The sequence below is a fragment of the Podarcis gaigeae genome, assembly GCF_964106915.1.
Source record: "Podarcis gaigeae genome assembly, chromosome: 4".
In the NCBI taxonomy this organism is placed as follows: Eukaryota; Metazoa; Chordata; class Lepidosauria; order Squamata; family Lacertidae; genus Podarcis; species Podarcis gaigeae.
This window is the reverse complement of record NC_139677.1, coordinates 28,900,269-29,133,089: the sequence shown is the minus strand read 5'-3', so window position 1 is coordinate 29,133,089 and position 232,821 is coordinate 28,900,269. Positions and strand designations below refer to the sequence as shown.

Below are 232,821 nucleotides of genomic sequence, written 5' to 3'. Positions count from 1 at the left end.
GGCATTTAAATCTGGAAAACAGCATACTATACCTTCTCCCTGCCGACTGCAACAACAACAACAACAATTTTATTTTTTTATATGCTGCCCATCTGACTGGGTTGTCCCAGCCACTCTGGCTAGCTTCCAGCAAATCAAAACATCAAACAGAGTGAAACATCAAACATAAAAAAACTTCCCAATACAGGGTTGCCTTCAGAGCACTGGGATCCTAAGCCAGTCTCTCCCCCCCACTCCACCCCATGGCTGCCAATGAAAATGGGTCAGTTAAAGATGCGTTCCTGCATGTTCCAGCAATGCAGATTGCTGAAAGTATGATGGCCACAAATTTGAAGCATTTCCTCTTAAACATCCAGCACTAGCCTCTACTTGGCCTAAGATTACCAGGCAGACAGAAAACCAAACAGACCCACTAGCTAAAGGTTTGCATCCTTTCCATGTTCAATGTGCAAAAGCCATTTAAAAGCTGTAATAGAGAGCTTATTGGCTGCCCTTAAACAGGCAGCTTGGAATGAAGAGAGCCATCTGAGTGAGGCTAACCTCAGGCCCTTTGCAAGAGACATTATTTGCGCTCTGTTTGCGCTCATTGCTGGGTCTGCAAGATTGCCATTTGAATAGTATTGAATCGTCAACCCAAGCTGAGGTGGAGGATGTGAATGAAAGGGAAACCCCCCTTTATTATTTAGAACCCCTTTCTGCCAGAATTTGTTAAAACACATTGCAATTGGTTATAATTTGAGGCTTGAAATAATTTTGCCTGATGCCTGCAACCAGTGCTTTTTTTTTTCTTTAAAAAAATGTTTAGGGGTACTCTCACTTTTCTACTCATATTGAAATACTGCCCCTCAATGAGGCCAAACTTAGATCCACACAATTTTGGGGGTATGCATACCCCCAGAAAAAAAGCACTGCCTTCAACAGTCTATCCAATGCTATCCATCAAGTCCCTTTCCATCTGCAATGTACACTTTAGCAAATTCAATCCTGACCTGCCGTAGATTCAATGACTTGGTATCTTTCACAACAAAAAGAAACCCCAAAGCTTTTCTGGGATAGGGATATTACTGCTAGTATTTAGGATGCCCAGTGCACACAAATATATATATATATATATTTTAAACAGAGGACAGGCACACTTTAAGGAGCACTCCCATAACAAGATCTGCCAGATTGAGAAGCTGAGGATACACCGGATCTCTAGCTCAGCCAGAGATATGCTGGTGCTGAGAAAAGAATCTGGGGTCTGGAGTTGGGACCAGAAAGGGAAGATTTAGGTTGGATCCTGAACCAGTTCGGCTCAGTCACATGATCTGGCAACCCAACGCAGAATATTATTTGAAAATCTTGTTTCCCCTCTGTTAGGCTTAGGCAAAAGCCTAAGCTGAGTGGGGTTTGGATCTGGTGTAGCTTTCTGCTGGCTTAATTTACAACTGTTTTGCTTTACGCCAGCTTCTTGTACATAGGATTCATCCCTTAAGACTTGCTGCATCAACTTCCGACACACTGTGTTACCATGTTAACACACCCACACAAAATAGACATCGCCATCATGTTGAGGAGACCCAGCAAGAAATGCTGAATTTTATTCAAAGTTTCATACATATACAATAAAGACATCGGATTCTGTAATTGTAATTTACAACAGCAGTAGAAAATTGAAACGTGGGTCATATTAAAGTGCAATGGTATATGTACAACCACATGAACAAGGAAAAGGCATTGTCAGGGACAATGTAAAAAGAGACAGCTTCTAATATAAGGGCTTTCTCTGTGGATTTCGTTCCCCATAATAACTCCTCTCACTTGAGCCAGAGAAGCAATAAACCAATTTATTAATTCTATGCAAGAAAAGTCATTTATTTTTTGGCAGTATCCCAAGCTAGGGCCACTGACAGAGGAAGGATGTGTGTGTGTTTGTTTGTGTTAATGATGATGAAGGCCTGTGGATGCATCATAATTGTATCCTTCCTTCTAGGACGATTTTGTACTAGAGGGGTCCCCACTCCCAAACTCCTATTTACAAAATAAATTACAAAAGACTATTGCTATTTTATAACCACAACAGAACAGACAGTGCCTTGGCTGGCACAATCTCGTTTGTTTAAGATGCTTTCAAGAGATGCACTTTTCTGTGCTGGAAAATATATAAAGTAACGCGCCTTGTACAACCTTTACATTGCTGCTGTATTAAGAAATTTAGGACATACAGAGGCCATCTTTAGCAGCCGGAAGTGTATAAATACATATTTTACATTAATACACATACACACACAAATATATATATATAAATATGAACATATACAAATAGATATAAAATTCTGCACTGACCAGAGCCAGTCACAGTTTGATTGTTAACTATAAGCCAGAACTTGTTCCTGACATTTGAAACAACAATCTGAGATGCTATTTATACTTCAGGAAAAAAAGCAAAATCCAAATTAGTTTTATCTTGCCAGAGTCTAATTGCCTAGTATTCATTAAGTGCTGACCACCAAACATTCACTTCTTCAATAATATATGAATGAGGTACATACGCTATGAGCTGTAATTAATTCAGGTGTATGGATTAATCCAATGTGGTTTATACATCAGTTTACATACAACTAGCCTTTGGCAAGGCGGATTTATAAATCGTATCTTGAGGGGGAATAGCAGTTTACACAGCATCACTCTATTTCACATGTGTTAAATGAAATGCGTATGGTTTTCAACTTCGTTTATTTTAAAATTATACCCACAATGATTTTTTCCTGCTCAAATGACATACTCATGCATTTCATAGAAAATTAATCACCAGGAAGGATTTAGAAAGGTTTCATTTAGAAGAATTTTAGGCATCTTCTAACAGTAAAAGACAATTGCTTGCTATTATAGAATGTTTAATTTCTGGAAGTTCAACCCATATAAAACATGTTCCGGTATTTACTTGACAATTAAAAAAATGGGTTTGTTTTACCAAACAACTTATGAAATTACCAGCATTCTGTAAACAATTGACCTTGATGGTAAAAATATCTCAAAAGGGCTATCGCCATAGATTGTTTTTTAAAAAAGGAAAGGAAAGGGGATAGTCTCTGTTGAAGTGGAATTGCTATTTCTTTTGAAGCAAAGATTACAAACAAGCTCATGGCTAGATAAAGCACAGTGGTTCAAAAAAACTAAGCCAGAAACAACAGCCAGATCAAAACGGATTCCCCTGATGCTGTAAGAGATTTCCTGCATATTAACACATTGCCTCAAGGAGGATTTCGCGTAAAATGACCTGTAAAGATCACATTTCTGTTTCCTTCTACATGATCAATTAACTTCATAGTAATTATATATTAACATATATTCATTGTTTTACTGTACAGATTCACACCAATGGACACAACCTGGTTTCTTCATAGTATTCTCCCACATTATCCCTGTCCAGGTTCATTTTTTTCTAGGAAAATGATAATGCACCTTCCAGAAGATTCTCTTCCCAACAAGGCGCACTTCTTCTACTCCATGCTGCTGGCAATCCTTTACATCTTCATTCAATGTCTTTTTATTTTTTTTATATAGAATTTTCTTTTTTATTATTCAATGTCTTTTTATTTTTTAATAAAAAAGATTTTGTAAGCTACCACTGAAACATATGTGTGTGTTGGGGAATGGAGACAGATGCAGGTGATGGTAGCTTCTCTGTTTCATTTAACATCCAGCATTTGCATTAGAAGTTTGACAGTTTCGTAAGAGTCTTCATGGAGGTTTTAACAGGTTAGCCCTTTATGTCCGAGAAGCTGATGCTGCTGACGTTGCAACTCTCACTGTAGCTTGAAGATGAGCTCAGTGTACTGGAACCAGCTGCAGACTCTGGATGGAAGGAACACAAATTTACAGAGAAATATATTTGTAGCTATTGGGACACGGGTGGCGCTGTGGGTTAAACCACACAGCCTAGGACTTGCTGATCAGAAGGTCGGCGGTTCGAATCCCCGCGACGTGGTGAGCTCCCGTTGCTCGGTCCCTGCCCCTGCCAACCTAGCAGTTTGAAAGCACATCAAAGTGCAAGTAGATAAATAGGTACTGCTCCGGCGGGAAGGTAAACGGCGTTTCTGTGTGCTGCTCTGGTTCGCCAGAAGCGGCTTAGCCATGCTGGCCACATGACCCGAAGCTGTACGCCAGCTCCCTCGGCCAATAAAGCGAGATGAGCGCTGCAATCCCAGAGTCAGCCACGATTGGACCTAATGGTCAGGGGTCCCTTTACGTATATTTGTAGCTAATTTGGTACTGGGCTCTTTGACAAATTAAGTGCCACTCTGCTAAACCAAAGCATTTACAATGAAAATCATACCTGAGCTGCTCAGAGATATAGCAGATTTTGAGTTGCCAAGCAGCACCAACAAACTGTTGACTGGAACCCAACCTTCTTTGCTTGTGGTGAGATTCTTTACATACCTAGGGAACAAATTTTTTTTTTTTGCTTTAAAACTATTTTAAAAATTATAGCATCAAAATATTAGGCCTCATTTGGAAGCAAAGTAGCCCTTGTTTGGAGGCAGTCAACATTTTTTGTATTTCTTCTGATGCATATTGTAATACTCTAAAATCAGGGTTTCGCAAAATCCAGCTGTTTTTGGACTACAATTCCCATCATCCCTGACCACCGGTCCTGCAAGTTAGGGATGATGAGAGTTGTAGTCCAACAATAGCTGGAAACCCGAGTTTGGGAAACTGCTCTAAATTAACAACATTCCATGTTAGAGAGATAGAGAGTTGAGGGCGACATGCTTCCTTCCCCATAAAGTCTCCTTTTCTAGTGAATTCCATCCATCAATCTGATTCTTTTAACCATGGTTAAGGGAATACTTTCTTATCAACTGTATCCATGGTTTGCAAACCAGTTTCAGGAACTGAAAGAGGTCAGAAACAATACCGAGAAATCAGCAATGGGAACTGAACAATCTCACTGTCCTTTCCAAATCTCTTAACTATATTTACACATCTGGACATTGCACTAGGCCAAGGTGCTTTTGCAGACATTGTGTCTTAAAATATTGGTCTTCATACCAAAGTCCATCTTCTCCTTCATGCATCAGCTGAACTAACTCTCCGCTTTTCAGCACCAGATCTTCAGGGCCTCCTCTGTCATGATCGGCCACAACAGTGTATTTACCAGGAGTCTAAACATACACAGTAGAAGATACAATTGGTTTAATGAGAAATAATCAAATAGCTATTAACTCTGAGACAGATTTTATGTGATCAAAGTGACAAAGCTAAATCAGTTTTTTAAAAATGTGACTTATGTGAAACATTTCTCCTTCATAACTGAGAAGCAGAATCACATCCTCTAGAGTGACTATGCGTATAAAAAAACCTTATTTAAAATACATTTTCCAGGGTTGTCACAGTCCTGTACAACCAAGAAATAGAACAGGGAAAGGGTTATGGAGTTCTGAATTATTTCACCAGCATTCCATGGGACTTAACTGTGCCAGATTGGCCCATGATTAGCCAACATTGTGCCAACTACAAACTCCTATCAGTCCCAATCAGCTTGGTCAATTGTTAGGGATGGTGGGAGTTGAAGTTTGGAGGGCACCACATTAACTATCTCTGGTTTAGCCTTTCTCCAATGGTACACCAAAGTGCACCCTGTTCATTTTCCTTCCATTCCCCCCCCCAATAACAACATACTGCAGATACCAATTACAGTTAGGCTACATTAGAATAAGTGCTGCAAAACTATTATCAACTCACTGTTCATTCTACCAGTGTCACTGAAATAATAATAATAAATAATACTAATACTAATACTAATAATAATTATACCCCACCTTTTTTCTCTGACAGGGACTCAAGGGGGCTTACAGATAAAACAAAAGGTTGTCATCTGCTGCATACCATACATTCTGACTGACAACCTATTTCCAAAGACACCATCTCCAAGGGGTCTATGGGAGATTAGTCTCTGTGGCCAGGTTCATACATTATATCTTCCTCCCTCCTATAAACATGAAAATATATTAGTTACCAGCTTTTTCTCTACTTTTACTTCTTCTTCTGCATCTGAGGAATTAAGTGGATCCTCTGCACTGGACCAGCCATCATTTTCTTCAGAAGCATCAAGTGACTGAGATGTTTTAGACCATCCTTAATAAACAAACAAGCAACTGTTATTGAAGCTTCTCAAGCAAGTACTGAACTGTTTTGATATAATGGCCATGAAGGGTTTTGTTTTTTTTAATACTCAGAAAAGTATTATTTATTTATTTGACATTTAGTTGCGACTTCTATATAAAACGGGGGGATACACTTCGAACAGTTACAACAAAACACAAGATATCCTTTGAACCAATTCAATTGTACTAAGTGATATGCCGTCTTGGTGCTAATAGGCAGCTAGTGAGATCAACAACTGCAGCCATGTAGGAAATGAGAACCTAACCAAAAAACAATGGTTTGATCCAGACTTAAATCAAGCTTAGAGTAAACCCACTGAAATCAATGGGACTTTAGTTAGGTTTGCCATTACTAAGTCCCATTGATTTCAATCCATGAGTCTGGATCCAACCCAATGTTTTTCCCCAAGCTGAACTACAGTGGTACCTCTGGATGTGAACAGGATCCGTTCTGGATGGAGCCCTGTTCGTATCCAGAAGCGAATGCAACCCACGTCTGCAGGTCGCGGTTCGCCACTTCCGCACATGCGCATGACATCATTTTGACCCTCTGCAAATGTGCGAGTGGAGAAAGTAATGTGCTCTGTTACTTCTGGGTTGCCGCAGAGCGCAACCCAAAAATACTTATCCCGAAGCTGTTTCAACCCGAGGTATGACTGTATTATTAAATTTATTAGATCCTATAAATAAGAGATGGCTAACCTTAGGTATCAGGTATCTCAAGAAAATTTTTCTGGTTCTCTGAAACCCCACTGATTTTGGGGTTGCAGGAAAAAATTAAAAATCCCACAATGTAGATATAGAATTGGGGTGAACAGAACGGTTTAAAACACTTCATCCCAACATCCTTATGGGGATGCAATTTGTTTCAAGTCATCCGATTGCTCATTTGATGAGCAGGGAAAGGGGCAATGATCTGCATAGATCAGGGAGGCTATGAGAGTGTTCAAGGAGAGACATTCACAGATGCCATGCTTCCCTGGAGTGCTAGACAAGGATTAATGCAATCTTTGGGCCGAAAAGGGTTAGCCACTCCATGTTGTTGGTAATTAACCTCAGCCTGTTTTTCTATGGCACTGCTAGAATAGATAACTCATTCTGATGACTCCTCAAAGTCTTGTTAGCTGACAAAAACTTACAAGGTAAGAAAACAAAAGGCCAAAAAAAAAAAAAAAAGGGAAAATAAAAGGTCCTGCTATTTATGTCATAAACGGTAATTCAAACAGTGGGAGACAGGCGTGATTAGTCAAACACATCACAACGTGCTTCAACTGGTACACTTTTTAATCTGCCAAGTGTATCTGGCTCAAAATGCAATGGAATACGACACTTTACTCCCAAGTGCAATTTAGGATAAGAACTTTCACACAGATTAATGGTCCACTAGTGGTTCATCAGGTTGGGAACGCCACGCTTTCATGTTGAACACTAAAGTATCCCTTGGAAGGTCATGAATATCCATTCCAATGAATAAAACATGTATTTAGTTTACCATGTCGCAACAAAGCAGCATATAATTTCTTCTCTTCTTGTCTTTGTTTTTATTTTTTCACACCTATGTGCTAGCATAGATATGGCGTGTGCATGTGTGTGCATACTTGCTTGAGTTTAAAGCTGAACAATTCTATACTGCAAAAAATTACCAATTCTCCCTCTATGCCTCCCAAATAGCTTGCAATGAGAAAAATCTCTTCATTTGTGCTTTTTGTATCATACATCATCATCACAACAGGATACAACAATGGACACAACAACAAATCATGCACGTGTTGGCAATGGTACACTTATATTTCTCATTGAGAGTAGACTAAAAGCTACTGTTATTTCTGAGTATCTCATCTTCTAAATAAATAATCCCAAATAAAACTCGTACAACAGATTTCCAAATCTGCTTATTGAAAAACAACCCACTTCAACACAGCTACAAGGATACTGTATGAGTTCCCTGCACTCTCTCTGTGTCACATTCCCCCAGTGTGAGCAAGAAATGAAATCTACAGTGCTGCTCTGCAGATTAAAACAAGTCTGATTGTCAATGCCTTCCATTAATTACAATTAGGCAAATTAAATGAGCAGCAGTTGGCAAGACCCTTTGGGGTGGATCAGAATCTGCTCTTCCCAAAGAAGGTCATTGGGACGTTTGCTCCCCCAGCCCCATGCTGCCAATAAATACTGTATAGCTATTTACTTTCACCTGTATAAATGCAAATGGCTGCCATTCACGTCTGTGGAAAATGTGGGAAGCTACACTTGGGGACCCGGTTATGATGGAGGCAAAACCTGCCCTTCTCATGTCATGAGACTCTGGATGACCCAGCTTCCACAAGGGACACAGGTGGAGAACAACTCCTTGAGAAGTGGTTGTGATTGCCCATGCTAATCATATCAAGGGGCTTCTTGCAAATATAAAGGACACTTTTATAGTGAATAGAAGGTTGCACTTGGACTAGGGTAACTTTGGGCTTAAAACCCTACTCTGCCATGAAGCTGCTTGTTGGTTGGCCTTAGGTCTCTTTTTCAGGACCAAAATACATTGGATGGAGTTCCAAAACTGGAATCCCTGATGACATTGCCTGGTTCAAATAGCAGCTTGGGGTGGAGTGGGGACTATTAACCCTTTGCTATGATTCTGCAAAGCAAGTTACCCTTCTCTCATCCCATAGCTGTTATTAGTCACGGAGGGAAAGATACGCACAATATTTGGGGAGGGAGGATCCCTGGCCCCAGTCTAAATCATGCTGCTTTTTGGACAATCCTGGAAACTCTGATTTTATCCTACTCAGTCCTCAGTGGAATTAACCCCACACAATGGAATGGGGAGGGACTACCAGGATGGTTGCTGTCCGGAGCTTTTTAGAAGAAGGGTGGCAATTCCCAATTCTAGCTATAAATGAGTAAAATGGAACAACCACCCCCTGAAATAAGGCTTTCAGTTTTTCGGCAGTTCCTTACAAGACTTGTGCTTTGTGTCATCCATGACACTACAAGATGTTAGACGAAAGCCAAAGCAAGCCCTTAAAAGCAGCCACGAGTCACAGCACACATCACACCATGCACAAAGTCCATGTGGCCCCAGAAGAGATACGTTACCTTGCCTGCGCTGGGCTGCTAGTAAAAGATAAGTAGTGCTGACCCACTTGGCCCTGTTCCAAGTTAACACAGAACTTGCATCTGTGAAAGAACTGAATAATAAATATTCCCAGTGCATTACGCTGTTGCCATGATACCACCTTCCACCCTGAGCTTGAAATTGGAAGCTAGATTCCACTCAATCATACTTAAAATGAAATAGCCTTGCACTATTTATCAAACATAGATCTATCATTTCTCTCCCCCACCCTTCCTAATGTTTGCTATCTTTTTATCAGGTTATATGTTGCAACAACCTATCCTCTCCCAGCTCTACTCCTAGGTTCTCATCTCTCAGCTTTTCACACAATGTGGTTTCCTGGCACATTTTTCCCTGAACTTAAGTGAAGGTACAGAAAATTGCATTGCTTTGTTGGCTACCAGGTGTGGCAATTTCAGTCAAAGTGAAGTGCATGCTACTGTTAGGATCCTGCGATTTCAAGTTTGGAAAGTTGGCTCCACTCTACCTCTCAAACCCAAAGGAGTTGGATCACTCTTTACTTCATGTCGTTTAGTGTTTTTGTCTGTGCTGGTAGGAGAAGCTGCAGCAGGGCAAACAGGCAAAAAAAGACGGAGAGACAAGAAAAAGATATTGAAGAATTCGAGAGAGAGAAAAAATAGGTGGGTTGCATGCAAATTACCTTTGAGTTTAGACTGGAAAACAAAAATAGAATCTCATACTTTTAACTGCTATTCATAAAAGCAAGGGAAAAAAACATTTTTAAAATCTAGGAATAATCAAAAAGTGCATAATTGTGGTTATATGTAAAAATATTAAAAAGCTGTTAGCAAGGTTATAATTAATTTGCAATTTTCTTTATTTTCTGTATTTATATATCATTTTATTCCAATGAAACTAAATCCTGGATCAATACCTGGTCGTGAAAGAAGGATCATTGGCAAAGTCTGGCTTTTAGCGGTAGGAGACGCTGTTTCTGTCAAGGCAAGCATGGAATATTAGTGCTTACCGATATGAACTTTAAGTAGCTGGCTGCACTCATTGGCAGCTTCTCCAGAAAGAACTCAAAGGTAATGGGGTTGTTAAAGAGAAGGGGAGAGAGAAAAAAGAGACTTTTCCCATCAGGGCGATGGATGCATAATGTTGGTCACTCCTTTCAATCTCATAATAGCTCCATGGTTATAGTGTGAATGACATCTCAACATGTCTTCCTGGACAATTTAGATAAGTTATTCACTATCAGCATGGAACCACTGTGCATTCATAGAGGTGTGCACATGGCTCCCACAACCAAAGCACTGTAATAATAATTTAAAGCAGCCCAGAGCAGGGCAGGGCTTAAAAACGCTTTCATGTAAAACGGTACAAAGGAAAATGCTATCAGAGATAACAGCTCTGAGAGCAAGACTAAGCCCACCTTCTGTGGTGGAAAAACACACAACCTCTTTTCCTTAGGGACCTGTGAAAATAACATTTCAAAAGGGTCTCTTTTTTAAAAAAAAACACAGCTCGTCTTGATAGAAAGCTTTCTTGAAGGAAGCAAGTGCATTTCTTCTCCAGTAACAAACTGAGTTTATGATGATTTTATTTTATTATTTATACCCTGGTCATCTGGCTGGGTTTCCCAGGTAAGTTTTTAGAGATGACAGAACACAGCATGGAACATGAGAAAAGAGTGAAAGGAGTTGTCCACTGGGAACACATCATGACAGTGATCCTAAAACTGCATTAATTGCCTCCAAATATCTGGCAAAAATTAAGCCAATTTCAACTTATAGAGCTTGAACCTTACTTTCCTAGACACTGCGTTTATCTCCAAGTATAATCTCAGTCCTTAATAACCAGGAAGGACTTGACAGACTGACTGATTGATTGATTGATACTGCCCCCACCTCACCCCCCAATCCCCACCACAAACGAAGTTTGAACATTTATTGTTCACAGAAAAGCATTCTGGTTGGTGTGCAACACATCATACAATTTTTGTGGAGCTCCCTCCCAGCTCCAGGTCTCTTGTATTTTGTATTTTGAAAAAGAGATTAAGGAGCAAGGTCTTCCTATCTGAAAAGCAACAGCTTGAAAGTTTGGGTGATTTATGGTGGGGAGCTCTAATGAAAAGATGCTAAAGCAACTTTATAATCTTGTCAACAAAAATCATTTCAATCCTTCTATTTAGCCTTATATTTTACATTAGCTTCACGGCTCAAGGCCTGACAGCTGTCCTTTCAAATTTTTCAAGTCCTTAATCGGGGCTTTGAAAAACCAAGAGTTAAGGCTTTGAAGTTACAAGAACCATTTTGGAAATACACAAATCCTAACGGTTTGAATCCTAAGTACAAAAGTTTCCAAGTCTTTTAATTCCTGTGCATTCAATGCCAACTCCCTGCAAAAACCTGATCTAGAGGGTGTAAGGACTCTTTGGAATGGTACATATAGGCCTCTTCCTGGGATTCAAGCCAATATTTCTACACATACAAACAGTGGCACTACAGTGTGTACTGAACAAAAATAAGCCAGCTAGCTTTGTAAAATTTACCGTATTTTTTGCTCTATAAGACTCACTTTTTCCCTCCTAAAAAGGGGACATGTGCATGAGTCTTATGGAGCGAATGCAGGCTGCGCAGCTATCCCAGAACCCAGAACAGCAAGAGGGATTGCTGCTTTCACTGTGCAGCGATCCCTCTTGCTGTTCTGGCTTCTGAGATTCAGAATATTTTTTTTTCTTGTTTTCCTCCTCCAAAAACTAGGTGCATCTTGTGGTCTGGTGTGTCTTATAGAGCAAAAAATACGGTACCTTTCTGGCTTTGGGGATTAGTAATACTGTACATTACAATATATGTGTGTGTGTGTGTGTGTGTGAGAGAGAGAGAGAGAGAGAGAACGGAAAAGGACAGAGGGAAAGAACAGAGGAGTCAAAGGTAAACCAGAAGGTTGTGCCAGAAAAGTAAGGCATTTATGAATAATTAATTATTGAAATTTGAACAAATTAACAGAATCACCCACATGATTACTACACTTTTAGAATCATTTAATTTTTTTAAAGGGCTTGAATCATAATTTAGTAATGAAAAATCACCCTATGGAGACAAATAGGTTCCTGCAAAGAAATCAGTGTGATTCCTCTATGGGATTTAAGACAGGCATGCTATTGAACAGATATTAAACAGAACCAACTAGCTAATATTTGTTCTATACCTACCTAAAAAATTTTATTTTTATTTTATTTTTGCACACCTGTTGGTTTTATCTATGACAAGAGTTGACACCAGAAAATATGATCACATGACCAAAATATGGTTACAACTCCTTTTATGCAACAACTTATTCCACTTTACAGTAATTGATGCCCATTAATAACCAAAGGGTCCTTCAAATTTACCTTTGCCTTTTTCAGGATACTTTGATGCTACTGAGGTTATACATCCATCAGGACTTACAACACCAGCACTTCTCTCCTCCTGTTTTCTGATGTTCCTTGTCTCATTTCTTGAAGGACTGTTCATGGAAGAAATATAAGAGTACACTAAGGGCCAATTCACTTGTTCCCATTACAAGATAACCACACCAATCTCAGACCAAGTAAAACAAACCTTTTCTTTTCCTTTCTTTTTTTTAAGCAAGACACAACCTTACATACTTTCCCACTTAATGGGTACGGGGAGAGATGTTCTACACTACACACTATGGTATTGTGTTTGCCTAGCTTGTTCCATATCTACAATAAATATTTCAGAACAAAATTGAAGGGACAAATTTGTACCTGACACAGTTATTTTTAAGCTGAGATTTGCAGGGAATGTTTCAGGTTGCCTGCCAGTGAGGTAGGTGAAGGTGCAGGTAACCTGAAAGTTTCTAAAAATGCTTGTGTACAAAAGCTGGGATCATCATCGTTCTCTACTGTTTGTAAAAGCACCCATATAGAAGGTGTTATATGTAGATTAACAAGGCATTTAAAATTGCACACTGCAATATTTAGCAAGTAAGTTAAAAGCAAATAAATGGTTTTAGAGACAGGCAAAGCAGGAAACATTGAAATCGGAAGAGAATTCGATGAATCAATGTTTTATAAAGTAATTTGTGGAGCAGATAGCAGCTTACCTGGTATTATTAGATGATGCAGGTAAAGGGAGACTGTGTGTATGTTCTAGAACTCTATGCTGGCTAGCTTCTGTAAGGAAAAGAGAGAGAGAGAGAAAGCCTGCCTATCAAAGCATCTCAGGCAAGCTGCAAACTTTTGGTTCAGATTTTGGAAGTTCTGTACAGAGTTTGGAGCTCTCACTATATACAGAAGGGGGAACAAATTATAAGGCTTCTGTTACACTACAACAAACTAAGCATGAACAGAACTCTTTGACAATAACTGTGGGACTTTGGTTCCAAGCTGGGAGCAAATTAGCAGCAACCCCAACATCAGGACAGGGTGGGAAGTTTTGCATCCATCCCCGATTGCAGCATCTTTAATCTCCCCCCACAAAATACAATGGAAGGCGCTTATCATCTGTAAGAGAAACTAAATGCAGCCATCATACTGGCAGCCACATTGCTATTGACAGATATTAGGGAGAAAGAAAAGACTTACGCCTGCATGCCTGTAACTGACTGGTCAGTACTTTCCTAATTTCATTTACCCAGGTGGCTTTGACTTCCAGGGTTGGAGCCTGCATCAAAAAGAAAAAGGCAGAAATTCAGCCAACTATTTGCCACAAATTAAGCCATTTCGAAATGAGACAGGCAGGACCAATGTTTTCGGGCCTCAAACAAAACATCTACAACCCCATAAAACTGCCTTTAAAAGGCAGCACAATGCTTAATTTGGGGGGGGGGGGGTTTACCTGTATTATATACACTTCTTCCCTTGCATTATACCAGATTTCAAATTTTTTAGCGTCACCTTTAACGTTCTCTGTTATTCCAACAGCAGTCATCTGAAAACAAAAGGAATGTTAAATTGACATCCTGCATGACACCCTTGCTATTTTTTGTGATATATATATGTGTGTGTGTGTGTTTGTGTGTGTGTTGCTGCAGCAGCCAAAAAGGTATTATTTTTGCTCTACTATTTATTAAAATGTTAATTTTTTTTTAAAAAAACCATATCTTACATTTAAGGAATTCTTGAAGCTGTATGAGGGTGCTTTCTCATATCCTTCTCCGTTTTCTTCTCTCTTTTTACAGAACAGTATTGCCTTCTCGTGAAGGAAAAGGTGCCTCTGCATTGGTTTGAACCGTGCCAGGTCCTTCACTTTCGAGTGCCCCTTTTTGTGATCAGTCCATACACTGAAAGATCCCTGCATCAGAAGCTTGCCAAGTTCATTCAGGTTTCCCTTAAAACAAAAAAGCAAAAACAAAAAAAGGAGACTGTTTACACTTTGTTAATAATATTTAGAAAGGAAGACCAGCAATGGGAGCAGCACCATGGGTAAAATAAAATCTTGTTTCTCATTTCTACTTGTCAGATAGAACAATCTCCCCTTCCGTTCCCCCAACATGCTGTTCTCTTGATCCTCCTGAGTAAATTTGGGGAAGGCATGGGGGATGCACATGGATGGGGAAGAGAAGCAGAGAAAGTCCTGTTGCACCAGGGGGACTAGGCGAACTAATACCAGTGTACTGGAAGAAGCAAATATCACCAGTGTCAAAGCAATGATTCTTCAACATCAACTTTGCTGGACTGGTCATGTTGTGCGGATGCCTGATTATCGTCTTCCAAAACAACTACTCTATTCCGAACTTAAAAATGGAAAGTGTAATGCTGGCAGTCAACAAAAGAGGTTTAAAGACTCTCTCAAGGCAAATCTTTAAAAATGTAGTATAAACACCGGCAACCGGGAAACACTTGCCTGCGAGCGCTCCAATTGGAGAACAGCCTTTACCAAAGGTGTCATGTACTTTGAAGACACTCAAACTCAGGGCGCAAGGGAGAAACATGCTAAGAGGAAGGCATGCTTGGCAAACCCACACTGTGATCAACTCCCGCCTGGAAACCAATGTGGAAGGATGTGTGGATCCAGAATTTGCCTCCACAGTCACTTACGGACTCATTGTTAAAACCGTGTTTATGGAAGACAATCTTACTCGGCTACGAGTGATTGCCAAAGAAGAAGAAGTTATGCTGGCTTGTGCAGGTGGAACAATTTAGTTGAAGCTGGTCCTAAGCCTGCATTATTCTCCTGCAACTGGGTGGGTTGGTTCTATGGTCTTGCCTCTTAAGTCCAGTGAACAGTCCCTTCCTGAAGAAATGGAGAACATCCAAAGTCTGGACTTGTTACATAAGGCTGCTGGATCTCATGAACTAACCAAAAATGTTTCAGAGTTTTAGTCTCCCCTTCTCTCAGGGATTTGGATGGCAAAAGTTAAATGTTAAAAGACAGGAACCAGAATTAAGGTGTGGGATGGTAGAGAGAAGAAAAACCTATTTTATATAAGTCCTCTCACCAACACCACCCTGTAGCTTTCTATTCCATCCTAAAATTCAATCGATGTGTGTATCTCTTTCTGTGAGGTGAGCGACACACACCAAACACAGGCTAAGTGCCATGCCACCAGAAATAATGTAAGAAGGGGAAATATTTTCTCGTAAGGGCCAACTAACAGAATATATTGCAGCTCAATGTGTTTTGAAACAAGTTCCTTCTTCAGAAGCAACCTCAAAACTTTCGAATTCTGTAAAACTGCAGAAGCAGCTTCGACAAATATTGCAGCTCATCTAGTACTGTTAGTAAAAGTGCAAGACAGGGCGAAAATATATGTTCGAGCTGCTGCAACTATTCTATATAAAAATGGAATCTTTGAAGATTCATTCTAAAGAAGGAAGCTGTAGTCTGAAATGCACTGAGGTGGAGCAAATCTTGTAGGATGGCATTTTTGATAACTGGCTTCTTCTTTCTGCATTCTTTCAGTAGTTTTAACCATCATTTCAGATAAGTGGTGGTGGTGGGGAAAACTGTTGCAGAAAATATTGGAACTACTGCTTGCATTATGTATTGCTAAAATGTGAAATTTTAATGCTACTACTTACATCATAGCCAGTGATTGCAATCTGGTGCATGGAATCATTAACTGCTTTAAGAATTCCCAATATTGATGTCAGTGCCTCTTGAAGATCTTCTGCTCCGTCACAATTTTTACTGTATTTTAGCATTTCCTGTGAAAAAAGTAAATATATAGCAACTTATGAATCTCAAGAGCAACAAAATTCTCTAGATACAACTGGGGAGCTACTACTATATGCCATAAAATACCGTATTTTTTGCCCTATAGAGCGCACCGGCCCATAGGGCGCACCTAGTTTTTTTTTTGGGGGGGGGAATAAAGAAAAAAAATTATCCCCCCCAGGCTTCCCCCGACCCCAGAACAGGCTGCTATCCACAAGCCTCGGGAGCCCGGCGGGAACTTCTGCCGGGCTCTCCAGGCTTGCGGATATCTGCCCGAAGGCCGGGGCGCACTGCTCAGCGTGCCCCAGGCTTCGGGATGCAGGCTGCTATCCACAAGCCTAGGGAGCCCAGCGGGAAGTCGTGCTGGGCTCCCAAGGCTTGCAGAGAGCTGCCCGAAGCCCGGGGTGCGCTCCGCTGCGCTCCCCAGGTTTCGGACTGCTGTCTGCAAGCCTTGGGAGCCCGGCGGGAACTCCTGTGGGCTCCCAGGTTTGCGGATAGCTTCCTGAAGCCTGGAGAGTGAGAGGGGTCGGTGCGCACCCCTTCATTTTTGGAGGGGAAAAAGTGCGTTCTATAGGGCGAAAAATACGGTAAATGGAGACTGCAATATAAAATATAAGGTTACAATCTGAGAAGGGCAGAACTCGAGACAGTGAAACTGGGAGACCTTAGTTCAAGTACCATATTTTCTCAGCACTTCTTATATGACCTTAGTAAAGACATTGGCCTGGTTCACATATAATGATTAACCTAATCTGTACATGTTACATGAACCTCTCATGCAGCAAAAGAAGGAATAAACCACAATTCAATATCTCTTTCTAGGATTGCTGGCTGGTACGTGACAAGTCAGAAATTGTGGTTTAAAACAAACTTTAGTCAACTGCAAAACAAAGTTAACTCTAAAATCTGGGTTGTGATGTGTGCTTGCTTAAACGAGAATATATTCTGAACCACGATTCTTGGTTTAGATGCAATGGCAAACCAGGAAATTGAGAAATAGAAACTGAATCTCATTTTGATGCCCCTTCTAGCTGTGCTGAGAGAAGAAAAGAAGAGAAGGAAGGAAGGGGAATGCTTCAGTCCAAGAGGTTCATGCATATAACCTCAAACCACAGCTCAGCATTATTTGGGAACCTGCCCATTATCTCCCAGACTCAGCTTGTCAGCTCATAATGATTCACTTCATTGAAATCTTGCTGAAGGCAACTATAATGGAAGACTGTAAAGCATGCTGCAAATTGCAAACACTGTCAAAGCTATAAACTATGGAATTACTCATAGCGGTCAGTTGCTCTAAATCACAGTCACTTAGAATATTTTTCACCCAAAATTTTTTTATTGGTTTTCACAAAATAAAAAAACCACACTAACAAATAAACATACAAACATAAATCATAACGTTATTAAAACGAATCTTCTCAGCATTGTTAAGTGACTTCCTCGTATCCCCCTAGTTGGATTTCAATGAATATCATTTTAACAGTTTTCCAAATCAAAGTTCTTAAAATCTTAACTTAATCACTTAACATCAGTCATTATTCCCAATTCAGCACTAAACAGAATAATTTCTCGCATTACTTATTTAAATCCTAGCTGGTAATTGCAAGCTTTTTCCGATTAATTTAACTTGATGTATTTAGCTAAATAGTCATTAAATTTCTTCCATTCTGCTAGAACCTCCAAACAAGGTCACTTAGAAATTAACTAAAGGCATGGCTAAAATATTATTATACTCCTACCTTTAGCAAAAGCTGATATTTGGTTATTCTTTGAACAGGTTTCAGTAAATAGGAATCCAAACTCAGCTTGTGGTCAAGTTTTCTCTGACACTCCTATAAATATAAATGAATAAAGAACTGAAAAAATCCTTCCATGAGATGCAATGAGAAAGATAGTAATAAACTAATTATGTTTTTTACAGTAAAATAAAGAATACCTGAAAGAATACAGAGTCTGAGAACTGCCTCCACAGACTTTCAGATCGAGGTTTATTTTGACAGTATTTTTCATAAATCTGAAAGTCTTCCATCTGAATGAGAGAAAATAATTATTACAAAAGTTTTAAGTTTTCATGCAATTATGAAGTAAACTACCACACTTACAACGGGCATTCGACTAAGTCTTACTCAGAGGAGACCCACTAAAATGAAAGAAGATGGCTAAGTTAAGTCAATTGCTTTTAATGGGTCTACTCTTGAGGAAAGCTTGAATAACAACCATTCTTATTAACGGACTGTTGAAATATGTATGGCTGTTCCGATTGGCTAAAACTGAGTTGACTTTAGATCACAAAAAGTACCCCCCCCCCCGTTAATTCATGTCTCTGTTCCTGTGGGAACTCAAAAAACAAACAAACCTGTATTATTTATTTAATATCTATACCCCACCCTTCCTCCCTGAGGAGCCTCAGCTGGTAAGCACATTACTGTTAAAATAATACAATGAAAAATAAAATAACATATTTAAAATGTCTTTTAAAAAACAACATGTTCTCATAATCATTTAAACGTTGCCAGGAAATTATTTAGCCATCTAATGTCTGGGTAAACAGGAATGTTTACCGTCCTGAAAGGTTATAAAGAGGGGGCAGATACACCTCACCACAGAGGAGACATTCCACAAACAGGGAATCTCCACTGAGAAGGCCCTGCCTCATAACAATGCCAACCAGGCAGCACCCAGCAGTGGCACTTCCAATAGGGCATTCTCTGCTGGTTGTAGGGCCCAAGATGGTTGACACTAGGGAAGGCGCTCTTTCAGGTACAGTGGTATCTCGGGTTACAGACGCTTCAGGTTACAGACTCCGCTAACCCAGAAATAGTACCTCAGGTTAAGAACTTTGCTTCAGGATGAGAACAGAAATTGCGTGGTGGCAGTGGAAGGCCACATTAGCTAAAGTGGTGCCCCAGGTTAAGAACAGTTTCAGGTTAAGAACGGACCTCCAGAAGGAATTAAGTTCTTAACCCCAGGTACCACTGTACTTGGGTCCCAAGCTGTTTAGGGCTATGTTTGCACCTTGAACTGGACTGGTATTACACAACATGACCCACAACAGCGAAACTCAACTGGGTAAATCTGATATGACTGTAATTTCCTAGAAGCTAGCAGAACTCAGAATTCTAATCTGCCTCTCTAATATGCATTTGTTTCAGCACGAAGGCCTAGACCCATGGTTCCCCACATGGGGCACACGCCCCACAGGGGGGCAATTTGATTTTTAAGGGGGGCAATTTGAGAATGAGTTAGACTGAGTTAATGGCCTTTTAGGCTTCCTCCAAGTGAATAGGAGTTCACTTTTTGAATAATAAGAATTATATGTTACGGGGGTGGGGGGGATCAGGATTTTAGAGATGCTTAGGTGGGGCATGGCCACAAAAAGGTTGGGAACGACTGGTAGACATTTGCAATACAGATGCTACTGGGGAAGAACGATCAAGTTAGCAAAACAACTATGCTCTCGAACAGGGGATGGGTATACTTCAGGCTTGTTGAATGTATTTAGTTTTTCATGAGAACTCCCAAGGTTCACCAACCAGAGACAGATGCGAAAGATCCTGATCCCACCCCTGCAACAGACCACTTAAAACGGGTTGTGCACACATGATTTTTGTCACATTCATCGTAAAGCTTTCATCGTTAACCATATGTACCAGCTTTATTTTTGATTGAATTAGGAACATGCAACCATGGCTTAATTTCTCCTCATATTGCTGGTGCCAGAATGAAAACTATTCTTCTAATGAAAGGTCAAACACAAAAACTATGACCCTCATTTTCGTACTACTTACCCTTTCAAGGAAACACCTTCCTACCAGTTCTGGATATTCTATGTAATTTTCTAGTTCTCTTAAGAATATTCTGCAAAGAAAATAATTTTAATTTATTTGAAAAATATTTTTAATCGATAAATATCTACAGCTCCTCTACCTTTTAATATATACAGTGGTACCTTGGTTTAAGAACAGTCCTGTTTAAGAATGATTCCGTTTACTAACTCCACAAAACCGGAAATAGTGTCCTAGTTTAAGAACTTGGCCTCGGTCTAAGAATGGAATCTGCACAGTGGAAGGGCACCGGCGGCGGGAGGCCTCATTAGGGAAAACACACCTCAGTTTAAGAATGGTTTTAGTTTAAAAATGGACTTCCGGAACGGATTAAGTTTGTAAACCGAGGTACCACTGTACTGTCTGAAATCTCAGAAACAGGGAGCTGTAGTATCCTTACATGAAACTAAACAAAGATGAATCTAAAACAGCACCAAGTTCAAAGTAGCATTACTGCTTACTTTTTTTTGACAGATTTCACACTTAAATACAGTGGCCACTACATAAAGAAGACCCCTCAGGAATCTATGGTTATATTTGCATATCATACTAAACCATAGTTTAGTACAACATGAATAAGCTTCAGCAAAAGGAATGGGACAACCACAATAAGTACTTACACAAGAGAGATTGGGTGCAAACCCTATAGTAATTTCCATGGGGTTTTGACAAAGAACCAATGTGCAAAAAGGCTGAAGCAATGGATCTGTTTTAAAAAGACTACTGCTTTAAAAAGGAGCTTAACTACTGTGACTCTGCAAAACCAAATAATTTGGGGGTTTCGATGTATTTTTTTTTAAATCACAAAGAATATATTCTAATGTGTTCGTTTTAATTTTCTGTTAATGTGACTAGAAATTTGTGCATGGGCCACAAATCTTAACCTGTTGTGAAAGTGATAGATTTCTTCCATGTTTCCAAACAAGACGTCTTTCTTATTTTGCAGCCCTGGTAAAATGAGATGTGCCATTAAGGGGCTGTCCATTTCTGCAGCATAGCCCTGTAATACAAAAAGCAAGCAGATTAATTGCTTGCAGTTAGTTCCAACATCTCTCTCTCCTTCTTCAGCAAGTCTAGTCTGCTCAAAGCTGATAAACACACAGCAATATTTCAACATCATTGTGAGGGGGAGAGACTATTCAATGTCCAGTACAGCAGCTCTCCCTTTTAATTCAAGCCCAGTTCTGCAAAAACGACCCCCCCCCCCACAAAAACACACACATCTGCCGCCTTATAAACAGTTTTGGAGAATATTCTAGTTAAAAAGGAAGTTTACAAAAATCAGAATGTATTTTTGAATTACATGTAAATTCAAGACTATTTATAAAAATCCATCCAACTGATAATTCCAGCGTTTTGGATCCTGAGCTCACCACAATGACTATGGATCCCCATATCGTGACCTTTCCAGCCAATTGTTCTTCTTCCTTCCTGACCTAAGTTCCTGTTTATGACATCTGCTCTAGGCAACAAAGCCAGATCTATTCTTTAGCACTTCCACACAGCAGGAAAGACGCACAAACTTGTTTTAATTTGCACTTTTAAGTACTCATGTGCTCTTCCTTCGGTACACCTAGGCAAGATTTTCCTTTAGCCTGGGTTCATATAAAGAACTTGGCTTGGAAAGCGAAACAAGGCAGAAATGCAATAGAATGCATTATGTCACCAGGCACACTGATGAAAACAACATTTTGATCTCCCTTCCGTACCACAACATTAGGAGGTACATGGACGAAGGCCTTTCTGCCTCCGCATCCTTCGTCACCAGGAACTTGGGAGATGCAAAATGTGATGGCCCTATATGGGAAGTATTTCCAAATATTATGGCAGGAAGGAGGAACATGTCTGCACTGGGAATCTGTCTTCAGTTGTAAAAAAAAAGAAAAAAAGGTAAAGGTGAAGTAAAGAATGAGAGCCAAACCAATTTTTAACAAGCACCACCCAGGGGTGATCCAAACAGAGGTGCAGACTGCTTCTATTTAAGGAGCTGCAGAAGCCATTCAAGGATGACCATGTCAAGGAATTTGTAAAGCTGACTGGGTAGGAGATTCCTCCTCTTTTAAGTGCTTTGTCAAGAGAGCGGAGGAAGGTCCAAACAAAAGGGTGTTCTTTCTAGGGGAGCATGGAAAACCTTTCACTGCAAAAATCCCACAACCCCCTCCCCTCATTAACTCAATCTTAATACCATTTGGTGGGGGACGCGGGTGGTGCTGTGGGTTAAACCACAGAGCCTAGGACTTGCTGATCAAAAGGTCAGCGGTTCAAATCCCCACGACAGGGTGAGCTCCCGTTGCTCGGTCCCTGCTCCTGCCAACCTAGCAGTCCGAAAGCACGTCAAAGTGCAAGTAGATAAATAGGTACCGCTCCGGCGGGAAGGTAAACGGCGTTTCCGTGTGCTGCTCTGGTTCGCCAGAAGCGGCTTAGTCATGCTGGCCACATGACCCGGAAGCTGTACACTGGCTCCCTCGGCCAATAAAGCGAGATGAGTGCCGCAACCCCAGAGTCGGCCATGACTGGACCTTTACCTTTCATACCATTTGGTACTCATACATACAGTTTTGGAATGTGCACTGCATAGCAAGTTTGCTCAAGGGTTGTAGTTAAATGTAGCACTTCAATGGGGCTGAAATGCCTACCTCAAGAACGCAGAGAAGTTCTTCCACATATGCTCGTTCTGTTTCAAGAAGTTCATTCATTACATGTCTATGAACACAGGAATCAGATTAGTCAAGAGGCGGCTGCTCGAATCAGTCTTCACGTGTTTCTTAGATTACTGACAATAGAGATCATGAGTAAGTCTCTGATACACATTAGCAACTACATAGGAGCTGCATGGAGATTCCTAAAAATGAAAGAACTGTAATGGTATTTTAGCAGCTTAGTACCACCAAAACCAAATAACACCCTACCGCGTTATACAGGGATGCGTTCAGGGAATTTGCTTAGATCATGGGTAGGCAAACTAAGGCCCGGGGGCCGGATCCGGCTAAATCACCTTCCAAATCTGGACCATGGACGGTCCGGGAATCAGCATGTTTTTACATGAGTAGAATGTGTGCTTTTATTTAAAATGCATCTCTGGGTTATTTGTGGGGCATAGGAATTCGTTCATTCCCCCCCCCCCATATAGTCCGGCCCCCCACAAGGTCTGAGGGACAGTGGATTGGCCCCCTGCTGAAAAAGTTTGCTGACCCCTGGCTTTGTTGTTGTTTAGTCGTGTCCGACTCTTCGTGACCCCATGGACCAGAGCACGCCAGGCACTCCTGTCTTCCACTGCCTCCCGCAGTTTGGTCTTAGATCAACCAAATCTCAGGTTAGATGCATAAAAGATGTAACCACTCGAGAAGCCTCTAACATGCTAACTGTACAGTATTGCTCTGGTATGTAAAGTACTTACTTCCTTAACACGGCTAGATTTTCTTCATCATCCATCACAGATCCACCTCTGTTTTGATGGATTTCACTGATTTCTCTCTGAAAATATTTTTTTTTCAAAGTCAACAGCACCATAGATAAAGCAACAAATCTACATTTAGGGTCAAACCAGAAGGAACATTGCAACCAGCCAGATGGGTGGGGTATACATTTATTATTATTATTATTATTATTATTATTATTATTATTATTATTATTAACCTGATGCTCTTGTCTCCTCTCCAAAGTACCTTCGGGAGGGAGATTTGCAACAGAGTAGGTAAGGTGTGTATGTGTTTGTCTTTAACTATCTCCATCTTATGCCTACCTGCCAATCTTACTCTAAATGCCACTCCTTAGATGCTTTCTCTCATGTGGTGTTCCAACCTTGCAAAGGCAAGAATGGTCTTGAAATTCCATTGGGAGTTGAAAACACAAGAACACAACAGCAGAGGTGTTTAATGTTTCAGGGGGGAAGTGGTGAGCAGGGGTGGTACCCCCGGTCCTGCTCCTCTACTGCAAATCACCCTTCCAGAGGCCACTTTCAAACAAAAGAGCAGCTGGCAGGCTAACATGGCTACAGGTACACTGGCAATCACTCTCCTTTATTAAGTATGTGAATGGGAAGACCCATATTTAAAGAGATAGATCTTCTGCCACCACATCTAGTTTGGCACTGAGAAACACAGGCAGAGGTGGAGGCTCAAGCAGGTAGACAAAAGTTGCAAAACTTGGTCAAATGTTTTGATGTTCTCACTTTGTATTACTTCACATGGAACACACACAAAATGTATTGCACGGCCTGGGTGAATCAAGTATGATGGCGTTTGATTTTTGCTGGGGAAATTATGGGCTTGTGGAATGTTTTTGCACAAGGAGTAGGACCAAGGATGCACTTAAATTAAACGCTTTTCCTGCTTTCCGTTTGGGAATAGATTGTTTCCTGATTTAAAATAGAAAAAAAAAATCTTTATACAGTTGTACCTTGGTTTTCGAACGGCTTAGTTCTCGAACATTTTGGCTCCCGAACACTGCAAACCTGGAGGTGAGTTTGCGAACTATTTTGGGGTGCCACATGTCCAGCGGGGCTTCCGATTGGCTGCAGGAGCTTCCTGCAGCCAATCAGAAGCTGTGCTTTGGTTTCTGAATGTTTTGGTCGAACAGACTTTCGGAATGGATTCCGTTCGACTTCCAAGGTACGACTGTATCTGTTTACTGATCCTCTGAAAAACTGTTCAATAAAATGATCTACACTGTTTCAGGCCCTGATCTCACCCTGACTATTCATCCTCCAACCAAGATTCAGACCTTAGAGAGCCAGGAATCCTCTAACCCCACTACCGATGCTGAAGACCTCAGCATCTAGGGAGATACTTCACAAGGCTGGCTCCCTGGAAAGATCCGCAGGGCAGACACTTGATTCATCTGTGGGGAAAGAGCTGCCTCCCAGACCCAGACAGCACAGACACCAGAAAGTCCTAGCTATGGCAGCCTTTTGAAAGCCCAAGGGAACAGAGCAACTTTCAAGGAAGGAGCTTTTGGGAAGCAAAGAGCGCAATTCAATCCTTGTAGCTGGTCTTGAGTGGGATTTGCCAAGACCAGACTATGTGCGCAAGCCTTCAGTTTAGTTTGGTAGTTCTTGGAACAATACAGGACTTTCATCTCCCAGACTGTTGCAACTTGACTTAACTTCTCTGGCCATGACTGACTCTTGGGACCTGCACTCAGCTGCTATGCCCTTTGGATTGCAGTCAATTCTGGACTGCTTTCTTGCATGTTAAACAATGGGGCCACATGCCTGTAGTAGGTGGAGCCAGAGACAAAAGGGAGCAGAGCAATGGATGCAAATGCTAGTTCTCTGTGTTAGGTTACTTTCTACGTGCACCCTCTCTACAGCTTCCATCCAGTGTATCAGAGTTCTAAGACACCTTCCACCCAAAGACATACAAAGAGGGTGCAGGGCAGGGCTGATGCGAGATATGTCTTGGGGAGAGGGGCTATGGTCTTGAAGGTCAGATAGAGGTCTGGAGGGCTGTATTTGACCCCCAGGCCTGAGGATTCCCCATACCCGATACATCATGCTTAAAAACACACATGGGCAGCCACACAAACACACGCCTACCTTGATTCTTCTCAAGTACACTCCTCGAACCATGAGACTGTCAGGGCTGGACGAATCTTCAGAGTCTCTTTGAAGGCCTGGTATGCAAAACAAATCCAACCATTGAAAGCCAGTCAAGCCAAGTCAAGTCATAAGCTTGGTTACTTTTGGATTCAACAGGTTCTAAGCAAGCCAGCTGCTTACCTGGAGAAGGACAAGGTGATTTTAGAGAGTTCTCTGGTCTAGGGGCCACGGGCTGAACTGGACGCATCTGCTTAGCTGCCAGTTTCTTAAGGCTGACGCGCCTCTTTTGAAACATTTCTTCCATGCTTTCCTGCTTCTGAAGAACTTTTTGTATGTGCTCCTGTGGTAGAAGCCAAAGTTAAACCATCGTTTTAAACCATGTCCATGGTGCTTATTTATTTTTAAATCGAACTGCTTTAATCCTGCATTGTCAACACACAACTCAGTTGATAGTGCACTAATTTTCAGTAATTCAATAATGATTTGGAACAATAACATTTTTTTAAAATACAAAAATGGATAACGAAGAGTTTAAAAATAAATAACATTTTCAGAAATTGCACACATTTAAGATTCTTAGGACAATACTCTAAGCAACTGAATTCTGATTCTGTAGTTCAGCTGTATGCCTATTCATTGCCTAAACAAATCGTATAGCAAGATACTCATTTGTCTTGCATTTAGTCTCCTATCCTACTTACATACAGAGATACGCAGCTGAAATTTCCCATAGCGGCAGGCCCACATGCTGCTCTGGAGTGTCCCATGAACAGCTTTTCGTGGGCTGGAGGACTGGGCAGAAGAAAAAAAAAACAAGCAGAAAAAGCAACCAGTGACTGGTCATCCCATGTGACCAGGTACTTCTGCTCAGAGAGAGTTAGCCAGTGTTTGTGAGTGGGAATCCACAATATTCTGGCCCTAATACATATGCACATGTTTGTAGCTATTGTGACACCCTTGCAGAAGTATTTTAAACCCTCAGCTTTAATTTAGGGACAGACTTGGGACTACCTGTGCCTCATGATGGGGCAAAACATGGGTTTTGGCTCCTTCAAACAAACAAGTTTGGGTAGAAAGTAAAACTATCTTGGCATAATAACTGGCATTAAGAGTACCATTAATTCCTCACTAAGGATGGCTTCATATTCTCTGAACAAGTAATTCAGTTCCATGAGCTTGTTGTCTCCACCCGTCTCCAAAAACTTCTCAATCTCCTGTAAAGCGGATTCTGCTCCATCTTGGGACTGGCATTTGTCCACAGGCTGTGAAGCCAGCAGGAAAATTCCCTCATCACACCACTTCATGGACTGTAAATGTACAAAGGAGGCAGGCAGAAAAGGCACATCAGTAAATATCCTTGAACTGGAAAAAGATTTAGTAATACACATGCACACCCAGGCTTGCACCCCTACTCACTCTGCCTGCCAATTTCCTGCTATTCACCCCATCTGAACTGCCTAGAGCTTCACCTTTCCAACCGAAATTCCAAAGCTGCTTCTCTTTTCTGTTTCCACAGCCCCGCTTTGCAGCTGTTTTCACCTTCACACTATGCCCATGGCTCCCCCACCTCCTTTTGCGCAACCCTTCTCTTGCACAGAAACTACCCCCATGGTAACTTCTTGCATCTTTCTCCTCCCACACGTTGCAACTACGAACTCCATTTCCCCCTGCAGCCTCCTTCTTTACTGTTCTGAACTCTCCCTTGCACACAGATCACAGATTCCATGCCTCAACCTCTATTCTGCAGTCAGTGTAGACCAGTAATCTTAGACCTTTTCAGATCTAGATCTGTATGGTGGTAGGACTGCTGCAACTCAGTACAGTGGAACCTCATGTTACGGACGGGATCCATTCTGGAGGCCTGTCCATAACATGGAACTGACGCAAGCCAAAGCGCCTGTCTGCGCATGCACGCAGCGCGATTTAGCGCTTCTGCACATGCGGTGGAACCCAGATGTAACCCATTCCAGTACTTCTGGGTTGCCACGGGACCTGAAGCGGATGCAACATGAGATATGACTGTAATAGGTCCTGATCCACTAGCTGAAGGGGAGGCAAGTGGATCAATGATCTGTTTCAGTATAACACATCTTCCTATGTTTCTGTTGCCTGTCACTCTAATAAATGAAGTTGTCTTTGGTTGGGTATTTTGGTCCCCATTGTTGTGGGGAGCTATTCCCTCTGTGTTACAGTAGTCAACAGTGACTGCCCCAGGAAGGGTCATCACATGCCTGCAATTTGATGAGCAAAATCAGTAAAGTTGGGCCTACCTTCTCCAGCCGGCTGTGCAACTCATGCGACTGGTTCAAGAAAGCCCTGATTTTATTCACTGCGGTGGCAATGGCATCACAGTGATGTTGGAGTTCATTGCACTTTGGGAGAATGGAGTCCACAGCATAATGGTTGTTTTGTATAAACTGGTCACCTTTAGAGATCAGCATCTTGGCCTTTCCCAAAATCTCCTATGAAAGTAATGGGTTAAGACATGAAAGCATAAGTTGTAACGTTATCTCTTCACAAGAGCAGCCTACCGAAAAAAAACATGGCATACGAAGAAACGTCAAATCTTTACATGCGATTTCTCTTCAGAGCTGGCGAGATCTTTCAGAATGTGCTCCACGTGTGAACAGCTATTTCCCACTTCTGTGAAATGTGACAACCTCTCAGATACACTATCAAGAGCTGCTTTGACCTGAAATGAGAGATAGCTACATGTAAATGAAAATGTGGAATTTTACACACCTGAGGGAACAGGTTTCACCTCTTTCATAAATCGTCAGTTATACAACAAGGTCTTCATTTTCTTTAGTCACACCAACAAAGCAAAGCTGCCGGTCATCTCATTCACTGAGAGTAATAATCATGGAAACTTGTATACGTTGAACTATAAAGGGTGTCTTTTTGATGCTGTACAGCTTTCTTGTGTCAAATATATTTAAATCACAGAACGTTGATTTGAAACTTTGAGAAGGGATTCCGTGAAGTCAAAGCTGTAAAGCTGTAGGACTTATTTAGATGGTGAATGACATACTTTATGGAAGGTCACAAATGTAATTTATTATTGTACCTATAATATCCAGTAGATATTGATTCATCTGTTCTCTCAGTTACAACACTGGAATTGCTATGGTTTACATTTAGTTTTATTCTACCCTGCCCTGAGATTGTTATAACGTATGGCAGCTTATGAACACTAATAAATAAATAAATCTGACACATATTTTTTGATAGTACTACATAAGGCAAAATTAATTTAGTGAATGGCAGAGGAGAGAGAGAGCAAGACGATAGCAAAGTAATACAACACACAAAATATTACTGGGTGTTGACTTTGAATTGCATTGAGGATAGCTCAGTCAGTAGAGCATGAGACTCAATCTCAGGTTCGTGGGTTAAAGCCCCATGTTGAGCAAAAGATTCCTGCACTGCAGAGGATTGGATTAGATGACTGTTGTGGTCTCTTCCAACTCTACAATTCTATGTTTCTCTGTCTGTCTCCTTTTCTCTCTCTCTCTATATATATTTAAAAGTCATCACCTCTTTGAACTCCAGTTCAAAATGTCTAAGTTGCAAGCACTGCTCAAGCTTCTGTTGATGTTTAGACCAAAAATCATCAAAGGCTGCTTCTGTTTCATCTAGCTGGGCTAGAAGCCTAAAAGAGAAAAGGACAACAACTCTATCCAGCGCACTGTGAGTGAAATAGAACATTTACATTTATTTTGGTAACAAATTAATTCTGGCTGCTTATTTGATTATATTTTTTGGGGAAAACAAGCATGCAACACAACATACATGTTACAAGCACCAGGTTTACCTCACCTTTCCACAGTCGTTTGATTTTCTAGCTGATCCGGATTCATGTTGTACTCTGAGTTTTCAAAAACCGGTTTTCTAATACTTTTGAGAATATCTTGTCCTTGTATTAATGCTATCCTCAGATCTTCCTGTGGAAAAATTAAAAATGCTATGACTTTTCCTCCCTAAGAATTCCACCGAGGCTGTACCTTCAAGCTTTGCAAAAACTGAGATTGGAGACGAGTAGTCTATTGTTGTACCATCTATGCCACTGGAACTGCATCATTAAAAGGCTGCCTTGTTCACCTCCCATTGTCTGAGAAGGAAAAGCCTGGACCCTGGTCACCACCACCTAAGTACCCTCACAAAACTTATCCCCAAAGGCAGGTGATACATACAAAAACACACATACAGAGACTTTAAGAGATTTGGGACCTCGGCTAGCTCCAAAACAAACAACCAAATCTCCTTTGGAACTAAAGCAGCATCATTTGTGTCAGCAGTACAATGCTCACCCCATCCTGCTCCTACCTAGCCCTTCCTTTCTTCTCCAAGCTAGACTTCTGAGTTTCAACTGAAGTTCTGCTGTTCCCTGCAGCCCAACAATCTGAAGTTCTGCTGTTCCCTGCAGCCCAACAATTAGGGTTAAACACTTCAAAGTATATTTTGGAAACCGTCACTGGCACTCATTGACTTTCTCTTTCTCTAGCTTTGTGCCGAAAAACCTCTCTCACCACATTGCTTAAAAGTGAAAAATCCCTGAGCAAAATTCTCCTAATTAATCAATAATTAATTATCCAAACATTGATTCGGGATTTTGTGAGGGAATCTCACATTGCTACTATTCTTTTTGCTGGTACTGGTAACTGGGGAGAGGGTGGCCCAAAGCATTTTAAAGGCAGCATGAATTCTGTCTGGCAAAAGTATGGCCAACCGAGTTAAAGCTCTGTTAACCCGGAAGTAGCTGTTCCTGGTTGCAAACTTTGCCCCAGGATGCAAACAGAAATCGCATCCGCAGTGGGAGGCCCCATTAGCGAAAGCGCACCTCAAGATAATGGTTTCAGCTTAAGGACGGACCTCCAGAACGAATTAAGTTCATAACCAGAGGTACCACTGTATTCCATAAAACGTCCTCAGATATTGCTAACACTACATATAATAACACAGCTAGAATACCTTCATTTTGTCTTTGTTTTCAGTATGTGCTGTAAGAAGGGCACTGGTGGATTGCACATCATTTGGTAGCTCTGTTTCTGCCAGTTCAGTGCCGAAGGATCGAAGGTTTTTAGCAGTCTGCTTAACCATTTGAGCAAAGTTCTCTATAGCCTTTGGGATTAATGAAGGCATTACACACAGTCAAACTCAGGAGTCAAATGCCATTGAATATAAACACACACACACACACACACACACACAGAGAGAGAGAGAGAGAGAGAAGCATAAATAAAGAGTGACATATCAGTGGGTCAAACCCAACTAAGTCAAACTCAAGAGCAGACCCACTAACATCAGTGAACCTAAGTTACTTAAATTCGTTGATTTCTGTTTGACTATTGTTAGATATCATTTGACATTTTTAGAAATATCACTTACAAAAATTAAAAGGCTGCATTAAAACTAAATGTGAAAACCTATAAATACGATGTCTCCACCATTATTCACCTCATTAAGTGCCTATAAGAGAATTTTTCAATATAGTTTGAAACTTCAGTGGATGATACCCAGGTCCACTCCAGTTATGACTAATGATGGATATCACCTAAAGGATCTAAATTTTTCTTTTAAAAGCACTTTAGTTGTTTCCTTTTTCCTGTCTCGTGAGTTATCACCAAAAAAGCCACCCTCTTTTAACAATATATTGTTAATTCCTAAACTTTAAAGTCACAACTCCAAATTCATTAATCGTTGTATATCTCTCTGGGATGGCCAAGTTCTTCTGAAACATCTTCTCATATACGCTACTTCAATTTGTATTCATAAGGTTATGCCCAGAGTGACAGAGCGTACAACAGAAGGGCCATTGATACAACCAGTTAAAGGGAAGTGACTTACAGTGCGATGTGTCAGCCACCTATTATGGCAGTAATCTAGAGTTCCTCCAAGATCTTCTGTTAGTTGTGTTCTGTCAATGTAGCTATTTAATTCTGCTAGTGAGCTCAGCATTATGATCTATAGCACAGAAGCAGCAGGAGCAAAAGAAAAAAGAAAAAAAGGTTATTTTAGGGGGGGGATTGACAGCTTTGGAAGTTTGCAATCATTTAATTTCATTTCAATCAAGCCACAATGCTTCCTTTTGCATGGGACAATAACAGAAGAAATAATAATTGCTTAAGTCAAAAGGCATAACCAAAATGTATACATAAAGGTAAGTTGTAGTGACTTTGTAATAAAACATGCAATGTATTATTCATTCAAACATGTAGTACAATGTATGTTTTCCCCTAGTCCAAGGATAGAGGGGTAGGCTGGTTGCCACGTTGCCCTTTGTGGCTACTGTCACCAAGCAAAAACATGAGGGGTTCATGCACACCTAGTGTAGGCAATGCGACCCCCTGCACACGCATCAACAAATGACAACGAAATGATTAATACCATCGGTTCATGTCTTCACAAATTGGTGTTGGTTCCAATACACACATACCATGCATGCACACATCTGGCTGCCTAAGAGCTTTAGAAAACACACTTGTGGGTCACTTCATTTTTAGTGGTGAGGTGGGTGGTGATGCATGATATAGCAGTCTGAAATGCTGGCCCTAGGAGGAAGGAGGAAGCTTTCCCTACTAGGGAGAATCTCAGCTATCAAAATTAATGTGCTCAGAAAAATGCTGTTCTTATTCCAATCAATCCTGATCCTGATCATGGAAGAATGATCTGAAATTTACTGCATGCTACACACTGAAAGAGAATTATATGAAAATGATCCACAGATGATATTTGGCGGAGTAGACTGGCTAAGATGTATAAGGTGGAATCAGACCTGTGCTGGAAATGTAAAGAAGTAGAAGGAACCTTTTCCCATATGTGGTGGGCATGCAATAAAGTTAAAGTATATTGGGAAAAAATATATAATAAGATGGAAAAAAATGTTCAAAACAATTTTCTCCAAAAACCCAGAGGCATTTCTGCTAGGACTTGTTCAGAAAGAGGTTCCCAGGAGTCAGAAAAAATTATTCATGTATGCAACAACAGCGGCTCAGATTTTGTTAGCCCAAAAATGGAAACTGAGAGAGGTCCCTAGTAAAGAAGACTGGCAACCTAAGATGATAGAAAATGCAGAATTAGCGGATCTAACAAGCAGAACAAGAGAACAAGTATTTAAAGAGGAGTGGAATTTTTTTGCCGAGGATACTAAAAATAATTGTGCAGTTAAAAATGCCGGCAGTATTAAAGTAATTCAACAGTATAACATATTCTGAATTGATGCAAGATAGGAAAATTAAATTAGATGGATATCTACAAATATGTAGGAATGGTGAATAAGTTAAATGAACCTTGGAAGGGGAGGGAGGGAAGTCAATGAATGTATGGTATAATAAAATATGCTTAATTTGAAATGTAACCTTTCAAAATGTAATAAAAATTATTATTTAAAAAAATTGGAATGCTGGCCCTATGGGAATCTTCTACTGAATTTTGTTGGTTAAGTGGTTAAGATTCTTTGTTAGCAACTCTGGGAAACTATGGAGTATAAACCCATTAAATAACCAATAAATGAAATGAATGCCCTCTCCTTTTCTTGGTCACCTACTGCACACATCCTCTACAAGACAGCACTGGATGTGTTACTCATACCTTCTGTTAGCTCCCACTACATAAATGGGACAACATGGAGATAAAAGGACGGAGAATTAAACTTGAAAAGCTATGCATAGGAATAAAATCTATGAAGCCACAAAAAGAGAGTTTTGGATTTAGCAAATCCAAAGATTGGATCTCGCTCACCGATCTTTTTCATACAGTTGTTAATTTGCAAATAACACATGCTAATTGTGTATGAAGAACTATTATAATTCAGGTCTTCCAAAACCAGATTAGTGACCCAAGCTATATTATTACCAAGTCTACCCAAATAACAAATCACAAACAGAAGTAAATGCACTAACCGGCAGCTTCATCTTATACTCATCTCTATGAAATTTGAATGCAATGTCGAAAATGGTCCTGTGAAAGAATCCCGTTGGTCTCAAAACCAGAACTAGCTGCAAATTTCCAGGAAACGATGCCTGCAAAAGCCACGGGAAAATAAAAGCCTGTCATATTAAAATGGAATGATCTCTTCATGGATTTTTGCCAAAAGCAGTGAAGCAGTGTTCCAGCTTTCTGTAAAATCCCATCAGGAAAGGAAAGAAACCATTGTTTTAATTTAATTGGACTGGCAAATCATGGTTTGTGCTAACCATGGTTTGACACGATTTCAGAATGGAGGGCCATGGCTACAGCCGTTTCCCCTGCGCTATAGAACTGAAAACAGATAAGCAGTTTCAGAGCATTGTTTGTCTACGTTTGGAAGCTCATACAGTAGTTTGGGGTTTGGTGCAATTCATGAACCGGTGTGATGTGTAAACTTGAGCTGCTGATATTTATTAATGACACAATATTTATTAATACAAACCATTTTGAGATGAGAACTGTGACATAGGTTGAATTATTACTGTTTCTAAACTGATAATGTAAGTTAATTTTGTTGCATTCAGCCTAAATCCACAGTAAGAACGGTTGTTCTTCCAGCTATTAGGACTCAAGTCTGAAGTGGGTATTGAACTGTTACCACAAATAGACATCTGGCAGAGAGGGGGAAAAACACCCTGCTTTAAATCCAGGTAGCAAAGCTGTTTTCTTCTTCTAAAGTCTTTTGTAATAATATTGATGATGATGGTGATAATTTCATTATTTATACCCTACCTATCTAGCTGTTCTGCCCTAGCCATTCTGGGCGGCTTCCAATACATACAAAAACATAACATCAAACAATTTGTAAGCTGTATACAATACCTTAAGTGAACAGACAGATATTGACCTGGACCTTGCCTCTACATTTCCACTCAATTCTACCTCCCAATTCAACCCAACACAGATGGATTCCACATTTAGACCTGTGCAAAGCTGCTGGGATTCTGTCTCAATGTTTCACCCCAGGCAACAAGCTACTGTGTTATGTTTGCTCACTAAGCACTGCTCCTGCTGCCTACAGGATTGCCTTTCCTTCTACTCACTAAACACTTAAATTTTGTTGCAGGCAGAAGTAGAAACCAAATTGCTTCCTTCTGAACTACAAAAAACACACGGTTCATGTTTCCAATACATAATGCTTTGGCATGCTACGGACACTGTCATGTCACACAAAGACGCTGAGCAAATAATGAACTGATGAGTTCCAAAATAAATACAGGAAGCACTGCCAATTGGACGGACACATTCTCAATTTTCTTCACAGCTGGATATTTCTCGGTTCATCAAGTTATATTGCCCCCAAGGAGCTGTACTGCAGAGGCAGCCGATGTGTTACCCTCCTAACGTTGTTGGACTCCAATTCCCATCAGCCCCAGAGAGTTGGGACAATAGTTAGGGATAATGGGAGCTGGAGGCATCTCTCTTGCATGGTATCCAATCTGCTACTTCCTAAAGTTTTAAAGTTTAGCGGGACGTGGGTGGCGCTGTGGGTAAAACCTCAGCGCCTAGGACTTGCCGATCATCAGGTCGGCGGTTCGAATCCCCGCGGCTTGGTGCGCTCCCGTTGCTCGGTCCCAGCGCCTGCCAACCTAGCAGTTTGAAAGCACCGCCGGGCGCAAGTAGATAAATAGGGACCGCTTACTAGCGGGAAGGTAAACGGTGTCTCCGTGTGCTGCGCTAGCTCGCCAGATGCAGCTTGTCACGCTGGCCACGTGACCCGGAAGTGTCTTCGGACAGCGCTGGCCCCCGGCCTCTTAAGCGAGATGGGAGCGCAACCCCAGAGTCGGACACGACTGGCCCATACGGGCAGCGGTACCTTTACCTTTACCTTAAAGTTTTAAAAGTCAATTGGCTACTACCATTACCTTAAAAAATGATACAAGAATAAGCAACATTAGATGAGAGAACTAAGTTCACAAGGACCATCTCCTCCCCACAATGTATATTCCCAGAACAGAGTGACAGTGTTCTTTTAACCTTGTGTCCCCATTTATAGTGGGACTACAACTCCTATCATTCTTGAACATTGGGTCAAGCTGGCTTGGGAAGATGGGAGTTATAGTCCAACATTATCCAGAGACCAAGGTTGGAAAACACTGGGGTACGGGGCAGTACATCACCACTGACCATGCAGAATTCCCACTACCATCACCAAAGGAAAGGAAACTGGCAGACTTCTTGAAAGACAACACATGATAAGCAAACACAGAGCACAATAGGAGACCCATTTGGGAAATAAGCCACAAATAAGCTCCCAGCACTCACTGAAGAGGAGATAGGTACTGGCGGCTGGGGACAGACACTAAACACTCCTCCCATTAGCACTGTTGGTCAAACATCCCTGCACTTTCTTTCCTTGCGGAAGCTTAACCAGAAAAGTGATCGTCATACATCAGATCCTCTAGGAAATGGTGACTGCTTCAAAGGCAACACAAACTTATTTACAATATTAATGCAATATAACACAACTGGTTCCTCTCAACTGATGAACCCTCGAAGCTCTGATAAGGTAAGCACAAGTTTAGCCGGAGTGAAAGAACACAATAAGTGGCATTCGGACTCCCTGCTACAAGCATTTAGTCACAGGGACCATCCAAACTATTGGCTCCATCTATTAACACAAACCCCTTCTTTCAATGAACCTAAACATACCGTATTTTTCGCTCCATTGGACGCACCGGACCATAGGACGCACCGGACCATAGGAGGGGGAGAACAGGGAAAAATTTTTTTTCTTGTTCTCCCTCTCTAAAACAAGGTGCGTTCAAGGTACATTCACCAGAGCTTGTGGGGCTGGCGGTGGGGGGCAGCGCTGCTTTCCCCCACCGCCAGCCTCAAAGATCCCTGAAGCCTTTGGAGCGCAGCACCCTGCTGCCCTGCAGAGGCTTTGCACGCAGCCGTCCCCAAGCTAGAGCAGCGAGATGGAGCCCTCCGTCTCGCTGTTCTGGCTTGGGAACAGCCTTGCTAGCTTCTGCAGGACAGCAGGGTGAAGGCACCCTGCTGCCCTGGAGAGGCTGTGCGCGCAGCTGTCCCCGAGCTAGAGCAGCGAGATGGAGCCCTCCGTCTCACTGTTCTGGCTTGGGAACAGCCTTGCTAGCTTCTGCAGGACAGCGGGGTGAAGGCACTGCCCTGGAGAGGCTGTGCGTGAAGCCATCCCCAAGCTAGAGCAGCGAGACGGAGCGCTCCGCAGTGCTCCGTCTTCCTGTTCTGGCTTTGGGCTTAGCGGCGCAGCCTGCATTCGCTCTATAGGACGCACAAACATTTCCCCTTAATTTTTGGAGGGGAAAATGTGCGTCCTATAGAACGAAAAATATGGTATCTACAGCAGCAAAGAGATGCTTGATGCAAGAAGCTAAGGAGGACTGTAGAAGCAGCAACACTAGCAGCTGTGAAAGGTGGAGAAGCAGATGGCCACATGAGATCCACCCACTGTAGTATACAATAAGCGCTTTCAATAATGAAATCTGTGTTTGTTTTGTTTCAAATTCATGGATGAATCTCCAACTCCCTTCTGCAGAATAAACATTAGTTGAGTTTGGATGCTCAAAGAAAGGGAAGGATCAGTATCTTCTTGGAGGTGGGGACTTCAGCAATTTGGTCAGAAGCTGGGCAGACAGAAAATAACCAGATGCCCACCTGACCATGAAATAATGCTACAGGACAATACTTCATAAACCATCCTGTTGGCACTGCACTGCATACTTGACAGCTGTCTTCACAACCAAAAACTGGCATCTCTGTGGCAACCTTGGTGGCTTGGAGGCTTTGTTGGTGCAAAAGGAAATCCTCAAGGGTGCCAACGTTGGCCAGCTCAGGCTTGTTAACTATAATAAGTTAAGTTGTGGATCCAAGGTTCTTTCTATAAACAGGTGATTGAAAAGTTCAACTTCTCACAAGTTAAATAGCTAGCATCTAAAAAAACTCTACTGTAGAAGTAACACCCCTTTCAGTTATTTAAGGGGAGGAGGAATCACTGGTTGGTTATCAAATAGGGGAAGCTTTGAGGAAGTAGGCTCTGGCCTGCCAAAATGAGAAATGACGCTAGCTTTTAAATGTATTGGCTTTTTTTTGCTTCCAGGAACAACAATGTGGCCTTATGAACACACACCTGATCACACTTTTGTATTAACTGTAAATGGTTTGTCAAATTGGCTCTAGGGAAGTGGAAATCATTTACTCTTTTAGGTGATGATATAGTTTTAACAGGGACGCGGGTGGCGCTGTGGGTAAAACCTCAGCGCCTAGGGCTTGCCGATCGCATGGTCGGCAGTTCGAATCCCCGCGGCGGGGTGAGCTCCCGTCATTCGGTCCCAGCTCCTGTCCACCTAGCAGTTCGAAAGCACCCCTAAGTGCAAGTAGATAAATAGGTACTGCTTTATAGCGGGAAGGTAAACGGCGTTTCCGTGTGCTGCGTTGGTGCCGGCTCGCCAGAGCAGCTTCGTCACGCTGTCCACGTGACCCAGAAGTAAAAAAAAAAGAGATGAATGTGTGATAAAATGTGAATTGGTTGTACAAAAAAATGTTTTTGTTTTTGTTTTTGTGGAAAATGAATAAAAATATTATTATTTTTTTAAAAAGGGAAGTGTCTCCGGACAGCGCTGGCCCCCGGCCTCTTAAGTGAGATGGGCGCACAACCCTAGAGTCAGACACGACTGGCCCGTACGGGCAGGGGTACCTTTACCTTTATAGTTTTAACAAAAGGACATTGAGTCTTAGTAATGGAACATTTTACGAATATGGTAACGTATTCTGTGTTTACTTATTTTGGTGTTGTCTTTCTTAGGTGTAAGAACAAAAAGAGGAAACATGGCCAGTATATTTTAGAGCCAGAAGGTTGTTGCTTTACACAGAAAAGTCTAAAAAGCCTTCTGGTGGACTGTGTATATCAGGCATAGGCAAACTTGGCTCTCCAGATGTTTTGAGACTACAGTTCCCATAATCCCTGACCACTGGTCCTGTTAGCTAGGGATGATGGGAGTTGCAGTCCCAAAACATCTGGAGGGCTAAGTTTGCCTATGCCTGGTGTATATAATATAATAAAGTAAATGCTTATCAATCCATTTACTGTTTTGTATTATTTGATATGAACCACACGCCCAGCTAATAAATGTCACAATAGCAATACTTCAAGGTTTTCACGTGAAATACCAATTGTGCTTTAATTGAAACCTGCTAATTTGTCATTTGTTTGAGCTACATTGTTGGAAGCAAGTGATTCTGTGGGCATCATAAAATAGCCCTTCCCCCAACTTCCCTACAATCACATACACAGTTAAAAATCACAAGACTGTTTGTACCCCACCCTCCTTAAATCAGCATAACCCTAAAGGCCTGGATTCACTTGATCATCACATCATAAAGCATCCCATTTTTAGTGCATTCTACAAGCATCCCATTTTTAGTGCATTCTATATTTTTCTATTGGTACAGATCATTTCTGCCTCTACTGCTAAGCCATATATAGCATTGTAAACCACTGCACATACTGTGACCTGAGTTGAAATCAGAAGCAGACAATTATTATATAAAGCTGCCTGACAAAGGGATAACATGCAAATACTTTGGTGAATGAAATTTGTGTAGGATTGTTAAGAGAGTCAAAAGACTTGACTGCATAACAGCTCACCGCAATTCGCAGTATAGAGGCTTGCACTGAAGTCCATTTGTCTTGCCTGCGGTCTATGACAAGTATAAATCCAATTCCAGCATCTTGTGAACTAATTGGGGGGGGGGCACAAGGGAAAAGAAAAGGAAGAAGCAATTATGGGAAATGATACAAGTGGTTGAAATTCTCAAGCAATTATTTTACCGTCAGGAATGAACCTTTTCCTACCAGAGACTAAGTTATCACTCTGCTGAAATCAATATGCCGATGAAACTCAAATGCAATATGCACAACCATTAGAAGAAAGAGACATTCTCAAATGGATTACACATAGTTTCAGCTGGTCAAAACATCCATTACCCTTCTCCACAGGTAGCAAGGCTTTATTAATTTGATATGCAAATATGCTTCCACTTCATTCTGTCTTGCTGTTTTCTGAAGTATAGTGATAATCCATCCTTTAAGTAAGGGTCAATAAGGGTCACTCCAGAAGGAGAAAAATATTTTTCTTCCTCTTAACATTTTCTTGCCGGTACACTGGTTTTATTCCATCAATATATATGTTTCCATCCCTTGAAATGCAAGCTCTTAGGTTCCAGATTCCAGGCATCACTTTAATCCTAAGGAACATGAGATTTCTCTAGTCTTCTGCATTTCCGTGAGCTGCTCTTCGAGGAATTATGTAAACCAAGGCAGAATTTTCCCCACGTCATATATCAGAAAGGTGAGAAAAGAAGCAGTTTCTGCAACGGGAGTTTCTGTGACAGCACACAAGCTTGCATCCGTCTGGGGACTGGGAGGAGAATCGTTGTTTTCTTGCTCTGTTCAGCTGCATGTGTTACAGCCACAGAGTATAAATAAAGAGCTCCACTCCTGTTTTATACTTTCACATACAAACCAGTTGTGTAATGCTGGCAGCTGACTGCTAGCCAATTACAACGTAATGGAAATGACAGGCAACTATAAGCCAGAATGACTTGAATTTCTATTTGTTTTGTGTATGTTTGAGCAGATCATATATATATTAATACCCAAGATTATATATATTAATACCCATTACATTACTGTTAACAAAACCGTGGATTATATTAATAATAGTAATCAAAAGACATATGTGCAAGGATACCTGCATATTCCCAATTGCAGAAACAGACATCATTTTTGTTTTCGCTTATAGCATTTCACATGGTGACAAGCATGTGACTGAATTGGCCATATATGTAAATGCTACTTTCTAAAACAGCATTTCCTATTACGATGATTCCAAGTCAAATACATTAGGACTTTTCACTATCATAATTCTATATAAGCATCAAGCGCTTTAATTCACTCTGTTATTCCATCTGCAGTTTTCTAAGTGCATATCTGTGCTGAACACTATTATTTATTTACATTCCTAACCTGTCATAAAACCCATGTTCTACTGTGATTTGTAACATTTTGTCAAATCTTTCCAATAACATTAAGAACTAAAGCATTAGATGTAGCTGAGATTCAGAAAAAAAGAATAAACAGAAACTATAGATTACTGTGTGTTAGAATTTACACTGGGCTGGTTAATGCTAAACATGGGCAAACTCTGAAGAACCATTAAGAGCTTGCCACCCTTAAGTTCCAAGAAAATTCCATAACCTTCAGGAATCACTTAGACCCCATTAGTACCTGGGAACAGACCACCCTAAGTTATGTCAAATCCATGGGTCACTTTCTGTTCCAAGATGGGGACATTTCAAAACAGATTTTCAATGTGAACCAGGAAGTAACTGCAAGAAGGTAAGATAGTTCTTTTGAGCCCTTTTAAAACCATTGTTTCTCTTACCTCTTTTTAGTCACCCAATTCCATTTTGCAATCCACCCAGCTATTGGTTTTTCTCCTCTCAACATTATGCGCCGTTCAGTTCTTAAGGGACTGTTTGGGAAGTTGCTTCAAGCCTTTGATCAGAATCCCCCCCCCCCAACAAGGAAAGGGTACAATATTTGGGCTTCTTAGTTTAGAAAGGGATGCGGGTGGAGCTGTGGGTTAAATCACAGAGCCTAGGACTTGCCGATCAGAAGGTCGGCGGTTCGAATCCCTGCAAGGGGGTGAGCTCCCATTGTTTGCTCCCTGCTCCTGCCAACCTAGCAGTTCGAAAGCACGTCAAAGTGCAAGTAGATAAATAGGTACCACTCCGGCGGAAGCTGTACGCCGGCTTCCTCAGCCAATAAAGCAAGATGAGCGCCGCAACCCCAGAGTCGGTCATGACTGGACCTAATGGTCAGGGGTCCTACAGTGTATGGTCAGGCCATACAGTGAAGTTGAATGTAAGAATATTCAGGACAGAAACAAGAAGAAGATACTTTGCCCAGCACAAAGTTGCACTATTAGAATTTGCTCACAGAGGATTAGACAAATTCATGATGACAAGGCTATCAGCAGCTGCAGGCCACAAGGGCTATGTTCTCCCTGTCTTGCATGTGAAGAGATTCTTTCTGCTAGTACAGTGTTATCCCAAACTTGGGTCTCTAGCTGTTTTTTTACTACAACTCCCATCATCCTTGGCTAGCAAGAGCAGTGATCATGGATGGTGGGAACTGTAGTCCGAAAGCAGCTGAAGACCCACGTCTGGGAAACAGTGTACTAGTGCAAAGCTACTAAACTTTAATATCAATGTAAATAAAGCAATAAGGATAAGTTAGGCAAGAAAGAGCAGGGCGGATAGACAAAAAAATAAACACATGAATTTGCAAATATTCAAATAAGCCCCATACCGTACTATATTTTGTGACGAAAACACACCACAGCAAAAAATTCTCTTGAGCAGTTTTGGTGTATTGAAACGCTTCCCACATCTCAAACAGTACCACAGACATCATATCATTTGACCTTTTATTGAGAAGACAGTCAAATGATCTCATGCACGTAGGGGAAGGGGTGGGAGTATAATGCAGGGGATTTTAACAGGCAACTTTCCCAAAGGGTGAGTGGAAGGAATGATCTGTTAGTCATTTTGAAGATCACTGCATCCTCGAAGGGATGGGTGGTGGTAAATGCTATATAAATCATGAGTTAAGTATTTCTTCTGGTATGAGTATAGTTTTTTCTTCATACCTCCCTTTAAAAAGAATTTTATCTCCTATAACTGCAGATAATTCTTTAATAATCTCGCCAAGCTTGTGTGTGTGTGTGTGTGTGTGTGTGTGTGTGTGTTTAATAAAAGGTCAATGAAGGCACCTTTAAATAAAAATATTTCTTCTGACAGAATATTATGTAAGAGTATTTTATCCAACACTGCTCTCTGCTGCAAGCCGCCTCCACCATATGGGTGATCCTGGCTGAGTAGCAACCTTCACATTAGGAATCCCAAACACTAGCACTGTGAGTTCAAGAATGCACACCTAGCTCAAAACACACTTCCAGCAAAATACCGTATAGTACAACTCAATGAAATAAAATGCTTTCCTATATTTCTGCTCCGTTGAAGTTACATTTTAATCTACCTGCGCAAATATAGCTGTGCTGCCTTAGTATTTACTCACCAGTTAAATGAGACTGACTATATGAGAGTGTAGCTTTGTCCCATGAGTAGCAGCCAGAGTGGGGACTCTAGAAAGATTTAGGCAGCTACATTTGAAATTAGAAAAAAAATCACAAAATATAAGTATCTCTAAGGTTGCTTCTGAGATATTTTGCAATATCCCACCTGAGCAGGGGTCAGCAAACGTTTTCAGAGGGGGCCGGTCCACTGTCTCTCAGACCTTGTGGGGGGCCAGACTATATTTTTTTGGGGGGGGGGATGAACAAATTCCTATGCCCCACAAATAACCCAGAGATGCATTTTAAATAAAAGGACACATTCTACTCATGTAAAAACACACTGATCCGGCCCCCGGGCCTTAGTAACATCAGCACCATCTCTTAATGTTCCAGGTTGAATCCTTTCAGGTAAAACTGGCTAGGTAAAACTGGAGGACCACTGTCAGTCGGTGTGGTTCAAGCTGGGAAATCTGTGGCCATCTAGATGTTCCTGGATTAAAACACCAATCTTCCCTATTCATTGGCCATGCTGTCTGAGGGTTATGGGAGTTTTAGTCCAACAATATATTGTGTAGTCCAACAAATTATGTAGACAAGGGTTTCCCAAACTTGTGTCTTCAGATGTTTGGGGCTGTATTGGGGGTCCAGCTGTTTTGGGGCTACAACTCTCATCATCCCTAGTTAACAGGACCAGTGGTCAGGGATGATGGGAATAGTAGTCCAAAAATAGTTGGAGACCCAAGTCTTGGAAACTCTGGTATAGGCAATACAGCATTGAGATAGGAGGACCAATGTCCTGCCTATAGGGCAGTTTCCTAAGATGACCTCAGAGTTTTATTAAAAATGACCCATGTTTATTTAAACCTATATTCTATACCATAACTCTGTGTTCTGTTCATTTTTGCCACTAACAGCCTCTTATATCTTATTTTATTATATAACAAATCCCCAACCAAGATACCAATTGTGTAACGTACTAGAACTTTCAGTTCGAATCTACGTCAGCACAGAATACCCTAAAAGCAAACAGCGTGAGTCATTCTCTTCTAGTAAGTAAGAATGCCATCTTGGTACAAAAATAACCTGAGTTTTAGCTGTTTAGACAGAGAACAACAATATCTTGAAGCCATATTCTGCTCCTGTGCTATTGTCAGTGAGGTCAGCTGTCTGAGGACACAGCTGTTTATAAATGACCGTGATAATAAAATAAAATAAAAATTAGTCACTGAACAGGCTATAGAACTCATGATAGACATTTTTCACATTGTCTAGCATACAAAAAGTAATGTACAATCATCCAAATCTAAAAAAAGAACCCAACTCCTTGCTGTTAAGCTTTTATCAATACGGTTGAAGCAAATAAATATCTGCCTGCCTAATGTCACATTCAATGGTTTCTATATATTTATTAGAAAATAGCTGATGCTGTATTATTCTGATTAATGAACAGAAATGGGTGGAAATCTTATGAACGCTTGCCTCAGCACAGTAGGCTTTACTACCGCCATGCTGGAGGCTTGGTCAGCTATCAAGTTATTTTGATAGTTTAACTGGCAACTTGGTTTTCAGTTGGAGGAGAGGAAAAAGAGAGACGGTACCAGAACAGGTGTATGGAATTTTTGGCTTTCCACATGTTGATGAACTGCAAGTCCCAGCAAGCATGGCCAATGCCCTGGGATATGTGGAGTTGTAGTTCAAGCAACATCTAGAGCAGGCTTCCTCAACCTCGGCCCTCCAGATGTTTTTGGCCTACAACTCCCATGATCCCTAGCTAGCAAGACCAGTGGTCAGGGATGCTAGGAATTGTAGTCTCAAAACATCTGAAGGGCTGAGGTTGAAGAAGCCTGCTCTAGATGTTGCCTGGGTAGGCAAACTAAGGCCCAGGGGCCAGATCCGGCCCAATCACCTAAATCCGGACTGTGGACGGTCCAGGAATCAGCGTGTTTTTACATGAGTAGAATGTGTCCTTTTATTTAAAATGCACCTCTGGGTTATTTGTGGGGCATAGGAATTCGTTCTGAGAGACAGTGGACCGGCCCCCTGCTGAAAAAGTTTGCTGACCCCTGATCTAGAGGTTCCACACACCTGCAACTAGAATATCCCATTTTCAGTGTATAAACCAAGGTCTGGGGGCCACCAGTCAGATCCGGCCTTCCAACCCTACCCCAATAGCCCACAAACACCCAGTTTTATAGTGGCAAAGGCTGCTGGGAGGTAAAGCCTGCAGAGTCAAGCAGGGAGTTCCATAATTAAGGGGCCAACATTTTGTCATGTAACAAAATGGATGCCTTTTAGGCTTTTAAGCAAGTACATTTTTATTTAGCCAAGCCTTTTTAAAATGCTTACGTGCTGATGCATTTATTTTCCTGCTTGGTTATTTAGCTGATGTGCTATTTTTTAAAAAAGATGCTTTGTAGATTATGCATTTGTATTGCTTCAGATTGAACTATTATTTTTGCATCTGCAAGCCCTTGTGGATGTTTTCTAAACTGAAAAGTGAATATAAATATTGTAAATAAATGAACAGTCTAATAAATAAAACAAACTTTAGGTAAGTGAACACAGAATCACTGTAGTTAAAAAGAGGGAGAAATATAGCACCAGGACAGGCTAATATATTATTTGATTTGTATACCGCTTAATATATTAAAAATATCTCTAAGCAGTGTACAAAAAACAAGAAAACAGACAACTTACAACAAAATCTTACACATATAAAAAGTTACATTTATACAAAGTTACATCTGTCTGTCTATCCATCTATCTATCTATCATCTATCTATCTATCTATCTATCTATCTATCTATCTATCTATCTATCTATCTATCATCTATCTATCAATCATCTATCTATCAATCATCTATCTATCTATCTATCTATCTATCTATCTATCTATCTATCATCTATCTATCTATCTATCTATCTATCTATCTATCTATCATCTATCTATCTATCTATCTATCTATCTATATCTATCTATCATCTATCTATCTATCTATATCTATCTATCTATCTATCTATCTATCTATCTATCTATCTATCTATCTATCTATCTATATCATCTATCTATCTACCTACCTACCTACCTACCTACCTACCTACCTACCTACCTACATCTACCTATCATCTATCTATCATCTAAATAGCAATTCATTTTCCTTCTGACGCACCCTCCATCTCAGCCTCTGGGTTTTCACCCAGAGTCCAGACAAACTCAGCTCACCCAGAAAAGTTTCGCATTGAGAAGAGTTTCTGGAAACTGAGGACATCACCCTAGTTGTCCTCTCTCTCTAGACTTGATTTTTATGGTCAGGACCAATAAGGATGGTACTTCCTCAGGCTGCCCACAGCTGTGCCCCATTCAGCTGCACTCTCCAATTCCAGGCACACCAGGTCTGTTGTGTTTCCCAAGGGGTCCAGAAGCTGGGGAAAGAGTCTACCCTTCACTCACAACTCTTTCTTCACCCTCTGACCTCTCCTCCTCCTCCAGCTGCTCTCCATATGACTACAATCTTACACTTTTCCCCAGTGAGATTGATTGAACTCATTGACATATTAACTAAGCACGGAATCGTAGCCAGAGGCTGATTCCGAGTTGGAGAGCAAAAGCAGGGAAATGTAAAATATTTCAAATATCCACAAAATGTCTGGGCAAATGGACCTTTAGATCAGGCATAGGCAACCTCGGCCTGCCAGATGTTTTGGGACTACAATTCCCATCATCCCTGACGACTAGTCCTGTTAGCTAGGGGTCATGGGAGTTGTAGTCCCAAAACATCTGGAGGGCTGAGGTTGCCTATGCCTGCTTTAGATCATGCCAAAGCAACAACATTTCTAGTTACAATAAATTATTCTTTATGACAATTATTCATTGAGATAGTTATAGGGGAAACGGTATGATTTGTTGCTTTGTAAGTGGCGTTCTCTGGTCCATGGGGTCACGAAGAGTCGGACACGACTAAACAACAACAAGTGGCCACATGCAGAAGTGGCGCTACTCGTTATTGAAGGAGCATGTCAACAAGTCAAGACAGCAGAAAATGTTATTTATTGCAAGCAATAATTCTTGAATTGAGGCTATATTTGTCTTGACTGCCATAAGTTGTACATGACAATTATATGATGCCTTACCTTCTTCTGTGGATTTTTAAAATAAAAAGTATGCTATTTTTCTTAGTCTGACCGGAACAAGCTAAGCAAACTATTCCTAATGACTCTTACGATACTGTAATAGTAATATGAACACCATCTACTTTTTATAATCCATTACCAAGGACAAAATGAATCCTCTGAATCCTACGGGTAACTCCTAAACTGCCCTGTAGAATTAAAAATAATTAAATCTCAATGCTTTTCACAGTATTACTAGAACATTCAACATTGTCTCCTGAGACAGATGGATGCCAACATGAATGAAAAAGAAGAGACAGCAATTTTAAAAAAAAAGATTGCTAGGGAAATTGTAAGGATATTCACCATTCTGTAGCAGCCTCTAGTGGTTCTTGCAAAAACTGAATCCAAAAATACTGGAAAAGCTCACAATATTGAGAAAATCAGGGAAGAATGATAAATGAACAAAAATACTGGGTGCCACTCACAGGGATGGGGGATAAATTTGGTTCAGCTTGCATTTTAATGCAAACCTACGTAATTCCCATTTCCAGAAACAATTCATTTATTTATTTACTTCATAAAATGTATACACCGCTTGATTGTAAAAAACAACAACAAAAACCCCGTACATGGAAAACAATGCAGCTATCCTTCAGTATTTGCACTTCTCTGAATTGTGCTATATGCAGTTCTCCAACCAAACAATAGTTTCTGAAAATAACAAAAAATGCATACAATCATATACTGGATCCCGAACGCCTTGTGACTCGAACGTTTTGGCTCCTGAACACCGCAAATCTGGAAGTGAGTGTTCTGGTTTGTGAATGTTCTTTGGAAGCCGAACGTCCGGTGTAGGAAGCTCCTGCAGCCAACTGGAAGCCGTGCCTTGGTTGTTGAATCTTTTTGGAAGTCAAACCGACTTCCAGAATGGATTCCGTTCGACAACCAAGGTACAACTGTACCGGTAGGAAAAAGCCCTTACAAAAATATTGGGGGCGGGCATGCTGATGTAGAAATGTGGAGAAATGAAATTAGGAATGGAAAAATGAGACAAAGAGTAACTGACAGATTCCTAGCCATCAAAAATGGAAACCCTATGACAAATTCCACCCCACATCCTACACAGCACAACTGAGCCAATGTCCTAGTAGTGGTTGAGTATAGATGGTCGAAATCTCAGCTTAATAAACAGAGATGCGCATGAGCTTCATGCATCCAGATGCAGCAGCCATGTTTCCCTGTCAGGAAGAGCCAATGATGTGGAGCAAGGGTGGGAAAATGCTCAGCATCGTGCAGGATGTAAGCTATAGTATATGCAATCGCATTTTATGAAGCGAGGTTGGATCACAGAATCAAAGAATTGTAGAGTTGCAAGGGACCCTGAAAGTCATCTCTGTCCCCAATACCATCTCCTTCTTCTCCATGCAGAGGACCTACTGCTGGCTTGTTCTTCCTCTTGCTTCAAATATAGCCAAAGATCCTTTTTTAAAAATTATATTAAACCTCTCTTGCAAGACTGAGCTCATTCTGAGCTTTGGCCCACCAGACCTTCTCCCTCCAACTGCTGGCTACTAGTGCATACTCTTTCTTCACGATTTCTTCTTTCTTCCATTTCTTATATATGTCCTTCTAACATCTCAGCTCATCTGCAAGCTCCTTACGCAGCCACAGCAGTTTCATTAGGTGCCTCCCATTTTTCTTTGTTGTTGGCACTGTGTGCCTTCAACATTTCACCTCTTGAAGTCTCTTCTCTTTTATTATTTCTGATCATGGAATTTCACCCAGAGCTGCTGTTGTGTGTTGTTACTTATAATGATGTAAAGGTAAAGGGACCCCGACCATTAGGTCCAGTCGTGGCCGACTCTGGGGTTGCGGCACTCATCTCGCTTTATTGGCCGAGGGAACCGGTGTACAGCTTCCGGGTCATGTGGCCAGCATGACTAAACCGCTTCTGGTGAACCAGAGCAGCACACGGAAACGCCGTTTACCTTCCCGCCGGAGTGGTACCTATTTATCTACTTGCACTGTGACGTGCTTTCAAACTGCTAGGTGGGCAGGATATAATGATGTAGTTCCTCCTAAACTCACAGCATCCTGACTGGATGATGAACAGAGAATAATAAGGAAAAGAAGTTCCAAGGAGAAAGGAAGCTGTGTAAACCTCACACATGGCTTACATGGCCTGCTTGGTAGTATGAGCTAGGATTTGTAGCTGTATTAATGTAAATAGGTTTGGATGAAATGAGGGATGTCTCCAAGAAGGAAGTTCCCAGGCTCCCCAAACATAGCCTGTCACCTTCACAACGCTGCTTTTCCCAGCACTGTCAACAGAATGGCATTGTATGGTTAGAGGGAGCTGCCTTAATACAAATCAGACTCTTGGTTCATCTATCTCAGTAGTATCTGCACAGACTGGCAGCAGCTCCCTGGCATTTCAAGCCAGGACACATCCCCTGGTCTAATGAAGTTTGAACCTGAGACCTTCTACAAAGTAGATGCTCTACCATGAGCCATAGGCTCTTCCTAAGATCAGAAGGTAAAGTACTCTGTTCTTAAAAATGGGATGGAGTGGATCTGGAGATAACGTTTCAGGGCCGGCGGGCCACTTCCTGCAGCTTGCTATGCTAGATCTGGCCTGTGGGTTGCAGGCTAACCACCTTTGCTTTCAGTACATGGCTGCTTTGTGTTTCTGTATTCCACCACATTTTTAAGTTGTGTCGACAAGAGTAGCCGAGTTATCGTTTCGTGGCACAGATCGTTGCTGCTCATGTTTCTGCCGCCTGCTCTTTTGTACAATGTATGCTCAGTCATTGGGTAAATACCATGCAGTGAATACAGGACATGATATACATGAAATTCTCTCTCTCTCTCTCTCTCTCTCTCTCTCTCTCTCTCTCTCATTCTCTTTCTCAACACAGGGTAGCGGAAGAAGATCAATAGTCCAGAGTGGAAAGGAAGTTTTGTGAGTCCAATATTGCTCGGCTAGACATGGGTTACCAGTATTCACGTTTCAGCATGTTATCCCTTCCTCAGCATTAAAACCGGCCTGCATACTATATGCACTGCATGCACTGATGGGAAGCTTTCTGTGGGTGTTTCATTTAGGGAGCTGCAGGAAAATTCATCCAGGGATAATTCACCATTTCGTTGAAAATCCTCCAGTCTATCCACCAGACAGGTGGTTCTGCTGCTCTCCTTCTTCCCTGCTCTGTTTTATAATTCGTATCCTTATTTCTTCTAACCTTAAGCCAACAGTTTTGAAATTCCCAGAATTAAGTAGTGTTGCTGTTGTTGTTAATGTGTGAATGGCTGTTCTTTTTAAAAGGGGCAGGAATCTGTACAAAACTGAACAGGAAGCTTTTCAGCAGCTGACCGAAGCATTCTAGTTCTGAAGAAATTTCCCTGTGTATGAAACTGCAGTGTCCTTTCTGTCTTGATTATTTTACTTCCTGATTTATGGGGGAGTTATGTGGTAAAACTGGGTTAAGCACTGCAGTTTCCAATAAGGCTAGTTTACATGACATTGTTGACTAAGGGCAGAGACGATACAAGACTCTGCCATACAATTAAACAGTTCAGTGTACCATGCCATGAAGAATTAGAAATAAAGGCTTTTAAAGCGCACAAGACCAGATACTGCGAAGTAATTTACAAGGACTACACTCTTTGGCACGTCAAACCAAATATTCCCAACACCACTCTCACGGAGATCAATTTTCATTTCTATTAAAAGGCAAACTTGAGACTCATGGATGCATATTAAAAAGGCTCTTACAATATAGCTTTGCAAATCCAACAGTTCACAAAGCTATACCGCAAGAGCCTTTAATAGCACTGGCTTTTTGCCAAAACGCACTTTCTTTATTAAAAGTAGAGATCACTTGGTAATGTTTCTATGTCAGATGAGTGCTAGGGAGCAAAGCCAGATGACTGATTTGATATGTTCCATAGCTGCATGAGTTGAACTGCTTGAAGCAATGTCCCTGAGATTCAGATGGTTTCAGTGTAATCCTCTTTTTTTCAAGGGAGCTGGTGTGTATGGCTGTACACAGCTAAGCCACATGGGTTCCTACAAACACTGGCTTAAGAGCCACAACTTATTCAGGAATAGGCCAAAACTTCAATAACGAAAGATGTTTGGATGACGTGCTGCTTTGTCAGAATGCTTATAATGTCTTGTTGATACTCCATGGGCAGACCCTGTGTTTTGGATTTGGAAACCCAATTACAAGCATGCCACAACAGTCATGGAGGAAGCACACATGTATAAATTGCAGCTTGCTCTTGTGAAAACAGAACATGCACAGAAAGTGGGGTTCCAGTCCTTTGCCGATAATTCTCTACCTGTCCATGTTCATCACTGAAGCATATAAACATGGAACTTCTTGATAAATTTACCATTTCATACAGACCATATTGGCCCGAATGTAAGCTGCACCTGAATTAAGCCGCACCTTTAAAATTGGAGAGTGGGAAAGAAAAAAGAAAAGAAAAAATACCCGAATATAAGCTGCACCATTCTTCGTTGCTCCTCACTGCATACTGGGGGTGGGGAGCCACACTGCGTTGCAGGGGGTCTTTTCCCTTCCTCACTCTCTCCCTTCCCGGCCTTGGGGGAGAGGACGGGGGACTACACGCAGGGCGGGCGCCGCTTTGCCGTACTCCTGGCTGCATACCGTAAGGTCGTGAATATAAGCCACACTTTAACTTTTCACGGTCGGAATTTGGGGGGGGGGGAAATGAGGCTTATATTCCGGCCAATATGGTATTCATATTTCACAACAAAACAACTGTATCACAAGATTGCAAACAAGGTTGATAAAATATGCATTCAACTGAAAGAACACTCAATGACTAAGTTACCATCGTTATTTACAAAGGGCCTCAAAGATTTCACTCCTGTCTGAGTCATGAAGTGGCCTAAGGAACTGACTCCCCCAATCCCTGTTTTCACCTGGCAGGAATGGGGGAAAGGACAAAGAATTTAGCAGTACTGGAATGGAGAGTATGTGAGACTATTGCTTAAGGACTGTGGAGCAGAGCTGAATGTTTGCATGTTCAGAGCTGTAGAGAAACACAAAAAGGGGTCTTTGAACCCAAAATTTATACTTCAAGGTGTTCCAAAGGCTCATTTCTCCTTAAAAGCAGCAATATGCTTTTTCAATCCCTGCTTTATATCCATAATGTTCTTTTCTTTATTAAACGGTTTACAATCTGCCAACTCTCTTCCTTATGTGTGTGATGTACCTAACAAAGCATTAACGTTAATTTGATAAGCATTCTCATTTCCTTGAGCACACGTCTTACCTGGGGATATTAGTGAGGTATGTCAGAACACTCTGAAACTCCTTCTCTGGAATTTCGCTAAATGTTGAGTACTCTGGAAAAGTGATGACAGGGCAGCCATCTTTTCCTCGCCCACCTGGCAAGAAACACAGAAAATTATTTACTCACCACTCATTCCTCACAAAGAAGCTATAATTGCTACATCCCTTTCAGACATGAAAACAGATCAGTTAAGATATCAAATATCTGAGGTGATTTACTTATGAGCCTGATAATGAGAACGCTCCTCAAAAAAGGAGGCTGAGGAATTGCTAGTAGTGAGAGTGCTTTGATTTAGTTGAACTGCAATGCAACTGCAGGTAGGGGAAATGCTAAATATAAACAAGTCCAAAACAAAGTGAACCCAATGGAACCACCTACTATGCAATAATGCAACAACAATTTGTGATGCAGCTGAGCTTAGAAAAAAATTAGGCTTGGGAAGCAAAGGTCGGTGCCAGCGGCAACTCAAAAACTGCCAAATGGATGTACAGCTTGATAAGGAGGGCAGGAAGGTGGTTTACCCACCCATGTTCACTGCTGCATGGAAACTGCTAGGTACCTCCTTCCTTGTTCCTACTCCCATTTGGTTTGATCCACAACTTCCCAAAACACAGTTTCTGGAGTTTTTTTCAATGCTCAGCTCCGGAAGATACAAAGCAATAGTAAGATATGGGGTTAACAATACAGTTTTGCAGCATGGAATGGTCCTGTTTAAGGTTCCAGGCAGCCATGCCCTTTTGGGGAATATTTCATCTCCCCCTTACAGTTTTTCCTCACAACAATAAGTTAGTAAGAGCCAGTGTGGTGTAGTGGTTAAGAGCGGTAGTCTCGTAATCCTGGGGAACCAGGTTCGCGTCTCCGCTCCTCCACATGCAGCTGCTGGGTGACCTTGGGCCAGTCACACTTCTCTGAAGTCTCTCAGCCCCACTCACCCCACAGAGTGTTTGTTGTGGGGGAGGAAGGGAAAGGAGAATGTTAGCCGCTTTGAGACTCCTGAAGGGGAGTGAAAGGCGGGATATCAAATCCAAACTCCTCCTCCTCCTCTTCTTCTTCTTCTTCTTCTTCTTCTTCTTCTTCTTCTTCTTCTTCTTAGTAAAGGTAAAGGTACCCCTGCCCATATGAGCCAGTCGTGTCCGACTCTAGGGTTGCGCGCTCATCTCGCTCAAGAGGCCGGGAGCCGGCGCTGTCCGAAGACACTTTCGGGTCACGTGGCCAGCGTAATGAAGCTGCATCTGGTGAGGCAGCACCAGCGCCGCACATGGAAACGCCGTTTACCTTCCCGCTAGAAAGCGGTCCCTATTTATCTACTTGCACTTAGGGGTGCTTTCGAACTGCTAGGTGGGCAGGAGCTGGGACCCCAGCGGGAGCTCACCCTGCCGCGGGGATTCGAACCGCCGACCTTTCGATCAGCAAGTCCTAGGCTCTGTGGTTTAACCCACAGCGTCACCCACGTCCCAACAATAAGTTAGAAATTCATTATTCCATGCTCAATTCTCTCCGAGCAGTTTCCCCCATTATTTTTTTCTTTCTGCAAACCTGAGGGTTCTTCTGAGCATACCGATACCTGCATTTTCATAAGAGAGTTATAACACTTTAGCTACATGTGCAATGGAATCAGTCTTGAATCAGACACAGGTAGGGCCTCACAACGTAAGTATATCCCTGATGTCCAACACTTTTTACCTCAGGCTGTGGCTGAGGGGGGTTAAAGCAACATAATTTAAAGACAGGAGTCCATGCTCTAACTTGGTGCTTATTTCATCTGAAAAAAAAAGACTTTAGATTTTAGAAGCACAACCAGTCTGCATGCAAGTCAATGGAGCATGAAATTTCTTCATGCTTGATTTGGCCTAGGAGGAGGTCTGAAAGAGCAATTTAAGTTGAATGACTTAACCTTTATTGCAACCTAAGAAGTATGGGATTTTTTTTGAAATTGGAAATTCAAACTGGCATCACCTCTGCCCTACAATATTAAGTGTGGACTATGGACATGTATACACTTTGTGATAATTGTCTATGGATGAAACAAACAACATAGGAAAACACAGGCAATGTACAAAAGCAAACTTTGAAAATATGACTTCCGTGCATTTCAAAAGCTGGGTATGTACAAAGCCTATACTTGCAAGCTACCCTCTTGTCAACATAGAACTGCAAACCTGCAATAGGGGCCTAATATCTCTAGACAAAACTGCAGGGTTTTTGTAAACCGTTCAGAACTTGGAACAGCAGTATTCAGTGTGAACTACATTGCAGGGCTGTCATAAGCCACTCTCTCTGTAATCTGTAGCATGGAGACAGGGAATGGCATTTGCTGTGGAATTCACTAGATGTATTTATTTATTTATTTTATTTTATGTTTCACTTTAAATAAGAATGGAGTTATAAAAATCAGGAACTCTTCTATTTTCTGCTATTGTTGAGGTTGGTTTTTTTTTGGGTGGACAGGGAAGGGGTTTTGTGGACACACTAGTAGAGTAAAATCTTGATTTTCTCCATTGGATTTGATGAGCGGCTCTCGCTTGTGTCCCTGGAAATACTTAAAACGTCCTTCCAATGTGAATTAGGAAATGACCTTTCCAGATAATGTGATTGTTTATCTCTGCATTTTCTCTGACTATTTGAGCATGAGTACAATCAAGATTACAACAGTAAGAACAGAATACTCCAAGCTGCCTTCTAGAAAGACTGCTTGTTCTCCAAGTTCTTAAAAAAAAGAAATTGCACCAATGAGATAATTTCAAGGAGTAGATAACCAGCTGTGAACATAAGAAAAAGCTTCCTGGGTCAGGTCATCTCATCTAGCATCCTGTTCTTACGATGGCCAACCAGATGCCTATGTAAAGCCCAAAAGTAGAATCTGACCACAACAGCAATATCACCTCCTGAAGTTTCCATCAACAGGTATTCAGAAGCACAGCATGGCCATTAGGGTCAGCAGCCACTGAAAGCCCTATCCTTCCACAAATTTGTCTAATCCTCTTTTAAAGCCATCAGTGCCTCTTGTAGGAATGAATTCCTTAGCTTAACGCTATGTGATAAGTAAGACTGGTAAGTTTTCAAAAACCTCAAGAGTAAATATGGGAGAATGCAACAAGCCCATTCACTTTTTTAGTCCCACAGTCAACGTATTGCACTATTGTTGTTCTTGGTATCTATCTGTTGAGAGAGAGAGAATGGAGTGCACTTCTGAGGATAAAGTCAAACCCAAGTAACTTCCTTGGGGCACACGACTGGGTAGTGTATATGGAGGTCCTTGGCTGTTCAGACAACACAACTCCCCTGTTGGCCTCACTGTTATGGTCCAAAGGAAAGCAGAGCAATGCATTTGGCACCATCCTAGCTACATGAGTTGTGGGAAGGGGGTGTGTAAGGCACCCTCCAACCGTCTTAGGGACTTCAGATTTGTATAGGGTTTGGTTTACTCCTTAGCCTTTTCTGTCTCTCAAGGCAGTGGAGGTTTAGGATGAGTTTTCCTTCTCCTAGGTGGGCTACCTTCCCAGGTTGATGAGCCCCATCTGCCCCTCACGTCCTTCTACAGCACTATATGGGTCATTAAACTAACTGCTCTCAGCATAACATTTTAAAGTTAACTTAATAACAAAGCTGTGTTTTTAAATCAACATCCATTTTAGTTTATCTTGAAACTACAGTGTCAGCAACCCTTAAGAAAAGTGCAGAATAACAACTGACAGCAGCAAGACCCAAACTGGAACATCAGCAGAATCAAAACTGCAAGTAATTTGCTACATAAATCCCGTGGCAGACAATTAAATTCTGCTCAAATGTTGCAAGGGCACACTGCAGTGTATTATCACTGAAGTTGGCATTTATCTTGTATGTTGATAGACAAGAGTGGGGGGGGGAATATGGGGTGGGCAGGCGGGGTCAGAGAAAGATAATACAGTATATCTCTCTCTAGCACCACTTACTTATAAAATTATAAGATCTACTCACCACAGAATCAAAAGAGTTAACCATAAATTAAGCAAAATGGAACGAGAGGGGGCTGTTTCTGTTATGCTCCACTGGGCTGTGGATGAATGCCCATTATGCTTGTGGATGTGTTAAATTAATAAGGGTAGGAGGGATGAAAGAACCTGGAACTCAATTTCACACTTTTATGTAATCTGTTTTCAAAAGCACCCCACTTTTGCTTGGGGGAGGGAATTACTCTTAATTGCTGTACCTTTCGATAAACAGGACAACTTTCCTTCTTTAAGCATGTAACAGGAGTGAAAGTGTTCCACCTCAAAGATCCAAACCTGAAAAGACTATTCCTGGGCTACCTTTTGATATCAGCTATGAGGTACTCCAGGCACGGCTGGCATCCTGGAAAGCTGTTGTCATTCGGGTGTAAGCAATACAGTGGTACCTCAGGTTACAAACACCTCTGGTTACAAACACTTCGGGTTACAGACTGCTAACTCGGAAGCAGTACCTTGGATTAAGAACTTTGCCCCAGGATGAGAACAGAAATCGTGTGGCAGCAATGGGAGGCCCCATTAGCTAAACTGGTACCTCAGGTTAAGAACGGTTTCAGGTTAAGAACGGACCTCTGGAAAGAATAAAGTTCGTAACCAGAGATACCACTGTACTGAGCTAAATTGGCCACTGGTCTCATTAAGTATAAAGCAACTTATGTTCAAGTGCTATTATTGTTTTAATGTCCAGTTACAACTAAGCCACCTTAAATGGCTGGCCTTCTGTTCTTAGAATCAACATTTCATTTCTGCGGTATTCATTTGGTACCATTCAAGAAATCAACATGTACAAAACGAACCATAGAAAGAAATATACTATAAGGTTCATACACAGAATAAGAACTGAATTTGCCAACACTTCGTTCCTTTTTAAAAAAATAAAAATCTAATGTAAACATTCAAGTCCTTACCTGACAGATAGGCAAACTTCTTCCTTAGCTCGTCCTCAATTTCTGCAGCACAGAGGGGAACAATATCTTGATGCATGATTTCATCTGAAACAGATCCCCCAACAAACAGTTCATTATAACTCCCATGTAGAAATGCTTGGCTCACACAATTTTTATTTACTGAAAACATTTATGTGCCACCATTTCATGACTGCACTCAACATTAATTAAAAACATTTCATCCAACCACTATAAAAAAACCAAAGCCATGAACATTAAAACTCAAAACAACAATGCTCGTGGGAAATATAATGATTTATAAAATAAGCAAGATTCAGATTCTGAGGTTACATTTGGGAAATATTAGAACACATTTTGGCAGCTCAGATGCATAAATTAAAGCATTATTCTCTTATAAAGTTCCCCAAATGCTTAGGCAATCAGCCTAATTAGAAGTGCATTTTAGTTAACAGAAAGAAACTTTTAAATAAGTAGAATGGCACTTTGGGTTCTTCCAAACACATTTTTTTTCCTGGTACTGGAAGGTGAATTAATGCCTATATGGTTTTGCCACTGAACCTGTTATCTAACAGTTTGAGACACCTTTTCTTTTACCTCTGGCATTTACTGCTATGAACTGGGCTGTGTAGAAAAGATGAAATGTTGATGAAAAGCAAGTGAAAGTAGCTGATGTACAAATCAACTTAAGAAGCAGAACTGTGGTGTCACAAGTTCACCATGTGAGAAGCCTATGGACATCAGGGGAAGAACAATAAAAGAAAAGGTGGAAAGTCCATTTTTACAGGGGCTGGGTGCACAGGCAAAAAAAAAAAAGCTTAAGCTGAATTTTGACTGACAGCTTCATACTTGGGATAACCCTATTTTCCCATCAATTCTCTGCATTTTTCATTAATGTGTATCTGTTTATGAGAAGACCACAGGAATACACATGTTACATGTGTGCAATCAGCAAACAAACAAGCAGGACTGCCTTCATGGGCCACATTTGGCCTAACATGGAAAAGAGCACGTGTCTTGCATGTAGGCAGGCAATGGGTAGAACAAGTAGGCATGTATTGACCGTACATTCATATGTTAATAACCCAATGTGCTCCTCTGATCTGTAAGCTGTACATGAGGAGCCTTCAAATCTTACTTGACCCTCATCATATGTGAAAATTGGTACCAATGGGAAAGAATACCTATTAACCAGGTTTACCACCACACATACATACAACATATATGCAGGAATTGAGTCTGCAGGGAGTACCAAGAACAGTAGAATTACTTCAGCATAATCAAAGATAGGTTTAAAAAGCATAAACCAGATCTAATTGATCATCTCATTTCCACCAAGCGTACTAACAGTGTACCATGGACAGCACCATCTTTCAAATTTCCTACAAGGACATCATTTTCATAAAGGAAATTTTGTACCCTTGTCACACAGAACAAGCACATGGGCACCTTTTAGCACATGGGCACCCAGCAATTCTTCCATCTATCAGGTCTGCCTGGGAATGTAAATGCAAAATAAATAAATAAATAAAGAATAGAATAAAAAAGACTTGTACACTCATCGTATTCGGCAGCAGTTGATGTTTTAAATGACGGCATTATACATGAAGTCATGTGTGGAGTGTCCCTCTGTTTTAGTAATTCTGAATATTTAGTAGTATATGAATACCTAAATTAATAAATAACTTGAAAATCGATAGCCAACCACAGTTTGCTAGAGTACGGTATGATGAAACTACTATAAACAGTTTAGTAAAGGACACAACTAATAGTATCCATTGGTATTAACAGGCACACAGGCAATATTTGACAGGCAAATTACGAAGCACAGTAGAAGCCTTGATGTATTTGTTTTAACTAGGCCTGGTCGATATATCACTCAGGACCGGTATAATGAGCAGACTGCCACTGCACCCGAGTCCTTCTGCTAGAAGCGTCCATTGGAGGGTGTCAGGAGTTCCTTCCTCCAGCAGGTGTTGCTAGCAGAGGGACTCAGGAGCAGTGGCGGTTTCACTAGCGATACATCACTGAGTGAAACCGCCATCCCACTCTGGCCTCAATACGACGGAGAGGGAGATACAGCTTGTTCCTCCCTATGCATCTTTAAACTGATCGACTGAGGAGTGTGCAGCTGCCCTTGCCTCAGTCGAGCTGTTAGAGGAGCCCCCAGCTTGGCGCTGGCTCCTGCAAGCCGGCGGTGCGGTGGGGGGCTCTGTGAAACTGCTTGGCTGAGGGGAGCGCAGTTGCCACAGCAAGCAAGGAGCCCTGAGGCTCCACCCACTCATGAACAAGCGGTGAGAGCACCGGGGCTGTCTCAGGGAGTGTTACCTCCTCCCAGCTGAGTGGTACAAACAAGCTGCATTGTCCCAGCCTTCAAGCCTGGGTGAAACTGCCTCAGCTCTTGAGGTAAGAGCTGGGACAATTTCACCCAATGCACCTTGGTTTTTTCAACACTGCGGTATATCGCTAAACCGTGATGTTTGGCTGCTGATACACCGCAATGTTGAAAAGCTGATATCGCCCAGACCTCGTTTTAACAAGTTAAAAAGAAGTGCCTCTCACATAGGCCTTGGGTCTTTTGATACATTTTGACCCATAGTATTCATGGATTTCCCCACTGCTGTTAATGTGGAAGTATTTCACTATTACTTGCAACATTTTGTTATTATGGTGATTATTATGACTGACAACCACTTTTTGAAAACTTAGAATGAGGGCAATTGCTCTTTCTTCTACACTTCGGCAGCAATTTTAAATTTAGAAATCCTTAATGATATAAATAGGTGCATTCAAAAGAAAATGCTTGAGCTATAGATGCTCTATTTTAAGTGCACAAAATACAAAATTGATTATGTCTGGGAAGTGAATTACTACTCACAAAACACAAGTGAATGTATTGTAGTCTACCAACAGATATCTTCACTAAAAGAAGAAGACATTCCCTGTATTATGACTAATATAGACATTAATGTCATTCATCAGTTACAAGTGGGAGTTGAAACCCTGAAGCAAATCCTTAATTCTTCATCCCTTTGGGGTCTTTATCTTGCCCCCTACCAATAGCCTGTCCAGCTCCATCAGTAAGAAGATTGGAATTACAAAGAGATTAGACTGTGGGGCCCTTTATGCGGAAGATGACTGCACGCCACTGTTAACTAACTGAAGAAACAGCTGTCATTTCGGACCTCTTAGAAGCTCACTTCAACAAGTTAACAGATTCAGTAAGAAACAGAAAATGACGACATTTAAAAACACACTCTGTATACCACATAAATTTTATTAGCCCCACAAGGAAATCCAGAGGAAAGGACAAGCAATTTGAGCAGTCCATGCTCCATTCCTCCTCCTTGCAATATATTACTTATATCTTGGGTTAATCTGTAACCTGGAAGGATGATTTCACAGTTAAAGCACTACAGTAACTGAGATTTCCTCAGTATTTTCAGTAACCATTTCAAAACATTGTACCTGAAAACTAAAGACATGATTTCTCCAGGATAGTTAAGAACAGGCTTAAGTGTCTAATGTTGGTGACTTAAGTTGTGTACCTCAATTTTTTTAATATGGTAGAAAGGGTTTTCTCCTGAACGTACTTGCTAATGGAAGCATTTTTGTTAGTTTATGAAGTAGCTTAGGACAACACCCAACAAATCTGCCAGGTTACTAGCCTATGACTAAAAAGTTGACCAAGTATAGGTGGTTTGTTGCCATGCAGGTTAGTGGTCAGAGATCCTTCTGGATAGCAGAATGTCTATGCTCCCCTTCCTCTGGCTGGAGGCGATGTAATCAGTGTATCATGAAACGGAAGAAAAGACAATGTAAGCCTTGTAACTGGGATGGAAAAGGCTTGCTGTCTTTGAGAAACCAAAGCTGTGGCATTTGAGGGCTTCCCTAGAACCTACTGGGGAGACACGTTCTGTTGGGAGTTAATGCGGTGAGCCTTCCATCTCATATTTATGTGTTTAGAAATAAACCTTGTATCACAGCAATGTCATAAGCCTCCAATGACCTACATCGTAAGGGACCCAAACCAAAGTTTATGTTGGAACCCCTCACTGCTCAAATATTGGGGGGGGGGGTGTAACACTGGGATCAAGTGGTAAGGATAACTCTAACCCGAAATCACATCACATGCAAGGCAGGCAATAAGAAACTGGAAATTACTACTGAATGCACCACTGCATATGATGCTACAAGCAACTGGGCAAAGCCTAGCCAGGTATGCTCACAATATAAAGTCTGCAGTAGCTGATCTTTACAAATTTCTCTCACTTGAAAGAGCACAACAAACGAGCATGTGGATAAGCTGTAGCAAGTATGTTCAGTGACCAGAGCTGACCCCATACCTCGGCTTTGAATGCATCTCACAACTCTGAATACCTTTCACTTCAGGTTAATTTTTATATGATGTAGAGCACTGAGTGAAGCATGCGGGGGTGGGAAGGCTGCAGCCAAAAGAGAAACCAACCTCCACCTTTCAGCTCAAACACAAGAGAAGTGAAATGGAAACGCAAGCTCCTTTAACATTCCTTCTTCAAGATGCAGTCAGAGCAATGCTAATTTTGCTTTACTAACTGTAATAAACCAACAAGATCCTATATAGCTGCTAGCATGCTTCTTTGTTGTAAGTTAAACATCCAAACCGAGGGTCGATGAATAATACAAAATTAGCAATTGGAGATGATCTCTGAGGCATTCTATATACAGGCAAAGCAACGCTGTGCCATTGCCCTGCACCACCCTACAGTTCCACTCCTGTCTACTTGAGTCACCATCAAGCTACTAAAAAAAAAAGACAGAGTGTCAGCACAGTTAAACTGGATTCAGATCTGAGTTGTGCAGTGGATGCAAATGAGGCAGTTGCTTAACAGCTTCGCCACATGCTAACAGATCCATCACCCCACATCCACAATGCAACATTTTGGTCATTCAACTCAGCAGATCTCGATCAAAATTTCCTGATCAAGTGCTGTTTCAACAAATGAACTTAGGCTGCAATGTCATGTACTCTTACATGTGAGTAAGCCTCAAAGAAGAAGAAGAGGAGGAGGAGGAGGAGGAGGAAGAGGAAGAGTTTGGACCCTTGATATCCCGCCTTTCACTCCCCTTAATATCCCTTGATATCCCGCCTTTCACTCCCCTTAATATCCCTTCTTTCACTCCCCTTAATATCCCTTGATATCCCGCCTTTCACTCCCCTTAAGGAGTCTCAAAGCGGCTAACAATCTCCTTTCCCTTCCTCCCCCACAACAAACACTATGTGAGGTGAGTGAGGCTGAGAGACTTCAGAGAAGGGTGACTAGCCCAAGGTCACCCAGCAGCTGCATGTGGAGGAGCAGGGAAGTGAACCCAGTTCACCAGATTACGAGTCTACCACTCTTAACCACTACACCACACATTGCTCCCAATGCAGCAGAGACTCATTTCTGAGTAAACATGCATGTGACTGGACTGTTAGCACATATAATATTAAGGTCCATATAGTTCAGGAACTGCAAGAGGTCTCTTTCTGCCAACTTCAGCTGTCTCTTTCAAAGCTACCTACCACCTAGGGTATTGAATTTCAAGACTGTGGTGTGCCCTCAACAACAGCAAGAGCTGCAGGACCCCAGAAGTAGGAAACGAAACGCGAGGGAAGAATAAGACCCTGAAATGGGTCTTAGTGGAACCCTAGTACAGAACCTTCATTGACATAATGTGTGCATGGTTTTGCTAGAACTGTATAAAAAAAATGTGCAGGGGTACTCTCACTTTCCTACTCGTATTGAAATATTGCCCCTCAATGAGGCCAAATATAGATTCACAAAATGTTTTGGGGTATGCATACCCCTGCGTCCCCCCAGAAAAAAAGCACTGCATTTAACTATTGGTTCCAGTTGAATTTACCCCCAACTAGCTATCTTCCATCAGCTCTGATTAATTTGCACAAAACCAGTTGGATTAAACACATTAACTTAAGGTTATGCTCCCCTTGCCATCCAGTACAATACTTATTAAATTGAGGTCCCAGTGAAGCAAAATACCTACTGAACCAAAGTTTTTTTGATACTGAACAACAGAGTAATCTGTCTGCAATGAGGAAACTATGCCCCTGGTATGACTGTTTTCCAACTGGTCCTCCTGATGTAGGATCTAACAAAATGTATGAGAGTTTTCTGAATTGCCCAACTGAATATGCTGCCTTCAGAAGTACCTGAAGGTCTTTTAAAGAGAATTCCACTCCAAATTCGTAAAAATCCACGTGGAGATGGGAATGCTGGAACATTGGTTCAGGTTTACTATTTTTCTCTCTGTATAGCAATCTATGTAAAGAGTTAATCCAGGAAGTACAGCTGATTCTTATGTGACTTTTCTTCTTGCAGATCACTATAAAAAGTAATGCCCTCTTTTTAATTTTTTTTGTCAGAATTGGCTGAAATTCGTAGGCAAGGTCGCTTATTCTGGGGGCATATATCCTGTCAGCTTTCAGAAGAAAAGTTGCAGTGATTTTCATGCAAGAGCAGCCATTGCAGTTTTATGATGGGCAGAAAAAGGAATCCTTTAACTTCACCTTATGCTGTCTGGGCAATTGGACTGAAAAGTAGAAGCATGAGAGAGAAACCTGACCAGCTAGAGACAAACAGATGCCCAGGATTTAGGTCTAGGGACCTTTAAAGTTTATTTTGGGAGGAACTACATAGGATTTGGGGGGGGGGGGGTTCCTGGTCAATTATAAGCTAGAATTGTTAGTTGCAAAAAACCCTCTCCCAATTCAACTCTGACATCTTTCTTAAGTTTAGACACATACGTTCCACTTGCAAAGTTGCTCCCTCTCCTAAAGAACCCAGGATGGAGAGCACTGATGAAATTAATCCCTCTGATAACCCAGCTAGACCCATCAGTCACTATGGTGCTCTTTCTCTGTGCCCTGGTGTTTTCTCTTCCTCCCCAATATCATTCCATCTTGGCCTTTTGGCTTTATAGTAAGCTTAGACACATTACTTTCACTTTCAACAGATGCCTGTCTGCAACATTATTTTGATATCTGCACCACTGAGGTGTCGCAAAGTGTTTCAGGGATTTCTGCTTCAGCTTGTGCCACCTTACAAAGATCCCACTTTGACAAGTCCTAAATACCTCCAATGTATCCCACTTCACACCAGGATTTGCCTAAATCCAATATCCATCCCTACTTCACAGTTCCATTCAAGCCAATCAATCACACCAAGGATTGGGAACCTGCAAGCCAATATTATTCACAACAGTTCTTATTATCCCTGCCCATTGGCCATGCTGGATAGGGTTCATAGAAATTGGGAGACCACCACCATTTGGATGGCCAAAGGTTCCCCATCCCTTAATTGCACCTTACTTGCATAAAACTAGTCTCTTCTTCCACGTGACATGGAATAAATGAATTACCACCAGGAAGCAATTTCAGAGATGAGTAAGAGCATGTCCACATTTTATTTGCATGTGTGTAGTGACCGGACTGCTCAGTATTATAGGCAGCCAAACCTAATCTCAGAACTTACCTCAGATTGCATACTTCTTTGCACACTGATGTCCCAATACCTCTAACAGCAGCAGCAACTGCAGGCTGATGGGCAAAAAAGGCCCACCCCTTTTGTTTCTAGGCCAGGAGCTACCGTTGCTTAATATCAGACAAGTTGGATTACCCAGAAAACACAAGGATTCTTACTATTACCCTATGTTAAACTATATTTAAAACAATTCATACAACACTATCTGGCAGCTAGCATAGAAGTACATTTTCCCCAAATAGAATTTGCTTAAACAAAATGGTTTTAATAACAGTATCAAGCAAACATTTCATGCACAATGGCAGAAAATGCAGTTCTGGACGACTTGAATTTTCTAGTTGTTATCATTCTGTTTCCTTAAATGCTTTTTAACCTCAGCCTTGCATTCCTTCTTGTCTCCAGCAGTACACCAAGCCACAAAAAGCCTAGCACAATTCTCCTGAATGCACAGTGATGCTGCAGGCACACCCAGAGCCTTTGATAAAACTTACTTTAAATGGAAAACATCACATCTCCTAATAAACGCCAACACTTAAAACTCAACATTAAATAGGTATCATTTCAGAGACCGAAGTGGTAGAATACAAATCACCAACCTGACATGTCACTGCTGTTCATCCCGTATTCCTCTATAGCAGTCATGCATACCAAACAGAACACAAGACAGGCAACGTGAACTGAATCAGCAGCATTTGGTTTCTCTCTCTCCCCCTCCCCTTCCCCAATTTCCACAAAAACAAGCTTTCAGTTTCACAGTGGACTGTAGCTTCACTATTTACAGCAAAGACTGCCTCCAATGCATCATTCATACCCTATCAGAATAAAGCGAGATTACTGTGGAAAGCTCTGAATTAAAAGAAACTGTAAGAAAAGATATGATAGCGAAGCTTTGCTACTGAAAATTTTGGAAGAAGATGTAGTAGCGGAATCCCCTCCTTTGCCCTAGCCTTCTCACAAAGGTAATAAAATGCCTTGGAGGGAGGGTGACAGTCAAACAGCACATCGCAAGATACAAGGAACAGTTTCTAAAGGAGCTACCGGTAGGTACAACAAGGAAGCATTCGTGATCCTTTAGTAAATATATTCTACAAACATTCTGTGTGATAAAGCTCACAATGAACACGTACGTGGCACTGACGTAACAATAGGCACTCTGGAAATGAAAAATACAAATGGGTGAATTGCGCAGCGGACCAGAAGATCCCTAACAGGTCCTTAATACAACATTCAAGAACTACTAGATTGCACCAGTCGTTTCAGTTCAGCGAAGTCACTGGAAGTGGAAACAAGAAAGGGAAGGGAAGAAAACATGAAAGGTAGACGCACCTGTTCTTTTCTTCAGAAGATACCACAGTTCTGCAATATCCTTGTACAGCAAGGAGATCAGGCTTAAGGTCATATTGCCACAAATCAATTTTGTGAAGAGTTGCTCAGTAGATGGTGACCTCTGTCTTTAAAGTGCCGTTCAATATACAAGGAAAGCTCAAAACTTCACCTTTCACAGTAAAAGCTAAGCTGAATGGGACACAATACCTTTCTTCAAGTTACATGCAAAGCCAGTGTGTCTTTCAACAGGATCAGAGGTCCACAAAAGGGTTAGCGAAAGACTGGAAACTTCTCGTTTTCATTTTATGGTACAGAGAACTCACATGCAGCACACTAAGTTTATTTACCCAGAACGTAAAAGACAATAACTGAGCAAATTCAGTTAAAAACAAAACATGTTTTTAAAACAAATTAATTTCTAAACTCTCCTGGAGTGGCATGTCAAAAGCCTCCCTTAAGGAACCCTACTTTAGCAAATGGTAACCTATCAAGTAAAGCCATCTCTTTTTAGCCTGAAAGGAACAACACTGGTCAGCTGACAGCTGCTTCTCTCAAAGAGCTCTCTAATGAGACAATTCCTTGAAATGGAATGGGAAATTTCACATTTGTTTTTTTTTTGGGGGGGGGGGGAATCCCTATTCTCACTTTTTTTCTGGAAAGGTGCAGAAAAAGACAATTCAATCTTGAAATCTTACCAATATATGTGCATTCCTGAGCTTGATAAAACTTTTCTTCAGCTAGAATAATAAAACTTATTTAAAATGCATGTACTCCAGAACATGCTTTATATGCCCAAGGCAATTCTCTTCAGAATTTTGCATGTGGTTTAAAAAAACCCTTAAATGAATGTAGATTTGTTTCTTATTTTTTTAAATGACATCTACATTTCTTAGAATCATAGAATTGTAAAGTCGGGAGGGACCATGAGGAATATCTAGTCCAACCCGCTGCATTGCAGGAATCTTTCACCCAACATGGGGCTCAAACCCAATGCTGAGATTAAGAGACTTGAGCTCTACCAGCTGAGCTATCCCTGTGCTAGGTTTTTTGTCTTTTCTCAAAGTAACAGATATCCACACATCTGTTTAAAAAAAAAATGCACTTGCTATATTCTGCAATAGGGCAGAATAGTCAATCTATAAAGCTTATGTTATACATGCCGATCAGTAATATTACAACAGGCAATTTGAAATTAGAATGCCAGATGAAGACCTGAGAGACCAGGGTTCAAATCGCCATTCAGCCATAAAGCTCACTGGGTAACCTTGGGCCAGTCACTGCCTCTCAGCTTGACCTACCTCACAGGGCTGTTGTAGGGATTAAATGAGGAAGAGACCTTGACTTCCTTGGAGAAAAAGGTGGGATGTAAATAAAACAGAACAAAATAAAATAAATTGTAGTGATATGTGTAAAAAGACTTTTTTAAAAGATGCCCAAGGTTTATACAGTTCAAGTATGTCTATGAACTTTCACCCATTAAACGTTAAGCAAAGTCTTACTTCACTTGATCCTTTTAGGTAATTGCTGCAGGGCAGATTACTGTTAATTAGTGACCTCAAGATTACTTACTAGCAATCTCAAATTCTGTAATACAGATAAACAGGACAGTAAATGAAAGTGACAGAAGCAACTGTTAAATGACTCAAAGAATATAACAGACTGTTTCCCCTCTGCTATTGGAGAAGACTTCTGCCTTTCCAAAGTCACCAGAAGGTCAAGAAATGAAAACATGGTGGATAACTCATGGATTTATAATTACAACTATTCAAACAGTGACAGTAAGGTTTCTTCTTCATTGTACATTTATATCTGGAAAAGCATTCCATTATGTGTACAAATTATGTACAAATTTGTAAGAATCACATTAAATATAAATTCTACCTAGTTATATTCACGAACAACTTACCCAACAAAGCTACTTTTAATGCCATGAGGAATTTGCTTGGCTAATATAAATTTGATAACAAAAAAGCACAAAAAGAACTGCAGGGAATGAGTGAGCTTCCCATTTCTGATGCTTAATTTTCTATAACTGGAGGAGGGGGGCATCAGTGACAGCAGAAGGGAGACAGATGATGTTTCAGGCAGCCCACCTGAAACATAGTGGGGGAGAGATAAGACCACAGAATGCACACCTGACAGTTCAGCTGGCAATCCATTGTTATCATATTATGGTTGTCTTTATCCTTACTGTTGTAGAAGGGCTTGTCTAAAGACTTCAAGAAACCAACAGGAAACCTTCTCATTATGTTCTATGCTTCACTTGGAAACTTAATAGAGATGAACAGATGAAACATCTTGCCAAAGGCTATATAACTCACCTGTGGCTAAGAAGAAGGGAGCCCAGAATTGTACGACTTGTGGTAGACAATGTATCTGGTTTTTCAACCAGCAAATGTTTAAAGTTCTTTAAATTCTGCACAGAAGGCAGTCCGCCTGCCATCCACAATACCTCCTATGACAAATCCCTGAGATCTTGCTTAGAAGCCCTGCCTGACAAGCTGAAAGTTTGCAAAAGCCCAGTCCTTACTGGAACATGGTGCCTGCACACCTCCCATGGTCCCTTCTCCCGTCAAGAGATACTGTCCTCATGAGACTCATTCCCATGTGGCATTGCTCACTTGCAATTTCTATAATTCTTCTGTAAAAGTGAAGCCTCTTTGCAAGCAGCCGAGTCCCTCTTAATTACTAGTCAACCAACATACTGTACTTTTCCATCTATAAAACCCTAATTTTGGGGACTCAATATTAAGGAAATGGGGAGGAGATTGTCCAGAATGAGAGGAATGCCAGAAAAACCTCACCCAAATTCCAAATGCTTGAGATCGAACGCAAGACAGAAGCCTCCTATCTTATTTCTGATCAACACCAGCAGCCGCCCATCACATGCCCAATTGCTGCAGCAGGGCCCAATCACCAACAGCCATTGTGACAGCAGCGACCAATCGCCAGCGGACATTGCTGCAGCAGCCTATCACCCACAATAACACCAGTGACAATCTACTACTCAAGACAGAAATCATTTCCACCGTCCCCCTCTCCACTACCTACATATAAGACGACCCCAATTTTTAAGCGTTGTTTCAAGGTAAAAAAACATCATCTTATAGACGGAAAAGTATGGTACATCCAACCACCTATTTGGGGTCGTGTCCAATGTCCACTGACACTACAGCTCGTCCATGGGTTGTACACTTGGCAAGAAAAGAAAGAAAGGACTCTCCTACCTTAGAGGTTATTAAGCAGACTGTTGAACCCCCACAAACCATTGATATAGTTTGTGTAAGTTAAGAGAAAATCAGGCACTGGGTTTCTTTAAAAGAATGTGTAAATGATGTGTATGGTTGATTTTAGGCCATTTTCTTTTCTCTCTCTCATTTGTACTTCTGCTGTGCTATGATAGATGTGGCTACGCTGCCATGTGTGCTTCCTTCCTCTTGAAGCATTGTAGCATTTACTCAGTGTCAAATAAGGCTAGAAATCCAATGCTGTGGGATTTACTCAAATACCCAGGTGGTTAGCCTAACTGCTTAAGACACATATTTGACCTTACCATAAAATAGCAAACAGAAGCATCAATATAACTTTCCAGTGTGATTTGTTTTTTAATGTTGTAAACATTTGTAAAGTCGATTCCGATTCAAAACAATGCAAATTTCCTGGATTCTTTTCTAGGACATCAGGGTGGAAATTTAGCTTGTGGTTCTGATTTGGCCCACTAAGTCCTGATGTACATGGGTGGCGTGACGTATGGCAAAGAGGGGTTGAAATTAATCTGCACTCACTTCAGCATTTATGCCACTGATCAAATTGTCCAGGCCGCTCCCCAATGAAACAACTGGGCGAGGCAGGGAGGGACTGATTTGAATTACAGTGGTACCTTGGGTTACATACGCTTCAGGTTACATACACTTCAGGTTACAGACTCCGCTAACCGAGGAATAGTACCTCGGGTTAAGAACTTTGCTTCAGGATGAGAACAGAAATCGCGCAGCGGCGGCACGGCAGTAGCGGGAGGCCCCATTAGCTAAAGTGGTGCTTCAGGTTAAGAACAGTTTCAGATTAAGAACGGACCTCCGGAACAAATTAAGTACTTAACCCGAGGTACCACTGTACACCCAACATAATACATGAGAAGAGGCTGCTGGATCAGGCCAGTGGTCCATTTAGTCCAGCATGCCTACAGGAAGCCGGCATTCAGGATCTGAGTTCAACAGCACTGTTCCCTCCTCCAGTTTCCACCAACTGGTTTTCAGAAGGATTGCTGCCTCTGATTAAGGTGGTAAGACTGCACAGAAAAGGGACAGGGAATCAATGGCTCTCCAGTTGTTGTTTGCATTCACAGCTCCCAGCCTGCCTAGCCAATGATCTGGGATGATGCAAGTCGTAATTCAACAACAAATCCAACCATGGCTGGGGAAAGTTGTCACAAGAATGAAGCCAAGCTACCTCCTGCTCTTCACCATGGAACAGGCATGGAACAAGACACTTAAGCGTACATTAACCCCCCCAATAAACCCCACAAACTTTCACTTAAACATTGTTATGGGAGCTCCAGAAAAATGCTATGATGCCTTCCTTACAGAATTGGGGTGGGGTTTGTTTTACACCAAATTATGAATGGAAAACAGGGCCCCTAAATCAACTGTTGCCAGCTATATTATGTAAAGGAAATAAACTCTGGTACTTAAACACACTAAATAAAGACTGAGTATGTAAAGCTATAATCTGCAAGTAATTAAATCTATATGTTAACCATGCACTTGAAAAATATAAGCCTACAAAATGTCTCACCAGTCATAAAATAAGCATAGCAGCATGGCAGTATACTTGTCTACTCTGTTAACCCAAAAGGAAGCATAATCTTACCTCTAATATTCTGTTTCGATCTCAAACTTTAGAACAATGGCTATTCTTTTTTACTTTTGACTTTCCTAAGGTGCTTCCTGTTTTAGTCCTGCATGCAAGTAAAGGGTGTGCAGGAACAAGAGCCACCCCTTTCCACTTTGTTGTTTACACTGCTGCTTCTTTATGTACTTTCATGCTGACTATGGGTGGGGTAACACAAACATTAAAAGAAAATGCAACAGGAAATGATCTTGTTTAGAAAAGGCATTTTGCTTTAGTCTCCTACATGTCATATTCCACTGTTGTCATTTTAGAATAGTACGCCCCATAAGTACGCCCCATAAGTAGTACACCAGTCTTCAGCCATTCAAAATCCTTTGCAGCATCAAATATTCAAGGCATACAATACAGCGGCAGAGGAATTCCTAGCCCATTATGCACCCAAATCTTTTCATTTATGATTATTTGCCTTGTTAGGTTTGCAGCTTCTACTAGGAGTCCATTTCCATTCCTTCTCTGGTTTGTCTCTTACTTTTCACTGTGAATGTCTATTGGTTGTCATTTGTTCCAGCTGTCCCGAAACCCATCAGTGATTTGTTTTTTATACCCCCAGTGCTCTTTGGGGTCCATTTTAACTCCAGTCTTCTGATGGGTTTTGCAGTCTTGGGTAAGGCATGGAGCCAACATTATTCCTTTCTTCCCTCCATGCCATTTTTTCTATTTGCACCCATAACTGCATTCCTTTCTTTCTTCCCTTCCATGGCTTTGCTTGGTACAGTCTGGGGGATAGAATCAGTGACAGAGCACACTTTGCATGTAGAATGTCCCAGGCTCAATAACTTGGCTTAACATCTCCTTTCTTTCTTTTTTAAAGACAAAGGTAGACTGTAATGTGACACCCCTGACCTAGAACTGAAAGAGCTGCTGCCAGAAAGAACAGACAATATGGACTAATAATCCTACCCAGTTTCCAATACAGTGGTGCCTCTGGATGTGAACAGGATCTGGAGCCCTGTTCGCATCCTGAAGCGAACGCAACCCATGTGCGCGATTCACCGCTTCCGCGCATGCGCGTGACGTAATTTTGGCTGTCTGCGCATGCGTGAGCAGTGAAAACCAGAAGTAACGTGCTCTGTTACTTCCGGGTCACTGTGGAGCGCAACCCGAAAATACTTAACCTGAAGCTACTTCAACCCGAGGTATGACTGTATTCCTATACAGTGGTACCTCGGGTTACAGACCCTTCAGGTTATAGACTCTGCTAACCCAGAAATAGTACCTTGGGTTAAGAACTTTGCTTCAGGATGAGAACAGAATCGTGGTCCGGCGGAGCAGTGGCAGCGGGAGGCCCCATTAGCTAAAGTGGTGCTTCAGGTTAAGAACGGACCTCTGGAACAAATTAAGTACTTAACCCGAGGTACCACTGTACGTAGCTGTGCTACTTGAAAGAGATTCAAGGACCAATTAATTTTGTTCCCCTTACTCCTGTGATCAATATGTGGTGCAGGGATAGCAAACATGCTGTCTTTAAAATGTTGTGGTCTTATTACCCCTGACAATTACATCATGCTGGCAGGGGCTGATGGTAGTTGTAGTCCATAACATCTGGAAGGCACCATGTTGGCTACCACTGATGTAGCAAGAAACCAGCATTGTGCAGACTGGTGCTCTCTAGGCTCAAGAACAGCTACGCAAGCAAAAAGACATAGCAGCTTGCAGCCTTCTCCCAGCCGCACTCTATACTGCAATATTGCAGCAGTAACTTCCAACCTTGTGAGAAAAGGACATTGCAGTTCTATTTAACAGCACCACCCTATGCAGTAGGTGGTAAAGGTACAGTCAAAATAGGGTTGGGTGTTCCTGAGCACTGAAAAAAATAGAGACAGTAGTTGAAAGCAGCATGGAAGTTTCAAAGTTTATAGATTTGTTTACTAAATACAAATAAAATAACATGCTCAATTACATCACTCTCTAAGTAAGGGGTGGGGAACCTGTGGCTCACCAGGTGTTGCTCGACTACATCAATCACCACTGGAGATGGTGACTGAGGACGATGGGAATTGCAGAACAACAATATCTCAATGGGCAGAAGTTATAGCACCCCTGCTCTAGGGCATCAGAAAATTTCCTGGGACAGACTGAAAATTTCCTAGAAAAGCAACATCATAGCACACTACATTAAATTGTTTTAAGCAAGCTGGTACAGAGGCAAGTTGCAGAAACACACATGAAAGTGCATACACACAAGAGCAAATTTGACTTGTGCATCTTCCTACAAGATAAATAGAAACTGTTCCTTTGCAGAGGAGTGAAAAGAAGCAATACGAAGTCAGTGGCCTACCTACAGTACTTTTTCAATGCCTTTGTAATGGGAAAAGCAGCTCTTAGTCAGATGACAACTGAAATTGCCTGCTGTGTTGGGGAGGGATCATAGCACTTGCTTCAGATATAGAAAGTCTCAAATGCAACAGGCTGCAACTCCATTTAAAAGGTGATGTGTAATACCTCTGAAACCCTGAAGAACTCACTAGATTGTATAGGAAGGGCTAAATGGACTCTAGTTTGACCTGGGCAAGGGCAGATTTGTGGTATTGTGCCTGTTTGGAGAACAACAAAGAAAATTTTCCACATTTCTGTATGAAGATGAAGCAGCATAGTTCTTACCCTAATGTGTAGTACAGAATCTGATCCCAACTCATTATTGAGGTGTGTTTGGCTCTTATCTAGCACCCAGCAAAGCAATTATGGCATTATTAAGTTTATGGACTAAGCCTGTGGTACTCCCTTGCAAACTATATTTCAAAGAATGAAAACATTATTTCTATTTAATAAAGAACCCAATTGCAAAGTGAAGGGGTTTAGATGGATTTATACTCCCCAAACAGATACTTGACGGGCACAATTGTTCCTTGAATCACACAAAAATGCTATCTCAAATGAAGGTTTGCGCCAACATGGCCTGTGGTGACTGGAACCCCTTAAAAATAGTCACCTGTAACCTCTGGTTTTGTACTCTGGTAAAATTAATGAAGCCTCTGTAAATTATTAGAAGAGTGGGATTGGCAGAAAATGGCATGGTAAAAATTCACCTCAGCAAATGCCAGAAGCTACAAGTATCTGCCCTGTTATCTGCCATGTAAGCGAGTCTAAGTGATATAAACACTTCAGTCCTCACATTCTGCTACAAAATCAAATTTCTTTTACTTACCTTGAGCCATAGAAACTAGCCAGGAGCTGCAACTCAAAAAAACACTATAGCTTTCCATTTCTTTAACTGAAATCGCAATACAATGCATCTTCACCCAATCTAACAAGGAGCGAAATATTTCCTCTTCCAACAGATCATGCTTATTTGATCTGGCTTTACTTTTTGTGTGTGGAATGACCTTTGTTCCTTTTATTATCAGAAGTTGGACAAAGTTACTATGCAATTCCATCACCACCACCCATCGTTGCTGTCTGCTGTTTTCTCTTTATAGTTATAAAATTGTCTACAGTCACCCAGGATGTTTACATAAAGCAGAGGTACCTAACAACTGGGTTACTACAAACCAGGCCTTTAAAACTTCAGGACAGGCTTCAGATCTGAAATAGTACAAGATACTGATATTTTTGGCTTTACCTAATCTAGAAAATGTATGAACCACTTAAATAGCTCTCCAGGCGGTACACAAACAAATTTGCAGATAAAATACAGCTACAAACTACAAAACAATTTAAAAAACAGATATACAGAGAACTAACATCACTGAAACAAAGATTTAAAGAATCAGTAACACTTTAAAACAAATATAGGTAACTAAAGTATGTGTCTAGGTAGATTTGCCAGCACAAAAACCTTTTCAGCAGGCATTGCAGCTCAGTGATCTTGTGTAAACTCTAACACAGACAGGAAAATATGTTTTCAATAGAAACACATTTGTCCTAGGGGAGCACTTGCTGTCAATGTGAATAGAGTTATCAAATGTAATTTGCCGAGTTTGCAAAGGGTGAGGCAGGTTACCTGGTGGCAAACCATATTTATTACTCAGGAAATACGTGAGTGTCTTTCTGAACCTTTGGAAAAATATAATGACAATATGTAAATTAATTGCTTTTATTGAACTGTAATTATGCAGCAACGACTGTTTTTTATTTTTCATGATGGAGGAAGATGTATAAAATGCTAGAACTGAAAGAACTATCATTAAAATATATTGCAAGAAAAAGAATCCCTTCCTTTTCCAACCTGCAGGCATTGAGTGTGGTTATGTAGCCAAAACAATGTTAAACATGCATAAGAGTTCAACGGGGGTGGGGGTAGCCCACCCACCAATGACTCATACTCCTGATTCCCACCTTTCGTTTTTTGATAGAAAGGAAGTTTCTAGCATTTGTAGAACCTGAAATATGAGACAAAATGTGCAAGCACTATATTCTTCTTTTTTTTTGGTAAGAAATTACAGAATGACGCACACACCAAAAACTAGTATGAAATGAATCACATGCACCTTCAAGATTACTTGGCTGTGTTTTATTATGCCCTTAGCCAAAACCATAGCCAAATTTGTTGAGTAGATATTTTATTATTCCAAGGTACCTGCTGTCCAGCCATGTGAGAATCAGATTTAAACACACTCAGGGACTAATAATACGCATTTGCAAGAGACAGGTGAAATAAGGCCATTATCTTGAAAGCAACAAAAGAAGTCTACTGAATTGGATACCTTACACAACCTCATGAAAGAGCCTCTGAACCTCAGGCCTACTCTAAAACAGAGGTTAAAAGGAGCAACTGTTAATCTCTATTCAATACTTGAGATTGAGGTTGACTTAATTCACTCCTTTTTTTTTTATAAACATTTTTTATTGCTTTTTAAAAATACAGAAAAAAGAATAAAGAGTGGTTATAAGAAGATAGGGTATAAGTAACAAGTTTCCATATTCTTTTTCCATCTATTCTATAGGACTTCCCCACACCCTCCGAACCCTGCGTTCTCTGTCTTATAAAGCATCAGCAATTTGTTAACTTATTTCAAAACTTATTGTAACTTCCATTTTATCATGTTCCCTATTTTCAATTTTACTGTAGCTCAATTCTTATATATTTTATATTAAACACAATAAAGTTGATTCATTATTTTACCTCTGAATTCTTGTGTCTTAATTTTCATATCATTAACTTACATTTGCTGAAGCTAGAATTTCCTGAAAGGTGCATTTTTTAACATTCATACAGCTTATAATGTTTTTTCAAATAGTCCTTAAACTTTTCCCAGTCCTCCTCAGTTGTTTCTTCTCCCACGTCTCGGATTCTGCCAGTCATTTCAGCCAGTTCCATATAGTCCATCAACTGCGATTGCCATTCCTCCAGCGTGGGTAAATCTTGTGTCTTCCAATATTTTGCAATCAGGATCCTTGCTGCTGTGGTAGCATACATAAAAAAGATTCTATCCTTCTTAAACACTCTCTGGTCCACCATGCCCAGAAGGAAGGCCTCTGGTTTTTTAGGTAAGGTAAATCTCAGTACCTTTTTTAGTTCATTATGGATCATTTCCCAGAAGGCCTTCACTTTCGGGCAGGTCCACCAGAGATGAAAGAATGTCCCTTCCGCCTCTCCACATTTCCAACATTTGTTGTCAGACAGATGATATATCTTAGCTAACTTGACTGGGGTCATGTACCACCGGTATACCATTTTCATAATATTTTCCTTCAAGGCAGTGCAAGCCGTGAATTTCAAACCGGTGTTCCATAACCTTTCCCAGTCTACAAACATAATGTTATGCCCCACATCCTGAGCCCATTTTATCATGGCGGATTTGACTGTCTCATCCTGTGTATTCCACTTAAGCAGCAAGTTATACATTCTCGAAAGTAGTTTACTTTTTGGCTCTAACAATTCAATCTCCAGTTTCGATTTTTCCACCTGGAATCCAACTTTTTTGTCTATTTTGAATACCTCTTGAATTTGCGCATAGTGCAGCCAATCTCGTACCTTAGTTTTCAATTTCTCCAAACTTAGCAGCCTCCAATTGTCTCCAATTTTTTCAATTATTTCCCAATATTTAGGCCAATGGGCCTCCATGTTGGGTCTCTTACGTGCCTTGGCCTCCACCGGTGAGAGCCACCTCGGAGTTTTACTCTCTAATAAGTCTTTGTATTTTATCCAGACCCTCCAAATTGCTCTTCTGACAATATGGTTTTTAAACAATTTGTGCACTTTAAACTTGTCATACCACAAATATGCATGCCAACCAAACGCATTGTCAAACCCTTCCAGATCCAGGACGTCAGTGTTCTCCAATAAAATCCAATCTTTCAACCAGCAGAAGGCTGCAGATTCATAATATAACCTCAAGTCCGGCAGGGCAAATCCCCCTCTTTCTTTCACATCAGTTAATATTTTAAACTTTATTCGGGGCTTTTTGCCCTGCCAAACAAACTTAGAAATATCCTTCTGCCACTTTCCAAAACATTCCACCTTGTCCACGATCTGTAGGGCCTGAAACAAAAATAACATTTTCGGCAATACATTCATCTTTACAGCAGCTATTCGGCCTAACAAGGAAAGTTTCAATCTTGACCATATTTCCAAGTCTCTTTTGATTTCTGACCAACATTTCTGATAATTATCTTTAAACAAATTCAAATTTTTGGAGGTCAAGTACACCCCTAGGTATTTTACTTTTTTAACCACATTCAGCTCCATTTCTTTAGAAAACTCATCTGTTTCTGTAACTGTCAAATTTTTTGCTAAAACCTTAGTTTTTTGCTTATTTAACTTAAACCCCGCCACCCGACCAAAATCAGAAATTAATTCTAACACTCTTTTAGTGCTAGAGACTGGTTCCTGAAGTGTTAATACCAAGTCATCTGCAAATGCTTTCAATTTGTATTGTTTCACTCCGACCTCGATTCCCTGAACCAACCGGTCCTTTCTAATCATATTTAGCAATACCTCCAGAACTGAAATGAACAATAGGGGGGATAGAGGGCACCCCTGGCGTGTCCCTTTTTCAATTTTGAACTCCTCTGTCACCACATTATTTACAATTAATTTAGCTTTTTGTTCTGTATAGATTGCTTCTATACCATTTTCGAACCCCCGCCCCACTCCCATCCCTTCCAAATTTTTCTTCATAAACATCCAAGAAACATTATCAAAGGCCTTCTCTGCGTCAACAAAAATCAAAACCGCTCTGGTATTCAGATTTGTTTGTAGAAGTTCCATAATGTCAATAATGTTTCTTGTATTGTCAAACAAATGCCTACCAGGGAGAAAGCCAGCCTGGTCCTTGTGAATCACTTCATTTAGTACTTTTTTAAGTCTATTTGCCAAAATATCAGCAAAAATTTTGTAATCCACATTTAGGAGTGAAATGGGGCGGTAGTTCTTAAGTTGGGTCTTTTCAGTCTCTGATTTAGGTATCAATGTGATGAAAGCTTCTTTCCACGTTTCCGGTGCCTTCCTTCCCTCCATTATCTGGTTGCAAACCTCCATCAAAGGTTGTGTCAAATAGTCCTTTAAAACTTTATAGTATTTGGAGGTTAGGCCGTCCGGGCCTGGGGACTTGCCAAGTTGGAGATTTTGAATGGCACTTTCAATTTCTTGCTGTGTAATGTTACAATTCAGGTTTGTTCTCATTTCCAGGGGTATTTTTTGTAATCCATTGATTTTAAGAAATTGATCCACCTCTGAGGCTTTTTGCGGCCCTTGTGTATAAAGTTCTTTGAAGTACCTCTGGAAGCATTTTCTGATTTCCTCGGGTTTCTGAACCATTCTCCCTTCGATCTCTAGGTTTGTAACCGTATTAAGCTTTTGTCTCTTTTTCAACTGCCAGGCTAGCAGTTTCCCACACTTATTCGCCGATTCGAAGGATCTTTGTTTCATTTGTTTAATTTTCCATTCCACCTCTTGGTTTATCAATTTTGAGTATTGCGCCTGGAAAAATTTCACTTCTCTTAACACATCCTTCGACTTAGGCCTGGATCTCAATTTTTTCTCTCCTTCTCTTATTTTCTCCAATATCTTCTCCTTCTTTTCATTCCAGAGCCTTTTCTTAATCGTATTTTGTTGTATTAGAAACCCTCTCATGACTGCCTTACTTGCGTCCCAGATTGTTCTTTTTTCCACGGTGGTATTCAAATTTATCTCAAAATAGTCCTTTAAGGTTTTTTGGGCCTTCTTCACAATCTCCTGATCTCTTAATAAGGTGTCATTCATTTTCCATCTAAAGGTACCGGTTGTGTTAAGTCTCAATTCCACTTTCAAAGCATTATGGTCGGAGCAGGTTTTTGGGCAGATTTCCACTTTTCTAGTCTTAGGTGCCAGTCCTCTAGTTGTCCAGATTTGGTCGATTCGTGTCCATGTCAGATGAGCTTCAGAGAAGAAAGTCCCTTCTTTCCCTAGCGGGTTCTTAACCCTCCAAATGTCAACTAAGTCCATATTGTCTGTCATTTCAAAAAAAGTTTTGGGTAGTCTGCCGTCTTTCGATATGTTAGCACTTTGTGACTTATCCATATGTACAGACACGACCCCATTCATATCACCCAGCATAATGATGTTGCTATAGTCCAAATAATCCAGCATGGTCTCGTGCAGCTTCCTGAAGAATTCCGACTTTCCCTCATTTGGAGCATATATTCCTAATATCAAAATTTTTTCTCCTTGCGTCTGTATTTCAATCGCCAAAATTCGGCCATATTCATCTTTAAATAAAAATTTCGGTGACAGGCTCTCCTTTGCATAAATCACCACTCCTCTCTTCTTAACTTTGTCCGAAGAAATAAATTCTTGGCCTAGTCTTTTGTTAATTAACACTTTTCTATGGAGCCTTGTCACATGTGTTTCCTGTAGGCAGATAATGTCCAATTGTTCCTTTTTCAAAATGTGAAAGACTTTCCTTCTTTTTTCCGGGGAGTTTCCGCCATTTATATTCCAACTAAGAAGCTGCAGAGACATCCTGAATCAGTTGACGGGTTCTACAATGGGGTATCTAAGCTTCCTCCCGATCCCGGGGGAGGTAATGCTGGTCCTGGTCCTGGTGGTATAACTCTTGGAGATGGTCCCGGTGGTGGTGGAGGCCAAGAAGCTGCGGCTCCTTTTTGCAGGTCCTCCTCGTGGTCGTGTAGGAACTTCTGCTGGTCTTCAGGTGATTTAATCTTTATTTTCCTTCCTTTGTAAGTAAATGAAAGTCCTTGTGGAAACTCCCACCTGTAAGGAATTCCGTTATGTCTCAACAATTTGGTCAAATCTATATAGGTAGTCCTAAGTTCCAAGAGATATTTGGGTATATCTCTGTAAATTTCGGCCCTTTTACCTTCTACCTCCAAAGATTTCTTAAAATGTAGGCCTAGTATCTTATCCCTTTCTTCTCTTGATCTCAGAGCAACCAAACAGTCTCTGGGCTTATCTTTCTTTACTGATTTTCCCAGTCTAAAGGCTGTCACAATTTTAAAGTCCTTTTCTTCCTCAATTCCCCAGAATTTGGTGAACAAAAGTGTCAAAAATCCCTCTAGATTATTCTGTTCCAATTCCGGGATAGCCCTTATCCTGAGATTACTATCTTTACTTTTCAGTTCAACCAATGCCAGGTAGGCTTGTTGTTCCCCTACCTGCCTTCTCAAAGGTCTTACCTCTCCTTTAATTTCATCCACCTTTAAGTTCGCCTGTTCTGCTTTTTGGTTGGCTTCCACAGCTAATTTAAAGTTTTCAGCCGTAGCTCCTTGCAATTTCTCAATTGCCTGAGTGTGCTGCGAAACCTGTTCAGTTAATTTGCCAATAGAGGATGTAGCTTGGTCAATCTTTGATGTTTGATTGTCCACTTTTTGGTTTAAGACTGCCAATTGTTCCAAAATTTGTTTTAAAACTGTTTCAGATCCTCCAGTTGCCATGTCTTCTGCAGCAGGCTGCACTAGTTCCACCTCCTGTGCTGTCAGCACAGTTGGGACAGATGATCTGCGGTGATGAGTTAAAGTTGTTTGCAAAAGTTGCCCAGATTTTTTCTCTTTTTCTTTATCTTTAGCTTTAGCTGCTCTTGTTCTCCCTGTGCCGCTCATTCCACACCTGCCTCTGTTCAAGGTCAAATGGTCTTTTGTCCCATGGGAAAAACAAGTCCCAAATATAAATAAAAAGAACCACAAAAGGTTTCAATAAAGTTCAGTTCCCATGCAACTATGTTTCCACAGTCCTATAGGGGGAGTATTTCGAAGCTTCAAAAAAGAAAGGAACTATTTTCCGCCATTGAAGTTCCTCAATTCCCCATATTGAGTTTAATAATTCCCAAACACAAAAGGAAGGTTTCCAGAACTTCTAGTCTTTTAAAATCCAGCCATAAAGTATCAATACAGGTCCATGCAACAATGTTTAATATTTGTATCTCAGTCTATGCAACAATTTCAATCTCTGCAACGATGTCATCAGTTTGACAGCAGTTTGACAGTTCTTTTCTATGCACTGGCAGCCCGGTGACGGGGTTATCTCTTTCAGCCCCGTTTAGCTCAGAAATTGGAGGATAGTTCTAAAGAATAAAAGTCTATACAACCCACAGTTCTTTCCTTTTTGTCTTCAAAATACAGAGTCTCTCAATGCACCCTTTCTTCCACTTTGACAATCCCTTTTTAAATACTTCAGCTCGTTTCCGAGCCCTTGCTTTGATCTAATTAGCAGAGTCGGGAGGCTGACTTCCTGTTACTCGCCTCCCGCTTTCGGCCGAATTTCTTCAATTTAGTTAGAAAATTTAGGACCCTTACTCACGGGTATGTTGCTCCAATTCCGATACTTTCAAGAAGAAAGGTCAGCGCTCATCAGCAGCAGCAGCGCGGCTTTGCTTCCACGAAAAGAGCGATGAACTCACAGCGCCGCTCCCCCTTTCACGTTCCGGAGCCTCTTACGAGGCTCCTTCCCCGCTTCTGGGGGGGCTCCAGGCGCCCGCCGAGTCCCACGGCCGCAGGCTCACTCTGCCTGCGGTTTTTCTTGATGGGTCTCCGCTTTGCCGCAGCGGACGACCCTTTTTCGCGGAGCCCCTCTTCACAGCGCAAAGAGGACCGCCATTGCTGTTTCGCGCCGCCTCCGGAAGTCGACTTAATTCACTCCTGAGCAAGATCAACAGGTGCTTCTCAAAAGCCTATTATAAAATTAATAGTGAGGGGGTGGGGATGATCCTGACTGAATTAAAAAAAATAATTCTGATTTTCACGGTCTAAAATTACTGCTAAACATATGAGGCAGTGCCTATTAAAATAGGGCTTCGTCTTTCATAGCAGAATGTGATTTCATTAGTGGTGCAAAAAGTCAAATTCATTAAAACAAATCCTAGGTTGGAAATTTGTCCAAGGTCTATTTACAGCCACCATACCCTTGTCAGCTGACAAAACCAAGCCGATATGTATGTGTGTATTTCCTCTCCACACCCCCAAGCAGGTCACTGAGCAAAGACAGTTCAAATATTTTGAACAAAACCCTACCCAGATTGTAGTCCTGGATGTAAATCACGGTCACTTGTGAACCCAGTTTTGTAAACAAGATTGCAACTCAGAACTGGAAGCAAATGATGGATTTTTATCTCTGCCATTCAGCCTCTGAATTAAATGCTTCTGGTGGCTTTGTCTCTACACCAATTATTGTAAGCCTTTAAGGCAATTAAGTACTAAACACAAGTTAAGGTGTATTTGGCCGGACACTTACTTACACACACCTCAGATATGAAACCTAAAAAGCACTCCTGTTATATTGCAGGACACGTACAATATCTGACATTTGTGGAAAGGTTGGGTGGGGTTAATTGCATGTACTTTTTTCCAGACTGTGAAATGTATATTGTCACAAACAATTACTTTCTAAACAAGAATTATTTATACAATGCATAGTTTACATGCTACATAAAGGGTGACATTCATTGCTCATAATACTGTACCGTGACTAAAAGTATAGGTGGAATATTTTGATATTCATTGAGGCCCATTGAAATGCCATTTCAATCACTAGGATTAAAAGGTTAGAAAAACCTGATCCGATACCTACAAACTCTAAAATATATATTATACTGAACACTCACTTGTTTAAAAACTACATATTTTTTATTTGTCAGCATCACTTGGGACCATTAAATAAGGTTGTGCCATTACAAGTGCACTAAAACTGAGGAAGGTGTTGCCGTATTTTGAGAGCTTTAAAAAATAAAATAAAAGAATAATGTAGTAAAAGTAAAGTGTCTGGCACATACAAGAATTGGCATGTGAGTCAGACACTGATACTCTGGAACATTGGTTAAAAGATTACAAATGATTATTCTGAAATCAAATCTTACCAGAATAGGCGTGGCGTGGGTAATTTCGCCCATGCCTCTTTGTCAGAGACCGCTGTACTGCTGAAGAAACACTGTGAAAGACATGGTTCACTCTGCGCAGAATTCGGAAAGGATTTTCTTGTCCTTCTCTTGCATATCCACGTTGCGACATTGTGCTATTGCCACATGAAACTTTTAAAAAAATGTTTCATACAAAGAGAACCCACAATATCTTTTTCTTGTAGCCTTTAATGTTCACTCCAGCGCTACTTAAAAAGGTAGCATTTTTAAAAAGTTGTCCAGGACTTTAGCATTTGGAGATGAAAGGTAACTCTTTGTATTTCACTTCTCATTAATAAACAAAACAATAAAACACTTGGCGGATTTAACTGTAGATAATTCACTCTTGTTTTGATCGCAGTGACAATTTCTTGATGAACCTAAATTACACTGTATACTGCTAAATATATTTTACAAAATGTAACTAATATATTGAAGCACGGAACACATTCATTGCCTCTCCTCTTCAGTAGCCGTTTTGTAAAGCCAGAAATCTACATGAGAAATAATAATGTACAGAGATTTCTGAGTAGCTAACTTCTGTTCTTGGATCCAGGTGTGTTTTCAGTCAGAACTCATCATTTTTAGAAGAGGTCATAACCAGTTTTATAGTCCATCTCCTTATATCTCCTTTATAGAGCCACATAGCTCTCCCACAATATTAGAGAGTTTTCCTTCATTTCCAAATCGCCTCTAACATTATTTACATATTTGCAACCTCCTTCTTAATGCCCAGGGGTATTCTGCAATTACCAAGCAACGTCTTAGGCTTCCACTGTAGAAGGGCACATGGAGTTTCTCTTCATAGATTCATGTCAGCAGCCAGCCAGGCAGAAATCTATTGCTTAAATTGCTAAACTTTCAGCTCCCACATCTGCCCCATCAGGTTTATCTCTTCCCCTGTCCTTGAAGTTTGCACTGTTCCGCTGTTTTCAACAGGACAGAATAAAATAGCAAGGCTAAGTAGGATGCTATAAACAAATTATGCACCTTTCCTGTAACAGGTCCTCTTTTTAAGTGCTGCTGGAGCCCCAAGAAACTGAAGGTACTGCAGTTGAGCTCTTCAAAGTCAGAATGGCTTTTTCCTCAAAGCGTTCAAAAGGGAAAAAGCTAAGAGGACACTTCCCAAGGAAATTCAAATAACACACAAATTACAGTGGGAAGGAAGGGAGGGAGACCACTGCTGTCTTAAACCATACCAGGAAGTTCTGCATTGTCTCTTCATCTTATTTAATACAGAAGAGAGGGGCGGGCGGGAAACTGATTATGTTGCTTTACTTGGCAAGAACCCCTTTCTATGAGAGACACTTGGCTAATTTAACTGTGGGTGTGTTCAGATAACTTGTATTATCCCACAACAGCACACTGATCCTTGCAACTACTGTGCAGTGTGATTTTCAGAGAAGTATGTGCAGGTCCAACAACACACTGGACTCAGAAGCGAATACTAACAATTTGAGAAACACAATCTTCACGCTTTGTAATATGTATGAAACTTTTTCATCACAGTTAGGAACAGGAAAACCACAATGCACGAAGCAACTCAGCTGTTTCTTTGTGGCTTACAGAGTCCAAGGTATTTTTTGGATCATATGATCCACACACAATCAAAGGCAACTAAATGAAGCTCTTTGGAATGTAATAACACTCTTCATCAGAGAATATTAAGAATCTGTTCCTCAACACAAGACTTATCGCAGAAAGTAGTTAAAAGCAGTTTTTTTAAAAAGTCACTTTGTTCCTCCTGTTGTTCTTAAATATTCATCGTGAAGAGAGGTCCAGCTTGAAAAGGCTTTCAATATTAGTTATGAATCTTGAAAATGGTTTCTGTATGCACTAACTGAACTTGGTTGCCCGACTCTTCTACCTCCCCCCCCCCCACTTTAAAAATGAAGGTTATGGTGTAACAAAATGAAAAGTTAGATAAATATGACATATAAACAGAATTTACTCACAATAGCAAATCACTGTGATTGGCCTGTTACTGTCTAAATTAAAGCAAAATAATAAACCACATCTGGTTAGTAGTATTTTACTGAATTACAAAACAACAAGTTGACACAAGGACCAAGGTTTAGTTCCGGTTTTTAACATGAGATGCATTGTGGCTGAGATATAACTTATTTTTCAGTTTCATGATCCCTATGTACAACATGTTTTTCCTGGCTAGAAGAGTACAGATGGCTCTACGAACTGTGCATAGGATCACTCAGTGTTGGAAACACAAAGAGGCAAGTAGTTCAGGACCTACTTATCACAACATATTTGCGATACAGTTAAACACATATATGGAACCCTTGCAAACTGATGCGTTGCTGGTTGCAAAACCTTGCAGGTAAGTGTACTTTCCACGTCAGTAGCAACTTCCTATTAGGTACCAGGTTCAGATTCAGTTCTTGGTATCTCCAGGTAAAGCTGGCGAAGAGCTCTGCCTGAAACTCTGACAACCTGTTGCTGATTAGACCATGGTGTGGATGGGCCAATAGTGTTGTATAAGGCAGATTTCTACATTCATTCACACTAGGGCTATGTACACAATGCCATTTACTCTGGCTTCAGTTCACTTTGACTGCTGGTGTTTGGAGTGGAGTACACAAAACGCTAGCCACAATCCATACATATCGTGTAGCTGCTTGAGAAATACTCCTGTTAGATGTGCTTCCCCCTCAAACCAGCTTCCAGCCCATTAGAGGATGGAAGCTGCAGTTAAGCTGAGGTGTGTACATTTAAGGCAGCTGGTTTGAGCATGTGCAGATGATGACACATGCAGTGGTGACAGATTCAGTGAACTGGAGCTTGGCATGGGGAAACAAATCAGGTAATGGGCATCAGGTGAAGACATCCCCAACCAGTTTCTGCTGTGTGCAGCAATGTAAGAAAGCAACCCAAAATGCAATGGGCAGGGGCGGTATGTGTGTGTGTGTGTGTGTGTGTGTGTGTAACCAAGGCCTACCGATGATTCCTGAACACAGGCAGGAGCAGGGAGAACTTTTCTTTTTTTAAAATCTCTATGGTACAAACATGGTTAGCTTAAAAACACAGATAATCAAAATGGAAGATTACAGAATACTTTAGTTTCCGCAAGAAGATGACCTACTGTCATGCTTTGGAAAAAAGCATAACATTGAACTATAGTGATGATGCAAATTGGCCGTACATTTCATTTCATGTACTCAAGAGTTCTGAGGTGCAAAGAAATTTGTCGCAACAATGATTGTGCCTGCTCAGAAATCTGAAGGAAACAGATGGTGTGACAACATCAAGGGGAGGGGAAATAAATATTTTTCTGGCTGCTGATTCCTACTGTTCAAAAATATATCCACTCAGGATTTCTTTTTCAGTCTCTGCCCAACCACCACCAAGCCAATTAGCAGCTTGAAAGACAGCAGTATCCTACCGTGTTAATTGGAAATGCAAAGCAAACTGCACCTGATCTTATCTGTCCCCTGTGCAAAGGGGAGAGTTGGTTTAAGACTTAAACCAACAGGGATAGTGAAGGACCAAGCTACAGTGGAGGAAAGCCTTTTTTTTACCTTTTCAATAAAAGTCTCAAATCCATTTAAAATGCACTTTTCATGTTCTTTTGAGAATATAATAGTTTTTTTAAAAAATGAAATAAAAATAAGCTTGAACAAGAGTGGTTCATTTCATGAGCCTAAAGCTCTCTGCAGTCTGTTCTCCTAATTCTCTGAATTGGCCTGTATATAAAATGCCACTTGGAAGGCTAGTTCTTCAGACAATTGATTTTCACATGGAACGATCTGTGCATATTGATTTTCTTTTATATACTCAATAACAGGCATCTCCTTCAATTTAAAATTACCATGCTACATACAAGCAGGCCTTTTTTTCTGAAGATGCAAATGATATATAGTGGTACCTCGGGTTGCATACGCTTCACGTTACAGACTCCGCTAACCCAGAAATAGTGCTTCAGGTTAAGAACTTTGCTTCAGGATGAGAACAGAAATTGTGCTCTGGCGGCGTGGCAGCAGCAGGAGGCCCCATTAGCTAAAGTGGTGCTTCAGGTTAAATACAGTTTCAGTTTAAGTACAGACCTCCGGAACGAATTAAGTACTTAACCCAAGGTACCACTGTATATTTGATTTGAGAAATCCCAGTTTTTTTCTAACAAAAATTTCAAGGCAAAATTGGCATGCCTGGTTCAGCTCTAGCTGACTTAATTTAATCAAATATGCTTTTTGTTCTAAGTAAAAATTAGTTTAGTCATCTATGATTAGTCCTAAACTGAAGATTTGCATGAAAAGTAAATCACACATGCCACTTCAGTAGACAAGCATAAGAAGGATCAGTTTAGAAGTGCTAGCTAGCAATGTTTCACTTTCAGGCCTTCAAAGCCATTTCTTCAATGTAAACCATAGAAAACTAACCTATGTTAAAGAGTGTGAAATTTAAATACCGTATTTTTCGCTTTATAAGACGCCCCAGACCACAAGACGCACCTAGTTTTTGGAGGAGGAAAACAAGAAAAAAAATATTCTGAATCTCAGAAGCCAGAACAGCAAGAGGGATCGCTGCACAGTGAAAGCAGCAATCCCTCTTGCTGTTCTGGCTTCTGGGATAGCTGTGCAGCCTGCATTCGCTCCATAAGACGCACACACATTTTCCCTTACTTTTTAGGAGGGAAAAAGTGAGTCTTATAGAGCAAAAAATACGGTAAGTGTCTTTTCTGTATGAGATTTTATAGAACCGTTAGTTCAATACTACAAAGCAACAGAATTGAAAACTCTTTTTAAGTGTTATATCCACCATTTTGAAGACTACTATACACCTTCCAGAACATTTGCTATTGTGAAAACTCATTTTCCTCCCTAAAACATATTCCCTCCCATTAAGGAGGCATTAGAACAAAATACTTTGTTCGCTTAAAACAGCAAGCCAGAAATACAAAGCATATTTCAGAATAGGTAGCATTTTCTTCCTTAAATATCACAGGATTTAAAAAAGAACAAAATCTGCCACACTGCAAAACATCATTAATGTAACAATTATTACTCACTTTTTGTTCTAGGTGAGAAAACCACCTTAACAGTAAATTTGTTTTACACCATCATTTTAATACCCTATTTGGCAGACAGCTGAATGTAGGATTTTCCCACTGTAAAGTGGAAGTCTGTTTACTTGCTTTCAGAAAAGGTAGCAAGGTGCTTTTTCTTGCCTGGAAAGCTCGGTGCTAGGTGTTTTGTTGATTCAGTTGATGCTACTTATGTCTTTGGTATTTGTTTTATGGTATATACATTACTTTCTTATACTCCTTAAGCTGCTTTGATATTTAGAAAAATGGCATAAAGTCTTTAAAATAAATATGACTTTTCCCACACAATTGTTCTGCAAAGTTAGCAAAACATCTCAGCTGCACAAAGGCAGGTCAAGTTTATTTCTTTTTAACATAAAAATCAAACCAGCATTGAATTTCTATGGCCTTTTGTACATCATAAATGCAACAGAAGCCACTACCACATCACACAGTTGAGAATCAAGATTGAATGTGTCAGTCTACATCCCCTAAGAAGTCTCAAAATAGGGGCACACAGTGATAAAGCTATTTAAAAAATAATTAAAAAACCCAGTTGGAAAATTTCAAATATGAAACAGTTATGAAACCTGCATTTGTTTTAACTTGATTAGTTAAGCAGAGAATCCTATAACAAAGGAGGAGGATACAGAAGCCATTTCCTCAGAGGAAAGGAAAGCAAACAGAAGCAAAAAAGCTTTGGGTGAGAAAGGTGTCTAAAAATAAATGGCAGTTCTGATTAGGTGAGAACCAGACATTATGTCTACAGAGTTTAAAGGAGCTGGTTTTCATTCAAGTTGTACAAGGAGAAGCCAAAGTGACTTTCATTCAGCTAGCTTACGGTCAAGGACTGCTGGGACTGCCTCTGTTTGGCAAAACCACATTTCAAAATAATATGCCTCTGCGTCGACAGCAGAGCTTTATAAGCAATATCCTGAAAATCCTCTTCTCTAGTTCAAAGAAGAATCAGAAGAAAAAAGAATGTGCATAGATGGATCATAAAAACGTAAGATGAGCCCTGCAGGATCAGCCCTAGTATTCTTGTTTTCACAGTGGCCAACCAAATGCCCATGGAAAGTGTGCAAGCAGGAACTGACTGCAACAGCCCTCTTCCCAGCTGCAGTTCCTAGCAATTGGTATTATGTGGTATATACTACCTCCAGTGTTAGAAATTCAAATATATAAGCTAGGTGCCAAATGGCTTCTTAAACCAAGGTTGCAGCTGCCAAAATGGAATGTCTAGCTGCCCTACAAAGCCTTATTTTTTCAAAGGATGGACTGACTGTGATTGGTTATCAATTAAAACACCTGGCTAGTTCATATGACAACCTTGAACTGGGTTAAGAGCTCTGGGAACTTATAGGAGAAAAGTCACTTGATCCCGGGACATTCCTGCACCTGCTCAGGCTGCACAGAAAAAGCATTTTTGGTTCCAGAAATTCATTACGATTGTGCAGATGAAATGTAACTAATAGAATTCTACAAGGTGGGGCATGAGTTTGGGAAAACAGACTAGAACCTATGATCCCCAGATGGTGGAGTTGTCAGGTGTCATCTTCGCACCCAGGCATCTCCACTTGGGCAGAAGTTGTCAAAAGCTAGAAGTGGCCAAAGATAGCCTTATCATTCATCAATTGATAAGCAAAGTGAAGAAATATTTTGTTTTGTCTCTTCACGATTATTTTCAGGCGATCTGGTCAATTCAAACGCTTGATCACAAATAATGATAAATTATGTAAGAGGAAACAGCAGTAAAGTTGTTGGGATCTTTCATCTCTTAATAACATTTCTTGCAGCTGAACCACATCAGAACTAGTCCTGTAATTAGACAGAGGAAGCTACCTCAGGCAGTAGTTGTGGTAGTACCCCCTCACATACCACCATTGCATTCCCCCTGAGACCCACACCCCAAGGTAGCCTGTTGGTCCTCAGATATTATAGAATACAGTGGAACCTCGGAAGCCGAACGCCTTCAAACTCAAACGTTTCAGCTCCCGAACGATCGAAACCCGGAAGTAATTGTTCCGGTTTTTGAATGATTTTCGGAAGCCAAATGTCCAGCGTGGCTTCCAATTGGCTGCGGGGCGCCCCTGCAGCCAATCAGAAGCCGTGCTTTGGTTTTCAAATTGTTCCGGGAGCAAAACGGACTCCCATTGCAACAGATTAAATTAAAAATCCAAGGTACGACAAGTCAACATTCAACAACCACTCCAGTCAGATTCTGCACAGATCCCCCCCCCCCCCCGCAATTATGTTGTGTATTTTGGGTTTTTTATGTTGTAAACTGCCCCATGATCTCCAGGATGAAGGGAGGCATATAAATCTAATAAATAATAATGCAGAAAATGAGAGGTGTCTCTAATCCCACCCCAGGTCAAAGTCAAGCCACTAAAATCCAATGTGGTTGGCTTTCTTAAGTCTGAAGTCATTTGGGCACTGCCTGACATTCTAAGGGAGTGTCCAGAGAAAATTTTCACTGCTATTAGATATACTGCAACAGATCTGCCCTGTTTCAGCAACTACCAATAGGATGCCTGGCCCTCACAGGTGAGACATTTTTGAAATAGAATTGGGGATCAAATATGTTGCTTGCCTGCAGTCGTGAGGCAAGGAGAAGTACCATGTTAAAGGCAAAGACTCAAACTAGAACAGAAAAAAGAAACCTGCAACATTTGGTCACATTCTGGTCCTGCTTGCGTGAAACACTTAGTCATAGTTTAGTATTAAAAAGAGAAGCCATAGAGAGCCTTCAGCTCATGGGCTCCCTCTCCCCATTTGTTCTCCAGTAAGCCCATAAGGAGAAGTTGGGAAACTTTTGTTTCTGTTTTTCATTAACGGAAGCTTGCCATGATTTCTAACCATGGGTAAACTTTTGGCTAATTTTAACTATGGTTTGCTGAAACAAGCCACCTTCAAACCATGGGTTACAAGTGAGCTTATTCACAAAGTCCCATTCAAAGTAGCTACAGATTATGGTTCAGGCGTAATGCCAAACTAACAGAAAATCTTATTGTTCCAATCTCATCATGGCCTTACCAGAGGAAGAAAGGGCAGAGCGCAAAAGGCTTATTGCAGTTCGTTCTTGAAAATGCTAAACCACAGTTTAGAATGGCATGCAAATGCAGAATCCTTTACAGTCCCAGTAAGACTGTAATTGAACATTTCTAATTAAACATTTTCCAATGTCTTACATGGTTTCAGATCTGAATTCAGCATGTTTAGGCAACACAAATTTATGGTTTAAATTCACTCCTTTCCCTATTTACAAACAAAGCAAGCAAGGGAGAGTGTATGACCCCACTCTCTTAAAAGTTGTAATAACAGCTTTGAAATCACCCAAGTTGGTGGTGTAGCAATTCATTATGTCACATTTAGCAAATAATGCATTTTTTAGAAATGGGAAATATAGTAGTGGAAAATTCCCAAATAAAAGGCAGGGAAAAGCAAGGTCTTAGCTCCCCAAGGTTACAGAAAACAATACCAGATGGCAACAACTTCAAATGCATTTGTCAATGCCAAACATGGCTCTTCCCTGACTACAAAGTTCAAGCCAAGCCATGTTTTTTAAAAGCACAGAAGGAAACATGCCAAAATACATTAGGATGCACCAGTCATCTATGCTATACAAAATGAGGTATAGATATTCAACCAGGTGTACAAAACTCAAAACTAAGTAGTCTAATATGCCCCCAGCAGGCAGAAGGTGGTGGATCTGACTGGTACATCTCCAAGTGACTTGAAGCAACTGTTTACAAACTCCCAGCAATTTAACAATAGAAATTAATCTGGACCCTGAGAAGTATTGCAGAACCATTATCTGCAACAAGTAGTAGAACGTCCATGAAGGACCAAAATAGATGACAAGTTCTGTGACACTTTTTTGGCAAATTGCTTTGATGATGAGCCCGAAGACAACACCGTATTTATCAACATAAATAGGTTGGCATGAGTCCTTTGGAAATATACCAAAGCAGACAAGGAGAAAAAACAACAACAACAGCATGATAATGCATAAGGAGTTATAAATATTGATGAAATGTTTCAATGAATGTGCTGGAAAAGAAAGGGTCGCAATTATACATTCCCCCCAGATAGATTATGGTAAACCATAGTCTACCTTTTATGTGAGTTCACCTACATTAGTAATTAAATTAAGGGAGAAGATGGGAAATTCCATCCTCCTGGCTCAGTTCCTGATCAGTATAAAGGGTGTTCAAAGGATTATTTCTTCTCTCTTTTCCTTGCTCTCTATTCAACTCAGATTCATCTGCTGAAGGCCACAAGATCCTGGCTCACAGCCCTGGATGGATTAACTATGAACTTTATACCAAAATGCAAAAATGCTAGGGAACTTTGAAATTTTCAACAAGATGGGTAGGGAGGAAGGAAAGCCAAATCTTCAGTTAGGATGGGACTGAAACAGAAAATTGTGATCGCTTTGTCAACTCAACTGTAATGCAATTCCTACACCATTTTTAAACCATAGGAACTTTTATTTCCCTATTCCATTGTGTTAAGTTGCTATCCTTTCCAGATTTCACAGTAACATGCAGATAACAATAAGCCTTAAACTGAAGCACTGGACACTAATAAACCACTTGATTCGTTTCAGATACAGTCTGTGGTATCACACTTTTCTCTCCATCTCTTTGGGTTGCAAATTACCAAATCTGAACCCTGAGTGGAAGAGCCATTTAACATTGGTGCACTGACCAGGAATTGGCTGGATTAGATCCCAAATTAATAATAAATCATCGTGTACAAAAATACACTTTTGAGCACTTCAGTTCCCATTGCTTCCAATCACCCTTTAGGCACAAAAAACCTATTTCAATCCTCACAGCAATTTTTAAAACAGAGAATGTACACAAACAGATATTCTCATGAGAGATTGCTAGTGTCAGAATGAATAAGAATTGCACAGTTACATTAAAATTAAAATATGCAGAAGAGCAGCCAATGAAAACAGATGCAAGCAACTCCAGTTATTCAAAGTGTTAAAATGAGATCAAGAGTAAATCTGAAACTGTTTAATACATTAAAAGCCAATCCAAGGGAACGGTTAGCCCTCCAGCCTTAGAGGTTTTAATGTGGTCGATGATTTGGGTCTTCCAAGAGAAAATATGCTTTAACAAGTTTTATTTATAGTCAGCGCAGTGCTACAAAAGGTGAGATTTCACAGGAACCAGAACCTGAACATTGCTCCAGGGCAGCGAAACTCGCCAAACATTACTAGTCTAAAAACAGTCTTAGATCTCAAATTATCACAGACAGCTTAGTACATGAGAAGTCAACGAAGAAATCACTACAAATCTCCTAGAATTTTACCAGCTATGGCTAATACATCAATTACAGATGACCTTGGACAGGAATATTCTGGCCACAGTGATTCAGGCACTGGTAACCTCAAGATTTGATTACTGCAATGCGCTCTGTGGGCGGCTATCCTTCAGCCTGGTCCAGAGGCTCAAGGTGGTGCAAAACACACCACTTGAACTGCCTGCTTACTCAGGCCCATCACCCATTCCACTTGGCACTCCCCACTCTTAACATCTCCACCCAATCCTCCTTTCTTGCCGCTACCCAACCATCTGAGTTCATCACTGCAGTAGGAATTGTTGCACACTAGATAGAGCCATAAAGAAGGCTGATTGCCGAAGAATCGATGCTTTTGAATTATGGTGCTGGAGGAAGATCAAACCTATCCATTCTGAAGGAAATCAGCCCTGAGTGCTCACTGGAAGGACAGATCCTGAAGCTGAGGCTCCAATACTTTGGCCACCTCATGAGAAGAGAAGACTCACTGGAAAAGACCCTGATGTTGGGAAAGATGGAGGGCACAAGGAGAAGGGGATGACAGAGGACGAGATGGTTGGACAGTGTTCTCGAAGTTACGAACATGAGTTTGATCCAACTGTGGGAGGCAATGGAAGACAGGAGCACCTGGCGTGCTCCGGTCCATGGGGTCATGAAGCTAACCACCTAACGACTAAACAACAACAGATACAGCCAGTTGCCCACCTAGCTTGCCTCCCTCTGCTCCCCCTGGAAAAGGCAGGCTGGCTGGTGGGCAGGCTGAACCTTGAACAGGAGAAGTTCTGTTAGAGCTAGGGGTCTACAGCAACCTTTGGCTGCAGATCCCACTTGTTAAATTGTGAAATGTGGATGGGTTTTTAAATATAACTTCCACAAGGCATTTTACTAGAAGCAGAGATGAGCTTATGTAAATCCCACTCCCTGATGGAATCATCGTTTCCCTCCCCCTTTGGGGTAATTTACATCTGTTAACTAATTGGGATGTCTGTCCCAGAAGCATAGGGACCACGGTGCAGCAGCAGCAGCAGCAATCTTCACATTGTTAAAACCACTGCACTATCAACTAGATTCTATGCTGAACTTCACTGCAGTAGCTTTAACTCCAGAAGGGGCCAGCTACTATTCAGTTTGGGAGCTGATGCTGGGAATCTGTGTGATATTGTTGATTGAAAAGCTGGAGATTTTCACAATAGGAGGAAAAGTATCCTTCCCCATTATAGTTTGGTGCTACTGGGCATACAGTGGTACCTCTGGTTAAGAACTTAATTCGTTCCAGGGTTACGTTCTTAACCTGAAACTGTTCTTAACCTAAGGTACCACTTTAGCTAATGGGGCCTCCTGATGCCGCTGCGTCACCAGCACACAATTTCTGTTCTCATCCTGAGGTAAAGTTCTTATTCCGAGGTACTACTTCCGGGTTAGCGGAGTCTGCAACTTGAAGCGTTTGTAACCCGAAGTGTTTGTACTCCGAGGTACCACTGTAAGGCTCTATTCTGCATGTGCTCCCCTCCCTTCCAATCCTTCATGTTACTGACATGTGTTAAGGTGACCAGAGGTTGGGCAGAGGTAAAACTACTGGAAAAAATGAAAACCTGCTGTGTCTATATTAATTTGGAGCGGTGTGGTCATTACTGAGATAATGGGAAATGTCATTAAAATCAGATATATGGGGGAAAGCGGGATTTCTCCCTTCCTATTAGGAATGGTTCATTTGTTTTGAAATATTTAATGTGCATAAACCTTTTTAAAGGCTTTTAAATCAGTACTGGTATTTTACAGTGGTACCTCTGGTTAGGTATTTAAATAGTTCCGGAGGTCCGTTCTTAACCTGAAACTGTTCTTAACCTGAAGCACCACTTTAGCTAATGGGGCCTCCCACTGCCGCCGGAGCACAATTTCTGTTCTCATCCTGAAGCAAAGTTCTTAACCCGAGGTACTATTTCTGGGTTAGCGGAGTCTGTAACCTGAAGCGTATGTAACCTGAGGTACCACTGTACTAAGTATACTCAGAGACTGTATACATGTGCAACTGCACATGCACATTATCATTGCTTTGATGATTTCACAATAAGTTTCAAGAGTTGTTGGGAGACAAACAGCAGAGAAATTTCACCCAGTAACTCCAATATGCAAGCATATTGTACACTGTTACAGCAAACTGTGTGGTAAATATAGTAATTTTCTGCAAATACTACTACACAACAGCGGGTGGATGTTAAGTATTCTCTCCTGCTCCCAGCCAATGGCAAATGCAAACTGAAAACTTAGCAGCAGACATGGCTATGGCTCTTTCTAGTGTAGGTACTAAAGACCATTGTATATTTGACATTTTACTAAGAAGTACAATGATATACAGGCAACTCCCTCTTTGCATGGGGGTTGTTTTCCAGGTCAATGCGTTTGTCAGTGGTTGTGTGTAAGCCCATTCTGCCCTATTCTGGGGCTGAAAATGGCATGCGTGTTAGTGGCCCCATGTGTCTTGGTCATACACAAAATGGCTTCTCTCTCTGTACATATCTGCTCAGAAGTATGTTTGTGTGTAATAGGCCCTATTGCCAGGTATGTCAGCAACCATTACTACCTCAGCTTAGAGTTGCCCTGTGGGGTTCATGTACCCTTATAACAGCTGTGGGAGGGCAGAAATTCAACAGGGTAAGACTTTTGTAATATTTATTTTTTGAGCACTTCACTCTGCCCACAAAAAAGGACACAAATCTGCATATGGCACAAAGCCCATGCAAATCTGAGGCCTCTTTTGTGAGTGGTTCAGAGGGCCCAATCCACATACAGCAGGCAGAGGTAAACTCGGCCCTCCAGATGTTTTGGGACTACAACTCCCATCATCCCTGACCGCCAGTCCTGTTAGCTAGGGATGATGGGAGTTGTAGTCCCAAAACATCTGGAGGGCCGAGTTTGCCTATGCCTAACATACAGTATACTGGATACACACATACACACACCTGATAAATTACACTCATTTCTGCATAATTAGCACTATAACATTTTATGAAATGCAGGTTTCTGGAGCTTATATGAATATGTAGTGTTATGAATTTGACGAATAACAGTCCTATTATAAACATATTGCCTATACCAAAAACCTAAGCCTTTTTAAAAATTATCACACTGACTTCTAGCATTATCTATGCAGCAGGTCTTGCAGAAGTTAAAAGCAAAACTCTTTTGACCTTGACTGTGTCCTTAGATTTAGTCCTATTGCAATATTTGCATTCCTGGAACAGACACACTTTCCTCCCCAAGAACTCTGTTAAGTATCTAATTCATTCAACATGTCCTGCTCAATTAACCTTAATAATAAAAAAGTAGAAATTTATAAATAAAAGCAAAATTCCCATTTCACAACATATTTTATGGGAGCTTAAAATATATTACATAGTAGGAAGCACAAAACCTGTATTACGAGGCACAGCAAGTCATAGATGGAGTTTAATGTTCAATTTTTGTGCACCCAGAGATAGAAAGCACTATCAAAAATTAAGAGTAGAAGCCACATCACAGTGCGTGCTCACACAAGCTCACACAACCCTACCTTAGCACTAATAAATAATGCACAACACTTAAGAACATACTTGGTTAAGAAATGTTTTTATTAGGAAGATTCATACTTCAACCTTTCAATGCACTCACGGAGCTCAGAGTGGTTTACAACAATATGAAAACAATCCAAGAAAAAACAACAAATAAAATCTAACAGCAACAAAGCAATAAGAAACAGAAAACGTTCAGCAGAGAAAGCAGACGAAGATTATCAGTCATTTGCTCATTTTAAGCAAATCCTTAATACATCTAATCACTACAGCTCTACTATCATCAGCCATTTTGTTAATTATCTCAGATACTTCATGAAAAAAATGAAAGGACAGTTCGGAACCCTAGCAGAAAGGAAACAACATTAATAGCACAGAATGACAAGGAAGTAGGATGTTTTTAATGTCCTTATGTTAATAGCACATATGAGGAGGGCTCTGGGGATATTATTACAGTATGGCATTTATACCTATTCACACAGCAAAGGAAGGGGAGAAATCGGTGTAAGAAAATCTGTACAGTATCCAACCTTCTTTCTGGGTGATGTTACTGTTTCCTGTGCTACTGAAAAGCATCACAGATTACCATGTTTGATGCAGGGGGAAAACCTAGAGAGAAAGGATGAATGTGACAAAGTCCCCTTCGTCATCCATCCTTGCTATGCTCTCTGGTCCATGGTAGTAGTTAGAACACGGGCAAACAAGTCAGTAGTTCAAATTTCAGCTCAGCAATGAACTCACTCGTTTGCCTTAGGCAGGCTGCTCTCTCTGCTGCCTTCCTAACGTAGTGTATTAATAGGAAGACAAATACTAGCCTACTTAATAGGCTTGTTTAAAGGATTACTTGGCTAATATATGTAAAGCATTTTTGGTACGGGGTCAAATCTTTTTGCAAAATGATAACGCACGGACGATTCAATTACTGGAAAGGAGCTTCTTCCACTGAAATAAGATGGAGCTCCTTTCCCATTGCATGGATTGGACCGCAACTCTTGTTCCAAAACCCTGGCTTGCTGGTGAAGAACATACAAGGGGAAACGCAAACTTGTTTTCAAATTAAGCAACATCTTCTCTTCAGCTTCAGATACGCAAAGCTACACACGACACACATTAGCGTAGCACCTGCCCCTTTAATTGTTTCATGAAAGATGCATAGGGGAACCTCTGGAACTTCCGACACAACTAAGCAGCTATTAAACAATGATAAAATTCCTTAAACATCATTAGGTTTTTCAAGAATCTATGACTGTCTTCCTGATTCAGAAAACAAGTCCTGCAATAAAAACATTATTTAAAAAACCGGTCTGAAGCCAGGCTAAAATTAGCTCACAGCGTCCCTCTGTCGCACAAGTAATTTCAAGGTTGTATTTTTAGAAAGTGATCTTGGGAGAATCGCAATGGTTTGTACCTGATCTGTAGGAGCCATCTATGAACAAGTGTACATTTCCCCTGCATGCTTCAATACAGACCTTCATTTGCTAACAAAGACTGTTCAAGGCAAGGTCAGGTTCTAGCATCAATCAACAGATAAAGTTTCCATCAACAGACATATGTAATTATCATGCCAATTACAATCAGGTTTTTTTTTTTTAAAAAAATCTTATTAGAAAACACCAAGTGTCAAAAACACATTACAGTATTTAAGACCTGCAGCTCCTCCTACCAGTGTGCTGAGAAACAGCATACAATCTCCAGTCCAATTCTTCCAAAGCCATTTCTTCAGTTTTTAGCCAGCATCTCATTCTCTAACAAAGGCAACGCACAGGAAAGCATTCTTCTCCCCATCATCAAGTAGAAACATTATGGGGGGGGGACCTACAGCATTGCTTCAACAGCATGGCATTTCAGTTACTGCACACAGACACCCCCCCTGCATCCTCCTTCTCCATATTAGCTCAAAAGGAGGTGCAAGAACCCTTCCTCCGCAATGCACAGACAGGAGGGATGCTGTGGAGAGGCAGAGTCAGGAATGATAATTACATCAATATCGCTTTTTTTAAAAAAAAGTTATCCCCTCCTCCATGAAGCAACCCCACCACCCAGCCTTGCTCCCACGCTGAATTGCTATTAGATGTCAGAATTAACACGGAGCTTTCATTAGCCAGCTCTCCCTCGCTGGAAGAGTTAAAGCACATCCCAGCGCTGCACTGCTTTAGCAGCACGTCTATACTGATGCTGCCTGCTGTTTCCTTAAAAAGAGGAAAGCTAACACAGCTTTGAAAGATAATACAGCTCTGAACAGAAAAAGGGGAGGACACAGAATTTCCCTTCAAGGAAGGGAAGCCTAGTTTAGATGAAATACTTGTTGTTTTTAAATTTCTGCCTAGTTGGGATTTTTAAAATAAAATGAAATGAATGAAAACATAAATCCAGTGGGTAAAGTGCTATTGACATTTGGTTGTACTGTATCCCTTAAGTCTTTAAATCAGTGTTGGAAACTGGAATAGAAAAGCTAGGAGCCAAATGGCTTCTGGGACCTGGGTTGTGGGAGCCAAAATAGACTGTCTAGTCATCACTGGGGGAGAGGGGAGGCAGTCAGCAACACTTTTTATTTATTATTTTAATAAGCATGAATTAATATGCAATTCACGTAAGTGACACACTGTTAATACCACATTTTTGGCAGAAATTGTTAATACATGTTTCATTGGGTGTTTACAATAAAACATATTGGTACCGTACTTCAGTTTTCAAAACACTCTACTCTTTATTGTTAAAACACCTTAACGTATTATCTATCCTGAACATATACTTCGAGGCTTCAAAGCACATACAGTGGTACCTCTGGATGCAAACAGGATCCGTTCCGGAGCCCCATTTGCATCCTGAAGCAAACGCAACCCACGTCCGCGTGTCGTGATTCACCGCTTCTGCGCATGCATGTGACGTCATTTTGAGCGTCTGCGCATGCGGCAAAACCTAGAAGTAACGAGCTCTGTTACTTCTGGGTCGCCGCAGAGCGCAACCCGAAAATGCTTAACCTGAAGATACTTCAACCCGAGGTATGACTGTACATTTCAGTAATCCTTGAGTGTCAGCTGGGTTCATAATATGGCACCCAGACTTTTGGAAGTGCTCGCAATTAAGAATCTTTAGGAGCAAAATGCACCTGGTGCCCTGCTAATTTCAAACCCTGCCTTCAGTTTAAGAATGGCTTCAAGTTTACTCAGCTAAGAGAGAGTCTCAGCCATTGAGTCAGTAAGATCAGGTCAAAAGCCATGGTGGACTCAAGTAGGCATAGTCTTGTGATGGTCTTAACAAGGTACAACGCTGGCCACATATACTCTTCTCACTCCTTCCACTGTAACTCAGCATGCTAAACCGTAAAAAGGTTGGGAAGGACTGGGAAAGAATCTGTGGTTTAGAATGAGACCTGGGCTCAATTTTTCTGATTTACTGAGGACAAAGATCTCTTACTCAGCCTTGCTCTTTTCACAGAACATAGACAACAGCTTGTGTGTTTCCCTGGACATAATCCCTTGGCCATTAATATTGCTATGACACAAGCTTGAATTTTTCATGGAGGGTGGTAAAAAAATGTTTTAATACAAAACAGCATTTAATTAATCTAATTAGAATTAAATAAAAATAAAATAAATTCCCCAGGGACTCCATGGTTCCCTCTTCTTCACATTAGAAACTCCCGCAAGCAGAGGCCTTACTTGACCTAGGCAGTTTGGCCCAGTGCTGGTGAAAATTTATAGTTTGAGATGGGCAATGGAAGACGGAAGTGTTATGATCTTTGCAAAAAAGAAAAAAAACAGCCATGTTGTTTCAGATGAGCACTATTTAGTTAAGACAAAAGCCACATTTTAAATTATTATTATTAATAATGATGATAATTTGATTTATTACCTGCCCTTCACCCTAAGGTCCCAAGGAGAGTCACAACAATTTAAAGTACTACATTTAAAATAAAATACCTTGCTTAGAAGCCATTTTTTACCATGTTAGTTTTGGATTTATGAACATTAGAAAATTGAAATCAATTGACTGAGATTAAGCAGTCAAGTGCTGCATAAACCAGGGGGTAGACAACATGGTGAACTCCAGAAGTTGTTGGATTCCACTTCCCATTAGCACAGCATAGCCAACAGGAATTATGAAAGCTGTAGGGCAACTTAGTATGAATTATGGGTGAGTAACCTACCCTTGAATTATGGTGCTGGAGGAGACTCTTGAGAGTCCCATGGACTGCAAGAAGATCAAACCTATCCATTCTTAAGGAAATCAGCCCTGAGTGCTCACTGGAAGGACAGATCCTGAAGCTGAGGCTCCAATACTTTGGCCACCTCATGAGAAGAGAAGACTCCCTGGAAAAGACCCTGATGTTGGGAAAGATGGAGGGCACAAGGAGAAGGGGATGACAGAGGACGAGATGGTTGGACAGTGTTCTCAAAGCTACCAGCATGAGTTTGACCAAACTGCGGGAGGCAGTGGAAGACAGGAGTGCCTGGCGTGCTCTGGTCCATGGGGTCATGAAGAGTCAACAACAACAACCTACCCTTCCTCTACAAAACCAGAATGCAAGCTGATTTTTGCTCCCATGTGTGGGAAGACTGTGACGAGGAACCACAAAAATAGGCAACCCTTTGTAGGTTACCTGGAGCCCTGCATGGTGTGGGTCCTGCATTATGGGCTTTCCTTAAACTAGAGATAGCACACATGCAGGAATGCAGACTAAGTGCAAGACCTGTGTCTTCAATAGCTATTTGGATCGAAAATTTGGCCTGATTTGCTCAAATATCAACTAATTATTTCTTGAGCCCCGGTCCCTGCATCACAAATAGTGTGAGGATTAACACTGCAAACGTTAATGAGGCATTTTTGTTGTTGTCCTTATGGGTTACTAGGATATGTTAATCTTAGTTCTTGCAGCACAGAGTACTTCCTATAAATAACATGTTCTTAACAAATTCCACTTCCCGAAGGCAGCAATCTCACCAGGAAACCTCTTAAGATACCCAAACCCACATTTTCCCTTTCACGGTAGTTAAATTAACCCAAGAGCAAAGCCTCACTGCTTTTAAGTAATGAACTCTCCATTTACTGTAGCAGAAGTTACAACAAATAACACAAACTTGAAGTACCCAGAGGCAGTTGAACTGTGGGATTTTTCAACTGGTCTGATGGCAGAATCCATAATTCACAGCACACTATTAGTTTTATTTATGTGCCTCAACTATTTTAAGTCCCAAGAAATTTATTTCCTTTTTAGCCTTAGCTATTTTTTTCCCTTTTAAGAAAATTAATCTGATGCAGCAAGTAGCGAATAGAAGAAAACTCAATACCACTTGGTATTCAAGTCCAGATTTTTACTCTGCAAAAGACATGTGAAACAACGAAGTGATGATTTAAAATATTCTGGCCTTACCAGCGGTCCTGCTTGGATCACAACCCAGAAGGCAGCTACATTTATGATCTACAGCTTTTTGAACCTCAGATCCCCTGTAGTCAAGTCTGACCCTCTGTCTAGGGTTGCAGCCTGAGGGCTGACCTGAAAGTGTTGCTGTGCAATGCCAGGTCAATGATTCATAAGACCACTGCCATCCATGACTTGATCATGGATGGAGGACTTGACCTGGCATGTGTAACAGAGACTTGGTTGGATGAAACAGATGGGCCTGTCCTTGCCGCTGCTTGTCCACCAGGTTTCTCTTACGCACAGCAACCCAGGTCATGTGGGCGGGGAGGGGGGGTTGCAGTGATTTTTAGGAAGTCATTAGTTTGCACCAGGCGTCCTATTGGGAAGACCCAGTTTTCTGAGTGCATGTTCTGGAAGTTGGGCAATAGGGGCAGTACAGGATTCCTTTTGGTGTACCGACCTCCCCGCTGCACCAAGGATTCCCTGCCCGAGCTGCTTCAGGTCGTGGCGGATGTTTTCCTGGAGACACCTAGCTTGGTCGTCCTAGGGGATTTTAACATCCATGCCGACACGACCTTACAAGGGGCCGCTCGGGACTTCGTGGAAAGCATGGCCTCCATGGGGCTGTCCCTGAATAAGTCTGGCCCAACCCATAGCCGCGGACATGCCTTGGACCTGGTGTTTACCTCTACGGATGTTGGTGATCTGACACTAAGTAAAAGCGAAACGAAAGAAGTGCCATGATCAGACCACTTCCTGGTGCAACTGGACTTCTCTGCGACCCATCCCCTCTGCAAGGAGGTGGGACCGATTCGGATGGTCCGCCCCCGCCACTTAATGGATCCAAATGGTTTCCAGAGAGTGGTTGGGGATGCTTTATCCCATGTTGATGGCCTTTCAGCCGATTCCCTAGTGGCCCGCTGGAATGTGGAGTTAACCAGGGCTATTGACTGTTTGGCTCCGAAGCGCCCTCTCCGTTTGCATGAAGCCCGGAGAGCTCCGTGGTTTTCCACGGATCTGAGGGCAATGAAACAATCGTTGAGACGGCTAGAGCGCCGGTGGCGGATAAATCATTCTGAATCTGACCGGACACGGGTTAGAGCTCAACGTCGAGCCTACCAAGTGGCGATAGCGACGGCGAAGAAGACTTTCTTCACCGCCTCTATTGCATCTGCAGAAAACAGCAGCAGGAGACTCTTTCAGGTGGTTCGCAATTTAGCGGAACCACCTGTAACATCGGGGCCCAGTACGGGCCACATGTTCTCCTGCAATGATTTTGCAAATTTTTTTGCAGATAAAATCGCTCAGATTCGGGAAGAAGTAGACTCCACCGTGGGAGCAGGGCCGGGGCGGGAGAGTGCTAGAGTCCTGTCTGGTCAAGTTGTGTGGGATCAATTTCAATCTGTTACCTCCGAGGATGTGGACAGGCTGCTTGGACGAGTGCTTGGACCATTTGGATCCCTTCCAGTCAGGATTCAGGCCTCATCATGGGACTGAAACTGCCTTGGTCGCACTGGTTGATGATCTCCAGCGGGCTAGGGACAAAGGTGAGAGCTGTTTCCTAGTTCTGCTGGATCTCTCAGCAGCGTTTGATACCATCGACCATGACATCCTTCTGGACCGTCTTGAGGGGCTGGGAGCTGGGGGCACTGTCATACAGTGGTTCCGCTCCTTCCTCCTGGGCCGTGTTCAGAAAGTAGTGGTGGGGGATGAGTGTTCAGACCCCTGGCCGCTCACTTGTGGGGTGCCTCAGGGTTCTGTCCTCTCCCCCATGCTTTTCAACATCTACATGCAGCCGCTGGCAGGGATCATCAGGAGGTTTGGGCTGGGTGTTCATCAGTATGCAGATGATACCCAGCTCTACCTCTCTTTTAAATCAGAACGAGTGAAGGCGGTAAAGGTCCTGTGTGAGTGTCTGGAAGCGGTTGGGGGATGGATGGCGGCTAACAGATTGAGGTTGAATCCTGACAAGACAGAAGTACTGTTTTGGGGGGACAGGAGGCGGGCAGGTGTGGAGGATTCCCTGGTCCTGAATGGGGTAACTGTGCCCCTGAAGGACCAGGTGCGCAGCCTGGGAGTCATTTTGGACTCACAGCTGTCCATGGAGGCACAGGTCAAATCTGTATCCAGGGCAGCTATTTACCAGCTCCATCTGGTACGTAGGCTGAGACCCTATCTGCCTGCGGACTGTCTCGCCAGAGTGGTACATGCTCTGGTTATCTCCCGCTTGGACTACTGCAATGCGCTCTACGTGGGGCTACCTTTGAAGGTGACCCGGAAACTACAACTAATCCAGAATGCGGCAGCTAGACTGGTGACTGGGAGCGGCCGCCGAGACCATATAACACCGGTCTTGAAAGACCTACATTGGCTCCCAGTACGTTTCCGAGCACAATTCAAAGTGTTGGTGCTGACCTTTAAAGCCCTAAATGGCCTCGGTCCAGTATATCTGAAGGAGCGTCTCCTCCCCCATCGTTCTGCCTGGACACTGAGGTCCAGCTCCGAGGGCCTTCTGGCGGTTCCCTCACTGCGAGAGGCCAAGTTGCAGGGAACCAGGCAGAGGGCCTTCTCGGTGGTGGCGCCCGCCCTGTGGAATGCCCTCCCATCGGATGTCAAGGCGATGGACAACTACCTGACATTCAGAAGACATCTGAAGGCAGCCCTGTTCAGGGAAGTTTTTAATATGTGACATTTTAATGTATTTTTTATCTCTGTTGGAAGCCGCCCAGAGTGGCTGGGGAAACCCAGCCAGATGGGCGGGGTACAAATAATAAATTATTATTATTATTATTATTATTATTATTATTATTAAGAAAACCATTTGAAAGCCCCACCCTATCCCAAAATCTGCAGTAATATTATATCCAACCAAAGTATGTACATGGTATACTGTATACCTTTTGAGTTCTCCTATGTGTATAATATAATAAAATTTACCCAGGGTGAGAATAGATGATTTTTTCTTTGTTTCTGAGAAAAATACACAACATTAAACAAAGCCACAAAGACTTGCGAAGTATCCAGACTAAAATGAACTTATAATGTCTGGTTTCAATGGATTTTTCAAATGCTTAACTCAGTCTATTAGATAAGTTCATGAAGATACCAACAAAAGGTAAGTTCGGTGATACAGTCATACCTCGGGTTGAATGTGCTACGGGTTGAGCGCGTTCGAGTTGCGCTCCATGGCAACCCAGAAGTAACGGAGCGCGTTACTTCTGGGTTTCGCCGCTTGCGCATGTGCAGACACTCAAAATGACGTCACATGCATGCACAGAAGCGGTGAAAAGCGATGTGCGTGTGTGCAGACATGCCGTCGCTAGTTACCTTTGCTTCTAGATGCGAACAGGGCTCCGGAACGGATCCCGTTCGTATCTAGAGGTACCACTGTATTCACAATACCAAGAGAAGCTAGTAGAGTTGTAGATAGATGTTAATAAAGTTGTAGACATTGAAGTTGTAGACGACAGGGTGCTGGCGTTTTGCACCTGTTTCGCTCTGGCACTCCAAGTAACCAAAAGGCCGCTGTTCGCCCCTGATGGGGCCCTTTAACTGGGGCTTGCAGGTACACACTCCCAAGATAGTTTTCCGGCCTTCTACAGTGATCTAATCTCAAAGTCTTGATATGTATATCGATATTCAATCTTATAGAGAATACTCTTTCTTGGTTTAGGCTTAAGAGACTGATTTGCTTAGCCTTAGGCTGGGTAGTTCGCAAGTCTTTGTGGCTTTGTTTAATGTTTTGTATTTTTCTCAGAAGGTTGATAAAGTATGTATAATTATTGTTCTTTGTATATTAATCGCCAACGTGTTGCATGAGTCACACTACTTCTATCAGCAGCACAGGTAGTATTTTTCTAGCATTTTTTTTTTTTTTGGCCAGTTGATAAATGTTGAGGAAGCCATTATCACAACAAATAGGGTTATTTCTTTTGCTCAACCTGCTGCAGAAAATTACATTAGAAAAATTCAGCATTCTAAAATCCATGAATGATTATACCCCACATATGGCAAAAAGGAGAAGTTTATTTCCAAAGAATTATGTATGTTTCTACGTGACTCTACAGAAGACTCCCACTGCATGGGTTGTTGGTCACTGTTTCTCCCCCTAAATTTAAAAGAACTTCCAGTCCTCCACATGCTCAAACAGGAGGGCAGTGGCTCTCTTAAAGCCTTTTGGAAGTCTCCCGCCTTCATGTCCTTAATCTGAGAAGCTGAAAAAGGGAGAGTGTGGAGACTTGCGAAACACAAGGAATTCTGAGAGGTAGCCCTGCTCACCTGTCACTCATTTGACATCATAATGACAACATGCAACTGATGGGTGGATGGCCCTTGGGAGTCAAAAAGGTTCTCTACCCAATTTAAAATGAGTAATCTACACTACCGCACCTGTACACCAGCTCTCCCAGACTGCACAATTTATTCCACTTCATAATTGCAGATTCCAGCTCTGTGTCAAATTGGGCCTTGGATTTGCCTTCTGCCTGTTTTCAGATTTGGTCTATCCTTTTGTCTGTCAAGGAACATCAGCGCATTGGACTCAAGGTCATGTTCCAAGATACACGTTCAGTTAGTGTTGCAGAGGTGTCTGTAGAACATATTGTTCCCTAGCCATGTTGGCTTAGCTTAACCACAATGTAGCCTAATGCAAACCAAACTTTCCTGTTGCTGCAGATAACATTATGGAAATCAATGGTGGGCCATCTTTCTTTTAGAGGACCCTGTACACCATTACTGAGGTTTTTCTTGAGATGAGAAAGCCTAGATAAGCTTCCAAGGTTTCCTAGAACAGAAATTGAACATCTGGAATCTAAATCTTGACCCAATATTCAGTTCCTGTAGCTGGAAGAGGTAGACTCCTCACTCTGCCCACAGATGCCCATAACTTGCAGTGTTTATTATGCAAGTCAAGTATGGTGAACACAAAGAAGTGATAATGATACCACCAAGTCTAGAAAATAATGATATGCTCCTGAACTGCCTCCAATCCCAATGAAACTTGAAAGTTGTGATTTGTAATTGAGTATAGTCTTTATTTAAAGGCATCAGAAGGGGGTAATTTTATTTATAACAGAATTATAAAGAGTCTGAATAAAGGCAAACTAAGTTTTAATCCTTAATATTTATCGCAAAGCAACAATGGTAGGGTTGCGGGGTTGTTGTTTTTTGTTAAGATAACAAGTGCAGTCATGTACATTTTAAAATTAACTTTGATGATATAAAGCTCTCTTAATCCACACTCCTTATGACTCCCATGCAAAGAGATTAAACATACAAATCAAGAGCATTCATTTGAGAGCAAGTCAGGCTAATCTTAACAAACGCAGCAAATGGCATTTTAATAAAATGCCACATTTAATCATCACATAGCATTAATTCCAAAAGGTATTTCAGGACCGAACAAGAGTACATCACTAGTACCTTGTCAGTTTGAGTACATATCAAAGAAAAGGAAAATTCACCCTTGAGGAGGAAAGCAACTCATTGTATCATACCAGCAATATAGTTACGTTTTCCTCCTTTCTTTAAAATATTTACAAAAACTGTCAAAATCTTAAATAATCTTAGCTTAAATAAAAAATGAAGAGCTTTGATATGTGAATACTGGGGGAAAAAATTGGGACTATCAAATGATACAACATTTGATTTTGAAAGAACTCAATTGCATCTAGTTTCCCCCCCTGTGTTCAGTTCCCTGACACTATTATATAAGAGAGCCCATGGAATTTAGTGGTTCAATCAATGTTTTAACAAGGCTACTCGTGGTCACTGGACAGAATTAAACTGGGATCTGGGAGATCTGGGTCTCGCCTCCTGACGGAATATCCTCAGATTCCATTTCAAATATACAAAACAGGAATGTGTTCACATCTGCAATTCCTCTTGTAACCAAGCAAGATTACTACTGAAACACCTATAGTTACATTTACAGGGGCTTTCAATTTAAAGGCATTCATTCATAATCCCACATATAGGAGCTCTGCCCAATCACACAACAGAAGCAAAAATGCAAGAAGTCATTCCTATAGTGCCCTTGGCATTGTTAGTGAAGGGCAGCTAGATAGCAAACTCATGGGGTGTCCACCCAACTGTCTCCCTTTAGTCATTACCTCTCTTTATTTAATTTTTATTTATTATTTTATTTTTTTGTTTTTATCCCAGACTGGCATCTGTATTGGACTTGAAATTGTTTTATATCTGCTTTTTTATTGCTGATGGTTTTTTTAAAATTGTTAAATCGCTTTAAGATATTTTATGAGAAAAAGAGCCTAAATAGATCTGTACTTTTATTTCTATAGGATAACTGCCTACCATTCTGTGTATGTGAACTATGCAAAAATCACAATGTTGGGAAAACCATGAAGCCAGCCAATACTTCTCTTGATTCCTGCAGTCTCGGTTAATTTTGCCCGCTCAGCTGTACCCTGCCTCATGCAGGGCGGCAGGGATTCACAAGAGCAGACATAATGCAGGAAAAACCGTGAAGCCAGCCAATGCCTCTACATAGCAATATACTGACATATCAGGCACTGTGATGTACAGTGGTACCTCAGGTTAAGTACTTAATTCGTTCCGGAAATCCGTTCTTAACCTGAAGCACCACTTTAGCTAAAGGGGCCTCCTGCTGCTGCCGCGCCGCTGGAGCACGATTTCTGTTCTCATCCTGAAGCAAAGTTCTTAACCCGAGGTACTATTTCTGGGTTAGCGGAGTCTGTAACCTGAAGTGTATGTAACCTGAAGCATATGTAACACGAGGTACCACCGTATATCATAATGTTCTAGACTATTGCAATGTTGAAAACCAGTTATCGCCCAGCTCTACTCCCATCACATAGAAAGGGGCGTGTATCTCAGTTTTAAACACCAGAGGTATTGAATGTAAACAGTAAAGAATGCTCCCCTTATCACCTAAAGGTTCTCTCCCTTCAGCCACTGTCTGCCCTCGCTCAAGTGCTTTCCCCCTCATACTGGAAGTGTGAGAACCTGGGAGAAGAATGCTTGGAGCGAGAGGCCATGGGAAGGGAGAATTCTGCACTTTCTATCCCTATGCCCGTTTTGCTGTTCTGCATCCTCATTCAATGCAAGGAGAAGGTGAGATTTATGTTCAGAATACAGGGGCCTACAAGGTCCAGATCAGGACAGCTTAAACAGGCAAACTTCTAAGTCTTATGCAGGTGACTTTGCTTAAGACTTTGAAAGGAATGGATGATGGTGTTATCTGCTGTCTGTCTCTCTGTCTTAATGGGCAGAGGGTCATTAAGGCCATGATCCTACTTTGAAAACAAGCCAGGGTAGATTACCCAAGCCTTAAAAATTGCCTTTTATGAATGAAACAAAGAGAATCTCCACATTTTGCCACTAGAACTGTGGTATATTTTACAATTACATTATAAAAATTACTTTAATAAAGGTAAGTACATAAATATAAGTTTTGAGTCCTTTCATGACAAAAGTATCATACAGAATATTACTAAAACAGACACACATGTATTAATCCCTCCCATCTGTAACCAACTTCATCTACATGAAACTGTTCACATCCATCCCTTGCTATCTTTTCTCTCTCTCACTCTCTCTGCCCTGACATTGTTTTCTTCACTGTTGATTTCAGATTAAACACTCCCCTGAGGCAGGGACTTGTGTTTTTGTTGGATTATAACACTCCTTAAAGTGCCACATGCTGTAATAATAATGATTCTCCACAGCATTTTTAATACTACTAATAAAAAGTCCATGCTATTAATCTTCTTCAAAAGCTTTAACTTGGCTATCATTCAACCAGTGTTAGACTGAATCTTAAGGAGCAACTGCAAGTTCAAGAAACATTGACATGGAAGCTAAAAATCACAATAAACACGAATCTCTATCCCATCCCAACATTTGATGTTACCTATTAAAACCCTTTAAAGAGGCAAATGCAATAACTCTCCAAACTCAGGTTCTATATACTAACAACAACATTAAATTTCCGTTATTTATAAGGGGGAATTAGAGGAGTGTGTATTTTCAACCAACACTTGCCCCAGGAAATCAGACTAACCTTTCCTGAAGCTTTCTTCAAAAGCACAATCCTATTTCACCACAAAGATTTACTTCATAAAGTTTAAGGAAGGTATCATCCACCACGAGACTAAAGCAGGAAAAGAAAAAGTGCAAGTACTAAATCCCAAACCTGCAGTCACATAACCAACAAGCAGCATAACTGACAGATTCAACTTCATGCAGTCCCTTTGCAGCGCAGTGGTTTCCCTGGAAACAGAACACAGGGGAGGGAGTTCGCACAGTGAAATCCTCATTCACTCGAAAGAGATTTAATGGACACTTTAATAACCAGGCATCTTTCACTTTGGGGAGTAACATCCAGTTTCTTCAAAAGTGCTGATGGCTCAATTCTATTTTACGTATTACATTTAGAAGTCATATGATTTGTTGCATGTTTTTCGTTTGCCTGTTGCTCAGATGGCGAAAGAGGGAGAGTTAAAGGGGAAAGGACTTGCTCACCAGGCTTTCTGTCTCCCCCTGGGTGGTATATACACTGCTTTGACAATCGCTGCCAACCCCTAAGTAATTAAAGTCCTCCTTTTCTTCCTGTTTTAAACTCCCAGTCATGTCTCCATCCCCAAGCCTGCGGCATTGGTTCAACAGCAACACCTACTGGGGAGTAAGGGTTCATACACCAAATATCTCACCATCTCATCTGTGTTGGTGGGTTAGATGCACTAAGAAAACCGCCATACAATTTCTAAAACAGTCACTGAGATAAAATGTACACAACCAATATGTTTTAATCCTTCCATGGTTGATGATTTGGGCTGGGTCTCACCAAAACCAGATATTGTGTGCTTAGCCTTCTGTTCTAGACCAACGTTGGGGAACCTGTAGTCCTCAGAATTTGTTGCGTCTTCAGCATCCTTCAGCTCTAGCCAGCAAGGATTATGGGAGTTGGACTCCAACAAAATTTGAAGGGTCACAAGTTCGAAAACCCTGGTCTTGACTGTACCACTTAAGACTGCAGATGGGGGCTTAAATCATGGAACTTCCTCCATACAATCTTCCATATCTTCTTGGTGACAAGAAGGATTCCAGCTAGCCTAGACCTTCCCTTGATATTCGGCTTTCATGTGTGAGGGAATTTATGTATGCTCTGTTGTTGTGAGTGATGACCCAGAAGAAGAAGAAGAAGAGTTTGGATTTGATATCCCGCCTTTCACTCCCCTTCAGGAGTCTCAAAGCGGCTAACCATCTCCTTTTCCCTTCCTTCCCCACAACAAACACTCTGTGAGGTGAGTGGGGCTGAGAGACTTCAGAGAAGTGTGACTGGCCCAAGGTCACCCAGCAGCTGCATGTGGAGGAGCAGAGAATCAGGGGTTGCCTATATTACTGGTGTTTGTAAGAATTAGGATTCTGCATTATGTTTTTATAAACATAAACTGGAAATACATGGGACAGTGCTGATTGGTGAAAACATGGAGTTAGCCCTCAAGGGCTATGATAAGAAACATTCTGTCCACATAGATTTTAAGGCCTACGTGGAAATAAAAATAAAGAAAACAATTCCTTTGACAGAAGCAGGGGGGAAATGCACCTTCCAGACCTTCTGTGCTCTGTCCACTTTATTATCTGAAAATACCCGACTTGTAGGCCTTTGATTATGTCAATGTAACAGTTTCTGTTTTGTATCCAAGTTCAATTTATTTTTCTTTCAAAGCCATAAAATAGCAATCCATTTCCGCCGAGTCCTTTCTGAATAGTTGTTTTGTTTTTTTTTACACAAAAAAGCTCAGGAACTCAAGAGCCTGCCAACCCAAATCAGAACCACAAAGGCAGGGTGATTAGCCTCCCCATTGCCACAGCCAAAACCCCAATGAAAATCTCCCCTCTCCACAAAAGGCTTGCACAAAATACCAGTGACATAAATCCACAAAACCAAGAAGAACCCAGAAACTGCCAAATTACCTCAGACACAAAACAGACATTTTAATCAATGGCTATAAAAGCATCACTGCTCTAATTTCTTTGAAGCATGTCTGTGCAGAGACCTCTCACCAGGAATCAGATGAGGGAGATAAGCTACCAATTTCAGCCTCTGAATTTGCTTTTAAAATGAAGAGGAAAGTATCAAAGGCCAAGGGGAGTAAAGAGGCCTATCTTCTGCATACAGCAGAAGCGCTAGATGCACTTCTGCAGGGATGGAAATACACAATTTAGGGGCTGCCACAGAGAAAAACCTCTCCCAAGGCAACATTTCCAGCACTCCAAGAAAGGTGGAACTATCAAGAAAGGTCCCTCTGAACACTTTGGGAGTTTGTAGGGAAGCCTCAGATATTTGAGGCTTTAAACACTAATGTGAGTGTCTTGAACTGGATCCAGAAAAGAACTGCAGCCAGTGCAAATGTTTTAGAAAAAGAGGTTAAGTGAGTTCTAAATGGAACCACAGACCACAAGCTAGTTGCTGCATTCTGGACCAGTTGGAAGTTTCCGAATTGCTTTCAAAGGCAGCCCCAGGTAGAGTAAGTTGCAATCTAGAAGCCATACGAAGTACAGAATACAGTAACCAAGTAATACCTGCCCAACAGGGGCCATAGCGAGAAATAGGCATAGTGGTACCTCGGGTTAAGTACTTAATTCGTTCCGGGGGTCCGTTCTTACCTGAAACTGTTCTTAACCTGAAGCACCACTTTAGCTCCTGCTGCTGCCACGCTGCTGGAGCACGATTTCTGTTCTCATCCTGAAGCAAAGTTCTTAAACCAAGGTACTATTTCTGGGTTAGCGGAGTCTGTAACCTGAAGCGTATGTAACCTGAGGCGTATGTAACCCGAGGTACCACTGTATTCCTAGCCACCAAGATCTCCTGCGTCTCCAGGTAAAGATTGCTCAGGTCAATTAATGTCAGTTCCAAAAAATACCTGAACTGTGTGTGTTGAAGTTAACAAAAACCTACGTTTTCACATTCTTGGTCTACATTCATCTGGCTGAGGAAAGCTTTCTTCCGATTATCCAAATTCATCCTCCCCCCCCCCCCCAATCGTTTAAGCCATGGTGTGCATACTCCGGTTAGCATACTGGGCTAACTGGTACTGCAGCATATAAATGTAGATTAAAAACCCCATTTTAAAAAGTACTGTGGAGTTCTCCTTTGAAGTATAGTTAGCTAATCTAATACTAAATAAAGCCAAGGTTAATTCCAAGGTAGTATCAAGTAAAGCAAGTCTCTTCAGGGAAATTATTTTCAGTTCCAAAAAAAAAAAAAAGTCACGTAACTTGATATAAGGTGGCAGTAAACACAACATAAAATATTTTTTGAATACCTCATTTCATATTTATTGTGCTGAGCCAGTCCAGCTTAAAGATTCAATTATCAGCACAAAATGTAGCAGTAAAACTTTCCACTTACTTAAGTACACCCTTTAAGGGTAAAATTAAGTGGTGATGGTCAAAGCAGTTAACTAAAAGCAATGAAAACTACAATTTTCATCCAAGCTGCCTTCCATTTAATTATTTTAGGAAATAAAAACCTGAATCTTGGGTAACTTAAATGGGAAGCATTACTACTTATGTATCACTAGTTCACAAAATAATGAAAATCCAAGTTCTGCACCTGCAGGGGGTTGGGCTAGATGACCCTTTGTGTCCCTTCCAACCCTACAATTCTAAGATTCTGTGATATACTCCTGATTTTCAGGAGGCAGTATGGGATTAATGAAGCCTGTACTTGATAACATACTTGCATAACAGACGACTTTCTGCCAGGGTGTGTGATTTCCTTTCTCATTTGAATTTCCACATTATTAAAATGACTACTATATTGATAATAAGCTAAGCTGAATCTGTTCCAAGATAATTAAAGAACACCTGCTGGAGTGCAGAATTACCATTTCTAGCAGTGTGCTGCTGAAGAAAGCTCTGCTGGATGTCAAACTAAGGGGAACTTCCCCCCAATCTTAACCCAGCTTGCCTGATGACTGTCTTCACACCCCCCCCACTCATAAATATAATTGCTCAAGATTTCTAGAGCCTGTGAATATAGCAGCTGTGAAATGAAATTTACATAAATGTATAAACTGACAATTTGCATTTTTGAAACAAGTTGAACAACTGACACACATACTGGCTGTGTTTGGACATGATAAACCATATTCTCCCCCCTGTATTTTCTCCTCAGTGCAGCTGAAGCTTTTACTTTCCTTTTTAATAACTCCAACTTAGCATTATACACAACCTGACCTGTGGTTAATCTGAACTATGGTTTATTGAAACAACGCAGCTTCAGAACCATGGTTTGGCCATAGTTTAAGATTAACCACAGTTTGTCAGGTATGGGTGAAATGACAAGCTGCAGCTAATCAAAAACAGAAGCAAAAGCTTCTGAAGTCCTCCTTGTGGTCATGTCACAGAGGAGGGGAGGATGCACCCAAGCTTGAGGTTCACAGAGGCTCTTTTCCATCAAAATGAACCATGGTTATATTGTGACATCTAACTGCAGCTATTACAGATTGATATGCTCTCATTTGTCTTGGTGTATTTCCATCATAAGCCCAATTAATATCCTATTATCAATTTTAAACTGTTTTGTTTCCCAATCACAAAACATCTTATTTCCATACCTTTAGCAAGGCATTCCTTTAAAGCCCTAAATGGCCTCAGTCCAGTATACCTGAATGAGCATCTCCACCCCCATTGTTCTGCCCAGACACTGAGGTCCAGTGCCGAGGGCCTTCTGGCGGTTTCCTCGCTGCGAGAAGCCAAGTTACAGGGAACCAGGCAGAGGGCCTTCTCTGTAGTGGCACCCGCCCTTTGGAACACCCTCTCACCAGATGTCAAAGAGAGAAACTACCAACTTTTAGAAGACATCTGAAGGCAGCCCTGTTTAGGGAAGCTTTTAATGTCTAACAGACTATTGTATTTTAATATTTTGTTGGAAGCCGCCCAGAGTGGCTGGGCATACGAAGCCAGATGGGCGGGGTATAATTATTTATTATTATTATTATTATTATTACTCCTTTTCTAATTAAATATCTGCAGTGATGAAAAAGAAATGTTTATATCCATGTTCAGTACAGAGGCTTCCTACGGAGGCTTTCTAATGAGCAAAGGTTTAATTATTATTTCATTTGGGTTTTTAGGTTGGGATGTGAACCTGATCCCTCTGGCCCCCATGTGCATTCACTCTGCACCTGAACATTTGGTACCTGGAAATGGATTTTTCTCTTGCAAATTTGCATCGTCAAATGTAGATGACTTTATTCCCCAGAATCCTATGATGTCCTTCCAGTATATGGTATCCATCCATTGCTAGCTATTTTCACCACCAAGTATTTCTGAACTGTACAGGAATTGCAGCAAACTCAAAAGCCTGTTTGTGCAATCAAGATAACTAAGCAGATTTCCCTAAAGCATTTTTTCAAATTTAGCCACTTATCATTTGCGGGGGGTAGGTATGTGTGCAAAATATCCCAGGATATTTTAATTCAGTTGTTTCCAAATACTTTATTAACCTGGCTAAGGAATGTGTCCTTGTGCAATACTTCCAGTTTTGAGTCTGATTCAACATTAACATCCTAGAGCTTCTGGACAGTATTATTGTCGGCTCACAATCAGAATGTTCATGGTGGATTTCAGGAAACTAAAATCTGCTTACATTGAATAAACCAGACAAGCCTTTTGCTCTAAGTAGCTAACTGCAGTGTATGGCATCAACGGGGGTGGGGTGGGGGGAGGAAGCATCTGCAAGGTGGTAGACAATGGGGGGGGGGGGACTCACTATTTTTCCAGAAACGTGTCTACTGTACGCCAAATTAATTACCCTATCTACAAAGTATCAAACATTAGCTGAATAACCGTATTGAAAGCAAGTTCTAAAGTTCTAGGATGCAATGAAAAGGTGCAAATGCTAATCTAAAGATAAGTTTATCACAAAGCATAGAACTCGTTTATCCTACATTTTGCAGATGCAGGAAATGGATGTGCTGATTGGAGACACAGAAGTGAGAGAACACAGGTGAGAGAGCACATATTACACGCAGGCTGAAAAGCTATTGGCACAGCATCACACATTTGTTAACAAATTACCTCCTTCCTGCTCTTAACACTTTTTCTGTCATAAACACCCCTCTCTTGTGCCACTTCTATATGAATAGGAGAAACAGGAATATAGAGGTGAGTGTGAGAGGCCACAGGGTCAAAGAAAGGAACTGGGTTTCCTAGCAACATTTAAAAAAATGTATTCCCTCCTTTGCCCATTTTCTTTGTGACTTTATATATGGCATAGAGGAAGACTGGATTTATTGTAAAGTGTTTCTAAGGTGTAGCACGGATTGCCTTACCTGGCTGTACTGCCAGCATCTTCTGTTTATCTTGCACAAGCCGGATGATGTCCGATACCACAATGTGGTGATCCATATCTTCTTTCCCTTCATTAGGCTGATTGTCTTTTGAAAAACAGCTGCAACTTCCATTTTCTTTACACAAGACAAACCTCCAGTAATTAGACATGAAAGTATCTTACTTCAATTCCTACAATTTAAAAAGAAAAAAAAAGTTTATTCCACAAGCATGCTCATGTCCCCAGGTCTTCTGCACCTTGTAAAGTACAACACATCACTTACCGGTAATTCTAAACTGGAAGCCACTTTGTAGGGACTGTTTCAAAAACTGGAATCCAGATTTTGCGTATTCTGTAGGCCTAACAAATATTTAATTTGTGCAAATGTTTTTAGACAAAAGACCAAGCTGCTGATAATGTTGCCCTTTGTAATGCTGTATATATTATCTCATAATGCAACATTCCTTTTCAGAAAATGATTTCTGGCATATTGAGAAGCATCAAAACACCTCTCACAAGCTGAACCTGGCAGGATTATAGAGATAGCTGGCAATGATTAGCCTAAATGTTCAGTTTTCTGAAGAGTTATCAGGCCAGAAGTCACAGAGGCTATGTCCACTTCCCTGGGAGTAAATCCTACTGAACTGAATAGGGCTTACTCCTGAATAAACGAAAATAGGATAATGATTTACCAGTCAGAGTGCTTTTCTTATTTTTGGTTTCCTTCCAGAAACTTGTCATCAAGCTGAGGGCAGGAGCTTTTTAATATAAATAAATGTGTATGTAAAAGGCTTTTTTTAAATAAAATCCTGGGTCTTTCAGCATTCTGGCAGCCTGTGTCTCAAAAGCAACAGCTCCAAAACCAAGAAAGCGATAACATACCCATATTGCACAAATTCTCGGCAGAGATGAATTTTGCCCAAGACAGAAGACATTTAAAATGCATTAAATTCCCTGTTTTCATCCATTTTTAACCAGGTGACAAACTAAAAGCCATATATAGCCAAGGGCATTTCCAGTAGAGGCACCCTCATCTAGAACTCTCCCCCCAGGAAAGTCTGGCAGGCTGTTTACAATGAATACTTTATTCATCTAGTTGACAAATAAAACTAAAAATTCTTCCAGAGGGCATACATGGAGCAAGGCTATTCTGCTGTTGGCTTGCTGCTTGCAGATTATTTTAAGGTTTGGGGATTCTCATTTTTAGCTGTTGAAATACTGTTATTTTTATGGTTATGGGTATTGATGTTATATGTTGTGAGTTGTCCAAAGGGTTCTGAGGAACTACAAAAGCTTCACAAATCCAACAAAACAAAACCACATAATTTTGTAAAATTTAAATGGATATGAATTTTAAGGGGTATGAAATATACTTTAATATTTCAAGATATTAAGTTTATACCTCGCCACAGCCTGCATTATTCTGCACCTTGCTAAAAAGTCACATATTTGGAAAACAGATGGAAAAGTGTATACAATTTCCAGTGGAACAATTCAAGAGAACTTCAGTAGCTCAGCAGCTCCAAGCAAAATGTAATTGCAAATTAAATTGAGACATGGCATGTTTTCCCAACCACACAGGAAAAAAGGGAACAATTAACCTGAAAAAGATTATTATTACAGTGGTACCTTGGGTTAAGTACTTAATTCGTTCCGGAGGTCCGTTCTTAACCTGAAACTGTTCTTAACCTGAAGCACCACTTTAGCTAATGGGCCTCCTGCTGCTGCCGCACCGCCGGAGCACTATTTGTGTTCTCACCCTGAAGCAAAGTTCTTAACCCGAGGTAATATTTCTGGATTAGTGGAGTCTGTAACCTGAAGCGTATGTAACCCGAGGTACCACTGTACATGATATCTCTTCACCCTACTGGTTGCCATCTCTTCATAATATTTACTTCTATGAAGAAGGAAAATAATAGATTTTTAATACAGGACCCTTTCTTGAAATATAATGTACATTTTTTAAACAGAAGACCAAGATAATCAATTCAACAATTGCTTCCATTTAATGGGGTTGTATTGTATGCACTGTTGTGCTTAATGGAATTTACTCGCAAATAAGTATGCCTGGCTGCACACCTTATCTGGGAGTAAACTCTGTTAAATACAGTGGAACTTAACTTGCAACATAACATAGGATTGGGCTTTTTCATTATCCATGGATATAAATTATATTTTTAGGCTCTGATGCTAATATCCAACCCATGGGGAGGGTAAGGATCCAGCAAAAAGCTCAGAAGAGGCAATGCTACTGCCATTAGAGGATCCTGAAACAAGGTGCTTCAGCGGCAAGAGGGCTGCCCAAGAATCCCATCCAGGTAGGTGCTGTATACAACTTATACCTGGCTGACAGGTATTGCAGGGCTTTTTATGCAGCAATGGCTGTACACACTCCATCCCATTCCACTGCTCCCCAGATTGCCATTTGTTCATTAACTGCAATTTATGCACTTAAAAACAAAAACAAACCACACTACCTATCCTTTCAACACGTAGCTGATCCCATCCATGGCTGCAACCTTACCACCGAACTGAGAGTTAAGTCTCATTCATGAAAGTCAATGAGGAGCCAGTGTGGTGTAGTGGTTAAGAGCAGTAGACTCGTAATCTGGGGAACCGGGTTCGCGTCTCCGCTCCTCCACATGCAGCTGCTGTGTGACCTTGGGCTAGTCACACGTCTCTGAAGTCTCTCAGCCCCACTCACCTCACAGAGTGTTTGTTGTGGGGGAGGAAGGGAAAGGAGAATGTTAGCCACTTTGAGACTCCTTTGGGTAGTGATAAAGCGGGATACCAAATCCAAACTCTTCTGAATAGATATGCACAATATTACACTGTATACTAGTGGAGGTTGGCCCATTAGGGAGACATCCCTCTCAGTCTAGCCTGAACCAGCCCCCCCCCCCATGCTTGACTTCTTGCTTACAAGCAGTCCAGAGGTTGGAACTGCATGTAGCAACCTCCTCTTCCTTAGTTTTGTTGCTGCGCTTGTAAAATTCAGCAGTCAGGCAGGGGGTGGAAGTAGAATTTGTTGGCTCTGGTTTAGGGTTCCCATATCTCAAAAAGCAAAAACCAGAACACCCTGAAAGTTGCTGAACATTTTTTAGGAAGATCCCAAGACCTGTTCTTGGCTTCTCTACCTTACATATTCCCAGTTCCAATGGACACCCGCCACCGCAAATTTATACCAATATGCAATAACTGAAGCATGCAACTCTAATTAGGCCTACTCAGACATGTATATCTGATGTGTATTTTAATATGTAATTTTATTTTATAATGTGCATTTTTGAAACTACTAATTTAATTTCTATTCTGAATTTTTTTAAGGTTCCCTAAGGTTTTTTAACATCTGATTTTCCTGGCAATTTTAATGTCTGTTTCATGTAAACAGCTTATTCGTGTTGATGACTAAGCAGTATATAACAGTGTTCGAAACTCCCACTGTTCTAGGCACATTTTGCAACAGGAAATTTCATTAGCGTGAGCAGTTTCTGAGTGTAGTACTGTGCCTAAGATTTCAGATTAAACCTTCAGAGTGGAAGGAAAGGAGATTTTTCTACCTCCCCACTTCCAGCTACTAGACCATGTGAAAAATGAACATAATATTTTAGCTGCAGTTCATTCATTTTCAGCTCTGTATTCTTGTTATAAAAAAAAGCTTGCCTAGACATTTTGTCGTTGCGCCTGTAACCTAGGTTTAAGATGCCATTTAGCTCCCAGCTCAGTTTCTAACATAGTTATATAAACTTGTTAAAATAAATTCTCATATTCCCACTTGCAGCTGGGACATTAAAGCTGATAGAGAAAGCATATCTTGCGAACCGTCCTGAGATCTTATGATGAAGTGTGGGATATGTCTAATAAATAAACGTGAAAGAGGAAGGGCAACACACAACAGAGTCCAAGGTGTCTGTCCTTGTGCCTTTCAGCTGCTGTGTGAGCAAAAGGAATTTCAGCAAGTGCATCTTTTCTCACGGCAGTACCAACATCTAGGACATGTCAAGACACACCTGGTCTAATTCCCTCCAATACACAACAATGGACATTACAGGTGGACAACTCAAGCACTCTCGCTTTCAGGAAGCAGTCTTTTCACAGTTTCTAAGGTAGGGAAGTCCCTTTTGAACTTAGTGGGACTTACGAGCAAGCGGGTGAAAGAGCCATAGACCACGCCAGACCAATATCGTCTCTGCAGGAGCAATCTAGGGGTTTCAAGGCAGGAGTTTCCCCCAGGCCTACAGAAAGACAGGGCCTGAGGGAATTTAACTCGGCCCCTTTTGCATGCAAGGCAAAGCCCTCTCTTACCCCAGGGCTACGGCCCTTGCCTCCAATCCCCGTAGACGAGCCGGTGCTCTGGAAGCAAAACTGGGTTTCTCTCCAAACTCACAAAGGAACCGGCGGGGCGTGAGGGCGCGGGAAGCGCCGCTTTGCAGCTAACCTCCCCTCACCTTTCTTTCGCAGCAAAGGAGGGCGAGGAAACAAACACAGCACCCACCCAGCCCAAACTAACGCGCACTGAGTAGGAGAGCCGGTAAAGGCGGGAGCAGCCGGGATTCAAATCATTCCCCCCACCCACCCCTCGGCTACCCCTCGACGAGGAGGAGCCGCCTGAACCCAAACAAACACACAAAGCACATGACTCGCGCTCACCTCCAGGGCCGGGATGCTGCTGCTGCTGCTGCTTTTTCTGAGGGCTGCGGCGCTCCCCGGCCAGGTGCTCCCTCCTCGCCTACCAGTCTTCCTCTTTCTCCGCGCCCTCCTTCAGCCGCAAGTTCCTCTCCAGCCTACGGCGCGGGGAGGACCTGCCTCCTTTCTCCGGGGCAGCCCGGGACGCCGCGTGGAGCTGGCGCGAGCGGGAAAGCGGTAGCAGCACCGACGGCGGCGGCGCCCCTCACCTCCTCAGCCTCGCCTGCATGCAAGCCGTGCGCCGCCCACTCCTTCCAGCCCACCGCTATTCCGGGCAGGAAGGGGAGCGGGGTGCCCAGGGCTCCTTTGTTGCCGGTGGGGGAAGAGGAGGATGCGCTGCACTGAGCAAAAAAAGGGACCTGAGCGGGTGGGAAAACGGAAGTAGCCCTGGGCTCGGCTCGTCGGCTCTTCCCTCCCTGTTGTTTCTCCTTTTGCAGGATGGAGTCAGGCTCAGGCGGCTGCAGTCCTGGTACCTGCTCCCCGCCCCCGGGAGTAAGCCCCGCTGGACTCAGCCGCGCGTACTTCTGAGCAGACCTGAATAACATCTCGGTCTTGCTTCTGCTTCTTTCTTTCCCGTTATTCTAGCTTCCCTCCCGCTTTCCGTCTGGGCAGCTGCTGCTCTTTTGCGCCCACAAAGCCTCGTTTCCGAAGGTGTAGCAGCAGCCCTGCCTAACCCCACTTGACCTGGGAGCTGAATTCAACAGAGCTTTCTTCTGAGTAAACATGGTGTTGCAAACAGAAATTGCCCTTTTCCCTTATGGGGTATCCAAGAGCCCATATAGAGTCCTTACATAGGTTCCCTACTGGTAGGAGAAAATAACAGTGGCCAACCAGAGAATATTGAGAAGCAAAGCAGCTAGTAAGCTTGATCTTTATTGATCTGTTGCAACAGGTGCTTCCCTCACCCGCAGGAAAGGAGGAGGAACCCAGAACAATGGCACGCAATGCCTTATAAAGACTTTTGAAATTGCCACCCTGTAGATCAAGACCACCCCCAGAAACATCATATATACATCATAGAAGGGGTGTAACCTAAGACCACCCTCCAGATACATCACACCTACATCACAAAAAGGCGGCCTAAAACAGAAATTTGAATGTTGTTTTTCTCCTGTCATTGTTTATCTCCTGTCTGGCAGGTTACTTGATTTGATTTCCTGAGGAGCCTGGCCAGTCTTTTGTAATGATAAATACTTCCTTCCTGGGCCAGGTCAAGGGCTCACACCCTATTCATATCTTAAATGTGCCCTTAAGACAGGATTTGTGAAGAGACAATGGGGAGGTTTCCCACTTTGACCTTGCAGAGAAAACATTTGCTCAGTTTAGGAATCAAAATGGTTCCAGGTCAGTCTTCCTGTGCTGATCTATGTATGTGCTTGGTTGGTACACTTATGAACATTACCATATATCTAAGACCTCAAAATTCCTATCACAGTGGTAAGGACTGTGCTGTGTAAATGGAGAGTTGTGTGCATGCATATGTGTGCAGACACACACTATCTCAACGTAACACTTTACACGACACGTCTACTCTGAATATATCTGTCTCTATGTCTCTGAAACAAAATAAAGTTTTTGTCAAGAGCTGAGTTCTTGCCTGAAGCCACAGTGGTTTGAGGGGATGTGTGGGCAAAAGTGTCTTCCAGTGAGCTTGCCTGGCTGCAAGAATGCTGTTATATACTGAAGTTCTCACCCTGGGCCAGCAGGGGGATACTGTAGATAGTTTTCTCTCAGGTCCACATATGCAAATAAGGGATTGAAAGTGACGTTCAGTGATTGGATAGTTACAGAAAATGGTTACTGTTGCGTTCTAGTGGAGCTCTATATAAGCAGGCTGGCTGAACAGTTCAGTTCAGTTCAGGCCTGTGAATAAACAAGAGCTGTTTGAAGAATCGCTGTGTCGTCTGATATGTTCACCCACAACTTAACAAGTGCTATATGGTAACTTGTGTCCAATTCATACTGCAGTTACCCTTCCTTGTCAGCCACGTGTCTAGGTGGCTTATTTTGGGGTGAGCAGGGAGGGAAACAATACACCAGACAATTTCACCCCCCCCCCCAAAAAAAACTAGTAGAGAGAATGTGAGGTCCAGACCAGGGGGATGGAAAGGCAGCGACCTTCCAATTCTAGCCTTCCCCATGCAAAGTGTGTGTTAATGTACATAATGAGCTATATAAAGGTCAAATTAATAAGAACAAAAATAGTGTGAACGCCAGGAAAAAATAATAAGGATACATTGCACAAGGGGATGTAAACAAATAAATCAGTTTACACTAGTTAAAAACTAGTGTGGACCTTGCTTTCTCAAAAGTCTGTTTTACCCATGTGTCATTGACACCATAGATTTGGGGGGAAATTGGGGTTAGATAGATTAAGAACAGATGACAATGTGACTATAGTCAAGTGTTTAGGAGAAGTGGTGCTGAGAACTATATGCAGAGCAAAGCAAGCTTTCTTGTCCCCTAAAAGCAGGAAAGAGAGAAAATAAATACTTTAGGGTGTGTTTGTTAACTCATCCTTGAAGGACCCTCTTGCTAGTCTTGTTTCTGACCTTTAGATTTTACTTCCTGTTTGACAACCAATGGAAAGCTTTTTAACTGGTTGCTATAGAAGCATCTGGAAACTAATTGTGGAAAGCACTTGGAAATTTTTTTTTACTTGTTGCTGGTTTGATTTTTCTGCCCAGAAAACCTGAAAAGGCTTCATGCTGAGCCGCGCACACTGATAAAATGAGAAATTAGATCCGAGTTATAGCCTAGATGGCAAACCAAACAGTGATCGGTAGTGTACACAAAGCAGTGTTTCTGTTCCTCTAGGGCTGTTATCATCCTTTGCCATCAAATACTCATGAAAAATAAGGGGGGGAGCCACTAGGTGAGTAATGTAAAGGAATAAAGGGTAACTTATGGTAAAAATCTTTTCAGATCACTTTATTTCACCTTTTAGGAATAAGCACCCAATCCTGCTCTGCTAATCACAACTGCAGAATGAATTAATTCTTACTTCTCACTTCAGATAAACAAACATGCTTCTTTATTGCTGGCTGCGTAGAGTACAACTGATACTGAAAAGCAGAACAAAGGAAAGTTCAAAGCATGGAGTCTTAACTCCAGATGATAATACAAAATTCTACCTCTTCAAAGGTTATATAATAATAATAATTTATTATTTATACCCTGCCCATCTGGCTGGGTTTCCCCAGCTACTCTGGGCGGCTTCCAACAAAACACTAAAATATAATCACCTATTAAACATTAAAAGCTTCCCTGAACAGGGCTGCCTTCAGATGTCTTCTAAAAGTTTGGTAGTTATTTTTCTCTTTGACATCTGGTGGGAGGGTGTTCCACAGGGCGGGTGCCACTACCGAGAAGGCCCTCTGCCTGGTTCCCTGTAACTTGGCTTCTCGCAGCGAGGGAACCGCCAGAAGGCCCTCGGTGCTGGACCTCAGTGTCTGGGCAGAATGATGGAGGTGCTACAGGTGGTTTTTTTCCAGCATCGGTTATTGGGTGATCGTGATCATGAAAAACCCACCCTCACGAAGGGAACGTCTTGAGTGAGCAGCCTTTTGGGGCTCTTGCAGAGGATGCTTTCATTGTGCATTGTTCACTGAATTTTTTCAGAGGGTTTTTGCTCTTTACATTGTTCCTGTTCTTAATACAAATTGCCATTCTTTAAATGGAGGCAGCCACTCCCTGTCATGTCACAGATTAAAAAAAAAAAAACAAATTCCCTGTTCCCCCAAGTGGCTAGATTTTAAGGTATCACAATCTAATGTACGGCAGTGGGCTGTTTTCTTGACTTGCTGTGATTTTAGTCCACACAAGAACATCAGGAGGAACTAAATTTCATTCTGTTATGACAACAGAAGCTTAAAGTAGTTCTTCTTTCAGTCTCTGGGTTTCTTCATCCAGAGTTAGGGCTGATTTTGAGTCCTGAAAATCCTGTTATAATGTGTGAGTCCATATAGGAAAGATTGCCCTGTGCAGGAATTAGCATTCTCACATCTTCACTGGTTAAAAAGCAACCATCATGGGGAATTAAAATAATCTAGCACTGTACACACCGTTTTGAGATTTAATGTGACTACCTGAAAGCTCCCACAGAAGAAGAGTTTGGATTTGATATCCCGCTTTATCACTACCCAAAGGAGTCTCAAAGCGGCTAACAATCTCCTTTCCCTTTCTCCCCCACAACAAACACTCTGTGAGGTGAGTGGGGCTGAGAAACTTCAGAGAAGTGTGACTAGCCCAAGGTCACCCAGCAGCTGCATGTGGAGGAGTGGGGAATCAAACCTGGTTCACCAGATTACAAGTCCACTGCTCTTAACCACAACACCACACAGGCTCTCACAGTTGGTGCACTAACGGAAACTCTCTATGTGGAACTAGTAAATGCCTGCCGCGTATAAACAAATGGGCAAAACTGCAATTAGAAATCGAAATGTCTGTTGAATGCAACATTTTTGTTTTGAATTGAATATATTTCCCTCTTCTCCTCTAAATGACGTATCTTGCTCAGTAAAAACAAGCACACACCCCAAAACAAATATGCAAATTTTATTTTATTGCAAGCAGATTTAAACATCTACTGCTTTATACAATCTACAGAAAGTTCAAAAATATTAATATAAAGAATTCATGTTTAGGTATTTACGGAAATGAAAGTTTAAAAACAGCACTGAAAATAAACTTTACAGTAATGCACATGTATATCATATATATTTATATTTATTTATATTCTTAGTATTTGAGACTGCTTTGATCCAGTTAATGAAGTGTTATAGCTTAGTCTAAACAGTAGTTTTGAAGGCTGAATTATCATCAGATAAGTGCACCTATCATTATACCATTTAAAATACATGTCAGTATTTGGTGCTGATGAGTAAAGATATTTTAATGATTAATGCACTGATAACTATGATCCACCATTCCCAAAAAGCTGTTTGTTTGTTTTTGCCAATTACACATTACAGACTGAAAGAATATTGATAGTGCATACAAGACAGAATTTTGTTCACATTGTACAATTAAAATTCTGTACTTCTTTCGACAAAGGTAAAGCTGTATAAACTGAAGTGTGCAGTTGTGCAACGTACAATCATGTACACATTTCTCTCTTATAATACTTTGACAGAATTCCATTAAAGCTTCTCAACATGATCTCACTAATATCACCAACAAGTGCAGTTTCCTTCGTTTGATACTTGCATTACAGTGGAATAAATAGGCTGATGCAAGCAAGTGAATAAATGGTATACTGTATATTAAAGAGCTGAATAAATTAATAATTACTGAGGGCCATCAAAATTATCTGAATATTGCTGCTAGCTACACTAAAGAATAAGTAGTTTCAATGGATGTATATGTTTTAGTCTTAATGAATATTTGGTTGATGCCCTTCAGTTCCAACACATTTATGAAAGAATTTGAAACATTTTCACATTAGAGGTTCAACAATTCAGACAAGGCCATTTGTTTGCCACGGAATGGAGTTTTCCACTTCATATTAATTTCTATCAATTTTACATTTTTGACTCAGGTCGCAACCCTACTATTGATTGTTGCACCTTACTAATTCTCCTAATCCATCTGGGTGCATGGAAATATGTTTCTGTACATTGATCATCCTTCTAGAATTATTTCCTCCTCTCTCACTTGGTCCCCAAATGCACATGAAAAATCCTCTGCATCCATCACCAACTGTGACACAAGCACATTGCTGAACAGATGATCAAATTCTGACAGTTCAGACACTCTGATCTTCCAAGGGTAATGGAGTAAATCTGGGTTATTCCTCACCACTGACAGCATCAGTCATTTATTCAGCTGGGAAGATCCTCATGTGTAGAACAGGAGTGACCAGCCTGTGGCCCTTCAGATGTGGTTGAGACTCCAGCTCCCATCAGCCCCAGTGAGCACAGCCAATGTTCAGGAAGAACGGAAGTTGCGTTCCAGCAACATCTGGTTTTCTCATCCTTTGCAGCATGTCTGCACCAAATTGCTATGCACAAGAATATCTAAGGCCTACTAGTTTAGCTTCTGTATTACACCTGTACATCTATTGCAGAAAGAAAATGAAGGCCTATAGAGCCTTTCCCCCCCCATTTAAACAGTGTATTTTTAAAGCTCTGATTGCTTAATGGGAGCAGAATTCCTCCTTTAAATTCAAAAATATCCTCCTAGTGGTGCAGCAATAAAACTGCTAGCACATTTGCAGAGCTAAGCAGGGTCTGGTGTGGTTTCAAACTGGATGGGTGTGGAGATTCCTGCATTATAAGGGGTTGGACTAGACAAGCCTTAGGCTCCCTTCCAACTGTACAATTCTATGTTTCTATGATTTCTCCTTCTAATGCAATACAATCAATCATAAGTGTTTGCTTTCTTTTTTTTTTTAAAAAAAAAACTACCATTAAATATTTCAGCCTGTTGAAAGATCATTCACTTTTTAGGAAACAGTTGAGATGCAAGAATATTGCAGTAAACCATTTTTGTTAGTAGGCAGAGCAGGAATGCAGCATTTTCAAATCATCAAGCAAAGGGTCTTCTTACTTAAGGCTAAAAGATGGAAATGAACAAAACAAGGAACTGGTAGAAAGCTTCATGGAATAAAAATGTAAGAATAGTAGATAGCAGCAGCTGGTTGTAAGCAGAATGTACCACATTAAAAGCTATTATTCACAAGCAAAAGCAAAAAAACAAACTTTTTTAAAAAAAAAATCAGTAGCTTTGGATGATTCTGAAATAACAAACCTATTTCTAATTTTAACATTCATCAGAATTTCAACATTCAACCACAATTCCACTATAAGCTAAACTCTGATCCAAAACTCATAGGTATAAAAAAACTCTCTAAAACATACAATTAAAAAACAATAGAAATGTTGTGTTAACAAATGTATGCATATAACAGATATATAAATAGCTACAGTATTGAAAAATATTTCAGTGCAAAGGCAATTTTAAGATTTCTAAAAAACCCATTAAAAATAATTTTGTTAACTACACCCGAACAGGAGATTTGTCACTACTACAGGTATAAAATCAATACTCACATCAAGTTAATTTTTAAAAAATATATATTTGTAACCAGTGTTTTATGTAGGGGACATTTCTACTAGACATTCAAGTATGTAATGTCAAATAAATATTAACTTCTGGTATATTACTATCAGTACGTGAACAACACTGGAAATGGAAAGTGCTTCATTTTAAATGACAAACGCTGAGATGTTGTGCGTTATGAGGGGGGGGGGTGAGACTTGAGAAGTATGGGAACTACCATCAGATTCTCTATCTCTGTAATCTTTGGTATAATAAAATGCTCACAATTTGCCTTTCAAAGCATTATGTTCCCATCTCCCCCAAATCTCTGTTCGGGGAAGGCGAGAGAGAGAACCTGTGCGTTTTCTTCCACACACAAACTTTCTTTTCCCTACAAAGTAATCCTTCGGCAAAGTTGACACCCTAAATAAAACACTGGGAGAAAAGAAACAGAACTGATCTGTGTATACTATTATCAAAACCAGTACACAGCAAAACTAGAGCCACGAATAGAGCCGAAGTACAAGCTGGCTGTAATGATTTAAAACGACAGATAAAGCGTTTGCATAATCATGCACATATTTTTTTTTCTTTTCTGAAGAATGGTTGAATTCACATTCAAAGAGGAGAAAGTTGGAAACTTAGCCTAGTGGTCATTACCAAATATAAGTAGTCACTAAGTAGACATTCTGTTAAACATTCTGTCTCCCTCTCCCTTTCAAAGTTCAAATCAAAAATTAAAAACCAGCATTTAAAATACAGTATTATCTAGTTCACCTGTTATGGAAGCAATTACTTCCTTTCCACAACAGGGGGGAAAACAAAAAAACTTCGGGTAGCAAAGCACTTCCTAATACATCCATACTCTACTTTAGAGGTAGCAGAATGGTAGAATACTGGTTCGTTCTTTAAATTTCTAAGACTAAATTCTTAAATTCAGTAATTATTTTCAACTCAATACCTACAGTGGCCACTTCACTCGTCTTCTAGCCAGCTTGACTTCCCAAAGGTCTGTAGGCAGTCTAAGTAAAAATGTATTGGTCTAAAGTGTGGGGAAGGGTGTTGGGTCTTAAAATCACACATAGACATCCTACTTGGTGACTTACAATAAAATGGATATTAGAGAGTGTTTCTTGAAAGCAGATTTGCACAGAGGAAACACCAGTTTGTTCTACAGAGAGAGCAAAGAAAAGACAAACACCAGTCAGAAACAGCACCTATGAATTATGTTCTCAGCGACTTTCACTGGGGGTCTGAGACCGTTGCTTAGTTAGAGGGCTGACAAAATTTAACCACTGATCTCAGAAGAGGATGTTTGACTAAAGCAGGACTCTTTCAAGTAATAAAGGAAAAGAGATGATGGGAGTCAATAAACATACAAAGGCTTTTGACAGGATGGAGTGACAGTGCTGTTCATCCTCACAGTGCCAGACTGTGTAGAAAAATCCATTGCTTCAACAGTTTAAAACATAACAAGGAAGGGCAAGACTCCTGGGAAAGATTTGTACTCCATGCTCTTTGATCCAGTTTGTCAGACTATTACATCGGACAGTTAAAGCCAGCAAAATTTCAATCAGTGCTGTTAAATGGTCATTTGCAGATGTAGTAGGAGCGGGGGTTAGAATGAGAGGGAGGAATAGTTGCTAGTTCTTAAAGGCTTGAGTTGGTGATCTCTCATAGGGATGTTTCCAGACCTGAACTCCTGTGGTAGTACCTGGCACTGGAATCACAACGCTTATTATTGGAATAGCCAAAGATGGAAGGGAGTACTGAATAATCATAGTTTCTCCAATGCGTAAACATTGTTTTTTTAGAATGAGAACTAGACCTTCTTGCTGGGGTATTTTTGCAGTCATTGCTCCTGTATCTTGGACTCTTCAGAGAGGCAAGAGGTGTGAATTCTGAAAAATGGTCCCGACCATGGCTTGATTTATTCTGCCAAGAAAACAAGTAATAGGTTATGAAGCAATCATCATAGTAATTCGATGAAAGGCTTTAAGGTGGTACCTAGCATAGGGGCAATATGGCCAGATGAAGACATATAAATTGCCAATAGAGTACCACTGTTTGGCTCATTTAAAAATGCAGACACAATCTCAACAGAGGAGTAATTTTAATTTATTTTAATTTACAATTTCGTCTTCTTTTACATACAGAACAACTTTTTGTTAACATTTTGCTTGGGAGGAATAAGATACTCGGATATGAACCACTTTTTATCCTGCCTTTTGGATGTCTGATAATCTTTTGCTATTTGGAATGACTGATATGGTTGATATTTTTCTCAGTAGCTAGCAGATAAATTTAAATTGAGAAGTTAATTTATACTGTCCTTACTGTTCCTAGCCTGTATTTAGGAAATGTCCAGAGTCTAGGCTATTCTGCACCAGAAAAGATGGGAATTTGAATACACTCTCCTTCTCTCAATGGAACGTGTTGCTTTTTGGAAGCTATTTTAGGAATCCCAATCATCTGGGCATTTGTGTCACTTTGGAAATTAAAGCACTTCCTTTTCTGAGGGCTGTTTGAATAAATGTGTGGCCGAGATGAAATGCTTTTGCTTCTTGCTAATACTTGTGACTTGTAAAAAACCAAGTTGCAAATGTTCCCTGTGAGGAGATATGAAGACTCTAGCAGATATATGTGCCCTTGTGCATCTGCCTTCCCCCAATTTTTGGGAGTCTGTAGCCTTTGCCTTATATTTGTTTAGCCAGGCTAAAAGCTGGTGCTTTTTGAAATTTTGCTTTATCATATTTCCACATCCAAAGGTAAAAGACAGGGCACTGAGAAGGCAGGACCCAATATCATGGATTCATGATATTTGGAAATTATGCAGATATATTTGAAGGGGGCAAATGGGATTCTGAATTCTGCTCAAACCAATGTTACAAATTTAATCTGAATCCAAATACTTGTGGCTTATGCTTAGTCACTGAATCTCATTTGAAGAATAGCGATTGACACAAAACAGCTTACAATTCATATTTAATTAAAGCTGCAACCATGCACATAAATCCTATTAGAATCAGAGTAAAAAAAAATCAGAACAAAACATGCAACTTCTAAATCTCAACCTTCCCAGAAGACACACCCAAAATACTACACAAAAAACCCCCAAACTTACCTGTGCTCTGAAATGCATTGAGAACAGACTGCGATATCAAAAACTGCAGAGATTATATTTAATTTGAAAAGGCACAGCAAAAACTCTGGAGGAAGAAGTTTTCTCTTTGAAAACACCACAGCACACCAACAGAAATTACCAAACGGTAACACGTGCAATACTGTTACCTATCAATGATCTAATTATGCCTCGGAAGCAGAAAGGGGTCCTTCAAGGAGTGGCCCATCGTTGTTCGCCAGTGCATTAAGGGCAGTTTTATGTTTCGTACTCTTCTGCAAGGATGAGGAAAAACACTGAGACTATTGCTCAATATGGACATCTCGCGGTATTGGAGAGGAAAATAACAAGTGCAGTGTTAGGATGGCTAACATATGCCAAATCATCAACACTGTTAATAAGAAATGAACAAACGAACAAGAAGCAGTTATTGTATTAGAGTTTACTAGCAGATGTATATTATTTCAGACCCTCCGTGTCCTATTTACAGTGGAAATGGGGGGAAAGTGCATTTGAGATTATTGTTTGCAACAGCCTTAAAGTCCTACAACATTTGATCCAGTTGCAAATGGACTGTCCCGTTCTACTTCTGGAGAAGTTAACTTCTTAAGTAGCAGGTAATCTTCTAATATGTCCATGTAAAGGCCAATATGAAGGTCACCCTATATGTATCATTTAACTACCACCATCACAGGATTTAAACTCTTATCACATTGTTTCATATTTACTGCTTGACATTTTAATTAAAGGAAGAGGTTTTTAGGTTTTTAGCAGATTCATGTAAATGAGGAAATTGTATAGCAATTCAGTGTTCTTCAAGTATGAAAGTTTGAAACTGGCATCAAGTTTACACTAAGAGTCTTAATGTTAAAAAGGAGGAAAGAAGAATTAAGCAGAAAAGTTAACACATAAAAACAAATCTGTAATTCAAAATAAAGATAATTATGTATAGTAGGCATACGCTGGAATGAAAGAATGCCCGCCTTATCACCAGCTAAATATTCAAATTAGATGAATATTGTGACTGGGGTCATGACTCTTGAAACAGAAAACAGAAACAAGATTTGGCTTGTAGTTTACCAAAAGAGACAGATTCCTCCAAAGCTTTTGCAGATTCATTGATTATAACATCCCAAAGCAGTTTGCACAAATATCAATATTAAACATTCTGAAAACACCAACAGCAAAAGAAGACTTTAAAAAGTCAGGGTTTTTTTAATAAAAAAAAAACACCCTGAAGAGTCATGAAACAGTGATCTTGCTCACCACATACAGAGGTGACAGCTGAATATAAAGCGAGAAACACAATGAATTGGGAGTTTGTTAAAATGGAAAGGGAAAAGCTGAAGAATACAGTTAAATTTCTAAGTTCAAACCAGGTCATGTACAAACTACCCTGGTTTCTGATCTGGGTTTGCAGGAAAAGCACAAACCATAGTTTGCAGGTGTGAATGAAGTCTCAAACTTTGGTTTGCCTCAGACCAGGAAATAAAACAGCAAAATGGCATGTGTAAGGAGAGGATGGTGTGCACAAGCCTCAAGATCTAACCAGACTTGTGTACATCTGAACTACCCAATTGCTCAGGAGCTCCCATCACACTTGTGTCTGAGAAACAGTCCACTGAGGTGCGTGCAACTCACAATGCAAACACAATGTGCATTGATCTATCAAGAACCACCATTACTTAAAATGGACAGTTCCTGCAATGCATATTATGCTCTTCACATACAAAGAATGACAAGTAAAGTGCACATAACTATTTATGGTATACAGATACTTTTAGAAAAGCGAAGAGAGGGGATGTCGACAGAACATGTTGTAAGTACCAAGAGGTTTAACGTACAGTTTGGATATGAAGTATGACTAACATCATATGAACTGTGGACACACTTTCTAAAGTCCTCTGAACGAAATGGCCAAGCATGCAGAAAGGCAGGGGGGAAAATCACCTTTTGCTCCATTAGAAACTTAGACTGCTTGAAGTCTGAGAAAGCATAAAGATGGTGGACTGCTCAACAGAAAGGCACTGATGTTTAGTCTGATTTCCCCCAGAAGGTTGAAGAAAGTACCCGTGTACATCATTTACAGTTTAAAGCAAGGTAGCAGTGATTTAGGAAAAGGAGGTTGGAAGACAGGAGCGTATTGGGAGAGGGAAGAGAAGAAACACAAGGAATAAATCTGATTAAATGCTAAAGGCTTTCTAGTGCATATTACAAATACAAGCAACAAGTTGCCTAGGAAGGAAATACTAGACAGTTCTTATTCCACCCATTAGAGTTGTCACTTAAAACTTGCAATACCAGACTGCTTAAAATCACAGCACCTAGTTCCCTTGCTATGCCCTTTTCTAGATGTCTTGCTCAAGTAGACATCCAGTGTGTTAATAGTTTTTACCAGCTTCTGTTAGGTGACTACCATAACTCTAAGGGCAACTGTCAAAATGCTAAGGGATTGTTCAGCTTCCTAATCGTACTGAATTATTTCCATACTATTCCTGTAATTTTTTTACAGGCTACAGTACGCTAATTTGGTTCTTCGCTTTGAACTTCAAGCTATTCCCATGGTCCAGTTATGATTACTAAAAATTAGGTCATTCAGATTATTACATAAGAGTCAGTACGATGTGGATTATACAGGCGAGCATAATACTTCTTTTACATAATATCTAAATATTGATGATCTCTTTAAAATCATCAGCTGGGGATTAACAAGAAGGCAACTCACTCAAGGCATTCAATACTGGGTGGGGATGATTTTGGCAGGGCAAATTTGGTGAACATGTTAAAATAAAGTAACACATAGACTGATCCAGTGGCTTCTGCTGAACAGCCATGGTTCACCTTGCAACTATATCTGGAATTACATTTTTGCTTAAATTCCAGTGTCAGGTTTTTGCCTTGCAAGTCAGGCTGCTTTGGAGAAATGCAATGATATTCAGGAGGTGAAGGGGCAAGGTCAGAATGGTGCAAATACACCAGTGGGAGTGGCAGATTTACACCACCAGTGTGTTCGTATTGTGTTGGTAGGTAGCAGTGACACAGAGGATTGAAGTCCAAGCGAGTGGCTGTGGTCCACCATGTTGTCTGCTACTACTGAATAGCATGGAAACATTTATCCCAAATTTTGCTATCAGAATACGTTCCCTTGCCCCCCAAACCCTCTCCAAATACTGGTATTTTAATCTGGCTAAGAACTCTGATCTTAGGGTCGCCATATTTCAAAAAGTAAAATTTCTGACACCCACAAAGTTGTTGAGCTAGTGATTTTTAGCTTTCAGAGCTGTTTCTTTTTCCATAAAGGACATGTCAGGAATTTTCCTGACGTATGGCAAGCCTACTAATCTTAAACATCCTGGCTTGCAATTTATTTACTATGTATAACCACCGGCTAACTGATGGCGGTGTTTGTTTCAGTGCTGCAAAAACTTTGTATCTTCAAGTCTTTGCGAACAATTAATTGGCCTAGTCCAGATGAAATTCTCTCCTACCTCTCTTTATACACAGCAGAGGAATGGAATTGCATCTTTCAACCCCAACCCAGCAGTCAGGTATGTCTGCCTTGCCTCCAACACCACTAGAGATGCATGCAAATTGAATAGGCTAAACCCAATGTATATAAATGCAAATTGTGCAATTGATTTCCTCTTCAAAAGCCCAGGAATTATCTGCTTGATTTAGGACCATGCAAGTTGGATTTTACATGTGTACATCCTACTCAAGGGCTACAGTTTATTCAGGAAAGGGGTATCTAAATTCTGCTAGAACAGGAGCACTTGGTGAGTGATTTTATTTTCTCCCACAGCACATAAGGAAGTGGTAAGTGAGAATAGTGCCCAAACCAGGTAGACTTTCAAATTTTCAAATTATCGACACAAGGAGAGAAGCCACAGGTGTATGAAACTAATTAGACGCTTCATCATGTATCTACACAGATATTTGAAATTCAAGAATATTTTTAGCTATTCATCAAACAGAGGGAATTAAAGAAACAACAGATTAATGAAAGAGATGAAATATTGCTAACAGAAATATGATGCAGTTTTCATTAAACAATGTCTTTAATAAGAAAAGCATCTGTTGAAATTTCAGGACAATCTTTCTAGAAACTAGGCTTCAGAAACAAGCAGCTTCAGTGTTCTACTTAAACATGCAGCACACATTATCATTCAATGTTCACTATAATTTCTAAATTGACAATGTAGTAAATTGTACTGATGGTTCCAGTTATTATCTTTAATGAATGATTTTTTATTTATTTTGACTAAAAATACTTTGCATACCTGAATTTACTTCCTCTCATTTTTTAATCATGTTTATTATATTCTAAGCCAGTATTCTAGATTGAAAGCTTCTTCAAATATAATGGGCAATAAAGCGATACATAAATGTAGGATATAAAACTTAGCGGAGTTGTTTGGAAGGAGGGAGCTGAAGCTATCAATGCTAATTTGCATAGGTTACCATTATAAGTTAACTAACAGGCTGCTGAACAGTTTCGTGTTGTTTTGTGCCACTGAAAGTAACAGAAAAGGGACTTGGGGGGGGTATTAAAAAATTAACAAATAGCCCTGTATCTGTGATTGAACTTGAATGTTTCCCAGATACTTAAACTATTATACTTTCTTATCCACCTATCCAAGGTGGGTTACAATGATATGAAAATACAGTAAAATCAGTTAAGCAATTTACAATCGGAAAATTAGGGTGCCTGCACAGTGTTAGGTGCACCTCTATGTGTTTGTGGGGGTGGGGTTGGGAATAGCACAGCTTAGAGGCTGCTACAAGGAAAAGACCTCTTTCACTGTCATGTGGCCCACACCTCTGCTAATCTGAATAGGGCATCTGTAGAGAAGGAGATTGTCTTTCAGACATTTGAAAGCTAAGACATTTAGGGCTTTTAAACACTAATGTGAGCACCCTAAATTCGGACTGGAAACAAACCAGTGCAGCTGTTTTAGAACGGAGGTTATGTGAGTTTTAAATGTCTGTGTATGTCTGTATTAACTCATATCCTGGGGCTTTTTCGTATCTGGAAGCATGCAGCAGCATGCTAGTGAAATGGTTTTTTATGGGGGGCAGGATATAAACTGAGTAAAATAAATAAATACAAATTTATTGGAAAGCAAACCTCACACACCACCCTTGGCCACCTCACAACCATCAGGTATGCTCACACCAGAACTCACTGGAATTATAAATAATTCTGAAAACGCGAGAGAAAAATGGAAGCCATTTTGGTGGTGAGGAAAAGAGACTTAGAGGGCAGATTTTCAGCGGGGCACTAGTACTAACCTTAAGCGTGCAAATCCAGCCACACTTGCTTGGAAAAATAAGTCCCTTTTGACCTCGGTGGAACTGAGCAGACTTCTCTGAGATTGGGCTATAAATCTAAGATTAGACTTCCATCATTAATTATCAAGACTATGGGATGTTTACCTGGATTCTTTCTGTTGCTGTAGGCCATAATTGCCTGCATAATATTTTCTTCAGAACATCTGGAAGAAGGCTCACCGTTATGAGCATAATAATACCCAGCCATGCAGGACCGCTAGACAACATTTGCATGAACACATAGTACATCCTCTGGTAATTGAGAAAAGGCCTAATTGGGCAGAAGAAAAACAGAACACAACCATGGTGGATAAATGAAGTCGAACTCAAAATATAGATGGTTTCAGCATGCAATAATAATAATAATAATAATAATGTTTATTTATTTATACCCTACTCATCTGGTTGGGTTTCCCCAGCCACTCTGGGCAGCACCCAGAATATTAAAAACACGATAAAACATCAAACATTAAAAACTTCCCTAAACAGGGCTGCCTTCAGATGCCTTCTAAAAGTCATAGAGTTGTTTATTTCCTTGACATCTGATGGGAGGGCGTTCCACAGGGCGGGCGCCACCACCAAGAAGGCCCTCTGCCTGGTTCCCTGTAACCTCACTTGTTGCAGTAAAGAGGACCACCAGAAGGGCCTTGGAGCTGAATCTCAGTGTCCGGGCTGAACGATGGGGGTGGAGACACTCCTTCAGGTATACAGGACTGAGGCCATTTAGGGCTTTACAGGTCAGCACCAACACTTTGAATTGTGCTCAGAAATGTACTGGGAGCCAATGTAGGTCTTTCAGGACCGGTGTTATATGGTCTCGGCGACCATTCTTATTCTTATTCTTACCTCACTGTCAAATTGTGGCTAGGTTCAAGGTATTAGTGTTTCATAAAATTTCTCTTTGCATTAAGAGAAGAGTCTTCTGGGTCAAGCCTAGCTAGTCCAGCCTGCTGTTCTCAGTGGCCGGCCTGGTCAGCCGAAAGCAGAACCTAAGTCCAACAGCCCTCTGCCCCCTTGTGATTCTCAGCAACTGGAATTAAGAAGTATATTGTCTCAGACAGCAGAGGCAGATTAGAGGCATTGTGGCTTGGGAAGTGTGGGTTATTAATATTTTAACATAAATAAATAGTCTGCCGTCCCTTGTATGCGATTCCAGAAGTGGCATTTTCAATTATGCTTCACAGGTGTTTCTTACCAGATGATCCCTCCCCAGAGAAGGGAAAAGACAATGTAGAAAAGCAGTGATCCCCAGATCACAAAGTGATTGATCCAAGTCCAGTAGTGTGTATCCAGTGCAAGCTGTAAAAATGTATATATATATATATATTTAGATCATCGCCTGAGGATAGATGGCAATATGAATATGTGAGTATTCAGTTTCACACATACATTTAACATGCTGGACCCGACATGACATGTACCTCCTATAACCTTTAAACTTACAAAACAAATGTGATGGGCAACCACTGAAAATTAACTCTTAAACAAGTCAACAAAGCTGACAATCTCCTTTATATGCTAGGAACAGACTTCCTTTCACGGCGTTCTAAGTAAGGCTCTCCAGGGTTTCAGACAGAGACATTCTTAGCCCTACCTGGCTATTCCAAAGACTGAATCAGGGCTTTTATGCAAGCAAAGCTGATGTTCTACCACTGAACTATGGCTCTTCTTTAATTCAATTCTCAAGTGTCACTTACGTAAAACAATTTTGGGACCATAATCCATCCATTGAGAGAAGTATCAATCAGTTTTTTTCCTAAGCAAAATGTGCCAGAATTAAGTTTGCCTGGAAACTACACAATGCTGCTTTGGCCAGATAGTTCTACTCTTTAATAATAATAATAATAATAATAATAATAATAATAATAAATTTTATTTATATCCCGCCCTCCCCAGCCGAAGCCGGGCTCAGGGCGGCTAACAACACTAAAACAGTACAACATTATAAAAACATTATAAAAAGTAATTAAAATCAAAATCGATGGCAACCATAAACTAAAGTTTTGTAAAGATTGCCAAAGGAGGGAGTCAGGCTGCGCCCTGACCAAAAGCCAGGTGGAACAGCTCTGTCTTATAATTATATATGCATAGAAGCTGGTAAGAACAAATGCTAAGAGGTGTTTTTGTTTTCACATGTAGTTCATATGAATGAAAAGCAGGCCATAGGCTGAACCTTGCCTCAAATCAAGCCCTGGTAGAAATACACATTGACTGTTTCTTGTGCAATAAGTAACAAGTCCCAAGGGGCTGGTTCTTTATTCAACAGTAACTAAAAGTGCACCACAAGCTATTCAAGCAGATGGGTTAAGGCAGGTGGCTGCTTTTATCGAGATTCTCTGTGGAGAGAAGATATTTCTGAGAAACAAGGACAGGGGGAAATAAGAAGAGAACTGCTAGATCAGTCCAAAGGTCTAATCCAGAATTCTGCTTTCTGCAGTGACCCAGCCAAACACATACAGAAAGCTCTCTCCTTCTATTTAGGGCTTTGAAGTACAGGGGAGATACACAAAATCTGGTCCACACCTGTCAATAGGTGGGACACCTCATTCTGCACTAGCTACTGTAAATGTTCCAAACCATCCTTATTCAAGGGAATAGGACAGAACAGACACGTCTCCAGCCCATAAGTCCACCAAGTTCCTTAGTATCATTAATTGCATGGTGTCACACTCTGCCTGATAGAGAAGGCACAAAGTCTGGGAGGGCTACCAGACCCAACTCGGTCACTGGAGTTGCAGTGGACCTCAATGGCTAGGAAAGCTTTCTACCATCTTCAGCTGGAAGACAATGGCAGCTGTTCCTGGATCAGGGTGGCTTCACAACAATTTCCCACATATTGGTAACTTCAAGGTTGGATTTCTGCAATGCTCACTTTGTGGGGCTACCTTTGAGGTTGGTCTGAAGGCTGCAGCTAGTACAGAACATGGTAGCTAGAATGATTATGAGGGAAGACTACTGCCAATCTGCTACCAGGCCAAGATTAAAGTTTTGGTGCTAACGTACCAGGCTCCATACAGCCTTGGAGCAGATTACTTGAGAGACCACCTTATCCCTTATTTACTCACTATGTCAGTGTATTCAGCAGGAGAGGGGTTTCCCCCCCCCCAAGTCTCTAAAATATCAGAAGCCTGCTCCACAGTAGTGCAGAGCAGGGCTTTCTCTGTGGCTGCCCCTATGGAACAGCATTTCTCTCACAGAATGACAAGCAACCACTACTTGTACTTTCTGAAAACAACTGAAAACATTTTTGTTTTGATGGGCTTTTCCCATTCATTCACCCATATTTCTTTTTGTCCTGAAGTGACTGCCAATATATTTCACTGGATATTTTCAAATTCCGCTATTATAAGAGAAGGAAGGGGAAAGAACCTTTCTCTATTCAGTTTTCCATACAATCCATAAGCTTATAAACCTCCGTCTTTTTCTGAATAAATAATAATAATAATAATAATAATAATAATAATAATACCATGCCCATCTGATTGGGTTTCCCCAGCCACTCTGGGCGGCTTCCAACAAAATATTAAAATACAATAGTCTATTAAACATTAAAAGCTTCCCTAAACAGGGCTGCCTTCAGATGTCTTCTAAAAGTTTGGTAGATGTTTTTCTCTTTGACATCTGGTGGGAGGGTGTTCCACAGGGCGGGTGCCACTACCGAGAAGGCCCTCTGCCTGATTCCCTGTAACTTGGCTTCTCGCAGCGAGGGAACCGCCAGAAGGCCCTTGGTGCTGGACCTCAGTGTCCAGGCAGAACAATGGGGGTGGAGATGCTCCTTCAGGTATACTGGGCCGAGGCCGTTTAGGAACAAGGAAGGAAGCCCCAATTTTTTTAGCCTTCCTCCATATTGGAACGTGCTTCAGGAAGTGGTGCCAATTTGGTTTCAACACACATGTAGGAGATCATACCTTCAAGGTAACAGTGAATACCAGCACAGTGAATACCAGTGTTCCAAAGGTCCAATTTCCAAACATCTATGAGGAAAACATTCATAAGAAAAAGAAGTTTCAGGTTATACAGTCTAGTATAGCGAGTTTCGTTTAGTATTGTGTAATGCACGAAAAATGTGGAAGTGTACACATTTAAAACTTTCCTGGGAATTAACCCAATTATTCAAGGGGAGATTTTCAGGTAGCCAAAATGGCCTCATCTATGCACAAGACAGAGGGAGTCATAGGCTCGCAGAAACTCTGAGGTTTGTAGACATAAAAAATGGGGAGGGGACAGGAATCCTAACATTGGGTGGAGGGGATGATGGCTCCTGAGTATACTTAGTGGATACAGAATGCTGATTGACTGCGGGGAGGGGGCAGAAAACCACATGGAAGGGGAATGCAGGGGAAAACCTGAAGAGGAACACTCTACACTGCAACCTGTTTGCCAGAGGTCCCATTTTTTTTCAAATAGCAAGAAGCATAAGCATAGTGAATGTGCCACTAATATATTCTCCCTTGCACCTTCATCATCTTCAGAATACTCTTACCATTTGCTCTCCACTAGATGTCTTGCTGAAAGCATCTTAAACACTACAGACTTTTTAAAAAAATGAGATGAAGAGAACAATCATTCTGCTATAACAACAAAGGGGAGCAACGGACATTTTTATTGTATAGTCATGATGTGCTTGTCTCGTGAGGTTCTCTTTTGTTATCTGGGTGGTATGGATAAAATTCAATAAAAAATACTTCAAACAAATAAATAAAAAGTGGGGGAAAGTTTAGACTGCAGTCTTATACAACTGCAATTATACAAATTTCATACAATTTCATGGGCCGCCAATTCCAACACAACCTCTTTTGTTCAACCACAGAGTTGGATCCAGAAACCACAAATGGAATTACACTCATGTAAGAGCTCTACTCTACCTGAGGGCCACGGGTCCCTCTAGGATGTAGTATGGGGGCCAAAGTGAGAAGGTAAAAATTGGGAGTAATTGGGCAAGCAGACTTTTCACATTTAATCTTCCAAAACCTTGCCTTTTCCAGAAAGTTTCTATAGTACTATTAGCATCAAAAAGTGGAAAGAACTAGAAACTGAAATTAGAAACGGACAAGGGTGCAGGATGAAATCTCAGGAAATTTCTGTTTACTGAATAAGCTAAGCCAAAGCATTCTGCTAAGCAAAAGGCAATCATTTAAGTTCAGTTACTTCTATTTTTCATGGTGTTATCAAAAGGTTGGTGGCTGATAATGACAAGAGTCAACATTTTAAAAGTGAATATAAGCCACAAAATCATGCCTTATTATTCAAAATCCTGTATTTATAACAAGCTAAGGCTCACAAAGCTGGTGTTTTGTGTAATGAATAAAAATAAAATTAGTCTAATTTCTATATTAGAGGAAACTAAATTTGCATATAACACAGATCTCACAAGGTAAAAGTGTTATAATAAAAACAAACAAAAACGCAGTATTTATCATTGCGTAGGTATTTTAATGCTAGGGACAAGAAAAATTCTATTTTGTGGCTGTACATCCTTCTTGACTATAAAACTATGAGACATTCCGGTTTTGTAAAAAGCCACGAAAACAGGACTAACAAAATCAAACTCCATCACACAAGCTGATCTTCCCTTCCCCCTTCCCACTTTTACAGTGAGAGCTGGACCATAAAGAAGGCTGATCGCCGAAGAATTGATGCTTTTGAATTATAGTGCTGGAGGAGACTCTTGAGAGTCCCATGGACTGCAAGAAGATCAAACCTCTCCATTCTGAAGGAAATCAGCCCTGAGTACTCACTGGAAGGACAGATCCTGAAGCTGAGGCTCCAATACTTTGGCCACCTCATGAGAAGAGAAGACTCCCTGGAAAAGACCCTGATGTTGGGAAAGATTGAGGGTCCAAGGAGAAGAGGACGACAGAGGATGAGGTGGTGGACAGTGTTCTTGAAGCTACCAACATGAGTTTGACCAAACTGCAAGAGACGGTGGAAGACAGGAATGCCTGGCGTGCTCTGGTCCATGGGGTCACAAAGAGTCGGACATGACTAATCGACTAAACAACAACTATCTTATCAAGATAACTTGATGCCTGCTATAGAACATTCTAGGACAACTAGGCCAGGGTGTACCCCTGATGCTAACTTCAAAAAATAACGCAAAAAGGTGGCAACTAGATTTGTAACACAGGGACAATCATACAGTCCAGCCTTAAAGGGTTGCTGTAACATATAGAAAGAGCTTTGAAAACTTGAGATGTGATGAGGTACTGTGCCGTGTTTTCTTTTATTTACTTAAGTTAAATAAACAACAATACCCAGTAACAATAACAGTGCATTATTATCAGTAGGACCTACTTGTAATATCCTGAAGCGCATAGCCATAGCCAAACACAATTATATCCAAGCTATCTCCTGACTACCCTGTCCTACCTTTGATTGAGAAAAGACCTGAGCACTTTAGCTGGCTACATGGAAGACACACAGGTAAAGAGAAATGCCACCAGATTGTGCCATTCCACTTGTTAAACCCAGAATATCCAAGATAGTTGGAAGAACAGGAAATCAGTAAGAACACATATTTGCTAGGGTAGAACCAGGGTAGGGAGAGTCCAGTCTTTTTATAGCCTGTAACAATGTTTTCGATGGCTGAAAGTTCTACACATTTGGGATAAATTATTCCACAACAGACATTCGCCAGCTAGTTGCCATTCACTCCATTTAGGAAAATGAATTATATGTAATTCCTATTGATTGACATGAAAATTAACCGACTGCCTAGAAGTTGAAGCTTATTACTTCTTTCCATGACCTTCACTGTTAGAAAAAAAAGAGTCATATTATTAAGTGCTGATGGAAGAAGTATAAAGATGATCCTGAATCTTGTAGACAAACTGTTCAGTTATTTAATTAACCACTGTAAATTGTTCCATCACATTATATGTATTATTATTTATAAGTTAGGGCTCCAAACTGTTGTCAGTTAATATAATAATATCCATTATAACTGTAAGCAAAGATTAAAATTTGACTTTCTAGTTAACATATTTAGTTACTTGGAAAAACTTGGAGAAACTTGAAAAAAACAACAACTTAAAGGTGACAATTCCTTTGTTATTTGCCTTTTATTGCTTTTATTACAATATTAGGAACCACAGCCACCTGAAACTATCAGGAGTCAGCTGAAAACTTCTTTAGGCTTTGAAATGTAAGAATACTGATGGGTCTTGAATTTATTACTGACCCCACTCCTTTCGTAGCCTAGGTGTGTTACTATGAGAAAATATTCTGTATTCCTACATTTCCTAAAGAGAAGCATATTAGCTGATAACCCTTTTATAATTATTTAAATAGGTAAGCATCCGTAAAGAGTATGCAAACATCTTAAGTCTTAAACTGCTTTTCCTGCATCACCACAAACAACCTAAGCTCCCCTGTGGTTGCCAATTATTTATAATCGAGCATGACCTTGCCTCACGAGAGCTTGTAGCATGAGGCTGATTCTGCAGCTGTAACAATCTGTGCCCATGACAATTACAGGAAGAAAAAATATATATGCAATGAAGAATATATTCTGCAATGACTATGTAGCAAACCAAGGTTATATCTTTGGCCTCCCTGCCTTTACATTCAGGTAAACAAGAACAGAGAGTTATTTAAGGTGCATATGGAAGTCAGCCCATCTCGCAAGGAAGCTAAGAGGAGATGGGGCAACCTGGAAAAAAGAAGGATAAGAGGAGACATTGCCGTCCCTACATGGAAATTCCAGGGACTGGACTTTCTTTGCAGTGTGTAGATACTCTATCACTGTGCTGTGGTCCGTTCCCAACCAACAGGAGCCTGTTTTCAAGCCTAATTGCAGTACAAGGAGTTGTGGTTTGCAGGGTGTGGGGCTGCAGCACATGGAGAGGGCATTCCCATCACCTAAAAGCTACATGGGACATCCCATGGGCCAGAATTGGTCCACAGACTGCCAGTTCACCACCCCTGCACTAAATCATGTCTACCCTAATTTGTACAAGTTTGAATGAGCTGGAATAAGCCTCAGATATCTGCCTTCCCATCGCCTCTCCTCTTCTCTGATATTCTTCCTGCTACCTACCTCATTCCCGTGATTTATTTTCCGAAGCTGACTTCAGATAAACAGTACATTTGTTTGCTTATTTCTGAACACCAAACTTTTAAAAAAGCCCACCCAGAAATCGATTAATATAATTTGTGTAAAATTAAATAAACATAAAGAATTAGCTGCGCAGGAAGAGAAAGTAACTAGAAAAGCAGGTACACACTTATAAGAAGCAAGATATGTATATTATTAAAAACCTGTAGCCTAAAGTTCTTTACTTTTAAAATGCAAATTAAAAGCTGCTTTATTATGATTTCAGCACAGGAGGAAGGGAATAAACAGAAATTTTAAACTTTGGGTTTTAAACAGAAATATCTGATCTGAATTGAAGTTGGATAGGGAAAAAGGAAAACTCACATCATGACAAAACTACAGTAGTCTTACCATGTGGGTGTTGGCTGTCATTAGCTGAGGATAGGAAGAGAAGCAAGTAGCAAAAAAGGAAAAAAAGCAAGACACAAATAGACCACATAAATGTCAACATGCAAATAAAAAGCAGAAGGACCTTAAAATTATATCTAACGTCACTTAACAAGTACAAATAGAAATGCTTTGAATGGATGTATGTTGTTCTTTTCAAATTAACCATGGTGTTTATTACTATGATATCTGAATGTACATTTCTTAAAATGGAAGTTATGAATAAATCAAGCAATTCCAAAATATAAAATATGCATCAATGGCAAAATGAACCACATTAACAATATAATGGTTCATAAAAGAAACTTTTTCTCCTTAATGGTACCATAACAACTTACTACAGCTTCTTGACATTCAGAATTAGATTTTCCTGTCAAACACCCCATAAAAACCACAAACCTTTCCTGTTTCTAAATAACCATTTTAATGGGAGCTAAGTTATGAAATACTGGATCATAGTGAAAGGGGGAAAAGGCATAAGCAACACTTAAGATTATTGACACATCATTTCTTGATGTTAGTAGAGCAGCTTTAATCAGACTAGATACTCACCTGTCCATTGCTGGTCACAGTTGAGCTGTCAAACAGGAAATAGGCACCAAAGAAAAAAACCACAGCATCAAATACTCCCAAGAATGTCCAGTAAATGAATACACGCCAGCGCAGGTGAGCATTCTTGGCAACGTCCCTGAATAACGACAAAGTTATTAATTCTGACATGTTAAAATAGAGAAATGTGAAATTGCACAATGCTTTCTTAAGTGACAGGAATGTTCTAGTGTTTAAAGGTGACCTGTCAATAATGCATCTCTCTGCATTCCTAAATGGATGTCCAATACTTAGGTGTACCATAAAGCTCTCCAATTATAATCCCAAGTCCTTTTAGACGGGAAGAATCAATATTGTCACGAATGTTGACCTCATTTTAAATAATAAAACGTAACACTAGAGGTCTCCAGAAGATTTGCTTTCGTTTCAAGAGGCTGGTCTTTGTAAACTGAAATAAGCTTCAGGTTGTTGGCATTTTTTAAAAAACACACTACTTTGACATTTAGCATTGAACCTGAGGAGACATGCATCAGTTACGTTATTGGGGTCATTTACTCTTTCGTGATCTTGTTGGGTTCAACCCTGTGAGGAAAGTTAGGCTGAGATATAGTGATATAGGCCCTAGATAGCCTAGTAAGCCTTGTGGCTGAACAGTTTTTTGAACCCATGTGTTCCTGGTCTTAATCTGACACATTAACTACTAACTTACATTTTCACTTATATATATGCTGTATAATGGTATTGCTACAATTTTTGCATACACGCAAGTTGGCAACTTCCATAAAAAGTCCCTTTGTAGAAATGCTTTCCCACAAGACATTTAAAGCAGATTTACACAGTAACCCCTTAATGAGGAAATGCAGGAAGGTGTTGCTATTGTGACCGTTGAACAGATGCAGGTATCGAATCTTGCTGCCTTTCTTGGTCGCCTGTGGAACACAACTTACTACATCCAATGGTAGTGGTGGCAGCAAATAAAAAAAAAATGCTTAATGCACTTTGTCACAAAGAGACCAATGTGTGAATCGGCTCACATGTACAGTGGTACCTCAGGTTAAGAACTTAATTCGTTCTGGAGGTCCGTTCTTAACCTGAAACTGTTCTTAACCTGAGGTACCACTTTAGCTAATGGGGCCTCCCGCTGCTGCTGCGTGATTTCTGTTCTCATCCTGAAGCAGAGTTCTTAACCCGAGGTACTATTTCTGGGTTAGTGGAGTCTGTAACCTGAAGCGTCTGTAACCTGAAGTGTCTGTAACCCGAAGTACCACTGTATTAATGTTATTTTGGTGTTGGTACGTTTATTTTACTATTCGAGGTAATTTTTCACTGAAACTACACGGTACGTTCCCCTTGTTTCTTAAAAGACCAAAGAAAATGTTCCTAATTACAAAACACCCCACTACAAAAGCCCTGTTCCAAGGTAGAGTGGTACCTCGGGTTACACACACTTCAGGTTACAGACTCCACTAACCCAGAAATATTACCTCAGGTTAAGAGCTTTGTTTCAGGATGAGAACAGAAATCGTGCAGCGGCGGCGCAGCGGCGGCAGCAGGAGGCCCCATTAGCTAAAGTGTTACCTCAGGTTAAGAATACTTTCAGGTTAAGAACGGACCTCCAGAATGAATTAAGTTCTTAACCTGAGGTACCACTGTATTTCTCACTCGTCTTCAGGAGTCTCCCCAGCCTCTCCCCACCCCCACCCCACCCCCGCTGCCCCACAGCTTCATTTGCCTGACTGATAATGCAGTCTTTGGAATGCAAAAGTTCCCCCCCAATCCCTGACCTACTTCAGCATCTCATTGAAGAGGGAGGTTGAGCAGAGTTGCACTAACTGGTCACCACTGTCTATTCAAAGAATGTTATGAACTCTAACCTGTACAGTGTAGGGTCTCTCTTGAGTGTATCTGAACTGACATGTTGCTCCATGAGACTATACAGCAGGATAGGAAGTGAAGTGAAGCTGATATTGTACAGGGTAAGATACGCAGTATCATATAAAGGCTGCAGATGGGAAAAAAACAGATAATATTAACCGGCTATAATTTAATTTTACGATACTGTAATAGCAAAGATTTAAAGTAGGGAAATAAGCAAGTAACCCTATTTAATGCCATGTCCACTGTCCTGTATGTATTTCCCAGCTATCCAGATTCACTGTGACTGCACACTCCTCTATTCACGTTAACACTGGGTTTCCTAAATTTTGGTATCCAGCTGTTTCTGGAATATTTACTGCTTACTTTGCCAAAGCTTTATTAGACATTACAAATATAGGCCATCATAAAACATCCATATGTAAAATTTTAAAATATATACAAATAAACAGCCATGTAAAAATATGTAATAATGGGATACAACGCCTATCATCCCTAGCTAGCAGGACCAGTGGCCAGGGATGATGGGAATTGCAGTCCAGAAATAGCTGGAGACCAGTGCTGGATTAAACCCCATGGAGGCCCCTTTGCAGTTGAAATCAGGGGGAGGGGGGCTCACAAATTATCTCCTAATACATTTTTCTTTGACCTTTCCTTTCAAGATCAAATCAATATTATTTTGATCCGTTGTTGCAGGGCCCCTAAAAGGCATTGGTCGCAAAGGCCAGTACCTACTCTGCCTATTTGGTAATCTGACACTGCTGAAGACCCAAGTTTGGGAAACCCTGATGTTTCCCAAGGAGACATGTCACCTCAAGGAGAACAGCGTGTCCAGTGATAAAACTCAAATTAGCAAATTCTGTGAAAAGGACACTGGTCATATTGTCAGGGGCGGAGGAAGGGGGCACGGTGGATGCGGCCCAGCCCGGGTGTCACCACTGAGGGGGTGACAAAATGCCGGGCGGCACTCACCGTGGGGCCTGCCGCGCACCCAAGCCACATGTCTCTCCGGGGAGAGACGCAGTGGCTTGGACGTGCACAGGCTCCGTGCTGCCCAAACGCTCCGCCCACTGCCTCCCCCCCAGCTGTAGGGTGGCTCAGTGGGAGGAGGCAGACAGACTCTGGAGGCCCCACAGTGAGCCCTGCCCCTGGGCACACCACCCCAGGCGCCCGGGCGTCTTCCTCCGCCGCTGCACATTGTTCTAGTCCAGAAGGACACAATTCAACCAATAGTAAGTGTTCTTAGTTCCACACTGATTTCCCAGTGGGAACGTTTAAGAACCTGCTTCCCTCTTCCATTGAATCCCACGGGATATGGAAGTGCTTAGGTTAGCTTTGGCTGGATGAAGTCAGCTCTTGAGGGCAAGTTCACAGGTTCAACAACTACGTCTTGTTACTTGATCACCTCAAAACATGAAATTGTTATAAGTCAAATATCACACGATGAGTCATTATGGGTCACTGTCTGTCATCTAAGGCAGTGTTTCCCAACCTTGGGCCTCCAGCTGTTTTTGGACTACAACTCCCATCATCCCTAGCTAGCAAGACCAGTGGTCAGGGATGATGGGAATTGTAGTTCAAAAACAGCTGGAGGCCCAAGGTTGGGAAACACTGATCTAAGGTAAATAAAAGAGCACAAGAGACAGTAGTCAGCTGGTTGAAATAAGACCTGTCCCCTCAGGTGCTCTTTAAGCTAACACTGCTTATAACCTTACTCACAAGGGCAGTGAATTTTAAAGATTTTAGGGTCATGTCACTTACTCACAGCTGTGTGTGTGTTTTTATGCTGAACTGTAAGCTAACTGCAACTGTGGGTTATACTTAAAATCTGCATGCTTCAGGGAGCTTATCTCATTATCTGTGCTTCCGCTAAACCAGAAAATGCTATACTTTTTCATTCAACACCATGCAAACCAAGATAAATTGATCAAGATACATTTAAAATTCTACTGGACCAATAAAGAACATGTTTCAAAATATTAACTTGGTTTAATGATAAAGGGGGAAAAGCTTTCTGAGATACCTGCTGTGAAAACCCACAGAAGAACTGGTATAAAAACTGAGGAAAAATGAAACAGACATTCTGGAAGACAAAAGCAAGATATGTTGCATGACATTATCGTAGTATATAAATGAACTGGCAGCTACACAAATTCAAACACATATTTAAGTTCAACTGAACAGAGAATTTAGCTTTTGAAAAAACAAAACTCGATAAAAGGGCAACTCCTTCAGGACTACATTGATTATGGCAGTGTAGAAAAGCTGTTTTTTAAAAGTGGCAAGCAATTAAAACATATTGATGCTTTGATTTTTGTTTGTACATTCTTGCCCACACCCTGGAAATGGAGATAAGAGCAAAAAGAATTCTAGGGAAATATATGTCTAAAGGTAACGTCTGGGGAACATAAAGTACAGTCTGGAAAAGGAAGGCGAGGAGGACTTGGACAACAGTCACAGAAATGGCTGTTGGTGATACGGAAGCAAGCACAAAAAAGAAGGCAAACAATGTAGTCCTCAGGAAGAGGAGGCAGAAGTAGTACTGGATGGTTGAAGAAACGAACTGCAGTCACCGAGAGCTCCTCCAGACTTCCCCTTGTCCTGCCATATCTTTACCGCTGAATCACAGCAAATTTATCAACTGGGTTTCTCCAGAAATACGTTTGCTCCGATTTATCCCTATAAAGAGCAGGTTTTCCGGAGGAAAGTGGCAGGGCAAAGGGAAAACTGCTCGGACCCATGCTTTCTAGGCTGAGCCCTGAGATTACTTCAGGTCCAAGAAGTGACGCTGCAATGGCATGAATTCCGGAAATGCTGTGTACCTGTCTCTCTACACTTGTACATATTAATGATACAGTGGAGGAAACGTGGAGACACTGATACACAAATAAACTGGCTCAGAACCAGGAACACATACACATACTGCTACTCCCCGCTCTTTCTTTTCCTACATAGTAGAGTATAAGCTTCGGACTAAGAGATTTAAATAGTTTATAAGTGTTATTGCTACATTTGAGTTTACTCATCAGATTATTTACAGACGAGTGTTGCGCTAAGCCTTGATGTTATGAGAGCAGTTCATTGCTGCAGAGTTTAGGCTAGTTCAAATGGTTATTCAAAACTGTGCTAGCAGTGGAACATAAACATGTTCCCATGGCAGAAATAAATCCTTCACATTGGTCCACATTTATATGTCTTTGTAATACTTATTATGCCCTATGGGGTATTGATGCTAGATTTCCTTGGTGAATTTGGCTATCTTATTTTACCAGTGAATTGGTGCATCGATTAGTATATCAAAGCGACAAAAAGGTGAAATAATCAGGATTTGGCTTACTGTAGTGCTGAGATGAGCTACTCCCCGAAGGAAACAAAATACATATGCCTAATGTGCTGATCTGTTGTTATAAAAGACCTGAGGTTGGCATTTTAGATTTACAACACAAGAGACTCTTTTGTTGTAAGCATACACTGGCGAAAGTTATCACTAATATGATCCGGCTATCAGTGTAAACATAAAAACAAACCCATCATTCTTCCATTTAGCTTGGTCAACTGAAATTAGAAGCTGATTCACATTTGCAGCCATCAAACCACTTGCTCTTTTACTTACTACATTACTGGACATTCTGGAAGTAAGTGGTTTTAGGAAAACAGGTTTTCCCCATATCTAGGAAGCAGAGTAGGAGGAATCTAAAGTTAAACTGGAAGAATGGAGGTCTGGAAGGACAATGGTCACACAGTGGAATCCAAGACAACAAGCTTCAAAATAATCTGCCTCTGTCTAAACTGTTAACAACCATAATACAAAAGCCCCAATATACCTTATAAAAGAAGTATTGCACAAGTTCAGATATCCTGACATAATAAAAATGCCCATGAACAAGCAACATTTTTTTCAAATGTTTAAATTTGGGTATTGCATAGTCGCTGTTTCTTGCAGCTTGGCGGCCTTCTTTCCCAATAAGGCCTGGAAGGAAAAACAAAATGGCAAAAAGTGAAACGATGCGGTGAAACTGAACTGGTGATACTTATCATTAGATTTCGTTTGAACTGGGAAACTATGGTTAGCAGGTTCAGAACAAGCAAGTATCTTCTCTCTTCATCATCATAAACTGAGGAAGAATCATTTGCTCCTAATGTTTAGGATGTTTCTGCTGCTCACAAAGTATCTTCCACCCAACAGTGAAATGGGGACTTAGCTACTGATGGGAAGAATACCATATTTTTCGCTCTATAAGACGCACCAGACCATAAGACGCACCTAGTTTTTGGAGGAGCAAAACAAGAAAAAAAATATTCTGAATCTCAGAAGCCAGAACATTTCCCCTTACTTTTTAGGAGGGAAAAGGTGAGTCTTTTGGGCAAAAAATACGGTATATACTGCTCCACAATAGATTGAAGGAAACAATGGCAATGATACAAAGTACTAGGACCATAATAACCAGTGACTCAATATTACATTATGATGACGATGACTTTAAACTTGACCATAACAATCCACTTACCAATGCCAACGTGTGCTTCTAAGATCATACTGACATCATTTGCTCCATCACCAATTGCTAACGTGATTGGATGCTCCTTTGACCATTTAATTAATTTTACAATCTGGAAGGGGGAAAAGGTGCAAATGTTACATACATGTTTTTAAACTGCACCATTATGCTCAATGTTCCACTTGCTAGATATTTCGGCGGCGGTGGAAACTGAACCAAGTAAGAAGAAAGGACATTCACTTCATGGAATCTTCTATTTTCCAGGCAGTAGTGAAACAGACAGGCCGGCATTTGGGCCTATTCACATATTACTTTCTAAGGAAACTCAGAATTCCCCTTCCTTGACCATGGAGAGAAAATAACAACCAAAGATATAACTGTATGATGTTTATTTGAATAGATAATCTCCACAGCTACTTGGCAGAAAATCTCTATTCTTTCTGATAAAAAATTAGGCAGTCAGGGAAATATTTCATTTGGCAACATAACCCAGTTCACTTAATGCTTATTTTCCACAGCAAGAGGAAGAGGCAGATTTCGCTTTTCTACAGGAAAGTAACGGCTGAACAGGCCCCAAGATGGGCCTAGTTGTTTTCTTTCTGTCATCCTTATATCTTTATCCAGTGTTATTCCAATTATCTTCTGATAAAAGCCTAATCAAAAGAATTTCCAACACACACCTATTCTTATTTCCTAAACACAAAAACACAAGGAAATAGAAATAACAGCTTTGCATGTGAGGTTAATGTGTAGCCTCACAATGTAGCATCAGCTGAAAATACAGCACTTTTCCTTAGTTAAATGAGCTCTTTTCCAAGTAGCATGTCAATCCCTGAAATCTGCTTGAAACATACATAAATCAGTGGCACAGCAGGGTGCCATTTTAATGTAACCATTAACTAATTGCTTTCTTTCAGAAATTCTTTCACTCATTTCTCCTTGTTTTTTTTCATTTTTTTGCTTCCATTATCAATCACTGGAAGGTGGGTATTTAAACACAACACATTACACGGAGACTTTCAATATTTATATAAATATACATTTGTCATGTAATTGAAGACGCGAAACACAAACCTGTGCTTTTTGCAAAGGAGCCATGCGGCAGCATAGAACCGCGCTGCAGTTCCTACAGATTTCAAGGAAGATCTCTCTGTAGTTACCAGAGCTCCCATCTTCCCGTGGTTTCATTATTAATGATAATGCTGCTCCATCAATAATTAAACCATAATCTTGCATTTCAGCTGAAAGCCTATTGAGTGACAAAAATACACAAATTAATGCTGGTTTTGCAGTTTAACCAACCGTGTTTTATACAGCAGTCGCTTCAAAAGACATGCTGAAATGCAGCACACTCATGGTATTTCGGGTTGCATGTAACATAGGGCTAAGGCTAAGGTTCCTTAAGCTCAAGGATTTATCAGTGTACAATGGAACATTCTTCCTCTTTTCTCCCCTCTTGTGCATCCTAATTCTCTTCTCTCTGTTAGCCCAACCCTCCGGAGAAGATCTAGGGATAGAGGGAGGCATGCAGGAGGAGGAGAGGGGAGAAAGTCCCATTCCTTGTGCTGACAGGATAATTTTGTTGAATACCGTCTTTTAGATTTCTTGCCATTTGAAGTAACTAACTTGATACAGCAATCTTGTTTTTGCCTCCAATTACCACCGTGGAGAGTGGAAACCCCACCACTAGGTTTTTGTTCCCTCTACGCACTAGGATACTCTCGCAAGAAATCTATTCCCTCAATTTCCAATTTTGTTGCACAGGATAAAAGGTAAAGGTAAAGGGACCCCTGACCATTAGGTCTAGTCGTAGCCCACTCTGGGGTTGCGGCGCTCATCTCGCTTTATTGGCCGAGGGAGCCGGCCCCCAAAATAGGGGTCGTCTTATACATGGAAAAGTATGGTATATCTATATATGTTTTTTTAAAAGCTGTTTCCGATTCTGCCACTGAACCAATGCCAAAAAAGGGTGCAAATTTTGATTTTGGTTGAATTTGTACTTTATACATACCCTGAGAAGGTGTCCCTTGTTAAGCTGCCACTGTGTCTTAGGACAGTCTTGCTTAAATCAAACAACACATCGTGCAAGCTCTGCTCCTCTATTTTCTTGGTAGTTAACTCAAGTATTTGAGTATTTCTTCTGAACAGTTTGCAGGCGTAGCAGGCAGCTGCGGCAGTCTCCATTTTGTCTCCCGTCAGAACCCAAACCTTAATGCCAGCTTTTTGCAGGGATTCGATTGTATCAGCAGCCTTTTCCTGTAATCTTCGAGATACCAATCACAAATAATTATTGACAAACTTTAAATTAAAAATTAAGGGCACTTACTAAAAGGTTTCTATCATATTGGAAAACATGGCGGTAAAAAGGAGTTTGGACTTAAGAAGCCTTTGCTGTCATGCAATATTTTATTTATTTATTTACTCAATAGTTTTCTCTCCGTTGATTTAAAGGGTTCAGATGCTGCAGTCCAGAGGAGCTGCAGTGTATTTTAGTGCCCTTTACCTGTCTGTTTTAAAGCACATACTGTATAATCATGCTTCACAGCAATGTATTTCTGGGCATTTCCTGAACCCCACACATGACCATAAATAATTTTTTTATTCTACACTTCTAGCTGCACTGATAGCAAGGTAATTGATAAGAAAGAACCCATGTCTTGTTGCAGTTTTCAGCTAATCAGTATATTCCCGGGTTCAAACCTGGTGGCTCCAGAAATATAAAAATTAGGACCAGTCTAAGAAAGGGGGGGGGGTGAGGAAGAGAGATAGAAAGCAAGCTAAATCTATACATTCCAGGTTGAACAATATGTTTCTATTCCCATTAGGCTGAGTTTAGCTTGACTACAGCCTGAAACAATGAAAAGGAACTTCGTACTAAGGGCTGGTCTACAAAACAAAACCTGAGCAAACACAACAACTGCACTTGTTCGTAACCATCCTTTTGTAGCCTTTTCTTTCCTTTCCCATTCAAATTTAGACTGCAAGCTTTTCAGGTCGGGAACCTGTTAAGTTGTGGGTGAATATATCAGATGACACAGCGATTCTTCAAACAGCTCTTGTTTATTCACAGGCCAGAACAGAACTGAACTGAAGGGTTCAGCCAGCCTGCTTATATAGAGCTCCACTAGAACGCAACAGTAACCATTTTCTGTAACTATCCAATCACTGAACGTCACTTTCAATCCTATGTGGACCTGAGTGAAAACTATCTACAGTATTTCCCCCTGCTGGCCCAGGGTGAGAACTTCAGTATATAACAGCATCCTTGTTTCTTTTACAGTGTGTAATAACATCTGGGCCCTGGTGTTTTATTGAGGCAAACACACATGGTGGAAGTGGAAACATTTTGATGCAATGTACGAGTGGGAAGCCTTGCCCAGTTTGCGCAGGATAGTCTTTTATTTTCCTGCTTTCATTTTTATTGAGTTGGGAGTAGGTTGTTATTTTTAATAACTGGGACCAGAAAACTTGCTGTCAGGGAAAAGGCGGGGTATTAAATAAATATGCATATATTATAATTATAATTATAATAATGTTTAGAGATTCTTTTATCCCAGTGCAACGCATTCTGAGGTTTTTGTCATTTCACAGTACAATTAGATTCTGTTGTGGAAACAGCTCGTAGTGCTGCTAATTACTGTGTGGCCACATTGTAAACTACTAATTGTTATAATACTGCTTCTAAACGCTTCCACAAGACCGTTATTGAGTCAGATGTGCTAAGAAGAGATTAATGGGTCTGGCAGGACAGTGAGGGGTGGGGCAGAAAGGATGCTCCCCCATTAGGAGAGGGGGAGAAAGGACACTTGCAAAAATCCGTTAAGAAGGATTAGACAAGTACAGGGTTTCTTTTCTTTCAGCTCTGTACCACCCCTTTGATTCCAAATTCTGGTTTGTTAACTGGTTTTAAATCTATTTTAGGAAACGTTTACATTATTGTGTATTGGCGGCATGTCGGTTTGACCGCTGTTGTGGTAGAAACACAGCACATAAACCTAAACAAACAAACAATAAATAAATTGGGCTCTCTACAGACAACTGTGTCTCACTGAGACACGTATGAGCCTTTTGCCCTAGCATGTAGCTCTCATTGCCTTGATAAGGAAGTCTGTATCGTCCAAATCAGAAAACTGTGGTTAACAGATTCTGAGGAAACCAGGACCTTAAACCAGTTTTCAAACTACCGTATTTTTCGCTCTATAAGACACACTTTCCCCCTCCTAAAAAGTAAGGGGAAATGTGTGTGTGTGTGTTATGGAGCGAATGCAGGCGGGAGGCTCTGCTCAGCGCTCCCTTTAAAGAGCCGCACACACACTGCGCGCTCTTTAAAGGGAGTGCGGCTCTTGGGGGAGCCTTAGCCTCTCCTGGGCAGGGGATGAAGGCTCCCCTTGCCCGGGAGAGGCTGTGCGCGGCCAAGCAAGAAGCCAGACAGCTGCGCTGCGATCCTGCTGGCTGTTCTAGCTTCGCCACGCGAAGCCTCTGCAGGGCACGGGGAGCCTTCATCCCGCTGCCCTGCGGAGGCTTCGCGTAGCTATCCCTGGCTTTTCTGGGAGGTGGGGGAAGGGACAGAGCTCTGTCTGTTCCCCCACCTCCCAGAAAAGCCCCCAAGAGCCGTGCTCCCTTTAAAGAGCGCACGGCTCTTGCGGGAGGTGGGGGGAAAGCCAGTAGGCTTGCTTTCGCTGGAACCAGGAGGGCAAGAGGGATCGGTGCGCACCGATCCCACTTGTTCTCCTGGCTTCAGGGATAGCCCCGCAAAGCCTCCTGAACGAAGATGGAGGAGCGCTCCCTCTTAGCTCAGGATGCTTTGCGTTGCTTTCTTATTTCTTGTTTTACTCCCCTAAACCTAGGTGCGTCTTATGGTCCGGTACGTCTAATAGAGCGAAAAGTACGGTATGTTCATGATCCTGGTGTGGTCTGAACATAGTAACCACCGTTTTCTTGGTCAGAGAAAAAAATGGGAAACTATAGTTTATTAGATAGGGAGGTATTCAAATACATTTTTGAGTTAACATCAGGGGACTTCCCTGTCTCTCCTACCCTCGTACTATCCCCAAATCTGATCCGGAGGGTAGGGGGAAACCGCAGAACAGATTTAGGAGGCACATAGAGGGAAAAGAGGCATACCACGAAGAAAGGACGGAAGGGGCTGCATGTGCAGGGAAGAAGGATTATAAACATATTGGCTTATTAGTCAACGCATTTGCAACCAAACCAAAGATAGATAATTTGGCATCGAATATTTTTCTTTTTTGATCGCATTATAATTTGGAATGTTTTAATGTGGTTTTTATTGGATTGTTCAAATGGAAATATTTTATATATATATAATGTTTTAAATTTAACAAGTGCACTAACCGGTCTTCAACTGCTGTAGCACCAAGCAGGATAAGTCCCTTTTCTATCTGCTCGTATGCCTCAGCCAGTTTCTTCTCCCGATCCCGAAGAGCCAGTTTGGCCTCCTGCAAATGCTTCTGCACATTCTCATATTCTTCACAGGTGAATTTCTTATACGCTACACATAGCGTTCGCAGGCCCTCCTAAAGGAAATTATTTTAAAAGTACAGAGACGTGTTCAGTGAAAGTCTTCTGGAGATTTTAAGTTCTGCAGGTTATAATTTAGGTTTCTGCCTTGTGTAGTGGTTTAATTGACTTGAGCTTAGAATGCAAGTTTATCGACTGCCTTGAGCAAGGCAACAATTTGGTTAACTTGAACCTCTGGAGAAGGCTATGAGAAAGCTGGAAACCCAACTTCTCTACAGTTTTGGGAAAAGAAAGAAAGAAAATACTGCTGATAGAGGAGGGCAAACCAACTATGTCTTCCATCAAAAATCCATATGTGACAAGCAGAACTACAAGATTCTTGGGTATCTCCAAAAATTTATGCTGTGTGTGTGGCCTCTCACAAAAAGTGCACTGAAGGAGAATGGAAGTCAACACAACGATGACTTCCTCATCTGCCATCATTCCCTTATTTAGACGAGTTTGCCCTTACAAACTGACTTTTGCAGCTTTCTGCCTTGAATGCACACAATTTGCACATAATAAATGCCAAATGCTGGATCTTACCACTGCATTGCGCTCAACTCTTGATCTAATCTGGTCTATTTTGCCTTCTGCAACTCTGGGGAAAATAGACGAATCTGCTCCTTTACAAAACAGAAATATTTCTCCTGGAAATGTAAGCAAAACAAAATTTTAAAAGTGGGTTAAATGCAGATAAAGCCCTTGCTGTTCTAAACCACAGGTTCAAAGGATAGCACAGGGGAGTGGCTGGGTACGGGGATATCAAAGAAGGATGTCAAAAACACTAGTGTGATTAGCTCTAGTATTATTAAAAGACTTTCAGCAAAGTAGCCTGGCAGGTCTCCTAGCCTCTACAGACGCAGGACAGACAATGCAGCAAGGAGATGGCTGGTCTGCCCCGGGTCTGCAAAGGCTAGGAGACCTAGCAGTCTGCTTTGCTGTAAGCCTTCCTTAATAATAATAATAAAAAAACCTAGAACTGATCACTGTTTGGTATCCTTGCACTCAACCACTCCCATGATCCCTCCCCTTTGGGCCTAAGGTTCAGAACCCTTGCCGCCAAAATATTTTAAAAAGTCTTCTTATGAAACAGCTTTTTGAAATTATCACACTCTATATTAAATGGACTCAAATTAAACCGAGCCAAAATTACAAGCATACTACAGTCATACCTTGGTTTTCGAACAGCTTAGTTTTGGCTCCCGAACACTGCAAACCCAGAAGTGACTGTTCCAGTTTGCGAACTATTTTTGGAAGCCGAACGTCTGACGGGGCTTCTGCAGCTTCCCATTGGCTGCAGGAGCTTCCTGCAGCCAATCATAAGCCATGCTTTGGTTTCCGAATGTTTTGGAAGTTGAACAGACTTGCGGAAAGGATTCCGTTCCACTTCCAAGGTACGACTGTATTCGAAAATATGACGGAACAGTAGAAAGCGGCAAAAATCAAGACAGGCTAAAGAGCAAAAGATCTGTGATAATCTGAGGCCCTTCTTCATGTACTCCCTTCCACAATAGGTCTGGAGGGTGAGAATGGGGCCTTTTCTACAGTGGCTCCCCGTTTGTGGAATACTCTCCTCAGGGAGGTTTGCCTAGCGCCTTCGCTACATATCTTTATGTGAGGAGCAAAAACGTTCCTCTGTAACCAGGCCTTTGTCTGATTAAACAGTCTATGGCCGTTTAAATGTGTCTGTGGGAGGGGGGTGGTATTAGTTGTTGTTTTTTGTTGTCCTTATGATAGGTATTTTGTGTTTTCATTTTGTATTTTTATGTGATAAAGCGCCCTGTGATCTTCGGATGAAGGGCAGTATATAAATTTAATAAATAAGTATTAGATTTCAGACTTAAACCAAGTTCCCAAGAGCTTAGGGACTATGTTTTTTTTCTTTTCTTTAAGTACCTTTTGCCGATTTAACTATCACACTCATTCGTCTCCTTACAGAATCAAAACTAAGGATTTCCAATAGTTCAAACCTAAAGGGGAAAAAACAAGGAAATGTTGTAATAACGTACATTTTTATACACATACATACACACATACACACACGGAGTAAAACAGATGTAAATCCATGGTCCCTGTGAGATAAAGGGTATGGAGTTTCATAAAACTCCATACCCTTGGCTCAAAATCCAAACTGACAGAATTGCAAATCACCCCCGTAATAAACCATACAATCAACTAAACAAAGTGTTTTTCTCAAAGTTAACTTTTTAAAAGGCCATTAAAGACAAAACATACTTATGTACAGGACAACAGTGCACAACTTACCTTTCAATATCATTTTCTCGATTCAAGATTTCCATAAAATTGTCCTTCAGTCTTAAATAGGTGTAACCAAGCCTGAAATTCAACCGTAGATACACATCAGAAGTTACAACAACTAACTGTATGCCACCAAGTTTACAGTAGACTGAACTGTTTGGCGGGTTGTGTATTACTAGAAACAAACTTCTCTAAATTTCATTTACAGATCACACAAGTTATTATTTGCTCAAGCTGGCTCAAGATTTCTCTGTGGTTTTGTTTCTCTTTTCAATGTTTTGAGAACAATCCTACCACATAAGCTGCTCCCACAGTTCCGGACCATTACTTTCCACCACTTTCTAAAAACACTGTACTTTTGGCTCCCCCTGTACTCTTGCATAGACACACAGACACACCTAAGTATCTCATCTGTGGCATGTTCACCACACCCAAATGACAACAATCAAGTAAGTATACGATGAGGATGGTATTAATCTTTTCCTCCCCAAATGATATGGGCACAGAAGTACCTAGACCTACAGAAACCTGGACCTGATTAGAGCCTGCTTCATAACAAGTTTATTTTTCAACAGAGACATTCAAACAACACCTCCCACACAGCAAGGCCTGACCTCTCCCCCTCTCTCCATTTCCTGTGTCCTCCTTACTTTCATTTTACCCTCAGCACATCTCTCACTTCAGGGACACCTTCACAAAGATCTTTCCCCCCAGTGGCTGCCTTTGGAGTTACTATCAAAGGAAACGAGTCTCAGCTCTTACACAAACTGAAAAAAGGCATTATGGTCCATACCTCTGAATCCCTTCAACTAAAGCAACTTCATCAGGGGACGATGAAATATACACGGCAGACCTCCCTGACAGCTGTGCTTTCTTCAACCCATCCACGTTGTCATCTTCCTTCACTTGAACGGTGTGACAAAGGCATAGAGCACGGAAAAAGAGTTCTTCTCTGTCCTAATAAAGAAGAAGAAGAGGAGTTTGGACTTGATATCCCGCCTTTCACTTCCCTTACGGAGTCTGAAGGTGGCTAACAATCTCCTTTCCCTTCCTCCCCCACAACAAACACTCTGTGAGGTGAGTGGGGCTGAGAGACTTCAGAGAAGTGTGACTGGCCCAAGGTCACCCAGCAGCTGCATGTGGAGGAGCGGAGAAGCGAACCCGGTTCACCAGATTACGAGACTACCGCTCTTAACCACTACACCACACGGGCTCCCAGGAAGAATGCTGCTAATACAGATTTTCAACTCCGAGGGAATTAGCAACAAAATTTAATACTTTGCACATGTAACAGTAGCAGCTGAACAGACTAGATTGTCATGCATTATTTAAGTTCACACACTAAATTCTTTTGGTAAATTAAAGGTTGTTTGTGGGAGGAAAGCTGCCCATCCTATACTCTGGCGTCACCTGAGATGCTTTAAAGGCCTCTACCTCTACGGACTAAGTTAGGGACGCGGGTGGCACTGTGGGTTAAACCACAGAGCCTAGGACTTGCCGATCAGAAGGTCGGTGGTTCGAATCCCCGTGACGGGGTGAGCTCCCGTTGCTCAGTCTCTGCTCCTGCCAACCTAGCAGTTCAAAAGCACATCAAAGTGCAAGTAGATAAATAGGTACCACTTCGGCAGGAAGGTAAACAGCATTTCCGTGCGCTGCTCTGGTTCGCCAGAAGTGGCTTAGTCATGCTGGCCACCTGACCCGGAAGCTGTACACCGGTTCCCTCGGCCAGTAAAGCGAGATGAGCGCCGCAACCCCAGAGTCAGTCACAACTGGACCTAATGGTCAGGGATCCCTTTACCCTTTACCTTTACGGACTAAGTGGGACCCTTCTAAGCAATGCAGGATGCTGTTGTTCCCCCTTAGTACCCTAGAGTCCTCCCTATCTCTGGACTGGACTCTCATTTATGTTTCAGACCAGTTCATCTTGGAACAACAGTGACTTTATTAAGAAGCTACCATTGGAATAGAAAAGGATTGCAAAGGATTTAGCATACTGACTAGATAAATTTGCTGTAAGCCACTTTAATTTGCTGTAAGCCACTCCTAAAATAAGCACCCATCTAACTCTTGAGACATTTATTGCTGCTTATTTATTTCACAGAGCCATAGCATGAACATATAATTCTGGATATAAATATTCTTGATGTTTCTTCCAGCATCAGGAAAACAACAGTGTGGCCACATGGTGGGGTTTGGATGACCTAGGCCCTATGCCAAGGGCCACCTGAACTTTGGTGTTGTCCCTGGTTGTTGGTCTTATCAAAACTCTTTGGGTTCTCCTCAAACGTCCACAAATATCTCACTCATGGATGGGGGAGACACCCAGTTTGCTTTGTGTTTTGTCTTTGCTAGCTTGTATGGAGCAAGGGTATCCTTCAGCTTTGCAAACTATTATTTGTAAATATTATGGGCAACAGCTCTTGAGTTATAGCAAAGCAGGAATGTCATATTACAAAGGGGGGGGATGGAACATTCTGAAAGCAAAACTCCTACCTGACAAAAAGCTACTTTATTTAACTGAGCCCCCCAAGTGTCATGTTTTCGGTATTTAATAATAATAATAAAAATCTTCGTACTTTGCTACTTCCTCCTGGGGAAGAATCAATCATATCAATACCAGCAGAATCCGGGAGAATTTGGCCATTACAGATGACATGAGGAACATACACATGGCCCTCAATGCAGCATTCTATGAACTCCATATTGTTCTCTGTTAAGGTCCCTGTTTTATCTGTGAAGACATATTCAACCTGAAGAGAAACAGATAGAACAATTAAGAATTAAAACAAGAAGAACAGAGCTGGGGGGGGGGGGGAGCAAGGCAGGGGAAGTCAGATATTTCAATAGATGAAGGTTTTATGTGATACTTTTTTGTCCTCTGTCCTTGAAAAAGCATGCAGTACTTGTCTTTTCCAGTTGAGGCATAGGAACTTCCAGCCCATGGGCTTAACCTGGTTCACCAGAACTTTTTATTCAGTTCTCAGCATTATCCATATGACACTGAAATATGTCCAGTTCTGGGCACCACCACTTAAGAAGGAGATTTGACAAGCTGGAAAATGTGCAGAGGAGGGCGACCAAGATGGCCAAGGGTCTGGAAACCATGCCTTATGAGGAATGGTTGAGGGAGTTGGGAATGCTTAGCCTGGGAAAGAAGAATTTGAGAGATATAATAGCCATCTTCAGATGGCTGTCACATGGAAGATGGAGCAAGCTTGTCTTCTCCTACTCCAATGGATTCACGTTACAAGAAAGGAGATTATGACTAAACATCAGGGATAACTTTCTGACAGTAAGAGCTGCTCGACATTGGAACAGACTCCCTCAGGAAGTTGTGGACTCTCCTTTCTTGGAGGTTTTTAAGCAGAGAAGAAGAAGAAGAAGAAGAAGAAGAAGAAGAAGAAGAAGAGTAGTTTGGATTTGATATCCCGCTTTATCACTACCCGAAGGAGTCTCAAAGCAGCTAACATTCTCCTTTCCCTTCCTCCCCCACAACAAACACTCTGTGAGGTGAGTGGGGCTGAGAGACTTCACAGAAGTGTGACTAGCCCAAGGTCACCCAGCAGCTGCATGTGGAGGAGCGGGGAATCGAACCCGGTTCACCAGATTATGAGTCTACCACTCTTAACCACTACACCACACTGGGGTGGTCATCTGTCACGGATGCTTTTGTTGAGATGACCTCCGGGGTCCCTTCCAATTCTACAGTTCTATGATTCTATGGCACACTGCCCTTTCTTGTCCCATTGTACAGAGAGCTGGCCATGCAGGAAGAGCTATTTCCAAGTAGAATGGTCTGTTCAATATCTGCAGGAATCTAAATATCAGAAACAGCTGCAAGATTTGTAGGATAAATTGTACGTGACTTGTTACCTGCCCCAACTCTTCATTGAGGTCAGACGTATTCACCAGCGGCCCTTCACCTGTTTCTTCATCAAACATTTCTTCATCCCAGGTAAGAAAATAAGAACCAAGAAACTTCTGCATTTCTACTGTGACGTACATGGATACAGGAATGATGTAGTTGAAAAGAACCATGAAGGCAAGGAAATCTGTGAATGCTGTAATAAACTGCCAAGGCGGCAGGGTTGGGGGGACAAAAGCAAAGAATTTATTTGGATATACAGTAACAGCAAGAATCTTAGGTGCAATCAAGCAGCTGGATCAACTTCTATCAAACATGCATAGGATGCACTCTTAGGTTGCAATCTTAAGTACATTTACTGCAGAATAAGTCTTATTAATGACTGCACTGTTAGACATTTGAGATCTGTAACTTAACTCCCTCTCTTTTATCCCAGCGAAAAATTCTGCCTCATCCAAAATAGTCACTGATCTGCTCTGCAAAAACAATCTTTAGATTTATTATATTGTTTATATTCTAAAATACATATTTTTAAACTATAGGTGTATCATGAAGAAAAATCAAGTAGTTAGCTTAGGCCCAGTGCAGCCATAATGGGCTTACTCTAATAAACTACTGCTTGTTGGTGCATGAAGAATTGACAAGTTCAAGCACATTCTCCTCCTTGCCTAGCTTTCTGTTCCTTTGTGCGCAGAGCTGCAGACATGACTTCTATGTTTCTTAAACTAGTTTTCCACAACATCCCAAGCAGGAAACTGGTTTGAGCATTTCCTTCTTTCCAGTTCATCCCTTGTCCATGTGCTAAAAAAACTGTGGTTTTTTGAGCAGCCCAATTCACATGCACTTTGCCAGTACTTGCTTTTAACTAACAGAAGCCCCAAAGAAGATACACAGAAAGAAAAAACTTCTTTATTCAGATTATCCTGTAGGATTGGAAGGGTGGTGGAGCAAAGAATGTTCCATATTATTTGCAAAGGAAGAACACTCTTGAAGGCATTACCAAGAAATGTAGTTATTGGAGATATGTAAGGGCAGAAATATAGCAAAGCTGCATCATCATCATCATCATCATATGCCATAAGTTGCAGCCACAATGCCACATAGGTGACAGTAAGGCTTCCATCAGTGGAACAGGGAGAAAGGCCATTTTCAGCAATTCCTCCCTCCTCCTCAGAGGGTATGGGAAATCTTCAGAGCAAATTTAGTGAGGCACTGAGGGGGGGGGGGGGAATAACTGAAAATCGCTTCCTTTCCCATTCTACTGACAGAAGCCTTATCATCAGCTGTAGTGACATTATTGCGCAAAACCCTTAAATCTTTTATTAAACCTCAAGTTATTCACATACCACATTTCTTTTCCGTTCCAGTTCTGTTTTCTCATTATACCAAGGCTCATCGCGAAACTGCTCACTTTGCCACACGTATTTCAGGACAGTATTTATTAGTGATTTACTGATCAGAATACAGAGGTATACAATAAGAAATACATTCATGGATCTGAAACAAATGAGAGGAAAAGCTTTTTAGCATAAGTAAAAAAAGAGATTTTTTTAAATGTATGTTAGCATGCTTTTGAATTAGTCTAAGCCTTCCCCACCCTCCATGTAAATTTGACATATCTAACAAATGCAGCAAAAGACCTTTTGCAGAAAAGGCATTTGCAATTCATAACAGGGAATAAAGGATTGCACAGTGCATATTACAAAGGTTATCAGTGCTTTTGATGAATCATGACCCACATGTATTATTTTGGTTTCGATAGGTGGACAAATGGGCAAATATCCCTCAGGCTATGCGCTATAAACCAAACTTTCTACATCCTCGGTTCAACACCAGTTATGATCAGCTAATTCTTCTGGGATGACAGGGCTAGTTGTGAAATTGCCATGACCAAAACCATAACCATAATCTTTGTCTGAACAGTACTAACATGTGCATGCAAAGGCATTTCCAAAGCATTTACACTCCCACTTTTCTTCTCAGGAACGTGGGAGTGGTTTCTTACATAGGACTGCCACTATTTCATTCTCACAACAAATCTACAGGTGAGGTTAAGCGGAAAGTACATAAATGAATATGCAACATGCTGCAAGACTGAATGATAATCTGATTTCCCCGGTCCAGATCTAACAATCCAGAAAGGTGTTTTAAATTTGTACATTTGGCTGTTTCCAGAAGCAAACCAGTGGAGGAGGAACTGGTGAGTTGTGTTATATTACATGCATTTTGCATAAACCACTGTGTGATTAATGGCAAGCATTGATCACCCGGCATAGTTAGAGGTGCCACCAAACTTGTACTCCGATGACGGGAAATTGTGACTGCTACGAAGACGAAGCAAGCATTTTGTTCCCCCAATTCTTCTGCAGCTCAGATACAGTGGTAGTTTCCTTGCAGATGGTAAGTCACTGGGAAAGGACTCTCTCTCCCCACTCCCTTCTCTAACAGACTGGTATGCTGCAATGCAGCACCTAGGAGCCCTATGGGGAAACTGTGCATTCTTTGGGATATTAGAGGCTTTGAAGGATGGCATGTGCTACATTGCAGCATGGCAGACCACCCAAGAGCAGAATACCCCTCCTTTTCTTCTCCCTATAGCTTATTGCTGCCATTGGCTGTGCCAGTACCCTATTAAGTAAGGTTTAAGGCAGGCAAGTCCAAAGTCCTTTTGGGGGGCCTAATTCAGCCCCCCCGACGGTTTTATCTGGCCCCTCCTGTGGCAGTTTATTTACTGGGGTCAAATCCTAAAAAAACAAAAAACTTTGGGGTAAAATCGTAAAAAAAAGGTCAGTTCACTTCATCAAATCTGGCCCTCTTTGAAAAAAGTTGGGGCACCCCTGGTTTAAGGGAAGGGGTTTGTGGGGATTGGTGGATATGAAGTAGATCTAATTTTGACTGGTTCAGAAATAAGCCCAAATACTTCCCAGTATAATGTATGAAACAAACTCATGCTTGTCTAAAAGAGCAAGACAAGTACAAACAGGAATGGCATCAGAAGCACGGCTTTTTTCCCCAGCTAGAACTCGCTGGAACTGCGTTCCGGCACCTCTCAGTTTGGTGCCATTGCCATCATAAGAGAACAAGGAAGGTGAGTTCCGGCATCTCTTTTTCTAGAAAAATAGCACGGATCAGAACCTTTTCAAAGCTAGCAGTTTTAAACTGGCAATCAAGTGATGACTGTATCCCAATGTGTACGAACAAACAACAGAAGAACAAAACCTTCATAGCAGGCTTACGACATGATTAGTTATTTCCAAAACAAACAAACAAACAAACACTGATAGGGGATTTTCGCTGCTTCACTTCGTGCAGACATTTCCTTTCCTTTCCTGCTTCCCACTGATCTTGCCCACACATATTTGCATATAAGAAGCACTCATAGCTTTACTTTTCCACAGCAGATCGTTTCTGAGATTTGGATTGGTAGTTCAATGCCATTTTTGTTTCCATGCCAGTGTAGATAGCAACACCTGAAACAAACAGAAATACTATTTCATTTAAAAAAAAATATGGATGTGGGTGAATGTGCATATTATGTAATATTACACACAACCGCTAGCTAATGGAGCTAATTACAAATTCTATTAAAAAGGATAGGATTGTGTAGGAGACACAGCTGTGGGCCTGATTTAGTGAGTCTGTTAATGGATGCATTAACAACTGCATACATTCAGCTGCGGGGCTCGGCTGAAACTGGAAGTGGTGGGATAATATTTGTTCAAGTTTTTAGGGGGGGGGGGTTAGGGCAATAAAACACATCTAGCATTTTAGCAGATTTATTCCAGAAGGGCACAAAAAATGTTCATCCATTCAGACTGAGGGCAATGCTGATGCAGGAATCATCTGTTTACCCTCCATAAACATATTACCAAATTGGATTGGCTACATAATGCAATGCCATAATTACTGTATGACATCTCCCAATTTGATGAGATGGCCAGTGTGACGAAATCTGGGGGAAAGACAACCCAGAAAAATGGCAACAGACTAAAAAAGCAGGGAAAGAACAACAACAAGCAGTGAATATTTGCAAAATTAAGTGGTTATTCAGGAATGATTTGATTTCAAGAACACTATTTTCAGCCCCCAAATATAACATATATTAATATATTAAGTGTTATAGAAATTAAACCATCACCACAACCATCAAAACAGATAACAGTCCTTTTCAATGGGTTGTTTCCCCCCACTTCTTATTTTTTTTAGCAGAATATCCTCTGTACAACATCAGAAGATGCTGCTGAAACTTAAATCTTCTCATTTATATCTCTGAATTAGGACTGTTACTGCTTTTATAGTAATTTACCAAATATTTTCTCTGTGTTCTTCAACGTAGCTCCTCTAAGAAGCACATTTTCAGATCCCAATGGCCTACAAAGATAATAATATTAATTAACTGTCTGAAGTGGCAGCATGAAGGCAGTGTTTTAAACACAAAATAAATAAGGTTAAGTTTAGAAAAGAAAATAAGTTCACATTTCTGAAATGGCGGGCGCCTCCAGATGACATTTATATTGAGTATTCATCCTGATTCACCTGTACGGAAGTTATATGTTTTCTTCAATGCTAAAAGCAGGTCATGCAATTGGTACAAACCCGAAACTTCTTATTAAAAGTCCTTTCCAGTAAAGTAGGATAAGAGCTTTATTCATAAATGTGAGGATTCAAGTCAGGGCTTTTAAAAAATATACTTATTTTTACGTATACAAGCCTTATTAGCTGTATTTTAATAAAAATTGTTCAGGGTGGCATTTAAAAAAAGCATACAAATGCATAATAAAACAGCATGACATCAGTAGAAAGACTACAACCAGCGTATAAACCCATAAAATATTAAAAGGAAATGCCACTTGAACTCAATATGGATGGCATTAATCTTTCTTTAGCATTTCAGCACTTAAGCACTGGCAACCTTAGCAGAAGATTTTAATCTAAGACCATCAGTGCTTTAAAAACCAAAATGTTCTATAAACTCAAGTAGTGCGGTTAACCAGCTAAAAAAGAACTTCTGCGCATTCTAAGAACAGCACATTAAAGGCTTTTTAAAAAGGACTCACTTACGAGTATACTCATTTTTATGGTTGGTTGCACTTGAGGGTTGGAGTAGGGTGGGGGCAGATTATTAGCCACAATTTCATTCTGGTAAAAGCAAGACAAGGGTGTTCACCAATCCTATCATCTAACTTTGTATTTAGCTGCCAAAATTTTAGCGTCTGTTCCTCCACTGGCAGCTTCAATGGAAGCCGCATAGAGTTTTGTCCCCATACACAGTGCCCAGCCATACATAATCAAGTCCTTTTTGTGTCATGTTCAACTATGTGCCTTTCATTCCCTGATCATCTGCTCCCTGATATTGATGAACAAAGCAAAAAACAGGTGGGCAGAAAGGGATTCGCATCAGGCTCTTGGCCCAGCTTTTTCAGGATAATGAAACCACCATCTCAAAGAAAACTCAATGCCCCTGATAGTCTCCCTGCTTTTCTCTGCTACAACGTGCCACGGTTTCACTTTTTTGTTGCATATATTCCGAATTTAACTAGCCCTGACAGTGCACATGCATGCACTGATTTTTTAAAAACAATATTCCTACGCAACCCCAATACCAAAGTTCTTTGGGTGACGCTGATAAAATTCTTAAAATGCAATATATTGCAGCACAAATTAAGCGATAAAATCAAACACCATCAGGTCTTTAAAACTTTTTAAGGATGGAGGGGAAAAACTGCCTGGTGGGTTGTCTGATAGTATTTGCTTATGGTAAAGATTGAATAACCCAGGCATTACATGTTTTCAGTCCTACCTTGCAACAGGCTCATCTCTGTCATGGTAAACATTTATCCGACCAACAAATCTGCAAGAGGAAAAACAGATTAGGAAATACCTCAATATCATTATGCCTGTAGGAATGCAGAGAAGAGTATTCCAGTAATTGTACAGCCTTGCATGCAAATAAGTTCAGCTATTGCCTCTAGGGAGATGAATCACAAATGCACCTTTGAAACGCATTGCGTTCCAGTCCCTGCCTCAATGCAAAACTTCTACAACTTGTATTCTTAGCTGTCCCTGGATGCCTCAATGCAAACGCAAAATGGAACACCACAATAAATGAACTTGACCTTTCACCCAAAACTTATTTCCCTCATTTCATCATATATTTGTTTACTTCGTAGCATTTATATACAGCTTGATTGTAGAAAACCTCAAAGCAGTTTATAAGATTACAGTCAAAGTAGGGGTTTTCTTTCATTTGGAGAACTGTATTCATATCCTGACTTCTAATTCCACATACTGTGACAAGATGTTGAAAATCAAAATTTCAGGATGGTGAATGGCGATTATCTCTAAGGGTGCACTGACATTACGCAGGGACAATGGAGTAAGATTCTAGAGAGAGATACTAGGAGAAAGGTAAGCCTGAGTTCCTATGACTGCTTCCAGGTAGGGTTTTCCCCTCAGAGATTGCTGAGGCCTTGTCATCTGATTCAACCTAACACCTGCAATTATATGGGAATATTTCTTCATTATGAATTTTATATACAGTGGTACCTTGGGTTAAGAACTTAATTCGTTCTGGAGGTCCGTTCTTAACCTGAAACTGTTCTTAACCTGAGGTACCACTTTAGCTAAGGGGCCTCCTGCTGCCGCCACACCACGGCATCGCAATTTCTGTTCTTATCCTGAGGTAAAGTTCTTAACCCAAGGTATTACTTCCGGGTTAGGAGAGACTGTAACCCGAAATGTTTGTAACCCGAGATACCACTGCATCCCCCTTTTTGCTCGAAAATATTACAGTGGTACCTCTGGATGCGAACGGGATCCATTCCAGAGCCCCGTTCGCATCCAGAACCAAACGCAACCTGCGTCTGCGCGGGTCGCAATTCACCGCTTCTGTGCATGCGTGTGACGTCATTTTGACCGTCTGCGCATGCGTGAGTGACAAAACCTGGAAGTAATGTGCTCCGTTACTTCCGGATCGCCGCAGTGCGCAACCTGAAAATACTTATCCCGAAGCTACTTCAACCCGAGGTAAGACTGTATTACTATTTAAACAACAACAACAACCATTCTGCTGATTCCAAACACCACCCCGCTGCTGATCAAATGGAGTATCAGAGAGACAGCAGCAACCATACAACAACAGCAGCTCCAGCCTGCAAGCAGTCACTTTTTCTTTGAGGCACTTCCTGTTTCTTTTTCTAGTTGGCATCTGGTAAAACTGGTACCTGCAAGTAGTTGTTGATGTTCCTGGCTCTACACACCTTTGCTCAATCTATCTCAATTACAATGTCACTCAAAGCATTCTCACCTAATTATCAGTTATAGACACACATTCACCTGTGAGAATTAAGGTGTTTTCTTTATGCCTGCCAGCACTAAGCTGGGAGTCAGGAGACACAGGCACACAGTTCTCAAAAGGAAGAGAAAGAAGGAAAGAGACAGGAACCAACTCATCTGTACTACATATGCTGCTTAGATAACAACAACAACAAATTTTCTTTGTACCCCGCCCTCCCTGGCCAGAGCCGGGCTCAGAGCAGCTAACATCATATAAATAACACAGTATACATAATTATGGGACAATTCACAATTCAGGAAAATAATTACCACATGTTCTTACTTATAAAGATCAGGCTGAGGTTGTTCACATTCAATGGTAGCATGCAATGTGTCGATATCCTGTTCGCTTTGAAAGGCTTTTGTATCTTGGACAGCATAATACGTCTAGAATGGACAATAAAGTGTAGTTCAGTATCAAGTCAAGGTGTTTATGAAATTGAAGTGAGAATTTTGAAAATGAAGGGGGGGATACAAACCAACTTCTGTCATGAGTGCAATGGTCAACTATTGTAAAATTCTGCAATTCTAAATTATTACAAGGTTTCCATAGCACGTTGCAAATTGAGTCAAATATTAATAGAAAACTACAATTACCAAGTTTTAAACTGTTGCAGCAGCCCATATTTACAAACAGGAGCAATCAAATTTTTCAAATGTGATTGTTTTGTTTATTAACAGAATATATTATTTGCCCTTGATAAAACTGTAAAGCCACAGGGGAATGTTTTATATTCTTTTACAAAGACAAAATCTACAACCCTACAAAATAAAATTCACTAGTCATACCTTGGAAGTCAAATAGAATCCGTTCCGGAAGTCTGTTAGACTTCCAAAACGTTCGGAAGCTAAAGCATGGCTTCTGATTGGCTGCAGGAATGTCCTGCAGCCAATTGGAAGCCGTGTCGGATGTTCTGCTTCCGAAAATCATTCAAAAACCGGATCACTCACTTCCGGATTTCGATCGTTCGGGAGCCGATTTGTTCAGGCATTTGAGATCCAAGGTACAACAGTATAAGGATAACAAGTTTAAGCTATTCACTCTAATAGTCATATGTACATCATTTAGTGCAGAAGCCTTCAGTGTCTATCTTTAAGCCTTATATTGACATTTCATCAAATGCTGTTCACCTTATGACTGGATTCACCGTCCAAACTTGCTGTCGTAACAAAACATGTTCCATCTGCCCGACTACTGGACAAAAATATTAAGTCACAAGGGAATGTTTCGTCTTCTTTTACCATTACAATATCTCCAACCTGGAAGAGAAGAGTGTAATCAGTCAATGTTTAAGCAAGAATTTTAAGTTGTCAATCCCAAGTGTCTTAAAAAACGAAAATCCACGGTTGTCCCTGCCTTTCTTGCAGTTGCCTGTGCCTCAGGGACTGAGGCAGCAATCCCATACATCTTGTATGAGAATAAGTGCTCTTTGATGCGGTAAGACTTGCTTCCAAGTAAACATTCACTGCCAGTTCCTACTATGGCTATGGCTATCAAGTCTACCTGCAGAGGTTAAAAGGGAGTTAACAACAGCTATTAATTACAAATGCGTAAGAAGTTATCCATGCTGTAACATAATTAGTATACCCTTCTGTGGATTATATGAACATAGGTAATCTTTCAGCAAACTATCATTTTTAGGACTGCAAAAAGCAAAGAAAAGGTTGCTTTTTTTAAAAAAACCCAACAACAACCAAATGTCCAAAATTATCCTATTACATTATTTCAGAACAAGGCACTTCTATGCGGGGGTGTGTGTGTGTGTTTAGGCTCTGCTTAAAGTAGAACAGGATGAAAAATGTGAGCACATTTCTACCAAAAATACAGTCATTTTTCATGTTCTTGTTGGAGTAAAATAATATGCAAAACTAACTCCTTCTCCCTCTCTCTCTCTCTCTCCCTCTCTCTCTCTCCAGAGGAATGAGACAGAATCATCTGGCACAGCCTTCTCATTGACCTACTTGGCAAACAAAATAACCTTTCAAAGAATTTTAAATGACATAATTTACAAAGATGTGATCAGTTCTTTTCCTAGCCGTGGCAACTAACTAGAGCACGCATGTTTGGAAGCAGTATACCTCAAAATACTAGATATTAAGGAGAAACAACAGGGGAATGCTGTGCTTTCATGAACTAAAATAAAACAAGTGTTTCAGGCAGCCATCAAGCTATGCACTCATATAGAAAACTGAATTTTAGTCCCTGCTCAGCCCTTGTTTTTCATTTTCCCCACTCCAACAGTTAGTTAACATTCCATGCTCACTAAGCATGCTCAGTTCTCAATGAGCTATTTTAGGGTTGCTGTCGTTTTCTGCTTTGGGTTTCCTGACAATTTCTGAATTACAGAAATGAAAGGCAGAAATTCCTATGTGGAAGTGGCTTCCATGATGTAATTTTTTAAACCTATGGAACACCCTATACTTCTTAATACAATTAAGCTTGATAGCTTAAGATTTGTTCAGTGTCCCTCCCCCATTTAAAGAAGGACTAACCTCTGACTAAAACTTTACCAACAGCAGTTGTGGCACTCTACATGAGATGCCATTTCCAAGGTGGTTATCACTCATGCCACTGCCACTGCTGGATTTTTAGTAACCAATTTTAAAGGTATAAACCTGTGTGCTCAGTACTTAACATCAACCACTAAAAGGCCACAAGTGATGCTTCCTTCTTATGGGTCATCTAGCTCCTGCCACCACTGTTGCATATTTTTAGTGACAGATGAGGATCCCAAAATAACTACTTCTCTATTTGCATCCTGATCCTCTTTTTGAAGCAAAGTCTTCACCCCAGTTCATAAAAGGCTCTGCTGTGTTCTAGCGTAGCCCACCTGATACATGGGACTAATTTTTCTTTTAAAGGCAGGCAGAAGCAATATTTATGAAATGAAGAAAGTTATACTCATGGAGTATATATCATGGAGAGTTGTATCCAACTTTCTCTCTTTCTGACACACCAAGTAATCTCCATCCAAGAAATATATTGAATAATACATGGGACTCACTCTGAGTTTGCGGCTCTGCTTTCTAACCAGTTTGCCATGTCGAATGAAATGAACAGGACACTGGTTCATTGCATTGTCGGCTTTGTGACGAAGCCAATCTTCATAGCCCTAAATGGAATAGCCAATTAAATATTTATAATTCCCCAGAAAGGTAACCGTTTATCATTTGTATTAGACTTGTAAAACATTGCTGGAGAAACTATAATTTCAAAAGTGTAAGGTGGGGTAGAGGCGGAGGTGGGGAACAGAGCAGGAGTTTGAAAATTATGATGATTGCTTGCTGACGTCTTTTTAAAAAAATGACATGACTCCAACTCAATTCGCATAAACTCCTGACCATAATGGTGTATCACAGGGGTCAGCAAACCTTTTCAGCAGGGGGCTGGTCCACTGTCCTTCAGACTTTGTGGGGGGCTGGACTATATTTTGAAGGGGAGAAATGAACAAATTCCTATGCCCTACAAATAACCCAGAGATGCATTTTAAATAAAAGCACACATTCTACTCATGTAAAAACACGCTGATTCCTGGACCATCCACGGGCTGGATTTAGGAGGCGACTGGGCCGGATCCGGCCCCCAGGCCTTAGTTTGCCTACCCATGGTGTATTAGGTTCAAAATTATCACACTGCTGATGGTTGCATGGTTGGGGTTGCACTCACACTTCTGGTATCCAGAAAAACAATATCTCAGGAAATGAATTTTAAATTTTTTTTAAAAAAAACAACCATGCAGAATTTATACTACCTTCACTTTTAACAGACAATGCTCTTACCTGTTTAATAGCTGTTACAGTGATGACAAAAAAAAGTGGAAGCCCACTTGTCACTGGGCTAGTTGGTGTGTCAATAATTAACTAGGAGGAGAAAAGAATTAGCATACATTTTCTAAAGAACAGCACTGTTGTTTTTTAAAAAGTTGTCTTAAAACGTTTTTATTAGCAGCCTTTGATAAAGTACTCTGCAATCATTAAAACTTTGATAAAGTACTCTGCAATCATTAAAACTGAACCATCTGAACATTAAGATGATAACCAGTGATTTATACATCACTTCCATAACATCTTAGAAGAGTTTGGCCACGCTGACTAATTCAACTTAATTAACTTATCAGAAAGCACGGTACTAGCGGCTACTGCACTTATTATGCAGAGGCAAATCTGGCTTACCACTGAGTGTACACTTGACAGGGATATGAAATTAATCACAGACCTCCAATAAGCCTGCACGATTCAATTGTTTGCAAACATATGTTTGCTGTACACACAGCAGAGTATAAAGTGACCTTGAGCCACAGCAACACAAAGAATACCAACACAGCTTAAGCAGAACCATATACAGTACCCGGAAAGGGGAATGTTAAGTATTCAATTTTCCACTTGCAGTGAAATACCATTTAGCTTCCTGGAAAAGCATCTTACTTGTTGCATAGTCCATTGTACGTTGCACTGATTAGGTAACATGGTTCCCTCCCCCTATCATTTTCTAATTTCACCTATGTATAGCTAAGCCCACATCCACACCATATATTTTAAGTGCTATTATACCTCTTTAATAGTCATGGCTTCCCCCAAAGAATCCTGAGAACTGTAGTTAAGAGTTGTTATGAGCTCCATTCCCAGAGTTCCCTGGTTGTTAAACCACCCAGGAAACTGTAGTGAGGGGAATAGTCTGTGAGAGTCTAATAACTCTCAGCCCTCTTAACTACAGTTCCCAGGGTTTTTGGCAGGAAGCCATGACTGTTAAAGTGGTATAATAGCGCTTTAAATGCACATTGAGGATATGGCCTAAGTTTAATGGGATGTACATTCCTGAAAGGCAGGGTGATATTACTACTACTAGCAGTAGTAGTATACTGCCCTATACCTGCAAGTCTCAGGGTGGTTCACAACATAAAACATGTAAGTAATTGTAAAGACAAAAACACTTCATGACAAATTCCCTTTCTACCCCTATAAAAATAAATCATAGCTGAAGACTCAAAATATTTAATTTTGGACATCCATATCAAATATGTATATCCTGTTTTAAATGAAAGAACTAAAGAAAGAAATGTGTATATCTTACCTGTACAAGAAAAATGATGAGAAAATAAAAGTTAGCTATTCTTCGGAACTGCTCAAATAAATTCTTTGGGACAAAGTTCCAAAAAGTGTACTAAGAGAAAAAGAGAGACAGAAATGGACTGTTGATGACATGCTGTGCTTTCAAATTTATCAAATGGTATACATTAGGAACTAATGGCTTTAAAAGGGCGGGGGAATCAATTATATATAGATCCCAGTTCTGAGAAAGTTAATCAAGCTTAAATCTTGATTTACAAAGAACTTTGGCAGAGTTAACTTTGCCTGGATCAGTGGCATATATAAACTTAACTGCTCTAAGTAAACACAAAACCTATCTGCAAAGTAATATTATTATGAATTTAAGTAAATTGCATAACTTGAGGCAAGCGGTTGGCATTATTAAGCAGACTGACATATCAAATCCCAGCTTTTCAGAAGGGACGAACTTCACCTTTTTGAATTTGACAGTTATTTGAGGAACAGGGGCAGAGTGATAGAAGGAATTCATGGAGCAACTTCGGAAGGTGTAGAAGAACGAATGCCATACTTGGATGGTCTACTCCAGCAGCAAATGATGTACCAAGAATTAACACCACAAATGAGCATGGGACCCAGAAGGAAATAACAGATGTCCTGGCTGGGGGAGGAACATCTGTTTGGAGTAGGGAATTTAATAATTTCATAATTTTTACATGGTTGAATGGATCATAGGTGTAGCTGCCATCTTGTAGGAGAAGGCTCAGAAAATCAGCTGGAAATTCAAGGGGAATTCACCTGTGACACTTTCTAGAAATGGTTACCTATGAGATTGGGAGCTTTCCAGCAGACCCAGGCCTGGATCCAGGGGAACCATCTGCTGAACTTCATGCTAGTCCTCCTCTGGTCAGGTCTAATTTTAGAGGAATAGGACAATGGCTTCTCTTCTCATATTGGTCCTGGGTGATAATATATTTCCTTCCCACGATCCTCAATTCCTGCTATACCTCCTACTCATGCTTGCCTCTGCATTCACCTTCCATCAGCAGTAGATGTCTCTACTTGAAACTACCAGGTTAAGTGATAAGATTCACAATGGGGGTGACATCTGTCAACATCACACAAATGCTAGCAACAAAATTCCAGAAAGCTATTATTAATATTCCATCTGCAGCTGGCTAGCCATTACTGACATGCCTCTGAGCAAGTGAGCTCCAATACGATCTGCAGGAGACATTTCCGCTAAATATTAAGTCAGTAACACAATCAGACAGCTCTTCTGACACATACAGAGAACGGCCCGTAAAGCAAAGTGTCCTTTTAAATATAGCTAATAGGAAATTCAGATAGAATGATAAATTAACTATAAAACGTAACATGGAAGGCTATTATTCTTATGGGTTCAACTGGCAGTGTTCGCACAGGGTAGTCCAATGCGTGTCCTCAAGGCCTTTTTTTATGGGCCCTCAACAACATCTGGTGATCAGCCTTTGCGGTGCTGTTCCCTTCCCAAAGCAAGGTAAGTGAGGCACTGGGATTTGGGAAGGAGGCATGAGGTCTAGATGGGAAGGAGGTCTAGGTGAGAAGGAGACATGAGGTCCTAGATTCCTCTCACCTCCTTCCCAAAGCCTTGTTAGCACGCTCCAACCTTTGGACAGGAGGTGGGAGGGATCTAGGACCCTGCCAGAGGTCACTCATCATAGATTAGACATGCACATTCCTGTGCTTTTCCTTCCTTCTTTTTCCTTTCCCTGGATTCCCAACTTTTGCTTGACCCTTTGACCACACCCACCCGCCTCTCATCCTTTGGATTTCTATTTGCTGCTCTGGACTTCTGCCTGACCTGACGATGTACCCAATCCTGACTTGTTTGATTTAATTAACTGATTTGAAGCCACCCAGCACTTCCCACTGACTGCTTGCAGGCCTGACCCCACAGGGTCCTGACACTGGGTTAAGAATGCTGTGCTTATGACAGGAAGGGAAGAGACTGGAAGGTGTCGTTTGTCATTCAGCTGTTCACGCAGCGATAATTACAACTTGCCGCAGGTAAAGCAGCCCAGCGGCAAATTGTTCTTCTGGTCCTCTGGAAACTGCCCTGCTAGATATTTCTGGAAAATGCCTGTTATGACTGTGTATCGTAAGAACAGATCAGCACCGTCTTGTAAGAGCACAGACGAGTGACAATTTGACTGCAAGCAAATTTTAATGGTGGGAAGCAACATCTACTTTTTATTATAGTTCCTTTCCAATCAGCTGCTGCTGGTAAACAAAGGTAGCTCAGGAAGCAAAAAATAAAATGGTTGGTGGAAAAAAGAAAAAGGAAGCTGACAGAGCAGAGTCAAAAGCATTAGGCAAATTATGCAAACGCACACTCTACCTTTGAGGAGACTATTCTGTTATCTGGATACCTCTGTGGAATGTACGCTTCAGTGCCTGCTGGGGGTTCACGATGTCCAACATAAATAGTCCGATTGTCCACCCAATTTTCTTCTCCAGCACACTGTGGAAAAAAGAATGTGTCATTTTAGTTCAGTCTATAGTTCTGCATAGACATGAGTCATACACTGAACTGGCTAGCCCCGTCTCTTGGCATCAGTTGATCCTTCATTCTCTAATAGCTGTCAAAATCTTAACCCGCCCCCCCCCAAAAAAATCTTTGCCTATCTTCTCCTGAGCGATACTTAGATGACACATAGGAGTGAGCTGTCAAAATCCTGCCTTTAATTGCCTTCAGTAAGTCCCTTACCCCTGGAGCAATAAAGGCAAACCCACACAATTCAAATCTGTTACTCTAAATGGTGAGTTTTATATTTTGTCCTCGTATTACTCTAAAAAGAAAAGAAAAGGCATGCACGCTGACACATCCCAGCTCTCTGAATACAGATTGAGCATATTTCCCTAATCATGTGCACTGTAATCCAAGGAGCTATTTCAGGAGACTGCCAGGGCTTACGCATATTTGGGTTTTCTCTGCAAACTACAAAGCTGAGGGGCCACTTGTGAAGTTCTTCCAAGTTTTGAAGCTATGCGACAAATAGTTGCAGCACCGCTTCTAGAAAGAGGGATTGACTATGAAGCCCTGCTTACTTGGGGAGTGTAACACATTTATTTATTCAAAAGATTTATATGCTGCCTTTCTTGGGGGAGGGGTGCAAACTCCTGCCATGGCAGATCACAAAAGATTATGAAAACCATAATGTATGGATGGCGAACCCTAAAATGAGGACAAAAGGTAGAAGGCCTTTATCTGAAATCTTCTAAAATATATATGTACGGAAGTATCCATGATTCTACGCATTATTATTTTGGATGTATGGAATTAGTAGGACTTGTTAAGGAAAGAGTTGTTAAGACTTTATATTCAATTTATTTTAAATGGTGTTCTTTTAAAAAGGAAGTTGTAATGGCCCCAGCCTCAAACTCAAGATTCAGAGGATAGGTTTAGTGACCAGGTAGAGGCTGGGGCAGAGAGCAGCCCAGAATCAGAGGCAGAAGTAGAGGCTGGAGTGGAAGGGGGCGAAGAGGCAGCAATAAATCAGGCTGATAAGGAAGCCAGGCTCTCCCATTTCTGCTGCGACCAGCTCCTCTCCCCGCTGATTTCCCAGAATGAGATACAAGGTGAAGGAGCCCTAGGCTGCTGGGGAAGGAACCAGGAGAGGCAGAGAACTTCAGTCCTCGCAACTGTCTCATTGGGGCAAGACCTACTGGGAAGAGTTGTTGTGATCCCCAGGCCTGTGCTGTTTTGGTTTATTTGAATAGTTAACTTCACTGACACTGGTGTTTTTTTATTGCTGACCTACTTCTGACTCTGGCTCCCAACAGTCTTGCAGAGATTGCACCAGATGGGAAGCCATAGAAAGAAAAAGGACACCCCTTAAAGCCAGGGGCTTGGTCCTTTAAGATTTCACATTTCTAAGAAAGAGGAGTGGAGAAGCGGCAGGCTGGAGGGAGGGCCTCATCCTGAAAACTCAGCCCATCTTTGTATGAATGAGTTGTTCAATTGGAGTTCTCCAAGGTGATGTACCCACCATCCTGCCTTCTGGTGTGAACTGGTCAGAACAGAGGTAAGGGCAGGGTTCAGACCTTGTCAAACTCTCAATGATGTCATAGGGGACAATCGCTAATGGCCAAAGAAGACATTAGGAAAAATAGATTGTATAAGCCTGTTGAAATTTTTTTGCTTAAGACTTCATGTTCTGAACAGTTTATCATAAGAATATAACAAAACATGAACGAAGAACGATTTGGGGGGGGGACCCAAAGTATTCCAAAATGCAGATTTAAGTAATTTACACTACATCCTCAAGAACAGAGAAGGCAACCTCTGCCTTGCTCAACAAAAGTAATACTGAATAACAAAAGAAGGTATGCGTTATTAAACCCATTATTCAACAGAACTTGATTCTTCTCATGAGGGTACTACATAGTTTAGAGGACAGCAGAACAAAAAGGCTTTCTTATACTGCTTATTGCCAATAATCAATATAAAATATACTATATACGAACAGCTATTGTGTCTACCAAAAACAACAACAACACCCCAAGACAGCACTCCCCCCCCCCCAATCAAACTACCACTCTGTATTAGATTTCCTTTGGACAATGACACTGATATCCCTGCAAGGAAAGGAAAAAGTACTGCAGCGAAGTAGGAAGAGCAGTGAAGTGTATCCACTGCTTTATATGCTATTACTTAAGCCCATTAAAAGGTACATCCAAGAAACCATAAATAAACCTAAGCATTATGAGTTTCTAATAATAACTTAAAGCTCAATGTACCGAAACCCTATTCCATTGGCACATCAATGATGAAGCATTACTTTTCTTGCTTCAGCCCTGTCAGCAAACGCAGAACCCAAAAACTGGTGGAAGATCCATTATGCTGTCTTTACTTCACATACCACTGACCACAGTATCCTCCTGGGGAGCCTATCCAAGTGGGTGGGGGGTGAGGGGCACTGCTTTGCAGGGGTGCTGTTCCTACTTGGATGAAGCATCTTCAACGGGTGATGCTTGGAGAATGTTATTCAGCACCATAGGGCCTTCAATGTGGGGACACTCAGGGTTCAATTATATCCCCCCCACGCTGTTTAATATCTATATGAAGTTGCTGAGTGGGGTCATCAGGAGTTTAGGAGTGTGTTGTCAGCAATATGCTGATGACACACAGCTCTATTTCTCCTACAGGTATGGAAGTGGATGTGTTGGACCGGTGTCTGGCCTTGGTACTGGACTGTGTGAGAGCCAATCCAGTTAAGACTGAGACACTGTTAGTGGGTGGTTCCCTAGACTGGGTGGATGGAAGACTGCCTGCTCTTGAGGGGATTGCACTCCCTCTAAAGGAGCAGGTACGCAGCTTGAGGGTCTCCTGGACCCATTGCTGTCACTGGAGGCAAAGGTGGCATTGATGACATAGAGTGCCTTCTGTTAGCTTCTGCTGGTGGCCCAGCTATGCTGCTATCTAGACAAGCATAGCCTCACTTCTGTGCCCTACGATCTGGTAAGCTCTAGGTTAGATTACTTCATGGGGGTGTGTTATACATGGGGGTGCCTCTGAAGACGGTTAAGAAACTTCAGCTCAAGCAAAATTCGATGGTCAGGTTGCTCACCCTCGGAGGGCGACAACAGGAGAATAGGCCTTTTTTGTGAGGGCTTTCCGTTTGTGGAATGTTCTCTTCAAAGTACCGTAGTTTGCCAGGCACCATCATTTCATGCCTTTAGGTGCCAGGTGAAAACATTCCTCTTTATCCAGGTCTTCAGCCATTAAACAACCTATGATCTTTTAAATGTGGTGGACCTGTTGTTGTTCTTATTATTATTTCTGTGATTGTTAAATTGTTTATTATTATTATGCTATGTAAAATATGTTTTTAGTATTGTACACTGCCCTGGGACCTTTGGATACAGAATGGTATACAAATTGAATAAATAAAAAAAGGCATATTCAAGACTCCTAGCTTCATCAAGCTTGAATGATGATTTAAGTACGACTTCGTTTCTCAGTTTAAGGTCATGAAACTTTTAACATAATAGAAAACTTTTAAAAAATAAAATGGGGGTGAAGTACTCACAACAAACTCAGTGAAGTATTCAGTTTTCTGAATAATAATGTTTCTTTTTTTAAAAAAAAGGAAAGAAAAGAAAACTATCCCATTATCCCATTCAAAGGGAAGAGCTACATTGATTTGCTGTAGCCCAAACAGGAAAAAACAAGGGGGGGGGGAGAAACCCTGTGATACCTTAAGGCTTTTGTGACATAAACTTTAACGGGCAAGTCTACAAAATCTTATGGTACACTAAATTTGTTAACATTTAATCTCACTGGTGCTACAGCTGTCAGAATTCAAAGTCCACATTTGCATCCTCACAGGAAAACCTGTATATGGTAGGTTACAAGTATTGCCATTTTACATTCTGAGAAACAAGTCCGAGAAGTTTATAACAACTTGCTCAATGCATGAGCTAGGGTGAGCGTTCAGGGCTCATACTCTGTCCCTTGAATCACAATTGTTTATCTGGCAAGGTACTAAAAAAACATTATTTAAAAAAGGAAACAAGCCTGAAGGGGCTCAAACAATTTTGCTTAGTTGCTTAACTTACATTAGGTTAAGAAATATCCCAGCTGTCCTCCAGATAAGACTGGCATAAAACTGCAGGTATTTTTTTCACCTTGCCTGTTAACATGAAAAGCCCATTTGCTTTTATCTTATGAAATAGTGCTTCAGGTTAAGAACTTTGCTTCAGGATGAGAACAGAAATCGTGCTCCGGCGGCGAGGCAGCAGCAGGAGGCCCCATTAGCTAAAGTGGTGCTTCAGGTTAAGAACAGTTTCAGGTTAAGTACAGACCTCCGTAATGAATTAAGTACTTAACCTGAGGTACCACTGTAAAAGTATGATCTTGTCATGCATTCGGAAGAGGATGGTGTGATGTGGAAAGATACAGGGTAGGTAAAGGTAAAGGTACCCCTGCCCGTACGGGCCAGTCTTGACAGACTCTGGGGTTGTGCGCCCATCTCACTCAAGAGGCGAGGGGCCAGCGCTGTCCGGAGACACTTCCGGGTCACGTGGCCAGCGTGACATCGCTGCTCTGGCGAGCCAGAGCCGCACACGGAAACGCCGTTTACCTTCCCGCTGGTAAGCGGTCCCTATTTATCTACTTGCACCCGGAGGTGCTTTCGAACTGCTAGGTTGGCAGGCGCTGGGACCGAGCAGCGGGAGCGCACCCCGCCGCAGGGATTCGAACCGCCGACCTTTCGATCGGCAAGTCCTAGGCACTGAGGCTTTAACCCACAGCGCCACCTGCGTCCCTATGCGCGCAAACGTAACAGGACAAAGAAAAACATGGCTTATCTCTCTGTCTTTCTTCCTCGGAGAAAGAACTGCAAAAGCTATACAGAGCGGAAACAGCGTATCTCCTCTCACAAGGCTCCAATAATCAGTGCTGGAATGTAAACAGGCATGTGACATGTAACAATCCCACATATCTGCAGCATGGGAGGAATGGAATTCTCAACAGATGGGCCATCATATAATCAGCAGACCACACATGTGCAGAAGCAGGGAATGGCTCCTGCATGATTCTCAACCTGGTATCCAGCAGTCCTGTGGCTCTGCTACATGCATGCTGCATGCGCGGGCAATGGAAGCCCAGAGTCCAGCACCGGGCTGCGAGAACATCTCTTCCAGGTGGACTTAATGTCTGGAAACAGATTGAGGACCCAACTCCAACCATTGGCCGTATAGGCTGGAGCTAATGGGTGTTGGGAGTCCAGCATCATCTGGCTGGCCATTTGTTTCATCATTTCTGGTCTAGCCCTCAGGCACAGCTGGTGGTTTTGAACAACCATCAGACAATATTCCAAGGGATGAAAGGATGGTGTTGGCTTCCCATCCTTCTCTATCTCCTCTCAGCCACTGAGATATGGTCTGAGAGCCTGAACCTGCCCTCTGCCCAGCAATGCCTAGCATTCTCCCATCAGCCATGGCTGCAATGAGTGTGGGAGCTGAGCACCATGCCTCACCAAAATGGTCTCCCTTTTCCTGTGCCGGACAGGATCTCTTACAGTTGGTTTGTCTGGAATACCATATATGCACTAATAAAGAATTAACAAAGACTATAAGCTTCAAAGTGCTAGCAGGGCGACTATCTATGCCTCACTAAAGTGAGCCAGTTATTATTATGCCATTTTCATCTCACACATCCATATGATACTGAAATATCACTCTTGTTCTCATCTGTCAGGATAATGTCGCACATTGGTTGGGGGGGGTGTGAATTGCTGATTTTGCAAAGATCACATATCTTTGGCAATTTACAAAGCAGAATGCCTGATTTATGATTTTAAAAATTAATGGAAAGAAGATTTGCCTTAATGCAATATTCGAATAGCTTGAATAGGCAAATCTTCTCCCCATTAATTTTTAAAATCATAAATCAGGCATTCTGCTTTGTAAATTGCCAAAGATATGTGATCAAGCTAATCAAATATCGGGTTAATTATGATTAAGATCTGAAAATGAGAGTATTTCCCCAGATTGTTAATAAGACCATAATAATTTTTAAAGAATATATCGAGAGTGTTCTGAATGCTTCACAATACAGCTTGGAAAGGTATCCCTGCATCATCTTACTGACTGGAGAACAGTAGCCTGACTATTGCCATACAATGAGTTCATGGCTTTAAACCAGAGAATTTTTGGCTCACAGCCACTATGCTAACAGATACCCTAAAAATCCAGCCTTTCACCAGCATAACCCTGCATTATACTGTTGAACATTTGCTCGAGGGGAGAGGGAAGAACATAGGCAGATGGTAAGCTGACTGAAAGCTGTGCCTAGCCTAGCTCTGAATGAACGTCTCTCGGTTTACTATTCAACGCGACCGGCACAAGGATATGCCATGCATTGAGATACTCAGATATGAGATAACAACACTTGGCTTGCAGACATGATGGGGGTTCTGTAAAAATGCTGCAGAGTTCTGACCTTGATGAAGCAATTATCGCTGCTTTTCAGATTGCACTTGAAACGGTGTTGTTCTGACACTTCACAGAAATAGACCAGCAGCCCCTGCTCTTCTAAGCATCTAAAATCCGTACAGCCAATGTAGAAAATCACACATTGCCCTCGCTATGAATGCTACAGCATTCCTACAGCATTGTTCTCATCGGATTCATCTGCAACCAAAGATAGCACACTCACCGCTTAAAAGCAGATGCAGCTCACTGTGTAGGAAACTAAGAGGCGTGTTTTGATTTAATGTTCAAAGAATGATGTCTCATTTACCCATAAGGTGCTGCTGTCCTGTCTCGTCATGCTAGGCTTCTGATTGTTATAATTGTGAAGCTTACAGGCTAGCTGAGGATGAGAGACAATTGCGTCTCCAGGAGTCAGATTAGGTGAATTTAGGATCAATAACTATTCCTATAGCCATTCAAAATGTTGCTTATCTCTGTCAGTACGTAGACACAGAAAGGTACGTAGGGAATTTCAAATTATTTCATCTAATAGCCAAGTGGGGGTCCCCCTCCAGCCAGTGTCCCCCCTCCCTACAAGGCAACAAAAAGGGGGCGCTCAGAAAAAGACGGAACTTTCTGCACAACTGGAGATTATGCAGGTGATGGTGGGATTCACCACAAGAAGGGGACAAATGCCTTCTCCACTGCAAAATAGGGAGCCAGGAGACTGCACATGCAAGCTCCCAATATGCTGTTATGGAATCCTGGCAACATGACTACAGAGCGCAGGCACTAACTCTGTCTGGTGACAGGACACTTAATTTTTGCTCACTCTATAGCCTAACAGCTGCCACTGGAGGAATGATAGCATGTGCCCTCTGCCCCCGATTTCTATTTATTTCCGGGATCCTTTATGCTTCTAGGGCAGAGTTTCTTATACTTGGGTCTCCAGCTGTTTTTGGACTACAAATCCTATCACCCCTAGCTGGCAGGGCCAGTGGTCAGGGATGATGGGAACTGTAGTCCAAAAACAGCTGGAGGCCTAAGTTTGGAAAACACAGTTCTAAGGGATCCATCTCGCGAGGGGCATTGAACTGTCACTGGTGTGGGGAGGGGATTTACTAGAATCCACCTATACAGTCATACAACTGGTTCATCAAACTCAGAACTGTCTCCACTTACTGGCAAGGGCACTCTCAGAGTTTCAGGCAGGTGTTTTTCCCAGCTATAGCTGAAGATGTTAGGGGCTGAACCTGAGAATTTCTGCAGACTCTGGAGCTGAGAGGGGGCCCTTCCTCAAGTGCTAACAAGGGCACAGCTGTGAAGGAGATAGATCCTTAAAAGAGTCCTGCAGTGGAAAAATATTAAGGTCTCGACAGAAACGGCTACATACTGTGTGCACAGGGGTTAGTTACTGCTCAGGTTAGAACCGGCAAGTCTGTCACTTGAAAGGTTTAGCATCTAAGCTTTAAAGCTATTCTGCTCTGTTGGGAGATGGTAATGTTTCTTATTTTTTTTTCTTCCCTGCCTTTTACACCTCCCACCTTGCAACCATTAATTGTTAGCTCCTGAACTTTTATATTTGCTTTAAGAGCAAAAGCAACAATTGAATGAGAATTCTTACAAGCGTAGGTAACCGCAGCTCATTAAAAAAGTGCAACTAATTCAATGCTAGTTATTATATCAATTTGTAAAGGAAAATAAAAGAAAAGAAACAGCTACAGTGGTACCTCAGTTTAAGAACAGCCCTGTTTATGAACTAATCTGTATACGAACTCTGTAAAACCAGAAGTAGTGTTCTGGTTAGCGAACTTTACCTCGGTCTATGAACGGAAGCCGAATGGCGGAAGGGCACTGGCGGTGGGAGGCCTCTAGGGAAAGTGTGCCTTGGTTTAAGAACGGTTTCCGTTTAAGAATGGACTTCTGGAATGAATTAAGTTCGTAAACTGAGGTACCACTGTACTTCTGTTCTGTGTAAAAATAGGAAAGCAGATATTTGGAGAGTGTCTGTGTCTGTTGAAGAAGCCGAACAAACACTGAAATGTTTGAATTATTATATGCAATTATAAATAAAACTATGAGAGCTAATGCATTTTGTGTAGTATCCATGGATTTTAACACTGAATATTAACAGTTCTAGGGGACGCGGGTGGCGCTGTGGGTAAAAGCCCCAGCGCCTAGGGCTTGCCGATCGAAAGGTTGGCGGTTCAAATCCCCGCGGCAGGGTGCGCTCCCGTTGCTCGGTCCCAGCGCCTGCCAACCTAGCAGTTCGAAAGCACCCTCGGGTGCAAGTAGATAAATAGGGACCGCTTTCTAGCGGGAAGGTAAACGGCGTTTCCGTGTGCAGCTCTGGCTTGCCAGAGCAGCGATGTCACGCTGGCCCGAAGTGTCTTCGGACAGCGCTGGCCCCTGGCCTCTTGAGTGAGATGGGCGCACAACCCCAGAGTCTGGCAAGACTGGCCCGTACGGGCAGGGGTACCTTTACCTTTACCTTTACCTTTATTAACAGTTCTAGGCACCTTAGACAACGTAAATTCATATTGGTCATAATCTGCTTCTTTATGTATGCTACAAATTAAAGGGTTGTAACAAAACTAACTTGCAACATGGGAAATTGCTGTTTTGGATTATTTTATGAAAATGACATAAAGGAAACCTTGTACTTGGTCATCTTCATGTTTTTAGCCACTTTTCTGTCAAAAAGGCCATCAAACTAGTTTATAAGATATAAGCATCAGATTCAAAAACACCATGTTTTTGCATCAATCATGCATCACATCCAGACAAGACTCCCTATGCAGTGCACCACAATATTTTTTCTAGGGATAAGGGAAAGAATCATCAAAATAACTTTTTAAGTAGGACAGCAGAATCATGCAGTCCAAGCATGCACGTTTTCAACATCACCTCAATAAACATATATCGTATTAGCCTCATACTATTCAACTGTCTTATATTTCCACTATGGCAGATTACTAGAAGCAAAGAAAGCGCTGGTGTTTGTTTCCCCTGGCAGAGAAGGAGAAGTTGCTGCCATGATATATCACTTGTCATCTTGAAGCCCAGCCAAGATACATGAGAATTCAGACTGGCATGAAGAGGGCATGCGGAAGCTGTAACTATACATGAGACACATAATATTTGGCTGCTCTGTGTTTTTACTTAAATATAAAACGTGACTGCCGGGCTCCTCCTGCACTCAAAATTTAACAAAAGGTGAAACTGAAGTGTGTAAAAAGAGCATTTCTTGGAGCAAAACGAAAGATGCACAGCAGCAAGAAACTCAAAATGTTTGCAGAGCTGATCACTGTAATAAATATTATACAAATGTTCATAGATACCTTCTCAAACATTACAGTGTTAGTGAAACACACACACTCACACCTAAATTTGATTTTTTTTATTTTATTTTAAGCAAAGTGTCGTTCATCATGATGGTTGGTATATATCTAAGGAGAGCTGGAAAGTGGCAAGGGCCTTTGGGAAAGTGTGGTTCTTTTTGCTCTACATATTTCTGAAGTATCAGGAGTGAGAGGGCAGCTTTCCCATCATTATAGCAGTGTCCCCAAGTACAGATCTTCAGAGGCCTACCTAGGCTCCCTTGCATCCTTGGCAAGGGGATGTAGCAGTGACTCCGAAGCCAGGAGAGACCATGGACCAGAAACTCAAAAAGTTTGCTTTTCGGCGCCTTTCATACTCTGCCAGTGACTTCCTCCACAGCCATTGCGGTTGGGTCTGTTTTGCTCTGCCTCCCCTTCTCCTCTTCCATCGGTCCATTTGCCTGAGCACATGGACGGGAAATCAGGTTCCTAGTCAGAGTGGAGAGGGGCAATTTTTGGGCCTCCATGGGCCTGCACCTTTGGCAGAGGCCAATCTAGCCAACCCCCTAGGTACACCCCTGGAGCTCTTAACTTGTTTACTCAGAAATGAATGGCAATCATTCACTTACCTAAAAGGATGAGAGTAAATGGGTGCATGTAGGAGAAGAAGTTGGGTGAAGATTAAGGTTGCTCCGTGCCCTTGGGGCCACTGAGAATGAAAAAGTTCTCTCTCTCTCTCTCCACACTTAGGTTCCCTTTCTGGGTCATGTGGAATGTGATGCAACATTGGGTACTGACTAGATGTAGCTAGAGAGGTACTGACATAGAAACCTGATAGACATGAAAGAAGTAAAATAACACCATCTTCCATATACCTGAAGCAGGGTCTGAACTCACTCCTTTGAGCAGGAAGCTGTACTCTGTAAGGTGCCGTGCACACTGATCACGCTGCATAAGCAAGCAAACAACTCGAGTCTCCCAGTTACTTATGCTGCAGCATTCCTAACCACTGCTGTATGTTATCAGCGTTTATGGTTCTCCAAGAGAGAAAACTGCTATCTTCTGTCTCCGCAAATATCACTAGCCACAGAGCAGATGAGACCAGAAGGAACGAGTTAATATTTGCCTACTGTGCTGTCATGACATTGCTGCATAGCAACTGGTTTCTTCCATGCGTAAGTCCTAAGGGAGTCGTCCACACGTGGCAATGAGATTGGTTGGGGTAGCTGTGCTGTTGCAAAGAGAATAACTTGTCACTAGTGGAGGTTTCCTTATTGTCATTTCACTGTTGTTAGAGCTGAGTAGAACAGGGTACAGCTGAACCATCACAAGTAGAGCCAAAGTAACTACCACCAGGTTTATCTTGTGCATGTTTACAAAGGAGTAAGTTCCACTGCGACCAATAAAGCCAACTCTCAAGGAAGTGTATATAGGACTACAGCTTGTAATGGGACCATAGGGCTGAGTTGCCCTGTTGTTATGACTCACTCTTTTTCTATGTATGCATTCTTGAAAATCCTCAGACCTCCATTGTGAGGATGGATTTAATTTGCATTTATTGCTCCGAAGGCATTCCACAGCTAAGTGGAGTCAAAGTACTTTGGTTTAAGCGAACCTTAGCCTCCCTGACTCTCTCATGCAACTAAATAAGCTTAAATGTGAGTACTTTAGTTTAACTGGGTCGCTGATGAGCCTGCAAGTGCACATAACCATGGAAACCTGGAAAGTGATGTCTTCATGTTTCTCCAAAGTGAAATAGCTTGTGCCTCCAGGCTGTTTATCCCAAAGCCTTGGTTTTGTAATGTCTGATTCTTGGGAGAAGTCTCAGGCTAAATCTGCAACGGCATTTGACTTTTCTGGAGGTTTCCCTGCACTGTAAAAGGTAAAGGTAAAGGTACCCCTGCCCGTACGGGCCAGTCTTGCCAGACTCTGGGGTTGTGCGCCCATCTCACTTAAGAGGCCAGGGGCCAGCGCTGTCCGGAGACACTTCCGGGTCACGTGGCCAGCGTGACATCGCTGCTCTGGCGAGCCAGAGCCGCACACGGAAACACCGTTTACCTTCCCGCTGGTAAGCGGTCCCTATTTATCTACTTGCACCCGGAGGTGCTTTCGAACTGCTAGGTTGGCAGGCGCTGGGACCGAGCAGCGGGAGCGCACCCCGCCGCAGGGATTCGAACTGCCGACCTTTCGATCGGCAAGTCCTAGGCGCTGAGGCTTTAACCCACAGCGCCACCTGCGTCCCCTCCCTGCACTGAGAAATAGAGAATTAATTATTCTGTCTTAGGTACAAAATCCACTGCACCACTTCACTCCCATGGTGGGAAACACTTGCCCCTTAGCTTTATTATAGAAATATCCCTAATCCAGCATTAGCAGCACCATGGCAGAAAAACTGGAACTGGAGAAATGGCTGACTAGCTGCTGCCTGTTCTTCAATAATTCCAAGCAGCAGTCCCTTCCATTAGTTCCACAGAAGTCAATGGGGGAGTAAACTTGACTTGACTATCTTAATATATTGGATATTGGTCTAATCAATATCACTCCTAAGGGGGCCAAGATTATGCAAAAGTTTTTTTAAAAAAATATATATATCTTGACATGATGAAGACATTGCTTTACACCATTTTACATGTCTAAACAAACAAACAAACAAACAAACAAATAAATAAATATTGTCCAGTTGCACCTTAGAGACCAGCTAAGTTGTTCTGGGTATAAGCTTTCGTTTGCGTGCACACTTCTTCAGAAACACACGATATGCATGCACACGAAAGCTTATACCCAGAACAAACTTAGTTCGTCTCTAAGGTGCTACTGGACAATTTTTAAATTTTTAAATTTATTTCGACTGCGTCAGACCAACACGGCTACCTAACTGAATCATTTTACATGTTTTCCTGTGGAAAAGATTAGAACGTGTGCAGCAATAAAGCTGCCAGCACATTTGCAAAGCTAAGCAGGGTCCAGTATGGGTTCAAATTGGATGGGAGAAGTCATGTTGAGATTCCTGCATTGCAGGGGTTGGACTAGATTGCCCTTCCAACTCTACAATTCTATGATTCTATAATTAACACAATTATGTAAACAAAGAATGCTTGCCTCACCACCACCATCTCTGGAGCAAACAATATTTCAGTAATCTTATAGGCTGTAACCAACAGAGGACTGTGAGAACAATAGCACACTTTTATTGCAACAGCACCAGTTGTGCTTTTAGTTAGTAGTTTAGGCATTTTGGTGGTGCGGTTTAGTGTAGTGGTTACAGTGTTGGTCTAGGACCAGGGTTCAAATCCCCACTCAGACAGGAAGTTCACTGGGTGACCTTGGGGGCCAGCCATTGCCTCTCAGCCTAACCTACCTCACAAGAGTTGTTGTGGGGATTAACTGCGGGGGAGGGGGGGGGAGAGAACCATATCCGTCACCTTGAGCATCTTGAAGAAAAAAGTGGGATATGAACACGATAAAAATAATAATAAACAAACAACCTCTGAGGAACTAGTGAGAGTGGCTGCCGTCTGGGAATTGCTACGAAAAGTAGAACAGGCTCCCTCAGGAGATGGTGGACTGTCCTTCCTTGGAGGTTTTTAAGCAGAGATTGGATGGCAGAGGTTGGATGGATGATTTAGCTGAGATTCCCGTACTGTAGAGTCTTCCAATTCTAAGATTCTATGAATACACTTGTTTGACCAGGGGCTAACAGGAAGGGGAGCAGGAAAGAATAATGTACTTAATCCCTTAGCCCGGATACACTGCTCTCATCGCATAAGCATAGCAGAGAATGGGACTGAATTCTAAGCAACCACCAGTTTGTTTGTAAAATAAGGTATACCTGGCTTAGAATCATAGAACTGCAGAGTGGAAAGGGACCCCGAGGGTCGTCTAGGCTTCTATGAGAAGGACAGAATGTACTGTATTTTCTGCTCTAAAAGACTCACTTTTTCCCTCCTAAAAAGTAAGGGGAAATGTGTGTGCGTCTTATAGAGCGAATGCAGGCTGCACAGCTATCCCAGAAGCCAGAACAGCAAGAGTGATTGCTGCTTTCACTGCGCAGCAATCCCTCTTGCTGTTCTGGCTTCTGAGATTCAGAATATATTTTTTCTTGTTTTCCTCCTCCAAAAACCAGGTGCGTCTTGTGGTCTGGTGCGTCTTATAGAGTGAAAAATACAGTAGTTATTTGTGCTACAATTCGAAGTAAATCCGAGGCGGCAGGGAGTGGCTCCTTAACATTTCCCTTTTGTATCATTTTTACACTGAAATTAATACATACACAGAGCTGTTTTTTATTTCTCTGAATACCTGGATCTTCTACCTGGCGGGCATAAAAGGCGGCTGGAACAGGGGAGATAATTTTCAGTGGGAAAACAGCACAAAAGGAAAGTATTAAAACACACTGTCTCCCCACACACTGATCTTCAAATTGTAGCTTCAGTGTTGCATTGTGTGGAAGAGGAAGAAAGTCTCTCCCCCTGCCCAAAAATCAAGGGAATACATGTATTGTATTGCTCCATCTTCAGAAACTCCCTTGGTGTCCTGAATATCTATGGAATCTTATTTCCTTTTCAAAATAGCACAGTAAACATTGCACAATAAGTTATGTATAAAAAAAATATTATTTCAGAGGATAACAGCTTATCCCAATGACGCTCAAAGACCTCAAAGGGAACACTCAGCAAGATTATAAAAAGAAATGGAAATTGTTTCCCAAATGCACAACTTCACAGCTACTACGTGAAAATTAAAAGACTGGGACCTGGTTAGCACATAATGCTGAGCAAAACCATGATTTGGTGTGAATGAGAAAAAAGTTCCCACAGCAAGGCCTGCAGCTGATGTTCTCCTCCCACAGTGATGCTGCACCACTCAGGGTTAAGTCCGTGTTTCGAGTAAATTCACCTGCTTCTTTCTATCTCTCAGGACCATTTCACAACCTATCCCCTAATTCCATAATTTCATCAACTCAATCTCCCACTGCTTCCTCACATATAATCAGTGTAATATAACTAGCCAGCAACTTACACACATTTAACTTACGCATATTCAGCTTTACGCAATGGGCAAAAAGATATAAATAAATAAACAAAGGGTGTGGGCATCCACACACCCACCCACACCCACAAAAGACTCTGGAAATCTCGCCCGCCATTGCACCCGACGTGTTTTGACTACAGTAGTACCTCGGATTACAGACGCTTCAGGTTACAGACTCCGCTAACCCAGAAATAGTACCTCGGGTTAAGAACTTTGCTTCAGGATGAGAACAGAAATCATGCTCCGGCGGCACAGCAGCAGCGGGAGGCCCGCATTAGCTAAAGTGGTGCTTCAGGTTAAGAACAGTTTCAAGTTAAGAACGGACCTCTGAACGAATTAAGTACTTAACTCGAGGTACCACTGTCAACAGCTTCATGAAAGTGCAAGTAAGTAAACCAATATCAAGCTCAGCAGTGGGTTTAACCTTCATGAAAGCCTGGTCAGAAGAAAGTCAGTATAGATTTAATATCTGGAAAAGGTCATCCAATCATGCAAATATCTTGAAAAGTAATAAATTCACTCTTCTGGAAGGTTTTCTTTTTTTTTTTTAGAAGCATCTGGCTAAAAGGGTTTAGGTTCAGTTAATGCTAACTCATTGCAGGTACTTGAACAGGATTATTTTTTGTGTTTCATGTGACCCATATCTTTTCATCACATACAGACAGCAACCCCATTAGGCTCCGATCTGCTTCATGAGCCAGGACTCTCACTTGAGGAGCTCATGCAAATCCAAAAGAACAATGGGTCCCCTTGGTAAAAAGGACAAGGAAGCAAGACACAGGGAACAGCAATTTCGAATTGCATAACTTTTACTTGCAGAACTTCTTTCGTATGAAACGTGACACCACACAAGTCTCAAATTCAATAAGAAGTGTTATGCTGCGCCATAAGCAAGATTTGATGATCAGAAAGCCTGAAGCAACAGATAAATAAGAGCCAACTGAAGTTTGAGGGGGGGGTGTCGGCATACTGCTCTCTGATGGTCCCCTCAAACACTGTGCATCCATCCCTAGTAAGCTTACCTGCCATGGAAAAGGAGAAGCAAAAATACAGCCCTGATGAATACTGGGCACCTTGGAGCACACATTTAAAACTTCCTATACAGTGCTACCTCAGGTTAAAGACGCTTCAGGTTACAGACGCTTCAGGTTTCAGACTCCGCTAACCCAGAAATATTTCCTCAGGTTAAGAACTTTGCTTCAGGATGAGAACAGAAATCGCGTGGTGGCAGCGTGGCACCAGCGGGAGACCCCATTAGCTAAAGTGGTACCTCAAGTTAAGAACAGTTTCAGGTTAAGAACAGACCTCCAGAACGAATTAAGTTCTTAACTCGAGGTACCACTGTAATGCTCTGGAACATCCTTGACATAGTATCACACAGGGATATTGCAGAAAATTAATTTTTATTTATTTAACATCACTTATAGACCACTTAATTATATATATGCAGCCTGCACAAAATAGTATGGCATTTTCATTAAAGGTACCTATACAATCAACAAACCCTTAAAAACAAGTAGACATAATAAAATTAAAGATAAATAACGCAATGATAAAAACTCCAGACTCATCGAAGTACAGTACAGATAAATGAAAGAAAAAGAGTTTGATCAAGAAATTTTCTACATGGTTAACCAAATACCCCATCACCAAAGTGGTGCTGCCTATATTTTTATTTGCAATTTAAATCCAAAAGGTCAGTACTATTGAACTACCTTTTTAGTTGGGTGGTAAAAGAGACACGTCCTCGCCCAACAAGAAACGATGTACCAAAAATAAATTGAGGCAAATAATGTTATAAATTATCTACCTACTGGTAAAGAGAATAAAGGTCTGCATTTCAAGTACATTTGATAGCTGAAAGCCTCTGCTATGACCCTAGATCTAGGTAAGCAGAGATACTCTTGTGGAATTATTTTTCTTTCACGTTAATAAGCAGGGGGACGTATTTTATAATAGATTAATGCATTCTGTACTGCGCTGAGCTTGATAGCAAATGCCATGGGGAAATTGTTTAAGTTGCTTCTGGGTGGGAAGATAAGGGTAATCACAACTTCCAGATGTCTCTGCTGTTCAGTGATACATTGAAAGGTTGCCTAACCTTTTCAAACCACAGCTTTCTATTCAACAAGAACAGTGCACAAGGTGGCATGTACTACAGGGCTCTGATTTACTGCCAGAGGGTGTGTGAGAAGAAGGAAAAGGAGGCCATGATGGTTAACATTATCACTGCTTTATAAAGCAATAAGCTTCATGCAGGCCACATGATATAGAATGTCCTGAAGTCACGAGGTGCTGCTGTTCAGTTGTGGCTTTGTTCCATTAGGGAGACCACCTGAGAACCACTTGTAAGTCACTCGGTAAGTTTCTGTGAGGGTGGGGAGCCTGTGGTCTGCCAGGTGGTATTGGACTCCCATCAGCCCCAGCCAGCAGGGGCAAACATCAGGGGTGGTGGGAGTTGTCTACCAATAACATCTGGAGGGCAGCAGATTCTCCATCCTCCCTCGAAAGAAACTCCCCCCCCTTTTTTGAGGGAATAAAAGGAGAAGCAGCAACTGGTGTGCAAACAGAAAACAGATGGAAGCTCAAGGTACAACATTTCTCTTTCCCACACACATTAGAGGGTCTCCTCAGGTACTTGGACACTCTAAAAGTCCATATTCTGCATTACTTCCTTTGAACAAAAAAGGTGCCATGTTCAACCTATGACCTCTCTAGGTAATGATGGAGAACACCTGAAGAAACCTTGAAGAGCAGCTTCTAGTCAATGTAGATGATACTGAGCTAGATGGAGCAATGGCCTGACCCAAAGTAAGGCAGCTACCTATATTCTTAACCTTCTCAGAAAGTACACCCTAAGGGACAATAGACTGATGGCGCAGAATCAGCAAATGTCTCAGGAAGGGTCCCTAAGGTCTTCAGCAATTGGTACTGCACCCGACACAAGTTTATGAACTAGATGAAATCTATCTGAAAATAAGGATTTGAATAAAAACATAGGAAAGAGAAGAAGGCAGCACTCTCCTATGCTTCCCTGTATGGTAATAAAACTCCTCAATTAAATAACAAGCAGAAAGATCCTAAGTCACCATTATTACAGTGTATAGTTCATGACTGTCCACTCAAAACATAGAGTTGATCCATCATGGGATTTTTTTCAGTGCTTAGCAAACAAGCACAATGCTTAGTAACAGGATTATGATATTACATTTGCTATAAATAGCCCAAAGCATGGGGAAGGAAAGCTGAACCTTGTGTTCCTACAGCCGCACAGTAACAGACAAAGTTAACAATGCTTTGTAAGTATGAATATTGGAGACTGAATCAGGCTGTTGCTTAAACATCTCCACAAGCCAAAATGACAGTAGATGCCGTCTTTGTCTGTGTTTAATGCTCGCCTGCCATAGCCAAAGCAGTTGAAGGAGATGGGGGAGGTGAATGTTGGGGGCTATTGGATTGGATCATTCATCTAATTAGGCTCATTGTAAAGTCCCATTTGTTGTTTGGCCACACTTCCCCAAAAAATATGTTTTCCCTCTCTGCAGTACACCTGCCTTGTAGCAAACTCACCAGTTATGCAAGCCCAGGGTGCAACCTTCACTGGTGATATGAGATACCAGAGACAAGTCCAGAATAAAGCATTTCAATGACGTTCCCAAGGCTGGAACTATCTATTATCTGTAGCCTCACAAGGGATAAAGGCCATGTTCATATTTAATGACAAGCCAAGTTTTCTGGCTGACGTGTACTACCCGATTGCTTTCACTTCGCTTCTCCCCTGGTGCAAGTGAGAGGCACAAGGAACAAGTGGTGTGTCCTTTGGTCCTAATTTCTGGCTTTGTTCCTTGACTCTGACCTTCTGGCACAGGTCCTCATTGCCGAATCACCTCAGACCACTGCCGAGAACTCAACCCTGACATGTAGGCAAGCATAAACACTTGTGTGCAAGACTACATGCAAACAGGCCGTCACATGCAATAATTGCACTTAAATGTTACAGTGTATGTGTGTCTGTATGCCTGCATGGGCATTTTTTAAACCTGTGGTCTGTGTTACATCTCTTTCAACCCTAATAAGTGATATTCCCTACAGGCAAACCTGTTCTTGCCCTCTGCAATCTTAATCCTGTCATAAGCTATTTCTGCAAGTGCCCACTGCTCACAAGCTAACGAGGCCTTCATGAAAAAAAAGAAACATTTCCTTGAGGTCAAGCAAGCATATTCAGTTCTGTTGAAGAAAGGGAAATTATTATTTGCTCCAAAGGTTCAGCATTAAAGAGAATGTCAGAAGAATTAAACACTGGTAAGTCTCCAAATTCAGTGTTAAATGCCATCAAACTGCTCACCAATATAGCAGTTTATTGCAGATTTCAAGTATTTTACTTGGCTCCTTGTATGATATTCTCCAGTGACCAGAGGAGGAATGTCTGCTGGGAGGAGCACAGACAGAAGAAACACCATGGCGCACCTGTAGCAGCAAAATCTGCCCACCTGCAATAAAACGTGTCTCTCCAATATCAGTCTCTACAGCCACAAAAGCAACTGTAACTCTCCAATAGTTTGACTCTACCCCTGAAGGCACACTCTTCCACTGTCTCCCAAGACAGACGGATGCCAATAACAAATGCCTGAAAAAGACATATTTATATTATATCTGTATGAATTTCAGCTGCATTTACCAAGATCACACCTCATGTGTCTACCCTTAGACATGCTTTATCAAAGTATTTTGAAAAGTACTGACCTTTACTTGTAACCCAGAAAGCATTATTTTTTACATCTGTAAAGCCCTACCCGAAACTAATAATCACACATTCAATCAACATGTAAATACGGCAGGAAGCAAGCCAAAGATGTGCACACCAACCTGGCCCACACCCTGGTACGCAGGCATGCAGCACACAAATCTGCAGGGGCGAAACCTACATACAAAGACTTCCTGCCTGCAGACATTTGCACTGAATTTGTGAACCCCAGGGATGGGGCAAGCCAGCATGTGCAATGTCTAGGGTTTGGCTAGTTGGCGCAGTTGCACCCCTTGTTATTACCATCTGGAGGGGAACTTTTGTGGTACAGCACAACAAAAGCAGGATAACACACACACATGTGCACGCACACACGCACACACATCAGAACATTTGTGGCATGAACGGTTGAAGGATTTTAGTAGAAGGCTATAGGAGATGAAGGGGACGTGGGTGTTAAACCACAGAGCCTAGGACTGGCCGATCAGAAGGTTGGCAATTCGAATCCCCGCAACGGGGTGCGCTCCCATTGCTCGGTCCCTGCTCCTGCCAACCTAGCAGTTCGAAAGCATGTGAAAGTGCAAGTAGATAAATAGGTACCGCTCCCGCGGGAAGGTAAACAGCATTTCTGTGCGCTGCTTTGGTTCGCCAGAAGCGGCTTAGTCATGCTGGCCACATGACCCAGAAGCTGTACGCCGGCTCCCTTGGCCAATAAAGCGAGATGAGCATCGCAACCCCAGAGTCAGTCACGACTGGACCTAATGGTCAGGGGTCCCTTTACCTTTACCTTTATAGGAGATGAACCTATTGCAAAGCAAGCTATATGACTGCCCCAAGTCTTCTGCAGATGCAAATGGCACTGAAACCATTCCAGTAACATCATGAACACAAATCATGATGAATGCCCAATAAAGAAGACATCTGGGTTGTGAAGGCAAAGGGGTCCAAGCACAGTTATTAAATGTGAACTCTAGGACACAAGATCAGCCAATAGGTCTAGTGAGAAAAGAAATACATGGAACTTTGCACTCTAAATTTTAACCTCAGCCACTTTGTAGTAATCAGACACTCAAAACTTCCTTTCGTTTTTTATACAGAGTACCGGAAACTCCTACACAAGTCATATTAACCCATTCAAAAAAGTTTCTGCCAAGGCTTAAAATGCAACGCAATTATCAAAGAGATACTCTACTTAGTGAAATAGGTACATTTACTGTGAACACAAGTCTATATATTACAAATTACTCTCATTGGTTAACAGCTCCTAGCATCAGGTTTCAGGAATTATGTCAGACACTATTAGTTTTTCAATTTCTATTAGGCATATGATGAGCTAGCTCCAAACTTACGAGGACTAGAAATAGCCTCAACTGTGTGTTTTACTTTCCCAAACTAAATGATATGTGGTATTTACTACTAAAACTACTATTCATGTAAGACCACAGAATGTGTTTACTGTTTACGTGGCACAGAAGTTACAGTAAGAACTCTACCTTTCAATCGCCTTGCTTTTTGGTGAATTTGTAAACCTTTGCAAACTGAAGTTGGGTGTGCTTGTTTTTATTTTAGAATCATACATTTGTAAAAGAGGCTTTAAAATGATTTGTAGTCTACTTCATATCTAGAGCTGAGAGGTACATAACTAATACTGGCACTCCACCCAACTAGAGTTTACTTTCATAGGTCTTGATTTGAAGTGAAAATAAATTAAGTTTAAACACAGTGCTTCTGTCTGCAAAAATTAGAGGACGATAGCTTTAGATTCACTGAAATTGGTACACAATAATAATAATAATAATAATAATATAATAATAATAATAATTTAATAAAAACACAATAAAACATCAAACATTAAAAACTTCCCTAAACAGGGCTGCCTTCAGATGTCTTCTAAAAGTCAGGTAGTTGTTTATTTCCTTGACATCTGGTGGGAGGGCATTCCACAGGGCGGATGCCACTACCAAGAAGGTCCTCTGTCTGGTTCCCTGTAACCTCACTTCTCGCAGTTAGGGAACTGCCAAAAGGCCCTCGGAGCTGAATCTCAGTGTCTGGGCAGAACGCTGGGGGTGGAGACACTTCTTAAGGTATACTGGGCCGAGGCCATTTAGGGCTTTGAAGGTCAGCACCAACACTGACCAGTTATTTCAATAGTATACTTTGAGCAGGCCTGTGCAAAGGGAGGGGACATCCAGGTACACTTGCCCAGGGTCTTGGAAAGTTAGGCTGGCTAGGCAGCCCTGCCAGGGGCCTGCCGAACTAACACTGTCATGCCAATAAGACCCTGGACCTCCCAGCTGATCGGGGCCTCCTGCCCTGGGCTCAGACAAGCTCTTTGCAGCCTGACTTTGCGTATGAGTAATGCTGGATACCACCCAGAGGTTATAAGCAGGCTAAACGCGCATTTTAAAGGAGGTTTTAAAGGTTAAAGGCATTAAGCAGCACATATGAGTCAGTTGTCCATAATCTAGAATAGGCGAGAAAATATGTCTGGCATGCAGGTAAATTTCAGGTTACCTCTGGCTAGCTGATTGCACACAAGGCAGAATATTCAATAAGCCTTTCATCTGATACCTTAAATTTATAGCATGTCGCCGCACCAACGAATGATCGCAGCTCAGCTAAAGACAAGTCTTCCAATGTGAAAGGCAAGCTGATTAGAGTGATGAAAAAAAGGCCTCTGACATGCTCAGCGCTGGGGCTATGCCATCCTCTTACCAAGATTAACACAAGCAGATGCCTCTGAATATCAGATGCTGTGGAACATGAGCTAGGAAGTGCCATTTTGCTCATGACCTTCTTGTGGGCTCCACAAAGGCATCTGGGTCGCCACCGTAAGAAGGGGATTCTGAGCTACCTGCTTGACCTGATCCCAACATAGTGCTAACATAGAATGAATGGGGTGCAACTTGCAACTAGTGCACAAATCACCTTGGAAAACAGTCGTCTCTAGCACTGGTTCACGTACTGAGAACTCTTCTACAAAAGCAGCTTCACTGCTTTGGAGTATATTCTAGGAATCAAGAAGGGTTTAGGGGGCAAAGACAGCCTGAATGAAGTAAATATACGTACAGTTATAGAGCGAACACATCTTTATCTCAATCTATATCCAGCTGCACTTTTAAAAGGTGTGACTACAGTCATACCTCGGGCTGAATACGCTTTGAATTGAGTGCGTTCAAGTTGCGCTCCTCAGCAACCCGGAGGTAACGGAGTGCGTTACTTCCGGGTTTTGCCGCTTGCGAAGACGTCCAAAATGACATCACGCGCATGCGCAGAAGCAGCGAAAAGCGATGAGTGCATGCGCAGACATGCCGTCGCTACTTACATTTACTTCTAGATACAAACAGGGCTCCAGAACGGATCCCGTTCGTATCTAGAGGTACCACTGTAGCTGGGAAGGCACACACACTATATTGTTGCAGACACATGTCGAAAGCTTTTCTGTTTGGGAAAGTGCGGCAGCAGAGAGGTTGTTGTGGTGCAAACACAGCAGCAAGAGCACTGGGTTGGCTCTGACTACCAGTATGTGTTTACACCTTACTTATCTCCCTACCCCTCCCTATAAGCAGCAATGGACAAGCTGTCAGGAGGCCAGATGAGCGCTGCTACCCCACCCCACCCCACCCATTACCACTATCTGGACACAATTTAGTTACTTATATTTGTTTTATCGATTTCATCTTCACTTTAGCAAGGATATGTGATTTTAATTGGCTCGTGGATTTCAGCCAAGTTTCATACATAATCATAGCTGTTCACCGCTTGGAGAATTTTTTGATCGAGTGGTTTATAAATTTTCTAAATAAATAGTTGCACCAGGATGTGGATGCACATTTGAAATGTACGTTTGAAGGTACATCTCACGGAATGGAATGCACAAAGCAGCAACAGTAAACACACATTCAGTTTAGATCCTCAGCTCTTGCTCCAGCAATTTATGCATGTACCTATCCCTTAGCTAGATTTGGATGCTCATATATTTAATTTAAGATGGCAGATTTAAGTGAGTAGCACTTCAGTTCCAAATCCAGAATGCTCTGCAGCATGAAGGTCCAGTAATTTCAGGAAATGTTGTAATGGGGAAAAGCAAACAATGCTACCCACAGGAAACAATGCAAGTCAACGTTTTTTCTATTATACCATTTAATGCAATCAAATGCCTATTGTCGCTAGAGGCCACAGGGATTATAGCAAAGCTCAGGAAATGAAGGCTATAATTTCTGTAAAGAGAGACTCAGATGAGATAGCATCATTTGTGATAATGCTATGTGACCTTCAAGTGGGCATGATTCTAGTGCCTCATATCCTTTAATAATCTTTCTTGAAATGGTAGTATGTTCAAGCTGATCTACACGTTTTAAAAATAGGACTGTATCACTTCAGAACCTGGAGGGTAGGATGGATGTTTGAACAGCCTTGAATTAAAAAACAAAGGAAGATTCTTTTTATATACAGTGGTACCTTGGGTTACATACACTTCAGGTTACAGACTCCGCTAACCCAGAAATAGTGCTTCAGGTTAAGAACTTTACTTCAGGATGAGAACAGAAAATGTGCTCCGGCAGCGCGGCAGCAACAGGAGGCTCCATTAGCTAAAGTGGTGCTTCAGGTTAAGAACAGTTTCAGGTTAAGTACGGACCTCCGGAACGAATTAAGTATTTAACCCGAGGTACCACTGTATACCATATTTTCCCCAAAATGCTATCTTCTCAGCAGCAGTTTTGTTTTGTTTTAAATTTAGGGAGGATTCAATATGTGCAATCCTACCACATGGCACAGTTCCAAGAATGTACATATGTATGAATGTTAAAGGACAATTAAAAATAAATAGACAATTAAACAGAATGTCAATGGATTGTAAGATCTACTGAGAGATGAAAGGATTTTTTAGATTCCTCTTTTCACGCCATGGTGTCTTAACTTTAAGATAAAACACTAACAGGTTTCATTTATTCTTTTAAGACATTTATATTCCACTTAATCATTAGCATTTCAAAGCACAGTACATAAAAATGAACCATAGGGGGGGGAGCAATAAAAACTCACCATAAAACCTAAGGTTGTTTGTCATGATATAAAAGAGCAGCAGTCAAAAGAAAACATTAGTATTATTCACTCTCCTGTGAAGAATTCTGGCCTGACTTAATGCTCAGGCATATTTGTCAGCTCCACTGGATTGATTTTCACTGCAGGCATCGTTGCAAGGTACCTTCTTGAGCCCTTCTGCAATCTAGCAGACAAGAGACGTGCTGGACTTAGACCACAGAGAACAGGGTTTAAGTCCCTGCTTAACCATGAAGTGCAATGGTGTGATTATTTTCTCAGCCTAACCTACACCACAGGATTGTTGCAAGAACAGTGTATTGAAGCTTATTAAGTTCCTGCTCTTGGGTTTACAACCTAAAAGTAACGAGACAGAAGAAGAAGGGGAGTTCTCAAAGTCACTGTTGGGGATGGAAACACTTCAGATAGCAAGGTGGAATGGCTGTCCCTTGGTAACAGTTGAGGGAAAGTCAAAGACAGATGGTCTCTCAGCAGAGGCCATTGAATAGCCCTGGGGTGGCCAACTCCCAAGGGACTGCGATCTAGTTAAAAACTGGCAGTGATCTACCCCCTTTTGGGGGGTTCAGGTCAAAGTTGTTGAGCTTTTGGGGGGAGGAAGAAGGCCCGTATTTTCAGGGGATTCAAAGTTGCTGGGGGGAGCCAGTGATCTACCACAGACGTCCGGTGATCTACTGGGAGATCACGATCTACCTGTTTGACATGCCTGTACCTATCTCATCTAATCTGAAGAGATCCCCCTTAGCCCCTTGGAGGCAAGGTAAGTCACAAATATATTGAATTCTCTTTGCTCCTCCCTCTTCATTTATGATCCCTGGGTGGGCTGCAGATTACAACAGTAATTGTAAGGTAAGGATGGAGAGATAATGACAGAGGAGGGTGCAACTGAAGACACGTCTATTTAGACAAGCATCCCCCTGATCTCCTGGCACGAATCTCCTGCTCTGATTGTTATTTTAACTGTTATGCCATTTTTATGGGCCTGTTTCTTTTATTTTAATTATGGGTGCGTTAACATAGCTGTTATACAATGCATTTTAATTACAGGTATAATTGATTTTATTTTTTGTTATTTTGCTGTTGGTGTTTGTTCAGCATTTCTTCTTGAAATGCAAGGCAGTATATATATATATAATGTCAATAATAATATGTGTAGGACTGGCCTTACAATGCGGTGGGAGACTGAGGCATTTTAGTGCTTCAGGTCCACGGTATCTGCTCTGATAACACAGATTACATGTGTTCTTAAAGAACGTGAAATACAAGATATTTAAGAGCAGCCTGTCACTCTCAGCAGCCTGTCTTCCAGCTATAACATTTGAAACCATGTCATCTCTGTTTGCAATGAATTTAGAGAAGGTGACTGATGGGTTTAGATACAGCCTGCCTAAAGACTATTACCACCATTTTGTCTTGTTTGCTTTTCTGCTTTGACACAATGGATGGTGAAGAAGAAGATTAAAGAGGGTTGTCAGAAAGATTATCATTTATCTGCACCAGAGATGGATACACTGCTCTATAATAACCTTATCTTTACTGCTTCCCAGACCTAGTCCTTTAATTAGCAGTGAGGAACCTAACAAAAATTCGGTAGTGAAGGTTATCCTGGAAAACGTGTAGGGAATTATTTTGTCAGGTTAGAGTTACAAATCCACTGGAAAAGAAGACATACATAAACACCATGCTAGACATAGTATAAAGGATTCTATATTGACATAACACTGAGGCCACGTGATGTGTGGTATTGGATTATGATCTGCCACATTACATTACATAGCAAACTCTTCAGGCAAAGTGTACACTGAAAAGAAAATTGGATACCGAAAAGAAAAGAAGAAGGTACCACATACAGACAAAACGTGGAGAGAGCTTCCTTGTGAAAGGAGGCCAGGGGAAAACTGGGAGATGCTAGGACTTTCGTTAGGAAGGGACTTTTAATGGACCACATCACAATGCAGAATCGGCCAATCCAATCCCTAGCTCTCTTTTTTCCCCATTTGAGTAAACAAAACAAAACAATACAAAACTCTGAAATTGGGCTGTTCTGCAGCTGTTGTTAATTCATCTTCAGGTGGTCTCATCAACAGCATCCCTCACAAATGAGCACATAGATTTACTATGTCTCTACATAAGGGAAAGTCATAAAGTCAGAAATCTTGTTACATGCAGCATTTTATAAATAATTTAGAAAGTCTATTTCCTCTTCTCTAGATCTGGACCTTTGCCTGCTGAGAGCAAGGAGTCTTTACCACGATTATTAAATATTTACCATATTGTTGTTCTGACTTCCTTGCAAAAAATGCACAGCGTACAAATGTTACACTTTAGAAATAAAATAAAATACATTTAGATAGTAAACTGTTAGTGAATCAATAATTGTTTGCCAACGCCACGCAAACATTGGACATTCCAGCTTGCAGAAAAGAAGCCAGCCACAGTTATGTTTCACTTTTACTGCAGAACTTTTAACTTGTTTTAGACCATTTGCCAGAATGCAAAGCCCTGTTTGCACTACGGTGCACACCCAAACCTCCTGCACAGGCATGGTTTCCCATTCACTTCAACTGATGGGCATTTGTTCTGTGCAGAAGTTTGCATAAGCCCCTTCCACAGCAGCAAATGGGGAATAATTGTGGCTCAGATTAATCAGAATCCTTGAAAGGAATTAGCATGCTCGTGTATGGAAATCAGTGCGAGACACCCGACTGATGGTCCCAGCAATAAGGCAAGCTCATTTTACAGTGGTCTGGGACAAACCCTTCTCAGTGCAGGCATTCTTGGCTGTAGAATCCTGGTTGTGCTGCAACACAAGTTACAACCGGAACCGTTACGGTCTACTTTTTAACGCCAGCTGAAAACCCAAGCTTTTGTGGGGGACTGCTGCTGCTGCCTGCTGTTTAGATATACTACTTATATTTTAATGACTATTTTGTTCATGGTGTTGTTGTCTTTAGCTACCTGTTCTTCTTCTGTAATCCACAATCGTAGGCTGTGAGTTGCCCACTCGTGTCCTAGAACTTGCGACCATAATAATTCCATATGGGCAATATTTCTCCCCTTCTCCAAACACTGCCCAACCCTGATCAAACCCAAGTAGCAATTTACAGGCCATGAATGTGTGACAGGAATTGGGAACCAGGAACTTTTGCTGAGCACTTAAGACTTGATCATGGGTTATTCATGCTACAGTATAATTAATCACTGTTCAGACTTCAGTACCTTATAACCAATATGGTCAGAGGAAAGCTATCATCACTGGTTAAGCCTTTTTCCAACTTTCATATGCATATCATTTGAGACAATACTATGACACCTGCGAAATGGAAGAACTAGTTTGTTTTCTGTTAATTGCAAGTGTTTTCACAAAAGTTCCTTTGGGGAGAAAGTTAATAATAATAATATTTTTTTATTTATACCCCACCCTTTCTGGTTCAAAAACCGGGCTCAGGGCGGCTAACAACAAATTTAAAACACTTAATTATAAAAGCATAAAATACAGTATAAAAACATGAATAACAATAAAAATAAAAAATAAAAAATCAATTAGATAATCCCCAGGGCTAGCTGGCTGAATCGGTCCTACTTGGGCCAGCAAGGAGGTCAGGGGAGAATTAGCTGTGGGGTCTCAGAGTGGGTGATCTTCATAAAAGGGAGGGGGAGGGAAGAGAAGGGAAGGGAAATAAAAGATCAGGCTGAATTCAAATTAAAGGCCAGGCGGAATAGCTCTGTCTTACAGGCCCGACGGAAGGAGGTTAAATCCTATGGGCCCATGTCTCATGGAACAGAGCATTCCACCAAGTCGGAGCCATCAATGAAAAGGCTCTGGCCCTGGTGGAAGATAGTCTGACTTCCTTAGGGCCTGGGACCTCTAAACTATGGTTATTCAAGGTCCTCTGCGGGGCATACCAGGAGAGGCGGTCCCATAGATATGAGGGCCCTAAGCCCTAAGTTGATTTAGACCTGGTTTTTTTAAAAAAAGTTGGGTACACCCATATTTTAAAAAGTTGCATTTTTGTTACTGTTATTTGATGTCAGAAGGAAATGACTGGGATCAAGTATAATACTCCCACACTTGTTCACACTTTTGACAACTTCCACCATTTGTTTTCCATTGAAGTTACACTTCCACCGAAGTGGCAGAAGTAATTGTTCCACATCAAGGTACTAGAAAAAAGTGCAATTCAAATGAAATGCATCCAAAAAAACCCCACCTTCTTCCATGGTATGTATGTAACAACTTAAGGAAGCCTGTCAATCAAGTAGCAAGCAACATTTTGTTACACTTCTGTACAGTACAGTGGTGCCCCGCAAGACGAATGCCTCGCAAGACGAAAAACCCGCTAGACGAAAGGGTTTTCCGTTTTTCGATGCGCTTCGCAAGACAAATTTCCCTATGGGCTTGCTTTGCAAGACAAAAACATCTTGTGAGTCTTGCGGTTTTTTTCGCTTCCCCCCCTTTTTCTAAGCCGCTAAGCCGCTAATAGCCTTTTAGCCGCTAAGCCGCTAATAGGGTTGCTTCGCAAGTCGAAAAAACCACTAGACGAAGAGACTCGCGGAACGGATTATTTTCGTCTTGCGAGGCACCACTGTACTTGATCGAGACGTTGGGGCGCAAGTTCTCATTACCACACCTGATAGGGTAATGTATGGGCACCACGGTAAGTCACCACACTTCATAAGCTGGTCTTGATAGCCATACATTGATTACCAGGAGTCCCTTCTACGTTCTGACAACTAATTCTGATTCACTGTGAAATAACTTATGTAAACCAGGCCTCAAGTTCTCCTATGAGATCTTCACATTTTGGCCTCTTTCTGTGCGTTTTACACAAATTGTTTTATCGGTCAGGGTCCATTGCGCAAGCTGGCATAGCTCAAATGGGGGGGGGGGGGAGCACACACCACTCCCTAAGCTGCGCCAGTCAGAGACTCCTATGCAATATGAGAGTTATTTGGATGCTACACAGCTAGATCCTCTTGCATTTGGCATCAATATTAAAGTAAAGAAATCTTTTTTCAAAGTCCCTGGTGACTATCCAGGAAACAGTTGGAAGAACCTAAAGCGCTTTTTTGAAAGTATGGATGGTAATACAGTCCTGATGCACTACTGGTAGAAATCCCCCTCTCTCAATAAAACATGATATAATGCATGTGAAAGAGGAACTGCTGAGCACCTAAAGAGCTGATCTATTTTCTCAAGTTCAATCTATTCTTGCGCTTGGTACTTGAGGGCCATAAAGACTTGACCAAAAGCACTTAATGAAGGATACACTCCACAGATCTGGCTTATATCCATGCACGCTCTTCAGTTGCAACACATCCATGTTTCATTGCAATGGAATTAGATGCTGCACTCATTTATTCCAACCATGCAAATTGTATTCTCACCTATTTGCATCTGCTGAGAACTGACGCTAGGTGAGCAGATAGGGAAGATTTTGTAAACTGGGTAAGAACAGGTTCTTTGTCTCTATCTTTAAATGTCAGTGTGACACACAGGTATGTACAGACCTGTGGATTTGTTTGCAATTCAGGCTGATGATTCTTCACCAGACATTGTGTATGGCAGATGTGCTAGAAGTTTGTGCTGCAAAGCTTAATTTTTTATCTTGTATTCTTCCAGGCTCATCTGAAGCTGCACTAGACTTTATCCATTGTGTGTACTTCATTCTTCACTCCATGTGTTAAATTGCAGGGAGGGGAGAGCAGGAATGGTATGTGTTCTGTTGCTATATAATTTTACTGCTCATCAGTATAAACAACAGCCAAATCCAGGGGTTCAAACCCCTCCTCCCATGGGCCACTTTGGCAGCTAAAAATAATGTAGCATTGTCTATTTAATAAAAGTTTGGAGGAAACAGCCAGAACCCATATCCGTCGCTTGCTTCCTGCTTTACAGGAACTCTATGTAAGTTTTGGAACATTATTCAGTACATAGAATTTCTGCATGTTTAGTTCCTTCTCTCTCTCTCTCTCTCTCTCTCTCTCTCTCTCTCTCTCTGTGTGTGTGTGTGTGTCCCTTAAATGTCCCCAGCTATCAGTTGTCCTTTTCTTTTAAAAATGGACAATCTCACACTCCAGCTGCTCAGGTTTAAAAAAGATGCAACTGATATACACTCAACTCTGAGAGCAGGTTTCAGGACATAGCCAGTTTTGAGAGAGTGTTGTATCTAAAGAGTGCTTGGACGTTTTGCTCATCTAATGCCCCTCCACCTTTCTCCTCACCTGCCTCAAAAAAATCTGCTCTGGAGGATTCCCCAACCCTCTGGAGAAGATTTTGAGGGTGCATGGAGGGGAGCTGCAGGGGAAAGCAGAGGAGGCTGAAATTCTGTGGTTCAAGAGAAATTCTGTCGCACAAGTGGAACAGCAACAATGAAAACAATCCAGAGTTCCTTGGTCAAGTCAGGACAAGAACCTCAAAATTTGTAGTATTATTTTTGGTTTAACAATCCCTAAAACTGAAAATTCGTAAAATATTTGGTTCAGGTCTCCTTTTAATGATTGACACATCTGTGCAATTTGTAGCAATGTTACAAAAAAAAAGGAGAAACATTCTCTAATATGCAAGGAGGCCATTTTATTTCACTATTCTGCCACCTGGTTATACCCAAATGAGCTCATAACAGTCTACATTATCTGATCTACTGAAAAGCAAACTGTTGACCTAAATCTGACCTGAAACTGCTAACTGCAATATAATAATATTACTACTGAAAAATGCTAAAACTATGAGAATAATTAAATTAAACATCTTAGATCTCTAGATTTGCAGTTCTGTTCCCATTTATGTATTGTATGTCCAATAAAGTGCATTTTTCTAGAGGGCGGGGGCTCATTTCACATTAAGACTGAATGACAGTTTGATATGCGATAGCTTTCACAGCCTACCTCTGCTAAAAGTAATGGCTCTTTCAGAAACAATTTAAAAACAACAACAACAGAATTAGGAATATAATAGGATACTAATCCAAATTGCTAATTTTAGCTTGGGGGGGGGGAACCTTTTTTAAAAACAAAACATTTTCACTTTGCCTCTTTCTGAAAAAGTGATAGAAGTAGATTAAATAGGAATCTGTACACTCTAATGTTACAAACGGCTGGCTCCAGCCCCCTCTAAGCTTCTCCCAAGTTTCTTGCTCAGGCATAGACAAACTCGGCCCTCCAGATGTTTTGGGACTACAACTCCCATCATCCCTGGCTAACAGGACCAGTGGTCAGGGATGATGGGAGCTGTAGTCTTAAAACATCTGGAGGACCAAGTTTGCCTATGCCTGTTATTGCTCTTCAGGAGATGGTCACAAAACCCTCCTCTGCCTAAAACAGGAGTAGTCCTTCTCATCATGGGAGGAAAAGAAGAAGACAGCCTGCCCCAATTCTCACTATCTGGGATTTGGTGACACTCCTTGGTTTCACTCTTACAAAGAGTTCTTTCAGGGTTTTTTTCTGACAATGACATTATTTGTTTCTACTCTGAGCAGATCTGCACCATACATTTAAAACACATGACTTTCCCCCAAAGCATTCTGGGAACCATAGTTTCCCCTTCACAGAGCGACAATTCCCAGCACCCTTTACAATTCCCTGGAGGGCGGATGCTTACTTTAAAAGTATTCTGTGGGTTTGTCCCAAGAAGAAAAAGAGTCATGGACACAAACTTTAAGAGAACTCTTTGTTAGGAGTGAAACCAAGCAGCAAATGCCACAAAATTCCAAAGAATTAGAATCAAGAACCAGAATGACCAGCTGCATCCTAAATTGAAGAAAGATCAAGGGGAATGAAGAATGGATTTAGCCCTTGTGACTTAGCCTATAAAAAAAAACCATTACACCACTCTCAATAGCAGTCTCAGTAGCAAGGGGAGCTTAAAAAAATGAGACTGAAGGAGGTCAAAAGAAGAATTAAAAAACAGACAACTGACATATTGATAGACAAAATGTTCACATAGATGAAACAAAAGAAAGAATGTGATGGTTTGGAAAGGAGGTAGGGATCTGAAGAAGCTTTTTAAAAAAATAAATTGGGAAAACAATAGCAGTGTGAAGGCATTGGGTATGGTTGTCCCGGGCTACTTGTATAGACTGTTGTATATGGTATGTGGGAATGCATATTTTACTTGTACTGTATGTTACATATCTTTCTTGTTTGTCCACTTGGGATTACAGAGTTAACTTGGAAACCTCGCAAATACCCTACTATCAAGGCTGCCCTGACTCAAGGAACTGCCTTGGCAGGATCTGTCAGAGGGAGAGGACGAATGTGAGGTGGGGATGGTTCGAGAAACCCTCCAGGAGACTTCTACAGCCAGCTACTTTGGATGCCCCAGCAGAGAAGGGAGTATCGTGTGAGTCAGCTATCACCCCACCTACTGATAGCAAAGTTGTCTCGGCAGCTGAAGAAGCATGTGACTTACTGGTTGGGCAGTAAGTCAGCTGAGCAGACATAGCCTGGACCGTATATTAGAACTCTGCTTCTAAACTATTGACTGTGTAACCTGTATCTGCCTATGTTTAAACTGTGAGCTGACTTCTTTAGAATAAGCCTTCCGGAATTCTCCACTGAACAGTCCAAGTACTGTGTCTGAGAGTGGGGGCCAGGACAGAGGCAATGAAATTCCATTGTAGATGTAGGAAAGGCCCATGTCTCCTGTTTCAAAGGTTTCAGCCTACTTAGGGACAGAATCTACATCAACAGGTACCAAGGCTAGAGGGAGATAAGGAAAAGCTCTGAAAGTCTGGGAGATGGGCAAACAAAGGGCTACTTCTCAAGAGTAAGATCCTGGTGAGTTTCGGGACTGTTCAGTCCAGTGAAAGGGGCTGGTGTTTTAACCTACTTCAGTTTTCCATTTTATTCCAGTGGGGATAGATTGGATTTCTGTATACTCTGCATATATTTCTTTTAAACTTTTTATTCCACCCCCCCCCAATCTTATTAAACTCTTTGTTTGTTTCTTAAACCTGCACAACACCCTCACACTTCAGAAGCTACAATACAGTGGTACCTCTGGTTACATACTTAATTCCTTCCGAAGGTCCGTTCTTAACCTGAATCTGTTCTTAACCTAAAGCACCACTTTAGCTAATGGGGCCTCCTGCTGCTGCCGCGCCGCCACCGCGTGATTTCTGTTCTCATCCTGAAGCAAAGTTCTTAACCCGAGGTACTATTTCTGGGTTAGCGGAGCCTATAACCTGAAGCATATGTCACCCGAGGTAGCACTGTAACACACTTCTTTAAGAGGCTTAAGGAGAACCCCAGGGAAAGTTGGGAGGCTGACTAGCAAGGAGGAAGCTTTGTGGAAATAATTAACCCCTTGTCTGGTGGCAGCAAGTAGTTTAAGGGGGAAGGGTGGACTGAGGAGAGGGGTACACTCTGTGTGAGCCAGGAATTCCCTTCCTTCAGATGGACCCGGGGTGACTGAGAAGTGGCTGTCAGAAGCAGGTTTAAAGCAAGAAAGGACTGCGCTATGACAAAGATCAAGTGAGGAAGAAAAAAGCAGGACCGTATTTGTTAAGAAGCAAGAGGAAATGACATGAAGAGTCCAAATAGTAGATTTAGCTGAAGAAAGAAGGGAAGAACAGTCAGAGGCAGAAACCAAGGGGAGAGGAAGAAGATGAAAAAGTAAGAGGATTTGGTAGGAAGGAAGAAACAGATCAAAATGCATGAAGTAGTGAACAGGGAGAAATTTTATCAACAAAATATGGGACAATGCTATCTGAATAAATTGAAGGAGGACTGAAGAAAGATGGGTTGGTTTTGTTGTTTTTTTTAAAGTAGCAAATGGATATTGAATACGAGAAGGGTAAGATGAGATACGCAAGCTTGCTTGGCAGAAAATAGGGCAGATGAGTAGGAGGAAAGCATGAATTTATAATGAACAAAACAGGAGAGCAAGATTTGCACCAGAGACATTCAATGGCTCCGATGCAAAAACAAAAGCAGGCCATTAAAAGGAGACAACCAAGGTTGAGGAGAAGGAAAGAAAACAAAAGGACACGGGAGCTGTTTGAAGTATGAGAAAGTGCAGAACAAAAAAAAGCAACGCCGAAAATTCGAGATTGCTAAAGAGATGCTCCCCCTCACATACACCTTAAGGCTCTAAAGGACGCTGATCTTGAAGAAGACTGGAACTCAAACACACCCAATATGCAATATTTCTTCTATGAATGATTGGTCTATTTAATCTCATTTGTAAATAATGTGCCATTGGTTAAAATATGTTTCCCAAAGCACATGAGTCATTCTGGTCAGATATACTTGCACTGTAAGTACTTAAGTCTATTATTGGGAGCGGGGGAGGCAAGCTGAAAGAAAACACTAGTTAGTGCTGCCATTAGGTTGCACAAAAAAGTCTGCTTTCTGGCTGGTTCTGCTTGGGAAGCTATTTGGCTGTTTCAATTATTAGACAAACAACATCTGTGTTTTGGGGAGTAATAGAAACCAGTTTAATGATCTGGAGTGCTAGCAAACAGCATTTAGGGATTTGAGCAGACAGGAGTAATACCACCTCTGTTACATCCTTGTTACCACTTAATCAAAAAGTCAACTTATTTGATGGCTAATGGTGGAAAAAGTGAAGATATAACTTAAAGCCTAGGCCCAAGTTCTTTCCCCTCAAATCCTTCACCACTTTCAGCAAACATGGTTGCATAGCCTATAGACAGCTACTTCCAAAATATACCTGAGCTTTTTTCAAAACTGAATTGGTCACCTCAGTCCAAAGAGGAAATCCAAAAAACAGTTACACCAATTGCTGAGCTTTGATTTTGTCTGCTGGAAGAAAAACAACAATCTAACAGCACCTTAACGATTAATAGATTTGTTCTGCATTGAGCTTTTGTGGACTGTCTACTTCATCATTTGCCAAGTGTGTACAGAGGAACAAAGCATTAAGGAGGCATAAGCAATAAATAGCTATTACCACAAATCTGTGCCACCTCCCACATTCTGGAAGCTATCCTTAAAAGATCACAAGGCTTGCATTTGAAGCTGGTATTTAACACAGTGCTTGAGATTATTACGATGAGACTGGCTTTCTACACAGAAACAATAAAATTATGCATTTATGATGCATAATTATTTCCCTGCGTTTATATTCAAATATAGTACTTAAAAAGCATAAAGAGAAGACTTTTCTATCTATTTAAGATATATCTTGTCAGTATGCAACTTCTAAAAAAAATTTTTTTTAAGAAAATGTTGCTAATTAATTTGAGTAAGAGCTCTCTAGAGCTTTAGCAGAAGTGCATTTCAGAGGATTTCAAAACATCATATCTTAGCAACAATGCAGTGGAAGAACCTAATTGTCCTTAATCCTCTAGTTAAAATAGGTTAGATGAAATCCTCTTTTGAGCAAAGCAGGAAGATTACTCAATGACATCAGGCAACAGAATCGCCACTGCTTTGCAATTTAATTACTCAGCTATTGAGAATGTGAAAAATCCAAAGTTAACCGGCAATAGACTTTGGATAAGATTTAGATAATTGCAAGTGAGGAAAGGCAACTGCATTACTTATACCCTTTGAAGAAGCTAATGCTTACGCCTCAATGTTGGCGGTACAGCCTTCTTAGATCAACATCTGCTGCTTCAAGGCAATATAACCAGCACAGCTAGTCCTAACAGAGAGAACACTGCATACAATCTTGTGAAACTAAGGACAAGGCAAATTCATTCATATTTTCTGATAGAACTAAAAAAAGAAAAAAGAAATACAGATAATAAATGTGTATGCAGCTTAAAATAAACACAGAAACACACTTGTAAGGTAAGCTCTTTAACAATCTATGAAGGCTAGACCACTAAATCAAAGCTTGGATAATCGAGATTAAGATAAGAAACTGGTGTCTGTGCAGTGTAAAGAGAAAAAAGCCTTTGTTTTATCTAATCTACGCTGAATTTGTTGCCATGGCAATTAAAGCAGGAGAGATAACTATTGTTGTGTTATTCTGCCTTCTAGTTCAGGCTGAACTTCAGCTGAGTTTTCACTTGACAATTATAACAATAGAAACATTACAGTTTCCTGTTTCTTTATCATTCGAGGCAATACTTCAACAAAGTAATGTTGAGTAAAAGGTACAAGGCTGCTGCAGGCTGATATACTGGCAATCAAGTGTTGGTGCCTCTGAAATCAACAAGACGTAGGGAGCAATCCTATACACAAGTATCTGGTGCAAATCAAACTGGTGTAAAGTTAAACCAGATCCAAACTCTACTCAGCTACAGCCCTACTGCTGGCTGAGCTGCCCTAACCGTGGCATTGGGAAAACAAGCCTTTAAAATAGTCTTTGACTCTTTTTGCTGGCTTATTTTACACCAGGCTGCCTAGTCAAGTGATGAAGCTGCATGGGTTTAGGATTCCACCGATGTCCCCCCTCTCTGGTCATTAGGTTTCCAGGTTTGTCTGGCCCTCTCTGTGTGGCAGGTAAAGACCTTGAATCTCCATGTGGGTGAGAGTGCCTTTAATCATAATGCTTGAAATTATTAAGGACACTGTACATGCAGCATAAGGGACGCAGGTGGCGCTGTGGGTTAAAGCCTCAGCGCCTAGGACTTGCCGATCGAAAGGTCGGCGGTTCGAATCCCTGCGGCGGGGTGCGCTCCTGCTGCTCGGTCCCAGCGCCTGCCAACCTAGCAGTTCGAAAGCACCTCCGGGTGCAAGTACATAAATAGGGACCGCTTACCAGCGGGAAGGTAAATGGCGTTTCCGTGTGCGGCTCTGGCTCGCCAGAACAGCGATGTCACGCTGGCCACGTGACCTGGAAGTGTCTGCGGACAGCGCTGGCCCCTGGCCTCTTGAGTGAGATGGGCGCACAACCCCAGAGTCTGTCAAGACTGGCCCGTACGGGCAGGGGTACCTTTACCTTTACCTTTACATGCAGCATGCAAGCTTCAGCCCAGCAGGAACTGGCTGCAAATTGTAGCATTGTCTGCCCTTCTCCCTTCCCCTCTCCCAATTAACCTCCATCTCCAATGCCGTAACAATAGGGGCCTCCCCATGACATCACCAAGGGCTGCTCTTAAATCTCAGGTTTGGGCCCTGAACTCGCAGAAGCTGGGATGCTCCTGACCTGGCAAACCTACTGGACATGCCACCAGAACTCCCCTTTTCTCGGGGATTAAAGGTAAAGGGACCCCTGACCATTAGGCCCAGTCGTGGCAGACTCTGGGGTTGGGGCGCTCATCTCGCTGTATTGGCCGAGGGAACTGGCGTACAGCTTCAGGGTCATGTGGCCAGCATGACTAAGCCACTTCTGGCGAACCAGAGCAGCACACAGAAACGCTGTTTACCTTCCCGCCGGAGCGGTACCTATTTCTCTACTTGCACTTTGATGTGCTTTCGAACTGCTAGGTTGGCAGGAGCTGGGACTGAGCAACGGGAGCTCACCCCGTCACAGGGATTCGAACTGCCAACCTTCTGATCGGCAAGTCCTAGGCTCTGTGGTTTAACCCACAGCGCCACCCGCGTCCCTTGCTTTTCAGGGATTATGCTGGCTTAAAATATGCAGGGCTCAGCTCAGCCAACCAGGTACCAGCTGAGCCAAGATAGAGGGGATATGCTGGCGTGTGAGGGAGCTAACCACTCAGCTCAGAGCATCAATAATATTTGAGCTAAAGTCAATATGATAAGATATAATGCCATTATTTTCTCAGTCATTCCTGTTGACTGCAACATGGTTCTGCTCTTTCGTAAAACACACACACAGGAAGCGCCCCCCCCAATAACTATCACAAAATTTCCCTCAAACTTTGATCATATTCATTCTAGTTAAGGACATTTTAGCAGTTCTTGCATTTCTGAATTGTTTTAACTACAATTTGATGTGCTAGTCCACAGCATCTCTTGAGTGTATGCATGCAAGAGAGAAATAAAACCTATAGCATATCTAGAATAAAAGCAAAATCTTATTCTTTCTTTCGCCTTCAAAGTATAAATTACTGGTGCAGGAAAAATAATGACCTGGACATATTTTTACCTCAAATGCAACACTCTAATGTCCCAGCTCCAGAAATATCCCCCCCTTCAAATTTTTCTTAGGTTATAAGCCTGTACAAACTTACCTGAGAGTAAGCCCTATTGAATACAAAGAGACTTACTCTTAACTCCCATCATCTGAATAACATCATCTAGTGCTTATGAGTAAGACATCAATGTAAACATGTTTACATTACAAAGCATTTTTTTAAAAAAAGCTTTGTGTTAAAGTTTTGCAACTTAAAAATTAAATCTAATGAATGTCTCTTTTTAAAAAAAAAAAAAGGTTTGAACATTATAGTATATTTAAGACAAAATGCAGCAGAGCAGCATCTTGCAACCCATAGCAATTGAACTGTAGAATGCATTTGGCTAGGGTTAGAGCTTTCTGTAACTGGCTTATACAGCCACAGTTCCATAACTGCTATAGCCTCTGCACCACCAGTAACAACTTCTCTGGAAGCTACAAACCCTCCTGAACAGTGTGGGATAGCTCAGGGCATAGATATCCACTTGGGCAAGAAGAATTACCCCAAATTGTGGAGTTGTTGCTTAACCAATTGTAAGTTGGTCGTGATTTTTCTTTTTCTTCTAGTTAAGTGTTAACAAACAAAACCCTTGACAGCAGAAGTATTATTTTTGAGACAAGCAGATGGGGTGTTAATTGCACTTTCCCTAAAGCAATATGTGAAAACACTTAATTGGCTCATAATTGGCTTTAACTACCCCAAAAGGGAATCAGAATTAATTCTAGATTTTAAAAAGCGAGTATTTCAGGCATATGTATATTTCCTTTTGTAATCATTATTGTAACAATCTCTATCATCTTTCCCATTCATAGCTGTGTTTTCAAATCACTTCTACTGTACTGGGAAGATAAGTACGCACTTATTATATATTTTTTTACCTTCTTGAAATTTCAAAGTATTCCAGCAAACAGACACTGGGGAGTTTTAGGTCAAAGTAGGATATGGGTGAATTTAAAACAAACACACACCCAAATAAGCTTATTTCGAAGTAAATGCTACTGATAATAAAAAGGACCATTTGCAGGTTAACGTTTAAGATTGGAAAGCAAGAGACCAATTTTTAAACACATGTTACTGATGAATTCTTAAAAGGAACAGATCTCACATGAGATCAAAATGCCTGGCCCCATTATAATACAAAGCATCAGTATGTCAGCAGAACATATCTCCGAAAGACATAGAACATTTCAGAAGCCATGAACTTGTCAAAGGTCTACAACTGCCAAGTCATTCTAAACAGAGAAGAGCCAGCTGTCCTATGCAGGCAGAACAGGCAATTGCCACTGGCTGCAAAGGAGTTTAGTAACCACTTAATGCTGGAACCATCGCATGCTGCAAGGGACATATCTTTCAGACTGCCTGAAACAGCAAACAACTTCATATTTAGACTGCCCCATATTCCGCATACAATGTTTGGTCACAGACTATACTATAGACGGATACAGTCTTTGACATCTATGGCAGAAAATATCAAGTTATATTTTAAAACCAGAACAAAATGTGGATATTAACTCATCACTAACTAGCCCCTGTGTGATGGAATCCCGGCACCTTAGCAAAAAGCAGCTGACCTACCATAAATGAACTTTTCATTGTTAAAACTGTATGCAAAGCAGATATTCACAGTGTTACAGTAGTAGCCCGTTCTACAAAAGGAAAGTTATTGATGAAATTTAATCAGAAATTCCTCCTGGCAATATGAATTAGTAACAACACTAGGAGCATTCTAATATTGACCATCCAATTTAGCACATTTTCCAAATGTCAGCTTGGAGGTAAACATTTGGTCCTTCTGAGCAGAAGTCATTAAATGCCCAAGGCAACTAGCAACTCAGATCCATCTTTCAAGCTGACCTGTAGCACACATGGACCTCACTGGGAACTGGAGAGATTTTTTTTTGTTCTTACCCATGCGAATGTTCAAGTACTGTTTATTTAAGTACTAAAGGAGTACTTTGAAGTATCTTTCCACTCTTAAAGACTCTCAAACTTATCCATGGAAGAACAGAACAAAAGGAAAGGTTCGTGATAAAAGTTTTAACTTAAGATTTGGAAAACCAAACAAAATTGACTGTAGGAGTTCTCGTGCTCAGCTCTCAATACTAACAGGTTATTGTTGACTGAATTAAAGTGGAAGCTACTTTTCAGAAGGAAAAAGTGTGTACTTCACTGCTGCTCCAACACAAAAAGCTCACGGCCAACAACAAAAAATCTCATCCATATATTGCTGCATAAGCCCATTTTCCAACTGCATAATGAAAACAACAAAATAAAAATAAAATAAAATTAGTAGCTATGCTCTGAGTAAAAGTCATTTCCCCCACAAATATCGGTATTTGCATATTTTGCTTTTGAAATTAAGTGCACCTTAGCAAGAATACATTAGCAGTGAAGCATTTTATAAATGATTAAAAGGAAGTCAATTTAGGCTGCAATCCCCACTGAATAAATATTTCCATATATATTAAAGCAAAAGGCTGCAATGAAGACAACATATTCTCCTCCAAAACAAAAACAAAGCCCTGTATTTAAGTAACTGAAGACATATATTTCCCAATCCCGTATAGATCTTGCATAGTAGAACTGTTTTGATCATTCCCCCTTAAAACAACAGTACTGTTTTCTACATTTCTATAACACTTTGAAACTGAGACAGATCTGCCTGCCGTTCTCACATGACTTTCATGGAAGTAGTCTATTGAAGCAGAAGGCAATGTACTCAGATAAGTATTTGCAAGACGCATTATCCAAAATTCTAGAGTCATAGAATTGTAGAGTTGGAAGGGGATCCAAGGGTCATCTAGTCCAACCCCCTGCAATGAGGAATCTTAGCTAAAGCATCCATGACAGTTGGCCATCCAAACTCTGCTTAAAAACCACCAAGGAAGGAGGGAGAGACCACCACCTTCCAAGGGAGACTGTTCCACTGTCAAACAGCTCTTATTGTCAGAAGGTCTTTCCTGATGTTTAGTCAGATGTTTACTCCTGATGTTTAGAGGGATTCAGTTCGTGAAAACCACTGCTTCTTTCTACAACTTGCCACAAACAGAAATTGCCCAATGAGATTAAGCCAGGCCATTTTTGCAAATGTGTTTCACAAATGTATCTTGTCAGCTCTTCTTTGACACTAGGGCCACCCATTAGGGTGGGAAGGGAAACTGTGAATTTGAATTCTGAAAGTCAATGTTACTTTTAGTAGCTTAAATGGTATAGGCATACAGTATTTTTTTTCTAGGCCAAAGTCATTCTGACAATACAAAATCAAATTGTTCTGCAATGACTACTAGTCATTAAAAAATTGCAGAATACTTCCTGCTGACAAAATACTTACTGCTGCACATTTTAAAAAATTGTGCTGCTGCTTTTGCACATTTGAGAAGCAATCAGCAATTGCACCTGGACTGTTTCACTGTGGGATAAATTACATATAAAACAAAACAGGCTTTAGCATATAATAAAGAGCTCCAAAGAGCATTGCAACTGTGCAGAAACATTGGAAATTACATAATAAATATATGCTACTTTTTAAAAAAAAACAACCCAACGCTATTATACTTCAATTTAAAATGTTAAAAGTGAATAATGTAGCTAAATACAACATTATAGCTCCAGTGTCGTAATACAGACATTTTCAAGGAAACTACAATAAATGTTTGTTTTTATTACTTCAAGCGTAGTTAAGTACAAGGAAACAAAAATGTTTTAAATTCAGTATGCACTAGCAGTTTCAGACCAAAATCTTAAGGACAGTTCAAAGACCCATGACCTCCTCATGTAATTTTATACTTTAACTCCACGACCTGAATAATGCATAATATAAAGATCTTCCATTATTTATCATCATCCAAAAACCAGAGTCTAAATTCACATGTTCTGACGTAGTTCCACTGTGTGCAAGTAACTGCTCACCTGAGTGTTATATTCATGCAAACATATGTATGCAACACACAACAGCAGCTCCTGTAAGCAGGGATTTCAATTTACTCTTCACTCATTGAACCTGCCATTGCGTCTTTCATCAAGAATATACATGCTGTCCACAAACCTGCTCCAGAGCGTTGGGTGCAACCCCCAGAACAGATTTGGGGGTACATAGGGGGATCAGAGGGGGAGGGGAACATATCACTGTACAAGCAGAAATCCTTGCACTGACAGAATGTTCACCTTAGCATCAACTATAACCAACTGTTCTTATCTCATGTTGCTCCTATGTTGCTTCAATCACAAGAGCTTCAGTGAGTGCAACAGATGAAGGATAGGAGCTCCTGATGAGTAACCTCAGGAGAAAGTGCTTAGAATTCCAATAAATTGGTTACAGGAGGGGGGGTGAGCACCCTACTGCGTTTCACATCAGCGCTACTGCACCTTCTGACAATTCCAGAATACATTGCTATCTCAGTTGTTATTCTTGTTGCTTGTTTGGTTTTCTGACTCGGCAATCATCATTCCTGAAGTTCATCTGTTCAGCTGTTTTAATTAAGCAGTTTTATACTTCAGCTGACTGATTATATGCTTGTAAAATTATTTCTATGTTATCTTATGCCTATTGTCCTTACGTTAATCAGTGTATTATTGTGGCCAATGGCTGAAACAAACAATGTAATTAATATTCAATTTAAGGGTTTTTTCACCTTTTGTTTTATAAGCCTAGCCAACAACTTTCCCCCACCACAGTCCCCATTAGCTCTTCCCCACGTCCCTCCTTTATTCTATATAACATATTCACATTTTTCCCAACCCAACTGCAGGCAATGAAAAGCAAGGAGGTTATTTACAAACGAACAGCTAGTTAAGAAATTCTGCACTGGATTTTAATCTTTAAAGACACAAGGTCTCCTAAAAACCTTCCCTGTTATACCTCCCACCCAATTTCATGTTAGTGGACACCTGGATGTCCATTTTTATTGACAGCATCTCCTTTCATCCTGCAAACATGGCCAGAGATGCAGAAGAAGGAAGGCTCCTGCTATTGTTGTGTGATTATACCTGCTGCAATACCTGTTAGATTCCCTCTTCCACACAACAACTAAAGGTGCAGCAGCCCTCTGGCCACCCACCCTACAACCTACCCACATCAAAGTCTTAGTAGTTTCTGTGACATTTACTTTCCCCAGCTAACAAACTTTATATTGCCCACTCCTTGCAGGGAATAGAAACATGTCTCTTTTTTTGCCTGTGCTTTATGGCACTAAGGTAAAGGTAAAGGTACCCCTGCCCGTACGGGCCAGTCTTGACAGACTCTGGGGTTGTGCGCCCATCTCACTTAAGAGGCCAGGGGCCAGCGCTGTCCGGAGACACTTCCGGGTCACGTGGCCAGCGTGACATTGCTGCTCTGGCGAGCCAGAGCACTCTTTATAGTGCTTTATGGCACTATGTACACCAATTAACTACAATGGCCATTCTATCTCAAGTTCATCTTTGGAAAGGCCACATGAGCAAGGTAGTTGCATATACTGCATATCACATGTACAGCTTCTAGCAGGTACAGCGCTGTCCCTGTGAATCTACAGAAGTGTCCCAAGCCTTCAGCCTTGCATTTCAGGTTTCTCCAAAGCACATACAAATAGGAGCCTGCAGTTGTAAATTTAGATCATCCTATTACGCTCGCCCTAATGGCATAGTAGCAAACACAGGGATTCAAAAACTAAATATGAAACTGGTGTTTGCAGATACCTGTTCAGCCTTAAAGCACAGGGTGATTTGGAGCAAGTGAATGGACACTTTACAATCCAGGCTATAAAACTGCTGCATTCTATAAGTGTAAGATTACAATACTAAATTCCTTTTCATGTCTAGAACAACCACAGTTTCAAAGATGGCGATAGCTCATGGGTGGAACAGCCCAAGTTCTTTTTCCATAGGACCTCACCCCCATAAAACACAACACAAAGTTTGCATAGTTTTGAAGTCATAGCACCAATTTCTATACACACAGGCTGGAATTCAAAGCTATGCTATGACATACCTTCCATCTGAAAAAGCATTTCACCTTGCCATGCATAACAGTCCTCCCTCTGCTCTTAGAGAGGGGGTTCTCCCAACCGCCTCAAAGCCAATTTCAGGGAGCATGGGGTAAAGAAGGGAAAGCCCTAATGTTCCCTCAAAAGCCCTTGCACAGGGCTTCCGCTGATGGGGCTAGTTAGGTGAATCCCATCCACAGTTATTTTTTTATTGATGAACCTGATCTGCCATCATTAACTGCATTTCATATACTTCTTTCCATTTGGCCCTCTGAAACACTTCCCTATGTAGGCACAATTATTGAATAAGCCCATAGACCTGATCCTGTTACTTGATCTGTTTGGACTGTCTTCAGCTGTTATTCCTTTTTCAGTATTGCAGTTAATGAAGATTAGTATGCATAAGTGCATTCAAGTTCCCTACTCTACACATGCAGGGAAATTTCCTACATGAGACATTATCTACAGACCCTGTTTATACTCCAAGTATTTTCTTTTCTAGTTACTTCTTCTCAACATTTCTTTCCAGGCTAGAGTTTTGCACTTATGCAGAGGAACCTGAGTTCAAATCTCCTTTCAAGCATGAGGCTTACTGGGACCAATCCTTGTCTCTCCACCCAACCTACTGGTACTTTATAGGTTTGCTGCTAGGATAAAATGGAAACGGATCCATCCTTGTTGACTTGGGAGATACAAATGCGGTGCACTGCATTTGCCCATGTTTTTTAAAATAATTTACTTATTTATGAATTGCCTTTTATATCATCTCAGAGAAATTTACATACATTCCATAAAAACAGCCAAAAATAGTTTTACAAAAACAACTAAAGATGGGTTTAAAAACAGAGGATACGTTTTAATCCAACTGGAAAAGCTTGTGAAAAACAAAAAATATCTTCAATGGTTTCTGGAAAATATAAAGAAGTGGGGTGCCTGACTTATCTCCACAGGGATGCTGATCCACAAAACATGGGCAGCCACACTGAAAGAAAGCCCTGCTCTGAGTTACCAGGCCTCTGATATTTTAAGGGCTTGAAGGTGCAACTCTCCTGCAGAAGAGATAAGGCGATCTTTCAAGCCTGAGCTGTACAGGGCCTTATAAGTTAGTATCTGTAGTAATGATTACCCTAGTGTGGTGTAGTGGATAAGAGCGGTAGATTCGTAATCTGGTGAACCGGGTTCGCGTCTCCGCTCCTCCACATGCAGCTGCTGGGTGACCTTGGGCTAGTCACACTTCTCTGAAGTCTCTCAGCCCCACTCACCACACAGAGTGTTTGTTGTGGGGGAGGAAGGGAAAGGAGAAGGTTAGCCGCTTTGAGACTCCTTCTGGTAGTGATAAAGCGGGATATCAAATCCAAACTCCTCTTCTTCTTCTTCTAATGACAAAATTAAACACTGTCTCCAGTTATTATAGGTTGTAGTGAAGACTCCACCTTTTAGCTTGTTCCTGCAGCTACTTTCATTTTCCTACACAGCTGTGTTCATCAATAAACTGACTTTGTCTGGGCTTACAAAGTGAGGAGGACTGCCTTATATTAAATAAGAACATTAACAGCACCAAAACTTTGAACTTGGCTCAGTAACAGATCAGTAGCCAGTTCAAATCCCGCAAACATGGTGTTATATATGCTGGCAGGAGTTTTCTGCCCACAAACAACCTAGCCACAAAGTTCTCTATTTCCTGCCTGTGTTCTCTTCCCAGTTGTCTCTATTGGATTGTAAGATATTTGGAGGCTTGTATCTGTCTACTTTTTCCTACGTAACTTGGTAAGCCAACACATACATTATTTACACAGGCCCATCAGTGTATCGGCTCAATAAATATGCCATTTACCTCATCCTAGTTTTTACTTGGAAAGCTATCTAAAAGGTCTAAACGCCAGCTTGTAAATTTCTTCACAAGCCTTTTTAAATGCTTTTGTTTCTATTTGGTTGCTCTTCTAGGCAACTTATATGATTTTAAGCCCATTTCAATTCACTCAAATATAGGATGGGGCTGAACAGGGTGCAAATCCTTTGGAAATTAAAAGTGCTCAAGTACATAGCTTGCACCACAAAACCTGCAGCATTGTTAAGTTTGGCCACAGCACCTGGAAGCTCATTGAATAGCAGGGCTGGGGAGCCTTGGGCCTGCCAAACATTGATAAACTACAATTCCCATCAGCCCCAGCAAACATGGCCTATGGCTAGGGATTGTGGGAGTTGTAGCTCAGCAAATTCGGGGGGAGGGGGCAAAGGTTCTACACACACCTGGTATACTGAATGAAGTGTGCTCGACTACTGGTGAAAAGCATGTGTGTATGTGTGTGTGTGTGCACGCGCATTAAGATGAAGAATCAGAGGGTTTTCTTTACGATAAGGCTGCGGCACTGTGCATCTTCATAGAAACAAAGAAAGCCTGAGTGTCCCACTGGAGCCTGGGAATTGATCCTGGTGTGTATATGTATATGCATATGCATGTACTGTTGTTGTTGTTTAGTCGTGTCCAACTCTTCGTGACCCCATGGACCAGAGCACGCCAGGCACTCCTGTCTTCCACTGCCTCCCGCAGTTTGGTCAAACTCATGTTGGTAGCTTCGAGAACACTGTCCAACCATCTCGTCCTCTGTTGTTCCCTTTTCCTTGTGCCCTCAATCTTTCCCAACATCAGGGTCTTTTCCAGGGAGTCTTCTCTTCTCATGAGGTGGCCAAAGTATTGGAGCCTCAGCTTCAGGATGTGTCCTTCCGGTGAGCACTCAGGGCTGATTTCCTTCAGAATGGATAGGTTTGATCTTCTTGCAGTCCATGGGACTCTAAAGAGTCTCCTCCACCACCATAATTCAAAAGCTTCAATTCTACGGCGATCAGCCTTCTTTGTGGCCCAGCTCTCACTTCCATACATCACTACTGGGAAAACCATAGCCCTGCCTTACACTGTTTATTATTAAAAACGTGTGTATGATGTCTTTTAAGATTATACCCTTTGTTGTGTTCAGCAAGTCTCTTTTATTTCCACCTCGCACTCAAGTGTGCAGGGTATGTGTGTTTATGTGTGGATGCTAGCCCACCAAGAAAACGTTTCTACTTGCCTGATTGTGGGTGGGAGATAGATATGGCAGCATGTTATTATCCTTATCTGTGACGACAGAGGATTGTGGAAGTGGTTGTTTTGTAAGAAGAGGGCAAATTGGCGAGCATTAACGCATATTCAGAGCTACAGCAAATCTACAGGAGTGCTCAGCCTGCAGAGATGCTGTAATGGGTGAACAACTCAGCTTCCCAATAATCTCATATCTGGCCCTTATGTTGTCAAGATACACTGGGCAGTGTATGGGCAGCACCTGCTTAACAGAGGCAATTTTAGGGTAGCGAGACCGTTTCAGCCACCCTGGGTACCGCACTGCAGGGGGCACCAGAACAACGCTGTGGATTGTGGAATGAAGCACGAGAGGTGGAGGCCACCAAATGTTAGTCTCGCATAGGACACCACTGAAATTTGAGAGCCCGAAGTTCACCACTGTGCTGACAACCCAGAAGCCAAAAGAATGCCTGAATAAGATTTACAATGGTTCAGAAATCCTTTTACCAGTCACGGAAGTGGTAAAACTAGAATAAAATTTACCCCAAACAGTAACAAATTATGGGTTGTAGCAAAGGGTAGCACTACTCAGAATAGATCCACTGAAGTTAATAGGCATGACTAACCAAGTTTTATTAATTTCAATGGGTCCTCTCCAAGTATATTTATTGGCATTGTTTCCGTTGTTTATACACTTAAGACTTTCTTGGCACAAAATTTCTGTGTCTTTATTTATTTGGAATGGAGTATGCACACAACTTTGCCTGCTCTATAGGCTAGCAACTCAAGAAACAACTGATACGACCACAGCCCTTCCAAAATCCTAAATAATATACAATTAGCTACTTGATGCTCATCTTGACCTACCACATTACCATTCTTCAGCATTTCCAAACAAAGTAAATAACAAAGCAGTCCTGCAAATGTGTGCTCAGAAGACCCACTGAACTCAATGGGTAAGCATGCATTGGATTGCGGACTAAAACCAACCAACACACACTATTTTACATGGGTTTCCCTCCACTTTCTTTGATAAGAAGGCACACATTGTATCAGCATGCTCAGGAAAACACAGACAACTAAGCAATGGCTGCCTGCTGGAGACAATAATGTATAATATGCCTCAAGGGCTTTTTGTTCTGACCTCAGCGCAAATCATGAGACTATCAGACTCATGACGGATCACTTACTGGAAAGCTTCAGAAAGAAGGGGAGCTTGTAAACAGACAGGCTCCAGAGCCTTATTACATATACGAGCATCATAAAATGTGCATATCTGTCAATCTGTTTACATTGTGGTTTTTCAAAAGGTTGACTGTAGCAAGAGGTTCTCTCTCTCTCTCCACAGGACTCCTAATGAAGTACAGGATCAAATACAAACTGGCACCCCATTTCTACAATGCTTACCATTGGCTTTCAGCTGAACTACATCCATACACACCTCAAACCAAACATATTTACCATATTTTCCTGACTATAAGATGCCCCCATGTATGAGACGCCCTCTATTTTTGGGAACTCAGATTTAAGAAAATCCACCCTCGGCACTATCTGTGTATAAGATGCCCCCTAATTTTTGACATTAATTTTTAGGGGGGAAACCTAGTCTTATAACGGATAAAATATGGTAATTGGAAGTAACTTCAGTTACTGTAGGCAGTCAATTTTCTGAAAGTAAACTCCACTGGAGTATATGATGCAAGTAGTATTTAGGATTAGTGCGATGGTTTAGTGCAGCTATCCAACCAATTGTCATCTGTTGCTGACCTTCAGAGGCAACTGTTAAGAACCATTTTCTTAATTCGATTTAAAGAGGCTTAAGAAAGCGCTGGCAACACATGTCAATTAATTTTGAGTGTTGCTGGCCTATTAGCTTTCCCCAAGTATGAATTACAGCAAGCTGGACTGAAATGTTCATGGCCACACACTGCCCGGCCAAGCAGAAGGGTAATCTACTGTTATTTGATCAGTTCCAAATAGTTTTCAGCCTCCAGTTGCCAAGAGAAGGAAGCTGTGCTGCCAGCAGTGAAATTTTTTTTAAAATTGCCTTTATTAGAGATTTTCTTGGGTTGCAAAAGTACATACAGCATCTCTATTTTCAGATCATAAGGTTCTTTCTACAGATCCCAGTTATATTATTTGTAAGACTTTAATGCTGTATAAAGCATAATTTTAAAAAAGTAAATTAGAAAGTTGAAAAAGAGATGATGGTTGTGCCTATGCTTGTTTACACAAAAGCAGTGCTCATTTTCCTACTCATTTTGTAATACTGCCCCTCAATGAGGCCAAATTTAGATTCACAAAATGTTTAGGGGCATGTGTACCCCTGCGTCCCCCCAGAAAAAAAACACTGCACAAAGTAATCCTATTACATGTAACTTGGTAGTAAGCAATGAGTGCAAGGAGTGGGATTTACTGCCAAAAAAATGCACATAGAACCAGGCTGCAAAACAGTGATCCCAAACCCATTTATTTAGGTTTAAGCCATGCCCAGCATCAGGCTGCAGGTAAGCCAGCGCCACTGAGCCTTCCAGGTAAATGTGTTTTAAAAGCAGGTGGGAGGCCGATTTCCTAAATTCACCTATTTAGAAGCAAACTGCACTCAAGTGTAATAGGACTATCAACCGTAGATCAGGCACAACATCTATGAATGGGAAGGAGGAGACGCATCATCGAGGGCTTCAACCCTTCCTTTTTATCTCTAGGAAAATCTAAGGGGAGCGGCGGATCATTTGTCTCCGGGGATCAACATTTCACAGACAGAAAGATGAAGCGAGGAGGGACGCGCTGGGTTTTGCTCCCTTCGGGTCTGCGATGCCCTGAAATTAAAGAAAGCGACATCTTCGCTCGGCTCGGGTGCCAGCGCGCCATGCCTGCGCGCAAGGGAGCGCTTCCACGCTATGAGCAAAAGCCAGGCAAGATTTCCCATTTTTTTGCTTTGGCGCGCTCGGCAGGACGCCTTGGCAACGGCAAGCAGCGCCGACCCCTGCCCGGATACTCACGTATCTATTAATAAGAGTCCTGAGGCGGCTGCAATCCATGGCGAGGCGACGGGCAGCTGCTCAGGCGGCTCTCAGCCTCCTCCTGCGCCGCCGCCGCCGCCGCCGCCGCCTGCTCCTTCTGCTACAGGCGGGAGACTCCAGCCAGGGGGAGCTTCTCTCTCTGCCTCTCGGTCGCCGCCGCCGCTCTGCTACTTCCTACATCCACCACCACGCCGGGGTTTCTGTCTCATGGCAGCCGCGGCCACATCCCTGCCCTGCCTTGACCTGCCGGGGATTCTTGGCGGGCGATTCTTCCGCTCAGTCATGCGTGCGCCAGGCTGGGGCGCCTCGCTTGCCTCTGCCCATGTGCGCTCAGCTAGCCAGCCAGCCAGCCGTCCCCGGCAGCTCGCTCCGAAAAGGCGGCGGTGGAGGAGGAGGAGGAGCAAGAGGATTATGGGGGGGAACAAAAGGCAACTTTGCTCGGAGACTTGCGAAGGCCAGGTCCCCCCCGCGCTTCAGTGCTTCAGGAAACTTGGCCCCTAAGCCCGGCTGCTGCCCGCGCAATGGCTCTCCGTGTGGCGAGCTCCCCGAGAGCCTCGGGTTCTTCTCACTCGCGCTTTGATCTTTCCCTTGCTTAGCCAGTCAGCTCACGTCATACGGTGCGGGCGAGCATGCGCGCTCCGAACTTGTCCAATACAACAACACACACCCCTTTACGCCTCCCTCCCCTCTCTCTTTGTAAAATATGTATTTTGCACACGGGCGCGCTCAACGTTGAGCGCATTACCTGAAGCTTGAGCCTGGGCTTCGCTCCGTACAGAAGTCACCAGGCCAAGCAAAAATTAAAAAAAGGTGGAGAGGCGAGAAGGAATGGATGAGCTGTTCCACATCCGCCGGTATGTGTGTGGGTGTGTTGCAATAAATGGAGAGCATAAAAAGCCTTTTTATGCCCTGTGTCTTCTACAAGGAAGCTGTGAGAGCTGCTTTTTGTTTTGTTGGCTCGGCCAGTGGGGGCGTTTAGTGGGGGCCCAGAAACAATCCCCGCAACAACTTCCGTCCAAACTGCCACTCCAGGAATGTACCGTATTTTTCGCTCTATAAGACGCACCAGACCACAAGACGCACCTAGTTTTTGGAGGAGGAAAACAAGAAAAAAAATAATCTGAATCTCAGAAGCCAGAACAGCAAGAGGGATCGCTGAGCAGTGAAAGCAGCAATCCCTCTTGCTGTTCTGGCTTCTGTGATAGCTGCACAGCCTGCATTCGCTCCATAAGACGCACACACATTTCCCCTTACTTTTTAGGAGGGAAAAAGTGAGTCTTATAGAGCAAAAAAATACAGTATATGCGCTGATGGTAGGGGGAATTATGCACAGAAGACGAGAAAGGCTTCATGTGCTGCAGCTCTGAGAAAATGGCCAGGGAAGCGTGGCTAAAAAGAAGGGGACCTGCTGTCAACAGGCCGTTTCCGTTTGTTTCCTGAGATCACTCCCCTCGCCCCCACAAAGGTAGCAGTAGCTAGGTGATGGCTGCCTAGGTTGCAGCTGGAGCCCCTGGGGGGAGCATCAGAGGTGAGGTGCTGCTAGAAAGCTTTTGAGCCTCCTGGGAACTCCAGCGCAGAGAAGACTGTCTTGGCGGCCTTGTAGGGGAAAACATCATGCATCAGCCACAATGAGAAAGGAATCTTAATTTTCCTCTAGAGCAGGAGAGCAGCTGGTTTACTACAGTGGTACCTCGGGTTACATACGCTTCAGGTTATATATGCTTCAGGTTACATACTCTGCTAACCCAGAAATAGTGCTTCAGGTTAAGAACTTTACTTCAGGATAAGAACAGAAATTGTGCTCTGGCGGCGCGGCAGCAGCAGGAGGCCCCGTTAGCTAAAGTGGTGCTTCAGGTTAAGAACAGTTTCAGGTTAAGTACAGACCTCCAGAACGAATTAAGTACTTAACCCGAGGTACCACTGTACTTGAATATTTCTCCCTTCTTCTCTCAGAGAGTCCTCACAATAACAACACACAGCTTCAGACATCTACATTAACCAGAAGGGAAGGAAGGGCATTTTTTAAAGAGGATGTGGTGGTGAATGACTCAGGTACCCAGCATTTCTTCTGAAGAGGCACTGTGCTGGCTGTGGTGCAAAACCTGAAAGTGCCCTGAACCATAGTGGTCGTTCCCACTATCTGAGAAACGCTATTCTAGAAGCTTGTCCCTCAAACTTCTGTGGGTATACTCAAATGTTTCCCAGGGTTTCTACTTGTTTTGCTGGGGCAAAGATTAGGGACCTGTTACATACAGCAGATGGGAAAGAGGACTGGTGAGAGGTGCAATGCCTTGGGATGTCTGAAGGCACATTATTTCTGGAAGTGGATCCACCAACTGTGGTAATAAGGACAAATAAGAACCTCCATTTTTGTAAACAAACATGGGCTTTCATAAGCATCTGCTTAGCCTCCTTTCACTTCTCGAACCACTGCTTTTATGTCCCATTCCGGCTGCCATTGCACCCTCCACATCTGCAATTTTAATTTTAAGAAATCAATACACTTTCAGTATAAATAATAGGAAGATGGGGTAAGGGAGTTTTCAGAAACGGTCCTGGAATCTACCAGCCTTTCAGGATGAATGGGTTGTCTTTCAGAGCCTATAGCATTTGCCCTGTTATGTACTGAGTTGAATAGGATCCAAAATGCAGCAGTCTGATTGGTCCTAGAACAATAGGATCCAGAATGCAGCTGTCTGATTGGTCCACAGGAGCCACCCAATCCAGCTCCAGGTGGAAGTGAATCCACAACCTGATTGGCCTACAGGAGAATCCTGGAATTAGCCAATCACGTGGGGCCCATTGTGTAAATAATGTATATAAAGCAGACATTCTGGGGGAACTTCCATTCCTCCTCACCACTATGAACTGAATAAAGAGCATGAAATCCACTCTCGACTCCGAGTATATTTCATACCCCATATGAGTAAACAATTGTACTTGAAGGCATAGGTGGGTTTATTGATCTGTGTGTGGGTTTTATCTTTTTGCTAGGATTTTAAACCAGAGTAATGTCAATTTATACACACTTCATAGGCAATTGGATTGACTGGTTTCTCAAAAAGGTTTTTTATTTTTATCCTGGCTGTTTATTTCTATAAATTTAAGCGATTCATGACAAAAGATTCCCTAAATGTTCTCTGTTATGAGAAACCACAACGTTTTGCTTTAATTGAACAAATTTATCAAATGCAAGTCTGTTAATTGATTCAAAAACTTTCAGTCACTTGGCAGTACTAATAAACAATTATATAAAAACGCAAATGCC

The 232,821-nt window shown here is 41.4% G+C and overlaps 2 protein-coding genes across 23 annotated transcripts; both read right to left on the bottom strand.

The window, feature by feature from the left end:
- Positions 1–1,552: 1,552 nt before the first annotated feature.
- Positions 1,553–122,433, bottom strand: MCF2L (MCF.2 cell line derived transforming sequence like). Of its 18 annotated transcripts, XM_083735212.1 has the most exons (34): positions 121,440–121,658; positions 116,791–116,980; positions 57,180–57,263; positions 52,265–52,379; positions 39,352–39,442; positions 33,659–33,778; positions 31,605–31,721; positions 30,729–30,878; positions 29,577–29,701; positions 29,295–29,409; positions 28,330–28,449; positions 28,028–28,219; positions 26,873–27,064; positions 25,938–26,097; positions 25,755–25,831; positions 23,616–23,692; positions 22,855–22,921; positions 21,103–21,218; positions 20,183–20,252; positions 18,331–18,423; positions 18,134–18,226; positions 16,259–16,384; positions 14,343–14,564; positions 14,073–14,165; positions 13,820–13,898; positions 13,339–13,408; positions 12,620–12,735; positions 10,157–10,216; positions 9,749–9,823; positions 9,243–9,323; positions 6,005–6,123; positions 5,038–5,150; positions 4,322–4,425; positions 1,553–3,840 (listed from the first exon to the last, which is right to left on the bottom strand). In XM_083735212.1, the coding sequence occupies exons 2-34, from the start codon at positions 116,957–116,959 to the stop codon at positions 3,746–3,748; spliced, it is 3,696 nt and encodes a 1,231-aa protein (XP_083591338.1). In that variant the 5' UTR covers positions 116,960–116,980; positions 121,440–121,658; the 3' UTR covers positions 1,553–3,745. The 18 variants fall into 18 exon arrangements, with proteins under 18 accessions (XP_083591338.1, XP_083591341.1, XP_083591342.1 ...); XM_083735215.1 differs by lacking the exon at positions 9,243–9,323 and having other exon boundaries at positions 121,440–122,433; XM_083735216.1 differs by lacking the exons at positions 9,243–9,323; positions 121,440–121,658 and adding an exon at positions 121,095–121,431.
- A 3,583-nt stretch (positions 122,434–126,016) lies between these two features.
- On the bottom strand, positions 126,017–230,473 carry ATP11A (ATPase phospholipid transporting 11A). Of its 5 annotated transcripts, none has more exons than XM_083735230.1 (30): positions 229,533–230,473; positions 178,782–178,904; positions 176,427–176,516; positions 175,136–175,216; positions 174,361–174,468; positions 172,487–172,615; positions 171,639–171,742; positions 169,821–169,871; positions 168,327–168,391; positions 167,409–167,490; positions 165,367–165,517; positions 164,029–164,226; positions 162,732–162,905; positions 160,949–161,112; positions 160,162–160,233; positions 159,793–159,866; positions 158,440–158,543; positions 157,729–157,910; positions 154,385–154,636; positions 153,448–153,622; positions 152,383–152,485; positions 151,699–151,844; positions 149,898–149,957; positions 147,874–148,001; positions 146,003–146,138; positions 140,877–140,942; positions 138,164–138,267; positions 137,074–137,239; positions 133,588–133,676; positions 126,017–130,451 (listed from the first exon to the last, which is right to left on the bottom strand). In XM_083735230.1, the coding sequence occupies exons 1-29, from the start codon at positions 229,569–229,571 to the stop codon at positions 133,599–133,601; spliced, it is 3,405 nt and encodes a 1,134-aa protein (XP_083591356.1). In that variant the 5' UTR covers positions 229,572–230,473; the 3' UTR covers positions 126,017–130,451; positions 133,588–133,598. The 5 variants fall into 5 exon arrangements, with proteins under 5 accessions (XP_083591356.1, XP_083591354.1, XP_083591355.1 ...); XM_083735228.1 differs by lacking the exon at positions 133,588–133,676 and adding an exon at positions 131,808–131,912; XM_083735229.1 differs by lacking the exon at positions 133,588–133,676 and adding an exon at positions 131,808–131,912 and having other exon boundaries at positions 154,385–154,629; positions 157,725–157,910; positions 229,533–230,167.
- Between the last annotated feature and the right edge of the window lie 2,348 nt (positions 230,474–232,821).

Bases quoted from the DNA above. Each gene is read 5' to 3' on its own strand.
- ATP11A (XM_083735226.1), bottom strand. From the start codon at position 229,571: ATGGATTGCAGCCGCCTCAGGACTCTTATTAATAGATAC. The intron at 151,845-152,382 runs GTAAGTGGATTG...TTTTCCTTCCAG, and splicing joins AGAAGCACACGTTGGCATTG to GCCTTATTGGGAAAGAAGGC. The intron at 149,958-151,698 runs GTATATTGGGGC...TTTGTCTTCCAG, and splicing joins TGCAATACTTCTTTTATAAG to AATGTCTGTTTCATTTTTCC.
- MCF2L (XM_083735212.1), bottom strand. From the start codon at position 116,959: ATGTCTAATTACTGGAGGTTTGTCTTGTGTAAAGAAAATGGAAGTTGC. The intron at 18,424-20,182 runs GTAAGTAGTACG...TCTCTCATTCAG, and splicing joins GAAGGTGTTTCCTTGAAAGG to ATGGAAGACTTTCAGATTTA. The intron at 5,151-6,004 runs GTAACTAATATA...GTGTATGTTTAG, and splicing joins TAAAAGTAGAGAAAAAGCTG to ACTCCTGGTAAATACACTGT.